At 38.8% G+C, this 234,329-nt stretch overlaps 1 protein-coding gene across 10 annotated transcripts; it reads left to right on the forward strand.

The window, feature by feature from the left end:
* Window positions 1–74,732: 74,732 nt before the first annotated feature.
* Window positions 74,733–222,902, forward strand: Frem1 (FRAS1 related extracellular matrix 1). Of its 10 annotated transcripts, none has more exons than XM_074051823.1 (37): window positions 74,733–75,201; window positions 102,618–103,115; window positions 108,224–108,318; window positions 110,719–111,020; window positions 112,298–112,494; window positions 118,019–118,342; window positions 121,799–121,907; window positions 124,964–125,095; window positions 127,735–128,079; window positions 128,750–128,892; window positions 134,660–134,856; window positions 135,602–135,692; window positions 136,494–136,661; window positions 139,732–139,940; window positions 142,193–142,286; window positions 144,066–144,318; window positions 148,850–149,044; window positions 150,113–150,298; window positions 151,487–151,683; window positions 154,884–155,106; window positions 163,008–163,152; window positions 166,704–166,845; window positions 170,110–170,305; window positions 175,144–175,408; window positions 183,345–183,763; window positions 188,900–189,097; window positions 189,976–190,120; window positions 198,458–198,575; window positions 201,076–201,148; window positions 205,513–205,662; window positions 207,254–207,492; window positions 208,081–208,128; window positions 208,389–208,553; window positions 208,750–208,878; window positions 209,268–209,383; window positions 218,233–218,318; window positions 220,071–222,902. In XM_074051823.1, the coding sequence occupies exons 2-37, from the start codon at window positions 102,882–102,884 to the stop codon at window positions 220,274–220,276; spliced, it is 6,534 nt and encodes a 2,177-aa protein (XP_073907924.1). In that variant the 5' UTR covers window positions 74,733–75,201; window positions 102,618–102,881; the 3' UTR covers window positions 220,277–222,902. The 10 variants fall into 10 exon arrangements, 9 of the variants coding, with proteins under 9 accessions (XP_073907924.1, XP_073907925.1, XP_073907923.1 ...); XM_074051822.1 differs by having other exon boundaries at window positions 74,734–75,201; window positions 198,458–198,587; XM_074051824.1 differs by lacking the exons at window positions 148,850–149,044; window positions 150,113–150,298; window positions 151,487–151,683; window positions 154,884–155,106 and having other exon boundaries at window positions 198,458–198,587.
* Window positions 222,903–234,329: the final 11,427 nt, after the last annotated feature.

Here is a 234,329-nt window from a genome sequence, read left to right on the forward strand (position 1 = left end):
ATAAAATGGGTCTAGGGCCAAGATAAAAGGTCCCATGTGGAGATAACCACCCATTCCTGCCTTTCTTTGTCTCCTTCTGGAAACAGACTTCTGACACAGGTCCTGGCTGCTTCTGCCTAAACAGCCCTGACCCCTAGCCCCCAATGTGAGCCAACCTATTAGCAACCAGCATGTTCACCATAACCCAATTCCCTGCACTGCCCTATAAGAATCCTGTACTTTCATTGCTCGGGGCCCAGAATGTTGAATGTGAGCTCATCTGGGACCACCGGCGTCAAATAAAGTCTGAGTTCTCCTGCTTCTCTGAGTGTTGCTTGGTTTCTCTTCAGACAATATTTCCACAACAGTGGTTGCTACCATCTCGGCTGTCATTCCCTGCTGTTGCTCCAATTCATGTTACCAGATCTGCCCATTATACTTATGACTGAACTCACAGGGAGGCAAGAAGGACCACTTTGGAGAAGCCTCTTATTGATCCCAGGCATAGTAGAGGAGGGTATCTCTTGGCTGACTTGAAAAGTGAACTGAAGAGCTTGGTTATGTAGCCAGGAAGAGACGTGTGTGTGTGTGTGTGTGTGTGTGTGTGTGTGTGTGTGTGGTAGGGGGGTTGGGGGGGAGGGGGGAGATGGGTGTGGAATGCAAGTAAAGGCTTGTATTTGCATCAATCACAGCACAGTTTCAACAATCGCTGGCTTCTTGCTGAGTTACCTAGGAGGTGGTGCCCCTTCCATCTTGAGTGAGCATGGCTGCAGGGTCAAGTAAAGTTTACCAAGGCTTGTTTTGCCTGGGATGCTGCCTTCTAAGAGCAGAGCAGGGTGTCTGGAGTGGTTGTAACTTGAGCAAGGCCTCCTGGAGCAGGAGTCTCAGCTTCAGTTGTAGTAGTCCTTGAAGATGGAATGTTTTCAGGGTGTTTGTAAAATGTCCAAAGCAGCAGGGCTGCAATGAGACAGTCTGGCCAATTGCCACACAAGGGGCTGCTCAGCTGACAGTTTCCTGCTTCAATCTTCCAGGCATGAGAGAAGAGTCTATCTTGCTCCTGGAGGTTTCACTCATTCACAGAAAAAAATACTATAGGGTGCTTATAATAAAGACTTAAAGAAAGCTCAACAAATGCAAAACTAACTTTCTCAATAGCATTTAACAATGCTTAAGAGCATGTAACAATGCTTAACCTCTGTCCCAGTGCCCTAAAGGGAGCTGGGTCCCTCTATCTGTCTCTAACACCCACACATGGTAGGAGCTGATGACAGGCAGCATGAATCCCTAGAGCCCCTGCCACAGGTGCTTCTCCTCATGGAATGTACTGATTAAATAAGAAGGGAAAACGTTCTTCTCACCTTCAGGTGGCCTGTGACGTAACTGTGTGGTTAGGAACATTAAAATCAGAGTGATGAAAAAACATTCCACATTGAAAAAGAGGATGAAGCAGAAAATATACCACCTCTTTGGTAGCTGGGTAACAGTTGGGAGCTTCCCAGTACAAAGCCAGGACAAATAGTGAGCCCGTTGTTGGCCAAGTTAACAGTCTTCAAAACATTGTCCAAGAGGTCCTGCCCCCTCCCTCACTCCCACAGTCATGGCATGAGCCTCTGGTGGGTGATAAAGCCAAGAAAATGTGCTTACTGTCTCTTTCAAGTGTGAGGGTTACACAAGACAATGTGTATGTGTGTTTGTAATAAGCTAATAGAATTAAAACCTTCTCTTAGCAAACATTGAAATGCAACTACAGCTTTATAAAGTTCAGTTACAGTTTCTTAGTACTTTCTCCAGATTAACCTAAAGACATTGATGCCAAAATTAATCCAGGATTTTGAAGATGGGTGTCACAAACTCTTTGCCTGGGCTGGCCTTGACCACGGTCCTCCCAATCTCAGGCTCCCAAGCAGCTAGGATTTCAGGTGTGACCCTCCGTCACCTGGCTACCAAGATCTCTCAAGCTCTGCACATCTGTGAACTGTGAACACCTGTGAATCTGTGATTCTAAGCCAAATAGATATTTTCTTTGCCCACCATTCAACATTTGTGTACTTTTGAGACAGACTTATACTGGCCTCTAGCTATTGAGCCTCCTGCCACCTTCTCTTGGGTATGGAGATTACAGGCATGTGTCACCAGGCTCAGCAAGATTTTTCTTTTGTGTGGAAATTTTTGGTGGCTACAATGAAGATTTCAGTAGCTCTTCATTGTACCTCAGTGTTACCACTGTGCTGTGGGAGCTGAGTTGTCAGCTGTGAGCCAGGTTGCCAACAATTTAATAGTAACATCAGAAGTGGTTAAAGTAGTCATACTTAAAATGATTTACTTTCATGTCAAATGAGAGTGAATTCAAATTTTTCTCTACAATGACATTCCTTTTCCTTGCTGTCAGGTTTTCCTGGGTGAAGAAACAGAGGGTGGCATTATTACTGATTGGTAGGAGTTTTCCTAAACCAAGATGTGAACATTATTGGTCGTAAGAAAATGGGATGCATTGGGCTGGTGTTGACTCTGAGGTAAAGCCAGAAATATCCATGTCTGGAGGCAGGACAGAACAGATTAGAAAAATAAAAAAGACCCTTACAGTTCCTAGATTTCCTGCCATTAAAAGACCACAGTTTTCCAAGTAGGCTTTCAATACTCTAATTTAGGTTGGAACATGGATGCAATCAAGAAGACCCTTGTGTCCTTGCCTGCTCCTTGCTAAATGACTTCTGCTGGAGCTCATCCAGTTTTAGAGGAGGGTTGGAGAGGCAGAGTGTGGTCTGCAGGTATTTGAACCCTCTCAGTCTAGAGAGGAATAGGGTGGAAACCAGAAGTTATTAGGATCTCTGATAAGTTAGATTGCCACAAGGTTTCAACACATTGTCTCATTACATCCTGACAAGTCTTTGAGGTGAGTATCCTCAGGAAACCAGAGGTCTTGGAAACCACATACTCCCTTCTTAGGTAACCTCTCTAGCTGACTCTCATGTCACATAGCATAGTGTAGAACAAAAAGAATAAATGTTTAAAAAGAATTGTGTGATTAGGTTTGAATGTAAAATGGATTCAAAGCTGGGGGGAGGGGAGAGAATAAGAATATAGGAATATAGAGTAAGTATACAAAAATCCTCCCTTGGGCAAGTGATTACTTTGCCATGGATTTAGCATTCACATTTTCATAATCTGGAGAATGCAAAAACATAGCTCTGAGCAGTAGGGAATGTTAGTAAGTCAGTTGTCCCACTGAGTTAGGTACTCCTGGTATGTTTGAGCAAATATGGTAAAGTATAATAGGTCACATGAATCTGGTAAGCTTTCTCCAATACTGTGAGATTGTGGTGTGATACCTGCTTCACTGAGTCTATTTTCATACTTGAAAAAAATAAATAGAAACAATTTCTACCTTATGACTTGTGAGTAGTAAGTGAGATGTCACAGGAGAAATTGTCCTGTCCAATATCTGTAATATTGAGTAGGTTCCCAGTTAAGTGTTAATTCCTTTCCTCTTACCATTTTTTTTCACATTTTGTTGTAGACTTCTCTGGTCTCTAATGAGAAGATTTCCAGGCTGGACGCATAAATGCACTAAGGGAGGTAATATTGTTTATTAAAGGTAAAGAAAGGCAATACAAAAGCAATGGCTCCATCTGGCCAGGTTGGCCGGGTGGAATGGAAGCAGGAAGGAAGCAGAGTGCATGCTTTCTTGTTTCAAGATGTTTAAAATGGGTGTGGGGTGGGATGCACTGTGGAAGGGAAAAGATTTGGCAGCTGTGGTCACCAATAACCAGTGAGTGAGGAGGGGTTTGGGTGGTCCCTGGCCAGGGCAATGAATCACTCTGCACAAATTTGCAATTGAAAAGGAGCCTTGGCAGCTGTTAAAATTTTTTGCAATTGAAAGAGAAGTTCAGAGAGAGAGAGAGAGAGAGAGAGAGGGAGAGAGGGAGATAATGTTCAGTCTGAAATGCAATATGTTAAGTCACATATGTTAAAGAGTCCCAATTTTTTTCTATTTCTAGCCTGCCTCAGTTTTGTTTGTTGAAATTTGTCTTTCTTTGGAATGATATGGATACATACATGATGGAACTAAGGAAACTGATCTTTTCAGAGATTTGTGTGTATGGAGTGTTGTAAGATGTTTCTAGTGTTGTTGAGACAACAAGCAGAGATGAAAGTCAGACATCAAGGGGAGCAGATTAAAACTGTGGGTGGCCAGTCTTCAAGCAAGCCAAGACAAGGAAGAGCAGCCAACTTTCCTCCTGGGTGTCCATGAAAGATACTATGTGAGTTGACAACACTATTTGCAGGATTGGAAATAGTATAAGAACTTTTGTGGTGTGGGGGGAGGGTGGGTCTTTTCAGGCCACAGAACTCAAGATGTGATTGGCTAGGCTGAGGGAAGGTTCTGAGTCTGTGTCATGAAGTTTTAGGAGAGGAACGGGGGTTCAATAAGACAATGGGATGTGAGAGAAAGGAATGGAGACACAGCCTTGCATAAGTATTTTGTTCTGCTATGGGGTTTGCTACTTGTACTGAGAATGCAAGGCCACCATTGCTTTATACCTACGCCATTTTTCAAGGCCATGTTTACAGTGGGCAACCCTGAATGATGCAGTAATAGCTCCCTGTGAAACAGAGCCAGCTTGCTCATTACTAACTTATTACTTGCTCAGTGTTCTTTTCCTGTGGTGCAAGGCACTTCGTGTAGGCATCCCTGTTGTTCATGTTGGCTCTCCATGTGTCCCATCACCGTGGGACTTGGAGGGCAAGCTGAACTGATGAAAACCTCATGCTGCTCAGGCTCTTTGCTGTATCATAAGCAATGAAACCTTTTGCTGCTAAACTAGAAGTCCTGTGACTTCTGCCAGTGTCCCTGAAACAGTAACAGGCTAATCCCCAGACTTACTCTGGGAAAGGAATACAAAAGTTGACAGAAATGTTTTGAAATAGCTTGAATCTTTACCAACATGCTTTCTTTTTCTCTTCCCCTCATGAAGTTGTTTACTGATCTTTACAATTTGTCAACAATAAAATTTGTCAGGGAACTCTGGAGTTCTTGGCAATGCTGTAGAATTCTTGGACTTCTTAACTTTGACCTCTAAAGTCACCAAACTTCCTGAATTCTTTGCTAGGCACATGAAAGAGGCACGAGAACATTGATGCCTTGTGCTTATACCAGATTCCTGAGGTCCTGGAGAGGTCATCCAGCTACTCTTGCCTTTGAGCTACACTTAAATTAGTGCAGCTTTCAAACATCACCAAAGAGTGATTTTAGCCACATTCCCTTAGGAACCCATTGTGACATTTAGACTTTCTGTTTATAAGAGTTCTCTGCTTTGTGATTTAAATAGAATGAAAAGCTTTATCATTTAAATTTTTCCTTTTGTGGCCTTTGGGTGTTTTCAGAAAACTGATCAGATCTTGAGAGAAAAAAAAATCATCTTGAAGTTCCTTATCATTTTCTTAGCATCCCAATTTTCTTTAAAAAATCTTCCACCGTGAATCTCATCCTTATAACCTTCTCTTATGGGTTTCCTTAGCAGAAATAGAGAAAAATCTACTCTCACGTGCTCACAATTTTGTTTCTATTTTGCTAACTCTTATACATGGTTTTTCTTTTTTCCTACCAGAGATTTCCATTAATATCAACTTGTAGGCATTGTCTTGAGTAGATTCTTTAATTGGATAGGTTAGAGTGATTAAGTTCTGAGAATACTTGCAAAGATAAAGTTTATGAGTTCATGTTATTTGGTGATCATATATCCTCAGCTTATATACAACTATGTAGAGAATCATGACTCTCCTCCCACTCTACCCAAAGTTGCTCTAAATAGCTTCAGCAGTCTGCCAACATCAGTCCAACAGAGCCTGTGTGTCCCAAAATGCTCCTCCAGAAGACAGTCCACCATTTCCCTAAGCTTCCCTTATATAGAGGCCTTGTCTTGCTTATCAACTCTTAGCAGATCCATTACTATTGATATGGTTATTTTGCAATTAGGAAAATCAACCTCTTTTTTTTTTTAAGTAAAAAATGTGTATGTACATATGATCTCTCTTGGACTGACTTTCCAGAGAATTACTGAAACAATATACCTCCTTCTCCTTTTCCTTTGAATTTTTCAAGTTTTGCAGCAAATAGCTGACTTCCTCAATGATTCACTCATCAGTCAACAGGTGTTTGTTTGGGACTTAGCTTGTGTAAGCAGCTGAGACTTAATTATCTGGTTGAATATTGGAACTAAGCTTGTGTAAGCAGCTGAGACTTAATTATCTGGTTGAATATAGTAACTAAGAATATAGCTGCTTGTCATACATTCTCCTCCCCCCTTTAATTTCTTAGTGACACTTCTCTAATATAGGATTTCCTGTGTTGGGGGTGAAGTTAATGCAGTAAGGTAAATTATGCAAAGGTGGTCTTTGAGAAAGCCCTGAGAGAAGACAATTAAAACTCTATTTAAGGTAGGTACTTAGCAGTGAAGTTTCTTTTTCCCTCCCCATTATGAATTTTATTTCTCTTCTTAAAAGCATCTACTTTGGCGGTTACTAAAAGCAACAGTTTTAAGTGTTGTAGCTATCAATCCACTGATCATTAAAACATTATATTCTGCCTATGAATCATGTTCAAGCAAACTTTAGTATCTTAAATGGAGTCAGGAAAACAATGTTGTAGAATAATGTCTATTGGTATGAAAATGTAACCAAACACAGAAGGTTAATGTCTTGGTAAGGGCAAAGCCAAACCAAGCACAGCCAAGAAATAAAAAGTGGAGATTTATTACCTGCAGCAGGTAAGGAGACCATATTAATGCCCTTCTTGAACAAAGGATGTTGGCAATAATGGCGCCCATAGGTTTTGGTTCTTACTGCACCTTTAAGTTTCTGTTTCTCAGGGTCACAGTCCTGCCTTATGTTTAGCTTAAATTTCCCCTCTGCCCCTTCCTCCAATCAACATGAATCATATATCTTAACCAATCAGATCATGCCAAGTCTCACTGAGGGGTATTTAAGCCCGTGCCCTTCTCTCTCTCTCTCTCTCTCTCTCTCTCTGTTCTCTCTCTCCCCCATGAGGCTCGCTCCTTGCCGGCTGGCAATAAAGAATCTCTTGGCCAGATCACTCCTCTCCGCATGGTCACTTTGGGGGCTACAAAGGAAGTGTGAGAATTTTATTTTGGGGAATCTATACATATTTATACAGGAAAGCACTTTAGAGGTAGGCACATTCCTGAGCATGCTCAATTTAAGGTAGTAGATTCTGTTTGACTCCTTTAACCTTAGAAACTAATATTCTATGATATTCAATGAGTCATGGAAATAAAAATCTATCCTGGCCCAAGCACAACTCAGACAGAAAAGTTTTCACCAAATTTGAAAAATTTGTATCCTTTTGATTGTACTCATGATTCTATGTAATCTTAAAGACTTCTGCAGAATTACTACTCTCATTATGCAATACTCTCTTTTCAATTTTATTGAGGACAAAATTTTTAGGACTAAGTAGTTTTAAACTTATGCTTGATATTGTTTCAGAAAAACCTAGTGTACAATAACCAACCATCAAAGGTAGAAGCTGCCAAAAGATTTCAGAAAGAGGGAAACAAATCTAGGAAAGCACAGAGTGCACTTTATTAGGAATTTATATACAGAAGCAAGTCTTGGGTGGAAGCAAGACAGGAGTATTCTCTCAAGGGAGAAGGAAGCATTTAAAAGCTAAACTAGGCAACTATGGCTTGTATGTACCTGGACTTTCTAAAAACCAACCAATCAACCATCCAAACAAACAAACCAATTAATACATCAAATGCCAATAAAGAAACAGTCCAGGTCTCAGTGGCCAGCACAGCATACTTGGCTGACTACCTTAAGGACTTGGTTTGTCCTGTAGGGTTTATAATGTGTGCCAGAGTCTCCTGGCAAGCAAGATGGCTGTTATGACCAAGATAGCTGTAGTCATGTCATGCTGGAGTCTTACAATGTCAATGAAACATTTCTGCTCCTTAAGCATGAATGTCTAATTTGAATTTTGTTTCCCCAACCTGATCTTTTCAATATCATCTACATTTGGTGAAATATTTCCACCCCCTGAGTTTCCAGGTCACAGTTCTGATGATCTTGCAGAGTTCTCTCTTTCCCACCCCTGATATCCCAACTATTCCTCAAAATCTATCAAATTGACTTTTTGAATGACTGACTCTTTTCTTTGATTCTCCTTATTTGCTGCCTCTTCTCTAGTCCAGGTTCTCATCATATCTTACCTTGGGTCATTCAACAGCTTTCAAAGTGTCCTCCCTATCCCCATTCTCTCATCTACCTCCCTTGCCAGCTACTCTTAAACATCACATAATTATGTCTTATTTAAAAATCATTTTGAGCAGTTGAGAATACCTTTTCCATTAAAAATTTAAATTGTGGGATCCAAAATGGCAACTGGGACACAGACACAGACTGCGTGAGCTCCGTGAATCAGGGACTTTGCTGAGATGCTGGAGACATGATTGGATGAAGTGAAGAACCAGGGACAGCTGAAACTTTGGCATCCTGAACCCCTAGCCCATTGAAGGCTTCTCCACACCATGATACACTGAAAGAACGGGAGGGCCCCCATGCCTCTGCTGTCCACTGGGCATCTGCTGGGCCAATGCCCTGCAGGCCCACCAGGTCCCCACCCCTCAGAACAGCAGGGCTGCCACTTGCCGGCCCACCAGACCTCTGACTGGCAGGCCCACCAGGTCGCTGCCCAGCAGACCCGTTGGATTGCTGCTTGCTGGCCTGCCAGGCCTCCACCCCACAGGCCTACCCAGCCTCCACCCGGCAGAAGAGCCAGGCTGCTGCTTGATGGACCGCCAGGCCTCTGCCCTGCGAGCCCACCAGGCTGCCACCTGCTGGCCCACCAGACTGCTGCCCGCCCACTGGCCTGGCCCACCAGGCTGCCATCTGCCCACTGGCCCACCAGCACACCAGCTGACGCCTGCCACAGAAGGGCTCCAACACCACCAGGCTCTGGCTCCAAACCTGCCTAGGAGATGCAGAGAAACAGAACTGGATGCTAAAGGAGCAACACCAGAACTACTAAGACTGAAATTCTACTGTTCCTGAACCAGGAATTTTTTTTCTTCTTTTTTCTTTTTTCTTTAAGTGTTTGTTTGTCTTGTTTGCTGTCTGATTGTCCACCATATCTCCCTGTTGATTTTCTTTGGTTCTCCATTTATTTTCTTTTCCTTCCTTTTCTTTTCCTTTTTTCTTCTTCCTTCTTTGGTTTTGTAAGTTAGCTAATACTAAATTACACATAGACCAGGGGCAGAAACAGTACCAAGCAGAATGATGGGAAGATGAAAAAAGGATGGAAACCATTCTCCCCTCATAAATAAATTAGTACAAGATTCAGAGGGGAATGAAGAAAATGGATACCCAGATCCAGACTCCAACAAAACAAAGATAAACTATACCAAGGAACCCAATGAAGCCCACGAGAACACCCTGAAAGAAGATATCTTGCAAGAAATCAATGAGAATTTCATAGAGATGATACTAGACATGGTCAACCAAAATGTACAACAGGAATTCAAGAAATTCCAAGACAACAAAAATAAAGAATATGGGAAAAAACAAAAAGAAATAAATGAAATCATAGGAGCCCTAAATAAACACCAAAATGAAACAGAGAATATCATAAATAGAGAGATAAATGAATTAAGGATGAAAATTGATAATATTAAAGAGGAAATGACTCATGATATGGACAACCTCAGAAAAAAGAATGAAACAGAAATACAAAACAAAATGGAAGGCAACTCCAGCAGACTAGAACAAGCAGAAGACAGAGGCTCAGAACTCAAAGATGAAATGGTAATTAAAGGAAAAACTGAAGAACTATTAGTCAAACAATTCAAGACCTGTGAAGGGAATATGCAAGAACTCACTAACTCCATCAAAAGACAAAATCTGAGAATCATGGGCATTGAAGAAGGAGAAGAGGTGCAAGCAAAAGGAATTCGTAATATATTCAAAAAATAATAACAGAAAAGTTCCCAAATCTAGAGAAAACTATGCCCATTCAGGTACAGGAAGCCTCCAGGACACCAATCAGACTTGACCAAAATAGAGCTACCCCATCACATATTATCATTAAAACAACAAGCACAGAGAATAGAGAAAGAATATTGAAGGCTGTAAGAGAGAAAAAACAAATAATATACAAAAGTAAACCCATCAAAATCACAGCAGATTTCTCAATGGAAACCTTAAAAGCAAGAAGACCATGGAGTGAGGTCTTCCAGGCACTAAATGAAAATAACTTCAACCCTAGGATCCTCTACCCAGCAAAACTATTATTCAAAATAGATGGAGCAATAAAAGTCTTCCATGATAAGCAGAAACTAAAACAATATATGACCACCAAGCCACCACTACAAAAGATTCTTCAAGGAATTCTGCCACAGAAAGTGAAAGCAAACAAAACCATGAAAGGGCAGGCAGTACCAAACCACAGGAGAAGAAAAGACAAGAAATTAGAGTAACATTGATTCAGCTGCACACAATCAAACCCTTACACAACAAAGACAACTAAATGACAGGAATCATTACATACCTATCAATACTAACACTGAATGTTAATGAACTTAATTCACCCATCAAAAGGCACCATTTGATGAAATGGATTAAAAAGAAAGATCCAATAATTTGTTGATTACAGGAGACCCATCTCACTGACAGAAATAAGCATAAGCTTAGGATGAAAGGCTGGAAGAAGATTTACCAAGCCAATGGCCCCCAAAAACAGGCAGCAATACTTATCTCAGACAAAGTAGAGTTCAAACTTACATTGATCAAATGAGATAAAGAAGGACACTCCATACTAATAAAAGGGTAAATACACCAAAAGGAAATAACAATTATCAACTTATATGCACCCAATTTCATCAAACATACTCTGAAGCACCTAAAAACATATATAGACTCCTACACAGTGGTAATGGGAGACTTTAATACCCCCTGTCACCAATAGATAGGTCACCCAAACAAAAAAATCAATAAAGAAATTCCAGAACTAAATCATACCATAGATCAAATAGACCTAGCTGATATCTACAGAATATTTCATCCAACTTCTGCACAATATACATTCTTCTCAGCAGCTCATGGAACCTTCTCCAAAACTGATCATATCTTAGGGCACTAAGCAAGTCTCAGCAAATATAAGGAAACAGAAATAATCCCATGCATTCCATCTGATCACAATGCATTAAAACTAGAAATCAACAACAAAAACAACAGTAAAAAACATGCATACAATTGGAAGCTGAACAACACATTGCTCAATGACGAATGGGTAATTGATGAAATAAAAGAGGAAATTAAAAGGTTCCTAAAAGTTAATGAAAATGAAAACACTACCTACCAGAACCTATGGACACAGCAAAGGCAGTCCTAAGAGGAAAGTTTATAGCCATGAGTGCATAATTAAAAGGTCAGAAAGATCTCAAATCAATAACCTAATGCTACATCTCAAACTCCTAGAAAAATAAGAACAAACAAATCCTAAAACAAGCAGAAAGAGAAATAATAAAAATAAGGGCTAAAATCAATGAAATACAAAAAAAAACATACAAAGAATCAATGAAACAAAAAGCTAGTTCTTTGAAAAAATAAATAAGATTGACAGACCCCTGGCAAACCTGACTAAAATGAGGAGAGAAAAAACCCAAATAAGTAAAATCAGAAATGCAAAAGGGGAGATAACAATAAACACCACAGAAATTCAGGAAATCATCAGAGACTACTTTGAGAACCTATATTCTAATAAATTTGAAAATCTTGAAGAAATGGACAGATTTCTAGATACTTATGACCATTCAAAACTGAACCAAGAGGATATTAATCACCTGAATAGATCTATAATACAAAATGAAATTGAAGCAACAATAGTCTCTCAAAAAAGAAAAGTCCAGGACCTGATGGAGTCTCTGCTGAGTTCTATCAGACCTTTAAATAAGAACTAATATCAACCCTCCTTAAACTGTTCTATGTAATAGAAAGGGAAGGAACACTGCCAAACTCATTTTATGAAGCCAATATTACTCTCATCCCAAAACCAAACAAAGACAACTTCAAAAAGGAGAACTATAGGCCAATTTCCTTAATGAAGCCAATATTACTCTCATCCCAAAACCAAACAAAGACACCTTCAAAAAGGAGAACTATAGGCCAATTTCCTTAATGAACATTGATACAAAAATTCTCAATAAGATAATGGCAGACTGAATCCATCAACACATCAGAAAGATCATCCACCATGACCAAGTCGGCTTCATCCCAGTGAGGCAGGGGTGGTTCAACATATGCAAATCTATAAATGTAATACAGTGCATTAATAGAAGCAAAGACAAAAACCACTTGATCATCTCAATAGATGCAGAAAAAGCCTTTGACAAGATCCAACACCACTTCATGATAAAAGCTCTAAGAAAACTAGGAATAGAAGGAAAGTACCTCAACATTGTAAACGCTACATATGACAAACCTACAGCCAACATCATACTTGGTGAAAAACTGAAACCATTTCCCCTAAAATCAGGAATGAGATAGGGGTGCCCACTGTCCCCACTCTTATTCAGCATAGTACTGGAATTCCTAGCCAGAGCAATTAAGCAAGAAGAAGAAATAAAAGGAATACAAATAGGTAAAGAAACTGTCAAAATGTCCCTATTTGCTGACCATATGATCCTACACCTTAAAGATCCAAAAAACTCTACCCAAAAACTCCTAGATACCATAAACAGCTATAGCAAGGTGGCAGGATACAAAATCAACTTACAAAAATCATTAGCTTTTCTATATACCAACAACGAACAAACTGAGAAGGAATATATGAATTCCATTCATAGCAGCCTCAAAAAAAAAAAAATCAAATACCTAGGAGTAAATTTAACAAAGGATGTGAATGACCTCTATGAGGAGAACTAAAAACCCCTGAAGAAAGAGATCTAGGAAGATGGAAAGATCTCCCAAGCTCATGGATTGGTAGAATCAACATAGTAAAAATGGCTGTACTACCAAAAGCAATCTACATGTTTAATGCAATTCCCATCAAAATCCCAATGACTTTCATTACAGAGATTAAAAAATCTACCTTAAAGTTCATTTGGAAACACAAGAGACCACGAATAGCCAAGGCAATACTCAGCAAAAACAGCAGTGCTGGAGGTATCACGATACCTGATTTCAAACTATATTACAAAGCAATAGCAATAAAAACAGCATGGTACTGGCACAAAAACAGACATGAAGACCAGTGGAACAGAATAGAGGACCTGGATATGAACCCACCTTATTTTTGACAAAGTTGCCAAAAATATATGATGGAGAAAAGACAGCCTCTTCAACAAATGTTGCTGGAAAAAGAAAGTGAAACTAGATCCATGTTTATTACCCTGTACTAGTATCAACTCAAAATGGATCAAAGACCTTAATATAAGACCTGAAACTCTGAAGTTAGTACAGGAAGGAGCAGGAAACACTCTGGAACTAATAGGTATAGGCAAGGACTTCCTCAATAGAACCCCAACAGCCCAACAACTAAGAGAAAGAACGGACAAATTGGACTTCATAAAATTAAGAAGCTTCTGTACAACAAAAGAAATGGTCCCTAAACTGAAGAGACCACTCACAGAGTGGGAGAAAATATTTGCCAGCTATACATCAGACAAGGACTGATAACCAGAATATTCAGGGAACTTAAGAAAGTAAGCTCTCCCAAAATCAATGAACCAATAAAGATACGGGTAACTGAACTAAACAGAACTTTCTTAAAAGAAGAAATTCAAATGGCCAAAAAACACATGAAAAAATGATCACCATCTCTAGCCAAAAAGGAAATGCAAATCAAAACCACACTAAGATTCCACCTCTCCCCTGTTAGAATAGCTATCATCAAAAACACCACCAACAACAGGTGTTGGCAAGGATGTGGGGAAAAAGGAACCCCCGTACACTGCTGGTGGGAATGCAAGCTAGTGCAACCACTCTGGAAAAAATTTGGAGGTTTCTTAAAAATCTAAGTATCGACCTGCCATGTGATCCAGCAATCTCACTCCTGGGGATATACCCAAAGGAATGCAACATAGGCTACTCCCAAAGGCACCTGCACACCCATGTTTATTGCAGCAATCTTCACAATAGCCAAGTTATGAAAATAACCAAGATGCCACACTACTGATGAATGATCAAGAAAGTGTGGTATTTATTCACAATGGAATTTTACTCAGCCATAAAAAAGAATGAAATCTTATCATTCACAAGTAAATGGATGGAACTGGAGAACATCATTCTGAGCAAGGTTAGCCAAGCTCAGAAGACCAAAAATCGTATGTTCTCCCTCATCTGTGGACTTTAGATCCAGGGTAAATACAGCAATCTGCTTGGACTTGGGTCACATGACAAGGGGAGAGCACATATGGGAGGTATGGGGATAGGTAGGAAACCCAAAACATGATAGTATTTGATGTCCCCACTCTAGAGGAACTAATACAGAAACCTTAAAGTGACAGAGGTCAACACGAGAAGGGGATCAGGAACCAGTGTAAAGATCAATTAGAGATGAATCAACTTGGGTTATAACACATTTGTACATGGAAGCAATACCAGGAATCTCTCTGTATAGCTACCCTTAACTAGCAAAAATACTTTGTCTTTGTTATTATGCTTATGTCTTTTCTTCAATAAAATTAGAGATAAGGGCAGAACAGGTTCTGCCTAGAAGCAAGAAGGGGTCGGGGGAGAGGATGGGGGCAAGGGGCAGAGGGGAGAAATGACCCAAACAATGTATGCACATGTGAATAAATGAATAAAAAAATTCAAATTGTTGTAAAATATTCATAGCATAAAATTTACCATTTTCACCATTCAGCAATGTTAAAAATATCCATATTGTCTGTGCAACCAATCTACAGAATCCTTTTCATCTCACAAAACTGAAACTATATCCATTAAACAGTAGGATCGTTCTACCAGGCCCCAGCAACCACCATTCTACTTCTTGTATCTATGAATTTGACTACTATAGGTACCTCATATGAGTGAAATCATACAATATTTGTCTTTTTTGTCTGTTATTGGCTTATTTAATTTAGCATAATGGTCTCAAGATTTATCCATGCCTTAGCATGTGTCAGAAATTCATTTTTAAGGATGGAAAAATTTTAACACAACCATGGTCCTCTTTGATCTTATTTCTGATACCCATTCCAGTCTGAGGCCCTGCTATACACTCCCAGGAGCCTTTGTTTTAGCTCTGTTGATTTATTTGCAGTGCTCTAAATAGTCCAGCCACCACTGCCTCTTTGCCAGTGTTTCTTCTAACTAGAATAACACTCTCTTTTTTACCCTCGGCTAGTATTTCATGTCCTCATTAGCAAACATCCATGTGGCAATCTACTTAAAATTTTTGAAAAAGGTTATGAAGATATTTCTGCATTATGTTTCTCCTGAAACATATTTAATCTCTCCTTAGGGTTCTATGACACAATTATAATTTAACTGCTTTGCTATTACTGTTCAATTGTGTCATATCTTGATTTACCTATTATTAATAATGCTGTAAAAGAATATCTTGCTTTTGACCATTATGGCGTAACTCTCATACTAGACTTATCTTCCCAATACAAACATCCATAAACCTGGATGAATATGTGGATACTTACTTTCAGATTTGGAACAATAGCAGTACTGGACTGGGTCTGTGATTCTTGAGAGGAGGTAAATACAGTGGTGAGAACCATGCTTGCCCCTAGATTTCTGCCTGGGGCCACTGCACTTGATGGAACAACACAGCATTCTGCTGAGCTGAGGAGATAGAGGGAGAATTAAAGACTGTTGAGGTGGCTAGAATTTAGGGAACAGGGTATTGGAGAAGGGGGAGATTTTGGGGTTCTTAGAAATCTGTTTGGGGATTCCTTCATTGCAGAGAGAGAGGAGAGGAAGAAAGATGAGAAAAGAGGGAGAGATGGAGACAGGGAGGGTGGGGAAGGGAGGGAAAGAGGCAAAGAGAATGGGAGGGAGGGAGAGAGAGTTGCACTGGAGCAGAAAAATATTTCATGAATTACTGGCCAATAATTTCTCATTTGATGACAAGCATGAACTTTACACATTCAAAAAGTTCAGCAAACTCTAAGCAAGATCAAACCACTGAAAACCAAACATAAAGAGAAAACTCTTAAAGAAAAAAAATAATAATGTTGTATGCAGAAGAACAATGATACTGGTTCGAAGTTGTGTGGTGACTTCAAAACAGAAGTAATGAAAGCCAAAAGACAATGGAACTACATGCTAAGCAATCACCCACAAAATGAATGACCACCCAGAACATACCCTTCAAAAGTGAAGATGGAATAATGACACATAATAAACAAAATAAATGATAGCTGAAAGAATCATCATCACAAACCTGAGCTGCAAGAAATCATTAAGAGTTAGCTGGGATTAAAAGGAAATAATTCAGATGGAAAACTGAATCCACAGGAAAGAATAAAGAGCACTTGAAACAGTAAGTATAAAGACTAGATTGTCTTCTTAATTTTATTAAAAAGATAACAGACTACTTAAAAATATATGGGGGAGATTGTAACATACATATAAATAAAATAAATGACAACAGCACAAAGGATGGGAGGGGAAATTTTTTTATAATATTATGCATTTCTTGTGTGTTATGGGAAATGTTAAAATATTAATCCTAAATATACCTTAGTAAGTGATTGGAAGGTACTATAATCCCTATAATAACCACTAGAAATACCTACCAGGAAATATAGTTAAAAAGTCAAGAGACCATTTAAAATGGAACATGATGAATGAAAGGCAAATTGTAGGATGACATACTTAATTCCAATCACATTGATTAAATGCAAGCAGATTGAATACTTCATCAGAAAGCAGGGAAGGGCTGGGGATGTAGCTTCAGAGGTGAAGCACTTGCCTAGCATGCAAGGAGGCCCTGGGTTCAATCCCCAGCACTGCAACAAACAAACAACAACAAAAACCAAAACCCAAACAAATAATAAGACCAAAAAGGCAGTAATTGTCAGAGTATATAACAGAGAGCAAGGTCTAGCTACATGCTCTCTAAAGAGACACACTTTAAATATAGAATTATTGGTATTGACAGAAAAGAGATAGAAAATATATAATGTATGTAATAAGTATAAAAAACTAGCACAGCTATATTAATATCAGACAAAGTAGCCTTATTGGCAAGCTCATATCAGAGATAAGAGACCTTTTATAATACTTAATAGAAGGGTCAATACATTAGGAAGACAAAACAATCATAAGTGTGTATGTATCTAGTAACAAATTCAAAATGTACGAAGCAGAAATTGACAGAACTAGAAGATGAAATAGGCAAATTTACAGTCAATTTAAAAATTTTAACACCACCCTCTTTTGGTAATTGGTAGAAGAAGTAGACAAAAGTCAAGACTCAGATGATATGAATAACATTATCAGTTTCCCTGATACCACTGCCATTTGCAGAATATCCACCCACCAATGTCATAATAGTTTTTGCTTTGTAGCCCAGGCTGGCTCCAAAGTTGAACTCTTGATCCTCCTGCCTTAACCTCTTAGTGCTGAGATTATAGATGTGTACCTGTAATCCACCACACTTGGAAGAACAGATTCTTTAGAAGTACATAGGGAGAAACTTCACTACCAAAGTAATAAGATATCTAAGGAAATTTCAAAAGATTGATATCTTCAAGGGCATGTTCTTTGACCATGGCAAAATTAAATTAGAAAACAAAGGAGTCTTTCTTCTATTCCCCTTCCCACAGGAAGTTTTTGTGACCAAGTTCTTGTTCTGCAGCACAACCAGAACTCAAAAGAGCGAAAGATCAGTCCTGATTTACAGGTGAGCTCTGAGTGATTATCTGACACCAACCAGGAGTGAATTGCATTATTGTGAAGTATAGGGGAAAGGGAGCTTCCTCCAAGAAGATAGAGTTTGAAGAGTCTGTACATGTCCACTGCTAGAAGGATTTTCTATACCAATTAATGGAGAGCATCCTATGATTAAGCAAAGTTTAACTAAATAGCCAGGGAAATGAGTTTTGTGGATCAGGTATTGGGATGGACCTATTAGAATGGAACAAAAATGCAATAGTATTTGAATACCATGTGAAAGCTCACAATGATGTTCCCACCTTTGTATAACCCATTTGAAGCACTCAGCCTTCTTCCAACCAACCTCTCTTAAAACAGAGTTTGTTATGGATGGAGCCCGTGCCTGGGCTTCGCTATTGTGAGTAGTGCTGCTGCAACATGGGTGTGCAAGTGGCTCTATTGTATGCTGACTTACATTCCTTTGGATATAAGCCCAAGAGGGGTATATCAGGTCATAGGGTAGTTCTATTTTTAATTTTTTGGTTGATTTCCATAGTGGCTATAGTAGTTTACATTCCCACTAACAATATGTTTTTCCTCATGTCCTCATCAGCATTTGTGGTTGTTAGTTTTCTTGACAATAGCCATTCTCACTGCAGTGAGATGGAATCTCAGTGTCATTTTGATTTGCATTTCCTTTATGGCTAAGGAAGTTGAATACATCTTTATTCTGTGAGTTGTCTCTTCATTCTGGTTATTGTTTCATTTGATGTGCAGAAACCCTTTTATTGAGTGTAATATTGCAAAACCAGGGGTAGGACAGGCTTCTGGCTGACATAAAAAGTAGCCAGGAAGGAAGTTTGGCATGAGTGTAGCATGCAAATGTAGGATTATAATTTGCACCAGTCCCAACAGTTTTCAGTTCCACTAATCACAAGCTTTATTTATTTAAGGTCCAATCACAAGCTTCACATAAGGACCAATCATGGGCCTTGTATAATACTAATCACAAGCTTTCTGTGATTTCTGTGCCACCCTCTTCCCCACCAGTGAGAATAGCTTCAGGGTGAGTAGGGTCATCTAGAGTTTACTGAGGATTGTGATAGGTGAAGCTGATGCAAGTTGTCAGAAGTAGTCTTGGCTAGAGCAGGGCCTTTTGGAGCCTTGGCTTCAGTTGCAGTGATCCTTGAGGCTGGAGTGTGGTTTCCTCAAGGTATCTATGGATGATTCCAAGCAGCTGGGCTGCCACAATGATAGTCCGGCCAGTTGCCGAAAGAGGGATTGCTCTCTGCCCAACGCAGCCAGATACAAGGGAAGGGTCTGACAACTTGTCAATTAAAGAGTCAAATTCCTAACAATTTAGATTATTTAAGAGAAAAGTAAACATTAAAAGGGGTGCTTGTAAGAAATGCCTATCATTATTATTAACATTCTTAATGGTATTTAACAATCCTTGGCTCCTAGCCAAATGTCCTTAAAGAGAGTTGGGTCATTGTGTCTCCCTAGGATTTGGCAGATCACTGCAGCTTCTAAAGTCTCAAGGAACATAGGGTAACTCCTATGATTTTATCCCTGGTGACAAAGTTACTTTGCTTGTTTCTAGTCTCCAAAGCTCTAGTGCTGTGCACTTTGTGAAAGGAATCAGACAGAGGCAGAGACTAAACTGAGATCTCCAGGATAGTAGAGCTGTCCTACTTCTCTAGTGCCTTTGGCTCATCCTTAAGAAGTGAACATAAAAGCACTGTTACATGTGTTAATGATTAAAAACTAGTCCCTCACATGAAAAAGCTTATTTAAAAAAACAGTTTAACATAATCCAAAAATCATGATGCAATATCAAAACTAATTTACTCTTAGTTAAACTGTACCCTTTCCCTGTGCCCACAGTAAAAGGATGGGATGCATGAGAGCAGTAAATTAAAAGTTCAGAGCAGTTGAGATTGTTCAGTTTGAACGGAAGTAGTCGTTAAGCACCACTAGAAAAATCCTTCCTAATTGCTTTTGATTTCCTGCCTCCCTTTTCTCTCATTTTTAATTGCCATACTTCAATTCCAAATGCTTGTCATAAAAATATTTTTACCAAAGGTAGAGAAATTCCTCTCTGCTGTCTTCATGGTAAAGGCTTTCTGTTACTTCTAAATTAACACTAAAAACATTTCTGACTCAAGTTTAAGTAAGATAAATGGATTAGATTTGATTTTGAAATAACCATTGCTCTAAGGCCTGTCTGTGGTAGTGGTAGCTGGGGAGTGGGGGCGGGGTGGGGGGGCAGAGAAAAGCACATTTCAGTCTCTTCTAACATCAAAACAATTAGAAACATGCTTAAGTCACTCTGAACCCCAGCAGTACAGATGGCCTCATTCTCTGAACAATTTCACCATGCAATCAAATCCTAAAACTCTCAGGAACCCTTCCTTACCTGATTCTTTCTGCCTCCTCCCTCTGGCTCTCCACATTTTAGGGCATATGTTGACTATGAAACTATCAATCTCTTGATCAAAATATTTTTGCTGATTAAATTTTGCTTCTGCCTTTGGTTTCATGTTTGTCCAAGTCTGTCCGTAGACAGAGTGCTCGAAGTCTTACAAAATCCATATCTTCACAGACAGAGCTCAGGAATCTACATTTTAACAAGATTCCTAAAATTCTAAGTTACGGATCCATTGTTTAATCACTCTATATTGACTGAAATTTGGCTATATTTAATTGTTGGATTGCTAAATTGTTAGGATATGCCATCCCAGGACTATATCTAGGAATAAAAAAATATTAGATTCAGTTAGTAGACATTGATTCCCTTCTTTCATGCTAGGATATTTTATCTATTTTATTACTTGAGACGGGGTCTCACTAGGTAGTTCAAACTGGCATCAAACTTATGATTCTTCTGCTGCAACCTCCTGCATGCTGGGATTACGAGTATGCTCCACCACCCTTTTGGCTGTTTTTTTTTTTTTTCAAATACATTATTTCATGTACTGATAGATAACCCAGTAAAGTATTTGAATCCCACAGTAAAGATAAGGAAAATAAGACCCCTGAATATTCAGTGACTTGTTTACTGGGTTTACACAGCTAGTTTATAGTGGAAATAGGATTTGAATCAGGTATCTGACTCCATAACCTAATGTCTCATATCTACCACTGCTGTTCTTTTCTGACTGGTAGGTGTTTATTGAACTTCTACTATGACCCAGGTGCTAATCTAAGTGCTGGAGATTTGTAGTGAACAGAGACAAGACCCTTGCTCACCTAGACTTGACCTCTGTAATGCGAGGAGAGAGATGATGAGCAGCTTAAATATACGTACATTAAAGAAGATGCTATGATGACATTCTATTAAAAAAGATATTCTTATAATCCTTATTAGCCCATAAAACTAAGTAAAATTATTAGTTATAAAAACTAATAAAGTCTTTATTACCATATTTAGCAGATCACGTGAGAATTGTTCATAAATATTAATTAATGAGAATTGTTAATGAGGAATTGTGATATCTAGAAATTCACCTCTATCATACAAATAGTTTTAGCTATGATAACTGGTCTGACAGGAAAACATTTTCAAATGGTTTAAGAACTTAACCACGTGGCACATTAGGCAAACATTCTTCATCTTAGCTTGCAGGTAAATGGTTTTTTTATTTTATTTTTTTATTTTTATTTTTATTTTTTTTTTCATTTTTCTTTTATTATTCATATGTGCATACAAGGCTTGGTTCATTTCTCCCCCCTGCCCCCACCCCCTCAATTACCACCCACTCCGCCCCCTCCCGCTCCCCCCCCCTCAATACCCAGTATTTTATTTTTTTAAAGAACAGAAATAACTCTGTCTGCTCTTGGCTTAGGTCATGAGCAAGGGAACCTGATGCTCATTATATTTTGAAAGCAAGCTTGAGCAAATGCCTTTCTGGTGCTCACCAGAGAACACATCTGTTTATTTATTTTAACTTGATTGTGGTGCCACCCCTCCTACCAGAGAAGTTATGATGAATGGCTGGCAGCAAGAGAAGCTAAGGCTTCTAGACTCCCCATGACTTTCTTTGACCCAGTGAGGTTACCTGAGAACAGAGGACTAAGATTTCCTCCGTATTGTCCCCCACTGGACTATCTTCTTTGCCTTTCACTTCTCCCAGCTTTTAAGGGTGACATAGTGGAAGACATAGTCACATGAAGACTCTCCTGCCTCCTCTCCAGTGGCTTCTGGGACATCACCCCTTCTTTTTCTTGAGCTGTTCTCCTGAGGATCTGTATGGAGAGTCATTTAAACTTAGTCCACAGAGCAGTTTTCTTCTGACCAACTCTACGTTTGAATGCTTGTCAACCTCTATTCATTCAGCTTGGATGTCACCACTTCCAGAAATCCCCTCTGATTGCCCATCTTCTTCCAAAGACCTAATCATTCTGCTGCATCTTGGACACAGCTACTGCCAACCTTTCTGCTGTTTCCTTTCCTTTCTTCTTCAGTGCTACCTTGAGTTATCATGGGGTTGATGGTCAGGACTAAACCCTCAGAATTCATCACAGTGAAGACCACACATGAATTTTTTTTCTTTCAATCTAAACTGGTATAAGTTTGAGACTAAATGCTTGAAGTGAATAAGGCTGAGTCTTAAATATTGAAAATCAGTTCTAACCATGAAAAGTGGCTGGGAAAGTAGACAGTGGATCTAAGAGGTCACTCTTTGGGGGGCTAAGTGGGAAAGTGGAGTTCAACGAGACCAGGACCATTACTGAAATAAACAAGTCTCTTTGTTTCTACTGCTGGAAGAGTGAGGCTCCTCAGTAAACCAGATGCCATGAAGACAGTGATGTTTATGAGTACAGTCCAGTCTTCCCTTTCTTCCTCTTTCTTCCAGAGACAGGTCCTTGCACTTGCTTTGGGGAGCTCTCTCTCTAATGCCATATACTCAGTGGTGGAAATGTTGGTTAAGGTGTTAACTCTATTGGCCAAGAGTGGGGCATGTGAAGTCAGAAAGGTCAGGCTATTGCTCCTTCATGGGAACTGGATTGTGAGAAGAATAACCCACCCCAAAATGGTTGGGGCTCATTTATGTGTGGGTCTGTTCCTGACCAAACCATCTCTTGGTTCCTATTCTAGATCCTAAGTGACAATTTATTCCTGTCTCCCTGTATCTGGGTTCATTAATTTATTTATTCAATTAATATTTATTGTATTTGTGGTATAACAAAAAATATACTTCATTTTTGTCCCACACCTTGGTGCAGAGCTCCTAAAACCCTTGGAATTTCTGAATTGGTAGAATGCCTCATTCTATCCATAAGGATCCCCTTTTGATGGCACCCGAGTTTATGTTAGTGAGGTGACTTAGGGTGGGGCCCCTACATAGCCTCATGGTGTATCTGCTTACAGGAGGACCAAGTGATCAGAGGGTTGGAATTTTCAGTCCTACCCACCACCTCCCCTGAGAAGCGAAGTGGACAGGGTCTACAGATTTTAAGCTCTAGAAAAACTCTGAAATGTGAATTCTGGGTTGGTGAACATTGAAGTGCTGGTAGGGTGCTGTGTCCAGAAAAGGTCATGAAAGCTCTGAGTGTTTCCACCCCATACCTTGCCCTGTGCATCTTCCATTTGGTCATGCTTGAATTCTGTCATTTATAACAAACTGGTAGATATAAGTAAAGTGTCTTCCTGAGTGTCTTGCTAAGATGTGAGCCATCCTAGCAAGTTAGGGAAACAGAGGAGGGAGTTTAGGGATCCTTGATTTATAGCCAGTTGATTAGAAAGTGGCATTGAGAGAAATAGTGATCTAGAGTAGAGGTGCATAGCTAAGCCTTCTTGCAGGAAATATGAATATTACAACCTCAGTTTCCTTCCTCGTACTGCCAGGGTTCACGGCAGGAAGAATCAGGAGCCTGTTGTTGCAGCCTATACAAGTCAGCTTTCCAGGTTGCATAGTGGGGAATCAAGGGGGAATGGGTGGGGGAGGTGGACAAAATATAATATATTATATATAATATATATAATATATAATATATTATATAATATAATATACCTTGCTCTTTATGTAGCAAGGTTAAACATTTAATCTCACTACACTCATGTATAAAGTAATGGAATGTAAGTTCAGATGTGGTGGCTCACACCTATAATCCCAACTACCTGGAAAGTAGACCTAGGAGGATCAAAGTTTGAGGCCAGTCCAGGAAAAAAGTTAGTGAGAGCCTATCTCAAAGCTACATGGGAGGCAGAGGCAGGAGAATCATGGTCCATGGTCAGCACCATGCAAAAGCACAAGATCCTATCTGAAAAATAACTAAAAATTAAAAAGGGCTGGGGGCATTGCTCAAGTGGTAGAGTGTTTGCATGAGGCCCTGAGTTCAAACCCCAGTATTGCAAAAAAAAAAAAGAAAAGAAAAAGAAAAAAGAAAAGAAAAGAAAAAGAAATGAAATGTAGTTTACTTATCTCATCTTCCTAATGAAGTCTGCTATAGTTTAGAACTGGAATGTCCATGTGTTAAAGGTTTAGGAAGTAGGGCCTAGTGTAAGGTCTTCAGGTCAATGGGGGTATGCCCTGGAAGAAGATTGTGGGAACTTCACCCTCTCCTCTTTTTCTCTTTGCTCCCTGGCTCAAGATTAAGTGATTTTGCTGTGCTGTGTACTCCTGCTTTGATGTGCAGCCTGGTTGTGGGTCCAAAATAATGGGGCCCACCCATCATGGACTAGATCCTCCCAAACTGTGAGTCAAAATCAATGCTTTCTCTTCATAAGTTGATCACCTGAGGTGTTTTTTATATTGATGGGAGGCTGATGACCACAAACTCCAGCTTTTTTTTTTTTTTTTCCAGGTAGCACCTACGAATTTGCTTTTTAGGTCAAGAAGTGTTAAATATTGGTACTTCTTCATGGTCAGCCCAGTGTGAAATTCAGCCTGACATGATTTAAATTGTCTTTTAATGCTTAGGCCTATAGGCCTCCACTGACACTCCAGGCCACTCCCTTCTCTTCTAGACTGTATTGAATATAATGAGCTCAAGGCTCAGGTTCATGTCTGGACTCAAGACCTCCCCACCATGGGTCTGAGTAAGGTGGGCCACCAGCCCCAGTGTTCTGAATGCTTATGAAGTTATGTGAGTTTTTTTTTGGTGGTGGTGGTGTTGGGGGTTGAACTCAGGGCTTCATGCTTGCACTACCACTTGAGATGCCCCTCCCAGTCCTTTTGGTTTTAGTTATTTTTGGGATAGGATCTTGCATTTTTTGCCTGAACCTGACTGGATCATGATTCCCCTATTTATGCTTTCCACATAGCTGGGATGAGAGGGATGGCCACCATACCCAGCTTTATTGGTTGAGAGGGGGTCTTGCTGACTTTTGCCCCAGTTGGCTTCAAGGCATAATCCTCCCGATCATTGCCTCCTGAGTATCTGGAATTACAGGCATGGAGTACTGCATCCAGCCATGAAATTATTTCATTTTTCATTTTTGAGGTAGTCAGTGAAAGAGGAAAAGATGTCTGCAGTCTAACATTCTTACTTACCTCAGTTTCCCTTCATAGTGTAACTAGCCTTTGATCAAGAAAGGGCAGGTATCTTTGTGCCTCTCCTCCCTATGAGGCTGGGACTTTGTCTGCCTCTGACATTCCCTTCTCCTTCCCAGTCTCATTGCTTACTTAGTCTTCATGGTAAAGGAGGATCAGGAGGAAAAACGAACCTCTCCAGAAAAGGACAAAATTAGGAAGTGATTAAAAAGTATTAAAATTACCAGCATTGTCTTCCTCTCTCTGGCTATGAGGCAGAATTCCCTAGAGCAAGTAGCACATTGAGTGTATCATTAATGTTTACCTTAGTAGGAACAAATAAACAAAAATCCTTTTCTACATTTTAAAATTTTTTTCTTTTTGGTGACACTAGGGTTTGAACTCAGGGCCTCATGCTTGCTAGACCAGTGCTTTGCCATTTGAACCATTCTGTCAGCCTCCAAGAATCCTTTCTTAAGGACTGATATTGATAAAAGAAGGGAAAATGAAGTTTTGAGGGCAAAAGTATCCATGAGCAAGAAAGGAGCAAATGAGAGGTGAGGAAGATAAACTTAATCCCTTTCTTACTGTAGATACTGAGCGAGCTTGGCCCCTCTGTTTCCCCTGGGACCCAGGCATAGTACAGGATCAGTCTTATTTGGTAAATTATTTACAAGTGTCCTATCCTGAGCAGCTTCGGAATTCTATTGTGTTTTTGTTTTTTTTTTTTAGTATTGGAAACTAAGTCAGGTTTTTTTTCCTGACTTAGTTTTTTAGTTTTCCCTTAGTTTTTAGTTTCCCCTGACAGTCCGGTGATAAGAACCCTTTATTTCCCTGAGACTGGGTTTTACAGACATTTCCATTCTCTGCCCTTCCTGGCCTGGTTTTTGTCTAGAAAAAGACAGTCCACTCAAGTCCTTGCCAAATGTGAGAGAACCATGATGGAGTCTGTTCTCCTGGGAGGGAGCACTGTGAGAAAAACTCACAGGGGAGGAACAGTGAGTGTGCATGCTAGGTTTTGGTTGCTTCATTTTTTTTCTTTTCTTTTTCTTTTTCTGAGTGCTGGAGATTGAACCCAGGGCCTTGCACAAGCTAGGCAAGCACATCACCACTGAGTTATAACCCCAGTCCTTCGTTTTATGAGGCAGGCTGTTGCTGTATAGCCCAGGCTGTCCTTGAACTTTCTCCCAGGTGCTGGGATTATAGGCATGTACCAGTAATCATACCAGGCTGGTCTTTCTATTTCTTTAAATCTCAGTTTAATTCCTTTGTGGGAGAATAGATATAGCATTTCTTGGCTTATCCACTGAAGGATATAAAAGTTGGGAAAATAAGATCTTCATGTGCTCAGGAATCCATAATTCCCTGACTCTTCATGGAATTAATATTGAATTGTTTTCTCTGATGGAAAACGAATGATCTCACCACTGCTGTAAATAAGAGAGAAGATAGAAGACATTTTCCTCTCAGGGTCAAAGGGAATAACACATTACTTCGAGAAATTAGGACCATGAACTCTGTTACATGATAGATGAGAGAGGCATGGTATTTGGGGTCAATCTGGCTTCAGTCTAGGCTCTATTACAAACTAGCTGAAGGACTTTGATGAGTTTCTTACCTCCTTCCCAGCTTCAGGTTCTTCACAAGCACACAGCAGTGTGCTTCCTCAAAGAGTTGCAAAGGGGCTCCACCACGGTCTGGTCTGTAGAGATCAGTGGCTGTTATTCCTTCCTTTAGCTTCAGCTTCTCTCTGCTGTAGATATTACTTTTCTTTGCAAAAAAGTAAAGCTGACACACAGAAAATTGGTAAAGACAAATACACAAGAGCTGATTTCCTCTTGGTAATCATCCCCAATAAATGACCCCTTTCTGAAATCAGGAAGATACATTCTGTGAACTTCTCCTACATGATCTTAAAGTGTTTTTTCCTTCAATTTGGCGGATCATATCTCATAGAAGCTAGTTTTAACAAAATGTGGAAATTTTCAGTCAGAAGGAAAAAAATGAGAAACTGTGCATGGAACATAAATGAAATTTTGTTATGCATTTGTTCAAATACAGTAGTTTCTCCCTGGAAAGAAAACTGCCAGTCACAGAACCCCTACTGTGGACAAGGTACTTTCATGTATGTGCCTCTTCTTAATTCATGTTAAACTTAAGAGTGAATGTGAACCTTTGCCCATGACCTTTAGCAAGAAATATATTTTAGTTATGTATGTGAAATATGTGTAATTATATGTATTTAAAAATTAAAGTAAAAGTTTCATGAAGTGATACCATTCTGATACACAATGCACCCTGGATATTTTCTATTCTGTACCATTTCATTTTTGTTCTAAGTTGGTTATAACTCACACAACTGCCATTATGACCTGCTAATGTGCAGCTACTTGCATTTTGAAAAGTCTGCCCCATATTCTTAGGTACTAGAATTGACATTATAATTTTTACAGTAGAAACAAAAGTTCCAAGGACATGCAAAACATGCTAAGATCACATAGCCAGAAAGTATCCAAATGTGGATTTAAAACTAGGATTCTAGTTTTGGAGCCCATCTGTCTATACCTGTTGCACTGATTTTTGCAGGCCTTCTCTCTCTCTCTCTCTCTCTGTCTCTTTTTGCAGATATGAAAGGCATAGCCCCTCTTATTAAGCACTTGATCTTCAGAAAACCTGGACTTATTAATCATGTCTAAGAATACAGTTTTGTTTTTCTTTTTGGTGATACTGAGATTTGAACTCAGAGCCTTGTACTTGCTATGCAAGTACTCTACTACTTGAACTATGCCTCAAATCCATTTTGCTTTTGATATTTTTCAGGTAGGGTCTCTTAGTTTTTGCCCTGGCTGACTTTGGACCATGTTCCTCCCATCTATGTCTCCTGCATAGCTGGAATTACAGGTGTGTATCACCATGTCTGGCTTGTTTCTGAGCTGGGGTCTCACTAACTTTTTGTTGGATCTTGCCTTGAACCTTGATCCTCCTGATCCCAAGTAGCTGGAATTACAGGCTTGATTTACCACTCCCAGCCTAGTTTTGTTGTTTACTTTTCCAAAGGTAGACACAAGTTTCTGGTTGAAATGTTTTGTACTTACTTAGGCTAGAGCATGAACAAAATCAAGGTGCTAAATAAGTTGCACACACTAGATTCATCTGGAACACTTATTTTCTTCCTTTATCTTCTTTTTTTACTAATACCTTAAAGAAAACCAGAGAATATGTCACACTCATGTTTTATACATCTACCATGTTTCTCAATGACATGTTACTTTCTGGAATTCTTTAAAATATAAGCTTTGCAAATCTAATGTAAAAAAATAACTAGTGCTCTTTCATGAGCACAGTCTGGAAAGACTGTTCCCATGGCCTGGCTCCCACCTGCAGTTCCCATGGAGGGCTGACCTCATCTGTGGGATCTTTTACCAATGAGCTCCCATGGTCTGACAAACCAAAGCCTCCACAGCCTCGCTGAGAGCTTTGCTTAGACAACTCAGCTCTGTCCAGTCTCACGCTGAATCTGGGTAAGTCAGGCATATATTCTGATATTCTCATTCTAGGCCTTCTAATTCAAGTTACCAGAATACGTAAGTGATTACTGCAAAATACTGTAGTTTGTTTAAAAAAAAATAAAGAGAAAGAAAGAGGGAAAGCAAGAGTACAGGCATTGATACAGGTCAATAGCTACTAAAAATTGGACAAGTGCCCAGGTGACCAGGAAAAACCCCATTAGGACAGGTCACAATACTAAGTATTTACCTTTTGCTGGACCCGAGGGAATGTTGTTTGTTACTGCATCTTCCAAGAGTGTACTTATTACAAAATCTATTTCTTTATACTTCTGTCCAAAAGCATTTTGGGTAATTGAGAGATTCCTTGCACCTAGTTTCTGGTTCTGATACTCACACAAGGGCACTTGAGAAAGGTCCCTGGAGGCAGGGCTGAGTTGTGGAGAAGAGAATTGAGCAGTCCTGGACTAGCTTGTTTCATGGGTAGTTCTTGAGATTTGGAGACATCCCCAGTTCTTTCTTGGGATGAGGCTAATAATAGTGACTTTTGAAACTCACTTTGTCCTGTAGAATGAGAAGCCCTTTTACTAGACTTTTAGAGTTCAGAGAAACTTTGGGGTTGTGGTTATACACAAAAAGGATGCAATTATTATAGTCAATGAGGTCTGTGTGTGTGTGTGAACATGAATGTGAATGTGTGTATTCATTCATTAATAAAAATCCCAAATCTGAAAACCTAAGCTCCTGCCATTGAAGAGCTTTCACCCTACTTCTGACGTAGCTGCTCCTAGCCCAGTGTCCTGTTCCTTGGAAAACAAATAGTTTTATTGTCTTCTTTACTGACTTTTGCTTTTTCTGGAATGAAGGATTCCAGAAAACCATGGACTGCATGTCAAAGAGCCCAGCAGGTTGCAATCGAGTTTTAGAGTGTGGAGAGAGGGTGTCAGGAGTTCTTATTTTAATAAAAACATTTTAGGCATTTGCCTTGTCTCAGTTAAGCACTACAGAAGCACAGTACCTGGAAAAGCATAAAAGCCCAATAAATAGATATGTTTTGGAGAAGAGGATGAATAGTTAATTTTTGGTCCCAGTCTCAATGAAGCTTAGAATCTACCATTGTAAACAGACACTTATTTTTAGTGACATTTATTCAACAAAGATGTACTAAGTGTTGGCTCTTGACAGGCACCTTTCCAAATTCTAGGCAATAAGGTTATGGTAACAGTGAGAGAGGTACTGGCTTTGAGACCATTAACCAACTCGAAACTGTGTAAGTTAGAACCTTAGTGTCCCAGCAATGATGATGTAGGATTTATTATGTACCAGCTACCACACTTACATTTTACACAGTTTTCATATTTAATACTCACAACACTTGGATGTGGTGTTGTTATGCTATGTTAATTACTGTCTCATTTTTATAGTTGAGGAAGCCATGGCTTAGAGGAGTGAAGTAACTTGTCCAGAGTCATAAAGCAAGGTCATAGTGAAGCCAGGGTCTTAATCTTTGGCAGACTCTTTCATGTCTAGTAGCTTTTTATCCTGACAGTTAACAATAACTCTTAGTCATTAAAAACCAGTCTAATTCGCTTTTACTGGGTTGTTCTGAGGTGAGGAAGCAGAGATGTCGTTGATGGTTGATTCTTCTGAGTGTGAATAACATAGGATTTCAACTCAGGCTCATTGCAAATGACTGTATTGCAAGACCTTGGTTTATACGGTGTGCATTTTATCCATGACTGTTCTTTAGTTAGTGTTTGTGTAAATCTCATCATAAATGTCACTGAAACTTGTTTTTTTTTTTTTGTTTTATTATTCATATGTGCATACAATGCTTGGGTCATTTCTCCCCCCTGCCCCCACCCCCTCCCTTACCACCCACTCCGCCCCCTCCCTCTCCCCCCCTACCCCCTCAATACCCAGCAGAAACTATTTTGCCCTTATCTCTAATTTGGTTGTAGAGAGAGTATAAGCAATAATAGGAAGGAACAAGGGTTTTTGCTGGTTGAGATAAGGATAGCTATACAGGGCATTGACTCACATTGATTTCCTGTGCATGTGTGTTACCTTCTAGGTTAATTCTTTTTGATCTAACTTTTTCTCTAGTTCCTGGTCCCCTTTTCCTATTGGCCTCAGTTGCTTTTAAGGTATCTGCTTTAGTTTCTCTGCGTTAAGGGCAACAAATGCTAGCTAATTTTTTAGATGTCTTACCTATCCTCACCCCTCCCTTGTGTGCTCTCACTTTTATCATGTGCTCATAGTCCAATCCCATTGTTGTGTTTGCCCTTGATCTAATGTCCACATACGAGGGAGAACATACGATTTTTGGTCTTTTGGGCCAGGCTAACCTCACTCAGAATGATGTTCTCCAATTCCATCCATTTACCAGCGAATGATAACATTTCGTTCTTCTTCATGGCTGCATAAAATTCCATTGTGTGTAGATAACACGAAACTTGTTTTGAAATAGTTCTTTTTTTTTTTTTTTCAAGTACCTAAATCTAGAGCTGTTAATTAATAATGCAGTGTTGGAGAGGAGTCCTGCTCTCCCCAGGTTGCTTAGACCATGGTTTACTCAGGTTGGAAGGAAGCTGCAAGAAGAGTGCAATGCTGATCAGAGTGCAGTGGCTTTTGTTTTCCTGGTTTTCTCTTCTTCCATCCTCCACACCCACATTTATGCTACGGCAGCCACTGAGCACTGTTAGATGTTGAAGTTCATTCAGATCAAGAAAGACTGACGGGAGGATGCTGGTCCAACAATTGATACTAGCGGGGATGTTTGTGACTGTCCAACAGTCTTGCTTCTTAAAAAAAGGGTGTGTGTGTGTGTGTGTGTGTGTGTGTGTGTGATTAATAGCATTTATTGCCCCCTATCCTGAGATGATAATTGTTTCCTTAGGTTAAACTCTGGAACCCTTTACTCTGTCTCTTTTTCTTTCTCTTTGCAAATCAAATGGAGGAAGGACATACCTGAATTTTAATTTAGATTGGTCAGAATGGCACTGCTTCCTCGGTTCCTAATGGCACTGCTTCCTCGGTTCCTTGTCTCCATTTTTTGTCATTTCTTCCTTCTGTTCTTGTTGTTAGTCCCTTCCCACCATTCAGTTAAAGCAAAGTCTTTCATTGTTTGATATCAGAATGACTAGTTTGTATAAATATCTTCCCTAGGGAGTTGTTATGAGGATGAGATTACAGAAAATAAATAAGTGATAATATTAATATAATAATAAGTAATAATACTATCAAGAACTCTGAAAGTATCAGTTGTAGGACTGATTTCATCTGCCTACACACAGGGTGTCAACACAGGGACTCTGACTTAGAAGAGACCCCCCACTTGGTTTAAAACTTGACTGTTACTTTCTTGTAATTCTTAATTGATTTTGAACAAGGAGACCCACATTTTCCCTTTGCACTGGGTTCTGCAAACCCTGTAGCCAGTCCTAATAATTAACTGGAAGAGGAATGACCATGTTTTTAGCTGGTGCTGTCCTCAAAGGAAATTATTGTTGCTGGCAAGAACATGACACTAAATATTTAAAGCTTTTCTTTGCACACCTATATTTGGACACCAATGTTCCTTTCATCTACCAATGTTCCATTGCAAGAAAGCTAAAAATACTCTATGTGTGGCATATTTAAGGTATAGCTGTTTTTCAATACCACAAGGAAACCTGAACTCCTTTAAAATCAAAGAATCAGTGTCATTAGGGATTTATAGCACTTTCAAAAGCATGCCCCCAGTTTCACCTGCTTCTCTGATTCCCAACACAAAGCAATGAGATCCTCTGCTCTCATATTATGAAAAGAACCATTGTATAAGTCAGTCAATAAGATTTATAGACACATACAGGAAAAGATTTGTTATAAGAGATTGGCTCAATGGATTATGATAATGATACATCCCAAGGAATGCTGTCTTTAAGTGGTGGCTCAAAAAAGCCAGTTGTGTTGTTCTAGTATATGCCTGAAGGCCTGAGTACTGGGGACTGACAATTTAAGTACAGGTCCAAATCCAAAAGCCCAAATGGGGAATGCTAATGTCTGATGGCAGGAGAAGGTGGACATCCTAACATTAGCAGAAAGCAAACTCACCCTTCTTCTGACTTTTCTTTTTTTTTTTTTTTCATTTTTCTTTTATTATTCATATGTGCATACAAGTTCTTCTGACTTTTCGTTGTATTCAGACCCTCAATGGATTGGATGATGTCTGCCCACATCAGTGAGGGTGGCTCTTCTTTACTCAATCTACTGATTGCAATGTTACTCTTTTCTGCATCTGTGATAGAGTATCACCCTTATTCATGAATCCATGTGTCCCACAAATATCTCTTGGCTGTTATGAGGTGCATAATAATAATGGTAATAATATGGTATTCTTGCTCATTGGGATTCTAACTATGAACATGGCAGACCTAACCCTTGCCTTCTTGAACTCATAGTCCAGTGGAAGAGAACAGATGTTACAAGTAATTCTGGGGTGAAGAGACACTGAGGGCTACAGGTGTATAGGAGGGTGAATTAAGGGGGATTCTGGAGGAGGAAACTTCTAAGGAGTTGATACCTGCAGGATGAAAGGTAGGAGGAATATTATTACTCTTTCAGTGCTGGCTTTAGTGGATATTTGGTTTAGGGGAAAGGACCCTATATGGAGACACACTAATGATGACTTTGAGGTCAGTTGACCTGAATTTGAGTGTCACTTACTTTTCTAACTAGCTATGTAACTCAGAAAATCCTCCATTTTATCATCTGTGAAATGGAGATAATTATATTACTTACTTTACTTGGCTGTGATAAAGATAAAAGAGTTAGTTGCCCAGAAATCTAGCACTGTTTTTGACAAAGGTTAAGTGTTAAATAAATATTGGCTATCATTATTTCAAGTCATATTATCTGTTTTCCCACTATAGCAGCTGGCATTTTTATGATTAAAACATGAAATTCTGAAGGAAAACTTCAGAGATCAGTCAGAAGCCTTGTTTCTCATCACTTCTAGAGCAGCTACACATCCATGGCCTTTTAGTGCCTTCCATTGTATCTGGGAAGCCTTTCTGCTGTGAGGAACAAGTTTTTATTTAATATAGAAACAAAATGGCCAGTGACCTCAATGGGAGGGTGATCAAGACATAAGACCTGCTACTGAATTCCATCCATTGTGTTCAGCTGAGTTACAAACAGGAAACAATGTGGTCAATCTCACAGGATTAAAGCCAGGGATCCTTATTGATATGGATATTCAAGATGTTGAAGTCATAGCCTTGGGGAAGGAAATGGGGGAATTTATAATCCCTTTGAAAGGATGGGCTATGTGCAATTTATTGTGGTTGTAGCAGATAACATCTAGACGATGCTGAAAATGAGAACCTCAGGGTTCACCCCATCACTTGCTCTCCTAATTATTGTCATCTGTTCTCTTCACATAATTGAGTTCCCTGGGACAGGGTCATGCATGCTTTGTGATGGCCTAACCAGGTCATTCTGATGGCAGTGGAACCACAACCATTGCTTGTGGTGATATGCCTAGAGTTCACTCATCACAAAGATGATTTCCTCCTTTTTTTTTGGCTTAATGTTTAAAAAAGTTCAGAGCATGGGGCCAGGACCTTTGGCTCTGATTTGGATCACCTCATTCTCATATAGAATTCATTCTGAAATTGGATTGGTTTCTTGAAGTGCCTTTTTTTTCTTTTTGCTTATTTACTCATCCATTAATGAATAATGAAAACCTATGCCTAAAGCACCCTCATAAAAGGAGACTCAACAATTTAACTGAAGAGATGGAACATGACATGAAAGCTGGATTTGTGTGTCTGTGCCTGATAATGTGGGGATGAACTCCCTCAGTTAACAAAATGGAGAGTAGAATTCATGTCACAGCTTAGATTAATATGTAATTCTAAGATATCAATGGTCTACAACTCAAAGATCTTATGGAGAAGGCTGATTTACCATCTTGCTGAGTAAAACTGTGTGATTTAACAGTGCTGTAATCCCAGCACTCAGGAGGCTGAAGCAGGAGGATCGAGAGTGTGAGGCCAGCCTGGGCTACATAGTAAGACCCTGTCTCAAACAAGCAAGCAAACAATGATGATGATGATGATGATGATGATGATGATGGACTGTTCTCTTTACTCAGTGCATACCTCAGATATTATCCATATAATCCTCTTTAAGAAAAATGAATACTATCACCTCCTTTCACAGATGAAGAAAGCCTCTCAGAGATGTCAAGTAATTTGCCCAAGATACACAGGCAGAAAGTGGCAAAGCAAGGTTGGAGCTTCTTTCTATAGCAGTGATTCATGGCATGCACTGCTTCCTGTGAGTGAGGCTGGGCGTGTTGCAGACACTGCAGCTCAGTTCCCGTTCTGTAAAATGGGACCAAAAGAGAATTGGATGAAAAGAATTCATTTATTTTCACAAGGATGAAAAGAATTCATTTATCTAAGAGCATTTAGAAAATTCTAGAGGGCAATCAATGTGTCACTTCGTGTTATAAAGAATATTTGCAAGTCATTTCTCAAACTCATTCTGGAATTCTGGGCTTTCTGATGGTGGTTCCCTATGTTAGGACTTGGTGACAGACACATTCTCAACATCTTCAAAACTTCTGATACATTTGCCACTACCATGACTGGGTTATTCAATTTGAGAAATGTTTGTTGAATTTATTCTTGTATCAAGCACATGTCACACTGGGTGCTGGCTCTATAGGGAGACAAATGCAGTCATGGCTTCTGCCTTTGTGGAACTTGTAGCGGTGAGATTAGCAATAGATAGGTAAATACACAAAAAATACATGATTCCAAATTTTGATGAGTGAGATAAGAAGGAAAACCACTACTAGGAGCAGAAAGAAATGGAAGGCCATAGTTAAAATGGACCAGGAAGTCACTTTTGAGGGAATATGTAAACTAAAACTTGAAGAATGCATGGGCATTAACTGGGGGCAGAGCAGAGAAAAAAGGCTCAGTCATAAGATAGAGCAAATCTAAGGCCCAGAGTAAAGATGTGATAATACTTAATTATAAAAGTTAACATTTATTGCCTTCTGGGATAGATGCTGGTTTTACTCCTTCCTTGTCTATGAATGAAGCTGTAGAGAGTAAGCAACTCATTCAAGGTCATACAGGATGTAAGTGCCAGAATGAGGGCTTAAATTCAGGCAGAATGATTTAAAACCACATTTAATACCTAAAAGTCAGCCCAACTGTTAAGAGTCCAGTTGGAGGCAAGAGAAACTATCTGTGATGGTTGATTCTGGGTGCAAACGTGATTGAACTAAGGGATATACAGATCACCAGATGCACATTCATTATTTTCAACACTTCAGTAGTCACAGAACCCATCCTTCTTCTGTGGAAATAGAAACTCAGTGGTTTGGCACTTGATTAGAATGATTGGGCTGTCTCAGGTGCATCTACAAAGGAGAATGGCAAGTAAGTCAGTGGACTGAGTGGGGAAGGTCAGTGCTCAATGTGAGTGTAATCAGCTGGGGGCCCAGAGATGGTATAAGGAGGTGGAAGAAGAGTGACCTTCTTACTTTCTTCTGGAATTAGGATAGCCTATTCTCCTGCCTTCAATGTCAGAACTCCATGGGTGGCTTTCAGACATGGCCCCAGAGGATCCAAGGCCTTCAGGAATGACTGATCCATACTAGCAGATTCCCTGGGTCTCCAGCTTGCAGGTGGCTTATCAGGGGACATTTCAGCCTCCAAAATCATGTCAGTCAATTCCCCTGATAAATTATTTCTTCTTCTTCTCCTTCTCCTCCTTTTTGTCCTTCTTCTCCTCTTTCTTCTATACACACACACACATGCACACACACACACATGTTCTATCAGTTCTGTCTCTTTAGAGAACTCTGTCAAAAATACCACCTTAGGTAGTTTAAGGAAGAAGGGATTTATCATGCACTCAATGGTTTACAAAATCATTGGATGAACTGAAGGGTAGTTGTAGGGTTTAAAGTCTAGGCATTTCCTGAGAATCTGCTCCTGGAACTTCCTGCTTCTAGGACCTTTTTTTCTGGGCTTGGGAAAGCTGCTGATGCTGCAAGAAGCCACCAGATCTGGAAGCCAATGACTGCAGAACCACACTGATTCTGACCCAATCTGCACCAGCAAAATGGATGCTTCCTCTCCTGTTCCACCTTCACTGAGCTCCAAAGTCAAGTCTAACATTTGCTTACGATTTGCAGAATGAAAGCACATGTTGGTTCCTAGTTGCAAGAGAGATGGGGAATGTGATCCTTAGCTTTCTTCCATGCAGTGCAGGGAGGCATACTGGACAGACTTCAGGCACGGGATTCAACCCATCCAGTGGGCTAGAGTGCAGAGTCACAGGTAGGGAATAGAAGCAGATAGGACCACCTCATGGAGGCCTTTAAGCCATGCTGGGGAATTTGTATTCTGTATGGAAGACAATGGGAAGCAGAAGACTCACATAGATATTTTTAAAAGAAAGCCTGGCTGGAGTATAATAGTAATGGATAACAGAAGACAATTTTCAGGCTGTAAGATGGAGAGAGGTTGACATATTTTAAGTATATTTTGGACAATCAACATGGAATGATGTCAAGCAAGAGTTGGAAGTTGAGGAAAGAAGGTGTCAAGGGTGATTTAGGTTTTAGACTTGAGAAACTAGGGGTTGGGGAGCATTTAGTAAAGGAAGGCAAAGAGTGACTTGGTTGGGGAAGAACTGGAGAATCAAGACTTCTGTTCTGGACATGTTATGTCTGAGTTTTCTCTCAGTCATGCTAGCAGGAATGTAAGGTGCCAGTTGTAGGTGATTCTGAAGTCCACAGGAACCAGATTGGAAATAGAATTTTAGGAGTCACTGGCATATTTATTTAACATTGTGACACTGGATGGCGTCTTCTGTGCACAAGTTATATAGTGTGCCAAGAAAAAGAGTGTAAGACTGAGCCCTGTGCCACTCCAACAATTGGAGTTTGGGCAGAAGTAGAAGTGGGACCAGCAAAGGAGTGTGAGAAAGAATCTGACAGGTAGGAGGAAAAAGGGGAGAGCGTGACAAAGAGTCTTTGTTTGACCAAACTTTATTCAGGATCTTGAACCTTCTTATACTTTCTGGTGAAATCTACTTTTAGCAAGAACCTTCTGACGTCAGTTTAGCAAGAATCCCCCATGTCTAGTGACCTTTGATATCTAATTGGTTTTCTCATCTTCCACCTATCCCAAGGTGATGTCTAATCACCCTGGCCTGCCTTCAGCAAGAATCCTGTTGGGAAAGGTTAGCCAGAGTCCCCCTTAGCTCCTGAAATTTCCCTTTAGCACTCTTTCATCCACCAATGCTTATTCTGCTTCTTGGCTGTAAATTTCCCTTTGCCCATGCTGTGTAGGAATCAAGCCACACTGAGGTCTCTTTTCTGTTATCACAATAGAACTGAATGAAAGCTGTTTTTTTTTTTTTCTACTTTACTGTTTTTTTCTTTAGCAAGTACAAGAAGGTGAAAAAGAGATTATTTTGTGGAGAGAATGACTTTTTAAGAAAATAATTGTCATTGAGTTCGATAAAATGGATTTCACTGGTGACTTTTGGTGATTTGGAAAGGAAAGAAGAGCAAGTTGGAGGTGAATAAGTACAGAACAGTGTGTGCAAGCAACATTTTTGGGGAATCTTAAGTTTGTAAGGGTCTTGTATCCACCTTATAATGGTTCATATTAATTTCCTAATTTCTTCAAAGTTTTCCTGTTCTTACTAAGATAGCAATTGTTTCCAACACAAGCCAACCTCTCAAACCTACTCCATTTTCTGCATTTCTTTATTTAGAAGACAAAATATTTTCTTCCAAGACAGTAAATTTCTGGGAGCTTTAGATATTATTGCTATAGTGCCCTGGGGTGAGAATGAATCTGAGAAGTACCAGCAATGATAAGGCTGTGCACCTAGGGGGCTGTGAGGTCAAGGCAGGGCCGGTTTTGTATGTGTTATGAACAGAGTGATGTTAGAACACATCCAGTGGTGATGGAATGATCTTGTAGAAAAGAAAGAGATGATTCTGCTGGGTGGGAAGAGCAAACTGAAGGACTGAGGTCTCTGAAAGGGAGAAAGAAGGTCTTGCTTGAAGTATGAAGTGGCTTTGATTCTCACAACAGGAAGGAAGTAGCAAAGACTAATCCAGACACAGACATGCTGGGAATTGGGTGGTGACAGGATACTAGAAGGTGTGGCTCTTGGTGTCTGTTTCCCTCTTGAGCCCAAGGCAAGGCCAGGGTGCCAGTGAGCTTGTGGAGACTAACTTCGTGCAGCTCTTTGAGGAGTCAGCATTTGGACTTGGCACAGCCCAAGTGGCTGCTTACATCTTCCCTGCCAGAATAACACATGACTCCTTGTTTACTCTCTGGGTAACTAATGGCTTATTCTGGTGCTGGCCCAGATAAAGGGATTTCTAGTTCCACATGAGTTATCCTTTCCATGTCTGGAAAGCACATCACCCAGCAAAACCCAAAAGCTCATTTCCTTGGTTTCTCTTCACCAGGCACATCAGTACACATATAATACAGTGTATCTACTATGGACCCTGTGCCACTTTAATGGGAAAGATAAGTGTATAAACAGAAAAATACACTGTAGGGTGAGAGGATGATTAATCTTAGCAGTGCAGAAGGTAAATACCAGGTGTTTAGGGAACAAGGAGGAAGCCCAACCCATTTATTTTTAGTATAATTTCCCTTCCTCCCAAAATCTCTGGCGACATTGTTCACCACTTCTTTTTATGCTGGTGCAGAAACTCCTCCTCTGACTGTGATGGTGATGCCCATTAATGGGAAATTTTAGAACAAAAGTAGCAGGAGGCAAGTTTCACAGATGCTCTCTTGGCAGGACAGTCTAATAAAGAGTAGGATGTATGTCAATGTAGGCAAAAAAAAAAAAAAAAAAAAAAAAATCACATCCCCTGAAGCATCTAAACTCAAATGAGCCAGTAGCTAAATTCTACAGGTTGTGTACAAATGACTGTTTCCATTTGGAAGTTTCCAAGATGCTGTGATTAGTGCCTGTTAAAAGTTGTAGGTTGTGATTGGATATGAAATGGATGCATAGTTTGCTTTATAAACCATCTGAAACTCTCATAAAGGTCAAATGTTTTGGACTGTGTTTTAAGTTCTAGCAAAGGTCACCAGGCATTTTTGATAGTCAGGCAGCTCAAGCAAACATTATTAAAATATTAATTATTTCTCTCTCTGGACTAGAAGGAAGCATGGGACAGAGAGTGAGAGGAGCCCAGCTAATTATATTTCATTTGTTCTTCCCATTCTCTTTCTGATTAATTAGTCTTTCTTAGAAATTACCTCTCTTATTATGTTAGTATTTGGTTAACAGAATCAGTGGTAGTGAGACATCTCATCTCCATGCTTTCTTACTCTGCAGAGTGTGATGCGATGTTTTCTTCTCTCTCCTTTATCCCACAACCTTGTTATTAACTTCTCTGCCTCTCTTCAGGAGATTTATCATTATTTTGAACTTGGCTCTAAAAAGATTATTTTTATGTCTATATTTTTTGTTTCTTTTGCTATAGAAACAATTTTTTAAAAAATCTGTTTTCTTTCTCTAATTATTGTCATTGGATGTCATTTTGAGTTTCCCATTTTTTGTATTTCCTCCCTTTAAGTTCACTTTAAGTATGTTTCTTTGAGTTAAAATGGCCAGAAGCTGGATTAGAGAAAGTAGATAGTTTTCTTACTCTTCTCATACTTTGTTCTTTTAACTTATTCCAGCAGATCTGACTTTGTTTCAAACATCTCCTTCCAATCCTGAGCTTTCTTGAAGAAGCATACGAGCCTTCTTTGGCCATCAAATAAAACTTTGTTTTTCACAAAAGAGCTGAGGCGCTCTGGTTATAAAGGAGTTATCAGTTCCTGCAGATAGTTCCTGCTTTGAATCAAAGGATACTCTGGAATCCTCTTAGAAGTTAATTAGGACTTTAACATGTTAACAGTGCTGTAATCTTTTGTTTGACTCTTAGACATGACAGTCCTCTCTAAATTTCAAGTTGAGAGAATCAAATAAAAAGAAGAATGTGCAAAATAAATGTGTGTAATAAATAACAGAAATAAATCTTGAAGGACTTGCTTTCTCTTTAGCCTGCATCTCTCTGTAGGAGATGAAAGTTGCTTCTCTAGGCCCTGGATCTGGGGCAAAGGCATGGTGAGGAGAATGCAGAGATGCCCGGATGACTGCCATTTCTCTCACTTCTCCTGTCTTCGAGGTCTGAGGACTGATAGCAGCATATCAGTTGGATACCGGAACGAATTCCTTTCTGTACACTTTTGATGTCTTCCTTCCCCTAGTAGTTCCTCCACTTGGTTCTTTAATGGTGATGGCCTAGACAAATGAATGTGGAGGAGGATGTAGATGCATCCTTCATCTTTGCCCATGGTGACTTCAGTGGCTGAGATGTTCAAAAAGAGGAAACCTGAACCTTGTTCTTAGGGCTAAGCTATAATGGGGACGAAGTGCTCTTCTCCCCAGCCTCACGAGGAATGGAAGGGTTTAGGGACAGGTGGAAGCTGTGCTCCACCATTGTAAAGAGAATAAAAATATTTTCTACTGATTCCTCCTGGAAAAGTCAAATCAAGAAGGGCTGTCTGCATGTGGTCCTCAACTAATAGTTTACACAGTTGTTCTCTACTGAAGAAGGTCACCAGCCCCAGGTCTTCAGGAACACCAATGCTCCATTCTAGGATTCTTCTTTCTTAGCACATGGAGTCTATCAATGACTCAGCATTGCTCTCCACCTCTCCACTAACAAAAGGAGAAGGGTATCCCAGAGATCCCTGAGAGGAAAAGACCTGAATCTCTGAATCAGCCCATCTACAATCTCCTTAAAGAGATTTTATGGTGTAGCTCTCTACCACACTCGGGGAGATGGTCTATGAGTCTGGATTGAAGCTCCCACCCTGGACCCTCTTGGCCTACTAAGCTGTTCTCTTGGACTAAATGTAATCTTTTCTGGAACTCCCCATTCCTAATATTTCTTCATTTTAATAATTGATAGAAAAATAAGAAGAGAAAAAGGAAAAAATAGTATTCAATCTTTTCTGTGGCTGGATGTAGGGTTCTTCTACCTGATTGATCTCAAATATTGGGTTCCACTAACTGAAGTAACAAGATGGATAGAAGGCCTCAACCTCACACACACACACACACACACACACACACACACACACACACACACACAGTGAAAGACAGAGTTAAAGCCCCAGCCCTAACTAAAATGTAGAAGAAACCCTGCAGTGTTGTCCATCATCTGCACAGAGGATGCTCCAGTAGCAGGTTCCAAGCCCCATCAGAGAGTTATAGAAGAGTCACAGAGTGCTCTGGTGTGTGCACAAGGTGGCAAAAAGAGGAAGGTGAACCCTCGGCCCTTCCTATCATCCAGTCTAGCCTATTCTACCATCTACTCATGGCTACCAGATCCCTCGACCCTTCTCTGGTCCTTCTTATTATAATTGTCAGTAAATTTAAGTAAATTTATATATCTCTATAAATTGTTGTCACAATTTTTTTTTTTATTGCACCTGTAATAGAGATTTCACCTGGTCCCTTTTACTTCTTGGAGATACAGACTTGGATCTCACCACTTCCACAGCTTTTGGAGGTGTGAAAATCTCTCAGGAGTTTTTGCTAATTCTGAGATTTTTTTTTTCTCAGTACTAGGGGATGAACTAATGGCCTATGCCTTGAGCCACTCCACCAGTCCTTTTTCTTTTTTTTTTCTTTTTGTGATGGGTTTTTTTCTGGATAGGGTCTTGCGGAGCTATTTGCTGCGGCTGGCTTCGAACTGTGATCCTCCTGATCTCTGCCTCCTGAGTAGCTAGGATTACAGGCATCAGCACTGGTGTCTAGATCCTAGAGATATTGTTTAAACCCACTTTTGAAAGCGCAACATATAGGTATGATCTGATCACGTGTAGAATTTACATTATATTTCATTTGGAAGTAAATCCTCTACATTTTGTTTTAAGGGTTTTTATCTGTCAGATAATAGCTTATTATGATGATTATTAATTATTATTCATTATCTGGTACTTTTACTTCTTTTTTATTGTTATTAACATGTATTAATTGTACATATGAATGGGGTTCTATGTGATATTTCAACACATGTACACTGCAAGCACTGACTAAGCCAGAGCAGCCACCATTTCCCTGTCTACATTTCTTTATGTTCAGAGCCTTTGAGATCGTCTCCGCTAGATCCCCATAAAGTATATAATAGGTTATTCTGAACTACAGTCACTCCACTGTGCTGTGGAATACCAGAATGTATTCCTTCTGTCTAACTGTGTTTTGGTATTTGTTATTCAACTTACCTTCCCCCACTCTCTTCTCTCTACTCTTTCCAGCCTTTAGTAATCACCATTCTGTATTTAGGTTGACTTTCTAAAGCTTCTCCATATGAAAGAGAATTTGCAGTTTTTGTTTTTCTGTGTCTGGGTTATTTTACTTAACACGATGTCCTTCGGTTCCATCCATTTTGGTGCAAATGACAGGATTTCATTCTTCTTTGTGACCCAATAACATTCCTCTATATGTGTGTGTGTGTTTGTGTGTTTCTCGCAGTTTCTTTATCCGTCCACCCATTGATAGGCACTTGGATAATTCCATAGTTCACTGTTGAGAATAGTGCCACAATAGCACTTACTAATTTCCCAGTTTCTTTAAAGTTCTTTCCTTCTTATGATAGCCAGCATCTCCAGCACTCCTCACCTCTCCAAACTTCTCCATTCTCTGCCTTTCTTTATTTAGAAAGACAAGACATTTTCTTCTAAGACAGTAAAACACGAGATTTAGATATTATTGCTTCAGTGTCCTGGGTTGGGAAGGGAAGTAAATATTTGCAGGTTGTGAGAAGAACTAAAAAAGAATTTCTTTGTACAGATGGAGAAATGTCACGGATGCATTAAATTCTTTCTGGAAGAGGGTGGACACGCATATGCACATACATAAATACATACATATTGAGAGAAGAAGTAGGAAGTTCTGGCAAGTACACATTTTGTTTTCTGTGTGTTTTCTAACTCAGACAGTTCACAGACACTGTTTTGTAATGAAAAGTATCCATCCAGATTCCATCAAACACTGGGAAAGCCTGGATCCTTCTCCTTAAAGTGTTTCGGTGGTGTGCTTTAGTTTAATCTTTTTAGATGGTACCTTTTTCACTGAATGACAAACAACTAGAAGAGTATGAGGTCCTAGAAGCAATGAGACCCTGCCTGTCGTGAAGAGGACTGTGAGCCCAGCTCATGGTTTATCATTGTGAGTGGAAGGTCTCTGATTCTGTCTGTGTAATTCCCTTCTGTGTGATTCCCTATGTGCCTCACAGTTGTGAGATGTCAGATCAGATCACAATCCTTGGCTAGATGGTGAATAGCTTTTGTTATTGTCTCCATCAGAAAGAAACTTTAAAGTTCATGGCTTGAGAACTATATATTGCATAAATTGTGTGTACTACTGGCCTGAAGTGACTAAGGAGACTATTTTTGCTTCTTCTTTATATTTGTTGCAATAGCTAATTGTTAGTGATTTAAGGGACCAATAATTTTATCTATATTGTATGAAAATAATTTTTCTTTGCAGATAATTTTATCTTCACAGTTTTTAATTTTTTATTATTGTTGTACTGGGGGTACATTGTGACATTTACAAAATTTCTTACGATATATCATAGTTGAATTCACCCCCTCCATCATTCTCCTTTATCCCTCCTCCCCCCCATTCCTGGAATAGTTCCAACAGGTCTCATTTTTCCATTTTCATATGTGAGTACATAATATTTCCAGCACATTCACCTCCTACACCCTTTCCTTACATTCTTCCCTCTTCCACTGGTACCAGTCCCCAGAGAGGACCTGTTTTACCTTCCTGTTCTCCATTTTTAAAAAACACCATTTTTGGATTTTTGTTTGCATAAGGGCACATGACTTCTGCCACTTATATACTATAATTTAAGTACTTAATGACATTTCCATAATAGTCAACACAACAGAGGACAAAGGGAAACTGAGTGAAGGGTCCTCGAAATCTTGGAAATAAGTATATAAAACTGTGCTCTGAATTTTAAGTCATGAAGTCAGCAACAGATGACACAAACAGAAACAAGCAAACTTTTACGTGAGGTTGTTGTGATGGCAGTAAAATGGTGGAGTCAGGACAGCTGAGAATTCTCTCTTTTCCATGAAAGCAATGAGAATGTTGATGAAAGTGCTCAGGATCGACTTTTTCAGAACTCAGGAAATTAACAGAGATCAGTCTAAAAGTGTCAGTTGTGCTGCCTTTGAGAAACTTGCATTAGAATTTGTGGTGTGAATCTTTAATTTGTTGCAGCCTGCCTTCTGATGACAGTATATCACTTCATGTATAGTGTGAGAAACTTATTTCCATTTCCTCTCACTCAGTATTTATTACAATACATTTGATTTACATGCATTATAATTACCTTTTTAAAAATTTGTTTTCTTATCATATTGTTGTACTGGGGGTACATTGTGACAGCCACAAAAGTTCTTACAATATCATAGTTGAATTCACCCATCCATCATACAATTACCTTTTAAAGAAATTTTAATAATGGGAAAGAAGCCCTATGTATTTCCTCTTCCTGGGCTCATCATTCCTTGGGGTAGAGTCCACCTGGTGTCATTGCCTCAGTAGATGGATGCCCCTCCAGAGGCTGGAGGGCAGAAGGCATTCCTTACCTGAGCTTCTGGTGGCAGTTGGCATTCCTTGGCTGGTGAGCAATAACTCTAATCTCTGCCTCTGAGGTCACATTGCCTTCTTTTCTGTGTCTAGTCTCCCTTAGCCTCCATTTTAGAAGAACTCTTGTGATTAGATTTGAGTCTCGCTTGTATAATCCAGGGAAATTTCCCTGTCTCAAAATCCTTAATTTAAGCACACCTGCAAAGTCCCTGTTACCACATAAGGTAATATTTGATAGGTTCCAGAAATCAGGACCTGGAACCTCTGTAAATCATTGTTCAGCCTACCTCACTCCTTCTTTGTTCTTTTTTCACAGTGCTAGCTAGTTTTTATCTTCTCTCACCTTTTCCCCTATCTTTTTGCTCTGTCTTCTATATTTCTCCCTCTTGATTATATTTGCTAAGCCTTCTTTTGAAATTTTAATTTATTTTTTAGAATTTCTTTTTTATGAGCATATATTATTTATATAAAGTAGTTTCACTGTAACACTTCTGTACTACATACAGTGTACGTCCATCAAATTCACCCCCTCTATCCCTCTTTCTCCTCCTCCTCCCCCCTTTTCAAACAATTTCAACAGATTTCTTTTTTAAATTTTTTTTCTTTTATTCATATGTGTATACAATATTTGGGTCATTTCTCCCCCCCTCCCCCAACAGATTTCATAGTTCTATTTTCATACATGGGTAGAAAGTACTTTGACCATATTCACCCCTTCATTCAACCTCTCCTTTGTCTTCTCCCTCATGCTGGAACCAACACCCAAACAGAACCTGCTTTACATTCCTGCTATCCATTTTTAACTTTTTACTAGCATATGATAGTTGTACAGGGGTTTCATTGTGACATTTCCATATATGTGTATAATCTATCCTGATTTGGTTCATCCTCTCCACTATTCTCTCTCTTCCACATCCTCTTTCTTAAAATAGCGTCAACAGGTTTCAGTGTTCCACATTCATACGTCAACATATTCATAGAAAATACATCAACCATATTCACTCTTCTTGACCCTGTTCATATACCCTCTCCCTCCCAATAGTACCTTCTCCTTCACATGACTTGTTTCACATCCCTTTCCTCTTGTTATCATGTTTTAAAGACTAGATTACACATACAAAAGAGAACATGCAATATTTGACTTTCTCAGTCTGGCTTATTTCACTTAATGTGATGATCTCTAGTTTCACCCATTTTCTTGCAAAAGACATAATTTCATTCTTCTTTATAGCTGAATAATACTCCCTTGTATATGTATACCACATTTTCTTTATCCATTCAATTGGTTGATGGGTATCTAGTCTGATTCCAGAGCTTGGAAATTGTGCTGCTATAAACATGGGTGTGCAGGTATCATGGCTGTGTGTTGACTTACATTCTTCCACGTATATGTCCAGAAGTGGAATAGCAGTATCATATGGAAGTTTTATCTCTGGCTTTTAAGGACTCTCCATACTGATTTCCAAGAGACTGCACTAATTTATATTCCCACCAATAGTGTATAAGGCTTTCCTTTTCTCTCACATCCATATTGTAGCATATACCTGTATTTAATGTCTTTTTATGGTTGAATGATATTTTATTTAGATTATGCTACATTTTGTTTATTCATCAGTTGATAGAATTGTTCACTGTTGTCTTATTATTGTTTGCTCGAGTGGACTTGTACAACTTTATTTCTTTAAAGAAATTTTGTAAGGTTTGGGAAAGAAGCAAAGAAAAATATGTGTTCAATCAGCTATATATTTAGCCCATAGTGTATGCCATTGTTTTAAAATTAATGATACATATAGATTATACTTCTCCTGCTAGACAATTACAAAAACAAAAAATTGGGTTGGTAGAGTGGCTCAGGTGGTAGAGTGCCTTCCTAGCAAGTGTGAAGCCTTGAGTTTAAACCCCAGTACCACAAAAACAAGACAAAATTGAACTTACATAGCACAAATTAGCATTGACCTTGCTGTCTAACAGACCACAATCAAAAGCAATAAGTAATAGCTTATGCTGATAATAAAAGTGCCTGTATCATATGGACTTTAATGTGCTGAAATTGTCTTACCAATAGCACCTTTTAACTATTTGATTCATATTTCTCTGCTTTTACTTTTTAATTTAGTATAATTATATGTTATGTTATCATGAACACAAACTACAAAGAATTGGCTCATCCCAGAAGCTTTAGTTACTGGAAGTCTTGGAGTCTCTGGTTTAACAGCTTCCTCTCCCTCCAGCATCTGGGTGGTATAATTGATTGGGTTCTAGCAGACATTGCTAGCTCTATTTCATTGGAAATATGACCTCGGATGATTTTAAAAATTTCATAATTATTAAGTCCTTTGTAATTCATTGCCAAAGCAACATTGTAACAATATTAATAGAAATCAAATGCAAAAAAATCATCTACGAACCCTCAATTATGACAAATTAGGAGTTTTTAATGTTCCCATTTAGTCTTATGTATTTGCATTTCTAATGTTTACATAATTATAATAATTTAGATAGGTACAATTTAATATTCTGCATTATTTCACACACATTGTATCATAAGCATTTCATTTTATTACTTTAAAAACCTCACAATCATCTCTTGGTGGTAAATTACATTTCATTATGTGGACATACCATAATTTACTTACTAATTCTCCTAAGGTTAAGCATTTGGGTTGATTTCAGTTCTGTTAAGTAACTGTGATATTTGAATGGGGTAATTAACACATATTTAGGGAAAAATAGCCTTGATTATAGATCATAGTTTTTTATCCCAGATAAGCCTGCAGTCTATTTTTGGCTCACCATTAGCTTTGTGGCCTTGGGTCAGTTGCCTTATATTTATTTTTTAAGTACAACATTTGATTGATGTCTCTTATATACAGTAAGATTTAAAGATCTTAAATGCATAATTTAATATATTTTTACATACCTATATAACTATGTGACCATGTACATGCCCCCAGATATAATCAGTATCCTGATTTCTAGAATTATGAATTAATTTTGTATTTTAAAATTCATATAGATGGAATCATACAGAATGTATTTTTTGCCTGTTTTGTTCAATGAAGTGCTATTGAAATCCATCCATGTTGTGTATCAGTTTGAACATTTGTTACTTCCAAATTTCTGGGTAGTATTGCATTGTACAGTTATGCTAATGGACATCTGTGTTGTTTCTGTAGAGCTGCTATGACTATTTTTATACAAGTCTTTTTTGTAGATGCATGCTTTCAGTTGTCTTGGGTGTACATCTAAGAGTGGAATTGTTGTGTCCTAGACTAAATGCAGTTGATGAAGTTGAGAAATATGAACAATGTGACATAATCCCAATACTGAATGGTTGGAAAATGTGCCAAGAACTGACTTGGGTAAATCTTTTAATCTTTCTAAACCTTAGTTTCATAAACTCCAAAGAATAGATAATACCTGTCATGGAGGGTTGATATGATAAGGAAAATACAAAAGAAGCATAAAGTACCTCCCAGAGAATCCGGAACATAAGATGGCATTTACCACACGTGAGCTCTGATGGTGGTGATGATATAAAGAAGACAATGGTGATATAATTTCTTCATATGCACTGATGGGTAGACTTGATGAGTTAAAATATTTATACAGCTGACCTCTGTCCCTCACCTGGAAAGAAAGAGTGAAAATTTCCTAGAACGTCTCCTATGGTTTTCAATAGGATTTCATCATCTCGCCTCTGAGAACTTAATTTAATTTTCTATTTGCTTTAAATGTCTCCTGGAGACGTTAATTGTTGTCGGGCCTGGGAACCACTGCCCAGCAGAAGGGCTTTGCCACCATCCAGTTTTCCAAGAGAGCAGGTATGTTGCATTTCTTCTTCAGTCCTCTCTGTGCTGAAAACTTCACCACAATCACCAAGACAGCCCCTCAGACTGATGTTTTAGTGTTGAGCGTCCTCTTCCCTTTGCCCTGTGTTTATCTTATGAATCTCTAGTTACTGATTTTAGAGGTATGTTTATGTTCCTAAATTGTTGCTTGGGTTCAGCATGCACCATCAGTCTTGTCCACCTGGCTCCTTATCAACATTTTCTTCTTATTTCTTCCTTTGTTTTTACTTTTTTGCATTTAAAATAAACACAAGTATGGCAAACTCCTACAGCCTCTGGCAGCTGGCAGCCTGCATGCTTAGCTGATCCTCCCTCGGAGGTGCAGATCACACTGGCAGACTGTTGAAAGTTGTTGTGACTTAAGGAGCAGCTGGGTTTTCTTCTCTCTGTCTTCTCTTTTAAACTTTACCTTCCCTCTCAATTATCAAAGTAGTATCCGCATACAGAGGCAAGAAGTTTTGAGAGGTGGTTATAATGATTCACAAGTTTATTTTGAGCAATTTTCTTTTTCTGTAGTCAATATTCACTTTTAGCACCAGCAATCCCTACATGAATGACCCTGGGATGCTCTGTTCATCTAGGTCTGTTGCCCCATATGTTAAAGAGAGATGATAAAAACTTAATAAAAAAGTGAGCAAAACCCATGAAGGATAACCCCTCCTCCCAAAAGATAATAATGGTCAGTAAACATATAAAATTGTTGAACTTCACTCATGAGAAAAATGTGAATAAATAGCATGCAATTAAAAAGCATGAAAACATACTTCCTTGGTGAGACGGGAATGGCAAGCCTGCTTATCCATCACTAGTGAAAATACAAAATGGCGCCATGCTACAGAAAGGAATTTTTCAGTGCCTAGCCAGACTACCAAGGCACTTACATTTTGCTACAATAATTCTACTTCAAGGAATTTACTCCAAAGATTTATCAGAACAATAAGAAAATGTATGTGCATATGTTATTCATTTTAGCATTACTCACAATTGTGAAATATTGGAAATAACCTAAATACTGAAACTTAGGAAATTTTTATTTAATAAACTATGAAATAGTCATATCATGAAGAACCAGGTAACTAAGAAAGAAGGAAGATTATTCCATAAATGGAGACAAAGTAATTGCCCTTGGAAAAAGCAAAGTGCAAAGGAATATGTATAGTATGCTACCTTTTGTGTATGAAACAAACATAATAAAAAAAGTACAGAAATAATAAATCAGAAACTAATGAGATTGGTTACCAACAGGGAACAATGAGAAAAATAGGAAAGTACAGAAAGTGACACTTCACTATATACTTTTGGATAGTTTTGATTTTTGATATCATGCTAATGTTTTTCACTCTAAAAATTTAAATCAACAAGGATGGGGGGAACACTACAGTCAAATACAAACAGAAGTAGATAAATGTAAGCTTCAAATGAATAACATAATTACACTGAATGTGAAAAGGAACTAATTCAAGTAACTTTGAACATAGTACTTTAGTTATCAATTAAAAGAAAATCTTGAACTGTATTTATTTGATTTGCTTTTCATAATGCATGGGTTAGTGATTCTGCAGTTACCTTCTGTGTACATAGGACTGAGCAAATGTGTACATATACTGAGTGTGTGAATGACTGGATTTTCACAGTTAGAGAAGAGAGATACAAGTATTAGACAGGGAAAGGCTGGGGACACTGCTGTAGTGTTTGTTGTTGGATTGCAATTAATTATTAATGTGAATGTCTATACAACTCTATAACACTATGTGCATATATACTTATTTATAATATTTGTATATGCAATAATTATGCCTATGTGTACGTATATATACACACATACATGAATGAATGCGTACAAATTTCCTGTCCACTGAAAAGTCTTCAAGAATGGGAACAAGAGCAATAGATTTTCCCTCTCAAATATTATTCTCCCTTAAAAATAGCTAGTGATGCTTGACGTCACAATTGATTCCAAGACTAGGGAAAAGAAAAACCAAAAACCAAGATGAGCCTAAAGTATCTTCTTGGATAAAAAGTAAGGGTATACTTAAAAAATAGCAGGAAGCTATTTTAAAGTACCAATAGAATGGATGGAGATGTATAATGTTATTTATTAAGAGAATTTGGCACATTAATAATACAGGTTGGGAAGTCCCAAGATCTGCCAAGTGAGCTGGCAAGTTGGAGTCCCAGGAGAGTTGATGGTGTGATTCCAGTCTGAATCTGAAAGCCTGAGAGCCAGCAGTACCTATGGTGGGGTACCAGTCCAAAGGCCAGCAGACTGAGACCCAGGAAGCGCCAATGCTTCAGGTAGAATCTGGAAGTAGGAATAACTGATGTCCCAAGCCAAAGGCTGTCAGAAAGGAAGAATTCTCTCTTAGGGAGAGGAAAGTAGTTGTTGCTGTTGTATTCAAGCCTCCAACAGAATGGATGAAGCACACCCACAATTTTGAGGGCAATCTGCTTTATTAGTCTACTGCTTTAAATGCTAATCTCACCCCAAAACGCTCTCAACAGAAACAGCCAGAATAATGTTTGAGCAAATATCTTGGCACCCATGGTCCTGTAAAGCTAACATATAAAATGAATTATCACATGACCTAAAAACAAGAAAATGAATAATGTTAACAATGGATTATAACTGATTACAGAAAATAAGAATTGTGAACTCCCTAGTGATAAAAAACAAAGTAAAGTAAAAAAAAAAAAAATCTTCCTTGCAGGAAAAATCCAGGAATGATAGAGTTAGAAGATAACCAATTTGCAAACATCATAGTAATGATTGATTTAGATGAATATCTATAAATATTACCTCATCAAGTGAAAGCTTGTGAGTCAATGCTCATACACATTGTCTCAAAGAATAGCAAAAAAGATAGCTTTACAGTGGAGATACCTGGTTGACATCTTCTGATGTCAATTCAAGTTCAGTAATGGGCAAGTTCAGTAATGGGACAAACCAACATCAGGTACTTCCTTATGTGATGCACTGAAAACACAACATCTCACATTGCTGTTCTTGCCCAGAATGAAGACAAACTCAAATTGAGGAGCCATCAAGGAGGTCCACACAAAAATGTTAATGTCATTTTTAAAAAAGCTGAGAAACTGTTTCAGATTAAATGAGACTCAGGAGCTACAGCGTCTGAATGCAGTGATTGGATCCTGGATCTGAAACAGATTTCTATAAATGAAATTATTGGTACAATATGTGAGATATGCTGATTTTGGTCTTTACACTATGGTTATATAACAGAATGCCCTTGTTCTAAGGAAACAGTGGAAGTGTCTAGGAATAAAAGGACATGATGTGTGCAATTCACCCGTTGTTAAGAAACTGTGTGTGCATATGTGCATGGGGGGGGAGGTAGAGGGAGGGGGAGGAAGAGGAAGAGGTGGTGGGAGAGAAGGAAGTAGAGAGTGGAGAGGGAGATGGAGTGCAACAAAGAAAGGGAGTGGGGAGAGGAGGGAGAGAGGGCCATAGAGAAATGGAGAGAGAAAGAGGGCCTGGAGAGATGACTGGTGGGAGTGTGGGGGGCGGGGAAGAGAATGTGGCAAATTGTTATTTGGTAAATCCAAGTAGAGGGTATAGGAGTTATTTGTAGTATTCATGCAAGTTTTTGTGAGAAGTTATTCAAAATAGCTTTTAAAGTTTCAAAAAAAAACCAAGGGGCAGGGTGACTGGGTGTGTGGCTCAAGGGGTAAAGTGCTTGCCTAGTAAGTGCAAGTCCCTGAGTTCAAACTCCAGTACTACAAAAAGGAACAATAAGGAAAAAAAGGAACAATAAAAGTACTTAAAGTATTGTTACAATGATTAAATTAAATAATCCATAAACAAGGATTAGCACAGAGCCTGACATAGAAGGAAAAACTCAATTGTTAGCTACTATTAATACTAATATGACTATAAGAACATATTGACATTTAATCAATATATTAACTGATATCAACACAAAATGTATTCATATCAACATATGTATTAAAGTTAATATGTTGATATTTGATATATAATTACTCTATGGATAACAGCATGTTACACTAAGATCAAATCCCAACACTAATATCAAAAGGCAAATATTATTGCAGCAAATTGAAATATTATATAATAAAAATTATTTTATGACTTGCTTTTTTCATTTAAATTATGTCACAAATAATCTGGTTTTTTTTCATTCTATCAATATTTAATGAGCCTGTACTTTGTGCTGGGAGCATAGTAACACAGACAATGCAGTTTTCATTCTTCTTTTGCTGAAGATGGAATGAGCAGTAAACACACTTTGTAGATTAGAGCATGTTAAAAATATCTAATTAACCACAACATTTTTGAATTAAAAACATTGTTGTCCTTGGTTAAAAATAAATAAATAAAATAAAAAATAAAACAAGCTGACTATTTTAAACCTTTGATGAGTGCGTTTCCCTGTGACTGTCCTCACAGAACTAGTTATGTTGAACGAGGTTTGTCTTCCTGAGTTCTCCAAAGTGTCCACAACCTCAGCTTTTGACTGGCCCCAATCCTCCCCTCTCACCAGAACCAAGATTCTGTCCCCCTATTTTTATTAGTGTATATTTGTTGTACCAGGGGATTCATTGTGACAATTCTGAATAGCCTTACATGGTACATTGGTTAGATCACCCCTCTCATATCCCTACTTAAAGCAATTGCAAGAGGTTTCATCCTACTATTAAGTGTATGTGTATAAACTCATCAAGCATATTCCCTCTCCTTCTCCTTTGTTCTCTCTCTTCCTCCCACAAGTACCCCTCCCTCACTGTACCTATTTTATAGCCTCTTTCATTATTAATTCCAAAGTCAACGTTCAAAGATGTTTCTTGGTGTATATCCGCTGTGAATATACTTTTTGGTCAGTTCAACTCCTTCTTTTACTCTCCCTTACCCCTTCCCTCTCACCCCCCCCCCCCGTTATTCAACAGCTTTCAATACGTATCATTATACTCCTCCACCTGCACAGATGTTATGTATTTCAATATTGTTGGCTCTCTTTCACTCTCTTTTCTTTTCCTCCTCCCCTGAGTTCCATAGGGTCGTTCCACTATTACAAACATAATAACTTGTTTTTTGATGTATGATCATTTATTACTTGCATATATTGCAAGTTAAAAGTCTTTGTAGTTTTAGACATTTATATGGTTTACATTTTTCTCTTTTTAATAAATAAATAATACCTTTATGGTGACAGTATTCTATGTAAAATTGTTTATAAAATAATTTATACAAATTATAAATTTGTGTACATTTTCCTGATGATATAGGACAGGGTCCTTAAAGTGATTTTGATATCAAAGGGATAGACATTTAAAAACTCTGTAGTTGGCACCTGCACACCCATGTTTATTGCGGCACTATTCACAATAGCCAAGTTATGGAAACAGCCAAGATGCCCCACCACTGACGAATGGATTAAGAAAATGTGGTATCTATACACAATGGAGTTTTATGCAGCCATGAAGAAGAACGAAATGTTATCATTCGCTGGTAAATGGATGGAATTGGAGAACATCATTCTGAGTGAGGTTAGCCTGGCCCAAAAGACCAAAAATCATATGTTCTCCCTCATATGTGGACATTAGATCAAGGGCAATCACAACAATGGGATTGGACTTTGAGCACATGATAAAAGCGAGAGCACACAAGGGAGGGGTGAGGATAGGTAAGACACCTAAAAAATTAGCTAGCATTTTTTGCCCTTAACGCAGAGAAACTAAAGCAGATACCTTAAAGGCAACTGAGGCCAATAGGAAAAGGGGACCAGGAACTAGAGAAAAGGTTAGATCAAAAAGAATTAACCTAGAAGGTAACACCCACGCACAGGAAATCAATGTGAGTCAATGCCCTGTATAGCTATCCTTATCTCAACCAGCAAAACCCCTTGTTCCTTCCTATTATTGCTTATACTCTCTCTACAACCAAATTAGAGATAAGGGCAAAATAGTTTCTGCTGAGTATTGAGGGGGTGGGGGGCAGAGGGAGGGGGCGGAGTGAGTGGTAAGGGAGGGGGTGGGGGCAGGGGGGAGAAATGACCCAAGCCTTGTATGCACATATGAATAATAAAAGAAAAATAAATAAATAAATAAAATAAAAATAAAAAAATAAAAACTCTAGTTTACTGTGAAAGCCAAATGGCTATTCCAGAGGGAGTCTCTGTTTTCTTTTGCACTAGCAGGGTAGGAATGTACCAGTCTTGTCTTTCTCTCACCGACATTGCACACTGTCTGTATTTTACTCTTCAGAATCATTTGAATTTCAGGGATTAAACAGTTCTTAGTGGGGAAGGTCTTTTAATTTTAAAAACCTTTTATGTTATACTTTCTCTATTTTCTGATGTTTTCCTAAGAAGAATTACAGAGAAAAGCAATGAAATAATTCTTTTTTAAAAATGTAGAAGTGTTTAGTGGTAGACAAAGTAATGAGGGAATGGTTTTGTGGTTTCATTTTCACAAGGAAAAGTGTGCTGGTGTGAAATTTGTCTCTTCGGATGATTCGACCTAAGATAGACTTTCCAAGAAGGTCTCACATGCTGGATAAGTGGCTTTTGACATAGTGAGAACTAAGTTTAAGTCTTGTTATTTTTTGTTTAGTAGCTTCTAATCTTGAGCAAGTTATTGAGCTTTTCTAATCCCATACTCCCTACGGACAAAATAAGAACAAATGTGCCTTTCTCACAGGACTATTGGGAAGTTTAAATGAAACTTATGTGAGCATCATTGGAAATTAAAATGGAGACCAGGCCTGAAGAATCCTGGGCAAAGCCAATTAGGCCTCATCTGTGACCTCATCCTTCCCTGAATTGCAAACATAAGTGAAACTAACTTGAACTATTTCTTGTAAAAGCCTATAAAAAATTTTAAGGTAACAACCAATCAGAAGCAGGCTACAAACTAGGATGTTCCAGTGGGGTAGGCCAAATAAGGCAACTGTAAAACTGACCAATTGAATGTCTGCTTTGCTTTACTTCTGTGTCTGTCTGATAAAAGTCTCCCTCCCCTCTGTGTTCTCTGGGTGAAGCTCCTGAACCACTTCTGGTTTGGACTCGCCTGATTCCTGAATTGCTGTTTGTTCAAATAATCTCTTGTGCCTCAGTTTATCTTTTTTAGCATAGACAAAAGGTAACATATGAAATGCTTTATAAATACAAGTATAAAAAATTTATCATGTGACAATATTTCCAAAAGACGTAATCTTATGATAAATGAAATAGTGGGTGCTCTATTACACATAGTATGCCTTCCTGTAAATTTAGAAGATAGCCAATGTGCGACTCACAGAAAATAAAGTGTGTAAGGTTGTAAATTGTCCTAGGATTAGAATCCATGACTCCACTTATGTAGCTTCCTAATGAGCTAAAGCAACAGTCTGCCTAGCAGATGACTGTATCCCAAATGCTGGCTACATTCCTGCACGTGCCCAGGTGGTCACAAGAACAGCCTCCTGCTAATTAGATTCTGAGCTAACACTGTTTGAGACAGAAGAATCTTATCTGGCCTGATTGTCTAACTAAACCAATAGTTTTTTTTGATAAAAATGCTGTAAAACAGTGCGTAGGTTACCTTGGAATAAGAAATGTTTGAAAAATGTGATTTCATTTCTTTAAATCAGTTTTACCTTGATTGAAAAGGCATCTAACATATCCCACCACCGAAAGAACACTTAACAGAGCAATCATCCACTTTCCAAATGGATATAAAGGAAATACATTTCCCTCAGCTCTAGTTTCTCATTGTAAAATCAGATCAGTAGTTGAAAAGTGCTGCCAATTTAAGGTTTAAAAGAATGGATGTTGAAAAATTAAGGTTGTTTTTTTCCTACTTATCTATCCAGGAAACAGTCACCATAAATGCTTTCCCTTGTCTCTTGATAACAAGCAGATGCTGCACTCCCACAAAACAGAGCTCAAGAAATCTTAGCCTGTGGGGCAGAATCTGCCATAAATGTCTGAAGATATTTACTTGGCCAAGATTTATGTTACAGTGAAATTAAGTCGAACCTTTAAAGAAACATCCATTTAATTAATATTTATGCATTTGAGTAAATACTTTGAAAACATACACTATAAATTTCTACTATGGAGTGGGAAGACAACGTGCCATTGCACTGATGCCTAGACAGAGCTGGAGCATGGGTTAAAGAAAAGGAAATTCCAGCTCTCTTAGGATAGCATTAATCTGTGGAATAGAGGACCGTTCTTCTGCATGGTTGATAACTTTTTTGTTGGAGAGATAAACTCAGTGATGCCTCAAAATACCCAGGTGAAGGGTCCTTCTCTGCAGCAGCCTATGGAAAGAGATGGAGGATTTCATGAACTACTCTGGTGAAATTCCTTTCCTAACTCTCCAACTGGCCAGAAGCACTTTATCGTGGCCGAGTTTGGAGACTGCCAAAACATGGTAGGTCACATTTTTCAAAGCTTACTTTGTATTCCAATTCTCTGGTGACCATGTGGCCCAAACTCTCTTTTTGCTAATGCAAAATTGCTTCTGAAATGTGATTTATTCAGGAGAAATTAGAACTTGGCACTCTAAAGGCACTTTGTATACATTGGGGTATTTCTCCCCTTCTTACTCTTTTGTTTTATTCTTAGAAAGTATAATGTTCCATCATTCTGCTATAACACAGTTAAGAAACAATGAAATTTGACAAATTTTTGATCTTCCATCTTAATCATGGTAGGGCTGGCTTGAAATTCTGTAGTCAAATTGAAGAAGATAATTTCAAAGGAAAAATTCTCTATTCCAGATCTCAAACCCTGCTTCTCTCTCTCATTCCACAGTTTTAATTGTAACAAAATGACTAATACCATCTGATTTTTTTAAACATAAGAATAGGAAATTCATGCATCAAATGTTTACCATTTATTTGAAGAGGTCAAAACACTTCCTGCTAGTTCAAGGCATTGATATATTTTTAAATCATTGAGTATCCTTAATAAGTATCAAATTGTTTTCATATTTAGGAATTTTGAAACCTTCCTAAAAACAATACTGTTTACTTTCCTTAAAATTCTCCTGGCTGTAATGACTGGGTTCTATCATTTCAAATTAGTATTCCTGTGAAAAGTAACAGAACTTGTGCTCATGATTTGACTCTCTCATTTAGCTTCGTCCAAACTGAATCTACGATGCTTGTCAACTTAAAACCAGCCAAACTTAGTAAACTGTTGACATTTTGTATTTTGCATGCAATTTTGTTTTAAAATTTTTAATTTTAAAACTCTTAAATTAGAAGGTGGCATACCATTAATCTCAAGAAGAAATGTCAGGCATTCTTTAATCATAAATTATAGTGGGAAACCCATCAAGTTGTGCAGAGTTTTAGAGAAAAAAGAAAATTATCAATAAATCATAAAACAACTGTTCAACATCTGGTCTTAAGAAAGGATTCCAAAACCTGTCTTTCTTTTTTTAATTTAAAAACTCATTTGATTCTCTTAAGATATTTAACTGCTATCTGTCTTGTAAATTAAAGTCAGCTTCTCATCTTTATGGGATATGTAATATTAATTCTTAATTCTTTCTCAGAGGATATATTTGTTTCTAGCCCACATTAGACTGAGCTTACTTTTAGTGGATACAAAGACAAAATGAAGTATAAATGAAGTATAAACAGGCTTCCAGAAAATCAGTTTCTCTTAAGGTGCTTTTGGGTTTGGTGCAAGTAGGTTTTAGAGAGAAAATGAAATCAAGAAAAAATGTCAGGAGGATAGCATCGATTAACAATTATGGAGCTTTTTAACATTCAGATCCAAAGTTAACTTAGAGGATGTTTAATAAAATGCCTAGGTTCTGCCACATGAAAAGAACATTAGAAAGAGAATCACAAATATCTATATTCTAGTCCCGGTTCTGCAGATCAATCACTCAACTTCTCTAGGTTAATTTCTTTATTTAGTATAGGATTATTATTAGAAGCTTCAGATTCTGGTAGAATAATTCCTTTCCCATCTGCCTCAGAATTCTGAGAATTAAGTAAAATCATGAATGGAAACATGAAATCATGAAACATCATGACAATTTGTAAAGACAAAATAAATATGTGGCCAATATTCTCTGATAGAAAGTATAACCCCTATAATACTTCCTGGTTTGTGTAGGCACTATTTTCTTTGATTTTGGCTTCTCTAGAATAATTACTGCTAAAGCCAGATTGTTGATCCAGGAACTTGTTACATCAGCAGACAGAATATTTTTACAAGAGATTCGCTCAGACCAAGATATTCAAACTCCTTGGCTTAAAGGTTGCTTTCCACCCTAAAAAAATTAGTAAAGGGCTTTTGTTTATTTGAGTTATGTCTATGTGTATTTACTGTATTAGAAAATAAAACCAAGAAACATTTAAAGTACTTATTAATTTATTTAAAAAGAACAACACATTTATTCATGGAAATATAAACAAATACTTTGATGAACAATAACAGTTTTTGAAAACAAAGTATTAAGAGCTGTGTTTTACATTTTTGCAAAATCTCTAATGTCTGACTTAATTAAAAACAGCTGGATCTTCACATCTGCTTCTGCATTCAATCTCTTGTGATGTTGCATGTCATGTAGCCTCCGGAAAATTACATTTTATACTCATGAGAGAACGTGAGGGAACAGGGGTAAGAATATCTTAGTACTCCAATGAAAATAATGTTGACCTCATGGATCCCCTGAAATGGTCTTGGGAACCCTTGGGTGCGTCCCTGACTACTTTGTGGTCTGTGGGCATGTGTTGCCTCCTATATTGTGATGGGGACTCTGTCTCCTTTCAGAATGATACTATGCTTGAATCTGAGTCAGTAACCTTACAAGTCTTACTAGACTGTTAAATAAGAATGCAGAAAGTTAGCGACAATCTCCTGTTAATTTGAAGCGTATCTTTATAGCTAAAGATACCAATTTGTTTTCAGAAGAACTGAGTTTTCTGTTATTTCACTTATACAGAGAGGGATTAAGTATCTTTTTTGAGATCACAAAAGTATCAGATCTGTTAGTCTGATTTATTTCTCTGTTGGCTTGTTTGTATAATCAGTGACTAGTTTGTAAACTCACTTCCTCAAACAAGTTCAAGGAACAATTCACTTTGATATAGATGTAAGATAGCATCCTTATTGCAGATGAGACTCAGGAAGAGAAGGAATTTTCCCTAAGTCACACAGAAGACTGATTGGACAACTACAAATGGAACCAGAGGGCTTTTATCATGACTCATTCTTACCCACTTGGCTTGAAAACCTTTAGTAGAGATAGAGAAATGCCCTTAACCTCATACCAGGTCAGAACCCTTGCTACATGCTCCCAAGGTGATTTCCAGTTCCCTTTGTAACACTCATCATGTTCTAATTTCTAGTTCATTGTCCATCCTGATGGTAAGCCTCATGAAGGTAGGCTCACTTGTGCTTTGTTCTTGAATTTAGCCAGGGTTCTCCAGAGAAACAGAATCAGTAGGATGCATTTGTGTATACACACACTCAACACACATTTTATATTATATAAAGAGATTTATTATGAAGGATTGGCTTACTCAATTATGGAAGTTGAAAAGTCATAATTTTCCATTTCCAAGCTGGAGGCCTGGGAAAACCAGTAGCATAGGTCCAGTCCATACCTGAATGCTTGAGAACAGAGGAATTGATGGTGTAAGACTAAGACTGGGTCCAAAGACCTAAGAACCAGTGTGTGAAGCAGCACCAGTATGTGAAGGCAGGAAAAGATGGTGGCTCAGCTCAAGTGGAAAGTAAGCTTGCTCTTCCTCTGTATTCAGACCTCAGTGGATTGAATCATGTCCATTCACATCAGTGAGGGCAGGTCCTCTGTTCTCGGCCCATTAATTCAATGTCAGTCTCTTCCAGCAACACCCTTACAGACACACTTGGAAATACTGCTCTATCCTTAGTTCTGCTAAATTGATACATAAAATTCACCATCACAATTCTTGACATACAGATGCTCAAAACATATTTTCTGAATTAATGACATGGTAACACATCCACAGAATTAGATCAGGGTACATTTGATTAACTTTGGAAATTAATGCATTTAAAAAAATCCTGCTTCAAAATATCATTGCTAAAAGCCTATAACTAGTTTATGACAAAGAAATTTCAAGCCTGAAAATATCTGAACTAACTAAGAAAACCCTGAAACATACTCTCTAGAGGCCATTCTGAATTTGCAATATGGAGGAAAATTTCCTGTGCTTACAATTTCAAATCTAGCTCCCTTCTTTCCTTCCTTTCCTCTCCTTCCCTCTTTTTCAGAACTGAAGATTAAACTTAGGGTCTCATGCATGCTAAACAGACTCTTTACTACTTGAGCTACCACCCCAGCTCTTTTGTTTTTGTGACAGGGTCTCACTATCTTTTGCCAGAGGTGGACTTGAACTTGTGATCCTTCAGCTTAAACGTCCCGAGTAGCTGAGATTATAGGCACCATGACCCGCTATAAGTGTCTTATTTTCTTCATAAACAATATGATTAATGTTGCTAATTTACATTTTTACCATAGTGTTTATTATGCTGCATCTATGAGGGTGGTTTAAATATATTAACTTATTTGATCATCACTTCAGAGGATACCACAGACTTTGGGGCATATTGTTCCATTTGAAATTCATGTCAACTCCTGGAGATGTATAAAAGAATGATTCCTATTTTATATATCAAGTAATCAAGGTTCTGAAAGATGAAGATACTTCTCCTAGGGGACTCAACTTGTAACTGCCAAAGCTTTCTCTCAACCCCAGTCCCTCTGACTCTACACCCCTCCAACTCCCATGATTCCATGTGTGGCTAGATTAATCTATTGTCCTTTTATAGATCTATGACACTACACTGTTCTGTTAAATTCAAAATATCAACCTTCTTGCAAGTTCCTCAATTATGAACAAATGGTATTTTATATTGAAGATACCCTGGCACCTCAGAATCAAGAACAGGGGAATTGTAAAGACACCTTGAAATCACTCCAGATGGAAATGCTGTGATTGGCAGGCTATTCCTCCTTGTCCTACCACAGATGAGTTGGAAAATTGTGGGGTATATTGCAGAGAGACAAACTCCATGGTATGGAATTCTGGATTATATCACAGGACCAGAATTTATATTTCTATTCTACCATTAGTTCTACAAACTTGGACACATTTCTGGATTTCAAATTTCTTTTCTTTAAAATGAAAACTGATGACCAGTTTGCCCATTGCTAGTTCATTGTCAACATCCCTGAAACTCTATGAAGACGGTCTGTGAATATAAGCTCAGAGGCAGCCTCCTGCTGCAGAACTATAGACATAGTCATTGATTCTGCTGTGAGATGGATACAGTAGTAGCAAAATTTAATGATTAAACAAATTAATGTTTATGAAATAGCTTTGGAAATGGAAAACATTGCATTATTTATATTATTTGCAACAATCAATTAGTGTATTTCATGTTCATCTGGGATTAATATGTTGGAGTAGATTAGATCATGTATCTCCTCTTCATGTTCTGAATTAACAGTGATGCCCATTGGGTGCTATATCAAAAAAAAGTTAAATAAAATTAAATCCTATGTAAGGGACACTACAAAAACCTGGAGATTTCTATAAATGGTAGTTGAAAAGTCAGTTCTAGATGGTTGACTATAAAGTTTGAAATGTTTAACAAATAGCCGTTGGCTCTAAGATACTGTGGCAGGGTTGAGAAAAACAGTAGTTCAGTGGAAAAAACACGGACTAGGGAGATAATAAATTCCTGCTCCATTCACTATGACAGTGAGCATTTGTTTTGCTAAAGTGATGCTGATCAGATTGGTATAGAAAGAGTGTCTTGTAGAATCAATTTTAGTCTTGAAACTTTTTGGAGGGTGGAAGGAGTTTCTGGGATTTAGTCAGTCTTTTTGATCTCTGGTAATCGTAGCCATGACAAATCTAGGTGCTACTTTGTAATACTAATGATGATGAAGTACTTAGAATATATTTTAGGTTCAAACAACTGCTAGCAATATATAATTAAATGTCCCACTGGCTCCGAGTCCGAGAATTCTAAAAATATTTACATTTCCCTTCCTCAGAAATAGATGATTAAAAAGTTGCCCCCACCTTTTGTCTGTAATTGGAGACCATGGTGTCAGGGTACTTCCTGGGAATCTAGTTCTCCCGTCAACAACACCTACTGAAATGACCTGGAGGGATCACAAGAAGGGAAACAAGGTGTCAGGAAATTCTCGATCATTTTTCAGTGTGAGGGGGGCACTGTTTCTCGTGCTCCCTCCCTTGCTGGAGCGAGGTTTTCTTTTTCGCTCCTTGGTTATTATTGGACCTACCTGGGCTTAACTGGGGGCGACTGGAGATTTTAGAGAAGATAGAGGATAGACAGACAGAAATTTGGGGTCAGATGTGTTGTATTCTTGGCTGGAGACACACAACCTTCATTGCTTCTTTTTCTCTATCTTGATTCTTTAAGGCCTTGCTCCTTACAGTTCTTTAAAATCTTGCTGAAAACCCTTTTCCTTAGGCTTACACTGTCCCTTGTTTGCATTTAGCTTATCTTTAGCTTAATTGCTCTTAAAGTCTTTTGCCCCCAGGCATGCACTGTCCCATCTCTCTTTTGCTCTCTTAAAGCCTCAGTGCTACAAACTTGCAAACAGCCACGCCTACAACCTGAATATGCATAACTCTTAAAGTCTCCGTCCTTAGACTTGCACTGTGCACTGTCCCATGTTCTCTTTGGCTTTTCTTTAGCTTTAGCTTTCCTGAGGCCTGTGTATGAAGATCTTTCTCAGCTTTGCTTTCTGAAGCCTATGTTAAAGTTCTCAGGGCAGACTTTCTATCAACCCCTCTTTAGCATTTTCCCTTCAGCAATTGTTCCCTCTTCCCTTTGGCATTTCCCCTCAATGATTCTTTTCCCTTCGGCAATTTTTTCCTTTAGCATTTTCCCTTCAACAATTCTATTCCATTCCAAAAGCTTCCTACACCAAAAAGCCCAAAGTAAAACCCCAAAAGGCAAAAGCCAAAAGGCAAAAGCAAAAGCACCTCTTCCTCTTTCAGGTGTCTTTTATAGCAGCAAACAGGGTGGAGCCAAGGGGAGGGGCGTGACATTGTAACAGGAGAAACCTGCATTCCTGCTTCTCTGAACTCAAACTTAGGAGATGCACCTGTTCTGCTTTTTTCTGTTTTGTGGCTGGGGCTGTGCCTATCTCAGCCTAGAGGTAAAAGCAATTAACTGCATCTTGCCTTCCGCGTGTTCAGTTCTCGTAGGCTTTAATCCACTCCCCACATCAGTGAAGGTATTTGTCAGAGGAAGAAATTAGATTATAGGAAAATGCTGAATTGCTTACCTTTATCAGGACTGCGAAGTTCCAAGGTAAAGATAAAACTACTCTGAAGACAGTGGGGTTGATAAGTGTGCTTTAAGAACCACAGTTATGGTGCTGTGTGGGAGACTGAGGCTGACTGAGAGTGATAGCACATTAATCAGGACTGAGGGAGAAGAGAGAACAACCACACTGATTATCAGAGAAGCCCAAACAAGAGTGGTCGATGGCAATCACACACATCGTCTCGTGTCATCAGCGATTGCAGTGGATCTGCTCCATCACATCAAAATTGTAATCATAAGCCAGAGACGTGGATCTTTTTCTGTCTGAATAATCTATCCAATGCAAATCTAACCATTTGCTTCACCCCTCCCCCCACACACTAGCTTTCCAATGCTACTTTTCCAGGGCAAAGACTAAGCTCTTTGGCAAAACATTAAGGATCCTCCAAACTCTAGGTCTTTCTTGGCTCTCTCCCTTCACCTTCCGTCCGTCATCCTTGACCTTCTGAGTCAAGCTTCAGTGACACTCAATTTCTTACATTTTTCTACTTGTAGCAAACTGCTCTTATCTCCGGTTACATGACCTCTCTCTCTTTTTATATCTACCACTTCCTATTCCTTCTTTCTCAATCAATTCTGGCATTTACATCCTCTAAGAAGTCATCTCTGAAGGTTCTCCTTCTGTAGTTTTGGTTGGCTAAAAGCCCATTCTTGGTTCTCCTATGGTATCTTGTAAATATACTATCATTTTATAATTCCTTAATAATTGTAATGGTTCTGGTCACTGTTTTAGTCTCAAAGTTTCGGGAGGGCAGGGACTGTATTTTAGGAAGACAACTCTTTTTTTCATAGGACTTTTGTGTTTGTATATATCTCATGAACAAAGGCACTGATTACCTTTGTCCTATTCTAGACTTTCAAGAATGTTTCAGCAAATAGCCTTGGCAGATAGACATAGTACCTTTCTCCTGAGCAAAGGTTTGTTTACTGTCCAATACTGTTTAATAAAGATAGTGTTTTACTCCAGGGCAAAGGCAGGTTGATATATTGCCCATAAAAAAATATTCAGGGCTGGGTGTGTAGCTCACTAGTAGAGCACTTGCCTAGCAAGTGTGAAACTCTGGGTTTAGTCCCTAGCACTGAAAAAAATTTCAGGTTGCTTAAACTCGTGTTTCCTTTTTTATAATGCATACTACTGCAAATGTAGATATTATCTAACCTTCATATCATGTTCTGGAACGTCACACTGAGATTCAGGGAGTGGTGCAAATGTGAATACACTGGTGCTGCTGTTGATACAAGTAATTAACCATCTTTCTGCTGTCATCTGTAAAATTGTGGCAGGAGAACTTGTTATCTTGCAGTTGGGGGAAATCCCAGACTCTTCATAGTTCTTCATATGTGTTACATGCATTTTTGCACTGCCAGCACCAAGGTATCATCCAGCATATGCTTAGAGTTTAATAAATGTTAAGTGAATGAGTGAATCAAATGAATGCCATGGAATAAAAGCAAAAGAACAACATCAGGTGATGAGACCATTTAGACCATATTTTTGCTACAGTACCTAGACTTCTGCTCAGATATTTCCAACATGTCCTCTGTAGGTTTCCAACACTTGTTCCCTAACTACATTTTTGTTGATGCCAGAAGAGAGTTCAGACACTTTTGTGACAATAATTTGCAGCATGAATCCAAAATTGTCACTGTTGTCAATGCAGTTCTTAGCAGGGCAAGATGGAGTGGTAAGTGTCATACAATTAAAGCTATCTAGTTTATGTAATTCCTTTGAATTTTTTAGGCTTAACAATAAGCAACATTCAAAGCATAGTGTATCAAACAGGTTGTGCACAGTACAGAATTATATAGTGCATGGATTAAACTAAAGAAAGGCTGTAACTATATATTTGTAGACACATGTGAACAGGGTTTGGCTCCTATACTTTATGTCTGAATGCTGGAATGGCTCGTGAAATTGTGTATTTTACCCATTCCTACTTACGGATAATCTAGTCATGAGTTTAGCAGGTGAGTTAGATATGGTCAACTACTCATACATAAAGAACAAGAGAAGGGATCTTCAGACTGTAGAAAAGCCATCATGTGAACATTTGTACTTGTTTGAAGCCAAATCCACTCTGTTCAATTGCATATCATATTTTTACTGATGTTAGAGTTTCCGCAAAAGAGACTGAGAAATGTGTTTGATTTGATTCCAGAGAATGCTCTCAAAAGACTCCTAGACATGGGAAAATGTCTCCTATTTTTAAAAAATTTCATTAAAAAATTAAAATAAGTGCTACCAGTTTTGACATGTAGCAGTAGAAAGAGATAACTTGAAATTCTGAACATAGAAAACTTTTCATCATACCCCCGTGTGAGTCAGTTTTTCATTACTGTGATAAGTACCTGAAAGAAACAATGAAAAAGGAGAGATTGATTTTGACTCATGGTTTCAGAGGTTTCAGTCTAAGGTTGACTGGATCTATTGCCTCCATTTAAGGCAAACAGAATATTACAGTGGTAGGAACATGTAGCAGAGGAGGCTTCTTACCTCATGGCAGTCAGGAAGCAAAAAGAGTTGAGGAGGGCGAAGGACAAGGCATAACTTTCCAGGGCAGGCCCCAATGGCCACTTTCTCCAACTAGGCCCCTTCTCCTAATGTCCACCACTTCCCAATAATGCCACCAAATTATGAATTTATCAGTGGATTAACCTCTGAACACTACTGCATTGGGACCAAATCTTCAGCACATGAGCTTTTTGGTGGGGGTGGGGGTAGACATTTCATATCCAAACCATAACACTCCCTATCACTACCTAAACAGATTTGGTTAAATAAATTGATTGTAAGCACATTGAGAACCTATAACCGTATCTTTAAGTAAAAACACATGGGCTTTTTAAAAAAAAATAATGGACAATTATAAGGTTGAACTTTCTTCAAATGATTCCTGATTTTTAGTGATTTCAAGAATAACAGTTCCTTATGAAAATCTTTTTTTAAATCTATGAATATTGATATTCTTCCTTTTTTTTTTTTTTTGGCAGCACTGGTGCTTGAACTCGAGACCTTGTGCTTGCTAGACAGGCATTCTACCACTTGAGCCACTTCATCAGCCCATGATATTGTTTTTTAAAATACTGTCTTAACCACTTTTAAACGTACTATTCAATAGCATTAATAGTATTTACTTTGCTATAAAACAGATCTCCAGAACTTTTCATCTTGCAGAACTGGAACTCCATACCCATTAAACAACTCTCTTTTTACTCTTCCTCTGCTCCTGGTAACCACCATTATACTTACTATTTCTATGAATTTGACTCCTTTTGACATTTCATAGAAGTGGAATCATACAGTATTTTGCTTTTGTGGCTGGCTTAATTCTTTTAGTATAATGTCCTCAAGGTCCATTCATAGTGTGGCATGTGCCCAAATCCCCTTTCTATTAAAGGCTGGATTATCTCCCATTGCATGCATATTCCACATTTCCATTCGTAGATCGATGAACATTCAGGTTACTTCCACATTTTGGTTTCTGTAAATAACGCTATGAAGAACATGGAAATTAAATTATCTCTTTGAGACTCTGCTTTTAATTCTTCATATAGTAATTCTATTTTTAATTTCTTGAGTAAACTTCATAACATTTTCCATAGTGGTTGCACCATTTCATAGTCTCACCAGCAGTGTTTAAGTGTTCCCTTTTCTTCTTTGGAATTCTTAAGACTGTCTTTCCTCCTTTAGAGATTTTCTAGGAATTGTGACCAGAGATGTCTTTGATTTTCAATATGACCAAAGCATATGATTTTGCTATTAATCACAGGGAAAATAGAAGAGACATCTCCATTTATTCAGTGGAGAAAAATGTTAATAGTTATATACAGGTCAAACACTGAAGGAAAAGAAAAGTGTTTCATTTGGTCAAATCAATACACATGACTTGGATAGGTCTAAGCCAAGGTCACCTCAGACTGCTAGACAAAGCAGATGCATGAACATGAGTCTATTCACAAAAAGAATTAACACAGATGACTAAGAGTGTTAATTCTTGAGGCAAAACCTTCCCGTATCACATTGGTAAATCTCTTCTCTGGTTGTAGACACATGAAGGGCATATTTAATGTCTGTAGAATATTTTGTTTGTGGCACTCACCACAATTCAATATTAAGTATTACATTTTGCAATTTTTTAAATATAGGGAATGAATTGAGAATAAATTCTGAGAGTTCAGGGCATTTTTTCCCATTGCAGTGCCTTCATGAATGAAACTGATGCTTGGTGCATTGCAGTTTAATAGATATTTATAAGGAAATGTGTGGCATGTGATAGAGTTTTATTTGTAGAGGGAGGAAAGATGAGTTGTACATTAAGAAACACTACTAAGTAGCTGTGCTTTCTTGGGCAACTCACTTGTCTCTTGGCCTTGGTTTATGCATCTGGAAAAGGAGGAGTTCATATCTAAACATTTTTTTTCCTCAGGTGGTATTACCTGGAACCCTGGAGATTCTAGGAGGTGCCTATGTATTGCAGAATGAAGAAATCTAAGAGATGGTACCTCTTGGACCTCCATCCCTACTTTTCAAATAAAGAGACTCAATTATCTGTGTTTTATGTATTGAAATACTATGAAAAATTTTATTTATAAAATGATTACAATGCTTTAAAAAATGTCAAAACCCCATAATTTAGAACCATAATTTAAAGTACAAAAATCTCTAAGGCTCCCTTCAGCACTGATTATTCTTACTACAGAATCCTTACTTTATCCAGATTTTTGCTTAAATGTCACCGCCCCAAAGGGACTCCCCTTGGCCACCATATCTCTGTATATAATTTGAATGCATTGCCTGATAGTCTCCATTTTGTATGGCAAATCACAGTGAATAATTCCTCTCTCCAACGCTGTAGGTTCTTTGGGAATGGGGGGGTCATATAATGTATAACCCTTTTCAAATAATAGCAGTTATTATATAGTAGATACTTGACATTCACAAACCACTAAAGATACTGTTTAATTTTTCCACCTTTAAAATGGGGGAAAATGTACCTTCTTCAAAGGTTTGCTTTGAAGATTAAAGGAGGTCATGGAGTCAAAGATAATAGCAAGCCATGGGGAGGTGTGGATTTGAGGCAGTGGACAAGGTTCATTCACTGGATAGATGATGATAGACCTGCCTTCCCTACTTACAACTCTTCAGTGGCTCCCAATTGCCTTAAAGATTGAACTAGATATCTCTCACAGTGCTTGATGGTCCCACCCAGCTTTTTTTTCCTATCCCTCTTGCCCTGCTCCCATTTGGAAAATCTTTTCCCACACCACATGATCCTGACATGAAGCATTCATAACCTCACTCCTTCCCCAGTTGCCGTGAGGTTTTTCTACTGAAATTAATGTGGGCTCTCTTCTTTTTGGACTGATGGCACAGGCCTGAGCTGCTGGCACGCTTCTTTCCCATGAAAAAGCCTGCATATGGTTGGGTGACAATAAGGTTAATGTGCAAAGTAAGGCAGAGACAGAGCTTGGTGGCAGTGGTTTGAGTATCTAGATCTTCATGAGGAACTTGAGTTGTCAGGATCAAATGAGTTGATAAATGCATGCAAATAAAAATGTACATTAGAGTGTGCTTGCTCAATAATTGTTAGCTATACTTAGATCTCACATTTGTATGTATTTTTTTTTTCTGGTGCTGGGGATCCAACCCAAGGCCTTACACATGCTGGCCACATGTTCTATTACTGAGCAAAACCTACAGCCTATAGAGCTCTCCTTATTCTCATCTAGTTCTTCAACAAGACTGTAAGATTTTAAAGAGTAGGCACCAGGTCCTACTTATCTCTGTCTCTCCAGCAATTAGTGACACCTGGCTTCTTTTAAGGCTCAATAACTCATTGGAAGGGAACAGTGAGAAACATAGCTAGGTCTGGCCTTGACCTCATCTTTCTAAATAAGTGTGTGATTTTGTTAGTAGATTTGTGCCAATTAATCCTAGCAAAAAGTATCTTTGGCCTGGTTTGGTTACTTTCAGTGTTTAGATGTGGACTAAGCTAACATGATTTTTTTTACCCCAGTGCTGGGAATTGAAACCCAAGGTCTTGTGCATAGTAGGCTAGCTCTCCACTACTACCATATCCCCTACCCTGATGTTTTTATAACAACTTTTATTTTGACTTTTTTTTTAATCATCCATGTCTTTTGAGTCAGGTGGAATTGGGATTTTTTTTTCTAGAATCACATTTAAATAAAACAACAAAACAAGATAAGCATGACTTATCTTGGAAAGACAAAATTTGCTCCTGGTTGTAAGCTGTGAGAAAGATCAGTCACTGCCCAGCCCCACAAAGATAGTTACAATGGAAAGTATCTTAAAATTCAATTCTTCATGCTGCCTTTGGTACATTTTCCCCTTTGTTGTAAAGATGGAGTAGTGTCTTACCTTCCCAGTTTCTATGTCCTCTTTCTGCAAGAATATCTTAATAATAATAATAATAACCCCATGCTTGTTAAATAGCACTTTTGAGAAACTCCATTGGCTTCTCATTACCTCCTGAACTTAAATGAGTTTTTTTTTTTTGTAAAAATTTACACATGACAGTCAATAACCTAGGTAGGGGAGTGCTCTTATTACTGTTCCCATTTTACAGATGATATAACAAAGTCTGAGGGAGGTTAAACCACTAACCCAGTATCATTTAGTGAGTAACTGGCTAGGTCTTAATCCTAGATTCTTTGATTCAAGAATCCATACTCTCCCCTGAATTTCACTCTATATTAATGTTCTATGAAACACTGATTTTTTTCCACACAAAGGAAATACAATATGTTAATGTTTTTAAGTTATAAAAAGTTTCCAACACATAACCAGCTCCATGAAACAGCACCCCCCCATGGGAAGGATTTCTTTCTTGGTACTGGAATTTGAACTCAGAGCCTCACACTTGCTAGGCAGGCACTCTACCACTTGAGCCATGCACCCAGACCTTTTTGCTTTGGTTGTTTTTGAGATAGGGTTTTGTGCCTGGGCTGGTCTGGACTGCAATTATCCTACTTCCACTTCTGGTGTAGCTGGGATGTCAGGTACAAACTACTGCATCCTGATTTTTTGTTGTTTTTTTTTTTTTGGTTGAGATGGGTTCTTGCTAACTTTTTGCTTGAGCTGGTCTCAAACTATAATCCTTCCAATGTCTGCCACCTGAGTAGTGAGGATTACAGGTGTGAGCCATTGTGCCTAGCAGGATTTCCTTCTTTTTAAAGACTGAGTAATAATCCACTGTTTGTACAAACCACATTTTCTTTGTCTGTCATTGGATGTTTAGGTCACTTCTACTTTTGGCTCTGGTGAATAAAGCTGCAATGGCTATGGGGGCATATATACTCCATCAGGTCCTGATTACAATCCTCTTAGATATATACCTCAGCATGAGATTTTGAATCATAACGTCATTCTGTTTTTAATTTCTTAAGAAACCACCATACTGTTTTCTGTAGTGGTTGCACCTTTTCACATTACAACTAACAATGTACAAGGGTCCCAATTTTTCCACATCTTCACCAACACTTGCTGTCTTCTTTCCTGTGTCTGTGTGTTTTGGAATACCTATCCTATTAGGTGTGAGGGGATATTGCTTATGATTTCAAGCACAGAATGAGGCTCTTCTGCCTTACTCAGGGATTGTTCTAGTCCCTGATATTCTTCCCAACATATACACCCTGTCAGGTCTGATCTCTGAGGTCAGCCACCCTCCCCCTCCAAACCCTTTCTGAGTTGTGCTTTTGTTCTTTTCTGGCACACAGAGGTGTTTATTTTACTTTTATTTATTTATTTGTTGGTTTTTATGTTTATTTATTTAGAGTGTGTTATGCATGACCTTTCCTCTCCTGGGTTGATAGTCCCTTGTCCCAGTATTGCTTCCTATAGTCATCTGGTTTTATAGACTTGGTGGAAAGACACCTTCACAGTGTAGTGAATAACTCCTCTGTGCTTAGGGCCATCAACAAATTCTAACAGGCACACTCTTAATTCTTTTATGAGTAGTTGTTGAGCTTTTAGCTGGGCAGTTCAGAGAATGCTACATTCTACAACAATTCCACAAAATCATTCATGTTTACAATACAAAAAGGTATGCCAGCCTCCAACACATGTCATTTTTCATGTCACTCCAATCAGGGCTAGAAATAAAATGACTTCTTTAAAATGCATTTGTTCCAGTATGAAGCTCAGTAGTACACGCTTTTAGGAGATCTTTGTTGTTTCTCTGGTTGTTCTTTTCAAAAACCCTGGCTTTGCATTTCACTTGCTCAAAGAACACTTTATTGATTAAAATTGGTAATTGTATTATTTCAACAGGCCACTGTCTTTTTGTGGAAGATTTAAAAGAAAGAGTGACTTATTTGTATAAAGAATACTTTGGATTTCAGGACATTTTGACTGATTCTAATTGCTTATTCTAGAATATATTCAGCTCAGTGACACCAGCATTGCAAATATAACTAATTTTACAAAGATTACCTTTAGTGTAGATACCTCAAAATATAAAGTAAGCAATCTAAGTTTGCTTACTTTTCTCTTAGAATATTTTTCCCTAGAAGTCATATAAAACATTTATTTGTTTCTAGACTAATCCATAAACCTTATTCAGCACAGATTTAGGAGAAACGTGGATGCAACCACCTGCACAAACTCTGTCATTCCTTTGTCAAATGGATTCCAAGCCTCAACAAAAAGCATCTAAAAGCAGGTGAGACATTTACAACCTGGCAACTGTTTAATTCAGTTTGATAACAAATCTCTTGTTGTGGTATTTCTTTTGTGTCATTAGTATGGCATTACTTCCTGGCCTTTCAAGATTAAGACACGACTCATACATTGTCATTTTATTTGTTTAATCATGTTTTTAAATAGTGCTTGTTTACTTATGAGAGCTTAGTGATTCTTTAAGAAGTTTTACCATTTACTCTCAGAGAAATTGGAATAAATCAAAAGATTCTTGAAGATTTTAGATCTCTAGTGACTTTGAGTAAGTATACATGTAAGTTTATTGCTAAAAGATTCATAAAACATGTTTTTTAATAGTAAAGCAATTGTTTTTCTCTCTTTCCTTGCATTATTGTCATTTCTTTTCTTCCCCACATTCCTTGCTTCCTCTTTTTCTTCTTTTCTCACACAATTTTCTTCCTCTTTTTCATTTCCCTCTGTCTTCTCTTCATTGCTTCCAAGGAAAGGGGTACAGGATGATGACTGGCTACAGGAAAGCAATCCAGGGTGAATTAGATTCATGGTGCCTTTTGTTTTGGGCTAAGGTTTACACTGGCCAGACAAGTAAGTCTCAATATGAACAGCTCTCCAAAAATGAGCTGATACTCTGGCTTTTTATTTATGGCTACTTTAAAAGTTAGACCCGAGGGCAAGTCCTCTTCCCACCCTCCATGGGAATAGAATACCGGGAAGCATTTTATTAAACAGTTGTTAAAGAAAGACTTTCAGCACTCACAGAATCCTGAGAAGTTTAGCTAACTGGATCTCTGTGGAGAAGATAGTCCGTGTCCTGGGGGATGGTGAACTATATGCAAATGGATCAGAATAGTGGTGGCTTTTCAAAAAGAAGTAGACACATGAACAGCTTTGTAAATGAGGAAATAAGGTGACATTTAAAAACATTGTCCCTAGAATCTGGATCCATTCTTCCATCTTTTCCTTGAAATGCCATAACAAAAGTTAAAACGGACCATCTTTCCTCACCACCCAAGGCTGGCCTGTCCTCTGAATTTGAATACAGACCTTTCTGGGCTGAAATTTGTTCCTAGAAAGGGAGTGCAGGTAAAAAGTATGTTTGAAGAGTCTGTGTGAGTGTGTTTGTAGGTATCCTCATGTGTAGCGTTGTGTGTGTATGCACATGTGTCAGTGTGTGTGCACGCCTGTGTGTGTGCACTTGTGTATGTGTGTGTGTGTGTGTGTGTGTGTGTGTGTGTGTGAGCCTGTGTGCTACAGGCGGGAGAGGCTGCTTGGGCTCAGCCAGTGGCAGAGCAGTTAGTACATCACTAATAGTGAGAAAGGAAGCTGGAAGAGAAGCAGGCGACCTATTAACAAAAGCTCAGTCTTGTCCCTGGAGCCAAAGGGACGGAAGTTGTGGCTCTGGGCCAGGGAGGTCGGGCTCCCTGCAAACAGTTGCCAGCATCCTTAACTCTCCCGTCTCCCAGGGAGTCCTGAAGCTGCGCGCTGGGAAGTTTGCAGAGCAGCAGCAGCAGTCTGGGAGAGGAGACCAGCAAAGGAACCGGAGTGTGGATGTGAACTTCAGTTCTCTGTTTTTTGATGTATGGGCTAATGGATTTTTTAGTACAAAGAAAACTCAAACTCAGCTGACCAGAAAGACTGGAATTTCAGCTCTCTTCCTTCATTGGGATATTTTTCCTCCCCCTTCTCCTCAAAGCCCTTTAAACCAGATTACCGGGTCACTGACTCTTACCTAGCTGGCCGGTGCCAAGGGCTAGCTGTTTGGCTCGGAAAGGAAAACCACTACCTGTAAGTATCTGCTTTTTGTGCTTCCTCTTCTCCTGACTGAATGTTCTGTTAGCAGAATGTCCCAGAGGCTTTTGGAGGGCTCGTTAATGCTCAGTAACAATGCAAGAAGTCTGCAGAAGCTGCTTGCAAAAGTTTCCTTCTCATGTTAACTCAGAAGGTGGGCAACATGCAGCTGCCAAAAGTAGAATTGACACCCAACTCTAACTCTCTTCCGAATTCATCCCAATGGCCCCCACCAATGAAATAAGCATTTTTTAAAATTTCTTGAAATGTCCCCTGGAGTTAGACCGTTCCCACTCAGTTGAACGATGGCAAAGCCAAAAGACGTAAAAATGAAGACAAATAATATCCTCAGGGCATTAAAAATCGAGACATTTGGAGATGATGTGAGGATACTTTTGCTGTAGTTGAGCTACCTGTGGTTATATTATTTAAATGCATGACTTGCACTGTGTGGGGATGAGAGATAGATTTGGGAAGGCAAAGCAATCACATTGTTCTGAAGTTTTCTGATATTTAAGCTCTCTCTGCTCATTACTGAGATTTGGTTTAAAGACTTTGGCGCCATAGTAAATCATTTCTTTTAGTTTTCATCTGGATCACAGAAATCATTCTCAAGACGCTCAATTTTCGTTTCTGGATTTTTACTATTGTGTTCAGGCTTGATGCATGGTGTGTTACAAAGCTTAAAAAACAGCATTTCTGGGGCGGGGGGGGGCTGCTTGATGTTTATAGGCTGAGAATCCTGCTGGGGAGAGATTAACCTCTTCAGGGCTGCTTTCCACACCAGACCCGGTGGTCTAGCTGCTCTTAGGTTTCTGCTCTGGAAAATCCTTACCCTTCCTGTCTGTGCTTAAAGCTGGTCACCTTTAAAACCTCACCCCCATCCTTGCCTCCACTCGATAAAAGTGCCTCTGTGCAGCTGTAGGAAAATGCTAACTGCCCTCTCTTCTGGCATTCTCCAAAGTTAAAGTGAATGAGAACCTCCTGGGCGCTTGGTGATGAAAGGGCAGATTCCTTCACTCCCCCAAAGAATTTTAGACCTGGGGAGGGGCCAAGAGTCTACAAGGTGAAACTGATGCTGGTGTCACTGCACTTGGGTAAACATGGCTTTACATCATTCTTGGTGGTTAAATGCTTGTCATGTAGCAGGTTAATACCAAACCTCACATCTAAATAACAAACCTGAATTTGAGCTGACATTGAACTTAACTTAGGTGCAATGTGGTTTTGCCTGTGTGACCCCCAAACCAGGCTTTTTAACCAGTTTTCCCATTAGCTTCATCTTTCTTTTTCCTTGCTTCCTTTTCTGACCCTGTCTTTCCATTCCCATGTGTGAGAAAAGGAGTTAGTCACAGGTACCTGGATATCGTTTTACCTTGGTGTCAGGTATTGGGCTGTGCAGCCTGATTTGTCTCTGTATGGGCTGAGCAATGTTTGTCTTAGACACTTTTAATTAATTAATTTTGGCAGTACCAGGGTTTGAATTCAAGAACTCACACTTGCTAGGCAGGTGCTCTACCACTTGAGCTACTCCATCAGCCCTGTCTTGAATACTTTTACCCAGAGTTGTTCTTAATTCATTTTCGGCCTTCTACTCCTGAGCTGGGCTGGGCTAAACTGGGCTGAACTGAGTTGGATTCCTTGGAACAGTTCAGGGGTTTTGTTCCTAAAAACTGAATTCGATTTGGGCCAATCCCCAGGGATTGAAAACAGGAAGTGGTTTACCCATCAAAAGGTCCTTATTGGACAACATATGGAAGCTGGAACTCAGCCTCTATCTTCATCCCCACATTTTTGACACTTAATACTTATAGTCAAAAGAAAACAGGATGTGGTCATTAAAGCTCTTTCCTTTCTTCCCTCTCCTCATCTCAGTACTTTGGGGTACCTGCTACATTCAGGCTCAGTGCTAGTTTCTAAGGATTCCAGAATGATCAATGTGAATGGTATGGACAGGGTCCTCACTGTCATGGTTTTTCCAGGCTTAGCTGTTGCCTACCAATTCTGGATGAGATTAAGAGAGCTCTAACCTTCCCCTCCTCTGTCAGTAAAGTGAGGTGGATTAAATGACTTGTGGTATCTTTCTAGTCCTGACTCTGGTGGATACAGTTTTCTTTCTTTTAAACACAGATGTGGAGTATGGGATCTTTGCAGCATTTGCTTTGGGAACAGGCCCAAAGACCTGGTTTATTGTTCTTCTTCATAAATTTTAATATGACATCTTATAAAATTTCTTCTCACAAAGAACCAAGACCACTGGTATACTGAGTTAGACAAAACCCACCTTTGTGGAGCACACAGCCATCCATCACAATGGGACCACGTAACCAACTAGAAAGGCTGTTTCCCTGGGCCAGGTCACACAGAAGGGCAGCCTCTTATCTTGTCTGAATCTGATGTTGGCCCCCTTTGGAGAGCTGGGTGGTCTGAACAGTGCTTTCCTACTGCACAGCTTGCAACCTGACCCTTCAATTCAAGTGACTCCACAGCTTTTGTGCAGCCAGGTGAGAGACTCAAACAGAGGCCCTTGAGGGGCTGGGGAAAACAAAAAGCAACAAAAACCTGCTCCCTAATGAAATCTTGTTTGTACTATATTTTACTGTGATGCAGCTACTCTGACTGTGGTGACTGGGGCACCATTGCAAAGGACTGTAAAACTCAACCATCAAGATAAGAAAGATCTATGTTTTTTTTTTTTTTTTTAAACAGATGTAGTCTTTGGCTGTGTGCAGATACTATATGTGGTAGACTATTAACTGCAGGACAAGGGCAGAGATCTTGCAAGGCTGTGATATTTTAAACTAAATATTCCTTGCTCTTCATTGGTAAGTTTTTACAAGAGAACATAAACATAGATTTGTTTTGTTTCAGACTTCTCCATGTCTATTTTTATGGGGTGGATGATATTTGGAAATGTGTATTAAAAGATGATGTCAAAAACACTCCTTCCAAAGGCTGCTAAGAATGCATGTCACTTTTTTGCTCTCAACTTCATTTTTAAAATTTTGTTATCTGGCTTCTAGAGACAGAGGAGCAGAGAAAGCACTCTGGGACTAATCTCCAGGACTTCCCTTCTGGTGTTTCTACCTCCCTGGGACCCGCGCAGAGCCTCTGCGTTCCATCAAGTGTTATCAGCTGTTTAGCACTCACAAATGCTCGAATTCTTCACTTAAAATAATTGAGTCACAACTTTGTGTTTTGAGGTCTTGCACAGTGCCATGGCATCTTCATTCCAAAGCCTTTCTTGCTAACAGAACATTAACAAAGCATTTCTTGTTAACACACACACACATCTTCATTTTGTAAGTGATAGACTTCCTAGCATGGAAAGCTAGGAAGATTTCCTAGGTGAACACTTACCCAAATCTTTAAAAGCATTTGGACATTTCCTGTCATATTCCTGAGTCCCTTTCACATTCTTCATCTTACTTGTTAAACAACACAGCAAAAATACTTTCATTCTGTTTTATATAAAATTTCCCCTCTATTTTAATATGGTAAGCTAATTCTCTCTCATCCAATAGACATTATTGATTGTTCTGACACCAAAGGATAGCATTGGTACAAGACCTTGAATATCAAATCAGAGAGGTGTAGCTGAAAAAAATAATGGGTTTTGAATACCTTTTGGTAGGTTCTAATTCTGGGCTGCAGTGTTCCTCGGGTGTGAAAACATAGCCAAGTTAGCCAGCTTCCTGGGGAGTGAAGTGAGCATATTAATGCTTATCTTACTGGATGCTTGGGCTTGGTGCCTGACATATAGGTGTTCAATAGGTAATTCTTCTTTGGAAAGGGTTAATACAGGTGTGAAACCTGGAAAGAGGCAAACACGTGAATACCTAGTTTATAGGTGAAAAGAAAAGAGAAATGGACGATAAAAAAGGTTTCTTCCAGATCCTATGGACTGGGCAGTCTCTCCACTCCTTTGGTGTTTAACTCTGACCAACGGCCTAATTCTCACTTGATTCTTTGTCATGTGAAACAGACCAGTGAACTCAAGGCTGCCCAAGTGATTGTCTAGTATGGAGAATCCAAGGCAGTGTGAAAGCCTTTCTGTCACATTTCTTCTTGACTCTCCAGAACTAGAGAATTGTATTAGCTGTTTTAGATAAATATATAAGGAGATGAAGCATGTTGTTTTGCCCATGCTTTTGCTTCATCGTAGCAAGACAGTCAACTTTAATCATTGTTTGAACTCTGGGCTTCACACTTGCTAGCAGGCACTGTACAACTTAAGCCACTCCACCCACCCAGGGGACTCAACTTTAGTAAGACATGTTTGTTTGGGAATTTGAACCTCTGGGGTTGCACTATAGTGAGTCTGAACTATCACCAACTAGACGGACATAACCATTCTCTCTCTACCATTTTTTTCTTATAAATCTGATGTTTGTATTCTATTGGGATTAGTCACTCAGCTGACATTTATAGAGCTTCTCTGTGTAAGACCCATTGACTAGCCCTGGAGAAGCTGGGGCAAGCAAAACTGCTACAGGCTTTGTTTTGTTTTGTTTTGTGGTACTGGAGCCTGAACTCAGGGCCTATACCTTGAGCCATTCCACCAGCCCTTTTTTGTGATGGGTTTTTTGAGATAGGGTCTTGTGAACTATTTGCCTGGGCTGGCTTGAGCCATAATCCTCCTGACCTCTGCCTCCTAAGTAGCTAGGATTACAATCATAGCTATCAGGGCCTGGCTGTTACAGTTTTTATCTTGAAGGAGCTTACAGATCAGGAGAAAAGCCAGAATTTTTAAAAATGGCTACATATAAAGGATAAAATTCCTGTAGATGTACAATATTGTAGGTTTCCACATGAATAGATAAAACTGGTCTGGAAGGCTGAGGCCTGGAAGAAAGGTAGAATTTCTCTAGGCAAATAGAGGGGAAGGGTGTTGGTGGAGTGGGAAAAGGGCATTCATGGCACATGGAGCAGAACACACCCAACATGAAAGGTGCAGAAGCTGGCATGGGCAGTAAGGAAGGCATGTGTAAGGAAGGCAAGAGGTCAGGCTGACTAGCATGTCAATGGCCAGGAGGACAGTCATGCAAGAAGAGGTTGGAGAGGTGGGCATGGGACAGTCAGGCAGGTAAGTCCAGGCTCACAGTTAAAAGGAACCCTAGAAAGCACACAATCCACACTCCTTCCCTGTATCCAAGGGTTTGCCAGTATTGAACAACAATGAGGGAAATTTCTTTCTGAAAGTAACTTGAAGCTTTCATCCATTCTCACTGGCTCTGCCCCCAATTATATGAAGGCAACCTTTTCTGCATAAATTACTGCTAAGGCAGGTCTGCCTTTTCTCATACATATGCTGTTAATTTTTGGAGATATCGAGTTACACACTTTTGCTTATTGGAAGCTGATGTACTTGCTTGAGTTCATCATTCCAACTTCCCATTATCCAGGCTGTGGGTCTAGATTGTGTCCTCAGTGATAACTGTCAACCCTCTTGGATTTATTTGTGCTGTGAATTGAGTAAACTTGTCTTCTACATCTTTGTTTGAAGAGTTAAAGAAACATTTAACCAGAGAAAGTGAAAACAGAGCCATGAGGCACAACTCTAGATGTTTTTCTCAAGAGAAATGATATCCCTAACTTCTTTCTATTTCTTTTTAAAGTGGAAACTAGCAAGGTGGCTCCATAACCCATACTCATAGAAATGTTTAAGTGTTAATAGAAAGAGCTCAAAGATACTGATGTATGCTCTTATTTTGGCAAGAATGCAAATGGCACAGTAGTTATTGATTTCATCAGGTCTTAGTGCATCTGGAGGAGGCATTTCACAAGGCCTTTCTTAGTAAGTGGGGAGGATTTCAACGAAGATGGAAGTAACAATATTCCAGGTAATAATAAAGTAGCCCCTTGTTATTTAAGGTAATGTGTTGTAAGAACCAGTTACTCAGCAGTCAAAGCATCAGCAACCCATTCCAAATTACAGACTCCATGCTAGAATCGCCTTTTATTCTCTTGTTCTTCTTTTTATTTTCTTTGAATATTCTTTTCATTTTAAGGAAGTCAGACTGCTGCTCATGGCTCAATAACTTGGATCTCCTGACAAACTGTGACCTCTGCTATCTTGGTAACTTACTTTCACACAATAAATGGACATAAAACCACACAGTTCTTTATCAAAATAATTTTACTTAAATATGGAAAGTGGTTGATGTTTAAGCCCTTAGACATTTTGGAATGGTAAAAAACAAAACAAAACAAAACAAAAATAGCTGCTGCTGAAGGTACTAGATTGGTGATTAAAATCACTTGTGGGTGATTTATCAATGGGTGTGGTTGAATGGCCATTTGATTATTTGAACTACGACCAGAAGAGTTTGACATTGCATTTTATATTCTATTTATTTCTTCTCCACCTGCAGTCATGTCAACCACACCTCCTCCTGGTGTTAGCTAGCAGATCTTCCAAATTATTGGGACATTAGTAAAGCAAAAGGAAATAGAATAAAACCTGTAGCCACACAAACCTACATTTTAAAAATCAGTTCATGATATGCTCCCGTCTTAGAGTTTGGCTACAGGATAGAGTCACAGGGAATTTCCTCAGGCAGTCGAACTAGTTTTGCACTTTATCTTTCAAAAACCCCAGATGGAACCCATTTTATCTTTCTCATTTGGCCATAAAAACCCATGTGGTGTTGATTTGACTGTCCCGGCTAGGAGGGAGTATTGTGCAGTGTGCACCATTTTGCATTACAGATGCTGTGTGGCCTCACTCATTCATGGCTGCTGAATTGCTTTACTGGGAACTAGTGGTCTACATTTACCCTCATAAAGAGACATTTCCTGACCTGTGGCTTTGTAAGTTGTGTTGCTGCCAGGCCCCTTCTAGTGCATGGAAATCAATAGGCTACAGGAAATACTGAGAGGAGGACTCTGGCCCTTATCTATCTCTTACCTCCACTCTCGTGTTTCCTGCATTGAGGATAGCAAGTCATGACAATGGTGTGAACTGCCAGAGAGCATGGACTGGACAGATCTGAAATTAAGACTAAGACAGTGTCATAGTAAGGAGCACGAGTGCCCAGGAGTGAGAGAACTTGATGTTTCTGTTAATTTAAAAAAGACAAAACAACACGCAACAAAAACTATTTTTACAATATCAGGAATTTGCACTGTCTAGATGATGAAATCAAGGCTGAGAAAGTTTAAATGATATATTTATATTGTAGACACTAAAGTGTTCAAATATAAGCAGTTTAGCCAAAAGGGCTTATTCTAGTTTATATACTGAAATGTTTGCCTGCAGAGAGTTAGCTCAGCTATAGTTTATGATGTCATTATGTAAAATTACCATGCTTTATCTTAATATATGAAAACCCATTTATTTAAAAAAGAATTGACTCCTTTTGTCCTTCAAAAAATCAAAAGATTTCTTTTTATGTTTTATTATTCAGTAGAAAAAGTCACATTGTTTATTCCAAGTAGAAGACTGGAGACAGTGAGCTGGGCTCAAATATGTATATATGTAGCTATATATATCCAAGCAAATATATTTATAAGTAAAATATATATAAAAGCAAATATATAAATATATTTGCTTTTGTCTTAAGATTCACAGTAAGGGCTAAAGTTCAAATGCAAAAGAAACTAGTGGTAGCACAAATTTCTAAATAACTGTATGTTAATTTCTTTCATTTTAGAATTTGATTTCTTTCAGACAATTTTGCTAATTCAGAACTTTGTATGTGCATCTGACATGTGGACATACTGTCTTTGCAGGAATGGCTGTCCACCAGCTCAATGAGAATTTCCCCAAGTGGTACCAGATTTGGGACTTCCTGGCATTATTTTACCCTGTGTGTCAGACCCTCTCTGGTTATGGCGGAGGTGTCTCCTTCTTCTCTTCCTTAATCTCCCTCCAGTCACCTCCAACCCAGGTCTTGCATTCAGTCTCCTCCTGCTCCGATCCTGGAACAGCATCCCAGCCCTGGTCTCACTACTTGTCTCCGCCTGATCCAGAGACTTACTAAGTCTGATGGTTTCTCAGACACATCCAGGAACTTAGCTTCAGTCTTTGGGCCCTAAGGCTCCTTTTAACTCTTAGAGGAGAGGAAAACGCAGTGCAGTATTTGAAGCAGTGGTTCTTAAGCCTGGTTTCTCAATAGAATCACCTGGAGGACTTTTAAATTCAGATAGTTGGGCTACACCCAGACAAACTAAATCAGAAACCTGTAGTGGTGTTTGGGTCATTATAATCAGAAGTTAGAGATGGTACCACTAGTTTCAAGGGGTAAGGTGGGGATGGGGGTTTGAAGCAACTTCTTTATCGGCTATGTTTCCCATCGTCAGTAATAGTGCTGACTCTTGACTCTCGTTAAGTCCTCACAGGACTGCTTGCTTCCTTTGGGGACCCTAGAGCAGGACTGAAACTATGATGGTGATGTCTTTTTTTTTTACAGCCAGTACTTTTTCTAGGCCGTAGGAGTAAGCCACCACATCGCACAACTCCAGGGGGCACTATTCACATTGTGCCCTAGTACCCCTGGAGTATGGTTACAACTCAAATGGTGCCCTGGCTCTTGGTGCACTGAGCTGAATAAAACCCAGAAAAGGAGTTTGTCACTACTGGGGCTTGAACTCAGGGCTTTGTGTCTGCTAGGCAGGCACTCCATTGCTTGAGCCATGCCTCTAGCCCTTTGTGCTGTGATTATTTTGGAGTTAAGGTCTCGTGAACTTTTTGCCCAGGCTGGCTAGGACCAAGATCTTCCTCATCTCAGTCAGCATCCCAAGTAGCTGGATGACAGGCGTGAGCCACTGGCCCCTGGATGGCCAGATATGTTTACAGAACAGATATGTCAGTGTGTTTACCCGTAGAAATGTCTTCTACCGGAATGAGTTTATGCAGCACTTAGGGACATCGCAGTTTGAACTACAGTTGTCAGCTAGTGTGGACAGTGTGCCTAGGGTAAATATGTTCTCACTTCTAGACAAACCACTCCCACATTTTGGATAGAGTCTATTTATGTCCCGGAGACTCCAAGAAAGTGTTTGAGCCAAAATTTTCTCTCTTTTAAAACATTTCTCTGACTTGTTTTTTGTTTTTGTGAGACAGATTGTTACTCTGTAGCCTACACTTGCTTTGAATTCGGGATCCTCCTGCCTCAACCTCCCGAGTGCTGGGATTACAGGCGTGTACCACCACATCTGGTATATTTGCAATTTTTATACAACATAGTCTTTATACATTGCACTACCTCCTGCACATCTTTATTAAAAAATAAGACACCTTCTCAGATGTTTGGATTCTTTATTTTCAGCCTGCAAGTTTTACATAGACTGTTTTTGAAGTATTTTTAATCCCATTGCCTGAGAACACCCTCCCACCTGCACTCTCCCCAGCCCACCGCAGATTCTGTCAAAGTAGACAGGTTAACTCCTACTTGTCTCAATGCCATTAGGCTGGGTGAGCCACGCTGCATAAGTACTCAGGCATGTGCAGTGGAATAAACACTGGCCCAGGTGTGTATCCAGATAAAATCCAACCCAGCGCCTAACTGACAGGAAGTGTGAGCAAGACCCTGCTGTGGTTTGCCTTATTTCTTTTCCATCACTGAAAACCCTGCACTGTTTCCCAGAATGGGTTCTGGCTCTTCCTGGGGTGGGGCGGGGCGGGGCTGGGGGTCACAGGACAACCAACTAAGTCATGGGACATTGTAAAAGGATGGCTCTACTTTAAAAAAATTAATAAGCTTTGCTGGGTGCTGTGTTTTATGGCTCACATCTGTATCTTAGCTACTCAGGAGGCAGAGATCAGGAAGATCGCAGTTAGAGGCCAGCCCTGGCAAATAGTTCATGAGACCCTATCTTAAAAATATCCAACACAAATAAGGGCTGGTGGAGTGGCTCAAGTAGTAGAGTGCCTCACTAGCATGCATGAGGCCCTGAGTTCAAACCTCAGTGTGGCTAAACAAAAACCGATAAGCTTTATTTTTTTTTTTTTGAAAGATGTGAGGCTTATAGAAAAATTGGGTGGGAGGTACAGAGTTCCCATATATCTTCTCACCCTTCACCCCCTACCTTCCCTATTATAAACTCCTGGTGTCGGCATGGTACATTTGTTACAATGGTTTTTTGTTTTAATAATTATAAAAGGTGAGCCAGGCATGGTGGTACACATCTGTAATCCCAGCAATCTGGAGGTTGAGACAGGAGGATAGCAAGTTTGAAGCCAGCCTGGGTTACATAGTGAGATCCTGTTTTTTTAAAAAAAAAAAAAAAAAAAAAGCGACAAAGTTGTGCGTAAGTCAAAGCTGAAGAGTATGTGCTAAGATCCTCAGCAGGAAAGATATCAAGATTCTCAGTAGAGTTCACCTGTTGGTTTAAGAATTGTGATTTTGCTAGGCACAAAATCACTGTGCTGGCTCATGCCTATAATCCTAGCTACTCAGAAGGCAGAGACCAGGAGGATTGCTGTTCAAAGCCAGCCTGGGCAAACAGGTCTCAAGACACTATCTTGAAAAAAACTCAACACATACAAGAGGAAGGGCTGGTGGAGTGGCTCAAGGTGTAGGCCCTGAGTTCAAATCCCCACATCACACAAAAAAAGAAAAGAATTGTGATTTCTTTTTTACTTTACACATCTCAGTACATGATACTGTGCTTCACTTCCACATTTGCTTGCACTAGTGGATGTATAACAACTCAATCAGTTCCTAACCTTAGAAAAATGCCTTAGCTTCTTTGGGTCCCTGGGTCCTCATCTTAATCACTATGGTAGAACACACCATACTCTTTGCCATTTATCACCAAGTCTCTTAAGTCATCGTAAATATTCGCTTTATAGCAGATTTATTAAGGAAAATATTTGCGGTGGGTGGTGGGTGGTACCTTTTTCTCCTACAGACATCTGTGGCTTTGGGCTGTATCATTCTTGGCATGCAAGTAAGACGATCAACGTTACATAGCACCCAGCTCAAAGAGCAGTGCTGGGTGGTCTTCTGAAAGTGTGAGCAATCCTTTTCACAGTGAAGTGTTTCTTTAAGTGTATTTTGATGAGTCTGATGGAATCATTAGAGCATTTTGCTCTTATGCTGTCACAACAAATACTATTTTGTGTTCTCTTTTCCTGATTATAAATCTCTCTCCCATAAGACCTGTGTGTGTCTCAAGGATAGGAGTTATCTCTTATTTACTTTGATTTACCTAGTTTCTCTGTATCATTTCATACAAAAACTCTTTGCTTTTGATATAACATCTTCCTGTTAATTCCTCGATTATGCCTCCTTCGAAACTTCATCTTCAAACATGCCCTGTGTTCTCCTTTTTTACCTTCTAAATCCTACTTATTCTCTCAGATTTGACTTTCCCTGCTGTGTAGGAAACATCTTCAGGCCCAGCGGGGGTCAAATGCTGCCCTCCTATTTATTTTCATAGCACAAGATGCATCCCACCATTGTCGCACTTACAACGCTTTGAGTCATTAGGTAGAGAAGTTTTTGTCTTTATAATCCAAGCACTTGGTATAACCACTTGTCACACAGCAGAGGACTCAAAAAATGTTTGTGCAATGAATGAATGAATAATGGAATGAATATGTCACATCCAAATAAAGAATGAGGATATATTCTGAAAGTGGGATTGTCCTCAAAGATGAATTCCTGACCATGATTTAATGTGAATTGAAACAGAACCTTATTTTGGAATAATTTTGTTGTGAATAAAGAATTCATCCAAGAAGAGGAAGAGCAGTTTCAGTCAGATTGTATGAATTTGGGTGCATTCCTTGGTTAGTCCAGTTAAAGAATGGAGTACCATCAACAGTAGTGGATGTGAAAGTGCTTTGCATTCTGTTTAAGTTATTCAATTAAAGCAACCTGTTGTAAAAATTTGTCTTTGTGCAAAAGCAAAATGCTTTAAATTATAATCATTTCCCAGTCCTTAAGGGAATGGTTTTGACAGTTTGAGAAACTTTAAAGTCATTAAAAACAGAACTGTAAGTGGAGGGACAAAATCTTTTCCCTCTGCATTTAATCTTCTCTGTAGTAGCTTTAGTAAAAGGCTCTGTACAGGTTGGCAGGTGCCTGGTTCCCCAAGGTCACCTGGGAACTTGGGTTTCTGGTACAGATTCAGTAAGTATGGATTTATCAGGCATGGGCAAAAATAATTTGGCCACCCAATATTTCAACCATTTTAATTCTCTACTCTAATGTCTCTTGAATGATTTTTCAAAGAACCTGTTTGTTTGTTTTTTTCCAGTGAAAAAGATCAAAAAGAACAAGAAAGTTTGTAAACTTTGGGCTTATAAATATTGCTTTCTATAGGGCTTGTTAAAGCCTTCACTATCATGAATCATTAAGATGAGATTTTAGCATTTTGTGCTTCGAAGACATATGTGTTTAGAAGACGTTTTTGTAGAAAACTTTTTATTTTTTTTTTATTTTTTTTTTTTTTTCATTTTTCTTTTATTATTCATATGTGCATACAAGGCTTGGTTCATTTCTCCCCCCTGCCCCCACCCCCTCCCTTACCACCCACTCCACCCCCTCCCGCTCCCCCCCTCAATACCCAGCAGAAACTATTTTGCCCTTATCTCTAATTTTGTTGTAGAGAGAGTATAAGCAATAATAGGAAGGAACAAGGGGTTTTGCTGGTTGAGATAAGGATAGCTATACAGGGCATTGACTCACATTGATTTCCTGTGTGTGGGTGTTACCTTCTAGGTTAATTCTTTTTGATCTAACCTTTTCTCTAGTTCCTGGTCCCCTTTTCCTATTGGCCTCAGTTGCTTTAAGGTATCTGCTTTAGTTTCTCTGCGTTAAGGGCAACAAATGCTAGCTAGTTTTTTAGGTGTCTTACCTATCCTCACCCCTCCCTTGTGTGCTCTCGCTTTTATCATGTGCTCATAGTCCAATCCCCTTGTTGTGTTTGCCCTTGATCTAATGTCCACATATGAGGGAGAACATACGATTTTTGGTCTTTTGAGCCAGGCTAACCTCACTCAGAATGATGTTCTCCAATTCCATCCATTTACCAGCGAATGATAACATTTCGTTCTTCTTCATGGCTGCATAAAATTCCATTGTGTATAGATACCACATTTTCTTAATCCATTCGTCAGTGCTGGGACATCTTGGCTGTTTCCATAACTTGGCTATTGTGAATAGTGCTGCAATAAACATGGATGTGCAGGTGCCTCTGGAGTAACAGTCTTTTGGGTATATCCCCAAGAGTGGTATTGCTGGATCAAATGGTAGATCGATGTCCATCTTTTTAAGTAGCCTCCAAATTTTTTTCCAGAGTGGTTGTACTAGTCTACATTCCCACCAACAGTGTAAAAGGGTTCCTTTTTCCCCACATCCTCGCCAACACCTGTTGTTGGTGGTGTTGCTGATGATGGCTATTCTAACAGGGGTGAGGTGGAATCTTAGTGTGGTTTTAATTTGCATTTCCTTTATTGCTAGAGATGGTGAGCATTTTTTCATGTGTTTTCTGGCCATTTGAATTTCTTCTTTTGAGAAAGTTCTGTTTAGTTCACATGCCCATTTCTTTATTGGTTCATTAGTTTTGGGAGAATTTAGTTTTTTAAGTTCCCTGTATATTCTGGTTATCAGTCCTTTGTCTGATGTATAATTGGCAAATATTTTCTCCCACTCTGTGGGTGTTCTCTTCAGTTTAGAGACCATTTCTTTTGATGAACAGAAGCTTTTTAGTTTTATGAGGTCCCATTTATCTATGCTATCTCTTAGTTGCTGTGCTGCTGGGGTTTCATTGAGAAAGTTTTTACCTATACCTACTAACTCCAGAGTATTTCCTACTCTTTCTTGTATCAACTTAAGAGTTTGGGGTCTGATATTAAGATCCTTGATCCATTTTGAGTTAATCTTGGTATAGGGTGATATACATGGATCTAGTTTCAGTTTTTTGCAGACTGCTAACCAGTTTTCCCAGCAGTTTTTGTTGAAGAGGCTGCTATTTCTCCATCGTATATTTTTAGCTCCTTTGTCAAAGATAAGTTGCTCATAGTTGTGTGGCTTCATATCTGGATCCTCTATTCTGTTCCACTGGTCTTCATGTCTGTTTTTGTGCCAGTACCATGCTGTTTTTATTGTTATTGCTTTGTAATATAGTTTGAAGTCAGGTATTGTGATACCTCCTGCATTGTTCTTTTGACTGAGTATTGCCTTGGCTATTCGTGGCCTCTTGTGTTTCCATATAAATTTCACAGTAGATTTTTCAATCTCTTTAATGAATGTCATTGGAATTTTGATGGGAATTGCATTAAACATGTAGATTACTTTGGGGAGTATCGACATTTTTACTATGTTGATTCTACCAATCCATGAGCATGGGAGATCTCTCCACTTTCTATAGTCTTCCTCAATCTCTTTCTTCAGAAGTGTATAGTTTTCCTTGTAGAGGTCTTTCACATCTTTTGTTAGGTTTACACCTAGGTATTTGATTTTTTTCGAGGCTATTGTAAATGGAATTGTTTTCATACATTCTTTTTCCGTTTGCTCATTGTTAGTGTATAGAAATGCTAATGATTTTTCTATGTTGATTTTATATCCTGCTACTTTGCTATAGCTATTGATGATGTCTAGAAGCTTCTGAGTAGAGTTTTTTGGGTCTTTAAGGTATAGGATCATGTCGTCTGCAAATAGGGATATTTTGACAGTTTCTTTACCTATTTGTATTCCTTTTATTCCTTCTTCTTGCCTAATTGCTCTGGCTAGGAATTCCAGTACTATGTTGAATAGGAGTGGAGATAGTGGGCATCCTTGTCTGGTTCCTGATTTTAGAGGGAACGGTTTTAATTTTTCTCCGTTAAGTATAATACTGGCTGTAGGTTTGTCATATATAGCTTTTATAATGTTGAGGAACTTTCCTTCTATTCCTAGTTTTCTTAGAGCTTTTATCATGAAATGATGTTGGATCTTATCAAAGGCTTTTTCTGCGTCTATTGAGATGATCAAGTGGTTTTTGTCTTTGCTTCTGTTAATGTGGTTTATTACGTTTATTGATTTTCGTATGTTGAACCACCCCTGCATCCCTGGGATGAAGCCTACCTGGTCGTGGTGGATAATCTTTTTGATGTGTTGCTGAATTCGGTTTGCCATTATTTTGTTGAGGATTTTTGCATCAATGTTCATTAAGGAGATTGGCCTATAGTTCTCCTTTTTGGAGGTGTCTTTGCCTGGTTTTGGGATAAGTGTAATAGTGGCTTCATAAAATGTGTTTGGCAGTTTTCCTTCCCTTTCTATTTCATGGAACAGTTTAAGGAGGGTTGGTATCAGTTCTTCTTTAAAGGTCTGATAGAATTCAGCAGAGAATCCATCAGGTCCTGGACTTTTCTTTTTGGGGAGACTCTTGATTGCTGCTTCAATTTCATTTTGTGTTATAGGTCTATTCAGGTGATTAATTTCCTCTTGGTTCAGTTTTGGATGATCATATGTATCTAGAAATCTGTCCATTTCTTTTAGATTTTCAAATTTATTTGAATATAGGTTCTCAAAGTAGTCTCTGATGATTTCCTGGATTTCCATGGTGTTTGTTGTTATCTCCCCTTTTGCATTCCTGATTCTACTAATTTGGGTTTTTTCTCTCCTCATTTTAGTCAGGTTTGCCAGGGGTCTATCGATCTTGTTTATTTTTTCAAAGAACCAACTTTTTGTTTCATTAATTCTTTGTATGGTTTTTTTGGTTTCTATTTCGTTGATTTCAGCTCTTATTTTTATTATTTCTCTCCTTCTATTTGTTTTGGGATTTGCTTGTTCTTGTTTTTCTAGGAGTTTGAGATGTATCATTAGGTCATTGATTTGGGATCTTTCAATCTTTTTAATATATGCACTCATGGCTATAAACTTTCCTCTCAAGACTGCCTTAGCTGTGTCCCATAGGTTCCGGTAGGTTGTGTTTTCATTTTCATTGACTTCTAGGAACTTTTTAATTTCCTCTTTTATTGCATCGATGATCCATTCTTCATTAAGTAATGAGTTATTTAGTTTCCAGCTGTTTGCATGTTTTTTGTCTTTACTTTTGTTGTTGAGTTCTACTTTTACTGCATTGTGGTCAGATAGTATGCACGGTATTATTTCTATTTTCTTATATTTGCTGAGGCTTGCTTTGTGCCCTAAGATATGATCTATTTTGGAGAAGGTTCCATGGGCTGCTGAGAAGAATGTATATTGTGTAGAGGTTGGATGAAATGTTCTATAGACATCTACTAGGTCCACTTGATCTATTGCATATTTTAGATCTTGGATTTCTTTATTGAGTTTTTGTTTGGATGACCTATCTATTGATGATAATGGAGTGTTAAAGTCTCCCACAACCACTGTGTTGGCGTTTATATATGCTTTTAGGTCTTTTAGGGTATGTTTGATGAAATTGGGTGCGTTGACATTGGGTACGTACAGATTGATGATTATTATTTCCTTTTGGTCTATTTCCCCTTTTATTAGTATGGAATGTCCTTCTTTGTCTCGTTTGATCAATGTAGGTTTGAAGTCTACTTTGTCAGAGATAAGTATTGCTACTCCTGCTTGTTTTCGGGGGCCATTAGCTTGGTAAATCTTCTTCCAGCCTTTCATCCTAAGCATATGCTTATTTCTGTCGGTGAGATGAGTCTCCTGTAAGCAACAAATTGTTGGATCTTCTTTTTTAATCCATTTTGTCAAACGGTGTCTTTTGATGGGTGAATTAAGTCCATTGACATTAAGTGTTAGTACTGATAGGTATGTGGTGATTCCTGCCATTTAGTTATCTTAGTTGTTTGAAGGTTTGATTGTGTGTACCTAACTTGATGTTACTCTCTACTGTCTTGCTTTTTCTTATCCTGTGGTTTGGTGCTGCCTGCCTTTTCATGGTTAAGTTGGGTGTCACTTTCTGTGTGCAGGATCCCTTGCAGAATCTTTTGTAATGGTGGCTTTGTGGTCACATATTGTTTTAGTTTCTGCTTATCATGGAAGACTTTTATTGCTCCATCTATTTTGAATGATAGCTTTGCTGGGTAGAGTATCCTGGGGTTGAAGTTATTTTCATTCAGTGCCCGGAAGATCTCACCCCACGCTCTTCTTGCTATTAATGTTTCTGTTGAGAAGTCTGCTGTGATTTTGATGGGTTTACCTTTGTATGTTACTTGTTTTTTCTCTCTTGCAGCCTTCAATATTCTTTCCTTAGTTTCTGAACTTGTTGTTTTAATGATGATATGTCGTGGAGTAGTTCTATTTTGATCTGGTCTGTTTGGTGTCCTGGAGGCCTCTTGCATTTGTATGGGAATATCTTTCTCTAGATTTGGGAAATTTTCCGTTATTATTTTGTTGAATATATTACGCATTCCCTTCGCTTGCACCTCTTCTCCTTCTTCGATGCCCATGATTCTCAAGTTTGGTCTTTTGATGGAGTCAGTGAGTTCTTGCATTTTCTTTTCACAGGTCTTGAGTTGTTTAATTAATAGTTCTTCGGTTTTTCCTTTAATTACCATTTCATCTTCAAGTTCTGAGATTCTGTCTTCTGTTTGTTCTATTCTGCTGGATTGGCTTTCCGTTTTGTTTTGCAGTTCTGTTTCGTTCTTTTTTCTGAGGTTTTCCATATCCTGGCTGTTTTCTTCTTTATTGTTGTCTATTTTTGTCCTGAGTTCATTTATCCATTTATTCATTGTGTTCTCTCTTTCACTTTGGTGTTTATACAGTGCTTCTATGGTTTCCTTTATTTCTTCTTTTGCTTTTTCAAATTCTCTATTTTTATTGTCTTGGAATTTCTTGAGTGTCTCCTGTACATTTTGGTTGACCCTATCCAGTATCATCTCTATAAAATTCTCATTGAGTACTTGTAGTATGTCTTCTTTTAAATTATTCTTGTAGGCTTCATTGGGTCCTTTGGCATAGTTTATCTTCATTTTGTTGGAGTCTGGCTCTGAGTTTCTGTTCTCTTCATTCCCCTCTGGTTCCTGTACTAATTTTTTGCTGTGGGGAAACTGGTTTCCTTGTTTTTTCTGTCTTCCTGTCATTGTCCTTGGTGTTGTTACTGTCCCTGTACTGTATGTAATTAAGTATTTTCTAGCTTGTAATAATAACAATGGTAATATTGAGAACGGAAGAGTGAGCTGAGATGGAAATGTAGAAAACTTTTTAACATCTTCAACATAACAATCTCAGAAGAATGATTTGCAGAATATGGCCTTATGAGTATGATAGATGTTAATTTGCTGAAAATCTAGGGAAGGTATCCTCACAAGTTTATGTAGCAAATGTCATCTGTCCACCCTCCACGGTGGAATTTAGAACTACCCAATAAAGCACCGTAGCACATCGACTACTTAAACCCAAGCAATCTGAAGAATGGCAGGTGTTGAAAGGACTCTTGATGTTCTCTGAATAGCAGTTCATAAGATCCTCATGTGATAATGTTCTCCCTAGTCCCCAGAGAAAAGGAACATCCTCACCTCTGAAGATGAAGGACACTTGAAGATGAAGGAACAGGCCTTGCTCAATTTGCCCTCATTCAGATCCCTTTGTCCTTTCACATTCTGCACAACTTTCTACTCTTCAGGCTTACTGATTTTCTCCATTTCTTTACAAATGGTCCCATGTCACTTAACACATTAAATAAGTCAATGCATTTTTCTCTTGTTCATCTGTCTTTTTTCAGTCTAATTTACAGTACAATAAACCCAAGATGGGTAGAAGGAAAGGACTTTTCCTCTCCTCTAATCATGGTGGCATAGCCACCATAGTTCTGGGTCAATCAGTGCTTCTGGCAGGTCAGAAGAATACACTGGAAGGGCTATTTCTGGACTGAGCATCTGTGACTTAAGGAAGCCACTGTGATAATGGATGTAGCACTGGGCTATGTCAGAACCGAGGTTTCAATCTAGACTTGATTCTAGATAGCTGTGTAGTATTGGTAGTTACTTAACTGCCTCAGGACTTCTGTCCTATAGGGTGAAGAGACTTCTAGAAGACATAGTAATGGCTACTGGATATTAGAAAAGAAAAGAAATCTAACTCTCTGAACTAAACAAAGGAAGTGCAAATTCAAACAGGGACAGGACACATTTTATTTGAAAGGGAATCAAGGTTAAAGGAGCTGATGTTGCCAACGGTGGGGAAGGCTGGTGGGGGTGTAAGCTGATACCTTCTTTCAGAAAGCATATGTATCAATAGCCTCAAATAAATTTACAACTGTTGACCTTATAATTCTGCTTCTAAAAATCTATTAAAAGGAAAAAAACCCAGAGAAATACACTGATTTATGACAAGGGTTTTTCACCATCAGCTATTGGCATAGTAACAACTTCAATGTAGCAGTGGAATGAGGGGCTGGAGGAGTGGCTTAAGTGGTAGAGTGGCTGCTTTGCATGTGTGAAGCCCTGAGTTCAAATCCCATTGTGTCAAAAAAAAATCAAACCCCCCAAAAAAAGCTTTATATAACATTATCATTCTACTCAGTATCCTTAATGTCTTTCTATAATTGTTCACAAAAATTTGCAATGTCTACCTAGGAAAAATTTTAAATGTTCTTTTTAACATACTTTGTGACCTAACACTAATACGTGACTAGAAAAATCCCATCCATTTTACATTTTAGTATTAACTGGAAATAAAAACTGACCAAGGATAAAAAACCAAAAACAAAAACCGGTGGAATGAATTATAGCTCTTTTTGTGGTATGGTTCCAATTAAGTTGGAAGGTTATGCCTGAGTGTTTTCTTTGGGTGTTGTTGTGAAGTATATAGTTTACTTTTTCTATAGCTTTTTTTCCTTTAGTGAGTGAGTATATGTTTCTTTTATACTTAAAACAGGAACTTATTTTCAGAGAATGCAAAAAAAAAAAACTGATCAATAAAATGAGGGATATGGAGAAGTAGATGTCTAATGTTCCTCTTAAACCATGCATTCAGTAGTGTAGATTACAGGTTATTTAAAAATTGCAAAAAGGAGGGAATGATGTTGTAGGCAGAATCAACACAGACTTTATGGCTTAGTAGACAGCAGTTCTGAAGTGGTCTGTTTTCCTTGGGTCCTTTTCTGTGCTGGTAGTGTAGGAGCTGGGACCATAAGATGCTGGCAGACAGGCATCCATGTTAATTATTGCTCTTAACGTAACAGCTACTTCCTTTAGACATCATTGCCTCCAGTGAAACTAACTCTTGCCATAGTCATGATTGCTGTCTGGAACTATAAAGGAGGTTATTAAGGGCTTGCCTGCTGTAGAAGAAAAAACCCTGGGGCTAGTGAGGCAATTGGGAAGAATATAAAGTTCTGTTGTAATGTGAAGCAGTATAATATAGAAGTTACGTTCAGGGGACTTGGGAGTTGGGCAAACTGGGCTCTGATTTAGAGTACAAAATCAAGCTGATGACCCTAGTTAAGTTCTTTAGCCACTCTGCTTTTCATTTTCCAAATCTAGAAAGTCACTATTTACCTCCTAACACCATTGTAAAGATTAAACAATATAATGAATGTAGGCACTTTGAACCATGCCTAGCATGAAGTAAGCACTTAATAAGTGTTAGTTTTTACTGTGATTATTAGGTCACCTTTTAAAGTTACTGTTCTCTATAAAATCAGAATAACACAGAGACAATTTTGTAGGTTTGTTAGGAGAAATGAATGAAAAGATGTATTTGAAGAATATAGTTCAGTGGCTGTATATAGTAAGAAAGAATTAGTAAGCAAAAAACATAAAGAAAGGAATGTATACATAGCTCATACTAAAGATTGTTGAAGAAAAAGTCTTAGTATTTACTGACTATTTCTTTTCCCTTATTCTATTCTCTCTGAGAGAACTCACTTTGAAAACCCCATATTTGCTAAGGCTGCAAAGGTTTTCCATCCTTGGGGAGTAAGTGAATAACTAAGGCTCCCTAAGAGTTTCTTGGAAGACAAGAACTAGCTTAAGGTTGCATCTTCCTAGAATGTGGTTCTTGGGTTCAAATTCGCAATGAGGTCCTCAGGAGGGAGGAAGAGAGAGGAGAGTTCTGCGTGAGGATGCTTCTCCCACAGCACTGCTGCTCCTGCTGTGACCTGGGGCCAGGCATTTAAAATGTGCATTCCTGCTGGCTATAAGAGGAGCAATTAGACTTCCCTACCTCAGGGAGTTTTAGGGCTGGAGGGGACAGTGGATCTAATACCCTCCTTCCATCTCAATTTCCTTATCTAAAATCCAGAAAAGAGAGCCACTTTCTCAACTTTCAACCTGCTAGCTGTCCCCTGAGGACAGGTTCTCCTGATTCACATTCAGTGCCCCTTGTGATTTGGATTTGGTTTATATCACATGTGGTATGGATTTAATTCAGTTGTTCTATAGATCATTATATTCAGTTACAGTAAGCCTGAAACTTTAAAATTTGATTTACACGAATTACTTTGGAAATTATTCATATGAAAATTATGGATGATTTTAAAAACACATCATAAAAATTCCAGGACAGCTTTCAAGTTTATTCTGACTGGCATTGTAATGTTTGAAGTGTGGAGCAGAAGTTGGGAAGCCTTCATTAGCCTTCTTTACCAGTCTAGTCAAGGATTCAAAAATCTCTGTATGCTGGGTGGTGGGATGGGTTGTTTGTGGTTGGCTGTTCTTTTAATGTAAAATGCTATTTTTCTGTTAGTTTATTTTCTTTCTTAAAGGACTTTAGGGTGTTGCAAGGTGTAAAATGGTAATAGCTACTTAAAGCACTGATGAGAAGAATATCAGGTCACATATGAATTCTGTAAAATGTAAAGCTAACAAAAAGCTTCGTCAGACGATGATATCTTGCTATCTGTGCCGGGCACAGGCAGGGGAAGTCACTTTATTGCATTGTGTTGTAGAGCAACTGCTGCAAAATTCCAGAGAAGAACAGAAACTATTCTCTTCAGAGCACATCATTACTGTTGACCATCAAGAATTTCCATTGAGTTAAGAAGCTGCAGTGCAGCTGGGATACATTTTTTTCGTGTTGTGAACAGATTATCTCAAATCAGTGACAGGAATGTCATGTTCTTATCAACAAGATATAAGTATATACTCTTATGACTCCTATGGTTAAACTGAATGTGTAATTATGAAATAAGTATGAGCACACATTTCTCCTCCACCAAATGAAATGTTACTAAATTATTTTCTTCTGTTCAGGGAATTTTTCAAGAAAGAAAGTTTAGATAAAGAAACTTGTATGAATTTTTATAAGAAAGAATTCAAGACAGTGTGGTTCCCTACTCTACAGAAGACTTTCTACACATTTTTATTGACTTGTACAGGCATATTCAGAAGTCATGAATTTTGCATAAATTAAAAAAGGTAATGGTGGATAAATGATCATTAGGAGCAGAACTGATTTGTAGGTGAGACATGAGGACTTTGAAATTCTGAGAAACAGCTGAACCAAGATTTGTTTCTATTGCAAAATCAAAGTAAATCTGCTGTGACTGAAAGTCATTTTATAAGCTCCCTTAGGAAGTCTAGTTGAGTGCCCTTCCTACTTCTGCTTCCAAATACCCCCAGTAATTGTGCAAGTCCCATGTATGTCCACAGTAGCTATTAGAGCAAGCTGTGCACAGAGGAATTCTGAGCATCTGACTTGGTCCTATGTTGAGACCAAGAAAATGAAATTCTCATGTTGTGCTGGGCTTCCCATTAGGGTGTTGTCAAGTAAATATTGGCTGTCCCTAGATGCCATAATTTTGTAACAGAGACAAAGCAATCATCACCATTTTGTAAGGGAGGGAGATAAAAGACCCTTTATCACCTGTGAAATATTGTTTGACTCAAAGTCTTGATTTGCTTTGCTATTTTTCTTTTTATTCTTTCTCAATCTGTTCACCCAAATTCTTTTCTCTTTCCCTTCTCCTGCCACCACTTTAAGTGACAAAAAAACTGCAGTGTCTCTCATGGTATGTCCATATTCTTGGTGTTTCCCAACACCAAGAGAAAAATTGCAGGAGCAAAATTAAAATGGAATTAAAACGAATAAAGCTTTTTCTTTGTTGTTTTGATTTTCATGGCACCTAATTTTGCAGTCATCATCTAGTTCCTGATTGAAGGAAAAGTTTTGTTTGACGTTGCATTTGTAAATTTTTACTCTTGTACTCCTCTTCCCCCTCCCAATTGTGTAGTTCGACTTGTTTTTGAAATACTAAAATTAGGTTTTTATTACACATCCTGTCTGAAGACCATGAGGAAGAAAAATGAAACATACTCTAACATTTATTGAACCTAATTTTGCCATGTGCACAAGATGCAAGACAGCATCTCCAATCTGGCAAACAACATGGATGAAGGCATAAAGAAAATGGGACATGGACATGTGGCATCTCTTAAAGAAGGTTTCTCAGGGATGTCATGTGTTGTCTCTTCTTCATCCCATTGGCCAGGATCTGATCATGTGGCCTAGGTAACTGTAAGAGTGACTGTGATCTAGGTGACTATGTACCAGCTAAAGTTTCTATTTCTATAAAAGAAGGCAAAAAGGGTATTGTGGTATAAACAGACATTCTTGTCATAGGTAGATACTGGAAAAGAGATAGTAAGTTACCATAAGAGAAAGGGAAAAAAACATTTGCTATATTATCTTAAAAATATATCTGACAGGAGCTTGTTTGGCATTTTAAGTTGCTAACACAAAACAGATTTTGATTGATTTATTTTGTTTTGGTCCACATTGCTTTGCTTATTATGACAATGCTAAACCAAAACATACTTAAAGTTATTAGACACAAATTTATGAAATATGGCAAATCCTCTAAGATATTTTCCTTCCATTGAGATTGATTTTTTCATACTCTGCCAGGTCTTGCTGTAAAAATGTGACTATAGTAATGGAATTGTGATCTGTTGTCAAAGGTAATGGTAGTGATGGTCTACAGACCAACTGCCCAGTGGTTCACAATGTAAACAAGCACCAGGAACTTGACTCTGAATCACAGTCCTTGTTTTATAATGCGTCATAGAACACAAGACGTCTGTGGGGCTTCCCAGGGGATTTGTTTCAGCTGTTGGCTGAGTGGGTGGTAGGAGAAGAAAATCGCAGGACAAAATGCATATACCCACCTCTGCCAAGGACTGTTCCTGTGGAGTCTGACACCCACAGCTGACTAATCCTTTGGCCACAGCTATTGGGTGTGATCCCATGGGCACCTCTCCATTTTGCTGCTTTCCTTGGTTTTATTTGGGATTCACCTTCCTCCCACAAGGAGAGTGGCCACACCTGAGAAGAAAGATGTATCTGCCCTTTGTGCCCTGGTGACTAGTACTAATCAGCATTAATTATATCTGTATTAATTTTCTGTTGCTATATAGCAGATTGCTACAAACTGTGGCCTAAAATGACACAAATTTCTTATTTCTCAGTTTCCATTGGTCTGGGGTCTGCTCATGGCTAGGTTGGTGCTCTGCTTTGGTTGTTACCAGGCTGCAGTCAAAGTGCTGAAGGGCCCCATTCTCACTGGGTGACTGACTGAGGAAGAATCCACTTTCAAGCTCAATCAGATTGTTGGCAGAATTCATTTCCTTGTGACAGAAGAATTTGTGGAGCCTTCCTGCTTTAGGTCTGCAAGAGAGCATCTAGCTGGTTCCGCTGAGAGCATCTTCTGTATGATAAAATGTAAACAAGGGCTATGAAATCACCCTCACCTTTGACTCACTCTGTTGGTTGTTTTGGTTTTTGTTTTCGGCTGCACTGAGGTTTGAACTCAGGGCCTTATACTTGCTAAGCAGGTGCTCTACCACTTGAGCCAGTCCCTTTGCTATTGGTTGGTTTCATTGACATTCAAGGGCAAGGAATTTTGGATACTGGGAGAATTATTGGCGTTCACCCTAAGGTCTGTACACTACAAAGAACTATAGGATTTTTAATTTTTTTGTTCTGTCTGTTTGGGTATAGACAGTGAGATAAAGAAGGGAGTAACCAAAAAGTTGGAATTGCCATTAACTCAGGTAAGACTAAAGGAGGGAAGATCAAGAGCTCAATTTTGGCTGCATAAAGAGTGAGAGTCTGTGTATGGGGATGCATGTCTGTAATCCTAGCATTTGAGCAGGAGTATCACAAGTTCCAGGCCAGCCAGGCAACATAGTGAGTTCCAGACTAGCCTGGGCAATGCAGTGAGACCCTGTCTCAATCCCCTCCCCAATAGAAACAATGAGAGGTCTGTTATACACGTACATGGAGCTATCTAGTCAAGTTGCATATATGACTCTAGAGTTAAGGCAGAGGGTCCAGGCTACATTTGTAAGTTTGGGATTCATTAGCATGTAAGTGGTATTTAAAGCCAAGAAATAAGATCTCTAGGGAGTGAAGCTAGGTACAAAACATGTCCAAGGACTGGACTCTAGTGCCCCAACATGGGTCGGGAAGTACAAGAAGAATCTGTAAAGGAGACCAGGTGAGTTAAGAGTTCAAGGCAGGGTAGAATCCTTGCAGCTTTGATGTATTGACTTACCCAGTTCTAATCTCAGAAAGCAACATTTCCCCCCTTGTTCCCAGCTTGGAGAGACACACACTTAGCTCTCCTCTCCCCAAATGGGCTGCTTTCCTGTGTGGTCTTAGATGCCAAATGTAAATGGGGGGTGGGGGCGGGAAACATTTTACTTTGTTGGGAAAGTTCAACAATCAAATTTGCATTTTTTCCCACAGAAATAAGCCAACCCAATTCAGCCTGAGTGTAGGCAACATGGCTAGTGGGAGTGTGTGAACAGTTTTATTTTCAGACTACCACCATTAAAAACAGACCAATCTGTTAAGCACACACCCTCTCAGGTGACACAGGTCAGGCCCTGCTTTGAAATAAAAGTTTCAAATAGTGACAAGGCAATGTGTCTTCCGTGAATGTATTAGATACAGGTGGAGCAACAGAGGCATTTATAAGAGTAGCATAAACACATCTATTTACTAACCAAAGAGATGCTTCTAATTAAGGCTGTTCTTTGAAATAGTTACATTGAAAACATTTGCAATGAAGATAATTAACACATTGATGAGAAAGAAGCAGCAGCATGGAGATTTGCTCAATGAACTGAGCTTGTTCATTCCCTCAGCTAATTCCTGCCAAGAGACGATGGGGTCTTCATTCCACCTTTCATAGACCTGAGTTCAAAAGACACCATTCATGACACATCCAACTACCAATTCTCCATCTTCCTTTTTTTGTCTTGCTGTTGTGCTTCCCTTCCTAATCCATTCCTGATTGAACCAGTGCTCCATCTGTAAAGTTGTCCTCATTCTGAGTTTTCTGCCATCAACTGTAGTTTCTTCAAACTTTTCTATCAGTTTATAAGAAAACTGTACTTCTCAAAAAGTGTCCTTGGTTTTTATGGTATGATTTTTGGTGTCAAGAGCGGTGACAATCTGTTTGGCATTGTACCCATGTTTTGAAGAGCCATTCCCATTCCTACTGCCTTCATTTATTCAACAAAGCCATTGATCTCCAGCAGGTGCCATCTTCCTAGTAGCTGCTAAATGGTGGCCATGGTGAGGGGGAGTGGTGTGTGGAGCATGGGGTGCCAGAGCACCTTTGTGTACATCCTCTGACAAAATTTATTTTGGTACCCCTTGGTTATATAGAGAAATGTAATCATTAAAATGTAAGACTCATTAGCCAAGCTCTCTACTAGTGAGCTAAACCCCAGCATGGTGTTTTTCTGTGGCATAGCACACTTCTATTAATTCTCCTGAACATACCCTGAATTTAAGGATATGCTTGATTACATTTTACTTTGGATAAAATCTTTTCAGTTTTTATAGAACAAAGAAATCATGAAATTGAAAATGGTTGGGGTACAAAGACTCCATTTGTGCAACTCCAGTACCTGACAAAGTAATGGCATTGTGGATAATATAAATGTACATGTACATATACCATGCCATTACCCATGTATGGAAGCTATGTTACTTGATCCATAGTCCCTTTTGCACATAAACAAAAACTTACATGCTCATTGAGAAAAAAAATGTTTTCTCCAGTTTCCACTCAAGTGTTTCTTAGGTGATTTCATTGCCTGCCAAAGTGGGTCAATGTGACTAATTGTTAAGCTTGTTTCTTAGTTGGGTTGCTTTGATCCAGAGTTAAGCATGTTTTCAAGCAAGGCACAAATAGTCCTGTCAGCTCCCTGACACAAATTAGATTGTAGTCCCTATGTAACATATGAGGAAGAGAAAGCAAAGAACTCAACAACTTCCTAGGAGCTCAGAGGACCAGCTGCTGCACTGGGGCAATGTGGCTGCCAGTCTCCTGCAGGACCACACAGTTGACATCCCAATTTGGGGTCTGCAGGGGCAGAAAGTAGCAGCTACAAGCAGAGTAGTGAAATGGCTGCCTTGCTTTTCAGATGGGCCTGGAGGTCAAGTTAGTTTATTTGTTTTTAATTAAGCTGAAATTATAGGCTGGTTGAAAGGTCCCTTTGTTGGTGGTGATCTTTTGAATGGCTGCACAAACCTTTTGGTCTCTTGCTTTCCTCTGACTCCTTTTCCCATTTGCAGGATTAGAAAAGCACTTGGAAGGCACATTAATCTCACCAGCGTTGTCAGGAGAGATCAGCGAGTTTTATTAAAAGCCCTGGGATTGCCTGAAAGGCCTCCTTGTCTGGATCTGAATGGAGGGGGCATGTTAAGATCACGGGGCATGCTGTCAGGACCCCTTGCCCTGCCCCTTGGACTGCGAGCTGACACTCGCTGAGGAAGCAAGGAGACCTCTTTTGTTGAAGAGATTGTGCCTGTGGACAGAAGAGAGGTGGCCCTGTCAGCATGAACGCTCCAGGCTGGGGTGGGCCCAGAGCCCTGCTGCTCCTGCTGGTCCTGGAGTGGGCCAGCCCCACCTTTATCACCGTGAACCGTGGGCTGAGGGTGATGAAGGGCAGCTCTGCCTTCCTGTCCGGAGATGACCTGAAGTTTGCCATCTCCAGTGAGAAAGATGCATGCAAAGTGGAGGTTGTGATGAATGAGCCAATAACCCAGAGGGTTGGGACACTCACTCCACAGGTAGGTTGTATTGGACAATTTCTGTTGAGTAGCAGTGCAGATGTGAGAGTGTGGGGAACAGAAAGAGGGAGGAAGGAAGGGAGGACAGGCAGGTAAAAAGGTCTCCTCTCAAACTATCAAAGGTGAGTACTGTAAGATGTTCACATTTGACATGGTGGAACTGAAGTTCACAGGCATGGTGTTGTATTGTTTTCTCTGTGAGGTGGAACCTAGTTTTGAGTGTTCTTGACTGATTTCAGGTAACAGGCCTGCAATCAAGAGAGTTCACGCTGAACCATGCTAACACATGTGGAGGAAGCCAGCTTCAAACTAATAAGGATGCACGTATCTTTTCTTAGTTATGTATTAACAAACCTTTCCAGTGTCTCACTTGTACTGGATGGAAGTCTTGTGTATTTTACCAGCTGCTTGATACTACAGAGTAGCTGAGCATCCAGGGAAAAAAGCAGAATGTAAGAGAATTACAGGTCTCTTGTTGGAGAGGAAGAGAGAGAGAGAGAGAGGACATCCTTCCAGCCTTCTAAGGGTTATAGCGGGCAGTCACATGTAGGATATTCTGTGACCATCCCATAATCTGTATGGGATTCTTCCTGCTGCAAATCATGTTATCCACTGCCAGTCAGGCTTCCTTTGGATAAGATATCAACATTTCAAGATATGTTTAGGACATACTTTTGACCTCAGAATAGCAAGGATAAACATGAAGACATTTTCATCTATTAATATCACTTGAACATTCACTTGAGTAAAGGAAGAGAAGTGGAAAAGAGATGTGAAGAACTCTAAATATTCATAGCTTGAAAAAAATGTCTGCCTAAATATTTCCCCTTTAATCAAAACCTTGGAGACCTTTTTATTTAAGGAGATTCCATTGTCACTCTCTTTGTAGGGCTAAGCGTTACTTTCTAAGTCTGCCTTTTCATATATTGTTTTATTAAGGTCAGAGTTGAGCCCTGTACCTAACAGAAAATCACTTCTGGTTCATTACTTGTTCCTACTGTGGCTTAATTTTGCTCCCAGTGCAAATGACCTTGAGAATATTCAGCACTAGATGCTGCTGCTGCCTCTGGAATATGCTCCAATCCTAATTGTAAACATTATTTCTTTTCCATTTGGCTACAGAAGTATATTCCATGAGCTAATTCCAAGTAGAACTAGGTGTGATAGAGATGGATAGAGAGGCTTAGATAGATGGTAACACCAATTGTTATCTCTAGACAATCTATTTACCACACTTGAAATTATAGACTGTATCTGAAACACATCAAAATACTAAGGAAGAGGGTCTCACAATGGGAATATTCATGCTGTGATAGGAACCAAATGTCTCACTACAGTTTTCTGTGAGAATTTCTCAATTTAACAGCTTCAGCTGTTTTGAAGAGTTCAAGAGCCTTAAATGGGTATCAAAAAATGTTAGAGTACAACAATGGCTTTAGGTATTACCAAGTGTTTCGTAGCTGTAACTTCTACCCACCTTCTATCAACATTCCTTGACTCTGAAAGGGTATATCAGTCAGGAAAAAAAGGACAGACCTGGTATATTAGTCAGACTATTGTCTCTATGACCAGTTTACCCAAGAGAGCAATTCAAGATAGGAAGCTAATAAAGCTCACTGTTTTAGAGCTTTTAGTCCATCATGGTGGGGAGGGAATGGCAGCAGGGCAACTTATATCATGGTGGCCAGGAACCAGAGCAGAGAAGTTCACAGGAAGGGACCAGGGCAAGATAGAGCCCCCAAGGACACACATCTCAGTGACCTACTTCCTTCAACTAAGCCCCACCTTCTACAGTTCTACCACTTCCAAATAATCTATTCAAATTTTAAACCCATCAATGGATTAAACCATTCATTAGTTTAGAGCTTTCCTGATCTAATTATCTCTAGAGATGACATCACAGATGCACATGCTTTACTAATTTCCTAGGCATTTCCAAATCCAATCAAGTTGACAATTAAGTTAACCATCACACTGGGATAGCTCATACTGGAACCCAAGGATCTAAACAGAATGGGTAGGTGATATAAATAAGCCTAGCAGCAGACAGGGACTATAGGGGCTGGGGTCACAAGCAAAATGAAAATTCTTAGAGTTTTGAGGGGCAGCAGATAGGACCCTGTTCCTAGAAGACTGAAGTCCTTGATAAAGCAGGAAACCAAGGCTACTCTGATATATATGGGTACCTTATTAAAACTGATGTTGGTTTCCTGTTCAGTCAATGTATTTTAAAGATGTCTAACACTTATATCCAAGTGAGTCTGGGGGAGAAAGGAGAAGCAAAATTCCCACCAGTAGTTCCCAGTGACAAGTTGCCTAAGCTATTGTCTTATATAGCCCAGACCCCAAGCAGGCATACCCTACTGATCAAGACAAAGGCCCTGCTATTCACTGGTTGGTTTCTTCTTAGAAGGCAATATGGAGAGGACCTATTGTTACCTAGGCCAACCTCTGAGGGCTGTCCTGTCTTCACCCCAGGGTAGCCTCTGACTTCTTATCACATATGGCCCCCTCTGAAAGTAATGAAATTAACTATGAATTTTGTTTGTTGGTTATTTGTAGTGCTGAGGATCAAACCCAGGCTTTACTCCTGCTAGGCAAGCACATTCCCACTAAGTTACAGGCCCAGGCCCCAGGATGTGTTTTTAGGATATTTTAAGGGTTTTGATGGTTTGGCCTGCTCTGAGGTCCTGGGAGCAAAAAGGGCTCTAAAGTGACTAGAATTAGGTTAAAAACCAAATATCCTTTTATCCAACAAGGATTGAGTTGGAATTGAACTCCAAGTTATCTTCATTGTAGACTTTTTGTGATTCTTAAGGCAAAAATATAGTTACTAGGAAGAGAATATGAAGCAGAAACAACAAAACCACTGATCTGATTTGCTGATTTAGGAAATTCTTGACTGCTAAGGAACACTTCCAAACACTGATCACCTTAGTCTGCTGTGCTCATTTTTTATAAAGTGGATTCAAGTCCTGAATGTTCAGAGTATTTCTAGAAATAAATATGACGTCTCAAGTTGACTTACATCATCTAAAGTGGACATATGATTTGTATCTTCTAAAATTTGCTCTATGATAGAGGAGACCATTAAAATGTGGAGTTACATCAACTGTTTACCAAATATTAGAGGTTTGTGTTATAGAAAAATTTATACAGAGTGAAAACTTTGTTTCTCAAACTGCCCGGTGATTGCTCCTATTTTTATTCTGATAATTTCAGCAGAAACAAGATTCCCAAGTAAAGTCTGGGTTTTGGGAAATTTGTGCTTCGTTTTTAACAGGAGCTGGTTCAGCTCTCCCCAGGGATTTATTTATTATGAGTCTTTTAAATTAAGCATAGCCAAGTATACAAGGGTGCATGTTCATGTACACACACACACACACACACACACCCCCACACCCCGAGCCTAAACATTGTTCTTTAACAGAGCTTTTAGCTTAATCTGAGAGCGAGGTTTATGTGACCCATTCCTGAGGAGATGACTGTATTAACAGCACCCTGCTGTGTAATGAGCAGTTTCATGTGATTTGCACAGAAAATGTTTTGTTTAACATCTGTTCAATTACTGTTTTCATTTCATTACTGAAGTTTGTCTTAGAACCAACAGGTTCATTTTCCTATTGGATATTCAGAAAGGGGTTGCAGTGGGTGCACTCCAGTACCTTCTGTTTAGATAACCCCCTGGATGTAGTCAATTAGACAAGGTCTCCAGGATGTGCTGTCCTCATGTGTTAGAACAAGACTTCGTCACACAGCACTTCACACACCTGGGCCGAAGCAAGAAGTTTCCTGCTGGAAAAGCACCTTAGTTTAGTGTTGAGATTACTTTTTTGAATAGGAAATATAGTGTAAGAAAATATCTGTAGTTTGAACCAGTTTACTGTCATTAAAGTGAGTAATGAGTTAGGAATGTGTGACAATTTAATTATAAATTGTAATTGAAAAGCAGTTGAAGTGGAAAAAACCAGAGCTAGACAGTAATTAGAAAAGGATTTAGCTCTCCTTTGTTTTAGTTAGTAAATTTATGGACAATTATGGTTGTCGCCTTTTATAAAAGGAAAACATATTACGAAACATAAAACAGATGTTTCTTTTAACAGAGCAGATTGTCTCTTTATTACCATGACTATTTGTCAGTGATATGGGGAAGGGCTTCCTTTTATCTCCTTCCTGGTTACCAATTAAAAAGGAGAACCAGTAATATCTGTGAGACAAGAAAATCATTCGTAAAAGTGACAATGTCTTCTCAGGGTGGATTATGTTGTCTGAAAATGTTTAAGGCTGTAAAATGTACAGCATGAACACCATGAACTCCATAGTGAGGAAACACCTCAGGCCTATCTTCTCAGAACTCTAAGGCAGATTGGGCAGAAGGAAGGTCATCATATGAGTGGAAGGGAAGACTTTTCTTTGAACGCCTAAGATTCCCAAATAAAACAGCAATTTCCTTAATAAGTGTGAGTGAGGTGACACAGTTAATTATAACTTTATTGAGATTCTATGTCTCATCAGTCACTTGTGCTACTATTTAAGCCATTTTTACAGGTGTGTGAGAAACAACTGTGGGCCATATTTGGATTTGGTCAATCAGTCTCAATAGTGTCCACAGTTGGTGGCTGACACGATAGTGTCCTTGAATGTAAAAATGTTCTTTGAAAAAGAAATAAAAGAAGAGCATAAATACCCAGAACAAACGCAGTGTGTTTGCGGGTGGGTTAATGCTAGCCTTTTCCTGCAGACACACAGAAAAACTTTTCCAACTCAATTGCTATAAACCCCTGAAGGGGGTAAATAAAAATTCAATAAATGGAAGCATAGTTAAAAAGCACTATTGTCTGTAAAGCGATAATTGTTTAGAGAAGTAATATCTCTTAAATTATTTTCTTTATGTGCTTGGATTCTCATAACTTAGATATGGACAAAAACAAGGCCCAGCTGGATGGCGAGTGGGCATAGACATAGGGTAGAGGTGGTTGTTAAAGCATACATTCACACACACACATCATTACCAGACCATAGTTTTTCCAGGCGGTACTCTAATGCTGGAAAAATGAAACTGTACCAGTTTTCTCATAAGTATTTTTCCATTTCTTAATGTGGACTAGGTCTTTGACTGCCATTTCCTCCCCAATGAAGTAAGGTATACTCACAACGGCTGCCCGATTCTTGATGAAGACACTGTGAAGCTTAGGCTTTATAGGTAAGTGGCATAGGAGCATTGCTTGGTTTTTTTTGCCAGTTAATTATTCTGTGCACTTTGTGGTGCTGGGGTTTGAACTGAGGGCCTTGTGCTTGCTAGGCAGACGCTCTACTATTTGAACCATGCCCCTAACCCCCTTTGGTGTTCTTATATTGGTATCTTTGGCATTCCAACCCATGACTTATGAGAGAAAACTATAAAATACAAATTACATATCTGTAATGACAATCAAGTAGAAAACATACTCCAAAATTGGATGAAATTCTTCCTTTTGATTACTAGGTACTTAGTTATAAGTGCAATGTCTTCCATTTTAAAATTAGGTAATGCAAATGTGTTTAAAATCAATTAGAAAGCTAAATATAGAGTGACCATATGACCCACCAATTCCATTCCTAGGTGTGTACACAAGAGAAATAAAAAAAAGCTTGCACATGAATGTTCATCACAGTATTATTTGTAACAGTCAAGGGTTGAACCAATCTGTTGAATGGTGTATACATGCAATGGAATAGTATTCAGTCACAAACAGAAATGAAGTCCTGATTTATGCTGTGAACATAAATGAATCTTGAAAGAAGCCAGACATGAAAGAACAAATATTGTATGACTCCATTTATATTACATATTCAGAATAAGCAAATCCATAGAAACAGAAAATGGATTCATGGTTGCCAGAGGCTGAGGGAGGGACAATTGGAAAGTAACTATTAATGAGTGTGGGGTTTTTGGGGTGTGTGTGATAAAAATGTTCTGCAATTAGATAGTCTTGATGGTTATGTAACTTGTGACTATTCTAAAAACTACTGAGTTTTACATTTTTTAAAGGAGGAATTTCATGCTATATAAATTATATCTCAATAAAAATTTGTCTTAAGGCTATGGTTCTAGTATTGCTGATTTCATAGAAGCAACTGAGAACTCAGTGTAGGGGAGGGGACCTTTACATAGTTTTTACTTGGATTCTATTGCTCTTAAGAATATTTGTCTAAAATACATTGGTGTGGATTTCTCTTGTGCACTAGACTAATGAAAGAGACTTTGAAGAAGACACGGGAACAGTGACACATTCTATCAGCATTTATGACTACCTACTTTAGGCCAGGCTCTGTGCTGGGCCCAAGGCACACAAGGATGAAGCCATACATGCTTTTGGTGCTCGAAGTCAAATGCAAAAGATGGGCAGATAGTGAGGATGCAAAGTCACAAGAGCCCAGAGAGGCATGAACAGAGAGGCATGCTCAGAAAATGAAGTGACACTCCAGGGTTCCTTAGGAAGCTATGAAATCAACACACAGGGCTGTTGGATCTTTCCAAGACTTCAGAGTTTAAATGAAAACTGACCTCAAATACCTTGCCAGAGAGGGCAGGGAAAGCTGATGGATTCTGGCTGCTCCCACTCTTTCCTTGAGTTTCTAGGAGTTGGGAAGGCCAGAGAAGTACACACAAAGGGCACGGTTAGAGGAGCTGCCCTGCCCTTGTCTTGAGGATATTTAAAATACAGTATCAGAAGAGGTGAGGACAAAGGACCAAGGAACACATTCACTCCACTCTTTCCTCCTCTCCAGTCCCTTTGTGAGATATTTGACTTCTTTGTAATAGAGAAATGGGATTGACAATGCCTACTGTAGGTTTTTATGAGGATTGAAAACATACTGTTGTAAAGAGTTTAGCATAATTCCTGAGCCACAAAAAAGCCACATCAATTAAGAGCTTCATTAAGTGCTGGAGGTGTGGCTCAAGTGGTAGAGCACCTGCCTAGCAAGTGTGAGGGCCTGGGTTCAAACCTTAGTACCACCAAAGAGCTGTATTATCAGCAAAACTCATCATTTACTAATTTTCTCACGTTAAAAAGAAAAATAACCCATCTCTATTAGCCTTGAGAACCGTCACTAATGGAGTGGCAGGGAAGGAAGTTACAATTGCTGGTACAATTTACACACCACTGAGCTGAGTGCCCAATGTGCACCTAAATCATCATGCACTTAGTGGCATTGCTGGAGAAGAAAAAGGCCTCCGTACTGCTGACACCCCCACCCCTTCACTCCTGAGTTAAAACTCAATCCAAAAGTTATACTGACTTTATGCTCTTAAATTTCATACCATGCTGGAAGTGAGACTCTGAGGTCTCACCAGTCATTAGGTACCAGTGTGGATGAGTTAAGCAGGTGTGGAAAGAAAGATGGTTGGAGGGGAAGTGGAAGAAAAGGCATAGATACAAGGCAAAGAAAACAAGGGACAAGAGTAGAGAGGCCAGGAGTAGATCACGAAATGAAATCCAAACTCCTCCTGATGCACAGATTTTATGAATGCCAGCCTTTAAGCTTCAAGCTAAGTGCACAGGTGTCAGAAGAATGGGAGTGAGCATCAGTCAATATCACTTGACTTTTCTCTCCACAGATTTACTGAGACAGACACCTTCACAGAAACCTTTATCCTGCGGGTCCATCTCCTAGAACCAGACTGTAACATCATCCGTATGAGTAGTGATGCACTGGAGGTGTCTGAATTCTATGGCCTGTCCCAGGTCATTGAGAAGAACTTGCTCAGATTTGATTATGACAGGGTGACCAATCTGGAGTGTACCATCTGGCTGGATCCTGTGAGAACTCGGCTGCCAGCCCATGGCCAGATGGTTGTGGTGGAGACTGGGACAGAAGGACCTCGTGGAGATCAGCCACACAGTTTTTTTCCTGAGTCGCGTATGTATGCTATCTTTCAATACTTGGGTGTATGTTACTAAACCTGACCAAAATAGCCATAACTGGCCATCTTCCACTATGACAAAGAGTTCTACTTAACTAGGGTAATTTTTACTTGGTTGAAAAGGATAGCTTAGTGGTTAAGAGCGTGGACTTCGGAATCAGAAAGACCTGGATTGAAAGCTAGATCTGCTATTTATTTCCTGTATTATTTTAGTTGTTATTAACTAAATAGAAAAAGGTAATAGCTGCTTCACAGGGTTATATGAGGATGGGAGTAAGTGAGAGTACACATACAAATTTCTTACCGCAATGTGTCTGACCAATAGTGGGTACTCAGTAATTGTCAGCTATTATTAGTAATAACAATGACAGAAGTAGTAAGGGTGTTTATACTTTATTAGTGGATTATGATCTAGTTTCAAGTAAAGCTGGTAGATAGCAACCATGTTTAAAGCAGGAGTAGCTGATGGCTAATATTCCTTCTGTTACTCATTCAATCACCATATCTGGACACTCCCTATATACATAATAGTGTTCTAGGAACTAATCATAGCAGTACTAATACCTTGAATTTGTACAGAACATTACAGCTAAAGAGGCACTTGAACATAAATTATCTTCATAGCCATCTGGTTAAGAAGTAGAATATCTATTTTGTACATCATGGGAATGAGACTAAAACAGTAGCATATGATCATCATATATCCAAACAAGAGTGAAAAATACAGTTGGACAAAGAATATTAGAGAGAATTTTGCTTTTCAGTGACTCAAAGCAGCCTGGTTCCGGTGGTCACAGAATGTCTAGTAAAAAGACAAATTGGAAGTAGAAGGATACACAGGATTTAAATGCATCATTAGCACAATGAGAAGAGAATTTTAATAAGTAGAACAGTCTAGAAGAGATATGATGGAGCCGTGAACCTGATGCTATAAAGGAAGACTGAAGCTAGACTGAGAAGGCCTACAATGAGCTACTGGCTTATTTTTAAGAGAAGTTTAAGAGCCAGAAAACACTTTAGTATTTTTATTCCTAGTTTAGCTTTTAGTATGGGGGTGGGAGTGGGGAGAGGAGGCCTCATGAGACATCTGGTCAACCGTTCTTTTCATAAAGGAAATTATAAGTGTTTGGAATATTAGCAACCACTCATTGGAGTGATTGGAAGGTACATTTGCTTGTTCTTGGGGCAGTGAGAAGGGTAAGTAGGGTAATAGTTAACTTTTATTAATTATTATGTTCAAATGGCTACCTTAATGCAACGCTGTGCATTCTAGAACTGGGAACAGAACTGAAATGTCCTGGTGGAAGATGTGTCCTGGGATTGAGGAAAATAGGAAGTCTCAAAGTGAGCTGTGAGGAGTTCCTGCTGATGGGGCTTCGTTATCAACACACGCAACCCCCTTCACCCAACATTGATTATATCGCCATCCAACTGGACCTTGTGGATCGCAGGAGTAAAATTGTGTACAAGGTTTGTATCTGTGTGGTGGTGTTCGCTGCTGATTCACAGTAACAGAGCCAGTTCCATGGGGATGTCCAGGCTACCTCCCATTCTGGGTAGAGTTTGTGCTATTGAAAGTAGAACTGCCCTTGTCTTATTAGAATTGCAGGCTTGTTTGCTCTGCCAATAAGTGTTTAAAACAGTAGCTTCTGTGTATATTAGTATATAATTTCCCTGTCTGGCTTTTTTCTGGCTTTACTAAGGCAACTTGGGAAGGATTGGAATTGGATAGATATTAACCATCTTCCCTATATACCTTCGATATTCTTTATATGTGTGCTAGGGATTGAACCCAGGACCTTGCATATGCTAAGCACATGCTGTACACTGAGCTACACCCCCAACCCCCTCCAACATTCTTCACCTTGCCAATTGACCCTTTGTAACATGTTCTCTTTTATTTATTTACTTTTTTGAGGGACTGGGATTTGAACTCAGGGCTTGGTGCTTACAAAGCAGGCACTCTACCCCTTGAGCCACACCTCTAGTCCATAACACCTTCTCTTTGACGCTTCCTTTTTTCCTTCTTGACATCAGAGTATCCACTCTGCAAAGCCACAGGAAATTAAGAGGGAGGAGAACCTCAGTCCCACTTTCATGGCTGTGGCAAATTATATCATTTTCCTCCTTTCAGACTTCAGGACGGAGGAATGGCTCATAGAGCAGAAGGGTTTCCAGAGGCTTCCTTCATAGTCCAGTGTCTTTTAGTTTCTCTTACCTTTCCTTCTCATAATCTCTTCCCACTGAAATGATAACTAACATGGGATCAATTTATATGAAAGATTTAACATGACTCTCTACCTGTTCATGTACTCAATTTGTTTACTTGGGAAAGTGGAGCAAGAGTGCTGAGATAGCTCAGATTTTGTCTGATATGAAATGACCCAGGAGGACATTTGGAAAGACTTCCAACTTTACAATGAGCTTTTCCACTAGGAGTTCTCCTACGATGCCCAGTCAAATATCCAACATTATTCCACCAAGGAATTTGTAAGCCAAGGAATGATAAGGAAATTATAAAACAGGACCACAGAATTTTAGAATTGAGACCTGGAAATAAAACACTGAGGTAGTCTAATCTAATTGGTCAGATAAGTGAGTTGGAGTATTTATTTACTGTTGTGCTGGTTGGGGGTACACTGTGGCATTTACAAAAGTTCTTGCAGCATATCAAATATATCCTTCTTGAATTCACCCCCTCCATCATTCTCCTTTATCTCCCCCCTTCCTGCCATTTTTGGAGTAGTTTCAGCAGGTATCATTTTTCCATTTACATACTCGTGTACACAGTATTTGCACCATATTCACCCTTCCACACTCTTCCCCTCCCCACTGGTACCAACCCCCACCCACCCCCAGGACCTGTTCCGCCCTGGAGGAGATTTTTAAAGGACAGATTTCTGAGTCATATCAATATTTATGGGCTTGAACCCTGGGTCCAGATTGCCTGGGTTCAAATGTTTGCTTAGCTAACCATATGACTTTGGACTTTACGTCCATTTTCTTCCTACTACAATGAGCCTGAATGGTACCACCTTCTTAGAGTAATCAAAAGGACTCAGTGAGACAATACTTTTAAGCATTTTGCACAAAACCTGACTTGTATTCAGCATATGCTTATTTTGCTAGTTTAAACAGCCACCATAAGCCACATTTGGAAGTAATTGGTGCCAATTTAAGTGGTGGCTCAGAGGTATGACACACCTTGCCCAACTTTCATGGCTATTTTGTGGCAGGAGTAGGACCAATACTCTAGGTCTACTGGCTACTAGTAGATACTACCTGTTTTTACTCAAAAGTCCTTTCACTCTCAAAGGTTATCTCCATTAAAAAATTAGAGACATTTTCCCGCTGCCTTTTTCTTATTTTTTTTCTCAGCATATTGAGTTGGGTTTTTATTTGTTTTGAGGTCTATTTCATTATGAGGTTATTCCTTTAAATAACCTTCTTGCTTTATTGAGTATTAACCTATTCAGTAGTCAGTGTGGCATGTCATAAAACAGATTCATACATGAATATGAGAGTAATATGCTCACTACTGAGAACATTAAAAAATAGAAAGCAAAGTAAGAAAATATAACTACCTGTATTGCTGTAATTTTATATGCAGATACACACAGTGGAGGACACGCACACCAGACCTGGTTTTGTTTTATAGAATTGAATTTATATTCCATGTGAAGTTTTGTGTCTTGTTCTTTTATTATTATATGGTTGTATAGCTCATCCTCATTAAGTGACTAAGTGATCATTCACTCATAATTTTCCTACACTTGAAAGGTCTTTCTCTTTATATTTGCCTTTTTAATTCATCTGAAATAAATTTTATTGTGCAGTGAAATCTAAGGGATATTTTTTTCTCCTAATAGATAATAGTGCAATGATATTTGTTGAACTATAAACTTGACTTCCATTGGTCTTATATGACTCTTCTTTTGTATAGAAAGACTTAAGGAATACTAGTTCAAGGCTATCTGTCTTTCATTCTTATACTTACCATACTTATTCTTAGGCTTCTGTCCCATTATTCTAACTATGATAGCTCTGTGATACTCTTTAATATGTTACATTAGGTTTTCCCCAGCTCTCATCTTTAAAATTTTCTAGCTTTTCTTATTTTTACTTTCAGATAATTAATAATCACAATTCTTATTGTCATCATCATAATAAAAATTTGCTAGTTTTTTTTAAAGTCCCTAAGGATATTTTTGATCAGTATTGGATTAAAACTATGAATTAGTTGAGGAAGAGTTGGAGTATGAGAACATTTAGCATATCGAATCGTCTCACCGGAAATGAGGTGTTTTGCTTCATATAGGCAAATGTTATTTTATTTGTTTTTGTAAAGTTTATAGTTTCCTTCATGTAAGGTGAGCACACTCATTAAATTCAGTCCTGGGCAACTTCTTTTGTGAGACTGTTGTGAACAGAATCTTTTCCTCCCTTATCTTCTCCTTGGTTATTGGTGATAAATACAAAAGCTATTTTTTGGTACAATTTTCTTTTATCTGGCTTCTTTCCTGAATTCAATTATTTTAAGAAATTTAAAATTCTTTGGGCTTTCAAAGACCATAATTATATCTTTACTAATGATGATAATTTTGTCCTTTCTTTTTTCTATAATTATTGCTCTTCCTTCTGCTCTATTCCCCATGGGTTCGGCCAGCACAATATTAAATATAATGTTGCTTATAAGCATTTTTGTCTTGTGTAATTTATCCATTGCAACTGCACCTGTTGTCCTCTTTCATGCTTCTTGCCTTCCTTAGTTCATCTTCATTGGAAATTACTGTGGTCACTGTTTTTTTTCCCTTTACAAGATAAATCTGGATTATCCTTTTACTTTTACTTTTTCTACACAATTTTAAGTGTCTTTTCTGTGACACTTATCACTGGGCATTTTCAGAATTTCAGAATATTTTTCTGAAATAGGGAACTATAAACTAACTTCTGGTTTTATGCTTTCTTGCTAGTTAAAAAATTCTCTTTCCAGCATTGCAAGGCTAAGCTTTGATATCCAGCACCATACACACACACACACAAAAAAGTCTGACAAAATAGGTTATGCTTTCTTTGCCTTTATCTTTATGTATTTGAAAGTCCTTCATTTCACTTTGTGTTTTATCTAAATTAAAAAATTTCTTACTCTTTATTTGCCATATTTAAAATTAAAAAAATGAAATGGATATCTTGCAACTTCGGTTCTAGCATCTGGTTGTTATACCTTATTTCTTACATTGTCTATCTTTCAAGTAAGTGCTTTTGGCATTTGCATCAATTTTATTGACATGTTTTAAAGAACATATTTATTGAGATACAATTTTATACTTAATTGGTCTCGGTATTTAGCCCCAGCTCTTTAAAATCATGATTACCATTTCTTGAGTTTTCAAATTATGCATCTTCCAGTAGTTTTTTCCATTGGCTTTTGGAGAGCAGATACTCAAGTCCGTGGAGTTTCTCAGTGTATCACTCTGTTGTGTCTGTCACCTTGCAGTGGGGGGAGGAAGATTGACTCCTCTTGTTCTCTTTCACACCTCTCTCTCCCTTGCTGGCTGGTTTCTGAACTCTCAGATGGGTGCTCTCGGGGAGTGCTGGATTGAGAGCTCTTATTTGCTGAGGCCCTGATGGAATGTGATTTCATGCTCTCTGAATCTGGCAGATGTTTCAAGCGGCCTTGTTGTCTCCTGGCAATTTCAGGGTTTCTCTAGAGACCCCATCACAGGGCTTCTAACTCTCTGTCTTGGGAGGATGCATCTAGCCTGAGCAGTCACTCACAACCTCTCCTTTAGTCCTTAGGATGTTGGTTCTATCTTAAGCTTTATGCTGCTGTACTTTTGGCCTCTAAAGGATGCTTCCTAGAGGTCAGGTCCAGGATGTTCCTCCCCTCCCTCTTCCCTTCCTCTCCTTTTCTCTTTCTTCTCTGCTTTGTCTTCTTCCCTCCCTCTTTTCTTCCCTCCTTCCCTCCCTTCTTTCTTTCCTTTCTTCCTTTTTCCTTCTCTTAGGTTATTTTTTTCTTATAGGGTCTTATATTTTTGCCTGAGACTGGCTTCAGACTATGATTCTCTCCTACCTCCACCTCCACATTACAGGCATGTGCCACCACGCCCAGCCTTCTGACGTTTCTTTTATCTAAACTTCAGTTGAGACTAAGCCAAAAATTCTACTTTAACATTTTGTTCATACAGAAGACCAGTCTTAGTCCAATATCCAGAGATCAGCAGCAAGGGACTAATCTGATTTTGAAAAATAAGCCTGGTTCTCTCAACAATGGAACACATCAAATCCTGTAATAGCCAGCATCTACTACTCTGAAGATGCTTCCCTTCCATGACCTCATTTCCTATTTTTTTGGAAGGTCTCCTACTCACAGCCCTCCCATTTTGAGAGCATGTATTTCCAGTTTGACTTGTCACTTACAACCTGCTCACTCTACTGGATGACTGAGTAGACTCCTTCAGTTGCAAGACATTTTCCCTTCATCCTTCCCTACCTCCTTTAAGACTGCATGGCAGCAGGTGGATAGGGTGGCTGGAGGAGCATTGCTGTGCTTTGGCTGTTTCTCATAGTCTTCACTTAATACTTGGGAGTCTAGAATTTCCATTTATGGATGGGAAGAAAATAAGACTTAGGAGGAGGTACCTTGTCTGAGGTCACACAAATTACCAGTGCTAGTGATAGAATCATAAGTACAATTTTTTACAATACCAAAATAGGTGCTTCCTTCCTAACTTTAGCTGCATATCAGAGTCACCGAGGAACTCTAACAATACTGGTATTTCCTCCTTAGAAGAAGTAAAGGGGAAGCTGTGGAGGGGAGTTCCGTTTTCAGTATGTGTTAAAGCTCCCCCAGGTGGTTCTAATGTCCCCCAGGTAGTTTCTAGATCACAGCCAGATACATCCTCTTGGGTGTAGGCTCATTACATATGCCAGTAACCCTGTACATTTTAACTTCATATTAATTTTCCCTTTACATTTTTTTTTCCTTCAAAAGTCAGAGAGTGCATGGCTGCCTGTCTATATCAGAGCTGGTATTCCAAACCAGATTCCAAGGGCTGCGTTCATGGCCATGTTTATTCTGGAGGTGGATCAGTTCATCCTCACCTCGCTGACCACATCGGTTCTGGACTGTGAAGAGGATGAGACCCCCAAGCCCTTGCTGGTGTTCAACATAACTAAAGCCCCACTCCAAGGCTATGTCACTCACCTGCTGGATCACACCAGACCCGTGTCCTCATTCACCTGGAGAGACCTCAGCAACATGCAGATTGCCTACCAGCCACCAAACAGCAGCCACTCTGAGAGGAGGCATTACGAGGTAAAGGGAAAGAGGCAAAGCTTCCAGTCTGGCTGAGATTCACAGTTCCTTGAGAGTCATGACCCTTAACCCTTAGGTTCACTGCTCTGTCCATTGTCTCAGAAAAGAATGCAAACTGAGGAGCCAGGTAGGTGATGCAAACGACAAACTTGTGGTATGGTAAACCGAAGAAAGAGTGGGCACCTCAGCGAGCAGCTTCCACTCTGCTCAAACCGGTGGTTGCCACAGTCCTGGTGTACCCTGGGTCACTATAGCTCTCATTTGTCCAGAGAAGTTGGAAATCTATATTTTTTGTAAATTAAAAAAAAATTGAATATAGAAAACAATACATATTATGCCAGCTACAAAATATTTCTGAGGGTCTCATTTGGCCTTGGCCTCTTCAGTTTGAGAACTCTGGTGTCCCTCAGTAGTCTTCTTGCATTACATAAATGCTGGGGCTATAGACAAGTTTGTGCATGAATTTTTACTACTAATTTATTTTATTCTTTTTTGTTTGTGAGAACTTTTCATGGGGTACTTAATTAATTTTTTATTTTTGGTGGTACTGGGGTATGAACTCAGGGTCTCATGTTTGCTAGACAGGTACTTTAGTACTTGAGCCACACCCACTGCCCTTTTTTACTTTAGTTATTTTTCTGGGTAGGGTCTCATGTTTTTGCCTGGGGCAGGCCTCAGTCTGCAATCCTCTTACTTACAGCCTCCTCCAAATCTGGGATTATAATGGTGTTTCACCACGCCTGGTTTATTTGTTGCAATATGGTCTTGCTAACTTTTTGTGTGGGCTGGCCTTGAACAGCAGTCCACCGATAACTGCCTCCTAAGAAGCTGGGATTACAGACATGTTCCATTTTGCCCAGCCCTCAATTTTTATTATTCTAATTATTGGTGCATGTTAACTGTGCATAGTAATAGATTTCTGTGTGATATTTTCAAACATGCTTTGATTGTGTCCAACTTCACAAGTATCCTATCTTACCTGTCCTCTTCCCCTCTCCCCCAGGATCCTTGATTTCAATTAATAACACTGACTCAGCAAAGGATATTCCAGTCTCATCTGATAACTCATTTCACTATTGAACGCTTTCACTCAGGAAAGCCTTCTTGTGTCTGATCTAAATTCCTTCTCTGAGAGCTCAGCTTCATTCCTCTGTTTTGCATTCAGTAGGAATGCAGAACAGCTAGTGTGGTCTTGCACATAAGAACAGTTTACATCCTTAAAGACCTACCTGCAAGTCCCTTAAAAAGGATGGAAAATTCAAATGAGCAGATTGATAGGCTTCAGTTCAGGCTTATTAAGGAAAATGAGTGTCCCCACGGTTGCCAAGCTAACCACCATGTAGTTAAGGCGAAGCTTTTACCTCAAGGGCAATCAAAAGACGGCAGGTTATAAATGCTGTTCCTTTTCTTCTCTTCGTCATTGTACATGGCCGTTGTTTCTTCTCTCCTCCCCTCACCTCTCATTCCTTCCCTGTTGGAAGGAATTTCTCACTGTACATCCAGTGTTTTTGTGAGCCCAAGCACTCACAAACAAAGCCCTGCATTTTCTGGCATTGTATAGCAGACTCTTAAAGCAGGACCTGTCCAAATGTGTGATTCCATTATTGTTGTTGTTAGAAGGAAACACTCAGATTTCTCAGTGGGGCTTCTGAACTCTCAGGTACGAGGGCTGGAAGCCCTGGGCCTAGGACCCAACCTGAGGCTTAGTCACACCACACCTCCAAAAAGGACACCTCCTGCCCCCAACGAGTTAGATTTGTCGTTCATTACTTTGGTATCTTGAATCTGTTTCTTCTGTTTTTCAGTCTTTGAGCTGTATTGCTGTTTGATTCTTTCTCTTATCCTTGTAAATGACCCCATAACCTTCAAAAGCAGCAGTGTGTCTTGTGTTTCTGTATTATATCTCATCATTCTCATATTATGTGCAATATATACATAGCATGTAATAAAGCTCAAATCATATCACATAGACTGTACTTATTAGTTATGGAGTTCCTGAGAGCGAAAAAAAATTCTCAATGTTTAAAAATGTAACCAGCGGGATAGATGCCTTTAGAATAGGGTTTCTTAAAATCAGCATCAGTGACACCTTGGGCTAGATACCTTGTGGTGGGCGCTGGCCTGTAGGTGGTAGGATATTAGCATCCTTAGCTTCTACCCCCTAATGGGACAGAGCCATGCCCTCCTCCCCTGTGTATCCAATTGTGAACCCACAAATGTCTCTAGCCATCCCCAAATATCCCCTGGAAAGGATGAAATGGCCTAAATTGAGAACTACCGCTATAAAACCTCTCTCCTAGAGAGAGATTTGAGTGGTCTGGTGTTGGAATAGGACAGGTTCCTGAGCAAATGAAGGGATACTTCTCCAATATATTTGCTAACTTCAGATTAATTCTTGTATGGAGAAGAAAATTTAAAAAACACTGATAAAGAACAAAATCTTCAGCCTGAAAAAAGTGAATTCAGGTTGTCAAAGACAAGCAGAGGGTAGAATAGTGGTTACCAGAGGGCGGGAAGGATGTAAGAGAGAGAGAATGGGGAGAGGTACAGAGTGGATGAAGGAATAACTTGTAGTATTCTGTAGCGGAGTAGGGTGACTCTGGTTAACAGATTTAAATGCTTATTTCAAAATAGCTAATAGAGAGGATTTTGCATATTCCCAACACAAAGAAGTGACAAGTATTTGAGGTGGTTATAACAATTACCTTGATCTGATCATTATACATTTCATATATGTATTGTAATATTACAGTAAATCCTATAAATATGTATAATTTGTACCTATTAAGCATAACAAAATATTTACAACAACAATCAGAAACAACACTTGGGCACTGGAGGTGTAGCTCAGTGGTAGAGTGCTTGTCTGGCTTGGGTGAGGCCCTGGGTTCAGTTAAAATAAGACTTTCACTCGAATGTTCTTATCAAAATGATTACTAGTTGGAAACAGCAAAAATGTCCATCAACCAGTAAATGGACAAACAAAATGTGATGTATTCATATAATGGAATAAATACTCTTAGCAGTTGAAAGGAATGGACTTCTGACACCCGCTATGGCACAGATGGGTCTTAAAACATTATGTTAAGAAAAAAAAGCCAAATACACAATACCACATGCTATATGGTTTCATTTAAATTAAATTTCCAGAAAAGGCAAATCTACAGAGACTGAAAGCTGATTATTGGTGCCTGGTGACGGGGAGTGGCATGAGAATTAGAAGGCATGAGGACCGTTGGGGGTGATTGACAAGCTTTAAAAACTTATTGATGCAATGTTTCACAGCTTGGTAAATTTATAAAAATTTTTGAAATGTTTACATAAAATGAGTGAGTTATATAATATGTAAATTTTGTCTAAAAAACTTACAGGCAGAAGTTAATTTTAAAAATAGAAATAAGCACTTCATACTTGAACTTGTCAGTGTGTGGTTCACCTGCACCTGTTTGTTTACAGGTGGAGGTGGAGGTGTATGACTTCTTCTTTGGGAGGAGTGCTCCCATCACAGTCCACATCTCCATCAGAACAGCAGACACAAACGCCCCCCGGGTGTCCTGGAATACAGGTGAGTCTCCCTAGGAGGCATCACGACACAGTCCTGGAGGGAACATAAGGGAGTCGCTGAGTCAGCAAAGAAAGGTTGATTTATTCCCATTTCACGCACGAAGTAACTGAAGCCCAGAGAGGTTGAGGACATCAGATGTTTGCTTCTGTTTTGCTTTTTTCCTAGTGTTAGGGTGAGGAGTGGAAATCCAGCATCCTTGTGTCCTGGGGGCATGTTTTTCCCTCTGTGGAAGATAAGCCAAAGAATACTGTTCCAGTGAATGAAGCAAAATGTGACTATTTGTGTATTGAGTTCGAGTTAGAGCAAGGGAGAAAAGGTCGCCAACTCAAATCACTCATAGGATGGGAACAAGGTGGCAACTGGGATCCATCATCTTATTTTTATGTTGGGTTGCATAGAAACCAAAATACGTAAATAAGAGCTTCAGCAGCTTAAAAAAGTAAAGGGCTTTGCACTGCCAGTCAGTTCTAAGTGGACTCATAATGTGATTTATATATTTAGATCAGATGCAAATGTGGAGTGTAAATGAAGGCTTTTCCTTTTTCACTAGTCCCATCAGTAACATTCAAAACTTACTTATAAACACTGATGAATGAGTATATTAAGGGGACAGATCCCTGATTTAAAATCTTGATTTGTAATTCTGGCTCTATGTTCCACTCTACCTCTGTTGGAAGGAAAATGAGAGAAAGGAAGAAAGTGTCAACCTAAAGCTGAGAAATGATTGCATATTAAATAGAGTCTTGTTTTTGAGTGTGGAGTTGAACAATCTGTATGTGTGATCTATGATACTCAGGTTTGTCACAGGAGCTCCAGGGTTGGAGTTGGCTGCTTTGGACATTACAATGCTTTTAAAAATGAATTTTTTAGACTTATTATTAATCTAGTATATGCTATAATTGAAAATTTGGAGAATGCAATAAATAGAATGAAAATTATTCATTTTTTCCATCACAAAGGTATAACCACTGTTAATGGTTTGCTATGTGAATTTCTAGTCTTGGTTGCTTCTTGGTGGCTTCCATGATGGCTTATCATGTGCTGTACTGTGCACTTGTGACTTAAAAATCCATGAACTAGGTTCAATGCCCAGTACCACCAACCTCCCCCCTGCCCCGAACCCTACTGTCACTCATGGAGACTTTTTGTGTGTGCTTGTCCTTCCTCTCTTCTTACTGTCCTCTCTCTCTCCATTGTTCCTTCCTTCCCTCCCTTCCTTTCTCTCTCCCTCTCTTTCTTTCCTCTCTTCCTTCTTCTCTACCTTCCTGTGCTCCTCCCTTCCTCTCCTTTTCTCTTCCCCTCTTCTTTGCCTGTCTTCCTCCTTCCTCCCTCCCTCCTTCCTACTTTTCTCCCTCTTTTTTCTTTCAGTCTCTATTGTATGTCTTAGCTCAGTTTCTCTAAGAAAACAGCCCGAGCCACATCATATGTAATAGCCCTACATTGAAAAAAAGAGTAAGGGGAGAAGCAAATGAAAAGGTGGATGTTAGTCTGCTTTATGTCACTAAAACAAATGCCTGAGATAATCAACTTAAAAAAGGGGAAAGGTTTATTTTGGCTCACAGTTTTAGAAGTTCCAGTCCACGATCAGTGGACACATTGCTTTGAGCCTGTAGCAAGGCAGAACATTATGGCGGAGTGCACAGTAGAGTAAAAGCTACCTTCATGGCCAGGAAGCAAAAAGACACAGGGAGAAGAGGCCAGGGTTTCACAGTATCCTTCAAGGACATGCACCAATGACCTAAAGACCTCCACTTCCTAAAGCTTCTACCATCTCTCAGTCCCATGAACGTAGAGACCAAGACTTTTAACACAAGGGCTGTTGGAAGCCATTGACCATTCAAACTACAGCAGATGGTATGGCTGAGCTGGCCACAACTTTTCAGTATGGTTAGCTCGTAGTGTCATTGTCTCCAGGAAGGAGATGGGAATGGAGCCACTGAGTCTTGCGAAGAGTTGAGGTGTGTGGGGGAGGGGAAGGAGGTGAGTCCCCTGTTGGTTTCAGCTCTGTTGAGTGATGGGATGTGTGATGAGATGCTGTAGCTCCCCATCTGTAACTTGAGCATTTAGTCCAGACTTTGTGTTGTTCTTGTTTTGTTTGTTCTTGTTCAGCGAACAAATCTCTCTCCACAGATTTCCTCTGGCATGCTGAGTCCAAGGAGTAGGCTTTATTTTAATCTTCAGTTACAGAAATTCCTCTTTTATTAGAGTTTAAATGAAAATCCATCCTTTGCAAAGTATGGGGCACTTCATAAATGTCCTCAAATGTCCCCAGGCACAGTATCTCTATAGGACTGTGTTGAACCACTGTACATTCTCCATGCTATGTGTTATGTGTGCTCTCATAAATTATATGTGAAAGCAATTCTGACTCTTGTCTACTTAAACTATGTGGTTGTAGCCTTTGAAAAAAGTTCTCTGTGGATTTTTAAAAACTAGAGTACACTATGAACATAGCATCTGTTCTTTCCTTCAGTATTTACTTTTTTGGCACCACCAAACTTCATAAAGATACATTGTAAGGAACAGTTTAGATTGGAATTAGTAGTACTAAAAATAAAAGCATTGGTGCAGGCATGGTGGCTCATGCCTGTAATCCATTACTTGGGAAGTAGAGATTGGGAGTTTCACAGTTCCAATTTGTTCAGACCCCAGCTCAACAAACTGGATGTAATGGTGCATGCCTGTAATTTCAGCTACTCAGGAGGCAGTGGTAGGAGGATTATGGTCCAAGGCAGGTGCAAAGTGCAAGATGCTATCTGAAAAATAACTTTAAAGGACTGAGGGCATGGCTCAAGTGGTAGAGTACTTGCATATCAAGCACAAGGCACCCTGAGCTCGAATCTCAGTACCACCAAAAATAAAGAAATAAATACAATAAAATAAACTAAAAAAATAAAAATATTACTTAAACCACAGCTATATTTAAGTTTCATGAAAAGCTTTTGAAGAAATAATTTTCAGATAGTTTCATACGTGAAAATTCACTAATTTTTTCCTAAGCAGAATAGGTGGATGCCACAGAACTTTGCCAAATGCTTTCCTGCATTCTCCTGCAGGTCTGAGTCTCCTGGAAGGGCAGTCTCGGGCCATCACTTGGGAACAGTTTCAGGTTGTTGACAATGATGACATTGGTGCTGTCCAGTTGGTCACCGTTGACGGCCTACATCATGGACGGCTTACAGTAAGAGGTGAGTAATCTTTCTGCACAATCTGGAAAAGAACACAAGAAGTATTTTATCATAAAGCAAGTCATATTTAGCAGGACATCCATAGCATCTCTTGGGCCCCATTTCTACCTAAAATTGTCGTATCTGGAAAATTTGGAACCATCAACTTTTGGGTAGAATAGTCAAATCAAAGTGTGACTATTTAAGAGTGGTCTTATGACTGGCTCATTATTTGAGCCTCAGTTTTGCTTCTGCATGCTGTGTAGAACTCCTTCCAGATATGGTCTTAAATCCATATCTTTTCCCAATTGGAGGACAAAATATTTCCCTCTCTGTCCACACTTCAGAGAAGTACATGGAAAAAGAGAAAAAATGTTAATACTTTAGTAATACTGTTGTTATTATTAGTTGCCATAGTTTAAAAGAAACAAATTTATAATTATTATAATTATAAGGAGAGTAGTTAATAAGGCAATAGTCCTAATAAAAATAGTATTCATGGTTTATGATAAAGTAATCTGTTCCTGGTAATGAGCTCAGAGAATTTAATTCAATAATCCTCTTAGTTTGCCTAACTGTAAAGCAAAAAGAGAGCTCTCATTTGTCAGCATTTGTGGTTAGGGAGTTCTGAAATTTCAAAAAGAATAAATGATGATAAATTCTCCTGCCTAACCCCAGGACAGCCCAGTTAAAAACTGGGTGTGTCAGTCCATGCCAGAGCAGCTCAATGACAGTGGCTTAAAAATTACACTTATTTTCTCCATGTCTTTGAGTCTGGATGAGATTGAAGGGACAATGGAAGAAGTCATGCCATCTAAGCTTGCTGCCTTTAACACCCGTTTCCAGGAGCCCAACACAACTTCCACTTACGTCTCTTCACCAAACTATGTCACATACAGCCCTTTGGTGCAGTGGAGTCCAAGAACCTGAGGGTTATGTTGTCATGCCAAATAAAACCAAGATTCTGGCAGAGGAAGAAGCAGAAAGTGACTGTTGAGCAAGTAAATACTGTGTCCACTGTTACACAAGTGTTCAATCATTTATTCCCCTGAGGTCTTTTACACAGCCATGTGGTATGAGGAGACAACTTATGATAAGAATTATAGTAGCCAATGCAGAAAATGAAGCAATGTTTATTAATACTGCAGAAATGCTATTGGGAGAGGTAGTCAGCCCATAGGCAATGCTGTTCTGGGATGGGAGGAGGTACACAATAATACTGGCATTTATTAACCCTTTACTTTGTGCCAATAATTCTACATATTTTATCTTCTTTTTCTCATATCAATCTTATGAACTGAGAAACTATCATAATTCCAATTTTACAAAAGGGGAAGCTGAGATTAGGGAAGTTGACTCGCCTAAGATCATACACCTAGAAAGTGGCAGGACAGGAATTTAAGCCCACTGTGTTTGACATTCAAACTCTACTCCTGGCCTTTAAGCCAGTGATTCTCAAACTTTTCTGACAGTTCCCCAGATGGTGTTGATGCTGCTGGTTTACCAACACTATTTCAAGTGCTTCTGACATGTAAGAGGATAACAATAAACTGAGTAATAACCAACATTTATTGAGGTTTACTGTTGTTTGTGTCCTCTCATCTTTGGTATGGAATATAGGTAGGTGTTCATATTCACCAGGGTTCTGCAGAGAAGCAAAACCAATAGGAAGTATTCTAATATATACAAGAGCAAACATGGAGGGTGACATCTCATGATCAGATGGAGAACCAGAAAATCCCATGATGGATTTCAGTCCTAGTCCAAGGCCTGAGAGCAAAGGCGGCTGATGGTATAACACCCAGTCCTACACCAAAGGTCTGGGAAGCAACTGGGGTGGGTTGTAGGTAGGGTGGCTGGTATGAGTCACAGAGTCTACTGGTCCAAGAACCAGGAACTCTAATGTCTGAGAGTGAGAGAAAATGGAAATTCCAATGAGAGAGAGAGAGAGAGAGAGAGAGAGAGAGAGAGAGAGAGAGAATTAGGCTAGGGATTATAACTCAGTGATAGAGATCTTGTCTAGTGTGCATAAGGCTCTGGGTTCAATCTTCAGCACCAGAAAAAAAAAAAGACAGAAAAAGACTTCACCCTTCTTTTGCCTTTTTGTCCTATTTGGGTCCTTAACCAAATGAACAATGCCCACCTACATTAGTGAGAGCAGATCTTAACTCAGTCTACTGGCTCAAGTGCTACTCTCTTCCAGAAATACTGTTATCATAGAACCTGTCAGAAATAACATTTTCATAGCTATCTGGCATCTCTTAGGCTAGTTACCACATAAAGTTAAGCATTGCAGTATTATTATCCTTGTTTTACAGGTGAATCTCAAATAAATTAAATGCCAAGCCCAAGTCCACACAGTGAATAAGTGTCAGAGTCAGTATTCAAAACCGGATGTGGTGTCCTGGTGCCCACTTAATCTAGAGACAGTTCCTGACTTATAATTTTTTACTTCATGAGAGGTTTATTGGGGAAGACAATGCATTTTTGGCTTATGATGGTTTATTAAGGTGGAACCCCATCATTCAGTCAAGCAGCTTCTGTGTTGTTTTTCTGGGTGAGAGAACTGCAGGTAGCACCATTTCCTGTAGTGATGCCTCCCTGCAGCTGCTACCTCTGCTCCCTCACTGAGTTGACCCCATGTCTGCTCTCTCCACCAGGGGGAAAAGGTTTCCTCTTCACTGTAGCTGACCTTCAAGCTGGAGTTGTTCGCTATCATCACGATGACAGCGATTCCACCAAAGACTTTGTGATCTTCAGGATATTTGATGGCCATCACAGTACCCGTCACAAGTTTCCTATCAACATCTTGCCCAAAGATGATAGTCCGCCATTCCTTATAACCAATGTTGTGGTTGAACTGGAGGAGGGGCAGACTGTCCTGATCCAGGGGTCCATGTTGAGAGCATCAGACATGGACTCCAGTGACGACTACATCTTCTTTAATATCACAAAGCCTCCAGAGGCTGGAGAGATCATGAAGAAGCCAGGGCCAGGACTGATAGGTAAGTTCTAGGCAGTTAAGATTGTTTGAATTGAATTGATTCTTCCTTAGAGAACTTCCTATGAGTTTGCTGAAGTTGAGTCAGAATTTGTGCTAAGGTGGGCATCACATTTTTATGAAGTAAGATGCTATTATTGCTTCCATTTTATACAAAGGAAACCTGAGACTCAATAAGCTAAGTTAATATACCTAAGGTTGTGCATCTAGAAGGGTCTAGATCTGAGTGTCAAGGAAACCAATATACTATGAAAAGTTAAGTTGTACAAGCAAGGTGATGAAACAAGTCTGAGAGGGAGATATTTGGCCCATTTTTGATGATTAGTAAAGTGATTTCATGAATAGTTTTTGCTTACATTTTGATAAGATCATTTGTAAAGTAGGTTAAGTCAGAAGTTTGACAAAATAGAGATCAAGTAAGAAGTGTTACTTTGTATATCTCAAATAAGACCATGTGTCTTGGTATTATCTTTCCAATGCTATTTTTTTCTACATATTAAGACAAGAGTAGCAATTTTAGCTTTTCTACTCTATTATTTATAAGCTTTGCTAAAACCACGTACTGAAGATTCTTGGATGTATCAACACACTAGACAGAGAAGACTTTTGGAGATGAGTCCTGTATCATTATGCTCTGACACTTAAATATGTGTGGTGTTTTGTGGACTCACCAGGCTATCCTGTCCCTGGCTTCCTTCAGAGGGACCTGTTTAATGGAATCATTTACTATCGTCACTTCGGTGGAGAAATCTTTGAAGATTCATTTGAATTTGTTCTGTGGGACAGTCACAAACCTCCAAATCTCTCAGTGCCACAGGTGAGAGACTACTTCTAAATACCTTCCCAACATTTTGTATACTGATATTAGCTCTTGAAGCTGTTATTTAAAACTACATAAAAATAGGTTTTGAGGTTCAAAGTTTGAGATGCAATGGAATAAGCAAAAAAAGCAATCTCTTTGCAATAGGACCATCTAAAGAGTTTTATAAATTTCTACGTATTCAGTGCTTCTAAAATTATTATTAAATAATAATAATATTTTTATTGACTACTTCAAAAAATTTGCTTACTTCCTAACACCTGAGAAAACCCTTATTTTATATGTAGTGGTTGAAGTATAGACTCTAGGGGTTAGACTGCCTGAGTTTTCCTTCTGACTGTGACACTGACCAACCTGTACCCCTCTTTCCTTGTCTATGAAACAGAATCTTCCTTATAGAGTTATTGTGAGGGCAAGTGATATAATACTTATAAAGTGCTAAGTTTTCTTTTATTTTAGTAAATAAAAGAGCTATTCTTTATTGTTTTGAAGATTTAAGTTTTACTACCACTACAGGTTATAATTTACATCTATAGAAAGAGGAAATAGGATTAAGCAAACATTATCATACAGAAATTACAGAAAATGTAATGTGTGGACAGTTATAAAAGAGTAAACTTGCAAGAGAGTCAGGGTCACAAAAAAAGAGTTGAAATTAAGTGATGTCCTGCTATGTACAATATTTTTTTGCTAGGAATTTTATATTCTATTGTCTTAGAAGGAAGTATGTGTATGGATGTAAGAAAATCTCAACCCCTAAGGCATCTGTCCTGTTCCATGAAATGCTTTCTCGTAATGTCACAGTTACTGACACTAGCTGACACTTACAAGATTGAACTGCTTATCTGTTGAGTATAATGGAAGGGAATGATCAGAAATAATGATGTCTGAAAGCTCAGACTCTGAAGGAAGTAGTGGATCTTTTTAAAAAGGAATGGGAGTGAATGAGAAAACTCTTAATTCATCTGCTTTTTTTTGACTAACAAGTCAACTCCTTTTCAAATAACAGCACTTTTTTTTTTCATCAATGTATTACATGCCAATTCTGGGTTAAATTATTGCTTGAGACCTTAGTTGGCTTAATAGTTCAAAATGGTAACTATAGTAAGGAAGAAAGCCCACTGATGTATTTTAAGTGTAGTTAAATTCATTGTTCACTACCATTTTAAATACCGAGATTTCTTGGTGTTCCTTTTTTTTGAAGAGGCTACATAAAATGACTTTGAGAAAAATCATAAAGAGATAAATACTAAAGTATTTAGGGATGAAATGTCATGATTACTGTAACTTTATAATTTTTAGCATAAGTATAATATAAGAAGAATAAGTAAATAGAAGCTATTTTTACATCTGAAAAAATGGCAACTATTACTAGGACTTATTTCTGAACCTTTTGGATATGTACTCAATCGAGCTATGTTTCAAGTCCTTTTAGCAGACTCTATGTCTTTACAAGTAGAAATGTCAGGACTTGGTCTTTTTTTTTTCCTTTTTGGTTGTTATATATTTTGTAAATCATGTATTTTATACACACAAATCATGATGCCTGTATAATAAAGACCAAGGTAGTAAAAAATATCAAAACAGTTGTTTCTAAATCTGGGCAAATAAGTCAGATGAGTACTTCAGATCTGATTATAAATTTATTCCCTATTATGGGTAGGATTTGAAAGAGATCATAATCATGTTTTCCTATACTTCCATTTATAAAAATTTATGCCCAGAGAGAGAGATAGAGAGAGAGAGAGAAACAGAGAGCTCTACAAATGTGCTCTGTCTTCATGTACCATGTATTCTCTGACTCCTAAATACAGTCACGCCCACAGATTCAGCCAACTGAGAATAGAGAATTTTAGAAAAAAGTTGCATCTGTACTGAACATGCCATTGCACTGTATAACCACAATTTACGTATCATTTGCATTACATTAGGTGTTAGGTATTGTAAGTCATCTGGAAATGATTTAAAAGTATGCAAGATGCTGGGTGCAGAGGCACATGCTTCAATACCATTTATTCAGTAGGTTGAGGCAGGAGGATTATGAGTTTGAGGCCAGCCTGGGTATGAAAACAAAAAAAGAAAATGAGCAAAATAAATACATGAAGTATGTAGAAGAATGTGCATGGGTTATCTACATAGAGGGCATCAATTTATATAAGGAACTTGAGCATCCAAGAGGTGATCCTGGAACCTCTTTCCCATGGATATTAGAGAATGACTACATCTCCAGTTTAGACTTATGTATGTAGCTACCTTTCTATCAACATTTCTACATGTTTATCGCATCAGCATTTTAAATCCATCTTGTCCAAAAAAATATTTAGTGTGTTTCTCTAAAAACTCACACAAAACTACTGTACCCAGTAAAATGGGAAAAACTAGCATTGGAAGTGGTTCCTGGGGATCAGAAGTAATGCTAGACATTTTCAAAGAGAGACGCAAAACAAAGAGCAGGTGAGAATCAGAGCTGAGGGCAAAGGAAGGATCAGGAATTCAGGTCTACAAAATACCAGCTGGTAGAGTATCCTATTGGAGCCTGAATCTGAAGCTCAAGGTCAGCCTTTGTCATTTTGTCAAGGTCAGATTTCTCATTTTACATTCTGATTCCTTATAAGTCTGTCTATGTGTGCTTGTGGCCATTGGTACACTAGTGGGACTTGGGCAGAGAGCAAATGAGTCTAGCAGTTGGTCTGAGCTCTAGTTCTCTTCTCCTTGCTTGGGACTGGGTGTTTAATTATGTCTTTGTTACAACTAGATTTCATTACAATGAGAATGCTTTATTTCTCTGTGGAGTTTGTTAAAATATGATTTTTCTTACCCATAGACACACACATAGTCTAATTGTCTGAACATGCATAAATGTGTAAAGATACATCAACTCAGACAATCATAAAGCATGTTGAAAAATGAGCTCACCAAGAATTACTACAGGGGTATAGAAATGCATGCTGTACATTCATTTTCATAAAGAACACATTGGAGAATAAATTAGCATGGAAAATGGTCTCTCTGAAGGCACAATAACTATTGTTTCCTTATTAAATCCAGTTTTTCAATTAAGTAGAGACTCGCTGATCCACACTTTGTCTGGGAGGTCCCATAGAGAATTTCTGAAGTTTGTAGATTAGCAAAATACTATAATTGGGAAAAAAAATCATGACACAGATTCCAGGAGACTTGAGAAATGATTGTTATTGTGTGTCTTTATTTTGATAACTGACTTTAGTTTTTTAATTATTGAAGTGCTTTTGTAATGGATAGCAAACATGCCATAAGCTTTTATAAATGTAATGAAAGGATAGAGATGAGAAATTAATTTATTGAGCACCTACTAAGTACTAGGTACTCACAGTGCTACTATCTTATTTGATCATGATAATATTTCATTATAATTGTCATTGTTATGATGCCTTTTGTACAGAAAGGAAAATCTTTGTTCCCAAAGGGTTAAATGGCTGCCTTCAGAGAGCATTGTTTATAGGTTGACAAGTTGATACTTAAGTCTTTTTTATATCACAGTAAATTTTACCGTGTTTTAGTTTCTGCTTTGTATGACAATTTAATTGTATGTTGGAAACACTGCTGTTGAGGACAAAATTGTCATTGCCAATCTGTGCTTTGGTGGCAACATCAAAATAAATCAAAACCAGTGTAAGAATGCTTTCATGTGGCTTTGTGCAATGACCTCCAATGCCAAGCAAGGAACCATTGCAGAGAGAGAGAAAATAATAGCTTTCTTGTAACGAGTCATGAATTACTCTAAAGAAGTAACTATAATGATAAAAGCTGTTTGCCCAATCTTTCTTACAATTTAGCATGATCCAAACCCATGAATGTCCCTTATGACTACTTAAAATTACAAACAGGGCCTGTTGTCTCATTCACTTAGCAACACTGATGAAGTATTGTACCAGATATTGTGGAATGCAAAAATGAGTGTAATATTTATTGGGCACCTACTGCACGCCAGACATTTTATCTACATGGTAATATCTGATCTTTGCAGAATTCTGTAAGGTTGTTAATATTGTGCTTGACTTACAAATAAGAAAATTGTTGTCTAAAAGTTGGTAACTTGTTCAAGTTCAAATAGCTGCTAGTAGATAAGTTGTACACCAGAGACTTCAACTGTTTACTCTCAAATCTTGTGGAACTTTCAGTCTAAGAGAAAGATTGACATGTAAATTAATAATATAAACAATTAAATAAGTATTTTATCCGAGGGGTGCCTTTGTTCATCTATGCTATAACAAAATTCCCCAGACTGGGTAATTCATAAATCATAAAAATGTATTTCTCACAGTTCCAAAGGCTAGGAAGTCTGGGATCAAGACTCCAGTAGTTTTGATGTTTGATGAGGGCTGCTCTTTGCTTCCTAGATGGCTAATGGTCCTGCATCCTCTGGAGGTGCAAATGCTGTGTCCTCCCAAGTCAGAAGGGCGAGTTCACCCCCTCAGGCCCTTTAATAAGGCACTCATCCCTTCACGAGAGCAGAGGCCTTATAATGGCCTAATCACCTCCTGAAAGCCCTACATCCATACTGATACCCTGGGATTAAATTTTAACATGAATTTTGGAGGAGACACAAACATTCAAACTATAGCCAGGGATAAACAAAATTCAGGAACAGTTAATTCCAACTGAAAAATTGAAGGGTTTTAAGAACTTGTAAGGGTGAGGAAGACTCAGATTGCTAGAGAAAGCAAGAGCAAAGCATTAGAAATGGAAGGAACAACATGGCGGCAAGCAGGAGTGTCCTTGAGGACAAGGACATGACCACTGCATGTAACTAGGTTGCTGGATTAATGCTGAGCGACAGTAAAAAATAAAGTCAAGAAAGAGAGCACCTAAACTGTGAAGGATATTGGATGCCAGGGTAAAGAGTATGAATAGCTTTATACTTCCTTGGTGGTTGTTTAAATTTTTTTGAGGAGATGAATTAATGAATTATGTATTCTTAAGATAACAGTAGAAGCTGACTCTGGTGGCTCATACCTGTAATCCTAGCTACTCAGGAGGCAGAGATGGGGGTGGATTGCGGTTTTGGCCAGCCCAGGCAAATAGTTTGTGACACCCTATCTTGAAAATAACCAACACAGGAAAGGGCTGTGGTCAAGTGGTAGAGCACCTGCCTAGCAAGCATGAGGCCCTGAGTTCAAACCCCAGTACCACACACGCACACACACACACACAAGATAACACAATAGACATTTACGGTGAGATTAGGAGTAATGGAAGGCTGTCACATGAGGGAGAAAATATGCAAGCTAGGTCAGGATCAGTAGGAATGTCACCTGAGGGTTGGCATTGCCTCTACAGAGGAAATTTTACAGTAGAAACTTGGTGATGTGTTATATGTGACTGGAGAAGAAGGAATCAAGAGTTATATCAAGGGTCCTGGGATCAATGACTATGTAGAGAGAGGTATCGAAAGCACAGGTTATTGCAAGAAGGAAGATAGAAAAACACAGTAACATACCTTGTGTTTTATGTGCTCATTCTATAGCACTCCTGAATGAATAAACTGTAATTGTAATAATTATATTCTTAAAATATAATATCCAATGAGTAAAGGCTGCTCCTTTTTTAGCTCACACTCTTAGTAGCTCCTGACTCATTGGACGGAAGTATAAATTATACTATAAATAAATGATATAAATGATAACTTTGAAAATCATCTTCCCAGTAATTAGGTAATGGTGGAACATTCTTTTTGGTGTCATCTTGGTATTTTGAGTGAACAGTACAGATGTTTTCATTCCAGGTGGTGATGATCCATATCACACCAGTGGGTGACCAGCTTCCAAAAGAGGCTCCTGGAGTTTCTCGGCATTTGGTTGTTAAGGAAACGGAGGTGGCCTACATAACAAAGAAGCATCTACATTTCCTGGATACAGAATCATCTGATGGAGAGTTGCTCTACACGATAACGACTCCTCCATTTTTCTCCTTTGGCCACAGGTATTTTTGAAAAGTCATCATTTGGTCCATTGATTCTAGGATTGGAGAGTCAAAAGTATCAGTATATAGTGCTAGGATTCAAGTGCTTTATTGGTCAGACATGAACTTATACCAATTCAGCATTTACTTTATCTCAACTGTCTCATTCCTCCCTGCAAAAGCTGTATTAAACAGTCTTTTATTCCCATTTGCTAAGAGGATACTTACTTTTCTTCTTAGTTAAATTTGTTGCAATCTTTGTAACATTATTTTTAGATATTACAGGTCATGAAATGGTTATATTCTATGATCTCAGTTCAGAAAAGTAGCACGAGAATTGCTTAGGCTAATATCACGTACATGATAGCAAGGAAACATTTTTAGGATGACACAGAAACATTTTTCTCAATGACACAGCAAAAATTTTTGGACATACTTTTGTAGTTACGATGAATGTGCCAATCATGATACAGAAATAAGGTTAGAAGTCCCCAACATAAAGAAGGAGCATCTGATTTTTCCTGTAATCAGGTCTTTTAGTTTTTGAAAATTTGCTTATGGCCTGTTTGAATTGACACTTCTGTTCTGTTTTGTTTTTTTGAGACAGGGTCGCTCTTTGTAGCTTGGACTGGCTTGGAACTCTTGATCCTCCTCTCTCCATCTCTTCGGTGCTGGGATTATACATGTGCTTCACCATTGACTGGCTTTGATTTAGTTTTTCTTAGCTGGAAAATTAGCTGATGAGTTGTCCTGTATTTCTCTTTAGACACTTGGATGCTGGAAAGTTATTCATGGTGGACAGCATACCAAAACTAACCAAAAACCCTGTAGCCCTGGGGCTGAGGTCATTTACTCAGGTATGATGATTTGTAAAATGTTGACAAATGTGACCTAAGTGTCCTTGAGAAAATGTGGCATGCCTAGTGTTGAAGCTGAGACTGTTGACCATAGGCATCTGCTACAAATGCTCTGTGTCTATACTCTTTCTGCTTGTACATTTCCACTAAGCATGTGACATATACTCAAAAGCACTTTATCAAGTTGAATATGATACCAAATCTTATTATAATTCAATACTTTTTTTTGCATTGTTTTGCCAGTAGCAGAATTTAAACTCAGGGTCCCCATTTATATGTTTTTATTTTGCCAAATTCTGATTGACATAATAAAGTTTCACAAACTGAGCAGTTTAAAACAATAGTGATTTACCTTCTCCTTGTTCTGGAAGCTGGAATCATGGTATTGACAGGGTCATGCCCCTTTTCTGTAGTGAGAGGTTGTAAATGAGTATGTCCATCCCAGTTATATGTACTATTACTTTATTCTTTTTTACAGATAAAGAAAAGAGACCTAGCAAGTTTAAGCAGCTTGACCATCTAGCTAGTATGGAGTAGCTCTGGGTTGAAATAAAAGTTCTTGTCTTTTATAGAGTTGGCTGTCTACAAACACTTGACATATTTACTTAATTTCTTTGTCACTTTTCCTTATGCATAAAAAATGTGATTTATAAAATAGAGCTTTGGGGAATCTTTCAATTAGTGATGGTATTTATGGTGTTTAATAGCAATTAACACTGCATTTGTCTTGGACCTAGTTCTCTGGAAGTTTCAGATTGTTGGAAATCAACACCCAAATGTCCATCTCAATTTGCTTTGCAGCATGCTGTGAACCATTTGAAAGTGGCCTACTTGCCACCCATGCAAGATATAGGCCCCCACCTCCAACATGTCCAGTTCACAGTTTCCGTCAGTAACCAACATGGTGGCACTTTGCATGGGATCTGCTTTAACATTACGATTCTTCCAGTGGATGATCAAGTTCCTGAGGTATGAACAATGTTTGATATGGAGGATGAAAAGGAGAGAAAGAAAGAAAAGACTGTTTGGCTATAGTGTAAAAAAAAAAAAAAGCAAGGTGTGGGGACTCCTTGACTGCCCATAGGTCTTACTATCTGAAAGGTAAGATTTTCCAGTTGCTGAGTTTGACATTATTTTCAAAGGTTTATCAAAATCTCTTTCATTTCCTTTTCTTTATGCTGAACTTCACATGTTGATCAGGGGAAGGGGATTAAATTATGGGTCTCTTAGCAACCAGAAGAGTTTATTTGCTCTCACCATAGGCCAATTATTCTGCTGTGTAATCCAAAGAAGCTCTTTAATTTTCTAAAATGAATTTAAATGGATCCTTTTGTCCTACCCTGTCCCACTGCCCAGTGTTTATGTAAGTCTTAAAGGACTTGGGTTTTTCTTGAAAATTGAACTGAAAGGCAATGCTACCTTGTCTCTCTATAATCTGAGATTTGCATCGCAGATTGTTCCACACCCTCCCCCATCTTCCCCTTCAGAGGGTTACAGTTGATTAGTGTGACTATTATTGAGACGATTTTTTCCCTTAAAAGTGGGAAGACAAAGGAGAATTTCCCAGTCCTTATGAGGCAAAGGGACCCAGAGCCTCCCCAAACCTCACCCCTAAGGAAAGAGGTCACTCTCCCAGGTATTTACCTGGAATACAGCCAGCCCTGGAGTTCTCTTTCTTGGCCACTCCTCCCCAGTTCTATACCTGTCTAAAGCAGAGGGCATACTTGCAGGCCCAAGTAGCTTACCCAATGTGCACAAGTGGTCTGAAAGGGCTAAAGAATATTTTAAAATAGCACGTGCTGACATTTACAGTCCAACAGATTTCCTAGCACATCTGACTCGGGGTTTCTCTTGAAATTATGAAAGCTCTAACAACATCAAGTCCAAATACCTTAATGTAGTTGTGGGACAGGGTGTGCTTTTTACCCACTAAAGTCCCCACCAAGTCACCTCACTTATTTGCATCATGGCCTGACCTTTCAGACTGGTGAGCTTGCAATTTCTGGTAGAAAATGCACTAAAAAATTCACACCAAGGAATCTGAATTAGCCCCATTCTGTGACACCTGCCATATGAAAGACTAGATCGTGTTCCCTGTGTTGGAAATGGTTTAGAATGTCTGTGGAGTTAACTTGATTAGATTTGAGTCAGAACACCCTTTTCCATATATGAGGTACAGTCCCTAAAGTAGCATAACATCTAAGGAAGTCAAGCTTTTCCTAGAACAATCATGGAGAAATATTCTTTACATCCAGGAGTCTTACTAGAGAAGGATGAACTATGGAGGAAGCCATAAGGGTAAAAAGAAAAGTTACTTTCATTTGCAGGGAGATGGAATAGTTAGGAAGACTTGGGACTAAAATGGCATGGTGTCTTTTCTCTTTTGTTTACAATGTGTGGGACAAATGAAATAGTAGTTCAAAGACCTGAGAATATTAGAAATAAAATTAATTTAGCCTTAGTGAAAGAAACCACAGAAGTAGTTCTCTGATAAGAAATGTCCACAGAGAGCTGGATTGAGTGATAATCCATGATTAACCTGGAGTCCCAGAAAACTGAACAGTGGGGCTGAAAGTCAATGATTAATAAGTGGGGGAAAATTTGCCTTAGGCATTTATCTTTTGCAAGTTTCCCTAAAAGACATATTTGGAAAAACATTTAATGTAATAAAGTATATTTTGTGAAACATTCCCATATTGGGATACTGATTCATACCACTTAGGAAAATGAGGCTGGCAAGCATGGTCCTTGGTCCATACTCCTCTCTGAATACAAGCCCCCTTGTTTTCTTTGCACAACCTACAATGAAAATGTAGGCTTGACAAAATGAGAGGGAGACTCTGGGAAGGACTGGGGTGGGGCTGATGGTGGGGAGAGAAGTTTGTAGTTTTTCTGTTCTCTTTTGCTGGTGGTAGTTTGTAAAGAACAGAAAGTAGCTGCCTCATAGTTGTAGTTTCACAGATTCCATGATCAAGGGCCTGCCCTTGAGACATGCACAAGTGCCCCCTTGACCATGGAATCCGTCTGGTATTGGGCCCTGGTGGGCAGGAGGAGAGAGTAAATGCTGTTAAATGGAGATCTTGGCATCATCTAGCTCACTTCCTTTTCCTCTACTTGTGTGATGTCACTTCCTCCTGTTCACTCCCTTTTACCAACTCATTCTTCAGGGAACATTCTTATTTCTCGAGGTGTCAGCTGCTTGGAGGAGAGCAGGTGCTTCCTAGGAAAACCTGGTGTCCTCTCATTGCAGGGCACTCACCCCAAGTCATCTGGGAGGAGCCCTCAGAGCCAGTGTTTGGTATCCCAACATTATCTGATTGCTTTCATTTCCATATAGTAACACCAATTTGTAAAAATGTTAGGTGAAACAAAATTAACAGGTTTTCCTACCTTAGGTCTCAAAGCCTTAAATATGCATATGTGTCTTCTAATTCTCCAAAATAAGGATCTGTATGTAACTGTTTTAAGTCTGATATTTGAATAAATCTATTTCTTATGGAATCTTTAATTTCCAATCTTCAATTTCTCTGCTCTCATTTCATCTCCAAAATACTCACTACAACTGAAAATCCAATCAACTTCCCAAGTCTTTAAGAATTTCTAAGGATGAAAAAGGAGATGCATCCTTTCCTTCAGGGGAATTTGGCAAAGGTTTTGCTTCTGTTGTAGACTAGGGAGTATGTGTTTCAAAGGGATGAGAATAGACACGCTAATGAAAGTTCTTATTCCCTCAACTTAGCACTACAGATTTTAACCACTTCAATTGCTGATTCAACTATACAGCTCTGAGTTAAATGAAATGTAGATTCTTTCAACTTTTTAGAAAGTGAGGTCTGCATTGCTTTTTTCTATACATCAAGGCTTAGAATTGGAAATATTTAATAAAAATATTTTCAACCAAATCATATAACTATGAATTTGTCCCCTTACTGCATCCTTGAAAAATGAATTACCATATGAAGATGGTACTGGAAGTTCTACATTGATTTAGTGAGCTCTGTATTCAGAAACAAGGCTCTGAATGCTTCCTTCTTTCTAGGTGTTCACCACCCCTCTGAGAGTGGCTGAGGGAGGTCAATGCATCATCAGTACAGAGAACATTCTGGTTTCAGACATGGATACCCTGCTGGAAAATATCCACCTCTCTCTTCAGGAGATGCCTCTGCATGGAAGGGTAGAACTGAATGGATTTCCTCTAAACACAGGAAACACATTTTCATGGGGCGACCTCCATACCTTAAAAGTTAGGTTAGAAATTTTTGTGTTTTGTTTTGTTTTTTTCTTTAAATGTCTTGGTTCCTCAGCTGGGTCAGTTGTAAGGCAGAGTAAGGAGAAAGAAGTTGGTTGAATTCTTTCAGGTATACCAAGATGCCATGTAATACTTTCAAGGGTCAATTGAAAATTGGAAGTGACAAAATTTTCCGTTTCCTCTGGACATTTTCTTTCCCTCTGGCTTGTTGTAGCAGTAGGGATAAGCTTATGGATATTGAAGCAACAAAATTAACATGAATATTAAATTGGCCACAAATGCACATATCACAAACTAGATGAATAGAGAATGAAATGATCTGTGAGGCTAATCTACATAATTGAGCATGGCTCTAGGAAAAGCCAATTTCATGACCCTGAAAACTCTGGGATAGAGCTCTGTTGATCATTATCTCTAGTGTAAGATTTAATTCCACTTGACTGGGTAGGGGTACACAGATAGGCTAGGTAGGTTGGCCATGGAGCAGAACCCAGGATGGAGAAATTCCTGCCTCATTGTCCTATAGTAATTCTCCTCACCCATGGCCTTCCATTTCTCCTATCTACTGCAGTTCTGCAAGAAACTTTTCTACAAAATTTAGTAAAACATCTTCTCTGGAAAGCAATGCAAACTACTTACAAGCAATGGTCAGGTAGATAGATGAATTGACTAATTTCTCACTGAAAAATTCAAGTTACAAATGGAAGCTTTGGTCCTTTTGGTGAAGTATGGTAGGAAGTGTCAGGCATCAAATGCTTATTTGACTATGAAGTTCAGTGATAGTTACCACTTGTGCACAAGAAGATCAGTTTAATCCTGATAGTCTAGTTAAATCAGAGATTTATAGCTCCCAATTTCTTGACCTCTTTTCACTACTCATCTATTTCCACTAAATTTTCCCTTCTGTTTTTGTTTTTTAGGTCCCTGCCCTTATTAGCATGCAAAAAGAAAAATCTGTTTAGGAAGTTCTTTCTGAAGAGTAAATGATGGATAGAAACAAAATACACCAATATTTGCTAAAACTATATATTTCAAGCACTCTTTTAGAGATTTGCAATTAATTTTAAAAGTCCATTTACTCTCCATAGTAACCAAGCCTGTCAAGTTAGCTAATTCTAGTCTCATAGTGTGGGTGAAGAACTAAGCACAAATGTGTTAAGGAATTGGCTAGTACACGGAGGAGTCAGGTTTTAAAGAATATCTGCTTGGTTCCACTGCCATGCCTTTGGTATTAGCATAGTCAAATAGGATTAGTATATTGTCATTCATCAATCTGTTTTGTTGGAACATGGCAAAATAAGCATAGGAGGTGAAGTGTACGAGTGGCAGGGAGTAGTGGGATGTGGTCCTTCCCTGGCATTGGGATAGAATTCCACACCTGAGTTCCTACCCAGCCCATTGGTGAGATGAGTCCTGAGGCATTTTTTCCATGGATGAATGTCATCTGGGTTCAATATACTGTAACATTTTTCATGGAACTTTCATTTCAATTCCTAGATCTGATTCCACTCCTTACTCAAATCTTGAACGGATCATTGATAGGCTACAAATTTGGCTCAATTGAATCTGACAGCTTTTTAGAATTTATTATACATCACTGTAAGGGGCTAAAGAGTACACAAAAGGCTTAGAATTAGACAGTTCTTTCAAAAAACTTGACTGAGAATTAAAGGACGATGGGCCCAAGGTTAGACTGGGGACAGAGTTGAGACTATAGGTACTGAGGAAGAGAGCTTTTAAAGGGGAGAGAGAAGTTTGAGGGGAGGGAGGCAATGCATAATTCATAGACCAAGGTTTTAAAGAAGAGCTTAACACATCCAGGACACAGACAGAAGGATTCGCCTTGAGAGTAGGGAAGGAGCGAGAATCAAGTTCATATAGCATTCCACTTTTCCCTGTCTACCGTTCAGTCTTGGTGTCTCTCTGGCGCCAGCCGAGGTATTCTGTAAGTGAGCAGAGCTTCACCAAATGGTTCCTGTTGCCACAGTAGCAACTAAAAGGCTGCTTTTTATTTAGGGACAAATTACAAGTGCATATAATACATTTTCCCAGGGAGGAGCAATTTTACCTTTCTGGATACTTGCGTAGTTAAACAGTGACTTCATGATTATGCTGTTGTTTTCTTATTTATTTATCCCTACATCTATTTAGTGAACACATGGCCAAAACCATGGAAGAGTTCTTGTGTCATACATCTCAATTTATTCTCACAGTGTTCATGAGAGATTAGCTACAAATATTATCCCCACAGGTATCAACATGATGGATCTGAAGTTCTTCAGGATGACATACGCTTGGAGGTCACAGACGGCACAAATTCAGCAGAATTTGTTCTACATGTTGAGGTGGGTAGAACATTTCCTCCTTAAGTCATATAAAAATAAAGCATCTGTTTTGGAAACCTCTCGGGGTCCCTGACATAACTTAAAACACACGGACTCCAAAGCAAGAGGATGCCTGCTTACATTTCTGTATATCTTGAGCCATGAAATAGAGAACAAGGTTTTACTGATAAAATGAACATAGTATCTCTCTCCAATTTAAAGATAGAAGAACTCTGGCCTCAAACCCAAATACTTAGTTTAAAAAGTAATTGATTCTATGTACAAGTTTCTTTTCTTTTTTCTTTTTCTCTTTCTTCCTCCCTTCCTTCATTTCCCTCCCTTCCTTTCTTCTTTCCCTTCTTCCTTCCCTCCTTCCCTCCCTCCCTCCCTCCTTCCCTCTTCCTCCCTCTTTCCCCCTTCCTGTTTATTGCTACTTTTAAATAAAGGGACATGGACTTTGCAAATCATAGACACACTTTTTAGGCAAATGTTTGTGATTTTTTTTTTTTACTCAAAAGGAATATTCTTAATTATGGAATATTATGCTTGGGAGATATGTACACTTGGAAATCTGTGATGACCAATATGAGCAGGGTGGCTGTTCTTGTAGAGATAGCAGATCAAGGATGAAGACAGGCGTCAAACAGATCATCACCAAGACGATTAACCAATTAAAATTTATACATGTTTTATAAATTAACAGGATGCTAAAAGAGAATAATAGAAGCCTCTAAATTAGACTGAGTGGTCAAGGAAGTTTACCCTGAAAAATCCACATTGAACTTGAGGCAGGCATTAGCTGAGGAAGGAGTTGGGGACAGAGCCAGTTGAGCAGGGGCAAGCAATGGAGCAAAGGCCTTTGGGGTGAAATTGGAGTGGAGTAACAGAGGCAGTCCATGGCATGGATGAGCTAGAGACTCCTAGAAAAGCACTGGGAAGCCATCAAGGTCCCTGAAGGGCAGCAACTTGAAAAACATTTGTAAAACATCACTTTGGCTGAAGTGTTGAGTAGATTCACAGACTTAACTCCCAAAACCAAAAGAACAACAATAAAGAAGAACATTGCCATGCACACTAAGCTGTGAACTCCACGGAGGAATGCCCTTAATTCCCATCTAGAGGATGTGCTTTTCAAACTTCTACATGGTCTTTTTAAATCCAGAGAGTTAGGATTGCTTTCCTTCCTTTCTACTTAGAGCTTTATTTTCATGAAAGTGACAGTAGAACATTTTGTCAAATTGAAACCTGGTGTTGATTGAATGGTTATGGAGTTTCACATGTAACTCCGGCTGGAAATGCAGCTGTGGCTCATTGTGAGCCCAGAGAAACTTCCCGGGTGGCAGGAAGTTGAGGGTGGAGGGAAACTTTGAAATCACCAAGTAATTTGAAATAAAAATAACTTTGATATCATGAATATATATGCATCAGATCACAAGGACCAGAAGTCATCTGGAATATGTGTGAATTTAATGAAGGAATATAGGGGTTTGGGTGAGGAGTGTTTTATATTACATTTATATTTTGTCTGTTTGGAAGCAAATGAGAGAGTTTTGAGTCCCAAACCATAACCACATTCTCCCATTCCTCCCTAAAATGTCTCCCACGTGGGACATTCCTTGTACGATGTACATATGGGAAAGTTGAAAGACATCGACTGCTTGGCCAAATTCCATGGCTATTGTTTTGTGTGTCTGGAAGATTGAAAATGCCTGTCATTGTGACTATGAGTTATGGGTTACCAGTGGGTAATTCGTAATTTCTTTCTTTTCTCAAAAACATGCATTTTTTTTTCCTGTGAAGGTATTCCCTGTAAATGATGAGCCACCAATCCTAAAAGATGACCTCATTCCCATGATGCACTGTTCAGAGGGAGAAGAGGTGGTCATCACCCCCAAATACATTGGCGCAACTGATGTGGACAGCGATGACTTGAAGTTGATGTTTATGATCGCTCAAAAACCTCGGCATGGGGTGGTGAGGAAGGCTGGAATCCAAGTGAACAGGTTCTCACAGGAAGACGTCATCTCAGGGGCTGTGACATATAAACACATAGGTAAGTGACAGATCTGTGACTAAGGAGGGATTGTGAGCAACACAAGAGAGTCTTAACTCCACCTTTTGCCATGGGCTTCAATAACCTAACAATGCTTGCTTCCATTAAAAATGATGCCTGTATCATGCAAGTACAATCACAACGGATAGAGATACTTCTGACTACAGTATCACAGTGAATTTCAAATTGGGGAGAAAGAGCAGGTGCCACTTCCCACTGTTTTCTGGACACTCCCACCTAAGCCTTCTTTTTGGTCAATTTGAAGACTTATTTGGCCATTATGGTTTATGGATTCATAAATCATAATAAAAAGCCTTCTCTCCCTTTCTCCCTCTCTTTCTTTTTTGGCTATTCTGGAGTTTGAACTCAGGGCCTTGTGCTTACTAGGCAGGTGCTCTACCACTTGAGCCAAGACCTTAGCCCTTTTTGCTTTTGTTATTTTTTTGCCCATGCTGTATTGGACCATGACCCTCGTATTTACACTTCCTGTGTAGCTGGGATGATACCACATCCAACTTTTTTTTTTTTTAAATTGGTCACTAACTTTTTTCCCCAGGCTAGCCTTGAACCACCGTCCTCCTAATCTGCCCCTCCCAAGTAGCTAGGATTACAGGTGTGAGCCACCACACCTGACCTCAAGTCATTTTTTTTGAAGAGACACGAAGGAATTTAAGCAGTTGGGGAGGGATCACAAGAAGGAAGAATGGAGATTGCTAAAGGATTAATGTGGAACTGGGAGGAAACATTTTGACATAATGTTTTTCATGTGTACTTTGGAAAACAATGATTTATTAGGACAGGAGTCGTTCTGTGGCTGATTAGTTAATATGCAACATTGCAGTCCCTCTTCCAAGCAGCTTTGTTCTTTAAGTGATCTCTCCCATCCGCTTACCTACATGCTGTCTTAGGAAAGACTTCATTGGTTATTTCCTTGTCCTGGCCGGGGGACATCATCCTCTCATTTGATGTAGCCTCAGTGTCTTCCAGGAGTTCGCAACTACACACTTCTTTTTGATTTCCTCAGTAGATCTCAGGACAGAGGTTCAAAGGCCAATGATTGTTGTTTATTACATAATTCCAACATCTTTGGCAGGCCCATGCAGCACAGGTAAATGAAATGAATTATTTCTTCTACCACCTTGTTCTAAGTTCTAAACAACAGGTATAGAAATGTCAAAATTTCTTCTAGTGTGATGGCCATGTGAAGGACTGTGACCTAGTGAGATCTAAAAGGATTGGGTCAAATTATTTCAAATACACATCTTAGTTATGTTGCTATATTAGCAGAAATACTAGATTAAAAAAAGATGTTTCAGTATTTGAATGTTGCATTTTCTTATAATGTTTACTCATTTTCTCAGTTGGTAGTCATCTAGCTATGTTAGAATAAGCATAAAGAATCCTGGGATTGTAAAATCAGAAGCTTCAGTAAGTTGTCTGGTCCCACTCTTGCTTCCATGCATTGATTATAAAGGCCACTCAAAAATAATTTTATCAGCATTACGCATTTGCTTATTGCAGAAGTAAGCCTGCTTGAAAGGATTGGAGAAATGAGATGAAGTCTTGAGCAATCACCTTATTATACTTCTCAAAGATTGTCACTGTTGATACTTTAGTTGTATGGTATTTTATTTTTTCTAATCATTATTTTTTACTTTGTTGCAATTGTGTTTATATACAGTTTTGCAGATTATTTCTTTGTTAGATGATCTCTAAAATATTTATCAGAATATCTATTGCATGCCATAGAGTTATTATAAACATGTCGGAGTAGTTAAATCATATTTTACTATGCAAAGTAATTATTAATTTGCCATTCTCCTAAAATCAAGCATAGAGTTATAAAAAAAAGAAATTTTTTGGTGGTATTGGGATTTGAACTAGGGGCCTTGAGCTTGCTTGGTAGGTGCTCTACCACTTGAGCCATACCCCAGCCCTGGATTTTTTTTGGGGGGGGGTGGGACAGAGGTTTGAACTCAGAGCTTCATGCTTGCAAAGCAGGGGTTCTACTGCTTAAGCTATAGAACCACTGCTTGTATTTTTCTGTATTTATTTTGGAGATAGGGGGTCTCAAGAAGTGTTTGCAAACCTCGATCCTCCTGATCTCAGCCTCCCAACTAACTTGGATTACAAGCATGAACCACCTGTGCCTGGCTTGTCCTTTTTTTGAGACAGGGTTTTACTATGTAGCCAGATTGGCCTTGAACTTGGATTTTCCTGCCTCAGCCTCCTGATTTCTAGGATTACAGACATGTGTCTGGCTAAAATTTTTCTTTTAAATAAACACTATTTAACATTTTAGAGTATAAATCATGTCCTTAGTCTCTATTCCATTTCGAGGTAAAGAATACTTCCCTTTTAGTGGCTGAATGCTCAGCCACTTTCGCCAGCTATTACTGTAAACATACACTGTGCTTCCGTCACAGAGGAATCATGTTTACCAGATGCACCATATTTGCCTTTTATGAAAGTTCTCTGCTCTTCCTGGAATAATTATTCCATTTCTCTCTGTGATTTCCTTTCCCTACATCTACCAGTTCCCTGCCTTATCTACCTGGTAGACTCACCCATTTTTAATGCAGAAGCCATCCAAAAAGATTATTCTTTTTCTGGCAGGTGCCTGGTATTGTAAGGTCAGAAGTTTCAGTGAGTTGTCTGGCCCCACTCTTGCTTCCATGTGTTGACTTATGGCACCTAAGAATGATTTTATCAGCATTATTTATTACTTATTTAAAGTAATACTTGTTTGTTGCAGAAGTAAGCTTGAGACTGGCCATTGTCAGCTAACACTCTTATCCTTGGTCCTTCTTACATTGTCAGACTGAAATGCAGTCATTATGTAGTATCCTCAGAGGATGGGCTGCAGGAACCCCCAACAGATACCAGAAATCAGTAGCAGCTCAAATCAGTTATATTTGCACAGTATTTGCTATGCCCTGTGCGTATCCTCCTACAGAGTTTAATAATCTCTCGAGTATTTATACAATGTAATGTAAATGCTTTGTACATAATTATTATACTATGTTGTTTAGAGAATAATGACAAGAAAAAAATCTACATATTCAGAATAGACACGTTTTTTTCCAAATGTTTTTGACCTGTGGTTGATTGAATTTATGGATGTGGAACTCATGGATATGAAAGCCTACTACATATGAAGTTGCCATTTAATGGATTAAAAGGTGATTTAATTGTAGTGATTTAATCTGGCTCACCTTGATGCAAAACTGCACCTCCCTATTCTTTCACTGTATCCACCCAAGAAGAAAGGTCACCAAGATCCACTGTATGTCATGTGACCCACTTTTGAAATGCTCTTGACACTTGCAAAATGTCACCTTTTTCTCTGCTGGAATACCCAGGACACTAATCATCCCATACTAGGCATTAAATAAATATTTATTGAGTGAATAACTTATGAATAAATATTGTAACTATTTTGGTTTTTATCAATGCAAACAGGAGAAAGCCTTCTTAATTTTTTGACTCTTCCCAAAGTTGAAAGCTGATCATTTCTTTCGAACTCTCTGAACTTCAACTCTGTTTTTCTTCCTTTTATCATTTGATTGCTCAATGATATCTTTGGGCTTTCTTTGTCTTTTTTTTAACAGGAAAAGTAATGCTGAGTACAGTGCTCCACAGATTTGGCCAGTGAGTCTGGTGAAAGGCAATGACATCCTTGATCTTTTGTGCTCTAGTCTCATCATTGGTTGCTTCCTTCTTGGCACTTTCAAAGTTGTATATGAGAATTGCCAAGGGAACAAGTGCAGGGCTTTTCTGTTTGCGGGAGAGCAAGCATTCTTACTCCATGCTGTTACTTAGTAACCAGGAGACTATCCTGTTCACTTATAAGCTACTGAATCTGACATTTTCTTCCTTCCTCTCACTGTTCAAGTTGGGGCCATTTTGAATCTTACAGAGTAAGACCTAAGAAGCAAAAAGAAGAAAGAAAAGGTAAATGCTGTTTCTTTTCCAGGCACAGTTGCTACTTTTTAAAAACATCCTGGCTAAGGTATAAAAAAGCAAATATTCAAAGAAATGACAAAAATATGGATTACCTTTTTTTCACCTATCCAGCATCTTCTGTTTCTCACAACTGCTATGTGATTGATGGGTATTCAGTTCAGGTGGTTAATGTAAATAGAAAGACAATTTCCAAGTGGACAAGTGTACGTTCTGCCTCTCCCTGAGCTTGATCCTAACACTCAGGATGATGAGGGAAGAATGAAACCATCACGAGTCAAGCTTCGTGCCTGCTTCTTATTCATTTGTGAACTGTCAGACCCTTGTTAGCCCTGCTTTGCCCTCCATATGGTGATAGATGACTGGCAGGGATTTCACTGGAGGCGACAGATGGACAAGCGTTTTTGCATTATTTTCATGAGTATATTTAATTTCACAGTGATAACATTGCATTGTTTCTGTAAGTTCCTCTTCTTGCCATTCAAGGCTTGTAGAAGAGGTGAAACCAAGGCTTCATCTTAGTATTCTATTTTAAAAGTCAGGTTTCAGCCACAGTTATGTTTTCCAGGTGGTGAGATTGGCTTGGTGCCTTGTTTTGACACCATTATCTTGGTGGTTTCGGATGGAGAAGCTGGCCCTTTCATGAATGGCTGTTGCTACAATGGACCGGATCCATCTGTTCCTCTTCATGAGTCCTTCCCAATGTACAATCTCAACGTTACAGTGCATCCAGTAGACAATCAGCCACCTTCAGTTGCAATAGGTGACAATGTTCTTTTCCATTATGTTATCTAGTGTCATACCCCTGGTTCAGAGAAATAATACACTTTACTTACAGTCTAATTAGAAAACCACTGTACATAATTGCCTACACAAAAACTCCAAACCTATAAAAAAGTACAAGGCAAACATTGACTTGTTTAAAATGTTTGATATTCTTTTTTAAAAGATTTTTATTAGTGTATGATAGTTCTTTATGGAGAGAATACAAGTGAATGGTGTCTGTGTATGCTAGTTGGGACAAGGACAACATCAGAATCCTCAAATATTCTGGTTTTATTTCACATGGGAGAATATCATTTGCCTGCTGGAGAGAGAGTAATTTATTTTAACCATAATAATTTCTATTAGAGCAGAATGAGTATACCAGAGAGACCATTTATATACATTTAACCTTATTTGCTTTTCGGAAAGTCATCTCTTCATAGGCATTATGTATATGTTCTGTCTCTCGGAAAAAAATATAAGCATATGTATGAATGTTATTGTAATTTGCAAGCTATCTCCCAAGCAATGTTCTGGACAGGAAGCATTATCCCAGCAGAATAATTAAGCACCAAGTCATGAAAAAAATGTTCGTTATGAGCAACTCATAATAGCGCTCAGGCAATTAGTGCTCTGACAAACAGAAGCAACAACTGATCTTGAAGAGTACATAAACTACATTTAGTGGCTTATCATTAAAACAGTTTGGCAATTCTTATTTTCATTTGTCACTTCTGTAGGGACACAAGGGAAATCAGAGTTCCTTGGAATGACTAAAGGGCTGAACTGGAGCATTTAGTATTTCTGCTGTCTTTCCATTATTGTCTAGCTTGCTTGTGCAAGAAAAGAAAATATGATTCCATAAGTCAAATTAAATTCCATCCGTTACTCCTGAATAGTTTCATTTTAAAGAGAATTATGCCAAAGGAAGTGAACAACTCCCATGGAATTGTGTTTGTATATGGGAGCCTTCTCTACATTGGAATTTCAATCACTCCCTTTGTCCTCACTATTCTGATGAGAGGCTTGCATGCTAAGTCATAACTGTGTTGTTATTTGCATGCAGGTACCATGCTCATGGTAGATGAGGGCTTCTCAGCCACCCTCACCATTAACCATTTATCTGCCACCGACCCTGACACTGCTGCAGATGACTTGGAATTTGTTTTGGTTTCTCCTCCCCAATTTGGCTATCTTGAAAACACACTCCCTTCTGCAGGTTTTGAGAAAAGCAATGTGGGCATAAGTATAGGTAAGTCATGAGTTCAGGATGAGCAATGACTCACCTATGTTTATAGATGTGATTGGCTAGGTCACGGTTGGTAACTGGGAAAGGACTTCAAAAATGTTCAGATCATCATAGAAATTCAAGAGATTATTACTATTATCACTGTTGATGCTTTTGAAGCTTAATATTTCCCATTTTAACTTTTAGTCTGACTTTCCATTTGTAATCAGATATACATAAAGTAAATAGAAATTTCATTTGTGAAGAGTCAAGGATAAATACTGAAGAGACAATGTTTTATAACATTATCTTAACAACACAATGCTCTGATAGAATTATTCTGGTGCGAGCTCACATGGTCTCATTCTCATAGCCTTTTAGCATTGTTAATGGATTTTACTGGAAGAGATTAGGAGATACTCTATGCATGGTACAGAGAAAGACAGTCTGAAATGTTTAAGCAGATGACATTAATTTTAAAACTAAAATGTGTCTCAGATACTAAAATAGCCCTTGTATTTGAGGCAAAAACAAAACAACCCAAATCAAAACAGAGAGCAAAACAAAAATCTTCCAAAGACAATACCTCAGAAGTAAATGATTCTCCAAACCCCCTTCAAGGCACATATCATTTCAAATACAAGAGAGGCTGGATTTAAGAATCCCTGCATTAAAAGCTATTTAATTATTTTCTGTAACTTAATTCACAATTCAGAGCACTTTTTCTCCTTTGATTTAAGGCCACATCCAAATATCTAAACATCATGTCAACTAACTCTACTCAATCCAATGAGATGTTTAGTGATTGTTTGACTCTTGTTTACCTCTGTGTGAAAGAGGTGGTCTGTTCTCACTCAAGCATGACAGGGACTGCCTGTGCAGGGTGACTTAATCAAGGTCGTTCTCCCTGGCATTCATTCCAAGCATCTGAAGAGTGAGTGGTCTCGAAGTCCCTCATGTCTGGGCTAACAATTATCCCTCTTCTGCTGTCCGTGCAGATTTGAATCCTGTTTTATGATGAGTGAGTGCCTACTTTTATGTTGATGGTTGGCAGGTCTTACAGCAATCCCTGATAGCAGATTCTTAGGTCAACTGCTTTGATCTCTTCTCTGCTTTGCTTAGAAATAGGTTCTTATTACAGGGTGAAGACTGAGGACCAGTAACTGGAAGTAATGTTTTTCTTCTTTTCTGTTGCAACTCGGTGTGCCCTAGCGTCGTTCCAGTGGAAAGACATGAAGGCTTTGCACATTAACTACGTTCAGTCCAAGCATTTGCGGATAGAACCAACTGCCGATCGGTTTGTGGTATACGTCACAGATGGGAGGCAACGCTCCTTGGAGACACTGTTTTATATTACAATCAACCCAACCAATGATGAAGTTCCTGACTTTCTAGTGCAGAATATTACTGTAAGAAACTCATTGGGATTTTCCAATTCTCCCTTATCATTTTCTGATTTTTAGTGTCACCTCATCCATATGTTGATTTGGGTGCACCTAACACACTTATTTGGTGAGGAGTGGAGAAGGCAATAAATAGCCTTTGTCTGGTAACTCAATCACTTGAAAACTATTACTATAATAATAATGATAATGAAAGTAATAATTGCTAATTTGTAACAGATGCAGGGATGCATTCGCTAGATTGCCTATGTATAGGATGGAGCACTTACTAGTCTGTAGGTTTCAAGCCCTTTGCACATATTCAGTTTGACCCCTACAATAGGCTTTTAGGGTGAGGGATCATTATTGCCATTTCATGACTGAAAATTGAGGCAAAACAAGGTTAACTAAGTAGCCTAACTAATCTGTGCATCTGCCAGTAATGCATATGTGTACTATGATTTTTCTGGGTTTTACTTACAAATTAGGAATCTTATTTAATCTGCTATATACTTTACTTTCTAAAACAAAACATTTGTAAAGCATATAATAGTTGTGCGGGGAGTATGCATTGTGACATTTACATATGTGCTTACAATGTATCTTAATGACATTCATCCCCTCCATCATTCTCCTTCATTCCCTCCCGTTCTTAGAACAATTTCAACAGGTTCATTGTTCTCCTTTCATCCACAAATACAAAATACATCCACCATATTAGGCCTCCTTTACCCTCTCCTTTTGCCCTCCCCCTTCCCACTGGAATCTACCCCCTGAAAAGACCTGTCCAAATCAAAACTTACTTATATTGGAAATCTTTTCATATTAGTATGTAATTCTTTTTAATAATTATGTATGTATTTATATGATTACCTAATCTAGACATATGTATTAGCAAATCCTGATAAAATGGAGTGGGTACAGACTTTGGAGCCGGAAGGACTTGGGTACTTGTAGGATCTTGGGCAGGGTATTCCTCTCCAGGTTCTGTTTCCTCACCCACAGAATATGTATGGGATCTTCTTTAAGGGATGGTCATGAAGATTAGGATTAGCAGGTACAGAGTAAGTCTTAGTGAATGGGTGCTACCAGCGCTATTGTCCTTGTTATGTGTGTCACTTTTTTTTGATATTGATCAAAGCAATTATTTTCCCTTTTTCACTAACAATAGTCACATTCTAAATGTAAAGTTTTTATTTGATTTTAATTTTCTACTGAATCTTAATGGTACATGAGAGTCACCTCAGCATGAAATTTTAGAGTCAGTCTTTCTTATTCTTTTGGCATAAGGATTTCTCTGGAGAGTCCTTTGGTAATTATGCCAGAGGAAAAAAATCTACAAATGATTCCTTTTCTACCTATCTCTATTGTCTTGTATCTGTCTGAGGTAGGGGCTTCTGAAGTAATTAGGCCACTGGGATGCTGTCCCTTGCTCTTGCCTGGAAGTAATCATGCTTTTTACCTGTGCATTCCTTAGAGAAGCTGTCGTGGAGTAACAAATACGGAGCCCCTACCTCACTGGCAGAGCTGACTTCAAGCTTCAAGGGATAGATTTTTAGACAACCACGTTTGGCCCTCTTGTGAGAAAATGTATTTATTGTGTAGATAGGTTGGGCTTTCATCAAGTTGTGCTGTAAAAGATTTTAGTTTAAGTTACGATAATCCCTTCCAAAACTGTGTAGTAGTAAATGTCTCTTACATATCGAGCGAAACTTTTTATTGTCATAGTGTCAAGCAATTAACAATGTCACATTTTTTCAAGTAATGATTCTAGTAATGTTGTGAATGAACTTACCATTTTATAAATAAGAAACATTGCCATACAGTGAGTTGAGGGAGAAAAAGCTGCATAGTGAAGCTCTACAAAAAAGGATAGTTACCACATATTTTTAAGTTGCTTTACTGAAGTTCCTGGGGAAAAGGCAAGTTACCACCAACTGTGATTTCTTAAGTATATCATTATGAATTAATCTATGATGCCACCTTAGTCCTTAATAAGTTAGGCGAGAATAAAAAATAATCAACATCATTTTAGCTCGAATATCATCCATGGCAAGTCATTCTTCATGAAAGTTCTGCCAGAAGTGGTTGCAGGAGGGTACTCTTCAAAGTCAATGACAAGAAAAGATGGTTTCACAACTTTAAGCCATATATATCCTTCAAGGCTTAATTGTCTTTTTGGCCATGAAGTCATCCTGGTATCTTCTACCTGTTCATGCTTCTTACTTACTGATATCTAGTGGCACTGGATTTCTTCACTGTGGTAGTCACTGGTGGACAGGCCTTGCCAGTCTTGCCTGCCTTTGTTTCTTGAGAATATGTCTATCCCCACAGCATGGAGCCTGCTGTCGTTGCAGGTTTCCAAAAACCATGTATAGAATCATACACTTTTATGACTTAAATCTTCATATTTCAAAAAAGGAAACAAATATTTCTTTGTTCTCCCTATCCTCACCATGAGAGGAAAAAAGTTCAAGACAGCTAAATATAATATTGTGAAGTTCTAAATGACTAGATTCTTCATGACACAGTAATAATTCTACTCTCTTTGCTTAAAAAGATTAAAAAACCTGAACTGTGGTGTAGGGAGGAGGTGGGAAGGGTGGTTTAAGAAAATTAGAGGTGTGAGGACTCAGTTAAAATAAATACTATGTGCTCCCAGAAGCATCCTTTTTAATTATTGACTACAATGAAACTTTGTACTGCAATAATATAAAATTTAAAAGACCAAATTTGCCTAGTGTGTGTCACAGATATTCATGTTATTTCTAAAGCAGTTAGAAGCATAAGAACTATGAAAACAATGAAGTCCAGGAGGTTAAATAACAGATTGGTATCTAAAGGTGAAGATTCCAGATTCAGTTTTACAACTGAATTATTCTGACTTCTAGAAACTAAGCATCTTTTTAATCTCTTTCCCCTCTGCCAACCTTTGAATTATAAACTCTCTATATGTTTTAAAACACATGTCCTTTGTCAAGCATGGAAATAAAAAGTGCTTCAAAATCTTCAGAAAAAAATGTGAAGGAGATTAATAGAATCGATATTTCTTTTTGTGTTCCTATTGAGCCAACAATTTCTCTTTAGGACTCATTCTATGAAAATGTCATGGAAATCTTGAAATAAGATATCTTCAAATGAATATTTAAGCTGTTTGTCAAAAGAAACTAGTAGACAAGTTCTACTTCACACTCAGCTGACATTCCCACGTCTGCTGACTCTTCCAGGTGTGTGAGGGTCAGGGGGTTGAACTGGACTCGTCCATCATCAGTGCTGCTGACTTGGATGTTCCCAAGGACCCCTTACTGTTTATTGTCACTCAGAAACCACGACATGGCCTCCTCATCAACTGGGCATTCAGCAAAGACTCTCCATCAAATAGGCAGCCAGCCAACCCTGACCCAAAACATGAACTTGTTCACAGCTTCTCCATGGAACTTCTCAAGACTGGTATATCATGTTCCACTTCTATTCATTTATTGTGGCTGATTTAATAACTTAGGTCATACTCATATGTGCGCTCTAAGAAAGTTGAGCTCTTTAAAACAGAGAGGTGAGTGTAATAGAAAGGTGGTGGTCAAAAGTCCAAAATTTTATTGAAACAGGGAAGAAATTCAAGACATCTATTGTACCTCATAGGACTATAGTTAATAACAATATGTTATATACTTGAAAATTGCTAAGAGAGTAGATTTTAATTACTCTCCCTATAAAAAATGATAAATATCTGAAGTAATGCATGTGTAATTTAGTTTGATTTTATCACTATTGTATTCCATAAATACATATAATTTTCATCAATTTAAAATAAACTTAAAAAATAATTTAACCCAGAAAAGATAATAATAAGTCACAGAAATGGAAGGTGAATATAGCATTACCTACTTTATTTATTTATATCTTGAGGGTTACTTCTGGATTAATGTAGGGCATAAAACCCCAGTTAGAAATAGTAGAAAACTGAAAAAGACAGTAACATGTTTCTTTCACTTTTAGAGTACCATTAAAAATGATATTTATGATTTTTCGGTATTTTACCACAAACTTTTCATGTCATAATAAAAAAATTCCTTTTTCAATCTATTGAGATCATGGGACTACATTTTAAGAGATTTGTCTGCCAAAGTTAAAACAAATATAGAACCACATACAATAACGACTCATTAGTCTCTGAGGAGATAATTTGCTCCTTAGGGAAATGACACATGGCAATAGCAGCCTGAATGATATTTTAATTACTCCTTTTTTTTTTAAACTGATCATCCCACTTTCCACATACAAAATAACTTTCAAAGACTTGAGCAAAGTGTGCAGTTCTAGAATTACTCGCTACACACAATCTCTTGTTTTCTCAGCTTGGAAGGTCCATCCCAGCCTTGGGCAAGCCACCATGGCACCAACATGCAATTCTCTGGCCCCTCCACCCCCAAAACTCATCCATACTCTCCAAACCCTTTCCTCTCTTGTCTGCTGGTCTTAGCACTTGTTGGACAAGTACTAGAGTGAAGGCTTTCTGTTCCAAAGATTATTTTGTCAGAGTCACATAATGCCATTCAGTGTTTGAATTTGAAAAGTGAATGCATTGAGTTCTCATTTTTTATCTACTGAAAAGAAAGAAATTCTGGAGCTTAAAGGATGATATGACCAAATCAATCACCAGGTGCTACAAATAAACAGAGTGTATTGTTATAAATAATGCTTTTATTTCAAGTTTAAGATGAATGAAAGAAATAATAATACTTCAAATTTTACTCTCAAGAAAGTCAGGGTTATTTTTTGTTGTTGTTTTTTTAATTCTGAGGGCATGCTTATAATTCTAACATTTGGGAGGCTACAGCCTACGGATTGTGAGTTCAAGGCCAGTCTGGGCTATGTAGTGAGACCCTATCTCAAAACAAAATACACATATCAGAAAAGAAAGTCACTTAAAAAAATGTTACTGCTGATTATTAAATTAAATATTACATATTCATTGTGTGAAGTTTGGACTACATATCCATTTTGAAGAAAAACATAAAAATTATTCACATAAATATTTTGGTGATATTGCTAGAGATTAGATTTTACCTTTATTTTAATTTTGGCTCATTTATGGCTATACTAAAAAGGGGAAAAAAAACAACTTTAGTGTATTCTCACAAACATCCCCCCCAAACATACAAAACTGCTATCATATTATGTAACCTGTTCTTCCTTGTGAATTATTATAACCTTATAATTACTTTATTACATTTTAAATATTAATGGAAAGACAGTTTTTGATCACTACAGCATTTCATTATATAGATGTACTATACTATAATTTCACACATCTATCTCCTATTTTAGAATATCTTGATAGTCTTCCATTTCTTTTTTTTTTATTTTATTTTATTATTCATATGTGCATACAAGGCTTGGGTCATTTCTCCCCCCTGCCCCCACACCCTGCCTTACCACCCACTCTGCCCTCTCCCTCTCCCCCCCCACCCCCTCAATACCCAGCAGAAACTATTTTGCCCTTATTTCTAATTTTGTTGTAGAGAGAGTATAAGCAATAATAGGAAGGAACAAGGGTTTTTGCTGGTTAAGATAAGGATAGCTATACAGGGAGTTGACTCACATTAATTTCCTGTGCATGTGTGTTACCTTCTAGGTTAATTCTTTTTGATCTAACCTTTTCTCTAGTTCCTGGTCCTCTTTTCCTATTGGCCTCAGTTGCTTTTAAAGTATCTGCTTTAGTTTCTCTGCATTAAGGGCAACAAATGCTAGCTAGTTTTTTAGGTGTCTTACCTATCCTCACCCCTCCCTTGTGTGCTCTAGCTTTTATCATGTGCTCAAAGTCCAATCCCCTTGTTGTGTTTGCCCTTGATCTAATGATATGAGGGAGAACATACGATTTTTGGTCTTTTGGGCCAGGCGAACCTCACTCAGAATGATGTTCTCCAATTCCATCCATTTACCAGCGAATGATAACATTTCGTTCTTCTTCATGGCTGCATAAAATTCCATTGTGTATAGATACCACATTTTCTTAATCCATTCGTCAGTGGTGGGGCATCTTGGCTGTTTCCATAACTTGGCTATTGTGAATAGTGCCGCAATAAACATGGGTGTGCAGATGGCTCTGGAGTAACCTGTGTCACAGTCTTTTGGGTATATCCCCAAGAGTGGTATTGCTGGATCAAATGGTAGATCGATGTCTAGCTTTTTATGTAGCCTCCAAATTTTTTTCCAGAGTGGTTGTACTAGTCTACATTCCCACCAACAGTGTAAGAGGGTTCCTTTTTCCCTGCATACTTGCCAACACCTGTTGTTAGTGGTGTTGCTGATGAAGGCTATTCTAACAGGGGTGAGGTGGAATCTTAGTGTGGTTTTAAATTTGCATTTCCTTTATTGCTAGAGATGATGAGCATTTTTTCATGTGTTTTTTGGCCATTTGAATTTCTTCTTTTGAGAAAGTTCTGTTTAGTTCACTTACCATTTCTTTATTGGTTCATTAGTTTTGGGAGAATTTAGTTTTTTAAGTTCCCTATATATTCTGGTTATCAGTCCTTTGTCTGATGTGTAGCTGGCAAATATTTTCTCCCACTCTGTGGGTTTCTCTTCAGTTTAGAGACCATTTCTTTTGATGAACAGAAGCTTTTTAGCTTTATGAAGTCCCATTTATCTATGCTATCTCTTAGTTGCTGTGCTGCTGGGGTTTCGTTGAGAAAGTTCTTACCTATACCTACTAACTCCAGAGTATTTCTTACTCTTTCCTGTATCAACTTTAGAGTTTGTGGTCTGATATTAAGATCCTTGATCCATTTTGAGTTAATCTTGGTATAGGGTGATAAACATGGATCTAGTTTCAGTTTTTTGCAGACTGCTAACCAGTTTCCCAGCAGTTTTTGTTGAAGAGGCTGCTATTTCTCCATCGTATATTTTTAGCTCCTTTGTCAAAGACAAGTTGGTTATAGTTGTTTGGCTTCATATCTGGGTCTTCTATTCTGTTCCACTGGTCTTCATGTCTGTTTTTGTGCCAGTACCATGCTGTTTTTATTGTTATTGCTTTGTAATATAGTTTGAAGTCAGGTATTGTGATACCTCCAGCATTGTTCTTTTGACTGAGTATTGCCTTGGCTATTTGTGGCCTCTTGTGTTTCCATATAAATTTCATGGTAGATTTTTCGATCTCTTTAATGAATGTCATTGGAATTTTGATGGGAATTGCATTAAACATGTAGATTGCTTTTGGTAGTACAGCCATTTTTACTATGTTGATTCTACCAATCCATGAGCATGGGAGATCTCTCCACTTTCTATAGTCTTCCTCAATCTCTTTCTTCAGAAGTATATAGTTTTCCTTGTAGATGTCTTTCACATCTTTTGTTAGGTTTACACCTAGGTATTTGATTTTTTTTGAGGCTATTGTAAATGGAATTGTTTTCATACATTCTTTTTCAGTTTGCTCATTGTTAGTGTATAGAAATGCTAATGATTTTTCTATGTTGATTTTATATCCTGCTACCTTGCTATAGCTATTGATGATGTCTAGAAGCTTCTGAGTAGAGTTTTTTGGGTCTTTAAGGTATAGGATCATGTCGTCTGCAAATAGGGATATTTTGACAGTTTCTTTGCCTATTTGTATTCCTTTTATTCCTTCTTCTTGCCTAATTGCTCTGGCTAGGAATTCCAGTACTATGTTGAATAGGAGTGGAGATAGTGGGCATCCTTGTCTGGTTCCTGATTTTAGAGGGAATGGTTTCAGTTTTTCTCCATTAAGTATAATGCTGGCTGTAGGTTTGTCATATATAGCTTTTATAATGTTGAGGAACTTTCCTTCTATTCCTAGTTTTCTTAGAGCTTTTATCATGAAATGATGTTGGATCTTATCAAAGGCTTTTTCTGCATCTATTGAGATGATCAAGTGGTTTTTGTCTTTGCTTCTGTTAATGTGGTTTATTACGTTTATTGATTTTCGTATGCTGAACCACCCCTGCATCCCTGGGATGAAGCCTACTTGGTCGTGGTGAATAATCTTTTTGATGTGTTGTTGAATTCGGTTTGCCATTATTTTGTTGAGGATTTTTGCGTCAATGTTCATTAAGGAGATTGGCCTATAGTTCTCCTTTTTGGAGGTGTCTTTGCCTGGTTTTGGGATAAGTGTAATACTGGCTTCATAAAATATGTTTGGCAGTTTTCCTTCCCTTTCTATTTCGTGGAACAGTTTAAAGAGGGTTGGTATCAGTTCTTCTTTAAAGGTCTGATAGAATTCAGCAGAGAATCCATCAGGTCCTGGACTTTTCTTTTTGGGGAGACTCTTGATTGCTGCTTCAATTTCGTTTTGTGTTATAGATCTATTCAGGTGATTAATTTCCTCTTGGTTCAGTTTTGGATGGTCGTATGTATCTAGAAATCTGTCCATTTCTTTAAGATTTTCAAATTTATTTGAATATAGGTTCTCAAAGTAGTCTCTGATGATTTCCTGGACTTCCATGGTGTTTGTTGTTATCTCCCCTTTTGCATTCCTGATTCTACTAATTTGGGTTTTTTCTCTCCTCGTTTTAGTCAGATTTGCCAGGGGTCTATCGATCTTGTTTATTTTTTCAAAGAACCAACTTTTTGTTTCATTAATTCTTTGTATGGTTTTTTTGGTTTCTATTTCGTTGATTTCAGCTCTTATTTTTATTATTTCTCTCCTATTTGTTTTGGGATTTGCTTGTTCTTGTTTTTCTAGGAGTTTGAGATGTATCATTAGGTCATTGATTTGGGATCTTTCAGTCTTTTTAATATATGCACTCATGGCTATAAACTTTCCTCTCAGTACTGCTTTAGCTGTGACCCATAGGTTCCGTTAGGCTGTGTTTTCATTTTCATTGACTTCCAGGAACTTTTTAATTTCCTCTTTTATTGCATCGATGATCCATTCTTCATTAAGTAATGAGTTATTTAGTTTCCAGCTGTTTGCATGTTTTTTGTCTTTACTTTTGTTGTTGAGTTCTACTTTTACTGCATTGTGATCAGATAGTATGCATGGTATAATTTCTGTTTTCTTATATTTGCTGAGACTTGCTTTGTGCCCAAGGATATGATCTATTTTGGAGAAGGTTCCACAGGCTGCTGAGAAGAATGTATATTGTGTAGAAGTTGGATGAAATGTTCTGTAGACATCAACTAGGTCCATTTGATCTATTGCATGTTTTAGATCTTGGATTTCTTTATTGATTTTTTGTTTGGATGACCTATCTATTGATGATAATGGGGTGTTAAAGTGTCCCACAACCACTGTGTTGGCGTTTATATATGCTTTTAGTTCTTTCAGGGTATGTTTGATGAAATTGGGTGCGTTGACATTGGGTGCATACAGGTTGATAATTATTTCCTTTTGGTCTATTTCCCCTTTTATTAGTATGGAATGTCCTTCTTTATCTCATTTGATCAATGTAGGTTTGAAGTCTACTTTGTCAGAGATAAGTATTGGTACTCCTGCCTGTTTTTGGGGGCCATTGGCTTGGTAAATCTTCTTCCAGCCTTTCATCCTAAGCCTATGCTTATTTCTATTGGTGAGATGGGTCTCCTGTAAGCAACAAATTGTTGGATCTTCCTTTTAGTCTTCCATTTCTTGGTATTAAAAATCACAAGCCAATAAACATTTCTAAAATTTTTACACATCTATTCATATGTGCGTACATTGTTTGGGCCATCTCTCTCCCTGCCCCCCCACTGCCTCCCCAATTCCCCCCACCCCCCTTGCTTCCAGGCAGAACCTGTTACACCCTCTTCTCCAATTTTGTTGAAGAGAAAACATAAGAGATAATAAGAAAGACATAGCATTTTTGCTAGCTTGAGATACAGATAGCTATAAAGAGACTCCTAGCATTGCCTCCATGCACATGTGTATTACAACCGGAATTGATTCATCTCTACCAGACCTCTTCACTATTTCCCAGTCACCTTCTCATAGTGGCCTCTGTCACTTTAAGATTACTTTATTCACTCCTCTACAGTGGGCACATCAAACACTTTCAAGTTTTAGGTTTCTTTCCCTTTCCCTATTCCTCCTGTGCATGTTCTCCCCTTAGTGTGTGACCCACGTCCAATAATATTACTGCATTTGTTTTGGGTCTGTAATCTGCATATGAGGGAGAACATGTGTTTTTTGGCCTTTTGAGCCTGGCTAACTTCGCTTAATGTGATGTTCTCTAGTTCCATCCATTTACCTGCAAATGACAAGATTTCATTCTTCTTTGTGGCTAAAATTCCATTGTGTGTAAATACATTTTCTTGATTCATTCATCAGTAGTGGGGCATCTTGGCTAGTTCCATAAGTTGGCTATTATGAATAACGCTGCAATAAACATGGGTGAGCAGCTACCTCTGGAGTAACCTGAGTCGCCTTCCTTTGTGTATATCCCCAAGAGTGGGATTGCTGGATCATATGGTAGATCTGTTTAGTTTTTTAAGAAGCCTCCATATTGTTTTCCAAAGTGGTTGTACTAGCTTACATTCCCACTAGTAGTGTATGAGGGTTCCTTTTTTCTCTGTATCCTCGCCAATATTTGTTGGTGGTGGTCCAAATAAACATTTTATATAAATCTTGGTGCACATCTTTTAGTAATTCTATTGCTATTAGTATTTCTATTACTAATAGTTACTAAATGATTAGGAGAGATTTGTAGCTTTGTAGTAAGGGTTTTGTGTGTGTGTGTGGTACTGGGTTTAAACTCAAGGCACTCTACCCCTTGAGCCATGCTCCAGTTATTTTTCAGGTAGGGGCTCATCAGGTTTTGCCTGGGGCCAGTCTCATACCATAATCCTCCTATCTGTGCTTCCCATGAAACTGGTACTATAGACATGTGCTACCATGCATTGCTCCCATAGTAAGTTTTGAAAATAGGAAATGTAGGTTTTCAACTTGGTTCTTCTTTTTCAAGACTGTTTGACTTCCTGAGTGTCTTGCATTTTCATATGCATATTATGAAACATATGCATATATAGGTAAGTTTTTTAAACAGTTAACTATACTTTTTATATTTAAGTTTTGATCTACTTAGAATTTATTTTGGTGATTTGCTCAAGGTGATTCTCTCATTTTTTCAGTTTCACTTAAACACTTTGACACCTTTGTTTTTATACAGTTTACTTAGTTTATCTTTTTCTTACTGATTTGAAACTGAGCCCTACCAAATACTAACTTGTTTAAGTAGAGTGTCCTTACTGGGTTTTGAAGGGTGTCCTTTACTTTACACGACAGGCTGCATTTCACCCTACTGCACCATTAATGAGCTCTTCCTAATCCCAATGCCTTAGGAATTGCACCAAATCTCCTGTGGCATGTGTTGGGATGGTTCAGTCTCTTCCTTTCTCTCTTTTCTCTCCTTTTCCAGGAATGAGGCTGACATATGTGCATGATGACTCCGAGAGCCGAACTGATGACTTTACAATCCAGTTGTCAGATGGGAAACACAAGATTCTTCAAACCATTTCAGTAGAGGTCACCCCAGTCAATGATGAGAAACCAAAGCTAAGCAAGTAAGCCACCTGAAGAGTCTCTTTCAGATTTCTACTATGAAATACTCATGTGAAGGGAGTTTGTTCCCCTCAGAAGCAAGTCACTGCTCCTGTCTACACAACCTGCCCTGCTCACTCAGGCACCTGCAACCTTTACTGTGATGCTAGTGAACATAACACTAACACTTTAATTATTGGGTTTTTTTCCTAAAAGTTCTAATTAAATATGGAATACATGAATAAATAAACATAGAATGCATATTCTACTAAGTATTTAAACACATTTTGTTAGTTTTATTGTCCCTGTGACTAAATACCTGGGACAAACAACGTAAGGGACAAGGGATTGAACTCAGAGCCTTGCACTTGCAAGGCAGGCACTCTACTACTTGAGCCAAGCCACCAGCTCTCTTTGCATTGGTTATTTTTGAGACAGAATCTTGCTTTATGCTCAGGCTGTCCTGGATTGTAATCCTCCTATTTGTGCTTTCCCGAGTAGCTGGGATGTCAGGTGTGTACTACCACACCCAGCCATTGTTTGGGTTGGCCTTGAATCTCTTTCATCGTGATCTTCACCTCCCAAATAGCTAAGATTATAGGCATGAGTCACCAAGCTCAACCTTTGAAAGATTTATTTGGGCTCATGGTTTCAGAGGTTTCAGTTCATCTTGGTGGGGAGGGTATGGCAGAGCAGTTTGTATACCATGGCCAGGGAGAGCTGATAGAGAGAGAAAGAGAAAGGGGAGGGGAACAGAGAGAGGAGAGAAGAGGAGAGAGGAGAAGAAGAGAAGAGAGGAGAGGAGAGGAGAGGGAGTGCTTGCAGGGTTTTTCTTCTTTAACCCTTTTTCCATCTGCAATCCCAGCCTATGGGATTGTGTTGCCCATATTCAATGTGGGCTCCCCTCCTAGTTAATCTTCTTTGGAAACACACACCCAGAATCTGCTTTTATAATCTTATAGGTGCTCATCAATCTAGTCAAGTTGACAATCAAGATTAACCATCACAGACTTGCATGCACTCACCAAAATGCAATTAGTATTAAATTCAGCTGAAGAATGAGAACATGAACTGCAGACAGTCCTAACTATTAAAATTGCTCTCTTAACAGTGACCCTTTGGCTTTCCCGCCAAATCTCCTCACCTTACTAGACCCTGACAGACCGTCTGATACCCTTTCTTTCATGGTCTTTCTCCATGCTACGAAGATGTTCTTTTGTTCCCTGATCACAGCCTCTCAGCCCACCTCTTGTTGGTGGTGATGGAGGAAGGCGTACTGTCTTAGATGCCCACAGTACTTCACTCCACTTTCCTGCCTCAGGGCCCTCTCTGAGCTGCAGTGGCTCATTCAGCCTAAATCCAGGCACAGTGGAGAACAATGTAGTAGCAGCCCTTAACCTTGTGGGCTGGTGGATAAGATAAATGTCACAGCTTCCTGTCTTCCAGACTTAAAATCTGAGTCACATCCTACATGGTTCCTCAAAGGCTCCCCAGCATTTGGTCTTGATGTCATATGCCTGTTACCTGGAAGGCTGAGGCCAAGAGCATCTCATAAGCCAGGGACAGCCTAGGCAATGTAGGTAAATCCTGTCTTGTCTTTTAAAAAATAACAAAAGGGGTTGGGGGTGTGGCTCAAGCATTAGAGTACCTGCCTACCAAGTGCGGAGCCCTGAGTTCAAACCCTACTGCCTCCAGAAAATAATAAAGAACAAATAAATAAATAGATAAATAAATAAACCCCAATAGGACTGAGCTCCAACTGCCACAGCAATTAGAAGATGCTTTGTCACCTTTCTTCTTTCCCTTCTTTCCTGGAATCACTTTCTAAATAAATTACCTGTACCACATTCCCTGTTCCAAGGTCCCTTTTGGGGTAACCAAGATTAGGATACTCTTGTCTTCTCTGGCATTCAATTCTGACACTTTCTTCCTACCAAACTCCTCATCTTTTGTCAGGGATTTTCAGTGCCACGGGTGGGTAAAAGAATTTCCCAAGATAGCAAGTAAGAGGAGCAAGAAGTTATTAGAACACAGTGAAGCCATGGGCAGCTGAGCACAGGGGGTGTAGCTGCTTCTTGGATATGAGGGTTGGGGTGAGGTTATTTATACAAAGTGAAACAAAGGTGCCCTTTCAATAGGAGGGTGGGCAGACTCAAGAAGGAGCAGTGTGTTGGAGGTCCCAAGACTTAAGCTTTTACTAGGGTCCATAGAGATGGGAGTGGTCAGTCCTGGAAAACTGGATTATGTGTCATTAACTCTCAAGAGACTGGGCTACATGTCATCAACTCCTCCCACTTGTCCTGCACGGAAAATTTTTGGCCTTGGATGGTCAGACTAGGGTTGTTATTTCCTGTGGGCTCCAGGAGCTGCAAGTCAGCAAGACCTTGCTGTATGTCACAAGCCATGCTGTTAATGTCAACAATCTAGGATGTGGTTTCTAATCAACATCCAAGCTGTGGTTCTCAGCCATCAGCTTTCCTAAACTCCCTGCTTAGTCCTCTTCTACATTATAGTGGCATATCATTTTGATTAATCTGGTTTTTTCTTCCTATAAATGGCACCCCTGATCTCCAGTCCCAGCCAACAGGCTCTTCATCCTTCTAGAATACTGGGATTAAATATTCTCAGTATAGAGACAGGTGAAAGTCTCCTATTGGCATGGAGATATCAGTCCTGGATGGGCAAGAAACCCTCCCTGATAAGAGAGGATGGAACTGAGGTGTTTGGGCTTGGCTTCTCAGTGGAGGACTTAAGACTGCTGATGCTCATTGGTGATTCTCAGTGTTCTTGACCTGAATCCCAAGGTCTCGGCTATCCCAATATTTCTCAGAAACAAAGCTGTCAGTGTGAACAAGAGTAGGCATGCATGATGAGATCAGACGAGAGCTAGAAACACTGGTAGCAAGAGAACACTTCCTCTGTTGGGTGACACCAGGGAGGTCGGCCATATTGGCAGTAAAAGCAAAAGCATCCATCCACAGTAGAAGCAGCAGCTGCTCCCTGCCCTGGTCTCTCTCTGTGCCAGTCTGCTGTTCAAGATGTCAGGAGTTAGCTTGCTGGCTCCAGCACAGAAAGGTAAATAGCTGTGAGAACATAGCACCAGAAGATTACCAAGAGAGGAAGTCATTGAGAGGGTCACAGGTAACCGAAATACCCAAACTCAGAAGGGTGTGTCGTGAAGGGTACTGGAACACTGTCTAAGTCATTTCATCTCTATCAGTAAGTTCTCTTTGTAAAATTAGAACTGTAGTACCTGGATCTGTTGTTGTGTCAAATGAAATACTGGCAACAAAATCATTTTATAAACTGATTTTTAATTCACAAAATTGTAAAGTTGAACACATATAAGCAATTAGAAATATTTAATTACATGGTATCCTATTCATTGTTTCTGTCTCATTGTCTTTTGAAACTTGCACCTGTCCAACAGAATGGTCCCCTATTTCATGTGTCTAACCAACCATTTTTCAGTACTTTGGATATTGAATATTATTCCTTACTTGTGAAGAGTGGGAACTGTAAGCAACCCTTCCTTTTTGATAGCAACCCAGTCTTTCGTTTTCCTTTCTTGCAGGAAGGCTGAAATTATCATGAGTATGGGTGATACCCGGATTCTGTCCAGTGCTGTTCTTTCAGCCACAGATAAAGACTCACCCAGGGACAAGATTTACTATTTATTTGAAAGGTTTCCCCAAAATGGGCAACTTCAGCTTAAGGTTGGTGGCCTTTTTACCTTTATTTTTCAAAACAAATGTAGCAGGTCTACATTTTCTCAACATACATATTTCTACAATTGAATTTATTCTCTAATAGCCATATTACTTCCCAGAAGCAGAAAATTTAATTTGTCTACACCAGGTTAAACTCACACCCTTCTACATTTTCTTAGTTATCTCTGGGTAAATTTAGCCAATATTAAGTTTCTTCATTGCTCCCTTCTCCAGAGGATCACCCCTGAACTCTGAGGGATGGAGTTACCAGGGTAAAGCATGCTGGGGTCTCTGGAGAGAACCAACATCTTTTGAGACACCTTCATTCTCACCATGTTTTTTACAGATGATCCTCTTTCCTCATCATTCCAATCATAAAACTCCATTAAGGTCTACTAGCAGTCTCTCTCTTTCTCTGTGTGTGATATGTGTCTTGTCTCTGTGTGTGTCTGCCTCTGTCTCTGTCTCTCTTTCATTCTCTCTCTATTTATGTCTATGTCTCTCTGCTTCTCTCTGGGTGTCTGCTCCTCTGTGTGTCTCTTCCTGTCTCTCTGTCTGTGTCTCTATCTCTCTCTCCCTCCCTTTTTCTCTTTGTGTCTGTATGTCTCTCTGTGTGTCTGCTTCTGCCTCTCTCGTCTCTGTTTCTCTCTCTCTTTCTTCCTTCTCTTCCTTTCTCTGCCAGGTTCTAAACCATTCTCAAAAACATGAGTAATTATTACATTTCTATGACAGTGGGGCCTAGGAAAATTGGAAGCTCCCTCCAGCTCCTTCTGCCCTAATCCCTAAGCAAGGATGATCTCTGTCTGCTTGGCTTTGACACCACAGTGCAGGGATCTGGGGGCAGCAGCTAAGGGCATAGGCTCCTCTCCCCTTTAGACACCAAACCTGATCTGAGTATTAACCCCTCCTGCCTTCTCAATGGCTCTCAGCAGGGAGCAGCTTTCTTCATTCTTTCCCAGTTCTCATCTTCTCTGGGAGTAGGGACAATCTCTATCTCTTCTCTAGGGAAACAGCTCACTCAGCAAACACAGTGCACAGACTTAAAACCTGAAAGTCTTGAACCAAAAAGTACACTGTGGAGTGGGGCAGGGGGGCTTTATGTGGCGGTCATCCCACCCCACTTTTAGCAACTGCATGACACAATAAATTAACATTCCTGGATTTGTGTATGTTCTGCAAACAACTTAAAAGTGAATAAGCATGGAAACCTTGTACTGTATACCCCCATATCCTAGGTGTTCAGTCACCTGGTTTCTACTGCTAACCCTTCCAACAGCTTGTTTGTGGTCTCATCATTGCCTCTGGCTTCACTTCAGTCCTAGATTCACACTGTGTGCATGATGCTTAAGGATTAGCCCAACATGAATTATAGATCAGTCACTTGAGTAATCACCCAAAATGTTTATTTGGATGGTGGATTAAGACTAGCAATGACCACTTACCATCCCCAGTGTGATTATTTGACTGAATGCTTAACTCTACATCTAACATAGGCACAGGCCTAGAAAAGCAGTGAGGATCCATTCTGTGTGGAACAGCTTGGCTCTCTTAGATTGTGGGCACCATAGAGAATGAGAGTGAAGAGCCATCACTGATTTAAATTGAGGTACAGCTGTGTCCTTATTTCATTTCAAAGAGTAATGAAGCAGAAATGCAGTGAAAGCTCACACATTTAGGTGGCTTGGGAACTGAACTGTTTTGGATGTGGGAAAAGCCAGATGGGCCCAGGTTCCCAGTGGGGCTGACACCATTCTCTTGCACCTCCCTTGGGACTCTGTAAGAGGAAGGACTGGGACTCCAGGCCTCCTGGACACTTTCAAGGGTTCTCGTTTTCTTCTTGGCTTTCCTTGGGTTTTCTTATTTTGAGACAGATTCTTATTCATCTTTCTGGTCTTCAGATGATTCTGTCAAGTCAATCTCACATTTGGGGGTGTGAGTGAGGAATTAGATGGAGATAAGACAGAGCAAAAGATGTCTTCTATATTTATTTTCTTGGACAAGATTTCAAAGAGGAAATGTTCAATAGAATTGCAGGCTGTCTAGTTTAAAATTTCAAAGAGAATCTGCTTAAAAATTTCTTTTGCAAATAGATCTCATGATGGAAACAAACACTGAGTTTGTGTTATAATATAATTATAATTGTGTTACAATAGATTAATTTTCACCTGGTGAGCCCTCGGGCAGAACATACGTCTGTGAGTATCATATGGACAAAACTATTAAAGAGGAAGAAATTTTATCAAGTGATAACACAATAGGAAGAGAAGACAAAACTCTTTTCACAGCAACTGGGAGTCTGTGGGATAATCAAAGGAAATCAAAAACCAATGATTTAAACTCCTGTTTTAGTCTGTTAAGCCAGACAGGAAAAATGCAATGTAATTTCAGGTTGTGATATGTTAAAAGTGACATTTTCCTTGCATCATATCAAGCTATTTTTCATGAGCTATTCTTAGAGAAAGCTATATGTATATCGTAAGAGACTAGAAATAAGAATGTTGATAAGATATAGATTTGTTATTTCTCTTCTAATACTCTCAGTTAACCAAGGTTGCCAACATAGGACTTCTTTTTATTAAAAATGCCTTAGTTACTATATCAATCTCTGTGCAGAATATTTGCTTAACTAATGTTGGCTGGTTTGTGGAAGATTCAGATAAAAATAGTATATGATTTTGCAGTTTATATGTTTATGCTGACTTAGGATGTAAATGTATGGATGAAGAGGGCTCCTCATCATTTTCTTTAGGCTTTAGTAAGGATGGAAAATAGGTGGGGAATAAATGGATTCATTCTAATTTTGTTTTATTAGATATGCCTGGTAATGAACCACTTTGGAAAAAATAGGTCTGATTAGTTGTACAATGATATGAAATTTAAAATAAAAAGGAAACTCTGAAAGAAACACATGTAATTTCTAAAGAACCCATTCCAGCAGCTCAATTTCCCACCTGCTCTCATTAATTGGAATATTTAATCAGCCATGATTACTTATGATAGCTATCTTGGAAGTATCAGTGCTGTTGAACTGCTGTATGACTTTGTCAAAAAAATCTTGGTTGAAGCTATTTTTTTCCCAAGGTCTTAAATTATTTTAATATATTCCTTTGAAAAGAAAAAGAAAGATAAGATAACATTACAAAAAGTAGCCTTGAATTTCCTTGAAATATCATTTATATTGGACTTTTCAGGGGATATAGAAAATACTCACTAATACAGTAGGGGGTGTTGATGGGCCTTGGGCAGCTGACTGATTCTGGCACCTTTCAGATAGGGAGGGATTGGGTCCCTCTCTCATCTGGTATGAAATGCACTCAGGAGGATGTGGATCTGAACTTACTGAGATACACACACACCGGGGCAATGGATTCCCAGAATCGAGATAGCTTCACCTTCTACCTCTGGGATGGGGACAACAGATCACCCGCGTTCGACTGTCACATCATCATCAAGGACATGGGAAAAGGTAATAGCATGTCTGCCAGTGTTCATTGGAATCAACTTTTATAACTGGAAGTGAGCTCTTGTAAGTACTCAACATCTGTTTCTTTATCCTTCCTTTCCTCCCTTCTTGCCTTTCCTCCATTGTCCATCTGTGAAATTCCACCATTTATGGTTCAATTCTTGGACTCCTCACCTGTTCCTCTTGGGATCTGTGAGGTTTCTACTTCCTGTTAGCAATCCAGCCCTGCCCACAATATGGCTACCTGCGCTACTTTAATGGTTAGGGGTCTTTTTTGTTTTAAGTAAAATTTTACCGAAGTGATGTGAACTCTAGTTTTATCTTCAGTAAGTGAACTATTATTTGAAAACAGAGTTTCACAGCAAAAATATTTCCAATACAAAAATAATAAAGGAATGGAAATGTATTTTTACTTGATTTTAGTTTTTGGCAGTACTGCGGTTTGAATTCAGGGTTTCATGCTTGTTAGGCAGGTGTTCTATTGCTTGAACCATGCCTTCAGCTCTATAAATGTATCTTTAAATTAAAAGAAATAACAAAAAGGAGCTTTTTCATTGAAAAGTTCGGAAGCTGTTGCTCTTTTCACTTGCTAATACCCTCTTTAGGCATAAGGAAAAACATTATAAGATAATGAGTTTTCTTTAACACATTAAGCAGAACCGGGCAGCTTATAAATGATGAATGAAGAAAAGTTTCTAAAAAAAAAGCTTAGCAAGGGAGAGTGTATGCAAGCCATTGAAGCTCAATGGCTTCACCTTGTGTGAGGACAGCAAGAATCCCACCAGCATCATCTTAGATCTTCAGTATGTGTTTCACTGAGATCCTTCCTTCCATCCTTCCTTCCCTCCCTCCCTCCTTTCCTCCTTCCCTCCCTCCCTCCCTCCTTTCCTCCCTCCCTCCTTTCCTCCTTCCCTCCCTCCCTCCCTCCTTTCCTCCCTCCCTCCTTTCCTCCTTCCTTCCCTCCTTCCTTCCTTCCTTTCCTACTTCCCTCCCTCCCTCCCTCCCTCCTTTCCTACTTCCCTCCCTCCTTCCTTCCTTCCTTCCTTCCCTCCTTCCTTCCTTTCCTCCTTCCCTCCCTCCCTCCCTCCTTCCTTTCCTACTTCCCTCCCTCCTTCCTTCCTTCCTTTCCTACTTCCCTCCCTCCCTCCCTCCCTCCTTTCTTTCCTCCCTCCCTCCCTCCCTCCTTTCCTACTTCCCTCCCTCCCTCCTTCCTTCCTTTCCTCCTTCCCTCCCTCCCTCCCTCCTTCCTTTCCTACTTCCCTCCCTCCTTCCTTCCTTCCTCTTGCTCTTTTCTTTTTCTTTCTCCTTGGTTACCAGGAAGCTCAGAACTAAATCAGATGATTAAGTCCAGTAAATAAAGCTTCCTTCATTATAATTGTCCTGAATTAATTTTCTTTTCATCTTAGTTGATGTTGAAATATTTATTTTTGCCTGTATATTTTATTTCCTTGTTAAATGTTTTCCTTGAAGATGTCTAGTAAGTGACTTTCAGATAAACCAGCTATTACTACAGATGTTAATTTCTCTCTGCAAAAAGTTATGTGCATTATATGCCTAGGCAAAATGGAGTGCAAGTAATACATAGAGCAGACAACTAATGTGTTGGGGTAGGTGACCTTTGTATTGCCTGAGCACAACACAGCAGAGGGGTGGAGCCCTCTTCCATGCAGGTATTTGAGTGCTCTGTGTTGACACTCCCCTCAGAAGTGAGGTGTGGAGGGAATTTTCATGGGCTAGGATTTCATCAACTAGGCTTGAAGATAGTGTGTCTCCCTGTACACATTCCTTGTAGACATCCCAGAATCCTTGATTTCAGGGAAGTTAAGGAAGGCCCCCCTAAAAGAAAGGCAGTTGGGCTGGTGAGTGCCTCACTAAACTCTGCCACAAAAAAAATTGACATGTGATTATTTTCCAGAAGATTTGTGAAAACTTCTGCTTAGCACATGCATTCACATATTAGCATCTTCAGAAGTTCCTCAGTTTTCCTTTGTTTCTTTGTTCATAGCTGGGTTTTATTGCTGTACAGTGTTATATTCTGTTTTCTCTGTTGCTTTTGTTTTACTTAATATGAGTTTTCTTAGGTTTATGAAAAACTTTAGAAGCAAAATTGTCAATCTGTAAATAAAATCACAATGGATAGTTAGATTCAATCATAACCTTACCACTTAACACTTGGTTCCAGCTAAGAGCTCCTTCTTCTGCTCAGACCTGTTTTCTGCTCCAGGATAAGTTCTCACAACACTTTCTCATTTCCCTAGCCTTGTTTATTCAACCTGTGGCCTTAGCATGGTAGGCAAGAGATCTACCACTTGAGCTGCATCCTCAGCTCTTTCATTTTTATCTTGTTTTTAAGACGGGATCTTGCTGCTAACTTTACCTGGACTTGAGATCTTCCTGCTTTTGCTTCCTGAGTAGCTTGGATTACAGGCATATTCCAGCTGGGATTATAGCTGTATATCACCACACTTGTTCATTCTTTCTTTTTTGAAGTATTCATCTGCACATTAGTGGCTAGATTTCAATTTGTTTAGGATTGTCTTTGATTCTTGCATATCATTGTAAGATAAAAGCATAATATACCAAAAAAGATTAATTTTGACATCTAAAATAGGTTTCCCCAATCTTGGCATGGATAATTCATTGATGTAAGGAGCTTCTTTGTGTGTTGTAGAATGCTTAACAGATCCATGGCCTGCACCCATAATGATGACAGCCAAAAAATGTCTCCAGACATTGACAAATGCAACCCAGTGTGACGTGGGTAGCAAAACTGACCCTTATTGGGAACCACTGGTCTATACTTATATTGCCTTGATGTTTTATTTCAGTTTTTTTTTTAACAGTACTGGGTTTTGAACTCAGAGCCCTGCACTTGCTAGTCAGGCCCTCTACTATGTGAGACACACTACCAGCGCTTATTTTAATTTTTTTCTCATGAGATTGAATGTCTTCAAAGTCTTACTGGCCACTTGTACTTTTTAATCCAGAAATGGCTTGGCATTACTTCATAGCTATTTTCTTTTGGATAGCTACCCTTTGAGCACTGATGTGTAAGAGTGCCCTATATGATAAGGAAAGGGAGCAAAACAATACAGTGAGTGGTTTAGAGCTTGTAATCTCAAGTCGAAGTCTATCTCCACCTTTTATTAATCCTGTACCCATTAGCATTATTACTTAGCATTTCTACTTCCTAGTTTCCTCATTTGTCACTTGGGTTATAGGGTAATACCCTGTCTCCAGGACTGATGTGAACACATAAGAGCCCTTAGTCTTGTGCCTGATACAAGTACAAACTCTGTATTTTAGCTAGGATCAGTTTTAATGGGCCTCAGGTAAATGAAAATTGGATTATAATCCTTACTTTGTGAAGCTACATCTTTGATCCATGCATGACCCCTCTGCCTTGCTCATTTACACACTCAGTCATGCATTTTCTTTAAAATTGCGATAAAATATGCTTACCATAAAATGTACCATCTTAGCTGTTTTAAGTGGACAGCTCAGAGTGTAGACTATATTCGTATCACACACTATACTGTGTATCCAACCTCCAGAACATTTTCGTCTTTTTTTTTTTTTTTTCGAAACAGGGTCTGATAACGCAGCTTAGGCTGCCTCTCGAACTCTCAGTCTTACTGCCTGAGCCTCCCAAGTGCTGGGATTGCAGGTGTGCACCACCAAACCTAGCTATGTTTTTATCTGGCAAAATTAAAACTCTACATTTAATTAACTAACAGTTTCTCATTTTCTTTCCATTTAGCCTCTAGTAACTACTATTCTATTTTCTCTTTCTCTGATTTTGACATTAATTGCCTCATGTAAGTGAAATCATCCAGTCTATATCTTTTCTGTGACTGGCTTATTTTATTTTGCGTATTGGTCTCAGGTTCAACCATGCTGTAGCATGTGCCACAGTTTTCCTCCTGTTTAAGGCTGAACGCATACTCCATTGGATGTCTTTCTCACGTTTGGAGGGACATTTGGGTTGCTTCCCCTTTCTGACTATTGTGCATAATAGTCAGACATGGTGTAGACACATACCTTCTTTTCAAAATACACAGTGAACTCCTGTGCAGCCACCTCACAACAAGACCTGGCTGTCCATTAGCAATAATGATCTGTGTGCTCCTCCCATCCTTGAGAAAATCACCATCCTGAATTTGGTATTATTTTCTAATTTTACTTGCTGTCTTCTTGACTTACTCACACAACTGACAGTGTTAATAAACTATATCTGTGTTGCTGCCTGCGGCTGTATTCATTTTGCTTATTGCACAAAGTTCAGCTGTATGAATAAACCCCTCACTGGTTGAAAAAGCATTTGGTTGTCCCCAGTGGTTTCAATGATAAGCAGTGCTACAATGAATTTTTTGGTACCTGTCTCTTAGGGTACAAATGCAAGTTCTCTTTAGTACACAGCTGGGGTAGAATTGCTAGGTCAAAGCAAATACATAGATATTCAATTCTTTACAAAAATCATTCCAAATTGTTTATCAGTTTATATAATTATATTACTTCCACAGTTGTGGGGACATTATCTAGATCTATATCCTCTTTAACACTTGATTTAGCCAGACTTCTATATCTTTGCCAAAGAGTCATGAAATGGGAATTTATTGTGATCTCATTTTATTTCCACAATTATTAATGAGGTCAAGCATCTTTGTGTATCTTTATTGGCCATATTCTTATGCTTGCTCTTCTGTGCCATAAATGCTCATTCTTTTTGCTGTGTTATTTTATTATTAATAGTTATATAAGGCTTTCCATCTCATGTTTTTTTGGTATACTTTGGACTTTGTCTTTTACCTTTATTGACCACAACCTCTTCAACCATGCAGGTGACCTTGTCATTCTCACAAAACCACTCATGGTGTCTAAAGGTGACAGAGGTTTCTTGACTACCACCACTCTCCTGGCTGTGGATGGAACAGACAAGCCAGAGGAGCTGCTGTATGTCATCACCTCCCCACCACAATATGGCCAGGTGGAATATGTCCGCTATCCTGGGGTCCCCATTGCCAGCTTCAGTCAAATGGACATAGCAGGACAAACAGTCTGCTACGTACATAAGAGCAAGTCAGCTGTCCATAGTGACAGCTTCAGGTAAGCCTCACAGAAACTTTTCTGAACCCCTTCCTGCAGTAGAATATACAAGGGTTATGTTAATGCGTTCCCCTATAGTAATGATTTTACTTTGTATGTCTCTCATAGCATCATGATGTATACCTTAAAGATACATAATAAATTATTTTTAAAAAAAAGAAAGATGAAGGGAAAAGTAGGAAAACAATTACACCTTTTCCAGCTCTGCCATAGCTGTGCTTTCAATCCACTGCCCAGCTATATGAAGACCTGTAATTAAAATAGCAGCAGCAAAGCAGGGGTCTATGATTGAATAAATAAATGTAACAAGCAGATCTAAATGCACATTCTCAGAGGAATGTAAAGGACTGAGGACCAGAGCTAAGGGTAGACATAGGAAAGTAATCTCCCTCTTTCCTGAGGATCTTTTTCTATCCAAGGCAAAGGCATTTATTAGCATAATAAACTTGGCAGAAGCAGTCACCTCCTTTTGACACAATGTGTTCCTGTAACTGTATCATAAATCATGTTGTCACAAAGTGGATCATATTTCCCCATAGAAGCAATGTTATAATTGGGGACTGTGCACCTGCTCAAGGATTTTGTATCAAATAAATGATTGGAAAGAATAACAATCTGGTGAAAGGCAAAGACACAACATTAATGAAAATCTACGTTCATTTAAAATATAGAGATTTGTTCCAAGTCCCATAAAGCAAGAGAAACTCTAGAAGATCTATCATCTGGGTGCTCTCAAAGTTGGCCTGACTTGAGGTCCTTGATAAAAATACAGGTCTCCAGGCCATGGGTGACCACTGGGAAAACTTGGAGTAGCCTTTGGGGAACCATGGTGCCTCATCCCACCCTGAGTTTTACCAGTTGAGAAGGAGGCTGTGAGAGCATTGGTTTGTCTGCCTCATACCCAAGGCTTCTGGCCTTGCATTCAAGTTTTCACCATGTCCAACACAACCTTCCCAAGAGCACTATAAAAGAACAAAAAGTCAGCAAACTCCTGTATTAGTCAATGGGTTCTCATAAGTTACCAAGTATTACCAGTGCACCCTTGTCCAAATACCTTTCTTCTCTAGTATACTTTTACTATCTAAAGTCAATATGCCTGTTCTGATGAATGCTTTCTAAAAGTGAGCAAAAATTATTTTGTATGCCTTTTGAGTGTTTACCGTGATTTCTGAAAGATGATCTGGATAGTCCAAGGAAGTGTTAAACAAAAACATATAGGGAAGCTTGAACTAACATCTTTTTTCTATTGATAAATGTCCTTTAGCAAGCAGAAATCATTTAATTGATCCATGTCTTAACCAAGTCTGTGCCTGAGTGTTGCTAGGCATTACCTTCAGCATCAGATGAGGACGTCCTCTTCCAGCTGGTTCTTGTGTTGAGCAATGGTGTCGTGTTCTTGTTAAGATACAATGCAGGATCCCTTTCTTCCTCTGTGACTCACAGCTCTATGGACTTCCTCAAGTTAGCCCTATGTGCTGTTGTCCCCTATTCTATGAAATGGGGTGATGCTTTTTGCACCTGCCAAACAGGGCCATTTGGAGGGTTAAATAAGTTTGTGCATGTAAAGTACATAAAACAGTACCTGGTGTTAGAAATATTGGGCTGCTGTCACCATCACGAATCAGACTGTTCAAAAGTTGTTGGGCAAGGCAAAATTTACTTCTGCAGAAGGGTGTGCCTCCGACTGGAGTCAGGCAAGCAAGCACACTGGGTGGAAAGACCACCTCAGTTTTCATCTCTAATGCAGGACTGCCCCTTGCTCTAATGGAGTGAGCTCAGGTTCACAGTCTTCATGATTGACTAAGGTAGAGGTTTGGGAAAAGAAAAAGAAAATGTAGATGTTTGGGGAGAGTATAGGGGAAGAGCAGACATGACTGGAGAGCATGGACATGAAACTTAATTTGGTTGGTGTACACAAAAACAAAGGGGTGACTCATAAGGCACAGAATTCTATGATTCCAGAGAAACTGAGGCCTGAAATGACTGTTTGACCTGAAATGAAAACACCAAGTATATAATTAACCCGTGAGTCAAAGAGAGCTTGGGACAGGTGAGCAGAAATTCCTTTGGACAACGGTTATCTGTAAGCCAGCAGTTTGACTTTAGGACATCCAATGACAAACAATTCTCTGCTGAATGCAGATGCTTTGCAGTTAGGTAACGTGCCACAGAGCACATGGGCAATTGGGGAAATTAGCTAATATCCACACAATGACAGACATATTCCACAGTGTGGTATCAGGCATCAGGGAGGGGAGTGGTGTTTGAACCCACAACTCTGAGATGAAGAGTCTCATTCTGTACTGACTGAGCTAGCCCCTTGACAGAAAAGACCCCATTTAGTTGACTCTCATACTGGCACAGAGGAAGAACTAAATACAGATTAGCTACTATCATTATTACTGTTGTTGTGGTTACTTACTGTGTTCTTTCTGTGACCCCTACTTACCTTCCATCTTTCTAGCACCACGCATAGTCTGAAGGAGGAAGATGTGGTAGAGAAGAGCAATGCATGTTCTTTTCCTCCCTTTGATAATGGAGGCCAAATGCTTCTTGGCTACCTACATGTGTTATCATATCCAGGGCTTTTCATTTTACACCGGCTTCTGGAGCTTCTTGCCTCTCTCTGTTCCTACTGTCTCAGTCAATGCCCCCAAGAGAGTCTGCTGAGACAATGTTGGAGAAACCAATGACTCGGCCAGAAAGGTCAGTCAACGAATGTGTATAGATGTTGAGAAATGAAGGTTAGCTTATGTGAGAAGAGAAAACCCAATCTCTATGTGGAAAGATTGGTAATATGTAGAAACTTCCTAATTTGCATCCCGAGAAAGTCATGTTACATGACATTTAAATAATTGTGTATCCTAGAGATGTCTACATTTCCAGATCCTCAGAGAATTGCCTGGGAGAATTACAAAATACAAATTCTTCTGGTTGTTTTATATACTGAGCTTCAGGAAAAAGGTTTTCTTTTAGAGAAAAAAAGAGTCTGTGCCTCTATTTTCTGTAGCTAGTGATTTGTACCACCAGTGGTACAAAAATGCGAAATGATGTGGAATGGGAATAGGAAATAACTAAATAACAGAAAATCAAGAGAAACTCTGCCCTACACGTTCTCTTCATCCTTCTGATTGGCTCAAGGAGGAAGTCTCAGGTTGGTGCAAATATGTCTTTACCAGCTCAGCATTTTCTATTTAGGTTTCCCCTTTTAAGAGAGTGCAAGCCTCCAGCTCAAATCCATTGGGCAATAATATTTAGCTAGAATTAAAAATGTTGTCTTGTAGTTTTGTGGTATTTACAGAATTAAGGTTTTGGTGTGCAAAACCTTTAAAGTACATTTATTGAAGTAAAAAAGTAAATTGATGTAAAGCAAAATAACAAATACCAAGATTACAGTTAGTACAGGCATATGGTGAAAATGATGAACGGGCCTTTGAATGACTCAAGATTAGGAAATAGGCTACCGGGAGAAACAAACCAAAATTGGAAAGCATTGATTGGGTCTAATCCCTTCATGTACCTGTAGGTAAACCAGCATTGCTTGCACACCTGCAAGCCACCAGTGTGCACGCACTGTTTGTGTTTTTTTTCCCTTGAGCCTTACCTGACTACCTTGAGAGAGAGAAATCTTTGTTACTATCTTATACAGGAGACAACCAAAGTTTCAAAAGGCAAAGGAAGCCACCTAAATAGATGCAACTGGATATCAGAGCTGAGTTTGGGGCTAAGAGCTCATTTCCAGTGGAGAGTTTTTCTATTACACCATGTTGTTCCAGGAATTTGTGGGGACTCTGCATTTGGGGAAGGAACCACGTTCATGTATCCTTCTGCTTTTTGGCCAGCAGTTTTACATATTTATAATGGAAGAGCTGAGCATCTGCCCAAGGTCTGCATTTTAATCTTGTCATTTCCCTAACCCAATCACGGACCACAGCACTGTTTGTCAGGTGGCACTAAACCAAAGCTGAAATCCTGTTTTAATGAAAGTGTGATCATGGTGCTTTTAAAAAATTAAATATATGCAACCAATTTAATCACCTAAATTTATGTTGCTTGCTGTTAAATTTGGCAAGGAATTTGGCTGGGTGGAAGAGATAAATTCTGTGGTTGAGGATTTTTTTCTCTCTTCCCTTTTTAATGTAAGCTATGGCAACATTAATTAAACAGGGGAGTTTAATGGTGAGATTTTACCTTCTGCAAAAATATTTTGTGAATCATAAATTTCTCCTGCATTGTTTGGTGCTGCTGGCCTGGAAGAGAGGTTTGGCAGCACGCTGCAGGACAGATGACACAGAGTGATTAGCAAGCTGACTTCAGCTGCTGGCAGCCGGGTACTAAAAGAACATGCTAATGTCCTCCATTTTGACATGCCGGCTGGACTTTTTTTTTTTCTTCCTGAGGAGCTAGCTCTATTTATGATTCCATTTTTATCTTTTAAATGCCATGACAGATGGCAGATTCTTCATCCAACTCTATTGCCAGGAAATGCAGAAAGCTCTTGGAAGGCATTGTGGTAATGGTGAAATCAGACCAGGCAGACACCCCAGACAAATCTGAAGTCATCCCCAAAATTTCATGAGAATGGTGGTCATCTTGGCTGCGTCTCTCCTCTGAGGGGTGTAGTAAGGGAAATGAAAGAGAATGAACCCATGAAAGAGTTTCCACCTCCATACAAGCCAGCGTCCTCCCCTCAGACTAGATACCAGCATGGCAATGGCACTATTGTCTTAAACCTTGAGAATAGATTTGCAGGACTTGGGGTGGGGAGCATTTGGAAGATCATCTGGTCGACTTTTGCAGACATGAGCTGCACTGACCTTCTTTCATTGGTCTGCTAGCTTTATTTTGCCTGGGAACCCAACCATAACTTCTCTCTCTCTCTCTCTCTCTCTCTCTCTCTCTCTCTCTCTAGCTCTCCTCTCTCTCCACTCATGAAAGTAGAATGATGCATTTGATCCAGTCATGTTTAGAAATTGCATCCTTTTCACCCCTAGCTTATTAGCTTTAGGTCAGCACAGACAGCTGCCTCGGTGTCCCAGCTGGGAACACTGGCCGCAGTAAACATATTTCTTTCTCTTCCATGGTCCCTGGCCTGCTTGCCCTTGTCCCCATCTGTCTGATGGCAGGCTGCCTATTTCCAATGTGGTCAGATCCGTTCATCAGACAGGGAGGAGTTTGAGATGGACAGCCTGGATCACAAGACAGCTTCAGTGTCCTCACAGAGGTCACCCATGCACAGAGTAAATGTGGCAGTCCTAGGGCAAAGCTTTGAGGACCCCATCTTGAAAGGACATTTGCTGAATGGAGTCTCCAAAGAGTTAGATATTAAAAATGGCTGCCTCGGACAGAACCTGGTGCTCACTCAGGCTTGCAGGGAACCTTGTTGTTCCTGATTTTTTTTCCCTTTTCACTTTTGTCTCCTTCCTTCTCTGCTAATATTGACAGGCTTCTAAAGAGCACAAAATTGTCAACCCCACAATTTATGCTAATATTAAAAACACATGTCCTTTGGCCTGTGTTGATGTTGCATTATCAATGACTGATTTTAAATTCTCTACAAAAGCACATTTAATGTTGGGATCCACTAGGGAATACAGAACCACTTTGTATGTGCAACAGAATAAAATGGGCAGTGCAAGTACATTCAGGAGGAGTAAAGTGGGAAAAAGCACATAAAGTCTTCTCCTTAGCTCATGTTTGGTCAGGAAATAGAATCTAGGGAGAGGGGAGAATAAGGAAGAGTACCAGGAAAAAAATAGGACAAACTGATAATTCCATGGGAGGCTTTGCCTGAGAAACAGAGCAGAATTTTTATGCCTAAGAATGCATATAATTTGACCTTTGGATTTGTCAAGGTGACTAAAGTCAAAACTTTGAAGAACACAATTGTTTTTCCACATGTGCTTCTTCCTTCCTTCTGTTTTCTTCCTTTTTTGTCTTTTTTTCCTTTTTGCCTTTTCGCTCTCTCTGTTTTCCCTTCCCTCCTTCCTTCCTTCTTTTTTTTCTTTCTTTCACAAAAAAACTAATTTTATAATACCTCATGTCATAGCAATGAAATTGTCCAATTTGCTTAGAATACATTAATTAAAGGTTTAGCTTTACAAAAGGAAAACTGATTGGTTTGTTTTAAGGCAATTGATTTTTCTTCAATCTACAGTTCTACAAGTAACTCACTGCCATTATTCAAACTGTGCAAAATCATGCTGTAGGAAAAAAAATTACATTCCTTACAAATCTAGGTATGTGAAATGTCAAAATTTTACTTTGTTATATTTCTCTTAACCATTTTAACTTTTGAGATGTAGTGTACTTATTCTGTGTTATCGCCTCATACATTTCTTGTAGGCAATCTTAGTGACTAGTTAATTAGAAAGTTCAAAAACTTTGCCTTCAAAGGAAAATCTGTAAGTCAGCCAAACTCCTCTCCTTTTATTTTTTGTCTGATTCTTCTTTGCTCTGAGTCCTTGGCTGCTTGTAGGTTGGGTGACTCACTGTAGTCAACTCACCAGGTTTCAGGTTTCTTTATGGTTTGAAGTGAAGCTCCAACCCTCAAACACTGAAAACAAGACACAGTTAGCAAAGAATAAAGAATTTGTTAGTTAAATATACCATATAAACTCCAGGACTTCTCTACTTTAAAAAGAATCTCCAAAGGTAATTTTTATATATTCCAGTAAAACATTGTTTTTAGAGATTTTTACATCAGTGGAATGTGAATGTATTCTCCACGAATATTTCTAACAATTATATATTTGCAGAAAAATTAGTAAGACATAACTGATTAATTCCAAGTACATTTATTTGGTTTGTGATGAATTTTGTCTATGATGTCAATTTCCATTTGATAGTGGTCATTTCCTAACTTTTCGGAGTTTTACTTTTGTGTCTGATTTACATGATTTTCTTTAAAGTAAAAATATGTTGAAGTGTTATAAAATCATTTATAATTGGTGTTATTGTGAGACTGAGTGGAGTGAGTAGAATGTGATTTAGTGATCAATATAATAAAAACACATTATGGTATCACAAACCAAGACTGTAAGAGAGAATTGGTCTAACCTTGAATATGTATCATTTCAGCTTTCTCTTTGTATTGGTGCTCAAGTACCACAACTTTTTTTTTTAATTACTAAAGCAGCATTTATTTAAGAACTCTGTAAGAGCTGAAAGAGGGTCAAAGAATCTGGTTCTAGGACCAACTCCACCTCCTACCTGCCTTTTGATTGCCCACCATGTTTCTGAATCTTTCTATTAAGCAGAGAAAGAATCCTTGTAACCTAGCTCTACATCCTGTAAAAGGAGCAAATATAGAAGCATATGTACACTGTACAAGGTCAGAGACTTGCATAAGGTAGTAGTAGATGTGTCCATCACTTCATGTTAAAGAAGAGTGAAAAGTGTCCCAGAAAGGGACATAAGTTAGGTAAAATTATACAGCTGAATAATGTGATCTGCCCTTTTGGAATTTCCACAAAAGCATGAAGAGACCAAATGAAACAAATTCAGCCTGTTCAGGCCTTTGTTGGCTCCCCAGTTATCAGTCTTTAAAGTTTAGCTTATTACATTCCCACGAAAAATACAGTTGAAGTTTAGAAATATGTAAAATGAACATGTGCTTTTAACTCACATGATGGGTCTAATTGGTCATAACAGTCCTATTTGGAGCAAGGAACTACACTGAGCAGAGACCAGCTGCCTGCTCCAATGCAGGAGTTGTTGAGAAAAATGTTCTTGGATGTAGAATGATCAATTTCTGTGGTATCCAGGGACTGGTTTAATAATTGGCAGATACTCTTCCGAAAGATCTGCCCTTAATTTTTCATGTGAGTCACAACACAACATACCCTTTAGTAAAGGTGTGTATTGTTATCATTTCATTCCAGTAGATGGTGACACACGAATCCATGCTGAAGGCTGCCTTGCCTCTCTTTGCCAGATTTATCATCAGCAATGGACTTTGGACCAAGCACGGGGTGTTTGAGATCACATTGGAGACCATGGACAGATCCTTGCCTGTGGTGACCAGGAACAAAGGACTGAGACTGACTGAAGGCACCATGAGTCTGCTTTCCCCCGACCTCCTTCAGGTGACTGACCCTGACACACCTGCAGAGAACATCACCTTCCTCCTGGGCCAGCTCCCACAGCATGGCCAGCTCTATCTGAGGGGGACAGTGCTGCTTAAACACAGCTTCACCCAGCAGGATGTAGACAGTGGAAAGGTGGCCTACCACCACTCAGGAGGCAACTCCCAGATGGACTGCTTTACTTTTGTGGTCACAGATCGGATGAACCAAGGCTTTGTTGTGGATGGAAGAGTGCGGGAAGAGCCTGTTCCATTCACCATTCAGGCAAGTATGGCAGACACACAGCTCATGCCAGAGATGTGAAGAAAGCAGCTTCTAGAAGATCTAGTTCCTCATTTCCTTCCCTCTTTCATTCAGATATGGATTGTGCACCTGCAGCATTGCCAGGTGCATCAATGTGACTAAAACAACGTGATTCCTCTGTGGTGATGGTACAGGAAGGAGCAAAGACATGGGGTGTTGAGTTAGACAGATTTAGGTTTGAATTTCTGCTTTGCCATTTATTAGCTGTGTGATCTCAAGAGTTTTGTTTTTGACTTTTTTGTTTTGTTTTGTTTTATATTGGGCTGTACTGGGGTGTGAACCCAGAGCTTCATGCTTGAAGGCGTTCAACCACTTGAGTACACCTCTCTCCCCTCAAAAGCGTTCTTTTAGTCTTCTGAATTACTTTTCCTTCTTTGAAAAACATGCCTACAGCATTGTGGCAGGAATTCAACAAGTTGAGATATTCAAGGCACTAGCAGATTGTCTGCAGCGGATTTGGGGTTCAGTTACAAGACAATAATGATGCTATCAGGACGAGATCATTGGTCCATGTTGTCTTCTGGCATTTTGATGATTTTCAACTAAACGTGTGAGAACTTACAAGGCAGCATCGGTATTACCTTGTTCTTATCGTGAAGATTATTAGTAGCAGCAGGTGTGATTTGTCGCCGTTAACTAAAGGTCAGACCCACTTTACATAAATCTCATTTGAGTCTTGTAAAAATCCTACGAGGTAACTTTTATCATCTACGCTTTATAGATGAAGAAACTGAGATTCAGAAGTTAAATACTTTGATCAAGTACACACAAAGGCCTTGTCTTCTGATCCCAAATTCTGTGTCCTTCTTGTGGCACTACACTGCCACATTTGTTGACTCTTTCAATGATTCTTGGAGGGCTTAGTGTGTTTTTCTTCTTGTAGTCAAAACATATGAAGTATGTTCAGGCCCTCAAACCTAAAATCTCTTCTCCTTGGATGGCGTTCACCCCCCTTCTATACACTTCCAACAGCAAAAATATTGTAATTTTGTCTCTACTTCAGGATTTTTTCTGACTAGTTAAAATAATCCTATTTCTCTTTTGATCTTTAGTCTCTACATTAGGGTTCGCCACAAAAACAGCAAATGTATATGTACGTATACGTGCACGTGTGTGCATGATGTATATGGTATACATACATCTACATAGAATAGATAATATGGAGAGAGAGGGATTTTAAGAAATTGGGCCTGGTATGCCCAAGATATACAGAGAAAGCTAGTAGGCTAAAACTTTCAGGCACCAGTTGATGTTTTGGTCTTGAATCCAAAGATAGTGTGCGGGCAAAGTTCTTTCTTTTTCGAGGAACCTCAGGCTTTTCCCTTAAGGCCCATATTAATGATAGCTGAAATAAACCCTTACAAAAATCATCTAGCCTGGTGTTTGCCTGGGTGACTAGGCACTATAGCCTAGCAAACTGAACTGCTAAAACTAACCTTCACATTTTCTGTCTGAGGTAGGGAGCTGTGATAACAAATAGGAGCTGGATGACTCTTTGGCACCATAAAGGTCCAGAAAGTGTAACGATATGATATGTTGGGAAAGGAGAGAAGGTATTGATATAACTGATACAAATATCATTGATATGTTACTGAACAGTATGACCAGGGATAATTTTTGGGAGTCTGTTTGGTTGCAAATTTGAAAGAGTTCTAGATTCTGAGTACAGATATAAGCGCTCCTTCCTACACTCCAGAGCAGACAGAAATGGGGCGGAGCTTGTAGAAAGTTCCAGGACTTCAGTCAGGTCTTTCCCAACACCAACACTCATCTTAAAGTGCAGGACTATCCTAAGAGAGTTATCTCCTGGAAGTTGTGAACTTTACTGACAGGAAAGCACTGTTTTCATGTTGTAACACTTCTTTATCATCAATAGTACAAGGTTTCCTCTGCCATATATATGTGTATGTATCTTGTTATGTGTAAAACAAAACCCTTACAAGGAAAGCCTTATGCTTTCCTGTAACCCCCTGAACTTCTCTGAACCCCCTGGTCTCTCTCAGCAGAGAAGTCAAGCAGCATAGGAAATGATTGGCCCTGCCCACAGTGTTGGAGAGGTATCACCCTCAGTCCCTTGCTTGTCAGGATGTTTTCCTACAGGACAGTATGATGTTGACCACCACCAAGTGACACTGAGTCACCAAGTTGATCTAAATAAGTCTACCAAGCCCAGGTGAACTGCTTTTATGGTGGTATCTGGGTAACCGAGGGCAGAACTGCTAGATGTAACATGTGCTAAACACAGGCGTACTTGTCTGAGAGCAGGCACAGACTGACGTTCATTTGGTAGGAAATTCCATCTGTCTGAGCAAGATTGATGCAATCAGTAGCCTCCTGTAAAGAGAGCAGGGCTCAGATGAGGGAGAAAGGACCCTGCCATTGCTTTCTATGGGTCTAGCATGTCTGCGAGAATTTTCAGTAAATCCAACAGGAGTTATCAGAAGATACAGCATTCTTAAAAAATAAAATCTTGTACTCCAGTATTTTTAAATGCTCCTGGTATACTGAGCCAGATGACCTGCTTTTGAAGAAGCTAAAGTTTAATAAGACTAAGATATAGGTGAGCATCAGTATGGCCAGGAGCACAATGGGACTAAGCAACCAGAATTGAGCTATTAATATATTTTTAAAACAGATGTCCACAGCAGGCATTTATTACTTTTTTTGTGTGTTTGGTACTGGGGTTTGAACTCAGGGCCTACACCTTGAGCCACTTCATCAGGCCCCTGCCCCATCCCTCCCACACCTTTTTTTGTGATGGGTTTTTTCAAGATAGGATCTTTTGAACTATTTGTCTGAGCTGGCTTTGAACCAAGATCATCCTGATCGCTGCCTCTTGAGTAGCTAGAATTACAGGCGTGAGCCACTGGCACCTGACCCCATTTATTACTTTTGTAACACTTATTTTTAAGGAAAATATAACATCAAAATACAAAAAAAAGGAAGGAAGGAAGAAAGAACTAGCAATGACCCCATCTACTTATCATCTTTGAGGATTTCTGACATGGCATGGTGCATTCATGCTTTTCCTCTTTTTTTGGCCCTCTCTCTTGCTGGCCACCATGGCTGTGGGAGCTTCTGTCCTCAAGAGGTTATGAAAACAGCTCCCTCCCCACCTCCCGCCCAATCTCACAGTTCTGAAAGTTGCCACCCACAGTTTTCAGGACTTTTGGCCAAGTAGAAGAATGACATGACTTTTGAAAATGTTTGTTGCCTTTTCAGTTTATTGTAAAGAATTCATGAACTATAGAGAAGAACAAGAGAAAAATCACTCATATTCATACCACTCAAGGATAATTACGGCAGGTAGTTTCCTTCCATTCTTTTAGTCTGTGCAATAAAAGCTACATGACATGTACTACGTGCAGATTGCCTGTTCCACTCTTCATGTTCTCAGAACATTTTCTCACATCATTAAATATTCCCTGAAAATATGAGTTTCAAAGGCTGCAGAGGACTTGGTCTCAGGTAGAGATGGTTTTATGTTTTCTGGATTTTTTGTTAATTGAAAAATACTTAACATATTATAAGTAATATTTTAGTGGATGTATATTAATACACAAGCACACGCACACACCTGGATACACACCTAATTGTTTCTGTATGCTGGAGAGACACACCTTTCACTGTTTTATCCCTCCACCAGCAAAATGTAAAAATATCTGCTTTTCCACATACTTACCAACATAGGATATGATTATTCTTGTTTTTAAAAATCAACCTTGCCAATTTTAGAGGAAAAAAGTCACTGGTTATTACAAAATTCCATATAGAAATAAATGGAGGAGCTGTAATTTTTTCCTTACCCCAGGACAAACAGTTTTGTGAAAATGTTTCCAGACTTTTATCTATGTCTATACAAATGGAATACATTTATCTTTAAGAAAAATAGTATTATAGTCATTTTATATTCTGAATCTCATTAATTTTTTCATTTAACACAAAATTGTTGAAATTTTTATTCATCTTACACCTATTCTTTTTTTTTTTTTTTTTTTTTGGTGGGAGTACATACTTGGAATTGAACTCAGGGCTCAGAGCTCTACCACTTGAACCATGTTGCCAGTCCTTTTTAATTTTTCAGATATCTTACACTTTCTCTCAGCCTAGCCTCAGACTGCAATTCATCTACTTCCTACTCCCAAGTAGCAGGGATTACAGGCATGAACTACCATACCCATCGCCTCTATTCTTTTTAATACCTGTCCTGCAGTTTATTATATCATAATATGCAATAATATATGTGGTCTTATCATTGAGATGAATTAATTTTTTCATTAGGGTGAACTAATATTTACAGCACTATCATTTGGGGGTAAATGAAGTTAAGAACTGAGAGATCAGGAGTTAGTATTGGTGATGAATTTGTGCTACTTTATCCAAACCTACTTTATCTCTCACAATAGTATTTGCAAGGTGATCTGAGCTCCATATTGACAAGTCCTTTGTTCTCACTCCTGACTAATTGCCCACTGTCCATCCTCATAAATCTAGTCTGCCTGTTGAGTCACCTGTTGCTCATCTTCAATGAAACAATATGCAAAGTCTGAAAATCACTGTCATGCTTTTCTTACTGAAAGTTTTCTATTTTTATCTATTTCAGCGAAGACGTGAAAAATAATTCATTGTACTTGTAAACCCTTACTATTCTGTTTCTGTAAATCATTAAACATTGGAAACACGGGGAAATCCTTCTGTGGTGTAACATTAAGTTCGCAATGTAATTCTTGGGTCAGTTTTTGTGGATTCGTTCAACAAATAGTCCTGGGCTTCTGTAATGAGTCAGGCATTGTGCCAGGTGCAGGGATGGGGGCTGGGTGTGAGCGACAGCATTTGTCCTCATGAAGCTTATACCCTAAGAGACAGACATTAGACAAATTAATAAAATTAGGTCAAGGTTTACAGTAGAAACTCAGCCTCTGTTCCAGGCACTGTGATATTTGCTGAGAATACTGTGAACAAGACAAAAATCAACAAATCAGGAGCATAGGCAGTCTGAAACTTGGGCGAGTTTGTCGCTGTTGAACCATGAAAGCTCTCCATTGCATGGTAGTGAGAAGTCTTTGCATAACATTGTGTGTCATTATTGAAATTCAGGTAGACCAGTTGGACAAAACAGCCCCTCGGCTCATGTACTTGCATTCCCCTTCTCAAGTGAGACGCCTGAAAAACGGCTGTTATGGGATTTACATCACGTCTCGTGTGCTGAAGGCATCTGACCCTGACACCCAGGATGATCAAATTATCTTTAAGATTTTACGAGGCCCACTACATGGCCATCTGGAGAACACAACAACAGGTACTAACTTCCTTGATCCTTATAATTGCTCCCAGTGGCTGGCAAGGCCAGAGAGTAATTTAATTAAGTGTAAGGCCATTTGGTAAATGCTCCCCAGGGCTTACTGATAGATGCAGTTTATACATCAGTATTGCTGCTAAAGAGGGTTTGAAACTGGGCCTTCCTAAAGGAAGGTCATCTTGACCAGGAGAACCAAATACTAATATACAGCTGTCTATTGTTTACAATTTTCAACAGCTAGGTCATAACATATTCAGAATATGCAGTTCAAGGCCAGATTCATTTTTGGGATTAATTTCTTCCTCTACTGTAAATGTTATCAGTTTCTTGAAACAAATTCCTAGCTTTTTCCCCTAGTAGTTCTTCTGGATTGTGTATTATTTGTGTGGTAATGTTGATCATATCACTAAATAGGACAGCACAGAATTGCAGGTTTTTCTTTTTAACTGTATTTCCTATTCCCCTTTTCTTTTGTATATTTTTAAGGCAAATATTCTGAAGCAAAATAAATGTAAAACTTAATTTTTATTCCATTTGAGTTTTAAGATGGCTAGAGTAATATTAATCTCTTTTTAAAAATGTACTTTATACTAAAAATATTAAGTACTCAGTAATTATACATTTCTCTCTCATTGTCCTATAGAACTAGCGACATAAATCAAAATACTTTGTTGACCTACTGAAATACTACCAAGATTAGAACTGTCATATCTGATTGTATTATACTTATTTTCCAACTTATTAAGAATTTCTACTAAAATAATGTATTTGAGTTGTTCTTTAAAGCTGTGTTTCAAATAAAATATGTAACACAGTTTTATCAGCTCTTATATGTTTTCCTTGATTACTCATAAGATTCATTTATTTCTTTTTTGTAGGTGAATTTATCCATGAGAAATTTAGCCAAAAGGACTTAAACAGTAAGACCATTCTTTACATCATAAACCCATCTTTGGAAGTAAATTCAGATACCATGGAGTTTCAAATCATGGACCCCACAGGGAACTCTGCCACTCCTCAAATGTAAATTCTTTTGATTATTCAAAATTCCTGCATGTAGTGTCCAAAAGATATCCAATTAGGAAAGTGAAATGATCTTTTGCAAACAGAACCTAAGAAGATAGACTATGTGATGAGCTCATAGACTTTGTTTTGTAGAAAGAATTTTCTTTTTTATTGCCCAACAATGGGAAGGCCAATAACTTTATGGAGAGAAGATGGCAGCATTCAGTGGTTAAGTGAATAGTGATAGTGTCATCCACATTATGCATGCATGTTCCTACACTTCACACCCAGAGAGGTTGCAGCCCGTCAGCATCCAGGACTGAGCTTGAGGCTTATGTGTAAATTGTGCAGCCAGAGGTCACTCTAGGACCACGTTAGTCTTCTGAAATATCTAGAGTCAGGAAGAATAAAATGGCTAAGATCTGTTTCCCTTACCCAAACCAAAACAAAACTTAAAACTGCCTCTCTAAGTTAATAAACCTATCCTAGGTAAGATGAAGATAGTGTAAAGTAGAAAACAGACTTGGAAGGCATCAAGTGATATTTGGAAGTATATAAAGTAAGTACATGAGTCCCAGGATAACAAGAATAACCAATCCTTAAAATTAACAAGATTAGCACAGCACAGTAATTTCACTGACTGGGTTCCTATTCTAGACCTCTCTTGAATGGAGACCGTGAATGATTTACTACTGGCAGGGTCACAAAGGTCAATCAGTGCACTTCTAGTGCTGTTTTCCTTTTTTCATTTGATTCCTTTCCTAGACACCCCAAAGAAAAATTTGTATACTTACCATAATTTTGGTATTTACTGTACCATAGACATACAAGACAGCATAAGAAAGTATGGACCTACTACACTCCCTTTATGAAAGAATCTGAACAAAGAGAAGTTAAGAAGGCATCCTCAGTGCTCTTCATTCTTTTCCTTTCCCATTCTGAAGTGTAGTTCCAAAATTTGACAGCAGAGGTCACTGTAGTCATTGTTAGGGAAAAAAAACCTAGCAGTTACCCCACCTTCATTACCTGGTTAAAGTGTAGGACTTTGCTCAGATTTATTAACTCTGCAGATTCTGTTGCGTGGCTGTTTTATGCTAGGAATATGGCACAAGGTGCTGGGAAACAGGAGTGAACAGGAAGACCTGCCCCCTGAAATTAAAATATTAATTAGAGAACTGAAACTGATGACCCCTCTCATTTGACTGCCTTTGAGAAATTAATCCTCAGGACCACAGACTGACATTTGCAATGTCAGACAAATATTTTAATTTTCAAGAAAATGTTTTTATTCTGCTCCAAAAAGTAACAAATTGACTTCACCTGGAATAACAGTTTTTTTTTTTTAACTAGCTTATTTTCAAAAAAACGTATAGTAATTATCAGACTTTCCAGTGACCTGGTGCCGACCTCTGGTATTCCACACATAGACATAGCGTAGGTGTCAGAATTTCTCCCACCAATGTCACTAAGTGAATGTCTGCTTCACCCACGTACCGTCTTCATTCCTTGTTGTTACCAAAGACATTGCTTTTTAAAGATGATTTATGTTTTTAAATAACCCTAAAAGTCACATGAGAATAATGGAAGAATCTACTTAATGTAATTATAACTTCGATGGAGACTGTTTTTTAAAGCTAAGTTCCTGTTTGTGTTAGGTGTGTTTTCATGAACCTGTGCTGGAGGTGTTTCAAGTTCAACTTGAAATGGTTGCACCCGATGGACTAGAGTGCAGTGGCACATGCCCACTGGGAAAATATGAAAATAACTTTGGTTTGGTTCTAACAGAGGTTAGGTTATTTTCTTTAGAGTGGGCAAGGGGGAGGTAGAAATTATTCTGCCTTTACCTTCATAATGTTTGAGTGGAATAGTTCCCCAACCTCATTTGTAAGTAGGTGTTTTATGAAATGAGGCACACAGTTTTATGATAAGAAACAATGTTCTAAATAGTGGTTTCTTTTCCCCAAACAACCAGCAAGAGCCTAGTCCCATGTAGATCACAGGCATTTGTGATTTAGTTATTTGGGGGTTCTATTTCATGTTATTCACTTAATTGTTGCAACAATCTATGAGTTGGGTATCATTATAATCCAGAACTAACAGATGAGAGACCTGAGGCACAGAGTTGGGACATGACTTATCCAAATTCATGCAGCTAATTAATGAGCTGGAATCCACTCATGGTGCTAGCAAACTTCCAGCCTGTTCTTAATGCCTTCTAAACCTCCCAAGACACCAGGCAGCAGACTACCACTCTTCCTTCTCTGCAGATGTTGGCTATCCTGGCAGTAAGAAAGAAGGAGTGCTTACCTGTCAATGACCTTAAGGTTTAGTTGTTGCTTTTTTTCTGAAACTGTGAATCACAAATATCAATTTTCATGTGTGCCCTCCATTCCTAACTCCTGGACTTGTTGCTGAAGGACAGGTTTTGAGTTTTAGCTCTGCCATGATTGTTCAAAACATAGTTATCTCTTCTGTACAATGGGCACAATACTACAGTTTGTTCAGAGAAACAAATGAATAAAACATAGGAAAGCATCTTGTGTATTTAACGTAGGAAATGTGTGGTGATGTCTACTGTGAATTCATGGGAGTGTTCACGTTAACACAGCTGACTGTTTGAAGAAGTATCCTGGAAACACTGGCATCTTAGAGAGCCTGTCTTTAGCTAGAAATTGGTTCTGTGAATATTCATAAAGTGAATTGTCAATATGCTTATTAATCAATAAGGCGGGTCTTGCTTTTGCAGCCTTGCTATGCAGCACCAGTCCTGAAGGATCAATAGATGGTCCATTTTACAAAACGTTGGGGAATGTCGGTTTAGGTGAGATTAAACAAGTCATTGCCAGCTGGCTTGTTTAACTTAACTACACCACACCCAGAATCCTTAAAATTCGGGTATGGCTTAAGAATCTGAAAGGGTTTGTTATACAGTGCATCCCACCCTAACTGAGCTACAGAACCTCCTCCCCTCTTCTCTTCCCAACCAGCAGAGTTTGGGGATCAAGTTTTTCATGGGGTACACTTGGAAGACACTTTGTTATAAGCAGAAATTATTTATAATCCTGTAACTCATGGACATTTGCATAAGGACGTGGATTAGACAATGCCTAATTTCCAGGCACTGTGTTGGGTGCCTTTGCATGTTGACTCACTAACTACAAAACACATCCTCTGAGGGCAATAAGGAATCTTTAGATAAGCATCTAAAAAATGTATCCCCAAGTCATTGGAGGAGTGACAGAGCTGAAAGTGAGCCAGGGCTCATGCCTTGGCACGACTCACTCACAAGATTGTGTCTGTCCTCTAGTCCTAGCTGAATCTCCAAGATGACCTGTGTGTAGAATTCCCATACTGAGCTATACAGGTCCACATCACTCACCAAAACACCTCTGAGGACCACAGGATGTAACCAACCTTGACCAACATAGTTTTCCAAATACACCTTCCACATGGTCCTCTTTCTTATGCCCACTGGAAAAAAGTTAACTTTAAAGAAAAACTTGACCTGGACATTCGCAGTAACTCAGTGACTGTTTCAAGCACTCTGATTCTTGTTCTCCCTCTGGAGGCCTCATCCTAGCTGCTTCTGTTATTCATTCTTGGCCTTGAAAGAGAAGAAACAAAAGAAATAAAGAAGAAAGGGATTTTCTATCAGACGAGCTCCTCAGTGTTTTAGCAGCTTTTATGAAACACCTTGTGGGTGAAGAGGTTGAGACTACTGGCTCACTAATGCCTTTACCTGCAAGCTAGGGGTTAACATGTTTATCTCCAGTCTAGATCTGAGGAAAGCACAGAGGAAGGGAAAGAAAATAGCACTTATTAAGCACCCACTGTGTACAGGTGCTTTATATATATTATCTCATTTTTAATTATAATCATTTGACATGAGTATAATTCTCCTCATTTTAAGATAATGAAATCTGAGGCCCAGAGAGAGACTGAGGAACTGACCGTATTCACACACTAATAAGCAGTAGCAAGGTGTGTTTGACTCCAGAGCACTTGTTTTCGATACTCACGAAGCTGCCTCCTGGCTAACCACTGTTTCTCCATTATCAAGAGAAAATGAAAGAACTGAAAACACAGGTGTTGAAAACATTAGGTTATGGAGCTTAATAGCACATCTTTGAATTGGTAAACCTTCCACTGAATACTTAAAAAAATATTTTTTTCACATCTCAATTTTCTGAAGTCAGATGCCACCTAATTATAAATGAAGATCCAGTTACAAAAATAATAATTTAATCATCATTTTAGCTTCTATAAAACCTCTTACTGAGAAGCCCCAAATAGTTAATGAGCACTCACAGAGGTCCATTTAACCCTTTGAAGCCTGGACATATCATTATTTCACTTTGAGAAATGGGGAAACTGATGCAAAGAGAGGCTAGGAGCCTTTTTCACAGACTCTTATTAACCTAGATTAATGTCCCAAATCCCAAACCAGTGTTTTAATCTTAATCTCAAATATGTTTCTTTCAGTTCACTGTTCCTTTATATAAATGAATTGAATAGCCACAAAATAAAATATCAGAAAATGCAGAAATATTTTTTTTTAACTGTCGTATATAGGCTCTCAATGCTGGCACTATTAGCATTTGGAAAAGATGACTCTGTCACAGGGCAACGTCCCATGCCATGCAAGATGTCAACCCACCTCCCTGACCTACATCTCTGAGTGCCCACATCTTCCTGCCAGCTGTGGCAATCAGCATTGTCTCCAGATATTGCCAGATGTGGAGAACTACACCCATGGCATAGAAAATAGCATACCTATGTGATAAGAAATCATGGTTATAATTGAAGATTCTTTTATCAATGTCATCTGTCTGTCTAATGAAGCCTAATAAAAAAGAATCCAGAGTAAGTCAAGGTTAAACAGAACATGTGAGGACATGCTAGTATTTTTTTAAGATGTAGAGAAAATGATGTTAATAACATTAGCAAAAATACCATTGTGGCAGTCAATTCAGCTTAGGAAACAGTGGTCCAAATAAGGTCCATTGAAGAAATTAACAAGTATTTATTGAACACTTACTATGTCCTACACACTCTACAAGGGACTGGGGACACATCAGTGAGGCAAAGACAGTGTTTTCTTGGATCATGCTTAGTGCCTGAGTAACCTGGCACTATGTTATATATGGTTCATGCTTTGGAAAATGAAAAGATTGGTAGGGTAAGGGGGATGAAAGGTACTGGGCTTTGGTAAAGAAGTTGCAATGTTAAATTAGGTGTGTAAACAGCTTTCCTTATGCCTTATTGCTAAGAGTTAGTGAGTGGCAGAAGGACCAGAAGCCACATGACATCTAATCCAATTATAATATCTTTTATTCCCAATCATAGCTTTCGCTTTCAATCAGTGATGAGTGTCACAAAACCATTTATGGAGGTAATTCTCAACTGGAAGTGACCCTCCCCCCACCATGGCAATGTCTGGAGATAGTTTTCATGGCTGTGATTGGAGGAATGTGAGTTTTATGGTTGTGATTGGAGGAATGTGAGTTTTGATGGTTGTGATTGGAGAAATGTGAGTTTTGATGACTGTGATTGGAGGAACGTGTGAGTCTACATCTGTGTGTAGCAATCAGAGATATTGCCAAACAAATGCACAGGTCAGCTTCCCACAACAAAGGATTGTCTGGTCCAAAATGTCAATAGTGCTGAGCTGGGTTAACCTTGACCTTTTACTGACTTAAGGAGCTTTCAGCTCCCGCTAAGTGATTTGAAATGATTGCCACATGGATTTCACATGTAGTATGCTTGTAGCCTGCATTTCAGATGGTAGAATGAGCCTTTCATTGGTAAGAGGAGAATGGAGGGATTGTTCAGATGTGAAGACATGAACCAATTCTTATCCACATGACACCTTCACATTCAGAACTTTCCAGATTGCTCTCATGGGCTCGGCATCTGGATATTCACCTGATACCAAACATATAGATGTATGGTGTCTTGCAGGCAGAATTCCCAAGTGATTTGACTAGATCTTTTATATTCTCTTCCAAGAGTTCATTTAGAGTTTAAGCAGTCAGTCTCAACCTAGAAAGAGCTTCTCAAATCCAGTACTGAAAAAAAAAAAAATCCCATTCAAAACATATGTTGTACACATCCTGTAGGTATGGAAAGACTTTGCTATTTAAATATTTTTCTGGAAAAACTATAGTCTGGCTTAAATTTCATGGCTTTTCAATGGATCTTTTTTTTTTTGTAGTGAATAGTTTTAAGAAAATCAAATAGAACCTTGTGTAATGACAACCTTCACCCATAAGCATCATGCAGCATTCTGATGTACATCAGGAAAAAGCACATACATTCCCAAACAGTGAGACCCTTTGTGCTTTGAAACTGAACAGTCCTCTGAATTATTCTCTTCTGGATCTAGATCAGCAGTCAAATTGCATTTAGTTTTAGGCCTTGAGGTCATTTGGATCTGCAGAGTGGCATTGATGGATTTGTGCTTGTTATGGTTAGCATCAGCAATGGGTGGGTTTGCAGAAGTGCTGGATATGAAACGTCACTCAAATTCTTCCCAATTCATCTGTCATGCTTTCCCACTGCCCTCCTCTCCCATGTCATCCTTCTGTCTTCTCCCCTAAGCCCTCTTCCTGATGTTTTTCCTTTCTCATTTCCTGGATCCTTTAGGAATTTTACAAAATGCTGTTTCTATTGACATTTATGATATCCTTATTGACTGTCATCTTGTAATTCTTTAAACATGGTTATTTATTTCTATATTTCTTGATCTGTTGCAAGCTATATTTAAATTCAGTTGCATAAAATACCCATGGGGTTCCCAATGTTTTTAATATAAGGATCCGGTTTTCACGTAACAAGTGTTTGTGAAGTACAGTACCCAGTAACAATGTTTCCTATCTGTTGATTGGATAAACATGTATGTTTATATGTATGTTCATATACATACAAACATGTATGCTATGTCTTGTCATGTATGTTCATATACATACAAACATGCATGCTATGTCTTGTCATGAACCCCTGTAGCAGTTGCCAGCCCATGATCTTTAGTGTGAACCAGTGCTACTCGGTTCAATACGCTATTGAACTTAATCTATAGGATGTGATTGGGATACATGATCCATCAAGGGTTGGTTATTTAAGGATAAACTTGTTCTCTAATATGAATGACTCCTAAAGAAGCCTAGAGAGCTTGTGAAATGTGTGAACTCATGTTCTAGACAGGAGCACTCAGAATGTCTAGTTCTGAAAAAAGACATCATAAAAAATAAATTTAAAAATTGAGAAGAAAAGTGTGAAGTTGGTTGGAAGTTTGGGAAGCAAAATAAGGCAATAACTACTGAAGGTTTTATATGTGTGGAATCAAAGGGAAATGAATAAAATAGGATCAGTAGATCTGTGTTCTACAATCACCATGATGATTGCTTGTGGTTTTTTATATTGTTATATATAGTAAGATTGAGGGGAAGTAAGAAAGATAAGGGTCCAGGTTAACAGAAATGTGGAAGTAAAATATTTCAAATATCCTCACCTCAAAAAGGGAAACATTTCAGGTTGAAGATAAAATTGTATGAATATTTTTTGATTCACTGTTGGCTGGATCTGCAAAACCCCTACGGTATGGAGGGCCAGCTGTTTATAACTGAATATGCCTCAAGAATATTTCTATACTATAGTTAGTCCAACATTTGATAGAAATTGTCTTCTTTCATCTTTTTTTTTAAAGAAGAGAAAACCAAGCCTCAGAAAGTTTAAATAACTAGCTCAAAGTCAGTAAGTTATGACAGCTAATAGGTAGCAGAGATAAAAGTAAAGCATAAATTTGATATCAAATATTCTATTCTTTCTCTACCATTCCTCTTCCCAATTAAAATTCCTCATGATTCTTGCTTGAGCTCATGCTCAAGTTCAGAGAAGATCTGTGTGTGGAACAGATTTTGTAGCCCCAATGAGGAAGGTGAAAGGATAAGGGAAGATTCCACATCATTGTCTTTTCTACAATGAATGGCTACTTGAACTTTACAACTGCTGGCTCCTTTGCCTTCAGCACTGTCCCTTTTTTGTCACTAATAACAGCAGGGTACTAAACAGTCTTTTAGCCTTAGTTTCTTCATTTGTAAAATCGAGTTCTAATACTTGCTCTGTCTACCTCACAGGGTCATTGTAAGGATCAGATGAGATAAAATCAGTAAATGTTCATTGTGAACTAAAATGTTCCAAATAAGTGTAAAGAATTTCTGTCATTGGCCTAGATTAACCCACCATCTTTACCACCACGATGGGAACCAGTAGCTCAGTTTCCTGGCCAGAAGGGAATCTTGACAGGCATCCACTATTCATATTTTATGGTTTTCTTTTTCTTTTCTTTTCATACAGTTTGGAGTTGAAGTGGTCTCATATTGAATGGTCGCAGACCGAATATGAGGTCTGTGAGAATGCAGGTGTGTTGCCTTTGGAAGTTACCAGAAGGGGATATTCCATGGACTCAGCCTTTGTAGGTGTAAAGGTAACAACTCTAAGATAAAAATTGTCAAGATAAAACTTGGGTTGTTAGTTGGTGCCTTTGATGACTTCCTTAGAAAAATTCAGAGTGATTAAGGAAAATTCAAAGTGCTGGGTGTTATAATATTCTGATATTACCAAGCACAAAATGTCTTCAGTCCCTACCCCTCTCCTTTCTCATTTACCCCTACATAGAGTTGGGTTTTGTTAAGCAGTTTAGTTTCAAATCTAGTCCTTAGTTTCTACACACTCTGTAAGTTTTGAAATTTGACTTCATAGGGTAATGCATCTCACTTAATGAAACAAGATTAGACTGTGCTTTGGAAAGAAAAGCTATAGACAGCACATTCTGTGGGGTACCCAGAGCAAATTTCAGTCCCCCAAATAGCTTCCTCTAGGTGTGAAATAGGATTGCTTTCCATAGTCTCAGTGGATGAAGCCAAACAGGAGAATTAAACCTATCTCAGTTATCCAAGTCATGCAAAATTAGGAGTGCATGTATTAATATAGATACTTTGAAATACAAACAAGCTTCAAGGAATTGCTTTCAAAGTAGTCAACTTACTATTCTTTTCTATTGACATCACTGTAGAGCACAATATATGGTTTCTAGAATTGAAGGATTTTTAGGAGTCATTATACCAACAGTCCTCCAAGAAAATGATAGCATGCCAAGTGTGGACGTACGGACTATGTAGGATGAGCCTTCAACACTGTCCTCTGCAGCGTGACAGAAAAGGCACTGATCTTAGCCTCTGGGGAAAATGGCATCTCTGTTGAGTCTCAATTGTAACAGTGCATTTGAATTATCTTCAGAACCTTGTGCCCTTGAATTCAACCATAACCACACTCAGTATGTATCTTTCCAGTGGATGTAGGTGCCCTTTTTCATAGACCTGTTGGTGCTTTATTAGTCAATCAGTAGAAAACTTGGGGTACCCCTAATTTTCCAGGAGGTGGGTATAGAAAAGGACAGAATCTCCTTGGGTGGCTTTCTAAGAATACCCTAATCCTCCAAGAAAGCACCATCTCCTCTACTCTGGGGTTTGGGTCACACTGCCACTCACCTTGTAAGGTAGAAAGAACACACATGAAGCTACTTAAGCTCAGTGTCTCCATGAACCTGTCAGTGGAGTGCCAGGCCTTGATCAAACACAGCCTCTCAGTCTTTGAGGACAGCCCTATTCACAGTATCGCCTGCCACCTTACACAAGAGCTCACTGGCTAATTGACTGGGAATAGGGAGGAGGCACTTTTGCCCTGGTTTGGATCATTTACTTCCTTCCACCTGACCTTTTTCTCTAAATACCTTGCCTCAGACCTTGCTCTTCCCACATAGGATTCTGTAAACTCAGCGGTGGTAAATACTAGGTAATTGCATGTGCAAGTACCATGCAGGGAAATATAACCTCCAGCATATGGTGGATACAGGTGTACAATGGGCTACCTTTTCCAGAGAGAGGTGGTTCCGGGGGAGCCTTGGCATTGTAGACAAAGAACAAATGGAAGCCTAAGAGGTAATACCTTAACGTGTAAGTACCTGTGATTTGAAATGGAGACATTGTCTGAGGCCATAGAAATAGAATTTTAAAGAGATGCACTCACTTCATCCTTTTCTACAAAGATGCAGGAATGTATTAACCATCTTTCTTGACCATCTTCAACCTCTTAAAAATGTACAAGAATAACAACTGCCTAGGATGCTTAGACAGGATCTTGTTTGATGACTTCTTTTTCAAACCAGCCAAGGACACTGCTTAGGCACTCTCTGGGGGGACGGCTTTGACCTTGGGGCCCTGAAGTTGCCCGTTTATTTTTTAATCCCAGAGCTGGGGAGCGAGGAAGTAGTCAATAGTCTCTTTAGGCGAGGGCATTTTTTTTCTTTTTACAACTCACTTGATGGGAGCCTCTAAAAGCTGCGGGTTCCGGGTGTGTGGATGGCCTTTATGTAGCTGTTCACCAAGTCTGTCAGTCCCACAAAGCTCTTATTCATGTTGGTGATGAGTGATGGTTTCATCCAGACAGGAAAATGGACCAGGCTTGTTTGCGCTAATCTAGGCTAAAGGTTTTCAGGGCTGGGGAGCTCGTAGGATACCCAACGCTGGCTGACAGATTTTCCCTGGGGTTCTCAGGAGTGCCTGTTTTCTCTTCTTCTTGCTCCCTGCCCCCCCGCCTTGAGGCCTTATTTTAAAACCAAGTTGAGGTAGAGAGAAAGTAATGAAATAAAACTGTGCTTATAACAAAGAAAAAATAAAACTTTAAACTTTATACTGCTTTCTCCAATGACTAAAATTATTTAAAAAAGAGAAGTGAGAAGTTCTCTTTAAGAAAGATCCAAGATGGTTTATTACAATATTTTAAAATCCTGCTTAATATTGAAACCAGATTTAAAAGCATGAGTTTAGTCTAGTATGGGAGAGAATAAATGCTTCTGTAGTATAGAATATTTACTTTTATTTTAAAAAGAGCCCTGTTTTGTTCCCCCTCTTAAGGTCAACCAAGTGTCGGCTACAATTGGAAAAGATTTCACTGTGACTGTATCCAAACTGGTTCAGTTTGACCCAGGTATGTTTTGGGACTTCAGTTTGTTTCGTGTTTTTGTAAGCAAGTCTGGAAACTGGGGAGGAGGCAGGATATTACTCAGTTTATGCCAACTAGAAGATTCTCATGGAATCTTCTCACCCCACTCCAAATGAAATGAGTTTGGACCTCAAGTTCTGTCATCATTTTTTATTACAATATTCATTTAAAATGAGAAGAGAAATCCTCACAAATAATAAATATAAATTATCAAAGCAAACATTCAAAGCAATCCAGGAAAAATAAGGTAATTTTTAAAGTATTTTAATCATACTTAACATACTTAAGTATGATTGCCTCATATTTTGATGAAATTTTTCGTTTCATTTACATGGATTCCTAAAGGAAATTTCTAAATCATCCCTCTTGAAATAGGTTGTTATGAGGTGATTCCAAGAGAAATTATTATTTAGTAAATAGTATTTTGTTTTAAATTTGTGGAGAAATTTTGCTAGAAACAAAAGGGGTACAAAAATATAGTGTTTTCTCTTGAATGTGTTCCATTGTGTGGGACATCTAGACATGAAAATACTATTAGTGCATCAGAACCCAAAGTGTGAGCCATTGATCACAACTAGAATGTATCACACAAGGGGACACACTTAAATCTACCTTTCAGAGATTCCACTGGATAAGTAAGATGAATACCCATTTGTCTACAGAATTTACTTGCTGTTTTGAGTAGGTATTAATGACTTCTAAATTTATGATTTTATGATTTTATGATTTATGATTTTAGAGGTTATTTAGACATTTAAAAAATAACATAAGCACAGTTTATAAATTTTAAGAAAATACCCATGTTATTGGCTGTTCATGGTTTTGGAATATATTAAATTAGAAATGGTTTTGTTTCAGAGAATTTTAAACTTCTCTATGTCCAGTTACTGCTTCTATATTCTTATATTGTCAATCCTTGTCCCTTTCGGATCTGGTGGCCTCTGTTCCACCTCCATCCCAGAGCAACCTGTTCATTTCTCTGAAAATAGCAACTTCCATGATCCTAAAGAAACAGAAATTGAGCAAGCTAGTAGGAATGTGGGATAAAGTCAGGGAACTCTTGGGAGGCAGCTGACAGGAAGGCTTGCCTTGTAGCTATTGTACCAAACCAAGACACAAACCCTGGCTACTTAACATTCAGCTATTGTGACTAATCTTGAGTGGATGTGTAAATACTCTAAAGAAAATGAGTGTTTTCCTTTAGAATATGTGTTCTTGAAAGGTTTGCTGCAGTCTTAATTGAAACGTCATCATTCCTAAGAGTCAAAATGTTTTCCAAAAGAACAGATCTCTAATGTGGCATTTACTTAAAAATATTGAAAAAATGCTTTTCAATAGAAAAATCTGCTTTGCAGGAAAACATCGAGGAATCCACCTACTCTGAAAAGGGGGTATGTGTGCATAAAGTGACACCTTCCCTCTCCTCTTTAGCGCCTTTTGTTTCATGGAGACAGGGAGGGGGCTAGTTCAAGCCATCTTAAAATGCAGGTACATCTCAGGGATTTAGCAAATACTTTGCACCTTGAAGGTGGAAGAGGAAGGGGAAAAACAACAGCAATAAAGTCCTTACTTCCAGTCTCATTAACCTAAAAAAGATGATCCTGTGCACACATGTGGTAGGCATGGAAACAAAGATGAATGCAGACAAACACATCAGAATCACTTCAATGGAACTCAGGTAGATTTGCCCTAACCATCTTGTTCTATTCCATAAGGCCCAACAAAAACTTTTAAGGTTTTCCTTTCTGTTTAAGAAGAAGGGATACTAGATTCTTTACAAAACAGTCCTTAAGATAAGAGGGGAAATTGGTTGAGGTTTGGAAATATTTTTTGTGTGTTAGATTTTGGTTTACATAATGCCCAACCTCATGACATTTGCGGATCCAAACAGTTCTCTGAATACTAGCAATTTCAGTATTCATATATTTTCTTCATTTTCCACTTCCTATCTTTTCATACCACCTTTATTGCAGCAGCTGCCCCTAAGGTCTGACAACTTCTAAGTGAGCTGTCTCTCAGCCTGGGTACCTCAAACCTTCACACACAGTTCATTTGCTGAAGCCTCCACTTGTCACTTCCAGTTTGAAAGCCTTCCCCATTGCTTGTTGTTTTAAAGTTGGAATCTGCCCCTCCTCCCCACTCCGGGGTCCAGGTTTCTTTGTAGTGTGGCTATAGAACATCTCTGCAGCCTTATGGCCTCCTGCTCACAAATGTGACCTCTCTCTTCCAGACAGCTAATGTACTCACACTTCCCCGACTTTCCTAACTTCTTTATGTTCTCTCGTTTTCTCCCTCCAAATCCTTCCAATTCTGGATGCCACATACATGTATTACGTCATGTATTCTATATCTTTGGGCTGCTAATCACACATGGTTTTGAATAGGTATTTGACTTTTCTGGTATGGTCGTCCCTCTGTATGCATGGTCTCTGCCTCCACTTATTCAACCAAGCACAGATCATTAAAACAAAACAAAACATCATGCCTGTACTGAACATGCACAGGCTTTGATTTTTCTTGTCCTTATTCCCTGAGCAATGCAGCAAAATGGCCATCTATGCCATGTTAGGTATTATATACAATTTAGAGGCAACTTGAAAGTTCTCATGATTATACGCATACGTTCTACCTAAGGGATTTGAGCATTTGCTGCAGATTCTGGTATGGGATGGGACCATCCTCTGTGGATTCCCAAGGACAATTGTATTGACTCCTTCAGGAAGTTTTAAATGCCTTTTAGGTCAGGGTATGACTTATGTCACACTTCTGGTATTCGCCATAGCATCTAATGCTAAGGTAAGAACTTAAGCACAAAACGTGTATTTTGATGGATTAATTCATCCATCACAAGACGGGAATTATATAGCATTTTTATTTTATTTTTTACTTTACTTTTTAATTTTTTGTTAATACTGGGGTTTGAACTCAGGGCTTCATGCTTACTAAGCAGGTGTTCAACCACTTGAGCAACTCCTCCAGCTGGAAATTATATAGTCTTTTATGTTAGATGCTTTAAGTGGTGTTTTCGCAAAGATTGCAAAAGTAATTGACTTAACATAGTCGATACTGAAAGCTGAATAAAAACAGGCTAACGGTCTAGTTTTTAAAATAAAATTATTCCAAATACACCTAATTTTTCCCTCTAAGCATAGCCAAGAGTAGGATAAGCGAACAGTTTCATTTTCTCATTGGATTGCTCTGGGATTAATGAGAGTTTGATTAGCTCATGGGACCCATAGAAGTGGATGGCACAGTTGAGAGGCATAAGTCTGTGGAAGGCACTCTGCAAGCAAAAAAGAGTCATATTTTAAGAAGAGAAGGCTAGAAAAAAAAATGTTCAGCTGCCTTCTATGGACAGATTTATGGAGTGAAAGCACTCAAATAGCCAGTAAGTAAATGGCAAGGAAATCTTTTCAAACTCAATCCTGCAAGGTTAAATTGCAGGATTACCATCTTTTCCCTTGTAAGCTCGAGCCTTCTTTCTCCACTACACAGTGTCTCTTTGCTTTCTGCCTCTACCTTCTCTTCTAAATAAACTCAAGGCGATGCCTTGTAACCATATCATGGGTGCTGGATCACACCTTTTCACAATTGTCTTCTAGCCTTAAGATTTTGTGTTTCTGAGGTTGCTTTGTTTCCCATCCTGTTGGCAACAGGATGACTGGGATCTGTTGGTAAAATGAAAACTCTGTTGTGTCAAGTTCACAAAGTTACCGTGAACCAAGCTTCATGATAATAACTCCATGAATAGAGGCAGATGGAAAGAGTGAGGAGAATGAGGTCAGGCTTTTTCTAGACCCCTCAGTCCCTAAATTCTCTCTAGGAGGATATCAAATTGCTGGGCCTTGTATCGTCAGAAAAAGCGTTTGGGGGTGGGGGCTAGAAGGATTCGAGGAAGGAAGACAGCCACGCAGGCAGCTGTGGATAGAAATCAGTCGTTTCAAAGGCTCTATGAATAGCAACAAGTGCCATCCAATAATTGTTCTGTCTGCGACAACTTAAGACTTCTGAAACGACTAAGATTTTCTTAAGAAGAGAAGGGACAGATTGGGGGGAATAATTCCATTTTGGTTGTCATCTACTGACCATTTTTTTTTCATCCCTGCAGAATGCAGCTTACTTTTTGTTACAGTGTTTGCATTGAAACGGAATCATCATTGTCCAGGAACAAATGTGGTCTTTTCATAAGATTTGGGAGAACAGCAGGGCTTCAGTGAGTTGATGGCAGTACAATAGCTCACTCAGGGCTACTGCAGTCTAGCTGTAGACATGTTAATTAATATATTTCTCTGACACCTAGGTGATTGAAATAGCAATTAAAGAGTAATTAAAATGTTTACTTCTTGTAGGAATGTCAACTAAAATGTGGAATATAGCAATTACCTATGACGGATTAGAGGAAGATGATGAGGTCTTTGAAGTAATTCTGAACTCCCCTGTGAATGCTGTTCTTGGCACAAAGACAAAAGCTGCAGTGAAAATTTTGGACTCAAAAGGAGGTATTCTTTTGATCCTCATCTTGAAATCAGGAGCGGTCCTGGCGCCGGGGCTGCTGGCTTTCAACAGCCAGTGTGCTTGATAACACCTTCCAGTCAAAATTGTCAAGAAAGCAGCCTCCGTCATGGTGCAGGCCCTTTATTCTGCTTTTTGCTTCATGTGGTTTTCCTCCTGCTAGGAGCTCTGGCTTGAGAAAAGCAACAAGTCAGTGGCGTAGTTGTTTTTCTCCTAACCATTTGTTGTTCTCACCGAGGGGGCAGCAATGTTGGTGAGAATCTATCGACAATTATTTTCCCCTAGAGTTTACAGGGCTGTAATTATCTTCCTCTGTTAAAGAGAGCTCTCAGCGCCTAAAACTTGAGCCCTCACTGTACTGTGGCCAGGAAAATTCTGAGAGGAGACGGAATTGGAGAAAAATAGAGGTGAAGAGGCAGCTGGCATAGGAATTTAGGAGCAGCTGAAGAATACTAATGAATGACTTGGGGTTGCAGAGCTAAACAGGTTCTGGGTAGTATATTCTGAGGTTCAACCTGTAGACTCAGTAAGATAAAGACCCAAGGCCCCAGTGCTCTGATATTTAAATTTTCTGCCAAATTCCTTCTAGTTCCTTATCTGCCTAGTGTTGGATGTGTCCCAGGCGGTATACCATCTTACCCCCTTATTTTCACACCTGCCACGGCCCCCGTGGTCCATATTTTTTCTTACCTACGTTCTATTTTTTTCTCCCTTCTTTCTCACTCTGTCGTCTTTTATAATACCCATGTTTCCACAACGTCGTTTCTTTCCACATTTTCTGCTCACCAAATCTATTTATTTTCCAGTAGAACTTTCTGAACATTAAGTCCACTATATATACATATGTATATATAAATGCACTCTATATATGAAATATATAAAATGCTCTGGACTGGGGAGGTAGCTCAGTGATTGAGCACTTGCCCAGCATGTGTGAGGCCCTGGGTTTGATTCCCAGAACTACAAATAAAATAATAAAATAAAATAAATACCTAGACAAAGGTTCTGACTTGAAAGTTTTCTTTCCTCATACAGTCCCAGAAACACTAATTGGTGAGATTTCCAGTAGAAGCAGCTATGTTGAGGTTTACTAGGTTTCTGTTCTGTAACAATTGACTGCAGATTTTGATAACTGTTACTTGATTCCATGACATCTTTCAAACGATTCCAGTTTCTACCTCTAAAAGAGGGAGAACTGAGTACCCGTGGAGTGCTTGTGAACGAATATTTGAGCAGTAACGAAACCTGGTGTATTGAGAAGAGCTGTAGAGGGAATGGGAGGGAGGCTGTTTCCCAAGTACATGACATGATTATAAAATCACAATGGTTTGCATTTGTGGTTTGTGAATCAATTTCATGACTTTATAATCACCCTACAGATGTGAGGAAGGGCACTGCTTTCCTGGATGGAAACTGATCAAGAGTTCAGGAGTTTCTAACAAATGGCAAAAAGGCAACATCTGGTGGGAAACTCACCCTCTCAGCTAAATGACAAGCTGCTCCAGGAACAGTGTCAATGTGATCACTGATGTGTTAGTGTGAAATGTGCTGACCGCCTGCCATCTTGCATACCTCCAGGATGGTGCCGGCCTTCCTATTCCTCCAACCAAAGCCAGCACAATGCATGGGAGAAGAGCATTTGGCGCCTGCTGTCCCCAGGGTTGTCCTCACCCACCAGTGCTGGTTCCCCTCATCTGGAAAGAAGACCCCCTCCATCTTCCAAGCAGCTAGCTGTCACCAGGGGAGACACCCCACCAGGCTTTGATTCTATGGATCTTTCTCAAAGGAAACTTAGGAGCCGTGGGAACGGCCTAGCAGTAAGGATGGGACCTTCTGGAAGTGGGTGTGGAATCCATATTAATAAGTGTGCCGAGACGCTGAAGAAACTGTGGGTTCTCATGCTTCCTTGCAGGGATGTGCACTGCCCTTTTTATACAAAGACCACAATTAATTATTCTAATTGAAGCCACAGATATATTGATTTGTCCATATATGTTCTGCTTTGGTTCCTTTTTGATCAAGACAGACAGGGAATAACCAGCGACACTAGAGCAGAAAGAGATTAAGTGATCCACGTGGTGTAGTGTGGAAGCCATGATTTGACCTTAGTAGCATTGTGTTAATGAGGCTCACTCTCATGAATATGTGTATCTGTGTGTTCTTAAACCTTTTTGTACTATTGATATACTAAAAAAAAATAAGTCTAACTTCTCTTTCTAACTGAGACTATGTATGCACAAATCAACCTAACGCCAGTTGTGATTTAGAACTAATGATTTAAAAACTTCAAAGATTCTGGCATGAAAAAAAATCTCAATTAACAAGATCTTTCTGGAAGAGTTTTACCTTTCTGTCAATTATTACTCCAGCCAATTTTGTTCATTTGTGTGCTTTGTGGATTTCAGGTTCGTCCATCCTCTGTCTATAGAAATGGAACAGATATCATCTATAATGTAAGCAGAGTTCAGAGAACTGCTAAACTGCTTGTATTTGTGGCTGAAAAATACTTAGTGAGAATTTTATATCTTTTCTAGTTTTGTATTTATCTTAAAATTTTGTTTTGAAATTTATTTGAGAAGATTGATCAGGAAAAAAAATCCTTTCATGCTTTTGCCTTGATACAATTTTCGGATTGCTCATTTTGACAAAAGAAATTTTGTTTGCTATCTTGATGTTCATTTTTTCCTTATTGTTGCTTGTTGGTTTCCTCAAGTATCATGGGATGATTTCCTTAAAACTGGAAGATGACAGTTTCCCCACTCGCAAAAGGAAGACCAAAGTGCCTGTCACTCGTCAGCCACAGAAGACAATCAAGGTGGCAGAGCTGCCTCAAGCAGATAAGGTGGAATCCACAACTGACTCACACTTCCCCAGACAGGTAGGAAAATCTTTTTTTCCTTCCTATTTACCTGATAGCAAACTGTTTGCTGGGCCATAAACACACTTAATTTACCAGTCTCTCGGCTTGGGGATAGTTTACTCAGTACAGATGCTACCCAACAAATGAAGACCCAGAAGAGATGAGTGTGTCGACTTGCATGAAGTGGATTTTAAGTGGACTTTCTTCCCTGTAGGGACACTTGCCCTCATTCCCAAGGAACTGCACTGCAGAGTTGAATGGACTCTTCCATTTTGAAGAAGGCATCCAAAAGCTGTATCAGTGCAATGGCATTGCCTGGAAAACCTGGAGTCCCCAAACCAAGGTGAGACCCAGACTGAGCAGCCAGCCACCTCTCCCCGCACTGTGCCTTGTGATGAACGAGCTAGTAGAGCGAGTGATGTGTATGACTGTTAGCCCTTATCATGCTGTGACACCCAAGAGAGAAACATAGTGTTTTATAAATCACAAAATACATTCTATTTAAAAAATGATGTTTACTTATTTTGTTTAATTATCAGAACATCAAAGGTAAAAAAAAATGGAAACATTGCCATTGCCTTTCTAAGATGGAGAACAGGAATTAGGGCTGACTCCCTTTCTAGTGACAAACTTCTCTTTTGAAGTTAGGAGACTCACAGAGCTTCTTATGCTAGGAGCAGACTCTGAATTGTCAAGTTCATTGTGATGTGAGCACAGACAATTGTTTTTCAGGACAAGGAAGACCAATCCTGCCCAGATGGATGGCACCTTCACTCAGGCTACTGTCATACCTTGGTCACAGAGCAGAAAGGCACCTGGGCCATGGCTACCCAAGCTTGCAGGGAACAGTAAGGAACCCCATGTCATGTCCCATCCATGTTTTCCTTGCTTCTCTCTCTCTATTTTCCTATGGAGCTGTCAGTCTGCTTCACCCATTCAACAAATCCTGAGTATCTCATATCTGCCTGGCTTTGTTTTAGGAGCCTGGAGGGAGTTTTGTTGCTCAGATGGATTTGCAGTTGACCTTGATCCTGTGTTTTGACTGAGCTCTTTTCTGTGAAAGCTGCACTAGCACCATAGTTTTTCTTTTTCCTTCTCTTTCATTTTGAGAAAGTCATGGGAGTTTTTTTTTTTAATCAGCAGCATTGTAAGTTCTGATATCTTTTTTTTTATGTGATAGGAATTCCTGCCCATCACTTTGAAAACATCTAGTAATGGAAAGCCTTATGCATCAGGCAGTGTGAGAGGCTGGATGAGTTAGCTCACTGGGTAGTAGAATGTCCAGTGGGAGGTGCCTTGTGGTTAGACAGTGACAACGAAATTGATGTAGTCCAGAAGGACCTGAAAAGTGCCTAGGTAGCCATCCCTGCCCTTCCTTTTTTATTTTCCAACCTGAATATTATTCAAACAATGCAATTAGATTAATATGCTCTATAGCTGGAAATTGAGTCTAGGAAATTTCTAGTCAATGTCAATGAGATCTTGTACTAAATCAGATTTTAAAAAGTTATCCTCATCTATAGACACCATTAAGAAAATGAAACGGCAAACCACATTCAGTAAAAGCTATTCTCAAATCATCTATCTGATCAAGGTCTTAAATTCAGAAGATACAAAAAAAAACCTCCTATAAATCAGTAACAAAAATGCAACTCAAAAAATAGCAGGCTTTGCCTGGAACTGAGGGAGGAAGGGGGAGAGGGTGGGGGAGGTGGGTAGGGGGGAGAAATGACCCAAACAATGTATGTACAGGTGAATAAAAGAATAATAAAGTAAAACAAACAAGCAAAAAAAAGCAGGCCTTACAAGAACAAATGTATAGTTGGTTCATAAATAAATGAAAAGGTCCCCAATACCGTTAGATATCAGGTGAATAAAAATTAAAACCCAGTGAAACACTTCACGTAGCTGAGACAGTTGAAGGCAGAGGACGACAACACCAAATGCTGACAAGGGCGAAGAACAAACTGTTTCTCTGCACTGTTGGTGGACACGTAAACGGTGCAGACACTCGTGGGATGTCTGACAGTTTCTTGTGTATCCTGTGACCCATAATATCACTCCTCAGTAGTTAACCAACAGAGATAAAAATCGATGCTAAAATTGCTTCAAGTGGTTCAGGGAGAGGGTTGAGGGGAGAGACGATGGGCATGATCTAACCAATGTACAAGATAAGCCTATTGGAATTGTCACAGTGAATGCCCCCTGTACAACGAATATAGCCTGATAAAAAATTAAGATATGTATTTTTCAGGAATGAACCTAACTAAAAATATTCATATCTTGAGGCTAAAATTACAAAATATTCATGGATGATACAGAAGACCTAAATAAATGAAAATACCTGTACTTATTTATGTATTAGGAAATACCAGTATCATCAAAAATAATCAGTTTTCTTCAAATAAATATGTAAATATAAAAAAAGATGCTAAAAATACAAAAGAATTCATAATAACTTTATGCATAATAATAATTTGGACCATTTACCTTCTAGTTATTGATTTTGTAGGAGTACTCGGTATTTCTCCACCAACAAGGGAATACTTTTTTTTTTTCCTGTGGTACTGGGGTTTGAACTCATGGAATACACCTTGAGCCACTCCACCAGTCCTTTTTTTGTGATAGGTTTTTTTCAAGATAGGGTCTCATGGACTGTTTGCCTGGGCTGGCTTTGAACTGCTGTCTTCCTGATCGCTGCCTCCTGAGTAGCTAGGATTACAGGCATGAGCCACTGGTGCCCAGTGGGAATACATTTTAATATAAATCTTATATAAGCAATGAAATGTCATAAATATAATGAACCCTCCAATAGTATCCGTGAATTGTGAATAAACAAAAACCAGGATATGTAGAGAAAGTGGCTTACCCAGTAGAATGCACATTGTACGACTCCTTTTATATGGAGAGGAAAATTGAATCTGTGGTGCTCTGGAATACATGGTTATCACTGGCAAGGATTCTGGGATTATCAGAAAACAGCACCAAGTCCTGTTCCAGAGCAATGGAAAGGGTGGCCGTCATATTGTGGGTAATTGTTACATAGATGTACATACAGTTGTCAAAACTCATGCAATTGAATATTTAAAGACCCATGCAGGGCTGGAGGTGTGGCTGAAATGGTAGAGCACTTGCCTAGCAAGCACAAGATGCTGAATTCAAACCCTTGTACTGCTTCCCCAAAGATAATTTTAAAAAGTAAAAATTTTTAAAAAGCCAGGGTAGTGGCTCATGTTTATAATCCCAGCCTCCTGAGAGGCAATGATTGGAAGGATCATGGTTTGAGACTAACCAAGGCAAAAAGTTAGTGAGTTCTCATCTCAAGCAAGTCAGTTATGGTGGCTCATACTTACAACCCCAGCTATGGAGGATGCATGGTAGGATGATAATGACCAAGGCTGGCCCACATAAAAAGTGCTAGACACTCTCTGAAAAATAACCTAAAGCAAAAAGGGCTGAAGTTGTGACATTTTATTGCATATACCTGGGATTTTTTTTCTTTCTGTTTTTGAGACAGAGTCTCACTATGTTGCCTAAGCTGACCTCAAACTCCTGGGCTCAAGCAATCCTCCTGCTTACCCTCCTAAGTAGCTGGGACTGCAGGTGTGTACCACCATGCCCAGCTTTCTACTTAAATGTTTTAAAAGCTAATAAAATACTTAAACACTGGGCAAATGAAGCACTTGTTACTTCACTGATGTAGTTTATATCCTAACTATAAGTAGGGTCAGTAGTGTTCAGGTTTTTTTGTTGATAATTTGGTGATACAAAATAAGTTAAAATATTTTAAAATCTTATAATTATTTAAATACATATGGTCTCCTAGTGCAATATGTTAAAGAACAAATAAGACATTTAGGCAAAAAAATTACCAGATGTCCTACTCTTATTCAGTTTGCCTCGGTGCACTGAAAGCTCAGGTGGGAGCTGTGGTCTCGTGCTGGGGTCTTCATCCTGGAGGCTGATCTTTGGAGCGCACTAAACGCTATGTGAATCTGCAAGGAGAAGGCTGCAGGACGCTACCGCAGGGAGAAGATTGTGGGTTCTCTACTGAGAGGAACCCCAGTCAAGGTTGTCAGGATTAAGCTGGTGTAGAGTGGTTGGGAGAATGTAGACAGAACAACAGAAGCCCCAAGTTCAAGTTCAAAAGCACCTTTCTTGTTCACCCTCCATTGGTGTTCAAGGGCAATTCAGCTCAGTATTTCTTTTGTTTGTTTTCTTTTTACGATTTTTTTGCTTATGTATATGTTTGCTAAGTTAAGTTCTCTACCGCTGAGACACACCCCAGCCTCTTGTTGGTTTTTTATGTTAAGAGAAAATAAGGACAGAGTATATTCAGAGATGTCTGTCCATCCACTCAGAGACATATGTGTATGACTGCCAAGTGTCTTTAGTTAGAATGACTATTCTTTATTCTGAAATAGAGATCTAGATTCTTGGTGGCCAAAATCATTTTCATAAAACACTGGCAACTGACAGTAAGAGAGTCCCTGAGACATTGCTGATGTCTTCTTGTTGACCAGCCTGTATCAGTCTTCCAGTGTCTTCTTCTTAAATTTGACTTCATGGATCCATCTAACTGCAGCTCGCTTTTTAAATGATGAGTGGCAAGACTAGTTAAATAGAGTTAACTAGATCTATTAATTCTAGAGAGTTCTTCCCAGATCTATTAATAATATATAACTCAGTCATCCTACTGATGAACGTAAGGCCCAATTCATTTAAAAGCCTATTTACTGCCTCCTGTACTTGACCTAAGACTTCGTGTGCCTCTTGGTTGTAAGCACTGTCATCATGACCTACGCTAGCCTGACCTAGTTCCATACACCTCCTGGCCACTACACCTTACTTTCACACTGTACTTTGTAGTATATAAAATTCTTGTACAAGTATTAGCTTGTTTGATCCTCCCCTCACTAAGGTGAGGAAGGCATAATAATACCTTCTACTGCTCACATATTTTTAAAAAAAAAGCTTAAGGAAGCAAAATCTCTTGCTGATCGACATATAACCAAGTAAATAAAAGAGATAGGACGTATTTTTCTATTATACCCTCCAAAACAGCTCCATAAGTATACGGGATTTCTTTTTGACAGTATTGGTATTTGAACGCAGGGACTCACACTTGCTAGGCAAGTACTCTATCAATTGTGCCACTTTGCCAGCCCTATTAGGGGACTTCTTATTACAGATATATCAACAAGCATGTCTGTTTTAACTTTGTTTTGGGCTAACCTAAAGTAGGTTTTCAAAATTATTCATTGAAAGTTTTACATCTTTCACGACAAAGACATATTAAAGTTTTTATTATTATGGATCCTAAGTTTTCTTTGGATTTGAATCGAGCCTACCTGTCAGGTTAAACCTAATGTAAGATCAGATTCTTAGTTTATAAATTCATTCATTAACAGACATTTATTGGGCACTTATTGTACCAGAGACATCTAGACATGCCCGTTCTTTAGTACTGGTTAGACAACTCAATAACGAGGTAATTCCTCATTCACCAGGGAAACAGATGCAATAACTCTCCAGACCAACTGTCCTGTATAACATATAGGCAAGTCTTTAATGCTGCATTTTACCTCAGTGACACTGTCCTACAGCCTGGTAATTCCTTCCCACCCCCCTTTCCCACAAAGCTCTCCTAAGAATGTGAAAGTTGCTGAATTTAAATGCCAAGATTTACTATTTATTGAGTTGATGTCATACCGTCACATACTGTAGGTACACTCAAGATGTTTTCTGAGAAGCCAGGTGTGGTTAGTCCTGGTAGTTGGGAGACTAAGGCAGGAGGACTGAAAGTTCAAAGATAGCCTACATAGAGTTCCAGGCCAGCACAAGTCTACATAGTCAGACCTGGTCTCTGAACAAACGAACAAACGAAAAAGAGTTCCGTAGACCTAAATGTAACAATATGACTTGTGAGCAATGTTTACTGATTGCATATTTCAGAATATAAATGGCATTTGGAAATACAGTTAGTGGAAAGCCATTTTGTTCTGGAATAAATCATTATAATATTTATCACGACACCTGAAAAGTTCTCACCTGCCTTGTTGACTCAGTAGCATTATATCTATAACAGAGATCGTGTCTACCAGGTCAAACATGATTTTATAAGCAGACTCAGAACTACTATTGCTCAAATTATTTTTAAGTATTTTAATAAACTTTAATCTCAAGGAATTGTTTTAAGCTGTAAAACTGTGTTTCTCTTTACATATAAAACCAAGAACATTCTAAGAACAAGAGAACATTTTTATAGACAACTGTAGTTTCCCCACCATAGTTTAGAAGTGACTATCAGTAACATAAACTTTCAGACTTACACATTCTTACTCACTGTATCAATTGGGAAACTAAGGCACCTAATCAAGCACCATTTCTGATGGTGTTCTAGGGTATGTAAAGGACATAACAAAAATACATATTGTGTGAGATTTAAAAATATCATTAAAAGCTTCTCATTTAAAATGTTTAAAGAATGGATATAAATATTTTATTTGATTACATGTATCTTCATGATGCTTCACTGTGCATTCTGTTTGAAATGATAAGAATGGTTCAGCTGTACGTACTAGTTACACACATTTCAAAACACAGTCTTCCAACAGATGAAAAGGAAATTAAGAGATTCTGTTGGATCATTCTAGGAGAAGTATTTTTGGGTGGTAAAGCCATTTCCTCAGTATGTTTTCTTTGAACCCCAAGTCCTCCTCTTCTCACTCAGTATAGTTTTTACTCAGCCTTTGGCCCTCTGGTTCAGTTTATCCTGTCATCCAACTCCATGGGCTTGAAAATGTCCTCTGGGAATTAATAAATCCTTGTGATACAAAATTCACACTTTAACATTTTACAACCTGGAGAGTCACCTTCTACAAATTTTAGTCCATTTTAGATTCTATAATTACTATTAGAATCCACATAGTATATTTTCCTAATTTGAGTTTAGGGACCATTACTGAATGCTGTGCTGTGTTTCCTGGGGCTCCTTTCTTGGTATGTCTTTTAGTCTACACATGTTTCGATAAGAACTGCAAAATTTCCTTTATCCCTTGTCCCTAATCAGATTACTAACTCAACCCAATCTTTATCTCCAGTCTCTTTTCCTCCCCGTTGGCATTTTATTATTTTTCTAACCCAAAGGAGCCAGACTGCTAGATTAGGCATTTCTCGAATTTACATAATGTAATCTCATCTTCTTATTTCCTTAAGGCAGTCATTGTACAGTTGGTAATTCTATTATTATAGATCATTATCTATGAACCCATTCTGTCTTCCCACAGGAGTGTCTGGAACCCCTGCTGGCCTACCCTTAAAGAGTTGCCATGAAATATATGATACTTAATTCAAAACTTTTAAAGAAGTCTATGTTTATTTCTATAACCAGAAAAACTAAGGTTTCTGTTTTTATGTCTGTGCTTTTTAAGGCTTCAAATTTCAGAACTGTTAAATGATTTTTATTTATATATGTATTCCTATGTATTTTCTCTTATATCCATAAATACACATCTCTATATAGGTAATATGCACCATGTTTTATAGGCATATGAACAAAAAGGGAACAAGTGATATAATACATATACCCAAGTGCTTCCTTTGTGAGCAGTCATGCTCTTACACTTTACCTATTGGAACACAGCAATTTTTCTCTCTGGTTCTTTTGGGTCTTGATGGTTTTTTGGAAGTCAAAAAGAAAACTGGAATTATATTTAGGCAGCGAAAGCATATTTTACAAAGTTTGTTTTCAAGCTAGTTTCAGGGCTCTTCAAGTTAGTGGAGCTATTCTTGAGTAAGCCATTACTTCATGATGATGAAGTGAGGCTGTGAAGTTGGGAAGCATCAGTAAGGAAATTCACTCAGTCTGGGCAGAGACACTGACAGATAGAACAGGAGTGGAGATCTCAGGCCAGTACCCCATATTGACTGGGACCCCACTCAAGCCCTTCCCTGGCCTTCATTTGACACAAGTTTGATACTCTGTGTCCTAAGCTCACAGTAGGGTCATTAGAATGACCATATTGGACATGAGAGGGTGGGGAGCAGATGTCCCACTTGCTCCAGCTGCAGACAGGACTAACAGGAAATGGCAATGGCAGAGCCTGAAGCCATTAGGGGCATAGCTTCATGGATCTCCAGAGGCCTAGAAGGCACCATTGCACTGCAGAGCAGCAAAATACTGCTTTACTGTGTGTATGGGGGGGAATCGTTAAGAAACAGACAAATTATGCTTACCACATATGATAAAAGCAGAGAGATAATCTGAATGTTGGAAAGGCAGGCAAAATGAACAAAATTTAGTTCATCAGTGTCTAACCTTGTATGAGTGTTGCTAATTTTGTTTCTGACTTATTTTTACATTAATGGATATTGATTAGGCAAGAAGAGCATGGTGATTTTTATTTCATTTTTTGTTTAACTTTATTTTTAATTGACAAAAATATATATATATAAATATTGATGAGGTAAAATGTGATATTATGGTACATATACACCTTGTGTATTTGTTTCTCATTTGAAACTCTTTAAAAGAAAAAAGAATCTATTGGCTTCTTGTTAAAGTGGTTTTTTGTTTGTTTTTTTGGGCAGTACTGGGGTTTTTACTCAGGGCCTAACACTTGCTAAGCAGGCCCACTTGAGTCACTCCAACAGCCCTTTTCTATGTTGGGTATTTTTTTTTTTTTTTTTTTTTTTTTGCAGTACTGGGGTTTGAAATGAGGGCCTACACCTTGAGTCATTCCGCCAGCCCTTTTTTGTGAAGGGTTTTTTTGAGGTAGAGTCTCACAGAACTATTTGTCCGAGCAGGCTTGGAACTGCAATCCTCCTGATCTCTGCCTCCTGAGTAGCTAACATTACAGGCGTGAGCCACCAGCACCCATCTATGTTGGGTATTTTTGAGATAGGGTCTCACAAATTATTTGCCTGGACTAGCCTCAAATCATGATCCTCCTGATCTCTGTCTCCTGAGTAGCTAGGATTGTAAGCATGAGCCACTGTGCTCAGCTGGTTTTTGGTTTTGTTTTTTTTTTTTTTTTTTTGGGTGACCCCAACATAATCCCAGCTTGTTAAAGTGTTTTAAAGAGCTTTTAATAAGCACCGCTGAGTAATTAGGCACAATCAAATAGTACTTATTTTTTGATAGCTGCAAAAAAATAATTCATGGAGAACTGTATTTTGTGGGAAAAGTTTTATATGTTCTGGTAAGAACAGATGATCTGACTTCTACAAAATGTCTGAAGATTTGACCTGGGGGATAAGCTCAGGTCACTGTGTATGATGACAGGATCATGGTTATTGGACGATTTGACTCACCAAACCAAGCTCAAAACTTAGACCTCAGGTCATTTCTATCTGAAAAAGTGAGTTACCTTACAGTCAAGTTAACTGGATAATTGCCAGTTTTTATCAGTTAAGGGAAAAAAAACCCAACCACTTTTGGCATTAAGTAATCAATCTTTATAAGTAGGCAGTTGCTAATTTTCCAAAAAGATGTTCAAAAAAAGTACACTTTCCCTGCCGTTCCCCACCCTCACCCTGCCGAAGCCCATGGGACTACAAATAGAGCATTAAAATCATGGGAAGTTCTTTGCACACATATTCTTGCTTTTGTATTTTATTTCTGTTACGCATTACCTATGAGCAGAATGTAAACTTCCCATGGCTGACATTCTTATTTCCGTTTGTTTTTTTGTAGACACCTGGGCAGCCTTGTCACTGTGTTCTCCAGTCAGCACATGGACTGGCTCTGGGACTTGGGTGGAAGAAAGCCCTTTTGGATAGGCAAGTATCTGCGCCACAGAGAATAGGCGCCAACACCAGCTGCTCCCCTCCGTGGGCCAAATAATCCTGGCTTACAATATACTAGACAATGGCTACATGGTTAGTCTAATCATCTATATTTTCAAACTCATCTTAAGGGCTTGCAGGTGTCACTTGGTGGTAGGCCCTGGGTTCAATCCTCAGCTCCAAAAAAGGGAAAACTCATCTTAAACTTTTTAATGCAATACTGTCATTTTTTAGACAAATTGATAGCTAAGAGAATTCCATGTACTGGTAGTTTGAGAATTTTAAACATAAGAAGTTTCTATAATGGGGAGGGTTCAATTATAAGATGGCCACGTGAAGGAATATTTAATATTTAATGTTTTTATAAGATATTTGCTATTAAAGGCATGACAAAAAGCCTTATGCTTATTTATTGGTTCAACAAATACATGCTGGATATATATTATATTATATGTAAATAATAATGCATGGCCTTTGTGACAAGGTGCTAGGTTAGAAAAAGAGCTCAGAGCTATATGAAGTAGAAAGTCATTTAGAATAAAATTATATGGTATATGTATAAATCTAAATACAGAGAGGTACATGCTAAAGAGTTACAAATTATAGGTACTTTGAATTTTATTCCTTGTTTTCTGATGCTTTTAATATTTTTTTTTAATGTTGAGAGTGAAAACAAATCTTTTCAAGCCACTTCAAAAGTACACTTCTCAGTGTACACTAGAGCTAGTATTCTCACTAATTCTACCTAGAGGCACTAAAGAGGAAACTGTGACAAAGCCAATGATGGGTTCTCAAAATTTCTGTAAACCTCAGTAGGGTTTTAAATTCAGAAATGACTTGAAAGTATTGAGTTAGTCTGGAATATAAGTTTTCTCTACATCCATAATGATGAATTTTAAGTCTTTATCCTCACAAAATACTTAGGTATAGTATTACCTGATGAATAACCCAAAGAAACAATCCAGAAGACGATAAGGTATTGCTAACCATAAATATTTCAGTTAATTCCAAAAATGTTGACTGAGAATTGGTTGGGAAAGGTAACTAGGACAGTTTTCATGGTCAAATTTGAGTTGGAAGATGTCACATCATGCGATCACAGGGGATTCCTATCTCATTTTTTTCTTTTAAATTTCTATTATGAATGAGTGTGAGGGTACAGAACATGTAGTAGAAGCTTTGCAGCATTAAGGTGTAATTTGCAGAAATTGCCAGTGGGAGTAAGAAAAGAAAAGCAGCTTTTTTACTGAAGTCCTAGCAAATTGAAACATCTTAAACTCCAGACTAAAAATAATCTGTCAGAAATTACTTTCAAATATAAAACCAAGACATTTAAATAATGAGGAAGAATAATGGAGAAGAAAATGTCTGTTTTCCTCTGATAGGAGCTCTGTATGTATGATATGGATAACAATAGCTGTCACTTATTAGATACTTCTGTATGCCATGGGTTTTACATGCATTGTCTTATCCTCAACAGTCCTACATGAAGTATTTTTATGCCCATTCCTTAGATGAAGGTAAATAACCTGCCCAAAGAGACTCAGCTAGAAAGCTGTAGCACTAGAATGTGGCTTGACTCTACCTTATAGTGTTTTTGTCTTTATAGTATTACCAATTCCCGTTCTTTGGTATAGAACCTGGGCTCACAGGTAATAATAACTGTGCTTAGAACAATATACTGCAAGTGATATCTAAAGATAAATGGAACAAAATTGTCTGGTATGTTCTTTTGGCTCACATTAGGTTTGAATGACCGAGAGCATGGTGGCCACTGGGAGTGGGTCAGTGGTGAGCCTGTTGTCTTCACCAACTGGAGGAGAGGGCCTCCCAAAAACTCAAAGCCTGGAAGGAACTGCATTTTGGCTCAACAACGAGGGAAATGGCAAACAAAGAACTGTCACAAGGGCAAATCTCACCATTTTGTGTGCTCCTGGAAACTCGAAATTTAACCAACCACTTCTACAGGTGCTCACCTGAGATTTCTTGCCCATCTATTTACTAGATTTGTGGATATTGCTCAATAGAAAATAAGTTGTCATGACTGGCTGGGTATATCTTTGTGATTCTATCTAGTGAAAATGGGATCTAGATTAATAGTTCCTGGAAGACCGGTAAATAAATATTTCTTCAAACATGAGATATAACTTTTCAGTACCTTTCAAAAGAAATGCCTGCAGTATTATAAGGGGTAAGATTTGCTTATACCTTCACTCCTCCCCAAATCTCACAGAGCACCAATTTTCATGGTCTTTAGATTTTTTATTCCTATTACTTCAAATGAGTCCATTCTGAAATTAGTATTGTGAGTCTGAGTGAAGCTAACCTTGCCAATTAATTAAACCAAGTTGAATTGCCAAGGGTTGGTTTGTTCCTTTGGAGCCCTTTAAATATGAAAACTAAAATCAGAGGCTGTGGATGGAAAGGAGAATTTTCTCTTAAATGGAAGAATCTTGCAGATGGAGGCTCAACTGTACAGGTCTAGTTCAGGTGGGAATTTAGGGGGGCTATCTGTACTTCAGTGATCTACCCATCACTACTCATGAAACATATCTCCTTTTCCAATATAATCTTTGGCATCATGCCATTCCAAAGCTAGAGATTGGGTTTCCCTGGCCTTCCAGAGTCATGAGAAATTTGAAGTAATGTAATCTCTTCATCTTCATTTGCATTTATTATATTGACTCACATTTCTCAAGGTCATTTGGCATAAGCAGTATATATACAAATGATGGGTGACATATGGGGGAATACTGCATCCTCAGAAGTGTCCTCATGAACTATGCTGATGAACAAAGAAAAATAATACTGAAAGAAGAGCCCTTAAAAGCCTATATTCTCAGAAAGGATTTTGAGGCAATTTTGATCCCTTAATCTTTGATATTTGCAGAAATGCTATGTTAACTAGATTCACTAATGGAAAGGCCCCTTATTAATTTATAAACTAGCTAAGTGAGACATTTTTATAACAATGATATGTGTTGTATTCCTCTCTGAAATCAAGGTTTAATTATAGGAGATTACAATTTTATTTCTAAAATGTTTATTAAAATGCTTCCCCCTTTTTATAATCACTAAGAAATATGGTTCTGCCAAATGTAACTTGCTATATGAGCACCAGTGAGCTTCAGAGTTAAGATAGGTTTTCAAGTAGACTAGAGTTTTGGTAGGCTTTTTACATATAAAATAATACTTTGAGTGTTACAGACACTGAAAGTGGTTTAAGAAAGCCATTCCAGCTTCTGTATTTAAAAACCAGACAGGCTTGTTTTATTTCTGATCATTTATCAAAGTTTTGGTTAATAAAAAATTTTACAGAGATATTAGGGTAAGACTCAGACACTGTGTCTCTTACTTATATCTAAGCATAATTGCAGAGCTGTGGGCTTTTACCTTACATGTCCAAGGTAGGCTCCAGACTGGGATATGCACAGGTCTTCTATGGGACACCAGCATCCTCTGGTGTTTAACTAAAACCTCCGTACCACCTCCAGCCAAGGCCCTTGTGATCCACTGACTTCTGCAGTATGGAGAAGAATCTTCTGGAGATTCTGGGTAAAAAGAAAGTAAAAGTTCAAGGAATAAGGAATTTAAGGGCCACCCTTTTCTACTGGAACTCTAAAAGTACACAAATGATTTAAAGCTGAAAATCTACAAGTGTGTCAACTGCATAGACCCTGGTTGGCATGGTAGATTTGTTACACTGTTCTACAATGAAAATGACACAGCTATAATTGCAAATGTTAGCATAAAGAGAGAATAGTTTATTTTTTTATAGAATGATTAGAAATACTAAAAGAATATTTTAAAATATTCCTGATTATGAAAGCATAATCAAGTCAAGTTGAGAAATCAAGTAATTAAAAGATTATAAAAATTCAGGCAAGTTGGGGTGCTGGACAATATTCATCATAACTGTCACTACTTTATCACCATTGAGCTTGGGCTGGCAAAAGCAGTAAATTATTGTCATTTTTCTCTCCACCTTATTTGGTCATGCTGCCCATCAGGTTGTGGTGGGAGTAGGAAGGAAGGAAATAAATGGGTAGAGTAGGAATGGAAGGTTGTGGAAAAAAGAAAGGAGAGAATGGTGAGAAGGGTTGCATAGGAAGGGGTGAGGATAATGGCAGCTGAGAAGAAGAGAATCAGAAAGGAGAACCTGAATGTTCCCCAGCTCTTCTCCCCTGACTTGAATACTGACTCAGGGAAAGTTCCCTTATATCCAAGATCATTAATCCAGCTCAACAGTGGGCAACTTTTCAGAATCTTCTGAATTTTGGGCTTTAACAAACACATAGCATATATTGGCTAAAAATAAAATGTAAAAGCATGTGATGATCATTTCATCTCCTTTCTAAGGTTAGTGAAAAAAGTTCAGGTGACATTTATTTGCATTTCAGTTTTTGTTTATTTTTTAATACAGCTAAAAGATATGCACATATTTTAATAAACATTGTGGTTCTGTGTAATTTAAACTGTAAACTGGTGCTAATGAATTTCTGCAACAAAGCAGCATATTAAATGTACTGTAACTAATGTTGTATCAAAATTAACAAAATAAATTTATTTCCATTCTCAGATACTGTATCTTTCATTTTGAACACATTTTTTAGTTTCCCTTGGAGCACATGGGTTTGAGGTCTTAGTGATTCTACCTATCAGAAGAAATTGGGGAGAAAACTCAATATGTCTGTTATTTATTGGCTGAACTAGCTTTTAGTTATAAGATCTCCATGCATCCATCCATATACCATGTATTTAACCAATATCGAATACAGAATGTTGATTCTATACCTGACATTGTTCTAAATACTAGAGATGTGGTAGTGAATGGAATAGAAAAATGAAAATGCCAAAGTACACTGCATAAATGCACATATGTAAGTTTTTAAGCCTGTAGCTTTTTTATCCAAGAGGAAGTCAGAGTGGAAATCAGTGATTGCATTGTCCCTTCTCAGAACTGGAGGGGAGCACCCTTAGATACAAGCTGACTTTTGTTATAGTGCTCTCCTGATTAAGAAACTGGCACTGAGGTTTTAATCACATCAGAGTGTTATTGATAGCAGCTGTCCCCAATTTTCTGTCTCCAGGCTCAACTTAGGAACTAAGGTTTTTAAACCTGGCATATTGGCTTTGTAACAATTCCTTTTTTCTGAAACAATAAGCAGTATGTGTCTCTGTACCTTAGAGATTCCTGGAATAACAGAAATTAAGAGGCAGATCTTTGATATCATCTTATTTAATATCCTTGCTTTACAACAGAGAAAACTGAGGTCCTCAGAAGTTATAGTGTAAAGAAATCAGCACCAGGACTAAGGTCCCAAAGATAGGCAGAATCTCCTCTCACCATTCCATATAGCTAGTACTATTCTGAGCAGATGGCTTTATTTTAGTGAAATATCTTTGAATGATAAGTATAATAAAATTCACCATCTACTTGAAAACATAATTCTAAGTGAAAGAAAACCATATACTGTATTATTCCACTTGTCTGGGCTTATTGTCTAGAATAGGCAAAACTATAAAGGTAAAGTAGATTAGTGCTTACCAGAGTGTGGAAGAATTAGGGGATTGAAAGCAACTACTAATAGGTGCAGGATTCCTTTTTGAGGGGAGGAAATTTTCTGGAGTTACACAGCTGGTTGTACATCAGTGAATATTCTAAAAGCTATTGAAGTGAGCACTTTATTTTATAATTTTTATTTTATTTTCTTGTGGTGCTGGGAACCAAATCCAGGGCATGTTAGGCAAGCCCTCTGCCACTGAGCTATATCCCCAGCCCAAAAATGAATGCCTTAAATTGGTGAATTTTATATTACATGAAATGTGTTGCAATAAAAAATGCTATTAAAAATCACCATATAAAATGTATTTGCAAAAGCTATAAACGGGATGATATATTTGCTGTGTGTTTATATGACTCATCCAACATACACCTTCTAGTTTGCCCAGTGTCTCCCCCAGATTTTTGTTTACTTGCTTGTATAGTTGGCTAAGAGATAGGGAATGCAGATTTGACATATTTTTAAATTTACAGTGCTCCTTTATTCATCTTCCTCTCCCCCATAAATCTTGGAAAACAACTGTTTTCCAAGATTCTGTCCATAATGTCCAGAATGCCATGATTTTCTTAAAATTAATTTTACAAGCCTTTAGAGCAGGATCATGCAGGAAATGAATATACTATCCTCATAACTTACACATGGAACTGTTCATTTTGAGCAGTTTTATAGGCCTTATACTCGGTGAGGCAATAAAGTTTAGTTTATCTTAAGAGAGAAAGGAACAAAAAATCAACCAACACTTCCATTAAAGCTTCATGGTAACCTGCAGCACTTTTTCCGAGCAGTAACATACAAGTCCACCTTTTGCTTCTTCTCCATCTGTAGTTTTTCTTTCCAAAGCAATCAATCTCAACTTACTGCACAGAAAAAAAAATATGTTCAGACCCAACAACATGCTGCCTATAAGAAACATACTTTTAATATACATCAATTCATTAAAACCAAAAGAGTGGGAAAAGATTAACACACCAAACTTAGTCAAAATTGGAGCAGCTATGTTAATATCAGACATAGTAGATTTTATAGCAAAGAAAGCAAAAACATATTGCCAAGCATAAAGAAAGTTATTTCATGATGTTAAGGGATCAATCATTAAGAGGATCTTATAATCCAAAGCATATACACACTAATAACAAAGTTTAAAAATATATGAAACAAAAGCTGATAGAACTAAAAGGAAAAAATGAAAAATCTATACTTACAGTCAGAAATGTCAATGCCCCCTTTTCAATAATTGATAGAACAAGTAGTCAGAAAATAAATAAGGGTGCAGAAGTGTGGACACTTAACTAAATTAACATAAATGAAATTTATAGAACACTTTTCCTAGCAACAGCAGAACATATCTTCTTTTCAAGTGTATGTGACATTTTTACCAGGGAGGACCATATTGTGGGACATAGACCATTTCTCAGTAAGTTTAAAAGGATTCAAGTCATACAAAATATCTTCTCTGATTACAAAGGAAGTATTAGACATCAGTAACAGAAATTTCTGGAAGATCCCCAAATGTTTATGTACTAAACTACATATTTCTTTACCAGAAGGATGATGGAAGAAAGTTAAAAGTATTTGATTTGAATAAAAATGAAAACAGAATGTGTCAGAGCTTGTGGGATGCCATTAAGGCAGTACTTAGGATTTTATAGCACTAATCGCTTACACTAGAAAGGGAGAAAGGTCTTAACTTGATAACCCCACTTCCACCTTTAAAAGATTAGAAAGAGAACAAAACAGATATAAGGAAATAATGAAGGTCAGAAAAGAAGTCAACGAAATAGAAAATGGAATAGAAGCAGAGGAAATTGATGAAACCAAAATCTGATTTCTTTTTGCAGTACTAGGGTTTGAACTACACCTTGAGCCACTCTGCCAGCCCTTTTTTTGTGAAGGGTTTTGTTCAAGATGGGGTCTCGTGAACTTTTTCCCATGGCTGGCTTCAAACCACAATCCTCCTGATCTCTGCCTCCTGAGTAGCTAAGGTTACAGGCATGAGCCACCGGTGCCCAGCTAAAATCTGATTTTTGAGATTAAAATTTGAGTAACTATCTAGCCAGTCTGGTTAGGAACAAAAGAGAAGACATAGATTAGTAATAATATGAGGAAGGAGACAGGTGGCATCACTACAGATTCTATTGCTGTTCTTAGGACCATAAGGGCGTCTCATAAACAGTACAGTGTTCCATTCAACATTCAGGTTCAACAACCTGAATGAAATGGATGAATTCTTTGCAAAACGCAAACTACTACAGCTCAGTCAAAAATAAGTTGAAGAAGTCCTGTAACAACCAAAGAAATTGAATTTGTATTTAGAGCTTTCTCACAAGGAAAACTGTTGGCTCAAATAACTTCACTATTGAATTCTACAATGCTTTTAAGGAAGAAATAGTACCAGTTCCACGAAAACTCATCCAGAGAATTACAGAGAAAAGACTACTTTCTAACCTGCTGTATGGACCAATATGACCTTGATACCAAACTATACAAAGATATTCTCAAAAGATACAGACCAATATACCTCAAGAATATAGATGGAACAATTCTAAACAAAGTTTTACCAATTCAAACCTAACAACGTAGACAAAAGGATAATAATCTTCCCCATTCCCCCCAGACTAGGAATTGAACCTAGGGCCTTACATATGCTAGGCAAGTGCTTTACCACTGAGCTATATCCCCAGCCCTTTTGTTCTATTTTTCATGTTGAGACAGAGTCTCATGAGGTGGCCCAGGCTAGCCTCAAACTCCTCATGTAGCTCAGGAAACCTTGAATTTACCACCTTCCTACCTTGGCCTCCAAAGTAGCTGAGGTTATAGGCCTGAGCCACCAGGACTGGCATCTTAACCAAGGCACTGTTAAGAGAAAGAACAGACAAACCATGAATTAGAAGAAAAATTTTACTATGCTTTTGTTAAAACTCAAGAGTAAGAACTTTTTTTGTTGTTTTTGGTGGGATTGGGGTTTGAACTCAGAGTTTCACATTTGCAAAGCAGGTGCTCTACCACTTGAGCCACACCTCCAGTCCATTTTGCTCTTGTTATTTGAGATAAGGTCTCTTGAACTTTGTGACCAGCACTGACCTCAAACCTTGATCATCCTGATGTCAGCCTCCCAAGTAACTAGGATTACTGGCACGACGCTGGCACCTGGCTGAAGAACTTTTTTTAATGGGGAGATTTCAGTAGGTAATTTCAGCAAAAAAAAGATAGATGGATGGCAAACAGCACATGAAAATATGGTCCCAATCATTACTTATCAGGGAAACATAAATTAAACCTACAATGAAATAGAACCACATCAGGTGTTGGTGAGGATGTAGAAGGAACTGCAACACTCATGCACTTCTGGTGGAACTATAAAATGGTACAACCCCTTCAGAAAGCAGTTTGGTGGTTTCTCACAAATTTAAACATACACCTGCCATGTGATTGTACCAGTACACATGCAGGTATTTCCACCATGAGAAAAAAGAGAGCATACTTGCTAGTCAAAGATTTATACATGAATGTTCACAGCAGCTTTATTTGTAACAGCTGAAACTGTAAAAAAAAAAAAAGCATCCATTATTATGTTAATGAACAAGCAAGTTATGGGATATCTTAACAATGGCATAAAACAAATGAGATTTGACACAACATAGATGGTTCTCAAAATAACTATGCTGAGTGAAAGACTAACAAAAAAGTTACATCGTATGTATGTATTCCATTTATAGAAAATTCTAGAAAGTCTAAGCTAATTTATAGTGATAGAAAGTAAACAAGCTATTACCCAGAAATGGAAGAAGGAAAATGATAAGAGCAGAGGGAGAGGCTGCAAAGTGCCATAAGGATACTTTTTTTTTAATTATTCATATGTGCATACAATGCTTGGGTCATTTCTCCCACCTGCCCTCACCCCCTTCCTTACCACCCACTCCGCCCCCTCCCTCTCTCCCCCACCCCCTTGATACCCCGAAGAAACTATTTTGCCCTTATCTCTAATTTTGTTGTAGAGAGAGTATAAGCAATAATAGGAAGGACTAAGGGTTTTTGCTGGTTGAGATAAGGATAGCTATTCAGGGAGTTGACTCACATTAATTTCCTGTGCATGTGTGTTACCTTCTAGGTTAATTCTTTTTGATCTAACCTGGTGGTTTTTCTCTAGTTCCTGGTCCCCTTTTCCTATTGGCCTCAGTTGCTTTTAAGGTATCTGCTTTAGTTTCTCTGCGTTAAGGGCAACAAATGCTAGCTAATTTTTTAGGTGTCTTACCTATCTTCATATCTCCCTTGTGTGCACTTGCTTTTATCTTGAGGACACTTTTGAGAGTAATGGATATCTTCACTATCATGGTTATAATAATGGTGTCAGAGATAAACATATATATGTCAAAATTGATCAAATTGTATGTGCTAAATGTATGGTTTATTATTTGTCAATTATGAATAGCTTCAATAAAGCTGATTTTAAAAAAGAAACAGTAAAAGAATTAATGCAACATGATGGAAATTTTCAAAAGAAAATGAAACCAATATGCATGCAGATATCTTTAGTTCAGGGCAATAAAACTTTGCAATAAAATTACATGATCTGAATGTCCAATGGTAGGCTTAATAGAATATTGTATTGCTCCATTGAAATAATACTTCTATCACATAATGTTAATTTTAAATAAAATGTAAAATAATAAGGCACCATTTTAATAGCTACATTGCCATAGGCAATCTGACAGGAGAGGAGAACAGAAGGTGGGTATAACATCTCAATTCTGTCACTTATTAGACATGTATCCTAAATTCAAAAACTTGGGTTGCTCACATATAAAACTAATATATTCTTGGAAGAACTGCAAAAATTAGATGTGAAACTATAAAGAATATGCCTGGGACACAGTAGACACTCAAAGAAAGGCATATTTATTAAAGCTTTGAAGTGTGTGTGTATGTGTGTGAAAAAGAGAGAGGTGCTAAGATAGCAACTGCCCTTGAAGAGGGTAACAACTTCAAACAGTGCTTATTTTCAACAGGGCCCAATTTGGCAGGAAGGAGGATCTGGGGGTGGGAAAACTGGGGTTTTAGAGCTTTATTAAGACAAATTTGAACCTTCCCACATGTTAGGTATTTGTGTGGAACATAGAAACGTTTTTAGGTTTTGGAGATACCCAGATGACTAAGGAAGCCGTTTCTAAAATCCCAGCATGCCTTACTTTCAGTCCAGAGTATGGTGCACAATTCTCATTCTAAAGAGAAACAAATGAGAGCCTAGTTTTCATATGGCAAAAAGGCTTGTCTGATTTGGTAATAGATTGAACTTGGATGATGGTTATTTTCTAAGCACAGCTCCTTGTAGCCACATTTTCAAAATTCCCTTTTGTGTTCAGCCTTTGCATGTACCGAGGACTATGTTTAAAAACCGTGCTCCAAATCAACATTCATCTAAGCAGTGCTAAAGGGAGAGACCAGTGTCTCAGTGTACGTGGGAGTCAGGAAGGAGTCAGGCAGAAACTAATTGACAGAAAGAGCCAGCCAGGAAAGGTCCCAGTAAATCCCTTCCTGGCCTATGGCTTTCCTACCAAGCAGAATCACTGGGGCCATTTTAGTGACTAGATATGAATAAAGACTTTTTACAGTTCCAGATCTGAATCAAGCTGAGCTTTGGCAAATGTGTCTTGCCCTGCCCAGTTTTATGGAAAACCCAGGCTCAGCAACAGGTAAGCAGCAGAAGGCAAACCCTGGCTGGAAAGTTGGCTGATTTTGCATTTTATTGTCACGAGTTTTTCCCGTTTGTCTCCTGCCACCTTGTTACTTAGTTCCCGCACCTCGGAGGGAAAATGTGTAATATTTTAATATTTATGTTACAGATGCTTAGATTATGTTTCTGCATAGGTGTTGCCAAGACAGTCAAGCCAACTTTTATTTATAGAGAGTAGAAAACATAAATCTGTCTAAGATCTTTCATGAAATGAAGGTTTTAATATTTCCAAAGAGTTGATTCTGGTGCCTACTCTTGGAGAGTCTGAGAGGACTGTCAATACAAGGCGTCATTGTTTTAGGTTTCCTATCCACAAGTTGCTCCCCCACCCCAACTTCCCTCTCTTTTGGCAACTTCTCCTTGCATTCTGTCCTACATTTGGCCCTGAGTCAGTTGAAAGCTTTGCAAGTTGATTTTCCATTCCCATCTGAATTTCAGCTTAGCTGTGGAACTGTTTTCCATGTGTTTTTAATCATTTGTCCATGTGTTATGAGCTTATAGGGACAATATGGTTCCCCCGAGCTGCTTGCATTGTATACGCAGAAACTGGCAAGGTGACCAGGAGGGGAACAGTTTTCAGACAGATGCCCCCATTCTCATTTCTGTTGGTGATACACCACCTCCATCTTCCAACTGGAGTACAAGTCAGGCTGCCTAATGTTACCTAACAGACATGTTGTCCTCTGGCATGAGTTACCTTTCTTAGCAGTGCCATTATCCTTCAGGAAGAGACTTGCCTGAAAACTAGACCTACTCTGAGACTGTAGCCATGCTGGGAAATAAAAAATGGTTTATTCTGAGTCCTTCCTGATTCAGTGGAAATTTAATTTTAAAACAGAGTCTAAGCACCAAGAATTAAGCTAAGTTCTCTAAGACAAAGAGATATTTCTTAGAAAGTAAAGCACACCGGGGACTTATGGTAGAAGTTTCCATCCACATTTCTATTAGATTTGGTACAGTAAAAGAAACATTCATTAACCTCTTAATGTAGAGTGAGGGACCCAGGACAGGAAAGAAGTAGAAATACGTATTTGACAAAATCCCTGCACTCAGAGTTGCTGACAATGCAGGCTGCAGCCAGCATAGTCCCTGAATTTGAAGAGTTGTCTCTCCCTGATTAGGCAGACACACATCAACCCCAATTAACTCAAGCCTAAGGAATCACTGAACAATTGAAGAAAAAAGAATCCTGGCTTCCAGAACCCCAAATAAGTTGCAACATATAATGAGTCCATTCCTTATCAAATCTCTCCTACCTAGGAGTTGGCTGGATGGCAGGTCTGCCTTTGTGACTTTGTGCCCACTGTGACTCCCTGTTCTTTTTCCATCCTAATTAGGGCCAATGTCATGAGAGAGAAATGAAATGTTGCATGGGTGATTCTGGAGAGGAAGTTATAAAGAGTGTCAGAGCAAAGGTCAGGCATCAGTGGATGGGAATGAGGCTGGGTAAGAAAGCAGAGGTTTGGTTAGACATAGCCTTCCTACATCTCACCTGTGAATGCAGATGACAGCAGTGAAGTGCAGGATCTAAAAACCTCTATGGAATCAAGAGACTTTTTCACAGAGATTGAAAGGATTAAACATTATTAAAATGCTAATGGAGGCAGCCAGGAGTTTGACAACAATAAAGAAAGCACAAACATGGTTGTGAGAGCAGAGGGGAAGACCAAACAAAGAGGCCTAGTTTGCAGGTCAAATACAAGGACACTCTCCTACCTGATGGCTTCTGTCTTTCTCTGTAGAAGAAGGGGCGAGGTCCTTTGCTGAAAATGATGAAGAGGCAGAGCAGTCAAAGTGTTGCAATAATTAGAGGACAGTTTAATCTCAATGGAAAATAAACAGAGCTGACAAGACTAAATTAGATTGCTGGACAGAGTTGAGGGTTCATTTGAGACAAAGGATAATTTTGTCATTGTTTCTGGCAGTTCTTTTTTTTTTTTCCTGGCAGTTCTATGTCCCAGGTGTGGGCCCAGGGAACAAAGACAGTGGGGTGTCTCAGTGTTGGAATTTTACTAGATAGGCACAAGAGAGTATAGGACAAGGAAATTGGGAATATTACAAAAATTTGAAGGGGTGGACCATGAAACCCATGTTGGACAGGGAAGGAAGTGAACATCAGAGAACTTATAAATATCAATCAATTAATTAACTCATCTATACATTATCAAACCAATATTTTTGAATATTTACTATGTGAAAGAAACTTTCTATAACCTGAAAAAGTGACTAAAAATGATCTAGACCGGGCGCTGGTGGCTTACTCCTGAAATCCTAGCTACTCAGGAGGCAGAGATCAGGAGGATCATGGCTTGAAGCAAACCCTAGGCAAATAGTTTGTGAGACCCTATCTTGAAAAAACCCACCACAAAAAAAGTGTTGGTGGAGTGGCTCAAGGTGAAGGCCCTGAGTTCAAACACCAGTACTGCAAAAAAAAAAAAAAAAAAAAAAGAAAGAAAGAAAGGAAGGAAGATCTAGCTTATCCTTTCATGCACTCAAAAACCTGAAGTGGAGACAGATGTGAAGCAAATGTTCACACAAAAATCATTTAATGGCAGTTGTGGTAGTACTATGGTAGGGACAGAGGCACTTGAGTGGGAGAACTCAGGTCTCAATTCAGAAATGCGAAATGCAAAATCAGCTCAAAGGGGGAGCCTGCTTAGTAACAACAAGTAATGGGGTGAAGAGGTCAGCTGGAGTGGGAGGGCTAAGATTTTAGCCGGGGAGTAGAGAGTACAGTTTCAATATAATATGGCCAGATCAAAAGTCAGCCAGAATGATAGGTTGGGACGAAAAGAAAGCCGATAAACAAGACAAGGAAGGCAGAACACACATTACTGTCCCTGGCGAAGTTTTTAGTGCCTGGGAGGCCATAGTTTATAAGCTGTTTGGCAGATGCAGGAATTCGATCTAACCTTTCTGGCTCCAAATCCAGAGTTACTTCCCCTTACTTGGCTCAGGGAGCAGCTTCTGCAGAATAAAAAAACAATCCTGGCAAGTGACAGTGACAGAGATGTGGTCTCAGTGAAGGCCTCCTGGACTGACTGTAAGTACAAGTATGGGAAGAGGAGGGTGGATGGGCTAGTGGGAAGATGGGGCACATGGCAAAGGCCACCTCACCTTGGCCTACCTTTCAGATTTGCCAGGTACCTTTTTTGGGATCTCGGTAATTAGCAGATTGAACACAATATGGTATTGTCCTTGACTTGTGCACAGTAATAGATACATCCTCTGTTGCAAAGCAAAGCAAACAATACAATTTTTTCAATGGTGTGGGGGTGCTTTGGATAGAGAGCACAACACACGATCACCAAAAGTACAAACAGAATAATCAAATTTATGCATCAGTGCCTAAAAGTAGAAATGGGGGACTCTGAAGGCTGTAACATTGTTTGATATTTGGTTTATTTCCTATTGGTTACACATTTTGGTCTCTTTGGATGACAGTTAAAAAGTGACTAAAGGCTGAGTGTGATGACTCATGCCTGTAATCTGAGCTACTTGTAGTCAGAGATCAGGAAGATCATGTTTTGAGGATGGCCTGGGCAAAAAGTTAGTGAGATCCCATCTCACTCAACAAACTGGACATGGTGGCTCATACCTGTAATCCCAGCTACCTAGGAGGCCTTAGATAGGAAGATCATAATCCAAGAACCATCCTGGGCAAAAACATGAAACCCTATCTGAAAAATAAAAAAGGACTGGGGATGTGACTCAGGTGATGGAGTGCCCTGAGTTCAAACCCCAGTACTACTAAAAAAAGAAGAAGAAGGAGAAGGAGGAGGAGGAGGAGGAGGAGGAGGAGGAGGAGGAGGAGGAGGAGGAGGAGGAGGAGGAGGAGGAGGAGGAGGAGGAGGAGGAGGAGGAGGAGGAGGAGGAGGAGGAGGAGGAGGAGGAGGAGGAGGAGGAGGAGAAGAAGAAGAAGAAGAAGAAGAAGAAGAAGAAGAAGAAGAAGAAGAAGAAGAAAAGATTGGTGAAAGAAACCAATAAACCAATGACAGGCATTGCTTCTATGGCAGGGACAGGGAGCTGTGAAGGGAGGGGTCCGAGGAAGACCCACCTTCCATTGTGTACATTTTTTGTATTGTTTGAAATTGGTTTCTTTGTGTACTTATTACCTACCCAAAATAAAATAAACTTATTTTACAATGTTTACTGTGCTTCCTTGCATTCAACAAATAATTATTAAGTAAATTAACATGAACACTGTCTTGTCCTCTGCTGACATTTGACAAAGTTCCTGATTAATACAGGAATGGAATTGCCTTCCTAATTTTTCTTATATAACTCATCATGTATAAACTAGACTCTCACTGCAGATTGCAAAATCCACTAGGCCTGGACAGAGACACCTCATTGTTTAGCTCTAGGACCTAGCACAGAGTTGGCACTCAAATGTCTGCTGTGTAAATGAGTGAATGAACGAGTGAGTGAGTGAATGAATGAGTGAATGAGTGAATGAATGAGTGAATGAGTGAGTGAGTGAGTGAATAAGTGAATGAGTGAGTGAGTGAATAAATGAGTGAGTAGATGAATGAATAAGTGAATGGACGGATGAATGAATGACTGAATGGATGGATGAATGAAGGAGTGAATGGATGGATGAGTGAAGGAGTGAATGAATGAGCACAGTGGGTGGAGCAGTGTTGGAGAATGAGGCTCTTCCTAGTGTATCCTCCCATGGAAAGGGCAGGCAGCAGACTGGCAGGAAGA

Source organism: Castor canadensis, chromosome 13, assembly GCF_047511655.1.
Source record: "Castor canadensis chromosome 13, mCasCan1.hap1v2, whole genome shotgun sequence".
NCBI classification, from domain to species: Eukaryota; Metazoa; Chordata; class Mammalia; order Rodentia; family Castoridae; genus Castor; species Castor canadensis.

Excerpts from the sequence above, each read along its gene's own strand:
- Frem1 (XM_074051822.1), top strand. The coding sequence starts at position 102,882 with ATGAACGCTCCAGGCTGGGGTGGGCCCAGAGCCCTGCTGCTCCTGCTG. Across the intron at positions 128,893-134,659 it reads CAAATCTCTCAGTGCCACAG|GTGGTGATGATCCATATCAC; the intron begins GTGAGAGACTAC and ends TTTTCATTCCAG. Across the intron at positions 149,045-150,112 it reads GCCACCTTCAGTTGCAATAG|GTACCATGCTCATGGTAGAT; the intron begins GTGACAATGTTC and ends ATTTGCATGCAG.